The sequence below is a fragment of the Canis lupus genome, chromosome 23, assembly GCF_048164855.1.
Source record: "Canis lupus baileyi chromosome 23, mCanLup2.hap1, whole genome shotgun sequence".
NCBI classification, from domain to species: domain Eukaryota; kingdom Metazoa; phylum Chordata; class Mammalia; order Carnivora; family Canidae; genus Canis; species Canis lupus.
Window position 1 is genome coordinate 21,284,186 of NC_132860.1, and position 287,769 is coordinate 21,571,954.

Below are 287,769 nucleotides of genomic sequence, written 5' to 3' on the forward strand. Positions count from 1 at the left end.
AGTCCAATATCCTCATGAGACCAGGGCATAGCTGTGGCCACATCTGAAGCAGGGGCCAGGAGCAATGGCAAAAAAAGATAGAAAGCCCTGGTGACCAGAAGCCTCTGTTTTGGAGACTGCAGAAGGAAGGAAGATAGATGAGGGAAGCAGATAGGACCTGCCTGGCTTTTGGGGAGCCAGCAGCTCCCCAAAATGCCACTCGATATGTCCAGTGGGCTCTGAGTAAGGGTCTCTAGATAATGACATGCAGAGAGTCCTGAATGGGGGGTTCTGGGTCACTGAGGGGCCCTGGTCTCTGGGAGTCATAAGCTATAGGTTCTGGTCATTGAGTAGCCTGAATGTAAGGCCAGGTCACTGAGGGAACCTATGTGAGATGCCATGGTCACTGTGAGACTTGAGCAAGAGGTTCTGGTCATTGAAGCCAAAGTGAAGGTTTCTGGTCATTATGGGGCCAGTGAAAGGCCCTGGTTACTGGGGACTGGAATTAGGGGTTGAGTGAGGGGCTTGATCCCTGGGACCGGGGGGCCATGGCCATTAAGGGATATGAGAAGGGTCCTTACTGCAGTCTTAGTGAGGACTTTGGTAGCTGGGTTCTTAAGGGGGAGGCCACTCCATTAACCTTGAGCTGAGGTACTTGGGGAAGGCTTCCTAATGCCCCCAATCTACCCAGCGCACTCTGTATGTTCTGGGTCTGACGAGCATGACTCACAGTAGCCAGCAGATGGCACTGTGGCCCCATGCAGCCTGGACTCGGAGAGGGGCAGCTGGCAAGCAGTCCTTGGGGTGAAGCTCAGCTGAGACAGGCTCAGCGGCAGCCTCCACCAGCTTTGGGAGCTGCAAGACCTGGGGGCGGGGGGCATTAGGTGGACTCCAACCAAACTCCCTGGGGTGATGGCCCAAGGCAGATCCCCTGGAGGCAAATAATTCCGTGCTGTGCCTGTTCCAAACCCCAGAAACCAGGACAAGCTTGGTTAGTAGTTCTGGAGTACAGAACAAAAATCTGAAATCTGGCCTAACACACTCAGATGCACTTTCACCTCTGAATTGGCTCAGCTGTCCCAGTCCACAGATCTAAGACACACCAGAATCCACCCTGAACATTAGTGCTATTGTTTCTCAGAACATCCGGTGCCTTGTGAAACCCAGAGAGAATTAGAGTCTGTTCCTTGCCATAGCCAGACTTGTCACAGCCCAGAACTCATCAGTACTGCATATTCCAGGACCCAGTCACATTCCAGAACCATGTCACATGTCAGGGCTTTGTTATATCTCAGATATAGTCATAGAGCAGGGCTTGTCATCTTTGAATAAGGGCACATCCTAGGATCTTGTTAACAACACAGAGCCTGTCCTGTCAGCACTTCGCCAGTCCTGTCACAGCCCATGCTTGGCCTTGAGCTGTGACAGTACTGGGTATGTGACTGAGCCCTGAAATGTGCCTGAATTTGAGTGATACAGAGCCCTGGGCTGTGACCGTAGCCACGGTGTATGGTAACTAGGCCACAGACTTGCACCTTTGAGTTTGGCCATCATCAGCAAGTATTCGTGACCAGCGTTCATAGCGATCATGGTGACAATTGCTATGGGGGATACAGATAAAGTAGTTCTCCTCCAGCTATCTGTGGGGAAAGACCAGTTTTGTTTTTTAAAATCTCCACTTTGGATCTATTGTGGACTGACAGACACTTTTGTAAAATAGAGTTAAATTGCTCAAAAATGAAATTGGAAAAAAAAAAACACAAAATGTAAGCCCACACTTTAAAAAAAATCTAAGTTTCATTTTGGAATAATTTTAGTTTTGCAGAAAGTTGCCAAGAGAGTGTAGATGCTATGTAGCCTTCACCCAGCTTCCGCTAAACTACCATCTTGGATAACCCAGGTACATTTGTCAAAATTAACAAATTAACATCAGTATAGTATAATTAACTAAGCTATAGACTCTTCAGATTTTAGCAGTTTTCCTGCTTTCTCTGTTTCAGGATCCAAGCCAATATTACTACACTACATTTAGTGCACGTTTTATTATTGGATTCAATAATCATTCTGTCAAATTGCTATACAAGTTTCTAAGCACTTACTCTTAATTTCTGAACTTATCTCCTCATGGGCTGGTACAAAGAATCTGTGGCATGGCACTGGTCCATAGGCCACACTTGACAGCACTAGTATGAAGAATAGTTACTATATTTACAGTGGCACAGCAGGGGAGTGAGAAGGGTAGGAGGCAACTGGCATGAAGTTAGAGCAGAGGGTACAAAGGAAGATGGCAGCCATATAGGTGGGCCTTGCGCATGGCCTGCTTTGAACAAGATGGTGGGAATGGGACGCTTTTGGGAAAGAAATCCCAAAAGATACCCAGTAAGGCTGTGGTTCTGCATTTCTGTGCATTGCACTGAAGCTTCAGTGTAAATGTCTGCAGCAAGCAGCAGGTCCTGATGACTACGTGTGAGCTCACTGAGCTATAAATGTGTCTGGGTAGAGAATGTAGGACTTGAAAAGACAATGATGTGTATGGTCCCAGGGATTCCAAGGTCTGATCCAGGCCCCTGCCAGTCTATGGACTCTGGTGAGTCTGTATAGGGTTAGGAAGACTCAGGTGTAGGATCATATGACAGGAGACCAAGAAGCTCAAAGGTCCAGGGATGGCTGCATTTCCCCCGAGGAAGGAAGATACCAGGACAAAGTGGCTTTCCCCTTGCTTCAGGGCCTCCGTTCATCCTGAATATGTTGTGATCTGGGCCCCCAGCAAGTGTAAACACTTGAGCGTGTTTGTCTCCCCTTATAGGCAGTGAGGTAAATAAAGAATGCAACCTCTGGGAGGGTTCTGAGAAGGAAATGAGAAATGGTTCTTAGAGGAAATGGAAATGTCTTGACACCTGCATGGAGCTGGAGCACAGCCAGCTAGAGTCATCAGTTTCCTATCTTCACCTTTTCCTTTTCCTCTAGGAGTTGGAATCAAAGTTCTAGTAGGGGTGGTCTAGCCCAGTTCCAATCACATCCCAGATTCTTCCTACCTCCTCCTCTTTGCATTAGTACCACTCATCTCTCAGGTGTCAGGAGAAAGCCCCCAGGTGCCCTCTCTATGCCTTCCCTCCATCACCTCTAATATACACGGGTTGCTGCTAACCACTTTCCACACTTTATCATCATTGCTTATTTGATTGTGAGAACAACAGTGGCAGAAACCCTGCCTGTCTTTTTATCCACTCTGTTTCCAGCACCCAGCAAATGCTGGCCCATAGTCAACATTTAACCAGTATTTGTTGAATGAATAATTGTGAGGAAAATATGTGATTTCTTTCTTTAAACAATTTCAAGCGGAATTAACAGGGAGTAATAGAGAATGCACTGTTGAGTGTCAAAATAATTGTTGCTTGGAATTGAAAAGGTTGCCTGGAAAAAAGATGGCTCTGATACATACGAGTTCAATATACGATAAAGGTGGAATCAGGAATCACAGTTAAAGGAACAGATTTATTCTATACATGCTCTGGGAAAACCGGCTACCATCAAAGAAAAATCACCTTTTCCTCACATTGTATAACAAAAACTTTCCAGATGAACTGAAGAGCTTTAAAAACCTCAGAAACACTAAACTATTTATCACATCTCTGGAAGGAAGTAAATTTCCATCTTAGAAGCAAAAGAAGCAAACAGCAAGGGAAAGGTTAATTGGCTTGATATAGAAGTATTTTAAACTTTCGCATGTTAAAAAAAAAAAAGGCAACCCAAAAAAAAAGGCAAACAAACTAGGGAAATATTCGCAATCAGCTGCCACAAGAACTTCCATAAATTTATTTTATAAGAATATACTGAGGCCCCAGTGAATAAACAGAGTATATAGCAGATAGATTAAGCACCATTCTGTGGTGCTTAATCTGCATAGTTAAAGATCACCAACCCAGGAAGGAGAGGTCCTTAGTAGCCAAAAGAGTCTGGGAAAACTTGACAGGTGAGGTGGAGTGTGGGTTTATTCTTACAGATATGGACTGTCAGAGATGGAAGGAAGAGATGCCACACATTTGGGTGGCATTTCCTGCTCACTAGACTATCCTGGCTTCCCTCTTAATTTGCAGGGCTTTTGAGACCTAGAACTGGATAATCTCCCTAGTGTCTCTCCAGCCACCATTACCCATCTGTAATGGAAACAGCTTTCTTCATGGGGACAGACCACGGTGGAACCTCGGGGAGGTCTAGCAGAGGGGTGTTCTAGAAGGAGAATTCTGTGTCCATGAGGGTAGGGAGCTGGCCAAGGACTCTGTCCTGTCCTATCCTCTCTACAGTCTTGGAGCTTTCTGACCTAAAAACCAGCTGCTTGCTTACCTCTACCCCAGCTCCTAACTGGGGTTGAACGGCTTGGATATTTTGGTTTTGTTTTGTTTTTTTACAACTCTTCTGGAAACGTAGGCAAAACTTTCTTTAATTCCTCTGAGTATAGCTCAACTAGCATTATAATTTTAGAGTCTTTTCATTATATGACTTTTAATAAATATATTTTAAAAAATTATGCAGGCAATACATATTCATTTGAGAAAGTACAAATATAGCTGGCATTTCTGAGAGTTCTTCTGAAGAATAAAGGGGAAGAGAAAATAGAAAACAGAAATAGTTCACCACCAGTTAGATTTCCAAGGACAGCATGCTGGTCCCGCAGTAAGGAGATGCTGCTCTGCCACGAGGCTTTCCAGGCACCTGGGCTGGTTTCCTCTCCTCCCAGTTCAAGACCTGCCTAGCTTTGGGCACCTCCATTCCTTTACATGGGAGGGGTCTCCTGATGTCATTGTTTCCTCCAGGACACAAAACCCTGATTCATACTTGCAGCTCTTTCCCTCTGGCCTCCCACTCAGCTGTCTTCCCGGTCTAAGGAACTAGACTCATTCTTAGCCATGTGCATCAGCCATTCTCAATCTTTTCTCCACCCACCACGTGTGATGGATGGCATCCATATTCATACACGCTCTCAAAGGTTAAACCCAATTTTATCGAAACCTGGACAGGATTTTTTGCAGGAAATGAAAGTTGGTGGTAAAAATAACTATTATATCTCAATGCAATACGATGACTTGAAATTGGCATGACTGTTGGTATGTTAGCAATCTGCCCACTCCTGGCTACTGTGCATCTGGCACAGGCCCTGGAGAAGAAATTCCTGGGTACTGGCTGTGACACCACCTCTTTTTCTCCCAAATTAGTGAGGATGACATTATTATAGGGTTAGCCTTAATCGTGGGTTACCACTGAGCCTCATGCATATATTTTATAGCAATTCTTGTGTTGCACTGTGTGTGCATTTCCCTCATTAAACTTTTTTGTTAGTTGTTGTATCCCTTGTACCCAGCACAAAGACATTGATTGGTGCACACTGATTAAACAGATAAGTGAAGCCCTCTTGCCCTGACTCTGAGAAACCCAGCCTTCCCTTTGTTCCTCTCTCCCCACCCAGCCAGTACTACCAGCAGCTCGGGCTAAATTTTCTAAACTTAGTTTGCTTTCTTGTTTGGCCTGTTGGCACAAGTCTTGCATTCCAGCCCTGAGTTGTTGACCCTATTTCCTGGGCTCCTTTACCCATATTTTGTCTTTTCCAGTCATCAGGAGCCCTGGAGATATTATTAGGGGTTTTATTTAGAGTGCAAGATTTCTCTAACCTTCTCCTTCCCCCAGCAGGAGCTCTAGGTTGGCTCTCCACCTACATTTTAACTCACTGACCGTATACTTATGCCTTTTCCAATTCTTTTATGATCACCCAGAGCGTGTAGCACAGGCCTAGATATATGTTAGGCCCATCCCTTTGCAGTATATATCATACTGCTTATTAAATAAGTAACTGTATAGTTTATCTAACATCTCTGTCTCCTATTTGGAGGTAAAATCCATAAGGACAGAAATTCTGACTGTTCTAGTCACTGCTGTATCCCGAACATCTAGCACAGGCCCAGTACATAGTAGAGTTCAATAAAGATGTATGATAGAGGGGGTGCCTGGGTGGCTCATTCAGTTAAACATCAGGCCATGATACTCAGGTCATGATCCTGGGGTCCTACAACTGAGACCTGTGCTGGGTTCCCTGCTTGTGGGGAGCCTGCTTCTCCCTCTCCTCCCTGCCTGTGTCCCCCCCCCTCAAATAAATAAATATAATCTTAAAAAAAAAAAGATGCATGATAGGAATGAATGAATGAGTGAATTGAATTGACCCACAATGACTTTGATAAAGGGGGGATGGTTCTGTTTCTTTGAAAAGAAGGCTTAATGTTTGTTGAAGGATCTGTTTGTGGAAGGGGAAAACAGGCCTTGGGGCAGTTGGTGACGGAGGGCAGTGATGAATGCTTAAAGTGACTTCATGGGCAATTTGGTCAAGTGCTGGGGAGCCTGCTTGGGCCAAAATAGAGGGAACAAAAGGTTCTGGGAGGGTTGGGAATGGGAGTGGGATTGGTGAGTCACAGTTTCCTACATCCATCTCACCAGTGTCTTCCATGATCATATTTACTTTGGAGCACATACTATGTTCCCAGGAGATCTAGGGTAAAAGTAGAAGTTGGTTTGTTTATTTGTTACACTGTTCATGTGAACTAGTGTTTGGCGGCAGTGTTTCAAGGAGGGTTATTGCTAATCACTTCTAATACATGTGGGCTGGGGCAGAGGTGGCCACAGTTGGCCTTTGGGGAGATTGTACCTGGGATTTACCAATTAGCCCAGCAGGCTTACACTTCCTCATGAGACCTTGGTCCAGCTGTGGTCCCTGTCTGGACAAGGGATCCAGGGACAGAGCAGGAGGCAGAAATCTTAGAGGCGAGGGGCTTTGAGAGCTTCTTTGGGGACCAGAGGGAAGCAGAAAGTAGATGGGCAGTCTGAAGGGACTGCCTAGCTCTTGCTATGCTTACTAGACTTTAATTAAGGCCCTTTGATCTCTGAGCCCTGAGTGATGGGCACCAGACCCCTAAGGGAATGGGGCTGAATCAAGACTGTGAAAGGTCTAAACACGTTAAAGATTGTGGTTGGTCTCCATATGTCATTCAAACAGTTAAATCATAAAATAAGTTCAGTTCAGTAATACAGTTAAATCATAAAATAAGTTCAGTTCAGTAATACAGGTCAGGTTTATCCTGTGATGGTCATATTGATGCTTTTCTGCAAATATCAAATTCTTTTTAAAAACTTTTTTCAGTTTTGTTTTGGTGGTTCTTTTTTAAAAAATATTTTATTTATTTATTCATGAGAGAGAGAGAGAGAGAGGCAGAGACACAAGCAGGCCCCATGCAGGGTTCCTGACATGGGACTCGATCCCGGGTCTCCAGGATCAGGCCCTGGGCCAAAGGCAGTGCTAAACCGCTGAGCCACCCAGGCTGTCCGTGTTTTGGTGGTTCTACTTCAGTAACATCACCCCTGATGAGGAATGTGAGGGAGAGAGGCCTGTCACTGAGAGGCTGAGCAAGGGGCTAAGGGCATGGAAGGAAAAGCTTGACTGAGTGAAGCGTCTCTGAGGGTTCTGGCCACCCATGGGGTTGGCCTGGGATGTTGCCACTGAGGCCTGAGTGAGGGTCCCCAGTCCCTGACAGTGCCAGGGGTGGGCTTTAGTCAGTGAGGGGTGTAACAAAGTGCCTTGGTCAGTGAAGACCTGAGGAAAGGTTCCTAATCTCTGAGGTGTCTGTCAGTAGCCCTGCTTACTGAAGCTTTTGATGCAGGCATCTAGTTACCAGAGCCTAAAGGAGAGTCTTCTGTCACAAATTCCTGAGTGTGGTCCATGGGCCCTAAGTGAGAATCTCTACTCCCTGAGGGGACCAAGGGGGATGTTTGGGTCATGAAATTAGGGTTTCTGCCTTCGAGGCAATGGTGGATTGGGCATCCTGGCTTTGAGAGGTTTGAAGAAATAGCTCTGATTAATGAGATACAGCTGAGTGTCTTTGGTCAATAGGAAATATAAATAAGGCCTCAATCAAGTATGGACTTGTATAGGGGAAAACTTCCCAGTGTGGGGTCCAATAACAGCTTCTATGGCCAGATTAAGCCAATGTGGCCCTTAATTCCTCCTCCCCTTCCTCCTTCAGCTTGATCTGCAGATCTTCCAGTGACCAGTAGATGGCACTGCAGCTTCACACGAGGACAGGGCTGTGGCTGGAGTCCCAAGGTGGGGTCCAGGTGCAAGCAGGTGAGACAAGAGAGAGGGAATTAGTTGCTCCTCTGACCACATTCCCTGGAGGCAGGGAGAAACCAGGCTATGATGGCCCAAGCAATCCCCTAAACATAGGCCACCTAGAGGCCAAGTCGTCTTAATCACCAGGCCAACTAAATGCCCTGTGACTTTTTACATTTGATTCATTTATACATTCATTTGTTCAGCAGGTCTAGTACCTGATAGAGTTTGTGCTGGGCACTGAGGGAGGATACAAGGGTGATTAAAGCAGATTGCTCTTGTTGAGAAATCCATAATATTGGAGGTGAAACATTAATATAAACAAATTATAATACATATAATAAGGACTGCAATAAGAATGTACCCAATGCTGTAAAAGTCCAGGGAAGGAAAGAATATAGAATTTGGGGAGTTTGTGAATGTAAAGGAAGAAAGAAATGACATTAAACCAGGGTCTCAAAGTATGATCAGTGTTTTTGTTTGTGAGGCACCAATGGGGGAAGCAAACATGTGAATAAAGACGTGAGGTGTGAAAGACCATGGGATGTTGAGGATCATAGTGCACTCCAAATTTCTACAATAGAGAAAACAGGGTGAGGATGGGCAGAGAGGGTGGTAAATAGTAGGGATGACAGATACATAGGTGGGGGGGGGACCATTAAGAACCTTATAACCTATATTTAGTTATGGGTTATGGCTGTTCAATGCATGAAGAATCAGGAGAGTTTTCAAGTAGGCAGATGAATTTCAGGTTTCTGTTTAATTCCCTAGTGGCCAAGATGTGAGGTGGCTTAGAGGAGGAAAAGACTGCATGCAGGAATCCAGGTAGGCAACCAAGTTAGAATTTATGAGGGTTAAGTGAAGAAGGGAGATAGGGAGGAGAAAACAGATTTAGGGTATTTAGGGGGGAGGATGGATAAGATTTTGTGCCAAAGTAGATGTGAAAAGTTAGGAAGAATGAGGAATTAGGAAAATAATAAGTGTGAATATTTACTGAGCATGTAACACTATCTCAGCCATCATGACAATGCTCATAAAGTAGGAATAATTATCCGCATTTTCAAATGGAGAAATGAGCTCAGTGAGGCTATGTGATTTGCCGAAGGTCACAGCTGGTTATGTCCCCAGCCTGGTTTTCCTATCTTCAGCCTTGTCCCTCTACAGACCACCCTTCACACTGCCACAAGATAGAGCTTCAGAAAATCCTTCCTGAAAACCCTCTGGTAGCCCTCTACTGTGTATAGGATAAATTAGACAAAGCACTTCACAGTTGTATATAAAGTCCTTGTCTATCCAGTCCCGGCCACCATCAACATTCCCACACCCATTCTAAGGATCAAGCAGACTGGGCTGCTGGTAACTAACTTCCTAAAGGGCCTACCTCTCTTGCCTATATGCACTTGTATATGTGGTGTGTTGGGGGTGCACACCTCACATGGAAACCTAAGGTATACTGACCCTCTGCCTCATCTGTACCTATCTCTACCCTGTTGCCTGACCAGCTCCTACTTATCCTCCAAGTCTCAGCTTAAATGTCACTTCCTTAGTGACTTCTTAGCCTTTTGTGACTCACCCTCAACCCCATGAGGTTAGGACCTTGCATAATGTCCTGTCCCAGCATTTCATAACATTTATCACAATGATAATTAAGTAATTATTTTCATAACTATTGATATAATATTAGTCTCTTCCACTAGACCCTCAGGCTCTTTGACAGGATGGCCCTAACAGGAATTAATTGCAGCTTTTTTTGTGACAACAAAAATGCCTGATTTGCAGAAAGCTCTGCAAAAGACACAGATGTCCTTTGGAAGATGGGAGTGTCCTTACTCATAATTATATTTTAATAACCATTTTCAAAATGTTGGCTTCCTGATACCAAGATTCTTTTACTACCCAAGTCAGGAACATTTCCGCCAGGGAGTTGTAGTAATAATTTCACTAAATTGGAAACTGGAAATTGGTCATTTTACATTTCTAATGACACACAACAGAAAGGGAACAAAAAGCGTCCTAGTGTTGTCTAGGATGATTGATCTTGATGACCATTAAAGAACAAAAATTCAACTGAGTGAATCTGAAGATCTAATTGGCCTTATTAAGTGATTCATGAATCCCATAGTACCCCATCTAGCAAGTGTTAGAGAGATGCTCTGAGAAGTTGTACAAAAATACAAGATTTTTATAGGAAAGAAGGTGTGGCAAGACATTATTAGCAGAAAGAAAAGAAAGGATTGTTTTAGGGAGAGTCACCTTCCCTTAGGGGGAATGGCAGGGGGTCTTACCCTGTGGATTAGCTGTCTTCCTGTGTGTGGGAGCATGGGGGTGTATGTGGGGGAATTGAGGGAATCCATGTGACCAATATTTCCTTGGTGCTGACCAGAAAATTTCTGGCTGGCTGGTTAAAATTACATTTCTATGGGAGATTGAAATTGCAATTGTAACTGAATTCCAGGGGTTTGCCAGTTGGGGGGCATCAAACTGAACATAACCCAAGGAAATGTATAAGCAAAGAACTTTTCATTACTTGTTACGGAGACAGGGAGATAGCTCTTAGAGCACTGTCTCCCTGTGGGGTTAGCACAGGAAGTTTTTATTCAGCGTGTTAGTGGGTAGGACAGAACTTAGGCCCTTCTGGTTCAATTGGACATGCCTAGCGTGGCAACATTCTAGTGCGTACATCATACATCATACATTTTAAAAATGGTGGAAAACTGCTGTAGAAAGAGATCCTAGTATTATAATGAACTAGAGGTCAATCTCAGGACAACTCAGGGGGTCCTCAGCTGTACAGGTACAGGTACAGGTCCTCAGCTCCAATCCGGCTCAAACTGGCTCAGAAAGTAGATACCAGGCGAGACACACCTTGCAAGGGGTTATCAGGTGAAACAGCTAGTTGGGCATCTCCTTGGCTGAAACTGTAGGTTCTGCAAAACAAAATAGTTCTTTCTCTGCTTTTTCCCTTCCCCTCCTCCCTTCTGCTGATAGCTTTCAGCCCTCTTATTTGAGTAACTTCTCACTGCATCCTGGCTAACACAATTAGGTTACTGTTAAGACCTGATTTGGTGACTTGGCTTAAGTGACTCCATTTTGGTCCTGTGGTTTTTTTCTTTTTTCTTTTTTTTCTCTTCTTTTCTCCAGTCTAATGCCACAGTGTTTATTCTATCCATCCTTCTCTTTTTCCTTGTTTGTAACATATTTCTTTGACAGGAGAAACTGCTCTCGTTATCCACATTATAGATACATAATTGATCAACCTTAATATACACAGCATTTCAGAACTGGTAATCAATATCATTATGAGGAACACATCTTAGAAATACAGAATAGGGCCCATGGGTGGCTCAGTTGGTTGAGTATCTGCCTCCAGCTTGGGTCATGATCCCAGGGTCCTCGGATTGAGCCCCAGGGTTGGTCATTTTCAGGCTCCCTGCTCAGCGGGGAGTCTGCTTTTCCCCCCTCCCTCCACCCTTCCCCCACCCATGCTCTCTCTTCCTCTCTCAAATAAATAAATAAAATCTTTAAAAAAATATAGAATAATTTATGGACAGTACTTTTGTATTCAGTCTTACAGTATCTGTTCAAAATAGAGATTTCCAAAGTAAATTTAGTTTCTTTCACATCTCTTTCATTGTAGTTATGATATTCATTTGTTAAACAGGTAGGTTCATTTGCTACAGTTTGTATTTTATTTAATTTGTATTCCCTTCACTACCTGAGGTATTAATTTTTCCCTTCAAATTTACAGTAATATTAACTCTTTATGGTATACAGTTATATAGGTTTTAGCAAATCTGTAGGATTGTGTAAACATCAACACAGTGGTGATTGAACAGGATCCACACATGAACAATGATCTAAAGTGTATAGTTCAATGCATTCTGACAAATGCACACACCTATGTAACCTGTACTTCTTTTTTTTTTTTTATACTTATGTCAAGATATAGAATATTCTCAGTTGGTCAGCCAGCAGGAAAGGTGAGCTAGAGGCTGAGCAGAGGGTACTCCCCGATATACAAGTATTGATGAAAGTGTGGAAGGAGCAGGTGGACTGGGGTAGAAATCCTCAGGCAAGTGGTGTGTGCCTATGGTTTTCTTTTTAACATACCTATTGGAGAAAAAGTGGTTTTCCCTCCCTCTCAGGCATTTGTTTCATCTGGAAGGAGTTCCTTTGGAGTAACACTCTTGGTCTCTCTCCACAGAAGATAAGTCAATAACTTATCTGAAAATGTGAGAAAAACAAACTGGGCACATTGGTTCAGCTCCTCCATGTTTCTCTTTGACAATCAGACTGACCACAGTCTCGTGTATTCTGTAGGATATTTTCAAGGGACTTGCCCCAGCAGGGAGACCTTAGTTTTCCAGGATGGTCTGTCACTGGGTAGGTAAGCCTCTATTTCTAGGGTTCACTTTTAGAAAGTTTATCCAATTATATAAATCACCTTCTTCAATATCTTTATATTGTAATAAAAATAGTATATTGACTTCTACCTTTTAACTGGTTTTGAACTGAGGAGAGGGAAAGAGGGGGCTATTTACTTAGGATCCACAGAACCTCAACATCCAATTCACTGGATCAGAGGCCTAAAGAAAAAAAACAGGGAGTAGAATTTGGGGATCCAACTAACATGTGAAGAGGCTTTTGGTGAGGCCAGGATCCATAGCTTTAGGTATGGACCTTAGTAAGCATGTATTTGTATTTGTGACTGCGTGATTTGTGGTGGCTTACATGGAGCCATGCAGCAGGCTTGTTTATGGAGAGAATTGGTTTTTATCAGTTGTAACTGGATAGGCAACTTCAGGTTTTTGGTGCTAGGTATGGGAGATTTTCTCCTTGGTGGATCTTCACAGCTCTTGGAACTTTATCCACAAGTGAGGATCTGTTTTTATTAATGCAAGGCTGGGGGTTGGCTTTAGGACAGGGGCAGGCCTTTCCTGCCTTCAGCCAAAATGCCTCTGTCTCAGTGCATGTAGGTGGGCCTCAACATTTATAAGGGTAAGATTGAGGCAGACACCACCCTGGGCCAGGGTGCTAGGGGAGTGGGGCAGGTGGGAATGGCTCAGCTGACACCAGCCTCAGCAGATGCATGCTACACAGAATCTAATCTAGCAAGTATGTGCTGGCCACATTGCTCTCAGAAAAGGCATGGCCACAGTAAAAGTGAGAGCCTTGGGTATAATGGTTGCAGTTTACCCTTCAACTACACAGCTTTTAGACTTAGCATTTGTGCATGGGCCATATAGGGGCCATGCAGAGATGCTCATGGGCTGCAGTGCTTTAACAGAAGTGGCTGAAGCAAAGCTTCATTTGTGGAGAGGCCTTCTGTATATGAGCCTTTTAGGCATGGGGAGGGTGCAGAACAGTTGTTTACTGGTTGTGTTATTTATCAGACTGTTCCAAACTTGATCCGAAACAATGCTGTTTTGAACTTGTCTCACCCAAGAAGGGGAACCATGGAGAGATGAACCTCCTCTTACCACATGTTGAGAAGACCAGAATGGATGAATAAAAATGGGAAAAGGAGGATGCATCTAGGTCTAATTAAAGAAGGTATAAGAACAGAGTAAGATGTCTGAATTTTTATTAGCTCAGAAGTTAGATTAGATTAGATCCTAAGTAAATCTAGAAAGAGAAAAAAGTCTAGATTTCAGAGCTGACTGGAAGGACTACCTCAAAAGGATTCTAAAATTAGGAAACCATTAAGAGGAATCTTCTCAGAATGAGAGAGATCATAGTTTGAGCAAATTATAAAGTTGTAGTTTACTATTTTTGTGTGCTGGCAGTATTCTATTGACTTTATCAGTTTATCTAGAGATTAGTAGCCAAGAACATTCCAAATCACCTCCATGAGTTTTTGACTATAGTACCCTCAACTGCATGGGAATTCAAAACACTTTAAAGAAACAAAAAACCAGCATAACCACAATGCCATTATGGCACTCAAACTTATTTCTTTAATATTATTTAATGTTCAGTTAGCATTAAAAATTGTATTTATTTAAAGATTATTTATTTATTTATTTATTTATTTATTTATTTATTCATGAGAGACACAGAGAGGGAGAGAGGCAGAGAATCAGGCAGAGGGAGAAGCAGGCTCCATGCAAGGAGCCTGGCGCGGGACTTTATCCTGGGTCTCCAGGATCACGCCCTTGGCTGAAGGCAGCGCTAAACCGCTGAGCCACCTGGGCTGGCCGGCATTAAAAAATTTATTTAGCGTTCATATTTCCCAGATTATGTCATAATCTTTTTAAGCTTCTTTTTAGAATCAGAGTCCAAATAAGATCCAATCATTAGTATTAGTTTATAAGTTTCTTAGATCTCTTTTCATTTATGTATTTACCTTCCATCTTTCTTTTCTTTGAAATTTATTGGCTGAGGAATGAGTCATTTATCCTGCATAATGTCTCACAGTATGCATGAATTGCTTAAGTATCATTGGCAATGTTTCTCTCATGTATTGCTGATGAATTAGTAGTTAGATATAGAGACTTGATGAGATTCAGATTTGATTTTTGATTTGACCCCTTGGGGCACAGTGGTCATTTCTCTGGTAAATTTGGAAAGAATGAATTGGGTATGCTCAACACAACTCCTCTGGCTCTTTTTAGCCAGACTCCCCCAGGATATATACATTCTGCTGTCCTCTTCCATGAAGTGAAATTCAAAGGGGTCTTCCTTAGATGGAGTGGAGGATGGAGTGGGGAGCAGGGAGAGCTATAGTTTTCTTGCACAATCTATGAATGAGTGGGCTAGTTTCTCTAATCCTGGGGTTTAGGACCAAGAAGCCCAATTACTAAGTGATAAAGCCACATCTGTCAGTATCAACTTTATCAGTAGTGTTGTTATTTTGACCTCTCATTTACCTTATTCTTTTGGATTATTTCTCAACTGATTCAGAACTCGGGCAGAGAACAGGGTGGGTATTATTTATTGGAACCTCTAGAATCTACAACCACTACCAGGGATAAACAGACTAGCTACCTGTGTTAGACAAGCTTTATGCCTGCCTTGCCCATAGGTCCTATAAGTGTTGGCTATATTTACTGTATTCATCTTACTCACCCTTGGGCAATAACTGATTGGATCAGACCCAAAGCTACCAGTTAGATGCTCATTCTCTTTATCTTTCAGGAAATTCTACTAAGACACAGTGACTTTAATAATTTGATAGTAGGCACTCGAGCTGGATTGGGAGAGCCATTTTCTGGCCCTGTGCATTGCTGAGAGTAGGCACAGAGAGTCAGCTTCAGGGAAGCAGCATGGAGTAGGCACACAGAGAGGATTGGAGGTAAGAGATCAGGAGACCTTTGAGAATCAGAGGGAGAAGACTGGCTCTCTGACCTCCTGATTCTAGTCCTGAAGTTTTTTTTTTTTTTTTTTTCTTAGAGTCTGTGAGATGTTCACTTCACCCTATGTTGATGAGATGGAGGGAATTATACTCATTGGATTTGCTGAAGAGACAACACTGTAGTTTTCTGGAAGAACTGTCAGGACAGACTCACTTGAGGCAGAAGGCAAGGAGTCTCAGTATGGACAAAACAATTGCTGGAGCTAGGAAAAACATTTGCTTACTCTGGAAAGAGTAAGAGTGCATATGTATGTGTGTGGTGGGGGAGAGGGTAGTCTGTGACATTGATGTGACACTTCCCATGACCAACCCTCCAAAACTTCAGAGTTCTGATCTTTTGAAATAGGAATTTTCAATGTTCATAGTGAAAATTGATGAAGAGGCTGTACTTGACACCCAGAGTCGTTTGGAAGAATCAAGGCAGCACAAGGGAGTGTAGGAGCCCTGACTCTGTTGGGGGGGGGGGGATCAGAAGTGTATAGAACTTCTGAAGTGGATCAGAGTGTATAGAACTTTGGGCTTGAAACCAAGGTTTAGAACCAATTGTAACTGGATGATATCGGGTCTCTTGGAATGTGAGCCTCCTTCACTTCTTTTAGAGGGCAGAGTCCTCTAATCTACACAAAGACCCCAAAGCTTTGGTCATATTGCTGCTCAAATTTGTCCTTTCTGCCAGGCTATTCTATCATGATGGTTATTTCCCCCTGCCCTCAGCATAGCCTGTCACTACCAGGAGCTCCTCATTACAGCCCACTTTAGGTCTCTTTCCAGTACATTAAAGGAAGAGGTGTTTGGGGCAGATATTTTTCCCCTCACAGGTCTCTTCCTCTTGTCTCTCCCAAATTACCAACAGCATAAGTAGTTCAATGCAGGTTTCTTCACTGAAGAGTTGAAGCAATTTCAGAAGGGAGAGGCAGTGTTAAAGAGGGGAAGGATAAAGTGCTCCGAACCTTTTATGAAACTTTTTCTTTAGTTCTCAGAGGGATGGTATGTACAAATCTAGATCCTTCAGGCTCCCTGGATTTTAGCTGGACAACTTTTTCTTCTTCATGGGTCTTCTTTTAAAATGTGTCCCATTTGAAAACCCACCAGTTTCCACACCAATCATAGGAAAATCCAATTGCTTCTTGGATCTTTTCTTTCTCCAAATTCACCATCCTTCCCCCACCTCCAACATCCCAAGTCTCAATGTGCCAATTTGAGGTAAGCCCCTAGGATGTTAAGCCAGTTCAAAATAATGGGCGCTGTCACCCAGGTCTTGCAGAACTTGTGCATATAGGGGAGGAGAAGGTGGCAGGGTGGTGGGGGCGGGGGGAAGGAGGGGAGCAGAAGAGCTTCTGGGTCTGTAGTTAGTTGTGGATTTAGATCTTCCTGACCAGATTTCCTTTTCCATATTCCTACATGTGTGAGCAGGAATTGTGTCAGTTCATTTGATTAATAGAATTGTTATATTAGCTCATCCACTGCTCCCAGGAACAGACATTAATTTTTAGAGAGTACAATCTAGACTCATATTGAAAAAGGATATATTTCCTCAATTAGAAGGACATCTCGCCTTTTTCCCAGAGTTAGTGGGCCCCATTATTGTTCAGAAAAGAGGTCTGGTTTCTTTCCTGCTCTGCCTGGGAAGCTATTGAAAGAATAAATAAGCTATATTATCCTTTAATGGCTCCTCCCTTTTGGTAATTCAGGAAGGGCTCCAGACTCAATAAATTGTTTCAATAGTCTGCTTTGGGAGCTGGGGTAGCTGCCAATTTTTTTTTTTTTAATAATAAACCCACCTTCATTTAAATTAACCAGGATAGTTTCTGTTCCTTGCAACCAGAGAAGGGGGTTCTGACAAATAGGTTTGCAAGTGGTAGAGCCTCAAAACAATGTGGATACTGTCTCCAGCATTGCTGCATGTTGTCAAGTGGTAAAGGTTCTTTCATCCTGAGAAGAGCAGTTTGGTGAAGCCTGGCCAGCTTGAGTGGGCTTCTGTTTATTGAAAAAAAAAAAAAAAAACAAAAAAAAACAAAAAAAAAAAAACAAGTGAGGCCTGCATAGGATCCAATACAACAGAAGTCGAGAAATATGGGTAGAATGTGAGGAACACCTAGCATGACTTCTTATCCTGCCATGTCTGGTAGTAAAAGCAAATTAAAATATTAGCACAATTCTAGGCTAATTCATTAAGGGTTCAGACTCTTCTGGTATGAAGGTTTGGGTGAATTCACCTAGTAAAGAAACTCTAGCCAATGTAGGTACTGGTTAAGAGCCTAGGCAACATGAGATGCAATGTAGAAGAAGATGGACAAAATAAAGATCAGTTTTACTTCTAAAATTCAACCATCAGTTTATCATCCAATTGGGATGGATTTTAATTTGAATTTATATTTAGCTTATATTTATTTTATTTTATATATACTTTTTAAAGATTTAAAAAATTTTTATTTTAGAGAGAGAGAGTGTGTGTGTGTGTGTGTATGTGTGTGTGTGTGCATGAGAGGGGGAGGGGCAGAGAGAGAGGGAGAGAGAGGGAACTAGACTCCCCGCTGAACATGGACACTGAGGCACGGCTCATTTCCTGATGCTGGGCTCAATAATCTTCTTTTTTTTAAAAAAGATTTTTATTTTTTTATTCATGAGAGAGAGACACACAGAGAAAGGCAGACACATGGGCAGAGGGAGAAGCAGGCTCCCTGTGGGGAGCCTGATGCAGGACTCGAACCCAGGACCCCGGGATCACAACCTGAACCAAAGGCAGATGCTCAACCACTGAGCCACCCACATATCCCTTGATGATCTTCTGATGCTGGGCTCGATCCTAGGACCCTGAGATCATGACCTGAGCCAAAACCAAGAGTCTAACGCTTACCTGAGCCATCCAGGTGCCCTTGTATATGTTTAACTCAATCTGTTTTCTGAACTTTTAACTCTAGTCTTAACCAACTTCATCTTCTCTCTTTCTTTCCCTCTTTCTCATAGTATTTGACATTTAAAGTCTTCCCAGTTTATTTTGCCCTCTCATTCTAATGGTCCCTGATTGACTGGAAGGATGTGAGAGAGAGAGTCCTTGACTTGGCAAACACAAGCTTCAGTCAAGGACTCTGTAGTGCAGGCCACTTTCTGAGAGTTGTGTCAGGTCTTTCTGCAGCCTCTTCCCTAAGATCCAGGTCCCACAAGATTTGTGCACTACACAGGTAAGCAAAGGGTTTCCCTATGGCTATTGCTTTCAGTTTCAACCAATACACTATGTGTTGGCCTCTTGAGGCATCTCATAGAGGCTCAGGTCCTAGATCGAGCCTGGGATCATGGGGTGGGGTGGGGGGCTTAAATTGTTCAGTTGTACAAAAGCTTATTTTTGCCTCCCCTTCACTCATTTGTGTAGCTAAAACAAAGCAAGTCCTGTGAAGAGCCTAAGCAGAGGGTTATTTAAGGGAAGGGAATAGACACAAAGCAAAGCAGTGTATTCCTTCCTTTCCTTTCTCAACTTTTGTTGCCAAGATATCACCATAGTCTACAGGATCTCCTTCAGGGTGGGGACATCTGGCAATGAATATAATGGTGACTCCTCTTTGACAGGTGAGCTGGCTTCAGGGAAAGCTAAGGAGCCTCAGTGACACTAGCAGGGTTCACTACTCCAAATATTGTAGTCCTGGCCCGTGACCAAACCCAGCTCATGTGTGGTGTTTCCCCTACTCCCATCCTTGCTATCTCTCTCTCCCAAGGTTGCCAATCAGAAGCAGGGGCTTAATTCTTATTAACACATTTACTCCAAAGGCTGTCATTGCAAGCATGATCTACCTTGCTTAGCAAAGCAAATTTTTTGTTTTTTTCAATTAACAAATTTGTATTGGGTGCCCTCATGTTCTAGGCTCTTGTGTACTTAACATTTGTTATTAAAACTAAGAACTAAAATATCTGTTGTAGGTAGGTGTAAAGTTATACTTACTTTTTTACTCAAAACTGCATGCTCAATCTTTTTTTTTTTTAAAGATTTTATTTCTTTTTAAAGATTTTATTTCTTTATTCATGAGAAATACACAGAGAGAGGCAGAAACATAGGCAGAGGAAGAAGCAGGCTCCCCACGTGGAGCCCGATGTGGGACTCAATCTCAGAACCCTGGGATCACGACCCAAAGGGAGATGCTCAACCACTGAGAATCCAGGTGCCCCTATATGCTCCAATCTAAACATGCTCATCCTTCTCATAACCCTCACATCCCTCTTTCAGGGTGAGGCAGGCTTGCAGTGAACATCTCGATCATTTTTACTATATAGACAGAAGAGATCTTGCTAACTTCAACAGACAGTTCTTCATTACTTCCCCCAAAAGGATAAAATCAACAATAATAGGGGTACCTGAGTGGTGCAGTAAGTTACAAGTCCGAGTCTTGGTTTCAGCTCAGGTCGTGATCTCACGGTCATGAGATCAAGCCCTGAGTTGGGCTCAACACTCAGGTCTAGAGGCAGCTCGAGGTTCTCTCTCCCTCTGCCCCTCCCACTCATGCTCTTTCTTTCTCTCTTTCTCTCAAATCAATCAATCAATCAATCAATCTTGGGGGCACTTGGGTTGCTCAGTGGTTGAGTGTCTGCCTTCAGCTCAGGTTGTGATTCTGGGGTCCTGGGATCAAGTCCCACATCAGACTTCCTGCAGGGAACCTGCTTCTCCCTCTGCCTGTCTCTGCCTCTTTTTGTGTCTTTCATGAATAAGTAAATAAAATCTTTAAAAAAAATAAATCTTAAAAAAACCCTAATAATACTCCCACAATCAAGGTAAATCATGTTGAAAGGTATATATTTTTTTAGAGGGTGCTGATCCAGGTCCTAAAACATTTTATTTTATTATTTTTTTTAAAGATTTTTAAAATTTATTCATGAGAGACACAGAAAGGGAGAGAGAGAGAGAGAGAGGCAGAGACACAGGCAGAGGGAGACACAGGCTCCACGCAGGGAGCCTGATATGGGACTTGATCCTGGGTCTCCAGGATCGCGCCCTGAGCTGAAGGCAGGCGCCAAACCGCTGAGCCACCCAGGCTGCCCGGTCCTAAAACATTTTAGAAACTATTTTCCTGTATCCTTATCTACAAATTTTAAATTTGATGGAAGAAATCACTTCTTCATTAATTGCTTGTGATTTCATTCATACTGATCATTTCCTGTCAAAATGTGGCTTTCAGATGAAATGGAAGATTTCTTTGTCTCATTTCTCAGAAAAACCTGTGTTATTGTTAACATTTGGGGTGGCTCACCCCTGTAGTATTAACTAGAGTAGTTAATTAACTAGGGGTGTGTGGGTTAGTAGGATAGCCACTTGCCATATGTGACTGTTAAGTTTTTGAAATGTGGATTGTGTGAATGAGGATTTCATTGTAATTATAATTTATTTTGTATATATTTTTAAGTAGGCTCCACTCTGGGAGTGGGGCTTGAACTCACCACTCTGAGATCAAGACCTGAGTTGAGGGACATCTGGGTGGTTTAGTGGTTGAGTGTCTTGCCTTCGGCTCAGGGTGTGATCCCAGGGTCCTGGGATCAAGTCCTGTATCAGGCTCCCCATGAGGAGCCTGCTTTCTGCCTATATCTCTGCCTCTCTGTGTCTCTCGTGAATAAATAAATAAATAAAATCTTAGGAAAAAAAAAAAAAAGACCTGAGCTGAGATCAAGAGTTGGATGCTTATCAACCAACTGAGCTGCCCAGGGGCCCCCTTTAATTGTAATTTAAATCTAAATAGCCACAAGTTAGTAGCTATGATTATTGGACAGTGTCAGGCTAGAGAAATCCTCAGACAAATTTAGGAAATTGGGTTTGGGATCACACCGCTTGTATTAGGCTTTACCAGGTAGCACTGTAATCTGACTTCCCAAGGACCCTAGCTTAATTGCAACGAGTAATTTCCATTCTTTGAGGATTTATGTTGTAATTTTACAACCTTTATAAATTCAGCAGCATCTGGACATTATAATTTTCTATCTTTATAAACTTTCATATTCTAATTGGAACCATGTAAGTACATGGTTTCCTTAACGTATTGCACAAATTTTCCAGTCATGGAAATATAAATCAGTAAATATCTATCTTTTCCTTTTTCTTTATTTTCTTCCCTCCCTTCCTTCCTTCCTTCCTTCCTTCCTTCCTTCCTTCCTTCCTTCCTTCCTTCCTTCCTTCCTTCCTTCCTTCCTTCCTTCCTTCTTTCCTCTCTGTCCCCCCCTCCATGGACTTCCTTCTTCCCTTCTTTCTCTCTCTTTTTTTTAACATAAATTTCTAGCCCACATCAGTAGGATGGCTCCAGCTCTCTCCTACATTCCCCCATCTACATTAACTTCCAAGCAAACTGACCTTTGGCTGAATCTCATGCCTCCAGGACCAGCAACACCTCCTCCCTCTGGTCTTTCTCCTTGGTCCAGGCACGGAAACAACCCTGTGTACTCCTATGGGGCAGGAGTGCCTCGTTTATTGCTCTCTGGCCCAATCATTGTGTGGCTTAGATGCAACTTGGTGACAGCAAGGGTGTCTTAAACCTTATGTTTTGAGTGTTCAATTAATACTTCCTTCATCCAACTCCCCACAATAAGGAGGAGTCATGATTAATCTGCAGCTCCCACAAACAGGCAAATTAACTAGCTTGCAGTAGACTGATTTTCTATAGTATATTACTTCCATGAGATTCAGTGGATTAACGTGATACCACCCCATTTGACGGGAAAGGGTCTGATACTAAAACGCTGGGGTACCAGCCTCAAGGACCATTCCATCAGTCATAGGGATCATTCTCAATCTTGGATTAAATGGGTAAACTTGCAGACCTATTAAAACATTGTTACCCTTTTCAAAGCCTTTCAACTGCCATACCTGGCGGGCTTAGTGAATGATTATTCATATGGTCTGATTCTGAGAGCTTTCTCTTTTGCTTCCCAAATCCACTGAATTCAAATAGAATAAGAAATATTTAATACGGTACTTTGTGTTGTGCAGTATTGCTAAACCATGCCAATTGCCTGAGAGTGGGATGGGATGACAGAGCCAAAGCTTTTCTCTGCCAGGGTAGAGCTTACTTCCCCCACTTCTCTAGTTGAATTGATTAGCAACTATCTCTTTTTTTAAGACACCAAACAAATGAGTTATTTTTCAAACAAAATCTTACAACTAAATACCATCCAACTAATGTAGTGTTAAATCTTATAAGTCACATTATTTCCCAGTTGTGATAGATACTGGGTGGCTCATAAGGACTTATCCTTCCTTGGGCCCAGCCTGAGATATATAGGGGGCTCTTTGTACTAAGATGAATGTAGCTGCAGGACTCTAGCTATATACAATTTCCCGTTAGTCACCACTGGTCTGGAGTCACTGCCCATGGCATCCTGGTCAAGTCTGTCTTCCATGCCCCATTCTGTCTCTCCGTACCGGGGGCTGCCCTATGAGTGGTAGGACATACCATTTCCTAATGATTGGCCCTGTCCTTTGTTATGTGGGTGGCAAAATATGGTCCTGGATCAGAGGCTGTAGTTGAGAAATGCCATATTAGCACACAGTAGAGGTCTGCAGCGGCTTTGATGGTGGCTCCTTGGTTATTTGCCCAAGAATGCAAGCTCAAATCCAGGCAAGGCTAAGGCCCTCCATGTCAGAGTCCACTGAGTTCCTCAGATTACAGAAGGAGGTTCAATAGAGTCTATTCAGTAAGTGTTCCAGGCTTTTTGCCTTTTGGAATGTCCCAGGACATTTTTGCAAGAAAAGCTCAGCTCCCACGTCTTGACTGGTAGCTCCAGGGACAATTACATGCTCCAAAATTGTGGGCTCTTGCCAACCTTGGTCTCATCTCAGGTACATGATGCTCCCATGTACCTCAGCCAAAACATCCATCCATGGAATATTAATTTACTTCATTGTCAAAATAGTTTTTTCTCCCCCTAATCCTTTTGGTAGGTATCTTTCTGTGTAATGGTTTCCTAGGGCTGCCATAACAAATTGCCATAGATTTAGTGGCTTAAAACAATAGAGATTTATTCACTTCCAGTTCTGGAGGGCAGAAGTACAAGTCAGTGTTGGTAGGGCCACCCACCATTGGAAGGTTTTTGTTTGTTTTTTTGTTTTTTACTATTTTATTTATTTGAGAGAGAGTCCAAACAAGAGGCCACAAGCAGGGGGAGCAGCAGAGGGAGAAGCAGGCTCCTCATTGAGCAGGAAGCCCAATTCAGGGGCTCAATCCAAGGACCCTGAGATCAAGACCTGAGCCAAAGGCAGATGCTTAACCGACTGAGCCACTCAGGCACTTCTGCATTGAAAATTCAGAAGGAGAATCCATTCCATGCTGCTCTCCTAGCTTCTGGAGGCTGCTGGTGATCCTCTGTATTACTGGTCTTGTGGCTACTCTCTGATCTCTGTCTCAATCTGTGTATCACCTTTTTCTGTGTCTCGGTTTTCTCCATTACATGGGCACCATTCATTGGATTTAGGACCCATTTTAAACTAGGATGATCTCATCTCATTGTCCTTAACAGAATTACATCTGATAAGACGCTACTACCTTAATTATATCTGATAAGATACATTCACAGGTATCAGGGGTTAGAATTTGGACATATCTTTTTTGGGGAACAGTATTCAACTCACTAAAAATATGAGATAAAAAGATAGTGGTTTGATTTAATAGTATGCCTGATTTTTATAAAAAGGCATCCTCAGGCCTCTTGGTTATAGCATACCATTCCAGGATCTTCTATCCATTTGGTGATTTTGATTTCTGGAGTCAATTCAGATTCTTATTTCCTGTTGCCCCAAATTTACAGCTCTCTTAATCACCAGTGACACAGAGCTCTGTCATTGTGTGGAATGGCCTTACCCCTTCCGTAGACAGGATGTCTATGACAAAAGGTGGAAGGTAGTGCCTGTCCACTGGGGCTTATTCCCTGTTAAATGCACGGTTTTGCTTGTGTTGCACATTGTTACTTTTGATTCAAGGGTTAAGTCCCTGGAGGATGCCCCAGTTTGTCTGGGCAGCTGAAGGTGAGGTTCAGGGCCAGGGATGCTTCTTGTACAATTAACTCATATAGCCATACCTCATGTTTTCTCAGGACCCCCCTCCCCCCCGCCATTTAATAATCAAAGACTGTTAGTCTGTTTTGCTATGTGAGACAGAGCATTCCAATTTGCAAAACAACCCTGCAACCTCTGGTGAAATCTCACCACTAGCTTTTGTGGTAAGCTAGCAATCAATTTTTTTTCAAAAACAGGATAATTCTCAAAGGCTGGAAGTATTGCCCTAATCTAAAACCCAGAATACTTCTGCTGTATTTTTCCTGCTAGGATCTGCTCCCTTCCCTTCCTCCCCTCCCCACCAAATCATCTGTGAGAGAGGCAGAAATCACAGAGATCTCAAGGCATATCTTTCTTTCTGATGTATAGGGCACAAGAGGTAGAGCTGACCAGAATGTGATTTATAACCTGGCCAAGGCCAGTCACTGAGGTTCCTCTGAACCCTATTCAAAGTATGTGGCCTTCTGGATAATCCAAGAGATGGAATGTGTAAGAATCCCAGGGTGGAGCATATGCCAACTCTAAAACCCAAACACCCCCCATTTGCAGCTATTCTTTGTTGGTGGGAGGTATTACATATGCTTCACTACCTGTCACAGGCTTAAGTACCACTACTTCTTAACTCCTGTGGATTCATGTCACTGGTCCCCAGAACTGATGGCGCATACTCATCCCCTCAGGTGTGCTGTTAAGAACTGCAGCGGTACTGCCCCTTTTGTTTCAGAGGATCTTTGCAACATCATATAGTGGGGCACCTGACCACTGAGAAAAGAAGGAAGAAAACAAGGTTACAAATTATACCACCTAAGGCACTGTAACCTGGTCTATTCTCTCAGAGGTTTCCTTTACCCTCCCCTCATTGAAAGTAAAGGGAACAGAGACAGAGGGCCATCCGTGAGCATATCTTTTGTTAGGCAGACATATTCCACAGATTTAACCCTGTTGAAAGGTGTAGTGGATTTTTTTTTCTTTTAAATAAAGCCAGCCTTTCCTCATAGTATGTGAAATTCTAGGAAGAGGATGGGCCAGTGTATAAAAGGAAACCTTGACAAGTAGAGTGGGCAATACCTTTGTTTTAGTTTTTTAAAGGGTGTGTTGGCTCCATCACCATAGCATTCCACTATTTTTTGCAAGATTCATTATACTTGGGCAAATGTTAATTTAATTGTTTATGAGCTACCAGGAGTTTTCAAGCTCTATTAATTTTTCCTACAGAGAACTTCATACTTCCACAGAATTACCTGGTGATGTCATTGAGGAGGCAACCTATGTAAAGGGATACTATGATAATGATGGTGATTAATTAATAGATATATTAGTTTCCCAGAGTTATCAAAGTAAATTACCAACAGACTATGGCTTAAAACAACAGAAACTTATTCTCTCAGAGTTCTGGAGGCTGGAAGTCTGAAATCAAGGTGTTCCTGGGCCATGCTCCCTCTAAAGCTTCTAGGGAAGAACCCTTCCATGCCTCTTTCAGCTTCTGGTGCTTCAGGCATTCCTTGGCTTCTGGCACCTTAGCTCCAATCTCTGCCTCTATCATTACATGGTATTCTCCTTATGTTCTCTTCTTGTAAGAGAACCTACCCATGTCATCTTGCTTCCAACTGCATTGGACTCCCTTAGCATTACTCCTCAAAGCTGGTCATTTTTTTCATACACTTCCTCTAATAGATATTTTGACTAATTCTAGCAGTGTTGAGATTTTTTTTTTTAATACAGATATTCACTTTTCCTCCCATACCATCCATGTTTCTGGCGAAGCTTAAGAAGTGGCCCTAATTTGTCAAAACGTAATTATCAGCTCTCTTGTCACAGACGGGTGAAGCTAAAGCCTATCAATGCATAACACTTTTCTAGCCATAGAATTTGGTTCTGGTATATGTGCTGCCGAAGTGAGCACAAGAATTTGGTTCTGGAAAGGTCATGTAACCCAGTGGAAGGCAAGTGGATTCTGGGGGGCTTCTGGGAAATGTCCTAAATTTTAAGATGGTCCCTTTTAGAGGTAAAGGATCTATACCCTAAAAACTACAGAACACTTCTGAAAGAAATTGAGGAAGACACAAAGAGATGGAAAACTATTCCATGCTCATGGATTGGAAGAATTAATATTGTGAAAATGTCAATGTTACCCAGGGCAATTTACATGTTTAATGCAATCCCTATCAAAATACCATGGACTTTCTTCAGAGAGTTGGAACAAATCATCTTAAGATTTGTGTGGAATCAGAAAAGACCCTGAATAGCCAGGGGAATTTTAAAAAAGAAAATCATAGCTGGGGGCATCACAATGCCAGATTTCACGTTGTACTACAAAGCTGTGGTCATCAAGACAGTGTGGTACTGGCACAAACACAGACACAGATCAATGGAACAGAATAGAGAGTCCAGAAGTGGACCCTCAACTTTATGGTCAACTAATATTTGACAAAGGAGGAAAGACTACCCACCGGAAAAAATACAGTCCCTTCAATAAGTGGTGCTGGGAAAATTGGACATCCACATGCAGAAGAATGAAACTAGACCACTCTCTTGCACCATACACAAAGATAAACTCAAAATGGATGAAAGATCTTAATGTGAGACAAGATTCCATCAAAATCCTAGAGGAGAACACAGGCAGTAACTTCTTGCAAGATACATCCATGAAGGCAAGAGAAACAAAAGCAAAAATGAACTATTGGGACTTCATCAAGATAAGAAGCTTTTGCACAGCAAAGGATACAGTCAACAAAACTCAAAGACAACCTACAGAATGGGAGAAGATATTTGCAAATGACGTATCAGATAAAGGGCTAGTTTCCAAGATCTATAAAGAACTTCTTAAACTCAACACCAAAGAAACAAACAATCCGATCATGAAATGGGCAAAAGACATGAAGAGAAATCTCACAGAGGAAGACCTAGACATGGCCAACAGGCACATGAGAAAATGCTCCGCATCATTTGCCATCAGGGAAATACAAATCAAAACCACACGGGATCCCTGGGTGGCGCAGTGGTTTAGTGCCTGCCTTTGGCCCAGGGCGCGATCCTGGAGACCCGGGATCGAGTCCCACGTCGGGCTCCCGATGCATGGAGCCTGCTTCTCCCTCTACCTATGTCTCTGCCTCTCTCTCTCTCTCTCTGTGTGTGTGAATATCATAAATAAATAAAAATTAAAAAACAAAACAAAACAAAAAAAACCACAATGAGATACCACCTCACACCAGTGAGAATGGGGAAAATTAACAAGGCAGGAAACAACAAATGTTGGAGAGGATGTGGAGAAAAGGGAACCCTCTTACACTGCTGGTGGGAATGTGAACTGGTGCAGCCACTCTGGAAAACTGTGTGGAGGTTCCTCAAAGAGTTAAAAATAGACCTGCCCTATGACCCAGCCATTGCACTGCTGGGGATTTACCCCAAAGATACAGATGCAATGAAACGCCGGGACACCTGCACCCCGATGTTTCTAGCAGCAATGTCCACAATAGCCAGACTGTGGAAGGAGCCTCGGTGTCCATCGAAAGATGAATGGATAAAGAAGATGTGGTCTATGTATACAATGGAATATTCCTCAGGCATTAGAAATGACAAATACCCACCATTTGCTTCGATGTGGATGGAACTGGAGGGTATTATGCTGAGTGAAATAAGTCAATCGGAGAAGGACAAACATTATTTGGTCTCATTCATTTGGGGAATATAAAACAATAGTGAAAGGGAATAATGGGGAAAGGAGAAAAAATGAGTGGGAAATATCAGAAAGGTAGACAGAACACGAGAGACTCCTAACTCTGGGAAATGAACTAGGGGTGGTGGAAGGGGAGGTGGGTGGGGGTGACTGGGTGACGGGCACTGAGGAGGGCACCTGATGGGATGAGCACTGGGTGTTATTCTGTATGTTGGCAAATTGAACAGCAATAAAAAATAAGTTTATAATAAAAAGAAAGATGGTCCATTTTATCCTCTTGACCTTGTGTGTTGATATGAGGCCTGAAAGTATTTTAGCCACCTTGTGCCTAGTTTGGGAATGAAGCTGACACCTGGGGATGAAGCTGCACAATTGGAGCACTATAAAGAACTAGATTTGATGCTGTGACTGACCCACAATTTATCATCACTCTATAGTCTTTTACAATTACCTTTAGATTGGATTTCTTTATTTTATTTTATTATTATTTTTTAATCTTTTTTTAGGTTGGATTTCTTGTGTGTTTTTTTTTTTTTTTTTTTTTTTTTTAATTTATGATAGTCACACACACAGAGAGAGAGAGAGGGTCAGAGACACAGGCAGAGGGAGAAGCAGGCTCCATGCACCGGGAGCCCGATGTGGGATTCGATCCCGGGTCTCCAGGATCGCGCCCTGGGCCAAAGGCAGCCGCCAAACCGCTGCACCACCCAGAGATCCCGGATTTCTTGTTTTAAGAACTGAATTGGGTTTTCTGTTACCTTGGTTTGAAAGCATTTTATCTGGCACATCCTGATGCGTCTCTTTGAGCAAATACAGACCAATGGAAGACAGTGATTCCAACAGGGTCCCAAGGGAGTCTTTCTTCTGTGTTAGGGGGGCTCAGGCTCCATAGCCTCATGTTTGTAGAAGTCAATCATCAACTTAGCATCCCCAGAAATCTGGCAATAGCTACCATCCTCTGAGGTACTTAAGTGTCAGACTGTGGGTCCTTCCCATGTAACTTGCAGAGTGAGTTACAGTTTCTTCCACAGTTATCAAGTGGCCCTCACAGATTGGGTGAGGAGAGGGATCAGGATGAAAGGATTGCTTGGACTCCTGAGCCTACAATCAGTTTACCAAGTACTGCTAAAGACAAGACAAGGGGTTTTCCAAACTGATGACGTTACAAATTCATGATCCACAGTAACCGGACCCTCCATGTGCACTCCTTCCCCCTCTACAGCAGCAATTTCAAATCTTTCTCACTCGTTGCAGTTTTTCTCAGCTATTTCTAGAAAAAAAAAAAAATCAGGCAGGAGCCACAGCCAACCTCTGTGGAAACAAAGACATACCAGCACTTACAATAACTCTTTCAAGGGTTTCAAAGGAAGAGGTGTTTTGCCGGCCCTCCAGGCTTAAAGTCTAAGAGCTAGGTGTAGCTGGGCTTTACCCCTGAAGCATAAAGAAAAGGTGAGAGAACTAGAAGAAAGAAAACAGGGTAATGCTACCCAACAGTAAGAACTGGAGAGGCAGGGAGGCCTGTGGCTAAACCCTGGCGATGACTATTAGGAAAATACCAGGGATGCCCCGCCTGCCGCCTGCAAGTGCGCACTGAGCAGTCTGTGTGGTCAGCAAGCGAGGCCTTAGGCCTCAACAGTCTTGGGTCCGTGAGCGGCGCATCCCAGAGCCTCTCTGCCTACCCACCGCCAGCCCCGGCGCGCAAGTACAGCCCTCGGAGGCGTGGGAGGCCGAAGGCCGTGGCTCTGGAAGCCCTTCGGGTTACCCTTGGGCCGCACTTACATAGTTTCTCTGCCCACTCCATGTGCACGACAGAATTTTCCATGGCTCACCCTTTGCGGTGGTGGGAGTACGTTCAGAAAGAGGCACACCAGGGAACTGGAGCGGAGGGAGGGGAACTCAAACCTCCAGGGAGAGAGTTTAGGGAAGGGGGCGGGTACAAGGCCGGCCTGCTTCCCCGCGGAGGCCCCCAGGGCGGAGCGGCACAGGGGGGAGCGCTGCCCAAGGACCCCCCTCCCCCCCCCCCCGCCCTCTTTCCCGCCTCCGGGAGGGCCGCTCCGCCTGCCTGAGTCACGGCTGGAGCCGGGGAGGAGCCGGGAAGGGAGGCCCCGGCCCAGAGCGCAGCCAGCGGCCGCAGGGGCAGCAAGCAGGGCAGGGCGGTCGGGGCTCATGGGCGAGAGCGCTCTGCAGCCGGGGCCTGGGCCCGCCGCGCCCGCGGGGGGCCCGGTGCACGCCGTGACGGTGGTGACGCTGCTGGAGAAGCTGGCCACCATGCTGGAGGCCCTGCGGGAACGGCAGGGGGGCCTGGCCCGGAGGCAGGGCGGCCTGGCGGGCTCGGTGCGCCGCATCCAGAGCGGCCTGGGCGCGCTGAGCCGCAGCCACGACACGACGAGCGACGCGCTGGCGCAGCTGCTGGCCAAGGCGGAGCGCGTGGGCTCGCACGCGGATGCCGCCCAGGAGCGCGCCGTGCGCCGCGCCGCCCAGGTGCAGCGGCTGGAGGCCAACCACGGGCTGCTGGTGGCGCGCGGGAAGCTCCACGTTCTGCTCTTCAAGGTCAGTGACTTCCGGCCCCCCGCCCCCCCGGCCCGCGCCCGCCTGCCGCACCCGCATTCCTGGCCCCTCCCGGAGGCGCGGACTGCGCAGCCGCACCCGCTTCCCGCCGCGCCCGGCCCTCGCCCCTCGCCCCTCGGCCCTCGCCCCTCGGCCCTCGCCCGGCTCGAGCTCAGGCCACGTCCGCCGAATCTGCTCCAAGTCCCAGCCCGTCCCCGAATGGGAGTGACGGCGGCAGAGGCGCCCCGCGCGGCTGTACCCTGCCTCCGATCCTTGCCCCTGCGACCTCCGCCCTGCCTGAGCAGGCCCCACCTGCTTTGCCAGCTTCTGCAGCCCGCCCGCCCGGTAGCCCTCCCCCCGCCCCCGACTTTCCCGCGGAGGCCGGGGGGGGGGCGGGGGGGCGGGGCCCCGGTGTCGTGGGTGGGGGTCAGGCCGCCCGCCGCGGGGCGGGGGCTGCCGGCGTCAGAGCTGCGTCCATCACTTGCAGGACGAGGCTGAAATCCCAGCCAGCGCCTTCCACAAGGGGCCCGAGCCCTTGGGCGCCGCGGACCGGCCGGAGCCCGCCCCAGAGCAGCCGGAGGCCGCGGCCGGGGAGAGCTCAGACGAGGAGCCGGTGGAGTCCCGGGCCCGGCGGCTGCGGCGCACCGGGTTGCAGAAGGTACAGAGCCTGCGAAGGGCCTTGTCCGGCCGCAAAGGCCCGGCCTCGCCGACACCCACGCCGGTCAAGCCGCCCCGCCTTGGGCCCGGCCGGAGCGCTGACGGGCCGCCCGCGGAAGCCGGGCCTGCGCTGGAGCCCAAGCCGGAGTCAGAACCGCCACAGGACACCGAGGAAGATCCTGGGAGACCTGGGGCTGCCGAAGAAGCCGCCGTGCTTCAAATAGAGAGTGCGGCCTGATGGCTGGTGCTGTCCGCCTCTCCTGTGCCTGTCTATGCCTAATCCCAAAAGAAATCTCCCTCTCAGAATGCAGCATTCACGCCCAAATAAGGAGTCAATCCTGCATCCACAGCCCAACTCTGGCCTGCCTTTCCCAGTTCCTTCAGGCCGGCCTGTGTCCTCTGAAAGAGGAGCACCACTCACACCTGCTTGCAGTCACCGTCAATAAAAGTAATGTCACCTAATCCAGACTCCATGTGAAGGGGGCGGGAGGAAAAGGCTCCCCGGGCATAAGATAAATGTTGGAGCCTGCAGTGTGGCTCAATTTCGAAAAGATTATTGCGTCATTTCTCAGGTTCCCAATGAATCTTGGTCTCTGGTTAGTGGTACATAGAAATCACCTGTTGGCCTCTTGCTTCTTGAGTTCTAGTGGAGAAGCATCCACTATAGTCTCTTGCCGTAGGTGCTCAATAAATGTCAACAAGTGATTTTCCTCTTAGTTGCTCTTTCCTCTTACACCTCTTAAAAGTTGGATTTTCTTTTGTTCTCAGCCCTCTTCTCATTCTGGATATTCTGTGAAAATTTATTCCAGGTATTTACCACCAATCACACACACCCCAAAATCACTGTCCTGAGCTGCAGTTGAAATGTACTTCAACTCAATCTGTCCGAAGCAAGCAATCTACCTTTTAATTAAGTCCAATTTCAATTTTACAGATATTTATTGAGCACTTAACGGTATATCATTAAAAATTGCTCCTCCTCTTGTTTTGTTTTGTTTTGTTTACCAAGGAATGGCACCATCATTCGCACAGAAACCTGGAAGTCCTCCTTGGCTGCTCCCTGTCTTTCTCTCTCCCCCACTCCCACTCAGAAACAGTTATCCTATTGCTTTGACCTCTGCAGTCTGACTACTTTTTAAAGACCCATGACCACTGCTCTACTTTAGGCCTTATCTTTCACTTCCCTGTTGTTTGAACTGCCGATCTGATTCCATCATCCTCCTGATTCAGGCCTGTCCATCACCTTTGGAATAAAGTCTGAGTTCTTGATTATTCTTTCAACATCTTTATAACATTTCTTGATCTGGTTCCTGCCTATTTTTGTAGCCTCGCTGCTTGCACCACTTCCCGTCATTCTATTGAATTACACTGAGCTATGTGCTGTCCTTCTAATCTCTACTCTCCTGCAAAACTCAGCAAGGGACCCCTGTTTCAGGGCCAGCTGCTTCTCTTCCTTGCTCCCAAAGTACCACCTGTACACCTGTGTACTAACTGTGCTGATTGTGATTGTTTGTAGTTACTCTCCCCACCCAGTTCCACTAGACGGTGGCTCTTCTGCTGTAGGGATTGTTCTTTTAATTTCTGTATTTCCCATACCACATACCGTGCCTGGCCCACAGTAGGCCCTCATGAAGCAAGAGCATCACAGAAGAAGTGAGAAGTGTGAGGGAATTCACTAGGGCTGGGAGCATGGTCGTCAGCCCATTCATCCAGTTATTGTCATACAAAAACATTTTTGAGTACCTAATGTATTCCAGGCTCTATCTGAACTCTTGTGAACACCAAAATGACAATCCTGAAGCCTTCAAGGACTTCAGAGTTTAGGGAGATTCAAACATGAATGATGTAAGTGTAGTGATTGTTATACATATGTTATTTTCAGAGGAAAGACAGAAGGGACACAACCTAACCTGAAGGAGAAGTGGGGGATATTTAAGGCAGTGTTCTTGGGAAAGGTAAATAGTGAGATGGAAAACAGGAATGGTGAGAGGCAGGAGAGTTCAGTAGTTCTAGTTTGATTTCTCTGTTCATCTATTACATGGGATAATGATAGCCCCTATTAATTGGGCAGTTGTGATGATTAAGTTACATAAATGTCTAGCACAGCGCCTGGACCAGAGTTTGTTTCAAGGGTATAATTCATTTCATCCAATTATTCAACAAATATTTACTGAATTTAGGGACGCCTGGGTGGTTCAGCGGTTGAGCGTCTGCCTTCGGCTCAGGGCATGATCCTGGAGTCCCAGGATCAAGTCCTGCGTTGGGTTTCCTGTGAGGAGCCTGCTTCTCCTTCTGCCTGTGGCTCCGCCTCTCTGTGTCGCTCATGAACTAAAAAAAAAAAAAAAAAAAAAAAAATTTATTGAACTTGGTGTTTTTGCCAGGCACTGTTTTAAGAGCTGCAGAGGTGATCCCTGGGTGGCTCAGCGCTCTGGCGCCTGCCTTCGGCCTGGGGTGTGGTTCTGGAGTCCTGGGATTGAGTCCCACATCGGGCTTCCTGCATGGAGCCTGCTTATGTCTTTGCCTCTCTCTCTCTCTGTCTCTCATGAATAAATAAAATCTTAAAAAAAAAAAAAAGAGCTGGGGATACAGTGGCACATAAGGAAGACAAGATCCCTGCCTTTGTGGATTATGTAGGGGAAGACCAGGAATAAATAAGTATACTTATGAGACAGATAAAAACAAGCAAACATATGAACTAGAAGGGCTTTCTGGTAATGGGCTCTGAAGGAAAGAAAGGAGTAAGGATACAGACGGTGGTGGGGCAGGGGAGTACTTTAGATGAGGGGATTTAAAATGGGAGCAGATAGGTCATGATCTTGGGGTCCTGGGATCCACCCAGTGTAGGGCTCTGCACTCAGCCAGGAGTCCATTTCTCCCTCTCCCTCTGGTCTTCCCCCCGCCCCCTGCTTATGTGCTCTCTCTCTCTCTCTCTCTCAAATAGATGAATAAAAATGTTTAAAAAAAAAAAAAGAAAATGGGAGAATTCCATAGTTGACTTAATTTTTTTTAATTAAAAAAAATTTTTTTTAATGGATTCAACTAGAAGAATCTAAGCCCCCACTGTCCATGATTGGCAGGAATTCTATTATCAATCACTTTAGGGCAGCCCTGGTGGCTCAGCAGTTTAGCACCACCTTCGGTCCAGGGCGTGATCCTGGAGACCCAGGATCGAGTCCCACGTCAGGCTCCCGGCATGGAGCCTGCTCCTCCCTCTGCCTGTGTCTCTGCTTCTCTCTCTATCTCTCTGTATGTCTCTCATGAATAAATAAAATCTTTAAAAAAATCACTTTAGGGCTCCTCTCCTTCCTTAGATCATACAGTTATACCAGGAAGTTCATACCATCTCCTTGTCTCTCAGACCTTCAATGTCTTTGCTGCTATGGCTTCTTATGTCCACAAGATGCCACTGTTGGGGTACTGGTGTCCTGGCTGACGCCTCAAGCCAGAGGTTTCCATGTTCAGCTCTGTGCCCAGGGGTCCTTCCCTGGAGGCTGGCTCTGTCGTAGCTCTGTTTCTCCTGGAGAAATTCAGGGCTTATCCCTGTAGGCTTCTAAGCCTTAGTATGTAGCCTGTATCAGTTACCTGGCAGCGACTCCTTTCAAGGTTTTGCTGTCAAAGAGGGGCTGGTCTGAGCAGGCTGAGTTCTCTATCCCGAAGGTAAAACAAGTTCTTGTTCTTTTTCCAAATCCTTGGAAATATACACAGTTCCAATTTCCTTTCAACTCATAGACAAAATTAAGAACCCAACTGCACATTTCTTACATAAAGTGTCTTGATAACTCACTGGGTAGCACGTGAAGGCTCAGAGCCTAGACTCTGACCTGTAGGAACCTAAAGTCTTGGCTAACTTGGGGGTGAGTGTTACTTTTTATTCCTTCTTGATGCTTCTACAGGAAAAATAATAAACATCAAGTTAAAACTAGCTTAATTGCTTAATAGTTCTCTTTGTTACATACGTGCTCAATCATACCACTATTGCTATTATTATTAATGTTATAAACTAAAAGTAGTGGAGACTGGCTCCCTGCAGGAAGCCCGATGCAGGACTCAATCCCAGGACCTGGGATCACGTACTGATCTGAAGGCAGAGGTTCATCCACTGAGCCACTCAGGGTTCCTGGAAACTCACTTTAGAAGGTGGTTGTGGTGGTCCAAGCAAGTGGCTAGAGGGTGCAAGAAGTACAAACGAGGGTACAGAGTGGACAGATTCAAGGCCCCCAAGGTTTACAGAATCATACTCAATGATGGATTGAAAGCTTTAAAAAAAAAAAAAAAAAAGGATTGGAAGCTTTCCCTTAAGATCAAGAACAAGACAAAGATGCCTGCTTTCACCACTTCTGTTTCGCAATGAACTGGAAGTTTTAGCTACCCCCATACTAAATACTAATTTGGGGACTGTTGCTTATTATGAATGGAGGCCTAGATAATATGGAGACTCTTGGTTACCAAGCATCTGCACTGTTGACCACCCATGGTCTTAGGACTCTAAAATGTACTGTGTGAGGAGGTTTTGGTTTTTTGTTCTTTTGAGAATGTTGACTGAGTCCATCTTGTGGTGTCATTGGGACATATCTGCTGGGGGGATCTATCTCACGCTGTGTCTCTCCTCATTTTCTCTTATTTCTCTGTTTCTCTATCTGTCTCCATCCTCTGTCTCGCTTTCCCTCTGTCTCTCTCTCTCACACAGACACACACACACAGTCACACTCTCACACACTGCACAGAGTCAACAAGTCACCTCCCAAGCCTGTTGCACTCATACTCACTCTTTGCACAGAGAGTACACTGACTTCCTAGGAGTGTAGTAACATGGACCTATTTTCTCACCTGGGAAAAAAGCTGCCTATCTCACACACTCCCAAGCCTCAGGAACATGGAATCTGGGTGACTCTCCAGACTGAGGACAGCAAGGTTGCCCCATATGCCTTACTATATATAGTTTTTCCTAAGCAAGACACTGATTCCAGAATACATACCAGTTTCAGTACTTTCTGAGATGGACTCTAGTTACATAAAAGAGGATAATATGGAGGTCAGTTCATGTGTGTACTTTGTCATTGGTTCCTCTGGTAAGTATTGAACACCAAATGAGCAACAATAGTAGTGTCAAAGGCCCCCAAAGAAAGCACAGATTGCACCCATGGAGAAAGCATGAGCTTTTCCTGGGGAGATAGATATCTCTAGTTGATTGAAGCAGCAATTCCAAATTCAGAATTCAAGGCAGAAAAGTGCTTCTGAGTAATGTCCCCTACTGCACAGTTAACATCCTCCCCTTCCAACACTCCACCAAAATGGTCCTTAACCGATAAAAATACACTGTTCATTACCTTACATGTATTCACTTCAAAAAGAGGAAAACCAAGAGAGCAGAATTTCTAATTCAGGGAAAATGGGACAGGCTTATCATAGAAGTGGGTGGAGAGTCATTCACTGAGTTTTGGTGGACAAAATCTGGCACCACAGCCTTGGCAACATCTAGGAGGACACAGAATAAGTATCACTGCCTGAGTGGTGGTTCTCAGATATTAGTGAGATCAATGTATATATGAATCTAGAGGAAGACTGGATGGTAATTACTGGATAATAAGCATAAAATGAGCTATTGCTAGGCTATCCTCATTGGTGGATGAGGAGAAACCTTGGCTCAGGCCAAGGTCCCAGGTCCTGGATTCCATCTCCTCTTTGGGCACCCTACTCCGCGGGGTTGTGTTTCTCCCCTTTACTCTGCCCTTCTCCCTTGCGTATGCTCTCTCTTGCTGTATCTCTGTCTCAAATAAATAAATAAAACTTTTTTAAAAAGGCAAAAAAAAAAAAAAAGTAGTGGAGACTGACACAAAGTACCAACTTGTCTTCTAGCATACGTAGCATTTAGATGGCCGCTTTAAACAGGATGGAGGCACACTGGTGGGTTACCAAAATTCAGAGTTTGGTTCTCAGTTCTTCAGACCAGAAGCACACATTTATCATGCGTCCCAGCATGATTTGGCTAAGAGAGGCAATAACTGACCACAGAAGTGCTAGATTCATTAATTTCCCTGATAAATCCAAATGCTAAATGAATTTAATTTTAATTTAATTTAGCTAGCTAGTCAGAACATTTTCCATTCTGCAACATGGGTAACCAAAGTAAGATCTTAAAGTGTAAGAAAATAGAATGGTGGAAATGGGATGAAGATAATTGACATGATTATCCAGGTAACTGCGATGACCATTTTCTGTTGTGGCATTCCTCCTACATGGGTAAAAATATATACATTCCTGGTAGGAAATTTCTTTCCCTGTTAAGTACAGGAGACCCTTTTGACTTTTCTTTATTGAGAATTGGATCACATAACTTCAGCATTGAAGGGAACCAAAAGCCATCCAATCCCTCTGCATTTCCAACACAACATCCACTACCATCTCTATCCTTAGTTGGCCTGTGCTTGAAAAAGCCGGATGACAAGGAACTCACTACCTCTCAGGCATCTCTATTTTTGGGCAACTTTGATTGATAGGAGACTTCTTTATACTAAGATCAAAATCTGTCTTTATGGTTTCTCCTATGTGGTGGTTGGCTTCCCTTCAGCAACATCTGTAAAACAAAATTTATTTTTATGATGTGTATATCCTTGGAGTCCAGCTCCAGCAGGACATACAAGACAGGCCCATCTAAAATTTCTTCCATAATATCTTCCTCAGGCCAAACATTGCTGGTTTATTCAGTCATTCCTTGGGATCTGTTATCAAATTTTGGCCATTCTTTTTTTTTTTTTTTTTAAAGATTTTACTCATTTATTCATAAGAGACAGAGAGAGAGAGAGAGAGAGAGAGAGAGGCAGAGACACAGGCAGAGGGAAAAGCAGGTTCCATGCAGTTAGCCCTATGTGGAACTTGATCCCGGGGCTCCAGAATCATGCCCTAGGGCAGACGCTTTAACCAGCATCCCAAATCTTGGCCATTCTTTTGTGTATTGTTTTAGTTTACTCATATCCATTTTGAATAGGGATGTGTCAAGGTACATGGAAAGAAACATGGCTTTCATAGTCAAAGACATCCAAGCTTCATTGCTGGTGAATGATAATTTCCTTTTTCCAGCTGTCTTAGAAGAATTAAATAAGATTTTGAATTTATTTATTCATTCATTCATTTTCTCTTTCTTGTGCTACATAATGAAGATGGATGGTATATTACATGGATAGAGATGTAATAGGACTGTAATAGAACCATCATAGAACTTATATTAAAATGACAGTAATAATAAAGTTTTAAATAAATGCTATGCTGAGAGAAATATAAGGTGCTATGGGAGCATACAAATAGGGCTTCTAACACAGCAGGGGTGGTAGTAATTATAGGGGAGGTTTCCTGAGGAGAAATGATCTTCCCTCCAAACTAATTTCTATTTATTTATTTTTTAAAATTTTTACTTATTTATTTGAGAGAGAGAGGGAAGAGAGGGGTGGGGGGGGGTGTGGATGGAGAGAAAGAATATCAAACAGATTTCCAGCTCAGTGCAGAACCCAGTGCAGGGCTTTATCTCACAGTCCCAAGATCATGACCTGAGCCAAAATCAAGAGTCAGTCCATTAACCAACTGAGCCACCCCAGTGCCTGCTGATTTCTATTTATTATTTATGTTGTTGTAGTATCTCTCTTTTTTCTTAAAATTTTATTTATTTGAGAGAGCTAGAGAGAGAGAGATAAAAGAGAGAGAGAGCAAGCAGGGAGGGGCAGAGAGAAAGAATCTGAAGCAGATTCTGCATTGAACACAGAGCTTGACGTGGGGCTCAGTCCCATGACCGCAAGATCATTACATGAGCTGAAACCAAGAGTTGGACACTTAACCGACTGAGCCACCCAGAAGCCCCGTATTATTTATTTTTATGTAAGTTTCTCAAGATACTTTTTAGAAGGACATGAGATATAGTAAAAAAATAAAAAAGTATATTCATCTGAGTATCTTATTGAAACGCTAAATCCAACATATGCCAAACTGTGTGCATCTTTTCTCAAAAGTCAAGATTCTCTTCTATATTTACCTTAGAAAGTGTTACAACTAAAGATCTGTCTCTTTGCCCCCACACCATCCCAATCCCTACATCCAATGACTTACCAAATCCTGTAGATTCTTTATAAAGAATTCTTGTGAATTTTTCTCTCATAAATAACCAATAAGTTTGGGCCACTATGAAGACTTAAGAGACTGTCCACTGGAAGGCAGAGCTGAGAAATGGAGAGACATTGAGTATCACACTTTGCTTTTGGCCAAAATGGAGTTAATAACACTGCCTACTTTGTTATGGGATCAAGGAACCCACTATAGCAAAAGAGGTGCCGGCACACAGGATACACTGGTCCCATCGCTCACTTCACCATCCCAAAGCCACCAACCTGACAGAATGTTGGGATGACATTTTTCTTTCTTAATAACAGCTTTATTGAGATATAACACATGTACCATAAAATTCACCTTTTTAAAGTATACAATTCAATGATTTTTGTCTATTCACAAAATTGTGCAAGCATCAATACTCTTAATCCTAGAACATTTTCATCACTTTCAAAAGAAACCCAGTACCCCATTCCTGCCTCCCTCAAGGCTGACAATCACTAATGTACTTCATGGTTCTACAGATTTGTCTATTCTGGACATTTCATATAAAGTGAATGATACAATATACGCCCTTTTGTGATGGGCATCTTTCACTTAGCACACTATTGTCAAGGTTCATCCACACTATGCAGCGTATCAGAACTACATTCCTTTTTACTGCTTAGTAACATTCTATTACATGGCTATATACCAAAAAAACAAACCAAAGCAGAACCAAAAAACCCCACTACCTACTTTGTAGGTTTGTTGTGAATTAAATGAGTGGATATGTGTAAAGTGCTCAGGATGGTGCCAGGCCCATGAGAGCTTACCGGTCATGGTGGTTTTGTTATGATCACACTTGATCCTTAAATTCAGTCAGGCAGGAATCCAGCACTTCCACAAACATTTTCATTTATGTGAGCTAATAAACATACTTTTTGTTTAGCCCCAGCTTTAGCTTTTTAGTGTGTATATTTGATTTTCTCCTGAAAATATATAAATCTTAATAGACATAGTCCCATTGACACTGTAACCAACACAGAAGGCAAGGGCAACATCTTATTTCTCTTCGTAACCCCAGCATCTAGCACAGCACCTGGCATGGAGTAGGCATTAGCTGAATACTTGGAAAATTCCAGGAGGTGCTGGGAACACAAGGATAAACAAGAACCTGCCTGAAGGAGTTGGCTTTTGGAGGGAGCCCTGTTAATTGTTTTTGGAGCTCTGTTGTTTCCTCTCAGGGCCCATTAAAGCACAGTAGAGACAATGGCTGGGGCCCACAATCCTTTCTGGGTCATAAGAGTATTTAAAAATTTTTTTTAATCAGAAGAAAAAAATGAACTTTTAGGTAAAAAAATGAAATGTTTTAATATTATATTGGCCTTTATACCAATGCAATCATAAAATATTATATATATGTGTGTATGTATTTGTATTATTATTATTATTATTATTATTATTTATTATTATTATTTTTTAATGGGTGAAGGAGTCCATGAAGGCAAAAGTGCCTAGAGTCCGTGGAAGCCGCAATGCAGTCTTGCTTCTTTTGTCTGTTCTTTGTCTTCTTTCTCCTTAGAGTTCTTTTTCCCTTCACACTCATTCTCACATACTCAGTCCTTTAGTTTGATTTTAATTTTCTCTTTGATCTGACACATTATTTCTATATGTTCTTTGGCTATTATTTATAATTAATGTCAAATATTTTTTATTAAAAATACTCTAGGCCCACTTTATGTCCTTATTTATTTTTAAAAAATATTTTATTTTATTATTTTTTAAAAGATTATTTGAGAGAGAGAGAGCACATGAGAAGAGGGGGACGGGCTGAGGGAGAGGAAGAAAATCTCAAAGAGACTCCATGCTGAGCCAGGGCCCAGCTTGGGGTTCAATCTCATGACCCTGAGATCACGACCTGAGCCGAAACCAAGAGTTGAATCTTTAGCCAAATGAGCCACCCAGGTGCCTCTATTATTTATTTATTTATTTTTAAATTTTTATTTAAATCCTATTAGTTAACATGCAGTGCAATATTGGTTTTAAGAGTAGAATACAGGGATCCCTGGGTGGCGCAGCGGTTTGGCGCCTGCCTTTGGCCCAGGGCGCGATCCTGGAGACCTGGGATCGAATCCCACATCGGGTTCCCGGTGCATGGAGCCTGCTTCTCCCTCTGCCTGTGTCTCTGCCTCTCTCTCTCTCTGTAACTATCATAAATAAATAAAAATTAAAAAAAAAAAAAGAGTAGAATACAGTGACTCATCATTTACATATAACACCCAGTGCTCATCACAAGCACCCTCCTTAATACCCATTCCTCATCTAGCCCATCCCCCATCTATCTCCCACTATCAACCCTCAGTTTGTTCTCTATTATTAAGAGTCCTTTTTGGTTTGTTTACCTCTGTCTAAAAGATTTTATTTTTAACTAATCTCTACACTCAGTATGGGGCTCAAACTCACAACCCCAAGACCAAGAGTTGCATGCTCTACTGACAGAGCCAGCCAGACACCCCATGACCTTTTTTTTTTTTATGACCTTTTTTTTTTAAGGGAGAGATCTATCTATCTATCTATCTATCTATCTATCTATCTATCTATCATCTATCTATCAAGTTTTAATTCCAGTATAATTAACATACAATTTATATTAGTTTTAGGTATATAATACAGTGATTCAATAATTCTATACATTTTCAGTGCTCATCATAATAAGCATACTCTTAATCCCCTTCACCTATTTCACCCATTTCACCCATCCTCCCACCCACCTCCTCTCTGATGACTATCTGTTCTCTATAGTTAAGAGTTTGTTTTTTGATTTTTCTTTTTATTTTCCTGTGTTTTGTTTCTTAAATTCTGCATATGAATGAAATCGTGTGATATTTGTCTTTCTCTGACTGACTTATTTCACTTAGCATTATAGTTCTATCCATACTGTTGCAAATGGCAAGATTTCATTCTTTTTGCTGGCTAATATTCCATTGTATGTTTATATATCTTCTCTTTACATTCATCAATTGATAAACACTTGAGCTGCTTCCATAGCTTGGCTATTAAATAATGCTGCTATAAATTTATAAGTTCATGTATCCCTTTGAATTAGTGTTTTTGTGGGGTTTTTTGAGCAAATACCAAGTAGTGTGATTACTAGATCATAGGGTAGTTATATTTTTTACTTTTTGAGGAACTTCCATATTGGTTTCCAAGTGGTCACACCAGTTTGCATTCCCATCAAGAGTGCACTAGGGTTCCTTTTTATCCACATCCTTGCCAACGCTTGTTGCTTTATGTCCTTTCTTGATCCATGTAACCATACCCATGCTACCCCCAGGCCCTCAGCCGCCAGCCTGGCTTCTTGGCTGAGGAGGCAAAGCCCTGAGAGTTGCCACATTTGTCTCATCACCTAAGACTGACTGCTGATCTGGCTATCTGGGGGCAAGGGCCAGGCTTTGGTTTGAGGTCCATTGCACCAGGCACTGTGGGAGCAACCTGCAGCATGTCTAGCACTCAGTTCTAACCAAGCAGCTGCCCAAAGGGACTATTCTCAGGTTGAAGTGGTGTCATGTGGTCCATCTATCAACATTTTTTGAGACGCTATAGTCTGCTCTCCTATTGTACCATCTTGTATTTGCTTTCCTTCCTTTTTTGGGCCTCATTTCCTTCCTCTTCTGGGGAGGTCTCAATTCTTCCTTTGACCTCACTCTTGCTTTCCTGAGATTGATCTCCCCAAGAATTGGTCACAAATAGGTTACATTTATTAAGACTTTCTGTATGCCACTCTATCCCAAACTTTAGCATTGGATTTTCATGTCGGCCCTATAAAGTAGGGATCATTATCATGTCATTTTTACAAATAAAGAAAATCAGGCCTAATGTCACAAGTTATGTATTGCATTTGATTATTGGTTTAGATAATTCCCAATTCAAGACCCTCTGGATCTTTAAATGTTTATAATTGATAGCCTATAAAAACTAACGGAAGACCTGAAGCACCACAGCACATTGGTATTACCATGTTTTGCATCTCTATGCTGTAGTTTGAACTGCCAAGTCTTTAAAATTGATGAAGAAATATTAGATCACAATTTTCATCTTCTCTATAGCAACATTTTGAAAATATTTTTCATCTGCCATTTATTTTGCCTGTTCTTTTCCTCCCCTTTCCCCCCCTCCAAGTAACTTTATTTAAGTTTCGTACAAGTTTTTAAACTTTGCGTATCATTGAAAAAGATGATTTCTTGTGGATTATATTTAGAGGATGCTTATTACATGGTGAATGAGCCAGGGCAGTTGTCCAGGCTAGCAGGAATTCTTATTACCACATTACCATACTACCACAGAGTTGGTAGTATGGATTTTTCCTTTTCTTTAGCAATTAACAATGCAAAATTTCTCTTCTGCTTCGTGGAATTACTTGCTGCAAGATGATTGTCTGATTTCGTGTTCAGCTCTGCAAACTCTACTCCTATAAGAAGGAAACTACTCATTTTAAGGAAGCTCCTCAGGCCAGCAGCCTATGGACCCTAGTCTCATTGCTATAAACTAAATTTTGTGTCTTCTGTACTTGAGGGTGTGCAATGTAGCTCACCGTGGAGAACTACATTCTGCTAGTTCTGCACATGTGTATCTTCTGTGATTTGAAGTTGGGATCATCCTTACTTTGATCTTCACTGCTTTTAGCAGCACTTCCTATTTGTGGTTAGGGCTTTCACATGTTTCCTAGTTTCATCAAAGATGGACAGAATTTGCATTTATGTTCCTCTTTCCTACTTTATTATTTTTTTCCAGGGTGATAAGATGATAAGAAAAATATATAGGTAGAACAGTTATGGGTATAATAAGTATGTACCATTTCATCCCCCTGACAGTTTAAGAAACTTAAAATTGATTTTATAGAATATAGATCCAAAGAGGATGTTAGAATCATCTGAACGTAACACAAACGTTTCTGAAAATTAAAGGAAACTCGAAACTCATCCAGGGAAGACTGGGGAACACGAAGCAAGAATTACTAGTTACTCCAGAAACTAGAATACCTAGTTTCTCATATAGCATCCTCCTACATTTAATAGAGACTAGTAATTAATAGATAACACATACAAACACTTATTCATGGAATTTTATCTAAAAATTTCCAGTCCTTAGAATTTAGGAGGGGGGATTAAATTATGGACTTAATTTTTCCTTAGAGTTAAACTTGAAACTTACTTTTTCATACACACATATAGACACACTTACATAGAGATTTTAAAACATTTCAATATTTACCTTAGTTAAATTCAATTTCTTGGAAGACCTTTGAAAACCTCTCTATCTATATACCCATGTGCATTCATACCCATATAAATGAAAAGTGTATGTATGAATACACTCACATACACTTACATATCATAAATATATATACACTTAAACACATATATACAAATGTGTATATTTTCTACCTCATAAAATATTTCATAAATATTTTTAAAATTTCATTATATTTCATAAATTTCCAAAACAAGTTAAGAATGCCAAATTACAACTAAATTAATATAACATTAAAATAAAATGAAACTTAATAAAGAAATAAAATTACATTTTTGAAGACTTTAAGCAAGTTTGTGTAAAACAGTATCTGTAAATTCAGCTAATTTTAACAAAATCAATTCACAAAGGACATTACAGATTTTATCTCATGCTATCATTTACATTTATTTCTCTCAAGTATCAAGCCAGATGTTATAATTTTTTTATATAAATAGAGAACATTTAGAAAACTTAAGTCATAAAATATTTCAGGCACTTCAGTTCTGGCATAAATCGTAACTGATTCTTTGTATGGAATATCCTCCAAGTGCATTATTCTGTAATTTTCATAATTATGAGAGAGAGAAAGCATGTGGCCATCTTTAAGAATTAAGGTTCATATATAACTTATTTCACCAACAAACATTTTTCTATTTTAATTAATATCAAATAAATACCCACTTGAGTGATAACACATCTTTCAGTTCTGTTATATACTTTTGCTACGGTATTTTTGGGCTAAACAAAACATTTAGAATAAAAGTTACCAAAATTGGAGTTGTGCAAATTAATTTAAGAAACTTCATAAAGGAATTTTACTAAAGTAGGAGTTGTGATAGCTTCCTTTCCCTTCTTGATTCTGAAGCAGCTCTTAAGGCAGAATTATTAACTTTGAGCCAGTTAATAATTAGAACCCCCTCTATCCTTGTTTCTCCCTCTAGAATCTCTATATGGGAAAAACATCATGATAATTTTCTGGGTATATTTCATTTTAAGTACCTGTATTTTTCTCCCTAATATGTTACTTGATTCAGTCTATCAAGATCATAGTTATCCCTGAAAGAAAAAATTCAAGAAAAATTCATTCTGGAACAAAAGTTATGACTTTAGGGATGATTTAGATCATCGTGGCATTTTACTTTCCTTAAATGGATTCCACCTTACTTCAGTATACTTGAGAACCATTGATCATCCTAGAATACACAAAACTAGTAGTTTTAAAAATTGTTTTCACGGACAAATCACACATTTAATGAGAATTGATAAGACTTATAATTTCTCAATTTCTCACACATATAAATCATACATTAATTCTGGTGAAAACATACTCATCAAAAATAAGTTTCAGAAAGGAGTTTCTCATATTTATGAATGGAAATTTAATAACTACTTTTAAGGATCAATGAATTTGGAGACTATACCTATCTACACTATTATCTATCCATATATTTAAAACCTTGACTTCTATTGAATTTACTTTGCGGAGTTAAAATTTTTCATTATTTTAGATCCTCTCTATTTTAAAGTTGACATGTAGAAGGCATTTTACATAATGTGGGGATTATTACCTTCTTGATTTAGTAGAATTTGCTTTGAAAACTTGCAGAACATTATGTGGATCTCAAGTAGTTGATGTGCCCAGGGGTACGCAAGAGGATCAGAGGATAGAGGCATTGGCAAAAGGGAAAAAACCCAAATAGCATCCATTAAGGGAAGCCTGTAAAAGACTGGGCAATCTCATGTAAGAACAAGCTTTGGTACTAGGAAATTGCTGATCCCTAAATGATGCTGTAGATTTAACAGAGGCCATGGTGAAAACTGTGGCAGGCATGAGATGCATTTGTAGAGGGGGATAGAAACTGCTTCCCACTACCAAAGAATCCTCCTGTTAGTTCAGTGAACAGATGAACTACTCATAGTGCCTACTAGTGAAAAGGACCCTCTGCATATCTACACAAAAATGTTCATTATGATTGTTATGATTCAAAATTATTCTAGGAGTTCTACCCTATGTAATAGGATAAGAAAAAAGAATAAAATGTAAAAAGATGTCATTAATATTAACAAATGTAGGATAATATGAATTGTGTGATTCCATTAAAATATATGTGTATAATTATATCAAAGAAAATGATTTACTTTTTGGGGCACCTGAGTGACTTAGTCAGTAAGCATCTGACTTGATTTTGGTTCAGGTCATGACCTCAGTACTGTGAGATTGAGCCCTGCATTGGGCTCTGTGCTTAGTCGTGCTTGCTCTTTCTCTCTCTCTCAAATAAACAAATCTTAAAAAAACAAAAAGGACTTACTTTTTGGTAACATATACTTATATTTTTTGTTTTCTATTCGTCTTCAATTGTTTGCACTTGTGAATGTGTATGAATTTTGGTAATAAAAATGGAAAACTCTACCTAATTCAGAGGTCCTTAGGCTAGAAGTACCTGGGTTGCTCAGCCAGGTAAGTGTCTCACTCTTTTTCTTTTTTTTTTTATTTAAATTCAATTTGCCAACATATAGTATAACATCCAGTGCTCATCTCATCATGCACCTCCTTAATGCTCATAATCTGTTACCCTATCCCTCAACCCACCTCCCCTTTTTCAACCCTTTGTTTCCCAGAGTTAGGAGTCTCTCATGGTTTGTCTTCCTCTCTAATTTTTCCCCACTCAGTTTCCCTCCCTTCCCTTATGGTCCCTTTCACTAGTTCTTATATTGCATGTACGAGTGAAACAATATGATAATTGTCTTTTTCCAATTGACTTATTTCACTTAGCATAATACCCTCCAGTTCCATCCACATCAATGTAAATGGTAGGTATTCATCCTTTTTGATGGTTAAGTAATATTCCTCTCTCTCTCTCTCTCTCTCTCTCTGTGTGTGTGTGTGTGTGTGTGTGTGTGAATACCACATCTTCTTTTAAGTGTCTCACTCTTGATTTTGGGTTAGGTCATGATCTCAGGGTTGTTAGGTCCAGCCCCACATTGAGCTCTGCATTGGGCTCTGTGCTGGGTGTGGAGCCTGCTTAAGATTTTCTCTCTCTCCCTCTGCCTACCTTCTCTCTTAAGAAAAAAAGTCCTTAGGCTACAAGGAAAATAGCTCTATTTTTCTAACTTTTCTATTTTTCTATATTTCATACAATCACTGTCAGAAAATTTATGTATTTCTTAAACACTCTGTATATATCTTTCACAGCAGAATGAGCAGAAATCTTGAATTAAGAGTTCTGTAACTTTTTTCTTTATATAAATGTTGGCTTTTAGTCTTTCCTTTTTCTCTTGTAATAGGAATATTTGTAACCCAGGAAAATTCCATTATGAAGAGTTAAGGAATCAGCATAGAAGATTCATTCACAGTAATGAAATTTCATGCAGTTATCAAAATAATGGCTTAAAAGAATTTTAATTAGGGGTGCCAGGGTGGCTCATTTAGTTAAGTATCTATCTTTGGCTCAGGTCATGATCTCAGAGTCCTGGGATCAAGCCCCACATCAGGCTCCATGCTCAGCGGGGAGTCTGCTCCTCCCTCTCTCTCTCTCTGTCCCTCTTTCCTGCTTGTTTTCTTTCTCTCTCAAATAAATAAATAAATAAAATCTAAAAAATTTTAAAACTTTAATTATATGAGAAAAATTTCAAAATACAATGATTTAAAATATGAGAAAACCAAATCATTTATGCAGTGTGATCCCAGCTACATCTTAAAATTAAAATGTGCCTAGGAGGAAGAAGATAGACCAAAATATTAACAGTGGTGAGAGGACAGGTCACATATTTTCTTCTTTATATTTTTTCCTTAGTTTCCAAGTCAAGTTGAATGAGTACATCTTATTTTTGTCAATAGGAAAAAATCAATATTTTAAAAATGTTAAACAGTAAAATATAGATTCAAATAAGTAAAAGCTGTCAGAAATGAGAATGGAATTTATGAGTGTGAAGCAGAAATAGGAAGATAGAGGCAATTCTGTGCTGACACATGGAGAATACGAAGAGCTGAAGAGACTCTATTTAGTAAGATGACCTCATTTGATTTATAGAGAATAGTGTCTTGATCTTGTACATTTATTTTTTCAGTATCCAAATCAGGGACTTTCATATTGTGCTGAGAAGCCAAAAAAATGCAGAGGATAGATAATCTTTCATTAGAGCCCAAATTTCTGCAGGCAGCCATTCCTCTCTTGACAGAGCTTCAGTAGTGGTGTGCTCCTGTGGTCCAGCTGAGCAGGCTCATCTCCATCTTGTCAGCACATAGAAGAAAATAAAACTGCAGGCATCTGAGTTACTCATAGCGAGCTAAAGCTAAAAAAAGAGGCGACAGGGTGGAGGTGGGTGGTGATGGCATGGATCCTAAGCACGGCTTTCAAGGCATAAATACTTATGGTGCACAGAGTATCTACAAACTGGGAATGTAACTGAACAGACAGCATGGAAAGACAGGAGTCTTTGCTGGGGAAAACTAAGAAAAGATGGCCACACCCTATATAATTTGCAACCTCTTATATATACTGCATTTAAAGCAGCATTTCAAAAAGTAAGCTTGTCATCATCCATTTCATCTCCTTTTTTCTCCCTTATTTATGTTCTGTTAATTAAAGAAGGAGGCCATTAGGGACACTTGGGTAGCTCAGTCAGTTAGGTTAGTGTTTGCCTTTGTCTCAGCTCATGATTCTGTGGTCCTGGGGTCCTGGGATCAACCCCTGCGTTAGGACTCCCTGTTCGGTGGGAAGCCTGCTTCTCCTTACTCTGCCCCTCCCCCTGCTGTGCTCTCTTGCTCACTCTCTCTCAAACAAATAAAATCTAAAAAAATAAAAATAAAGAAGAAGGCCATTAGACAGAGGTAGCTCTAATGCTGGGGCAGCCCATCTAAGCAAACCAAACTCTAAACCTGTAAATGCCTTGAGGTTAAAAAATTGAAACCTAAGGACAACCAGTCCCAAATGGCCAGCTAGGCTTTAAGCAATAGCCAGTCTATTTCCCTGTCTTGCTTCTGTACTCTCTCTGTTTAAGTCTTTACCCTGATTCCTGTGATCCTAGCTACTTCCTACTAGGTGCTATCTGGTTGGAATGAATAAATGCTTAAATAAACTTAAAAACTTTAATATACTTGGGGTGCCTGGTGGTGCAGGTGGTTGAACCTTGGGATTCTTGGTTTCAGCTCAGGTTAAGATCTCAGGGTCTGAGATGGAGCTCAGCCTCCAGCCCTGAGTGGAATCCCACATGAATCTCCGGGTACAGCCTTGCCTAGGGCTCCATGCTCAGTGAGTATTCCACTTGAGATTCTCTTTCTCTCCCTCCCCACTTTCCCCCACCCACTTTTTCTAGCTCTTTCTCAAATAAATAAATAAATAAATCTTTTAAAAAACTTTAATATGCTTCACTTTGTCATTTAAACTTCTGTTAACCTGACCTCCACTGTCCCAATTCCCAATGCTCAAACATTTTGTCTTCTCTGCAGTCATCTCCTATATACAATTAGTCAACAAATCTTCAACAAGTATGCAAAAAGTATGCAACATTTCACAAATCTAGTCCCTTATTTCTGTTACATTGCCATTATCCTCACTTAGAATCTCATTGCTTCTCATATGAGCTCTTGAAATTATCTCTTAAGTGCCCCTACTCAAATCTAGGTGATATAATCGGTTGATCAAAATGTTATTATTGATTTTCTCAAAAACTTTTGATTTCTTCCTCTTAGCCAAGGTTGCATTCTTGTGTGATACTTTGTTATAATCTATTTGTATAATTTTTCCATTCCCTGCTCTACAGTAAACTTTTTGAGGGCAAGGATACATTGAATTTATTTTTCAGTCCTTCTCAATGCTACATGTATTTAAAAGTCATAACAGTGCTTGTTTCATATAATCGTGGGCCCTTGATGCATAATTATTAACTTAGCTTCATTACCCTCTTACCTCAGTTCCAAGGAGCTCCTTCTAAAAGCATGCCTTAGATGAGAGAAATGGGGCTGATACTTCCTCTCTGAACCACAAAACTACTTCCTGAGCACCTGTTGCCTCCCATATCCTCAGTCAGTGGTGGAAATGCATTAATGTGCAGTCCGTCAAAAATACTGAGGTTATCATCCTTTTTCCACAACTACCTGTTTGCTGGTAGGTGTTGGCACCTCTATCTCTGTTAGGAATTGTTGCCCATAATATTAGGCACAAGTAGATGCAGCTCCTCCACTTTGATAGACACAAGTTCTTAATTGCATATAGTTCAGGACTGATTGCTGTTACACTGTCGCCACCATGAAGGATGCTCTGCCTACTTTCCTAAAAGCTCTTTGCTCTGTTGCTGGGAATCTCTGTTCCTCATGCTCTCTTCCACTCTACCATTGCCAGTGCTCCAGTATTCTGCAATAAAGTCGAACCTCTCTGCCTCTGCTCCAGCCATGGTTAGGGGAGCTCTCACCATGCCCCTGGAAGCTCATTCTTTCAAGTATTCTTTTTTTTTTTTTCAAATATTTTATTTATTTGGGAGAAAGCGAGAGAGAGAGCACAGGTCGAGGGGAGAGGTAGAGGGAAAGGGACAAGCAGACTCCTCGCTGGGTGAGGAGCCTAAGATGGGGTTTGATCCCAGAACCCTGAGATCATGACCCTGAGCCAAAGTCAGATGCTTAACCAACTGAGCCACCCGAACACCACTTAAGTATTCTTATTTCAGAAGGAAGGTCCTTTGTTATAGAATTTTTCTGTCCTATGAAAAACTCAGTGCAACCTTTCTCTCAAGAGAAGGGCTGGGATTTTCATCTTTTCTCTGGGCCAGTGAGTTGAGGGATCTAACAGAGTGCCTCAAATAGACTTATGGCTCTTTGATTTTCTTTTCTTTTTTTTTTTTTTTTAAAGGTTTTATTTATTTATTCATGAGAGACAGAGAGAGAGGCAGAGACACAGGCAGAGGGAGAAGCAGGCTCCATGCAAGGAGCCCAACGTGGGACTGGATCCCCAGCCTCCAGGATCAGGCCCTGGGCTGAAGGCGGTGCTAAACTGCTGAGCCACCAGGGTGCCCGGCTCTTTGATTTTCAAGCAATTTACTCAGACCATTAAATACTCTAGACATTAACATAGTGTGTGTGAGGGCGTTTGTTCCTGTAAGCTTTTGCTTTTAGCCATTAATATAGTCCCAGACTTCCAAGGGCTATAAGCAAGTAAATATAGGATTTTTAGTTATGACCATCTTTCTGTCCTTTTTTTTTTTTTTTCTTCTTGGAGGACTGGCACAATTAGACCCACCCGATTTGCCTAGTACTTTGCAGGCTATACTAATGAGAGGGAGTTGAGTAGGAAAAATGGAGCTCTGAACTAGGTGAAACAAAAGTCAACATAAAGCTTATTTGAAGATGGTACAATACAAAAACTATAAGTATACTAGAAATACCTAAAAACAGAAGAAAAGCTTCCGAAACAAGAAAAGCTTTCAAAAGAAGACAAGAGGGATCCCTGGGTGGCGCAGTGGTTTAGCGCCTGCCTTTGGCCCAGGGCGCGATCCTGGAGACCTGGGATCGAGTCCCACGTCGGGCTCCCGGTGCATGGAGCCTGCTTCTCCCTCTGCCTGTGTCTCTGCCCCTCTCTCTCTCTCTGTGACTATCATAAATAAATAAAAATTAAAAAAAAAAAAAAACAAAAGAAGACAAGAAATTTCAGTACCTATAGACAAAAGTAAAATGCAAGTATAATGATAAATTAAAGAGCTTAACACCATCTGCAAACATTTGCAAAGACCAAATCTGCAAAAGCCAAACCCTAGAGGAAATCTCTGCAGTGTGGTAGGCACTGAGTGGTTGAATCTTTCAGCACTCCTTAAGGAGGCAGCCACATAGATCCAGCTAGAGTTATGTTCTAATTTACTGATCCCTGTTTTCCCTGGTCACAGCTGAATGGCCTAGGACTAAGCTTTACATCCAAGCTGGGTCCATCACAGTCCTTTCGCTAGACCCACTGGTTCTCAACTAGACATGATTTTGCCCCCAAGGGACATTTGGCAAAGTCTGGAGACACTTTTGAGTGTCACAACTGGCATCAGGTAGGTAGAGAGGTCAGGAATGCTGCTAAACATCTCACAATTCACAGGAAAACCCCCTACGACAGAATTAGCCTGTCCAAAGTGTCAATAGTGCTGAGATTGATAAACTTCACAGTTGATTGATCCCTGGTTTGGGCCTTACCCAGACTGTTCCTCATATGGGTATGTACAATTAAAAGTTAGATGAGGGGTCCCTAGGTAGCTCAGTTGGTTAAGTGTTCCACCCCTGGTTTGGGTTCAGGTTATAACCTCAGGGTCATGAGATTGAGCCCAGCATCTGCTCCCTGCTCAGCACATAGTCTGCTTGGAATTCTCTCTCTCCCTCTCTTTCTGCCCCTCCCACCTCTCAAATAAATAAATAAAATTATTAAAAAATTAATTTAAAAAATTGGATGAAAAACATTCCCCTGATAAGTGATGGTGAGATGGGGGAACTTTAAGTTTTACTTATTCTTGAGTCAGAGAAAAGACATTGCCTAGAATTCACAAAAACATTATAATAAGTCATAATTCAGATAAATTGTTTTTTAGAGAAAGGGTTTGGTTTATTTATTTTTTTTCCTTATGGCTCTTTCTCCACAACATTCAATATGAGAGACTGTGTTGAAGCGTTAACTGTACAGTTTTTAATATCAGTCATAATGAATCCCTTACTCAGTCTGGCATCCAGTAATCCAAAACCAGCTATTTCAGTTGCAACGAAATTAGACAACTATTGTCTAATTCTCTGCCTATGGTGCATGATGGAAAAGATGCAAAGTTAATTTAGGGTAAACTTTTGCTCCCAGTGATGTTAACAACAACAACAACAACAAGAATCACAACAACAAAAAAACTCAGTGTGTGTAAGTATTTTCATAAGAATTTGGGGGAAATTTTGTTGTTTTTCTTTTCAGAAATGCTAGCACACTTTACCAAGACACCTGGTCTTTGAGTCTTTGTTATAATGCTACAGGGTTCTGGGATGTGTCATCAAAAAGGCACCAGTGAACAAACAATATCAGAACCAGCAGCAAAGCAAAATAAAAGCAAATGTAGGGATCCTTGGGTGGTTTAGTGGTTGAACATCTGCCTTCAGCTGAGGGCGTGATCCCAGGGTCCTGGGATGGAGTCCTGCATCAGGCTCCCCTCTCGCAGGGAGCCTCCTTCTTCGTCTGCCCGTATCTCTACTTATCTTTCTGTGTCTCTCATGAATAAATAAATAAAATCTTTATTTTTTTAAAATTTTTATTTATTTATGATAGTCACACACACACAGAGAGAGAGAGAGAGGCAAAGACACAGGCAGAGGGAGAAGCAGGCTCCATGCACCAGGAGCCCAACGTGGGATTCGATCCCGGGTCTTCAGGATCGCACCCTGGGCCAAAGGCAGGCCCCAAACCGCTGCGCCACCCAGGGATCCCAATAAAATCTTTAAAAAGAAGGTGAGCAAATGTATATAAGATTATTTGCAAGAAGTGGTTTTTAGGAAGAGGACAAGAGTATGTATATACATATATATATATGTATGCATTGTCAAAGGTATTTAAGAATTATTTTAAAATGCTTATTGTGATTTAGGTGTGATTACACAGTACGCGGAAGGAGACCGTGTAAATCTAGGGCAGATACACATAACCATCATCACAGGAAGGTAAAGGAGGCTTAATGATGTAGAAAAGAGCACTAAGGCCAGTGTATGTGACCAGGTTTGTCAGCAGTTTGTTTGACTGTAAAGAGGATTTGTTTTAAAGATTTATTTTTTTTTGGGGGGGGAGGGGCAGAAGGAGAAGGAGAGAGAGAATCTCAAGCAGACTTTCTGCTGACCCTAGAACCCTGTGTAGGGCTCAATTTCATGACTCTGAATTCATGACTTGAGCTGAAAAAGTCGAATGCTTAGCCGACTGAGCTACCCAGGCACCCCTATAACAAGGAGGACTTTAAGACAGAGCCTCATGCTGACCTGAGAGTTGTGCTTCTTTTAATCATAGTTGTGTCAGAGCAGCCACCTTACTGTCATAGTACATGGTTTGCTGGATTGTCCAGCTCAACCAAGACTCAGAGGAGGGAACAGAGAGGCCTTCTGAGATGGGAAAGTACTGAAATGCTTAGGGGAAGCTTGCTAGTGCCTGAGGCTACAAAGAATGATGTCTGGAGGTAGATGTATTTCTGGAAAGCATTAAGCACTGGAATAGGCTTATGGATCATACTGGGGCTACTGAATATTTTGGTGACTTTCCTGTTTAACTTCCCAGAAGATGGCCAAGAGGGGTAGAGATAAAACAAAACCACAAGGAAATAAGTCCTGAATATTACATTCAGCTCCAATGGATTGGAGAGGGCCAAACAAATCTTTGTTCTTATGTGGGGATGGCAGTTGAGCTGCATGTGGAAACTTAATCCATCACACATTTTAAAAAATATTTTATTTATTTATTAATGAGAGAGAGAGAGAGAGAGAGGGAGGGAGAGAGGCAGAGACACAGGCAGAAGGAAAAGCAGGCTCCATGCAGGGAGCCTGACGTGGGACTCGATTCCGGGTCTCCAATCATGGCCTGGGCTGAAGGCGGTGCTAAACGGCTGAGCCACCCAGGCTGCCCTCCATCACACATTTCAAACATGTTAGAGTAACTCATTGCTTGTTGCAGACGTGTTCTCAAACTTAGCAGGGACTGTTGGGAAGGATGGGGGTGAGCAGAGAACAAATAAAAATATTTTTTTGGCCAGGTAGTGAACACCAAACACCTCTGTGTCCAGAGTGGGGATTAGAGGTGGCTAACATGTGACCTAGTGTGAAGGTCACCTCAGTGTGTGAGTGTGAAGCTGTTGGGCATATGACCCTTTAATCTTCCCTGAAGGTGCCAAAAGCTAAGACCTTTCAGGTGAATAAGGGGTTATCACTCACATCTTTTTTTAAAATTTTTATTTATTTATTTATTTATTTATTTATTTATTTATTTATTTATTTATTTTTTATTGGAGTTCAATTTGCCAACATATAGCATATCACCCAGTTCTCATCCTGTCAAGTGCCCCCCCTCAGTGCCTGTCACCCAGTCACCCCAACCTCCCGCTCACTCACATCGTTTAACAAGGCCCTGGGTCAATATTATGTGTGTCCTAGGCTAGCTCTTAATAAGATGGTCCTGAGCTAACGAGAACAAACATAAGATACTGACTCCTTTTATTGTGTTATGCTGCTCCGTCCTTTTTCTAAAAAAAAGATTTTATTTTATTCATAAGAGACAGAGAGAGGGGCAGAGAAATAAAGGGAGAACCAGGCTCCCTGTGGGGATTCTGATGCAGACTCGATCCCAGGACCCTGGGATCAGGGCCTGAACCAAAGTCAGATGCTCAACCACTGAGCCACCCAGGTGTCCCTATGCTGGTCTGTCCTTATGGATGTATATAAGCTTTTAAACCAGAAAAATAGCTCTTCTATTATCCCCTCATTGGCACTCCTCTTCCATCAAAGATTATGCTCTTTTGGCTTATAGTTGAGGGTTGTCAAGCATGCCATCCCTGCCAAGGGTCTTGTTAAGTACTACTTCCTGGATGACTTTGCTGTGATCAGAGGAGCCAAGTTGCCTTTGAATTCAATGGTTTTCTTTCCCAGCCCCTTATGACTGTAGGAAACCAAAACTTTGTGAAACAAATCACCTTTGAGCAACATCACAGTGGACCTTTGGTTAGTTCTGCCTTGTGGACGGCCTCAGCTCTTGAGTATATTGTTCATTTGGATGTCACCCATTACAAAAAAAGAAAACCAAGAAGGGACAATTCTTGCTTCAGTTCTTTTTTGGATATGGCATTTGCCCATCGCCTCTGGAACCGTTGGAATGCTCTTTTGTTGGTGGGTTGTTGTAAACATTTGCTTAACCTACACCTTGTTTCAGCCTGGGGAGAGGATAAAACAGTCATGTCTTCACAAGTCTGATCCTTATGAACAAGGTGAACTGCTGTAGTGGGTTAGTGAAAATTGATTGACAGTGTTGATTTTAAGCAATGCTATTTTGCACTGAGGGAAGTATAAGTATATGCCTACCCTGGGGCTATTTTGCCTTGTCCTGCTTTCTAGGATGCATAGAAAACTGATGTCCAGATGCTCCTGCTCATGTCTTGTCCATTGTATGAAAAAAGTAAAGTAACAGTCCTTATAGAGGTTTTGTGTCCAGTGGAACTGAAGTGACTGATTCATCCTGGTCTGCCCAGGACTGTGCCTATTTTAACACTAAAAGTCTTCACCCAGGAAACTCTTCAGTCTCAGGCAAATCAAGATAGTTGGTTACCCATGGTGAACAAATAAAACTGAATATGGCTCTGGTCAAAGTAGATGGAACCAAATCTTATGGAACCTCATAAGATTTATGAGGTCTAGCATTTTTAAAAACATTTTTAAAAATTTAAATTCAAATTAATTAACATATAGCATATTCATTTCAAAAGTAAAGTTTAGTGATTCCATCAGTTGCATAGAACACCCAGTGCTCATTCCATCAAATGCCCTCCTTAATGCCCATCACCCTGTTATCCCATCCCCCACCCACCTCCCCTCCAACAGTCCTCAGTTTGTTTCCTATAGGTAAGAGCCTGTTACAGTTTGTCTCCCTGTTTTCATCTTATTTTTCCTTTCATTCCCCTATGCTCGTTTTGTTTCTTAAATTCCATATATGAGTAAGATCATGTATTTGTCTTTCTCTGATTTATTTCACTTAGCACAATACCGTCTAGTTCCATCCATGTTGTTGCAAATGGCAAGATATCATTCTTTTTGATGGTGGAGTAATATTCTTGTGCGTGTGTGTGCATGTGTGTGCGTGTGTGTGTGTGTGTGTGCATGGTCTAGCATTTTAAAGAAACTTTCATGTAACTCTAAGTGAATATGCTCATCAGCAACCCATGCTATAAAAATGAGACATTTCTAAACTATGGAAGGCTATATTGTGAGAAATGATTGCTTAAAATGGGATACTGAATTAAACCACTCCGAGATTCATTCAACAAATATTGAGTACATACTATACGCCAAGCACTTTTCTGAGTATTAGAAATAGGTAAGCAGAAAAAGGTCCTTTCAGAGAACAAGTTTTCAGGCATATAATCAGAAGCAGGTTGACATGCATCTTCTGAATGAATTGTAGGATAAGTGAGCATAATGGCCAAACTCGCCTATTACCAATTTGGTGAAGATACCTGGGAAACCCATTAGCAAGATGCTTTCATATTTTGATGATATATCCTATTATTTTCTCATCTTGACTGCACATCCTATAAGAACAATGTTGGACATGAAACCTCAATATCTGTATATTTACAAATTATATACATGTTCTACTGTACTAATAAACAGATACACAAAAAATAGAAAATAAAGACTGGAGGATCCCTGGGTGGCTCAGCGGTTTAGTGCCTGCCTTCAGCCCAGGGTGTGATCCTGGAGTCCTGGGATCAAGTCCCGCATCGGGCTCCCTGCATGGAGCCTGCTTCTCCCTCTACCTCTCTCTTTCTCTCTGTCTGTCTGTCTCTCATGAATAAATAAAATCTTAAAAAAAAAGAAAAGACTGTCTTGAGCCACCCTTGAAATGTGTGCATTCAACTTTAGAGATGGCTAATACATGCTATGTCAGTTCATAGATGATGTGATAGTGGCTTCTGTTAGAATGCAAAAGAATACCTGTACAGCTCAGACCACCTGCATCTTCACACACCAGTTTCACCACAGTATGTGCCCCCCTGGGTCTTTAGGACTTGTCTTTAATGACATGTGACCAATGTCATTACCAAAACATGCATTCTTAACAATAGAGAGTTGGAACCCTCGGGGGTCTTTCTAATATGTCCTTAAATATCAGAGTATTACCAAGCAAACCCACAAGTGAATGCTACCTTGGGAGCAAGTAAAGGCTGATAGTTATAAAGCCCCAAGTCAGCAGTTGGCAAATCCACCGTCAAGACTAAAAGTATGGTGACACAATTTTCACAATTTGGAAGATTTAATTATAGCACAGGGAAGAAACCCCCTGAAGCATCTGTGTTTTGCACAAGGCTTCTCTAACAGGTGAGTCAAAATAAATGGGGAAAAAAAAAGACGAGAAGTTGTATTGCAAGAATGACATTAACAGTTTGCTATACAACCTATTATGACTGAGTCCTTTGTTTCTGGGTCATCTAATTTGAGGCAAAGCTATTTCACAGTAGGAAAATAAACTTCCAGAAAATTGAGAAAAAATACTGTTAGTGGGGGAAGATTTCTTTCCCATGCCTCTGGTATTCATGAGAAGGATTTCTCCCTTCTGGGTTTGTACACCCAGCCTTGATATCCCTTTCACTCTGGGAGCCTGCCTGTTGGTGGAAAGCCTTGCTGATTGTATTTGACCCCATGGATGATGTTGTTGATTTTAGTCAGTGAAGACACAGTGCAAAATTGGTTTCAGAATTAGAATTTAGTGATTCATCACTTACATACAACACCTAGTGCTCATCACAATAAGTGCCCTCTTTAATACCCATCCATCACCCATCTAGCCCATCTCCCACTCACCTTCCAACCTTGTGGATTTTTAGGATGGGCTATAACTAGGTAAGTTTGTCTAATTCTAGAGTTTGGGGTTAGGAAGTTTGCTTTTGTCATCCACAAGCCATGTACTTCCAAACAAGTTTTGTTAGTGAAAGTGGCTTTTCACCTCTATCTGCCTTACTTCTTCAAAAGTTAGGCAGGGAAAAGAGATGCCATGTTTTGGGCCTTCTAATATCCCAATATTTATTATCAAAGTTTCTTTATAAAACTGTACTTGGGAGTGCTCACTTCTGGCAGTCTTTGTACAGGGAGTGCAATGCAGTTTATCTAATGTTCAAATTAGAAAAAGCTATGGAAAATTATATGAACCAATTCCTATGGATTGTGAACATAGTGAGTGTGGGTGTTAATGGACAGAGCCTGTGACAAGAGTATAATTGAACAATGCTCTCTATGTCAAGAATTCCAGAATCCTAAGGGATTCTGTAAACATTGTTCAAAATGTGTCCTGTGAGGGAAAAGAGAAACCACACCATAAAACTATGAATTCTAAATAGTTCTTTTAAACAACTACCATGACTAATTATAACCATGTTGGCTCAACGGATATACCTTCATTCTGTCATCTTTTTTTCCAGAAGTATAACACTAAGAACCTCTACAAAATATCATCTTAATAGACTTAAAAATTCCTCCCTGACAAGTATTGCTTTAGAAGGAGTCTTATACAAATGCTTTGCAGGCTATGCACATCTCATATACTCAAGGAAGCATGAAAGAAGGAGTGTAATATTTCAGGACACTGCTGTCAAGCACTGAAGTAGAGTAACTTGGACCTACTAGAATTACTTATAAAACCATCCCCATGACAACAAAAGTCCTTACCATATGTTACTTATGTTTCTTAAAGATTTTCCTCAGTTGCTGAAGGGATATATTTCTCTTTTGATATACTGTTTTATAGAGAGAGCAAGAGTTGATTTTTAAAAAATGGAGGGGCCCCTGGGTGGCTCAGTTGGTTAAGTATCTGACTCTTGATTTTGGCTCAGGTCATAATCCCAGGGTTGTAAAATTGAGCCCTACTTGGAGCTCTGTACTAGATGTGGAGCCTGCTTGGGATTTCCTCCTCTCCCTCTGCTCCTTCCTGCTCTGTCTCTAAAAAAAAGCAAATAAATGGAAAATAAGAGAGTTGCCCTTATGATCAAGAGATAACTAAGTAGGTGATGATTTCCTGGGGCCCAACTGACTGTTGCTGCACTCTAGGTCAGGAGATTTTTGGCCAGTCTCTAACAAAGTGTGTGAGGAAGTAGTACTCTGTCATCAAAAAGTAGTAAAGAATAGGTCAGCCCCCCCCCCCCAAAAAAAAGAATAGGTCAGCCCTCTTTGAGGACTTTATGACCATACTTTCTACCTGCCATCTGGATACAAGAATGAAGTTTTACATGACTTTCACTTAAACAAGCTTATAAATCTTCATGTGGCAGTTGCTTCAGCACTATCTTGCTCTTGTCTTTGAGAGAATATGAGGATCTTTAATTTGTATTTTTCCTCTTAAGTATACTTTTGGAGTGTGAGCAGCCCTTGAAGAAGAGCTGAATGACCAGAACAATGATTGCTAAGAAGTCTCAGCCCGCTTTAATTGGTAGAACAGAAAAAACAAGTGGGTTCTGAACAGGGCTGCCACCATAAAGCTTCTAGAAAGTTCCTGTGCTAGGTCGCTTGCAAAATCACCAAACTGGGTTGCCTCAAAAGTCTCTTGACACTTGTCTGAAAGTCTCTAGGCCCTTTGTGGCTGAAGCAAAGACTCAGGCACACGTGATCAACCATTAAATGGCAATTCAGTTCCAAGTAGACATTAAAAGTTAATTTTTAAAAGCGGGTAAAATCATGACTTTCATACAGATATGAAATTTTTATTTAACTCATTCATGAATAAACTAGTGATGTGTTACAACCTGGACAAAGGAGAATCCCAAAGACAGACACAGTTATAGGTTAGGGATATTGTAAGGGATGTGCAAATAGAGCCAAAATTGATTTTACAGTTCTTTAATTCCTGAACATAATTTGTTTGCATGTCTATGGACAAAAATTCATTAGCATTATTATTAGTTCTCAATAGTTTACAGAATCAGAATCAGACAACCCAGGTGTAATTTAGAATGACCACACATAATTTTCCATCTGAGCACAAATTTTTCCCTACAGTTTGCCCACTTCTGATCAAAAAATATCTCAAAGATTCTTGATTACAAAGTGAGTTTGCCTCATTACTCTTGGCCTAATTATTTACATAGGTGCAGTAAGAATGTTTACCAAAAGACCTTGTTACATTTTGCTCTGCTAGATGTTTCCATAAGGAATCTCAGTTGGACTTCTGAAAGCCTTGATGACTTGCTATCCTGAGGCTAGGAGGCCAAGTCCACGGAACTTTATCCACCAGATTACATCTGCAGTACCCATCTGTTCTGGGTGACTTCGTCTCTTCTCAAAGTACTTAAAGAATCTATAGGTTTCTGCCCTGCCATAAAAGTAACCTCCCTTACCAGCTTTAAGGCTGGAACTTTTAAACCAGTTTCCATAAAGTCAACCTTAGTTCCATAAAAGTGACAAGTCAGGAGCTGACAACTTCCCCAGGTCAGCAAGGAGCCTCTCCTCCTTTGTCCTGGGAGTCATGCTCACCTGAAGGAGCCTGGCAATGCAGTGGTTGATGACATAGGCAGCTTGTCCTCCATAGTACTGCTGCCTGGTGGCTGTGGATCCAAAAACATAGACTTGGAGCAGCCAGAAGTTGGCCTTAAGAGGGTCTGAGGAGGGTCCCCAGCCAGAGTGCTCCTCCACCTGCCCCTGGTCTTCTGAAACTTTTTCCAAAAAGGACAAAAGGAGCTCAGATCAGTTGTCCATAGTGGTTCTGGTGGAAATTGTGTGATAAGGACCCTCCCAGAGAGAATCTTCAGAAAATTTCCAAAAATCATTCAGCAGGAATATGAAACATGAATAGGGTGGACATATAAATCACCACTTCAATTTTTAGGATATGAGAATTTTGAATTTGATTCTTGAGTATGGGCCATCATGTGATTGAGGATTGCTTTTATGTCCTGTTTAGTAAACTTTGCATACTCCAGGGAAATCTTCCTGTCAAATCTGTGGAGGAAGCTTTACCTTACTTGAAAAAAACATTAGACCATTTGGCTGAATCTCAAAATTGAGCAAGTAAAGCAGTACTTAAAAGCAAACAAACAAACAAACAAACAGGGGCAGCCCCCGTGGCTCAGAGGTTTAGCGCCGCCTTCAGTCCAGGGCGTGATCCTGGAGACCTGGAATCGAGTCCCACGTTGGGCTCCCTGTATGGAGCCTGCTCCTCCCTCTGTCTCTCTGCCTCTCTGTCTGTCTCTCATGAATAAATAAAATCTTCAAAAAAAGGGAAAAAGAACAATTTAAGGAGAAAAAGTATATTACAAATTCAGTGGTGATTTGGACTGGTGAAATACTGTTCCAACTGGGAAGTAATGCACAGTAAAAGAAACGTTTGAGAGTTGGGGTATAGAGATTGCCCCCTACTGTTCATGGTAAAAGTTCAGAGTCGAGCTGTAAGAAGTGATCCAAATATTGCTCCTGAACTTTAAATTTCTCTCCAGAGGAAAGGAACAGTGGAAAGGCTTTGGTGAAACAGATTGTCCGTAAACATGATACAGAAGGTGTGTATCTGTTGATAATCCTGATGCTCATCTGGAATTAAGCTAGGCATATCCTATGCATTTCCACGTCTACCTCTTTCAGAAAGTCCAAGTCATCGTGTTTTACATAGTACTTTAGGAGTATATTCAGGTTACAGACCTGATGTTATGTCCAAAGGATGTCCTTCACTGAGGCAATGCCCATTCTCAATTTGGAAGAGATAGTTGCCTTCATTGCATTTGAATGTTTCATGAATTAAGCCATGCCATTTGGCCTTTTTCTGTGCAGGTTACAGCAAGATATTGAACATTTGAAGTATTCTTTGAGGACAGTCTCTTCAAACTGTTTCTTCAATGATGGCACCTTTCAGGTGAACTTCTACCACGATCAAACGAAGATAATCATCTGTAGCCAAAATGAAGAATATCTGCTCACTACATTAATGAGGACAGGATATCTACAACGTTCAGACTGACAACTCTGCTGATGTCTGGCTGTTCATCAGAATCAAAAAATCAAATGGAATATGCTCTGAAAGTGCTCTTACAGAGATGTAACTAAAAGACTTCTTGGACTCTATGGGACTCCTCTTTTCTACAGGGAAGCCAGTCAGATGATTTACGGCATGTTGAAAAAAATGGACCGGTGGTGGCACGAAAACAATTCCTCTATGGCCTGCTGGACTGGATGGAATCAGACCAGGCTGAGGCATACAGTTCTTAACATTGGACAATCTGAGAGTGAACCAGAATGCAGTTTTTCTTGACATACCTGTTTTAAAAGGTTTTTCAGACAACTTCACAGAAAGGTGCATTGTCTCTTCTCTCTGTTGAGAGCATTTCAGACAGAAGACTTCCCAAAGAGGAGGCAGAAGGGAGGAAGCTCCCATGTTGCTTAAAGGCTGTAATCAGAGCAGGCTTTGGATGCTCAGCTGTGAACGATGGCCATCTATAATTTTTTGTTGTTAATTTTTGAAGATCCTTGTGGCTGGAAAAGTGCATTCCTTATGAATAAACTATTTATTACAGCCAAAAGATCAATATTTATTATTAAAATATTTCTTTTTTATGTTGATCATTTTAAACTATTGGCAATAAAGAGTATGTAAAAGCAAAAAAAAATGTGTTATGGTCTTAAGCCAGATGTGCACTTGATAGACTAGATCTTCACACTGTATCACAAATCATTATTCAGTCCAGCTTGTCCATCCTGGGATATAGTTTGCAGAGATGGGGAAGATTTTTTAAATTTAGAACTGTGTCTATAATGATGGATATTAAGAAAGACAGGAATAACAGTACTGCTTTGAAAAGCTAATCTTCATAAATAACAGACTAATTAAAATGTAAAAAAGTATTTTTGGTTAACAGTTTTTTGCTTCCTATTTACATAGGAAGCATGGAGGAAAGTTGGAGAAATCCAGAAGAATCAAGAGACGGAACACAACTAATTTTGAATGTTGTGTCTCAAGTACAGGAAATGAGTAACCTGTTGACAATATTATTAAGAAAAATATTTTGTAGGGAGAGACATTTTACAAAGGAAAAAGTGTAAATGGCTGGTTCGTACTCCATAATTTGGGGTGAACAGTTGAAAGCAATATTTTAAAATATTCTCTTGGGGAAAAAATTGTGGCTGGCAGTACCCAATTAACTAAGCATCATTCTCAAGTATGACATTCCAGACAAGGCCTTGGTTGCATAACAATTTTTCCAATTATATTCAGTAAAAAGATAGGTAGATTCTTATTGAACCTATGTAAATAACTCTATTACAATTAGAAGTAAGAACACATAAAAAAAGTTTCTGAATTTGGGAGGGGCAGTCAGGCAGGGAGAATATCATTCAAGAATATTACATTTCAGGGGCACCTGGGTGGCTCAGTGGTTGAGCGTCTGCCTTTGGCTCAGGTCCCGGGATCAAGTCCTGCATCAGGCTCCCTGCAGGGAGCCTGCTTCTCCCTCTGCTTATGTCTCTGCCTCTCTCTGTCTGTCATGAATAAATAAATAAAATCTTTTAAAAAGTTAAAAAAAAAGAATATTCCATTTCAGTTCACATAACCAGAATCTACTAAATTGTTATGGGTTATAGATAACCTTAATAAGAAAGAGAAAGAGCTTCCTTTTATACCCAGAAAATAGAACATTAAAATGACATCAACAACATTTGAACAAATGGCTACAATAATCTCTCTTCAGTTCATTCAGTCCTGTGTAATCAAGTCTTGTTCAGCTGGATCTTAGGTTGGCAGTATCATGAACCCATTGGCTTCTTGATCAAAAAAGTTTCTGGAAATCTTGACTTAGCCCACTGTACAGTCTTAAAGTTGTTTAGGCAATGACATCAGAAACCTGTACCCAAGATCTATTCTTTAAAGTATCTGGTACAGTCCTTTTCCATGGACTCTGGGATCATGCTTCTTTGTTGAAGATGTGAACCCTGGCCTGTAGATGATTATAGAGCCTTCAGGGAAACATCCAAGTAATACCAACACTATCTGTAGAAGCCAGAGACTTAAAATGACTGTGACAATTACTGGAGTGTTCATAACAAGACTGATGCAACTGACAAAGAATTTTGGTTATTTCTATGTCATGCAAAACAAAGATGATCCAAAAGAAATATAAAGCTTTAGTCAACATGTCTATACAGATAATTAAGGCCATTTTCCAAAAATACATTGAATATGAAATCTGATTTATAATAATGGATGAGCACACTTTTTACAGAGGAAAAATTCTTGAGATGTACAAAATTCCTGAGGTATAATATATATACTAATATACTAAGAATATACCAAAAATATATCGACAATATCAAGTAAAGAGACTTAGAGTAGGTCTTAAACATCAGCATTTTAATAAAACCCTATAGATTTAAGTCTGATGTTTATCCCCAAATGAAAACCAGAGATCCAAAGTAAAGAAGATTCCAACCAAGCAAACACTTAAAATAATAACTGAAATTTATATTGGTCATACCACATTCTTGTTGCTAACATAAGGCGAAACATATCTGGACACTGATAACTAGAAACATTGACAAATCGTCAGGGTATTCCCATAAGCATTTAGGCTCTAAAATATTTACATTAATAATATTTTACCTATATAAATTTAACTTAGGGAAGGCTGAGCATCTTTTCTAATTTGAACGACTCTTTCCATGAAAATCATCAACAGTAACATAACAAATAAACTCTAATTATTTTTAAACCTTTCTTTTATAGGGTAAAAGAAAAAATCATTGGATTTTAGGAAGGTAAACCCCAAAAGTTGTCAAGAGATATGAACAGTTGACATAGTACCATGGGTACCTAAGGAACAACGGTTGGCTCCATCTGAAAGTGACAACAAAACATCTAAAAATAGGCAGGACTGTAAAGAACCTTAGTTCTTTCATAAGTAAAGAAACATTGTTTGCTTTATAAAAATAATCAAGAGCATAATAAAGTTAACATAAAGCACATAAAATTATTCTGGTAAGACAATATTTTGTAATCTAGACAGTTTACACAGAAGAGAGAACTTCATATTACAGGAAAAGGGGGTAAACAGTAAACCAAGGAAACAAGACCATCAAAACCAAGCAAACTTTGCAAAGACTTTAACACATTTTGTAGCTTTTCAGACTCAGGTTTTATAAACCAAGACAATTAAAATGTATTTCTAGACAGAAAGTGGAATGGTGGCTGCTAGGATCTTGGGAACTGGGGGGATTGGGTAATTACAGAATTTCAGCTTGGGAAGATCAAACATTTCTGGGGATGGATAGTAGTCATGGTTGCACAACAATGTGAGTATACTTTATGTTACTGAACTGTGCATGTTAAAATGATAAATTATTTCCAAGTTTTGTCCTTCATTTTATATTCTGGAACAAACTTATCTGTTATTCTAAAACCCATGTCAGGGCATTTGCAATGTTGGAACTAGTTGTACAAGATTCCTAAGAATATTAATATGCAATGCATTCATTGTTGCTATTTTCAAGTGGTTCAATAAATAAGAATTATAAACCTTTCTCAATTTCAATTTCTAATATGGTAAATGTCAGAGTTAAGACCCCCCACTCCCCCAGCTTGCAGTTTTCAATATACACATACACAAAGGTTTTAAGTTACCTTAAAGATAACTTGGAAGTTACCTTTAAGCTGACATAGTATAAAAAAAAATTACCATTGAAATAAAAAGTTTTTAAGAATAATGATTCAATTTAGTTAAACACAATTTCCATTTTTTTCATAATCTTAAACATTATGAAGAATGTTAACTTATTTTGATCAGTAAGATCTACAAAAAAGAATACCAAAGTAGAATGTTGTTAGGAATTATACTTAACACTAATAAATCAGAGAAAACATAGCTGTTATTATTAAACCCCAAATATTAAACTAGTTTTATTTTCTGAAGATTAAATTTAGGTACTTGAAGTCTTAAAATGTTATTGAGTTGGTTTTTGTAAGAATTTTTTTTTAATGTAGCACATTTAAAATATTAGAAGTTCAATTTTATTGCTTTCTGGGAATTTTGGGAATATTTGCTTTATATATAAGCACTTATTTATTCCTATCAGACAATCAGAATAGAGTTCTTGGTAATCAAATGTATTAATACCCTCTGGTGGTAGGAAAATATTATCTAATCACAAAATAAAGAGTTGAAAGCTTTTCTGAACTATAGGCACATAGACAGAGAGACACATAAAGAGAGCTTATTGCTTCAATTCTGCAATTTCAGTTAAGAGTAGGACCAGAAACCCCAAATTCCACCAGCCCTGGTATGAAAGTTTCCTTCCCAATGGGCACAGAACTCTTAATTGATTTGGGCTCAAAACAGACAAACTAAAAGGACTAACATCCGGATTCTCCATTGTTTCTCACTCAGCATGGAATAGATCTCTGTAATCCATTAAGCCATTTCTAAAGATCACCACAGGGTCAGACTCTAAAAGCAAATTCTCCATCACTGCTGCTACTAATGAGTAGTGGCTATAAATGAACCAAAACCAAAATATCAAATTAGCAGAGAGGAAAATTAAAATTAGAAAAATAGCAAAGATGCTTTGTCACTTTGGATTCACCTCCAGGTGCCAAGAGCTGTACTCAGGTATAAGCAGCCTATAGGAGATGCACTTCTCTGATGGCAAAGTTTACCTGCCTCTGTCAGATGAATCCTTTGGGCATCTTGGGGAAAGAACTCTAAAGCTGAAAAAAGGTCATTTTCAAAATAAGAAAAAAGCATGACTCTCCTGCACATATACATATTAAAGATTTTTATTTAAAATCTTCACTAATGAGGAAGTAGATAAGGTGTTATAACCAGTTTAAAGGGGAATCTAAAGAACAGACATATTTATGGATTAGGAATACTGAAATGCATGTGCATTATGGAGCCGAAGTTAGTTTATTGTGTATGTGGTAGAGAGTGGGGAGTGGTGTCAGGGTCAGGTGTTTTGCATTGCTGCTACCTACAACTCTGAGCTGTAAAATAAGTTCTAGGAAAATCAGAATCAGATATTGAGAAGAGGGTATTATAGATAATACATAGTATTATTGAAGCTCAAAATTTTTCCTACATAAGGTTATCATTAAGATGCTGGTGCCATTCCCTGGGCCAGGAAGATATGGTGCGACTGGAACTGCCTATAATTCAGCCACTCCCAGGCCCCACTTCATTACTCCAGGATAATGTTTATCTCTTCCCCCTAAGCCCAACCAGCCCCACAGCTTTCATCCAATCAAGCCAGGAACTCCCACTTAGCACCCACATTATCCTCAGCTTGTCCACCCACATTGGGAAAAAAAAAAAAAACGACCTTTCTCCTATGTTTCAACCTTTCTCCTATATGTCTGAATCCTGATGTGAAAAGCTAAAAATTAAAAAAGTATATTTTTAAGCTTGAATTTGTTTAAAAATCTCCCTAACTTCAGTTTCTAATGTAAACACCCATAAAGCTAAAAGAATTTGCCTTCGACTACTTTCAGTAAGAAAAACAGAAGGATTCCCTTACTTCTCTGAAGCATGACTCTGAGTTATGGTGAATTGTCCAATTTCATTTCTAAACGGCTAAAAAAAGGAAAAAAGGCATTCCCACAAAAATATAGTGTAATAAACAGTTAATAAGGACAGAAAGACAAAAAGGAAGGCAATCTGTCATTCATATGTTGAAAAAGATAAAGATGCTTCCTTCTCCTAGAGGGGCTTTAAAATGAAATCCTATGGGTGCATAGTGGAGCTAGAAAGCACCTGTTAAAATGAGAGATGTCTTGGATGCAGACAAGATCCAGAGAAAAGGAGAAAACAGTGACAATTCCCCTGACTTCAAAGGCAGGTTGAGAGACCACCTGCGAGGATTTGCAAGGTTGCTTGTTGGAGACAGCCTTGTGACCCTGAGATTAACACGCACTCCTCAACCCTTCAAGTGAGGTTTGAGGAATTTGAAAAAAGACTTTGGGAAACATAGTCGCAGCACTGTGGCCTTTCCCCTCTCACCTCCTCCCTCTTGGGGAGGTGAGCTCCTCCTCCTCTCAAGTCTCAGAAGGAGTTTTCAAAGATTAGTTGGCAAACCGTGCTCCTTAGAATCCAGAGGACCAGATCGACTGGTACTGGATGCATGCCAGAGAAAATTAAAAGCAGAAGGCCACGGCTGGAGTCAGGGTAGGAGGAGGAGTGTGTACACTACTTAATGCAGAACAGAAAAGCACATGCACCCCGTGGGTCACATGGGGGAAGGGAGAAAATGAACGTGAGGGTTGTTTTTAAGGAGCCCCTGCACAAGTGGGCTGCCTGCCAGAGGCTGCTAGGCAACAGGGGCCTGGAATCAAATGCAGAAGCCAGTGGAGCAAGTGGCCAGCAGAGGAGGTGCTGTTGTCCAGTGTTTTCAGTGGAGCCATCCCCAAGCCCTTCACTCCTCCACAACCCTCCCTCCACCTTGCCACCCCTACCCAAGAGCGGCGTAAGAGGAGGGGTCCACTTTGAACACGTACTGAGGTCCTGGAACACCATCACCAAGCGCTTCAGTTCCCCTAAAGGAAGCCCCCTCCACCTCCCCCTCCTTCCTCAGTCCACCTCCACCAGAAGCCCGGAAGTCCTTGTAGGACCCACACCCTAGAGGGAGTGGGAAAGGAGCAGTAGAAGCATTAGGTAGGAAAGCAAAGAAGCCAGCTGTTCTACCCAGCTCCTCTGGCCCCTACTTCGCTTTCCACAACGGCAGGCTTCCAGCCTGAAGCAACCTGAACTGGGGAAGTGGAGGAAGGAGAAATACTTGCCTTAAATGAAATTCAGAGTTTTAACTATTACATGGGACTGGCCGTTTTAACTACTGAGACTACTTCATGACTAAAATTGGCTGGAGGACCTTTTTTCTAAGTGTCTTCAAGAACTACAGGTACCCACCTGAAGAACCAGCCTCTGAGTAGAGGGAGCAGGGACGGAAATGAATTTGCTTTATGATCACATCCTATCGAGGCTACGCTTTTTAACATAATGGGTAAACCAGTTTGCTCCAAAGAAGACCGCCTCTTTCCTGATTCTCTAGTAAGCCAACCACACTGTTGCCCTAAAATAATTTTACAGGACTTCAGAAATTTCCATCCCCAGCATATCCAAGCCAGAAAAAGACCCTGCAGGTTTTCAGAAACTTGTCAACCACATAGACACAGGAGCCAAGCAGGAAAATAATAGCATGATTTCACATGTTCTTTTTTTTGGTGGTGGTGGGGGTTATCTTCTTGTTTTGAATATTCCACGAGATTCCTCAGACAGCAAGTTCTAGAGCTCGGTTTATCAGAGGAGGAAAAACAACAATGCCAGCTCATCCAGTTAGCTGGTCAGAATCAGGGAGAAATCAAACCAGAGGATGCAACAAATTCTAAGAATTCATTCACAAGACAGTTCTTTGTATTTTATGAGACTTATATCCTAGGAAGCATGCCAAAGAACCTCTGGATGAATTCTAGAAACACTGCACCTTGGGGTGGCAGGTGGACACCAGCTAGAGCCCTTTTCAGCCTTTCTTCTGAGAGCATTCATGTCCTCAGACCAATCTCTGATACAAGTTATACAAGCTCTCCAGGAGAGAACTACTTTCAAGGATCATGTGAATTTACAATTTCAGTGTAAGTTGTGCTGTGTATTTCTAAGCACAGTGAATGTGTACATCACTAACAAAACAGGTACATTACAATCATTTTCCTTCCCTAATATACTGAAGTATCATAAGACATATGTGAAGAAGGCATTATCGAGTTACAGGTACTGATGATTTCAACATTCCTTCAAGATTTACCATTTACCTGTGTATGATAGCCCATCATTGGGACGCCTGGGTGGCTTAGAGGTTGAGCGCCTGACTTTAGCCCCAGGTGTGATCCCACAGTCTTGGGCTTGAGTCCCGCATCAGGCTCCCTGCATGTCTCTGCCTCTCTCTCTCTGTGTCTTTCATGAATAAATAAAAATCTTTAAAAAAAAAAAAAAAAGAAGAAGATAACCTATCATTCTGGGTTGGGTGGGGTGTGTTTTTTTTTTTTTTTTTTTTAAACTACTAGGGTATCTCTAAAGAACAGGTATGGGGCTGCTTATGTGGAATCTCCGCAGAATGACTGGCAGACCCCCTGGGCTGACTAGTTCAGCAGCCAAGGAATGCCTGTACAATAATCAGCATATGTAAAATGGGGGGAAATTCAGCTCCTTTGGCTAAAATTCCCCTTTGGGAGAATTCAAAAATTGTGTCCTATGTATCAGTATTTCTCAAACTTTAGTAATTACCTGGGGATTTTGTTAAAATGCAGGTTCTGATTAGAAGGTCTGGGGATGGGCCTGAGAGTCTTCATTTCTAACAACTTTCCAGGGGATGTTGGCCCTGTTGACACCCCAAGAAGGGAATAAATTGAAGAAAAGGTAGAAAAGAGGGGAAAAAAATGGACTGACTGTGGAATAGAGGATCGTAAGCCCAATACTCACTCCTGGTCATGCTCTGAGACCACTTCCAGGGGAGGCCCTTTAGATTCTTTAGCAGCTAGATCTCCCTGGAGGATCCCATTGTAAAATCCCCGTATGAGAACAGTACCACCCCACTTATCTTGGATCTGTGTGGCATGGAGTGGGGAGTGGGGTGTCCCCCTTACATTTGGAGGAAAACGTCATGGCTCCCAGGTAGTGAAACTCTAGCAGCAGTGACAGCAGTGTCCTAGGACAGGGGAAGTACTCCAAGGTGTGGAATGGAGGAAACAATGGCAAGAGCCACACAGGAATTCTTGGACTGCGTGCATGAGACATCACTGGTTAAGTCCCAGAAAAAAACTTCTGGTAAGGGGTGTGTTAAGGGGTGTGATAAGAGATAGATATGTGACCTCCAAAGAACTACACGTGTGCTCTGTAAGAGCTGGCATTCAGGGAGGGCGTCATGGCAGGCTGTGTCAGCCAGAGAAGCAGAAACCTCCCACAGAGAAGGGAGCCTAACGTCACCGCCCCAACCCTCCCCTCCCAGGAAGGGGCACTTGCCTGTTTGCTTTTCCTTCTTCCTTAACACTAGAGAGAAGAAGATATGGGAGTACCTGAGACCCAGACTGTGACCCCTTTCCTCCTCTCTACTCTGATCATATTTAGATATTCAGAAAAATTTTAAAGTTTTCTGTGGATTTTCATCCTTAGAACCCATGTTTCTACTGCATTTTCTTGATTTATAAGATCTAAGTATATTAATAGAATGAGAACTTTCTTGTGGAAAAAAAGCCTGATACCTTGAATCTGAGAGGTGATTCGTTATTAGCAACAATAATGATGGCAGCTAACCTTTATCAACTGCTATTTTCCATATACTCTGTTGGCTGTTTTACATGGAATCTCTTATTATAATCCTCCTCATGACTCTGTGAGGTAGGAACTGTCATAGTCTCAAATTTACAGGAAAAGGAAACTGAGGTTTAAGCAGTGTAGACCACTTGTTCAGTACACCCCAGCTGGTGAATACTGACGTCAGGATTTGAATCCAGGCACAAGCTCTGGAGAAGGATGCAGGAAACGCATGAGGTTCTGGAGAATGCAGAGGATCTTGGAAAAGGCCACAATCCCTTACCCCTCCCCCACAAACAAATATTAACGGTGAGAGACTGCCCTGGGGTAGGTACTGAGCAGAGAGTGGTGAGGGAGACAGATGGGCCCACAGAGCTTACTGTGTGAAGGAAGAGAGCCTCAAACACAAATAAGAATGTCATCTTCGGGGCAGCCTGGGTGGCTCAGCGGTTTAGTGCCACCTTCAGCCCAGGGCATGATTCTGGAGTCCCAGGATGGAGTCCCACATCAGACTCCCTGCATGGAGCCTGCTTCTCCCTCTGTGTCTCTGTGTGTCTCTCATGAATAAATAAAATCTTAAAAAAAAAATAGAATGTCATCTTCAATATTTCTGTAAACTATGAAGAAAAGTCCAAAGGGGCATCTCCAAGGTAACAGGTGGAGAACAATTTAGACCAAGCAGGGAGAACAGGGTTCTCTGAGTAAGAAGGGTCTAAACAGAGACCTGACAAATGAGCACATTAGTCAGATGAAGTGAGGAAAAACCTCTTGGGCAGAGGAAATTGCTGGTGAAAAAAAGGGGGAGCCCGGGTGGCTCAGTGGTTTAGTGCCACCTTCAGCCCAGGGCCTGATTCTGGAGGCCCGGGATCAAGTCCCATGTCAGGCTCCCTGCATGGCTGTGTCTCTGCCTCTCTCCCTCTCTCATTCTGTGTGTGTCTCTCATGAACAAATAAAGAAATCTTAAAAAAAAAAAAAAAAAAGAAAAAGAAAAAGAAAAAAAGTATTCCAAGACTTTTTGGGGGTAGGGATTGGAACAGGCTGGGGCACATTTCAAGTCTCACTTGCGGATCACAGAGTCTCCATCCACTACTGGGATAGATGAATGTGAGAGTTTTGGCATTTGGGGGCTAAAGCTTCAGGATTTGCTAGTCAGATATGGAATCAGAAAGTGCTCTCTGAAGGGGTGAGGATCAGGGATCCTGAGGCAGGAACTCATCTTGGGCTTTCTCTGTCTCAGAGGCTCCTAGTCTCGTGGTAGAGTCCTCAGGTTTCTGCTCCCTGTTCTCACCCAACCTTTAACCCCTCATCTGCTCAGGTCTTCTGCACTGCGTTTTCAGACTGCCCATTCATTTCCACCTGGCCCTATTCTACCTCCCCATCCAGGCATTTCCCCTGTACGTATGGAAGGAATAGCTCAGTTTTCTTGCCTTAACTGGAACCAACTTGTGCATTTTCTGCCTTTATTCTTTTGCTTAAAACTTTTTCTTTCCTGCAATTCCCTTTCCTATTTATATTCACCTGAAAGAACTCTGGAAGTCTAGCTCAGAGTGCACTTCCTTCACAAAGCTTGCCCACGTCCCTACAATCAGAGCTCCTATTTTGTCCATTACCGCCCATCTGATGGTAGTATAGTCTGCTTGCTTTACTATATTTTACGCACACTTATATCTTCCAAAAGTTAGTGAGCCTGTCCAGACATGAGCCATATTATATCCATACCTTGATAGGCCCAGCCTCTTGTGCTTCCTTCTCTCCTTTCTTAGGGTAGGAAATACCTGTTCATATTAATCAGTAGCTTGTTTACTTTTTAAAGTCCTCACCATCTAGTTATATTCTCACTCTTCTCTGAGGGTGAGAGTCACCTGGGTGCTTGCTAAAAAGTCAGATTTCTGGATTCTACCCTAAACCCAACGAGTCATATTGTTCAGGGGGAAGAGAATCAAAAGTTATATTACAAACAACTGCAACAGGTAATTCTTATCATGACAGAATTTGGGAAAGTACTACTGAGTATTATTTAAGTCAGGGAATTATATGCCCTGAGCTAAATGTTTGTTCATTCACCTTTTCCCCCCTGTAGCTGAACAGATGTTATTGCAATAGGACTTGTTTTTCTGAAGCCTCCAGCCCTTTAAAAGGGAATGAAGGAAATATGTTTTAGATGTAGAAGTATTTCAAGATGGATGTTTGGAACTGGGAAGAGAGCCTGGACTGGAGACCTAGATTAGAGAGTAAATTTGCACAGAATAGACCAGAAACCCAAATCTGGGAAAGAGTCTGTGCAGAACAGGAATACCTAATTAGACCAGGAATGTAACCCTCACAATTGTCCTTATTAAGTAGGTTTTATTATCTACATTGTGCAGATTAAGAGGCTGAGTTACAAAGAAGTCAAGGGATGTAAGTCATACAGCTAGTAAGCATAAAAGCTCCCAAATTACATGTGATTGTGTATTCATTTCACAAATATTTATTAAGTGTCTCCTATATACAAAGCACCTTTCTTAAAACATAGTCTATCCTTTTATCTAGCAGCTTTTAAGCTTTTCCTAGTTTGATTACAATGACTCTAGATATTGATTCCCTTTTTGTTGGGATTCACAGGGTTTTTTGAATCTGCAGCTTTAGTTTCTTGCTAGAAGCTGCCCTAAGTCCCCTTCCACTTGTCTACAGAAGTCCATGTCTCAAGACGGATACTTTCATAATAATCATGGAAATGATATTCCATCACTTTGCCATATTCTATTGTTAAGATTAAAGGCAGAAGTCCCTTTCCCTACACTTGGGGGTGGGGTGGGAGATACCTTAGAACCTGTTGACCACAGTCTCCTATTAGACTCCTTACTTTGCCCATCCCTGCCTTTGATTTTTGTACAGTGGGACTCACAGTGCAGTCAAAACTGTCTAATTTGGGGAATGTATGAGTGCCTTCAAGGCAAAAGTGGGTTCCCGTGCCTTCTTACCACTCACTTTGGGCTTGATAATTCCTTATTGTTTTGTCATCCCTTCGTTGACCTTAAGAAAATGTTTCTTATGTTTTGTCCAGTTTTTCTCTCTCAAGTTGTTTTCAGTCAGAGAGTTGATCCAAATAACCTAGTCCACCTTACTGGGAAAAAGAAGTCCTGATTCAGTGTTTAGAAGATCCACTCAGACCGCAGTTTGAGGAATAGTCTGTAAGGATGCAAGTGTGGAAGCAGAAAGATAGTTATTTTAATAACCCAGGTGAGAGAGGATGATGGCTTGATATAAGGTGGTAACAGTACAGAAACCTCAGGCAGAAGGGGTAACACAAACATTTAAAAAACATTTAAGAGAGTTATATCATTTTCTCTGAAGTGTAACTGAAGGTGAGGGCTGTATAGAAGCTCATCAGGACTCTGGAATCACCAGGTGGTGTTACATTCCAGTACCTTTTTTTATCCCTCCACTGCTTATTATACTCCACTGCAACCATACCTACCACCAGAAAGTCAGTTAAAACTCCTCTCTATAGTCTGGTTGTAAATTTTTATAGGGGGCAGCCTAGGTGGCTCAGCGGTTTAGTGCAGCGTTCAGCCCAGGGTGTGATCCTGGAGACCCAGGATCAAGTCCCATGTCAGGATCCCTGCATGGAGCCTGCTTCTCCCTCTGCCTGTGTCTCTGCCTCTCTGTCTCTCATGAATAAATAAAATCTTAAAAAAAAATTTAGAGGACAACCCCTGAGCTAGTGAATAATAAACTTTTATATTGTCCCACCATCGACAATATAAAAGATTTCCCATTTTTCTATAGAGTGTACAGTGGGGAGGTGCATCTCCAGCCTCAGAGGTGGATGCCCCACAGAGTCCTCCAGAGAGGAGTCACTTAACAAGGGTCTGCAGCTTTGAGTTGGATTTGTGGTTTAAATATCCCCTCAGCCACCCTTTATTTTCTAGCTTTGAGAAGTTGGTATGGTTCTGAGTACGGTTCTTGAGGTCACTGGCACTGTGTTGCAGACTAGTGGTCTTTCTGTTTCCTTCCATTCACCCCACATCATCTTCATTTAGGAGGCTCAGCCAGGTTGGCCTGGCTTTTCTTGTTTCACCTCTTCTGCTGTTCTGCAGCATTTAATTGGAGACTTGATGGAGCCCACCCTTCCCCAGATTTAATGCCCTAGACTCCAAGCTCTCTTCCCTACAACGGCAGTTGCATACCTGCCTTACTCCCTGACTTCATTTTAAGCCATTTTTCCCCCCTGGTTATTGCACTTTGGTCTCCTGGGGCCTCTGTCTCCTGAATTTACCAAGGTCATTCCTACCCTAGAACCTTTCCTTCTCTATTCAGTCTACCTGGAAAGCTCTTTCTCTAGACCTTCTTGTAGCTGGTTTCTACCCACCATCCCAGAATCCCCGAATCCTCTCCTGGGTTCAGCATCAATAGATTAAATTGATTAAAAATCTAAGTTATGTAGATCCTGCACATCAGACAGAGGAAAGGTTAAGCACGTTATAAAACAACAGGGAGGGCAGGCATGCCAGTCTGAGACACAAGGTAGGAGGCTATAGCACTGCTTCATTCCTAAAAACAAAGGAGTAACCATTATGCCTATGCACATTTGATACTACCAAGCAAAGTGAGTCCTTTCTAAGTCTACTATGGTCTGAATGTATTCCCCCCAAATTCATATGCTGAAACCTAACCCCCAAGGTGATGGTATTAGGAGATGGGGGGGGGGTGCTTTTGATGGTGATTAGATCATTTGGGCAGAACCCTCATGCATAGAATTAATGCCTTTATTAAAGAAGCTTGAGGAAGCTCCCTTGGCCCTTCCACCTTGTGACATTACAGAAAAAGATGGCCATTGAGGAAGCAGGCTCTCACCAGATACCAAACCTGTTAGCACCTTGGTCTTGGACTTCCCGGCCTCCAGAACTGTAAGAAATAAATTTCTGTTGTTTATAAGCCACCCAGTCTACCGTATTCTGGTATAGCAGCCCAAACAGAGTAAGGTTCCCAATTTCTAAATTGACTATTAGTCTGAGTCAAGGCAGGCCCAGTAGAGGGACCTCAGAGATACTATAGAGGGATCTGGAAACTTCAGGCCCAGGTCGAGGAGCATCTGCTTCCTGGACTTACCAGTGAGGAGGGGATGATTTTTGAGTCTGGGGACTTTATTTTGTGGGCTCATCAAGCTATCACTTCTGTTACCTTTTGTCACAGAGTCACATCCTGCTATAATTATCTTTAATCCAGACTGGCCAATACTGGCTTCACTAAAATGTCAACCAATCTGTTGTTTCTTCTCAGTCATTTACTTGATCTAGGACTCTGGGCGAATCATTTCACCCGAGTTTTAACTTCTTTGCCTGTATAAAGGGGGGGACAAGGCAAAACCAGCCCCTAACATTACCAGGGTCATTGCAGGGGCGGGATTAGAATAGGGGAAAGCACTTTGAAAGGTTTAAGGACACATTATGTGATTAGGAAGTAGGATTATGATTACAGCTATCTGCATTTTGCCAGCTCCCAACAATTACAACCCAATAGTTACAGCAGTGTCTTCCAAGTCCTGCTGAGTGAGAGGCCTGCCAGTCATCAAAACATATTAGAATCAAGACTTACCCAGGCAGCTACTTCTGGACTCCACAGCAATACGTGTTTTTCCTGTCCCTGGTGAGGGCCCCTCCGCTGGAGTGAGTGAGCACAGTGGCTCAGCTCCTAAATCCTACCAAGCGCCCCCTCCCCCCCCCAGGAGATCTTCCCATTCTCTGGCTTTCCTCTGCTGCTTGCCCATCTGTCCCCCTTCCCTGTGGATCACTCACTTACACCGCCCCCCCTCCTCTCCCATCCCCTCCTGGGGTCCCATTCCTTGCCCTCACCCTCCTGTCCTTTCTGCTGCTTCCCTGTCCCCAAAGCCCATTTCAGCCAGCGACCCCTCTGTGCATCAGCCTCTCTCCCTCTCCTTTCAACCGTCCTGGCCTCAGCCGTTTTCCCCCCGCGTGGTCCCGCTTCTCACCTCCAGACGTTGGAAGTTCAACGCTTTCCAGCGCCCGCGGGTGGGTGGCGGTCCAGGGGGCGGGGCGCCCGAAGGTGTGTGGCAGGGCCTGGCACCGAATCACGTCCCCTAAGCACACCTGGTATCTCTGCGGCTCCTCCTGAACTGGCTTGGGTCCGTCTCTCCTTCAGGCCTTGCCCTTGAGATGACTTACAGACTTACCCGAGGCAAAGACCAGACCAGCAGAACCCAGTACCGGTCCATGGGAGCCCTCTGGATAAAATAATGGATGTTGTCATTGTTTTCCTGTTAAATTGTAACTGTTAAAATTCAAGTGATTATTTGAGGAACACACTAAATCTGATAATGAAATTGTACCTCCATAAGCACCTGCAGCATTTGCTTCTTTCAAGGCCAGACTTCACCTCCAGAAGCAATCCATCCAAGCTGGGTAATTCCGTAGAAAAACTAAGCAGAGGCCTAAGGTACCTCCCAGGAAACATTATACTTTGAACACAGGCATTCTATTTTGCTATCCTTTTAAATCCCACTAAAACTATTGTAAAGGGATTTCCCCTCCCTCCTAATGCATTGTTTGAAATATGAGTGAAAGTGAGAAGGAGCTAGGAAATGGGACTTCCTCATCTATCCTAGGCCAAAGTGTAGAACACATCCCCCATCTCCTATGCTCTGTTACTCTCTGGCACCATGCTGAGCATTGCCTGATCCCTTAACTGACTTTATTTATTTTTTAAAGATTTTATTTATTCATGAGAGACACAGAGAAGAAGAGAGACAGGCAGAGGGAGAAGCAGGCTCCCATCAGGGACCCCATGTGGGACTCAGTCCTGGGACCCTGGGATCATGTCCTGAGCTGAAGGCAGATGCTCAACCACTGAGCCACCCAGGCAACTGACTTTAAAGGGATTTTTAAAGGCAAAAATCCTCAGAAATGGTAAGGAAAGAGGAGATGACAACATTTTGGAACCTGAAAAATGGACAGGTGTCTCATGGCTTAATAGAACCTACAACAGTATGTAAGGTACAAGTAAGCAAAGAATTGCCACAGCTGAATGATAGAACCCTCAAAAGGTCTAGAAATTGATGTTCAAGGTATCTTTGAAAATGAGGTAGAGGGAAAATAAAAGAAGATTGGTTGAAAGCTTTTGAGAAGAAGATACTGCTTTTCTTACCAGACAGAAACAGGAGATCTGGCTTGAGAAGGTAAGACTGAAGATCCTTCAGGAACAGCTGAAGGCCAGGGATACCACAAAACACTTGGATGCTCAAGAGCACATGAGCACAGTATAGACCTCATAGCCCACCCTACTCCACCCTGCTGTCTTCTCCCATTGGTTCCTCAGATGATGGGACCCACACCTTTATTCTCTATCCAGAAAATATGAAAAATTTTCTCTGGGAGATCTGACCAGCCCAAGAAGAAAGAATTAAATATCCCAGCATCTAGAGTTCTCCAACAGCCCAACTAGATCACCCTTCAATGAAGCTCCAACTTGACAAGCTCCATCCACTGCCTAGAACTTCCCATTGACTGTTATCCTTAGCTATTAAATCTTGTCCTACTGTGAATAGGACTGACATGTATAGCCAACAAAATTCCAAAGTTGACAGTCACTATGTAAAGCAAAAGATCAGAAGTCAAATGACTTTGAACTTCATAAGAACACCATCTTCAAAATATTTGTAAAAATTCCCGACCTAAAATCAGATACCTAGCCAAACTATGAATCTAGTGTGAGGTAGAATTAGGCATATATAGACAATCAAGTTTAAAACAATTTATCTTCCAGGCATCCTTTCTCTAGAAGCTATTACAATATGTTATGGCTGGGACTAAGGTCAAGTGAGTTAGGTGCTTTCTTGTCTTGGGTGCAAAATTTAAAAGGCACCAGAAAAATTAGTGATTAGGATAATGAGAATTTTAATGCAATATTAAGAAAAATAAAAATTAGTGCAAAATAAATCCATGATGAATGAAACATAAGAATGTAAAATAAAGATAGGACCCAACAGGACTGTGATTGTGGTGAGGAGAATGAGGCCAAGTCCCACAAGTTGCAGGTATGGGTTCTGCTTTTTTAAACATTCTGGTATTTTGTTGGTGATGCAAGTCAATTCTACTTTACGTAAGAGAGGACTGTGAATACAAGGAGGTGAGCATCATTCAAGATCACTTTGGAGGCTAGTTATCACGATAACAAAAGTTATGATTTTATTGGGTGGAAAGGGGGGTATAGGAGTATTATATTTCTGGTGGGCTGGTGGTAGAAATAGGAAACCCTTATCTTCCATGGTGGGTAGTCAGTAGATAATACTACCAACCAGGAGAACCAAGAAGTAATGTTAGCATGTTATTAAAAGATATGGGGATAAATACTTAAAAAAAAAAAAGATAAAAGATTTGACCGTGATTCCTTCTGGGGAAAGAGTAGTGGAAAGGAGCAAGGCAGGGGGCCGGGCAGGGACTGCTAATTGTCTTAATGTTGTAGAACTAGTTGACTCTTTAAGTTGTGTGCATATAAGACTAATAAAAAATTATAAGTAAATCCGTTTTTGGCATCTCAAATAAAAGTCTCTGAAGTACTCATCATGGGGAAGGCAGAAGTTTATTGGACTTCATCACATGATGCTATATGATTCAGTATTATTTTCACTTTGGGTTACACGTGGAGGTGGGTGCTAGAATTGCCTCAGTGTGAGGGCTTCTAACAATCTTCCTGGGCTTGTACATTTTCCAGGGGAGATAGCTGCTCCATCTCATGTGACCCTCACAACTACATGGCAAAGCATAAGATATCCCCAGGTCAAGGATACTTGCAGTTGAGGGAAACTGAGGCTCAGAAAGGGAGTTACCAGTCAAAACTAATCGTTCCACAGTTAGTAAGTAGCATTGAGGTAGACTGGATACCAGATCCTTCCAGTGAGACCAGTTTTCACACCAGGAAACCGGCATTACCTCCCATACTGTTGCTGCTTTTTGGTGTCCTCTCATTAGATTCCCATATTTGCTGTTTAGTTCTCACTGGTCCTGCAGCATTACCATTCCACGTTGGTGGGGCAGCTCTTCCCTGACGTGTGTGGAGGGCCCACCATCTCTCTGGCTGTAGTAACTAAACATTCCATGCTTAAGGCCAGACTTTTCTGCTTCAACCACCCCATTGCTCTTGCTCTTGCCTTTTCTGGGCTGACCTACAGGTCCATCTAGGCAGCCTGGGGCTGGCCTTCAAATGCCCCAAAGGGTCATCCATTACTAAATTTGCAGGGACTGGGGAATTACTTCTGGTTTGAGAAAAAGGGAATTTTCTCCCTGCTCACAAACTGAGTCCCACCTCAAAGGCTCTGTCTGTCTTCAGGAGGGGCCTTTGCACCTGCCTCTCCCCGCCTACACACAAGATGTGTCCCTGCTTCTTGAAACGTAGATAGATAGGATCATGTATATGACTGGGAATGTCCTGTGCTTCGGCCTTTCCCACATTGCTCAAAGCTTACTTGTTTCACCCCGGAAATTGGACAGCCTTATCACTCAAACCAGCATAATCATTCAAATATGCATTCCTCAAATACATATTTACACGTCTTATCTTTTATTACTTACATGCCTAGGTGGGTTCTGGGGCTCAAAACTGTTTGATTAAGACAAAGTGCTCCTTCAGTGGGCCTGTTTGGTAAACTATTTTCTTCCCTCAAAATGTGGCTATGTGGCTGGGCTAGATTCTGTTTCCAAAAGATCAGGCTTTACCAAGGGGAAGGTACTTACCTTTGTGCATGGTGCTAGTGATGGACCAAGAATGTGTCTGACCAAGTGCCTCTGTAGGTTGGGGGATAGTAAGTAAAGCTCAGAGAACAGGAAACAGCTAAAGGAATGTTGCTAGAATCTACAAAGGCCATCATTTCCAGGAGGTCCCTCCTCTAGGCATTATATCAGCAACAGAACTTTGACTACAGCTGGGGCCTGTTTTCTTCTTCAATCTTTGTACTTGCTTTCCTCCCCCTCACTTGTTTTATCCCAGAAATAACTTGAAGGAACAAAGTCCTTCCATAAAACATCCTTTGCTTCTCACTAATCAGACCTGACTAACTAGAGTGTATGATCATCCAAGACTCTGGTTTGAGTTGTCTAGGAAAGGGGCCAGCTTTTGGCCTAAGGTCCTCCTTTGTTCATGTTCACTGTGATGCTTCCTCTTCTCCGGTTTGACCCCAGATCTAAGGGTTAGCCAGGAAACCTGCTTTCTTGTAAAGTTTGAGGGGGTAAGATTTTCAGGACAGTTGCCCCCCTCTTGTTTTGGGGAAATGAATCTTCAGGGGCTTTCCTCCAGGAATGGTGATTTGAGAAGTGGGGCTTGCTGAAGGATCTAGGTCTGCAGGGAGTTATAAACTTGCCTGTTTTTCTACTTTGAGTCCTGAGAAGAGTCTGAGTGGTTCCCAATTGCTCCTAACTCCCCATCCCTGAATGACCCCTCTAGGACATCAGAGTTAGGATTCATAGTGATGATGCATGGGCTCAGGATGCGTGGGCTTTAGGGTCAAGCAGATCAGGATTTAAATTCTGCCTGACTCCACCATATTCTAATACCATCTCTTAGCAGGCCCCGAGCCTCCTATTGGACCCGGTGTTCTCCTCCCCTGAGTTAGGAGTGGTCTCTGCAGAGGACCTTGTTTCCTGGTGCTCTTCTGCATGCTGATCCTCAAGCAATCTTGAGTCTAACCCTTCTTATGCTATGTGCCTGATACTGTGATAAGCACTTTGAGCATTGTTTTATATAATTCTCAAAATGGCAGTGTGAATTACGATTCTGACACCAGTTATGATGTATTTTTTTCCCACACCACCAAGCAAAGCTCTTACACCAGCTAGATATCTTACAACTTAACTGTGACATTATCTACCTAGAGATAGTGTTGGATCCCACAGATTCAGGGCTCAGTCACACAATGGCCCCCTTACTTTGGGTGCCAATTGTGAGTCCAAATTTTCACTTGTGCTCCTAACTGGCTATAGATTGGAGGTTCCAAAATCCCTTCCTTGAGTTCAGTTAATTTGCTAGAGCATTCACAGAACTCAAGAGAGACATTTTACTTGCTAGATCATCAGTTTATTATAAAAGAACACCTGGAACAGCCAGGTGGAAGAGATGCATAGGGCAAGGTGTGGGCAAAGGGGATAGAACTTCCATGATCTCTCCAAGTCTTCTAAGCCACTCTCCCCAATTTCTATGTGTTCACCAACCTGGAGGCTCTCCAAAACCTGTCCTTTTTGTTTTTATAGAGGCCTTATTATGTAGGCATGATTGATTAAACCATTGACCATTGGTGCTTGAACTGAATTCCCAGACCCTTTCCCCTCCTTGAAGGAGAGGGGGTAGGGCTGAAAGGTCTAACCCGCCATCACTTGATTGGTTTCTTGACAACGAGCCCACTTTTTCCCCATGTTTTTATTTAAATCCTAGTTAGTTAACATACATGGTAAAATCGATTTCAGGTGTAGAATTTAGTGATTCATCACTTACATATAATACCCAGTGCTCAACACAAGTGCCCTCCTTAATACTCATCACTCATATAGCCCATCCCCCACCTGCCTCCCTCTATCAACTGTTCTCTATAGTTGAGTCTATTATTGTTTGCTTCCCCCTTTCTTTTTCCCCCTTCCCCTATGTTCATTTGTTTTGTTTCTTAAATTCCACATATGAGTGAAATCATATGGTATTTGTCTTTCTCTGACTGACTTATTTTGCTTAGCATAATACCCTTTAGCTCCATCCATGTCATTGCAAATGGGAAGATTTTATTCTTTTTAATGGCTGAGTAATATCATATATATATATATATATATATATATATATATATATATATATATCATATCTTCTTTATCCATTCATCAGTTGATGGATATTTGGGCTCTTTCTGTAATTTGGCTATTGCTGATAATGTTATAAATATCAAGGTGTTACGTGCCCCTTTGAATTAGTATTTTTGTACCCTTTGGATAAATAGCTAGTAGTGCAATTGCTGGGTAATAGAGTAGCTCTATTTTTAACTTTTTGAGTTAAAAATATTGTTTTCCATAGTGGCTGCATCAGTTTGCATTCCCACCCACAGTGTAAGAGGATTCCTCTTTCTCCACATCCTCACCAACATCTGTTGTTTCCTGTGTTGTTAATTTTAGCCATTCTGACAGGTGTGAAGTGGTATCTCATTGTGGTTTTGATTGGTATTTCCCTAATGACAAGTGATATTGAACCTCTTTTTCATGTTTCTGTTAGCCATCTGTATGTCTTTGGAAAAATGTCTGTTCATGTTTTCTGCTCATTAACTGAATTATTTATTTTTTGGGTGTTGAGTTTGGTAAGTTCTTTAGACTTTGGATACTAATTCTTTATCAGATATGTCACTGCAACCAGCCCTTTCTCAAAGTGACCTAGGGGCTTTGGGAAAGTCAGCTCTTTAACATGTCAAAAGGCACCTTTTTGGCTTTCATCACTTAGGAAATTCCATGGGTTATAGGGGCTCTGTGGCAGGAAAGAGGATAAAGACTGAATGTGTATGTCTTACTATAAATCACATATCACAGAAGTTAATGTAATCATTCCTGTTTTATAGCTGAGACTGAGTTCACTGAGATAACTTGTACAAAATCACACAAATTTTAAAAGGCAGGTCAGGCCCATTGGAACCCAGGTCTTTAAGGCTTAAAAGACAACACAGCATGCCAGGAGAGAGTAAAGGTGTTGGGGGCAGGCCCCTGAGCTCAGTGTGCCTACATTCCAACTGTAGGACCTCATGTCCACTAAGCTTTCTCAGCTTCACCCTCCTCATCTGTCGAATAAAGAGAAATATGCTGCAGGAGAGCTCTGAGAATGAAGTGAATTGGTATTTGTAAGATGCCTGTCACATGGCATTGAGAAGTGCTGGATTTCCCACCCTCCTCTCATCACCCCAACTTCTAGCCCAGGCTCTGTCATCTTCCCACCACATCATGCTGTTCCCAGCCCAGTATGGGAAATTGGGCAGGAACACAAATAAATATGATAGAAGAGAGAAAGCAGTAAGTACTATAGGAGCAGACAAGCTTTGTGAGGATGACCAAGGAGCACTTTGTGGAGACAGCAATATTAAATCCAGACCTGAAATGTTCAACAGATTTCAAGAGATAGAAAATGGATGAGAAGTCCCTGAGATTCCACATTCGAGTAACTAGACAGGGCCGGGGTTAGAGGGTGATGGACATGTAAGTACCTCATAGACCAAAGGGCTGCACTGTGTGTGAAATAGTGTTATTCAGGCCATGCTAGGTTCTAGACTAGGCTGGGCCACAGTACTTAGGCTCACACTCTAGGCTGAAATTGAACTTGGAGCACTACCCCCACGGAGCTTCCCACTGCCATCTGGTGGTCATCAGGAGCCCAGGCCCCAGCTGGAGGGGCTGACAGTAGAGCAGCCTCATCAAGGCAATCCCCCTTTGAGTGTGGCAAAGCCTGTGAGCAACCCTATTTCCACCCCCTGGAAAAGTTGGCATGAGAGAGAAAGGCCCAATATCTTGTCTTCAGCAAGTCAGACCAGCTGGGATTCTATTTTTAACCAGTACTGTTGTAGTTGACAGCTTGGAACGCCTTCTCCCTCCTTTTCTTCCTGCGTGTCCTGCCTCTTGCAGCCCAGGGCCCTGTAGAAAGGATGGATGGGAGCAGCCTCAGCACTGGTAAACAGAAGACCACTCTCCTTTCTCACTGTCCTCCACTCTACTCAGACTTTGTCCAGCCCAGTTAGCGGGTGGAGTTAGAGGTGGTACTGGCTGTGAGCTTAACGAGGGTTAAATTTCAGGGATTTTCACTACACAGGCAACTTCCAAGGTCCTAGCAATTTTGTATCTGTAATTTTGTAGTCTTTTTCATAAAAAAAAAAAAGGCACCCAATTTTATAAGCTCCAGGCCCCATAAAACTTGGGTCTGCCTCCTGATGAGTATGGCTTTTTTCCCAACTCCAGCTCTGTGTCTACTTCAATTGGATTTTCTTTTCCTGTCATGTTCTAATTTATTGTATGACCTTGAACAGCTTTATTTCCTGCTCTCTCAGTCTCAGTTTTCCCATCCTACAAGATGAAATATCAAGAAAGCCTCCCAACATATCATACTTCTGAATATCCAAGTATGTTCCTTGGTGAGGTCATCTGTTCTTGCTTGTCATTATGTGTGGGGAGGGGTGATGTTGCTGTCTCTGCCTCTTTCTGGAGCTGGATCTGAGTTACAGTCAAAAGGGGGTTAGGCTCTGGGACTCCTCCTATTCGGATCCAGCATTTGCCTCCCCCCTTTGTTGCTGGCCAGTAAAGATGATTCCATGGGGCAGAAGCTTGGCCAGATTCTGACACCAGAGAAGAGTGCATTAAAGAGGCCCCACTCTTAAGCTTCTGTATAGCTATCATGATCTGAACCCTGGTGTTGCAAACTGAGTCTTTTTATACAGTGCTTCCTCTTATCATTTCAATAAAATTTTAGTATCTATTAATATAGCAATGACACTATTTCAGGAGAATGTGCTGAGGAATCGTGATGAATCATGGATATCTGACTTCCCACCCCCATCCCCATCCCCAGCTACTGTGTATGACCCTGGCCTTTACGTGGGTCCAGGATGACAACCCAGGAGAATACCCAATCCCCATTGAGCCTCAGACTGTGGGCTTTTTGGCAGGAGGTCATGCACAAGAGTGAGCAGCGAAAAGAGAGACCTGACTGGGAAGAGTCTACAAAATCCTGCGCCCCTCACCTGCCCCCCAGAAAAAGTCCAGAAAGGAAGTTCAGGAAGGAAGCCAAGTCATTTTTATTTCTTGAGTTTGGGTGAGGGATGAGGGGCAGGGCCATACTATTTAACTGGAAACGAATTAAGGGCCTTTTCAGTGCAAAATAGGCTGTTGGTCAGGGAGGTGTGAGATTAGGCTAGTTAATATTTTCAGTGCTGAAATGGGGAAGGGCACTGTGAGGTCAAACTGGGGGCACTCTGGAGCATCTCAGGAGTCAGTACTGTGCCAGGCTCCAGAGCCCTAAAGAATCAGTGCCATTACTATGTGGATATGAGAGGCAGCCCAGATTCTCTTAGAGTTTCCACTATGTATGGATAGTCCACTGCTAGGGATGCTGTGTGTGTGTGTCTAAGGTCAGGGCCATGTTTCCATGTGCCAGGCTCAGTTCCCTATCAACAGTGTGCTTTATTTCCTGTGTGGGAGTCTGGTTTGTTTCTTTTGTGTCAAGTAAGCCACTTGTGTATATGTGTGTGTTTGTGTGTGCTTTGGGATTAGTCCATGCTTTGGGGTGTAGTCTCCTTTGTCAGTGGATCTACCTCTCTTGTGTGTCTGGGTGGGTCCCTGCCTGTAGGAATGGGTGTGTCCCGTCTCAGCCTCCACTCTCCCCCTACCCCTCAGCCAGGCCCTAGCGTGCTGATGGTGGTGTAGCTCAGTCTGGACAGTGAAGCAATGGAAGGGGTGGGAGGGTCCTCGTCTGGAAGGGGCCGGGGGCGAGCTCGTGGAGGCCTGGGGCAGCAGCGGGCACACGTCTCAAGGCAGGCCTGGCGGAAGCGACGGTGCATGAAGCAGTAGACCAGGGGGTTGACGCAGGCTGAGGCGTAGCTCAGCAAGTGGATGAAAGAGATTGGCGCTCCTGAAAGTGCGCGGTGTGCACCAGAGCTGTCGAAGGCACGCCACGTGTTGGCACTATACAGTGGCAACCAACACAGGAAAAAAAGCACGACGATCACCAGCAGCATCCGCACCACGCGCTTCTTGGCCAACAGCTTGGCCTGGTAGGGCCGGGGGCCACCTCCGGGCCCAGGAGTGGGCGCGGTCAGCGCGGACAGCTCCAGGGTCTGACGCGAGCGCGGAAGCTGCACGTAGCAGCCGTCGCCGTCCTCGCCAGCCAGCCCGCCCTCCGGCCGGCAACTCCCATTGGGGGGGGCAGGACCTGAGCACAGAGCCGGGGGGTCAGAGCCGGCTGCGTCCTCTCCGCCCCCAGCCCCCCCCCCCGCTCCTTTCTGGTCCACCCACTCTGGGCCCCGCCCCTTCCCAAGGCTGGATCTCACCCACCTGGTCCCGCCCCACCCCGCAGCCCTCCTTGGCTTCGGACTCGGCTTTCGCTGTCGCTGTCCTCGTCGAAGCGAAGCCCTAAGTAGAGCTCGCGGGAGATGAGCCCGTAGGCCACAGCCATAACCACGCCTGGGACGAAGAACAAAAGCAGGAGCAGCAGTACCGACCTGGAGACAGAGCAGATCACACCTATGATCACAGATGGAGGAAGAGCCAGGGCTTGTTTCTAGCGCTGGGGACCAGGCCCCTGAGGAGGAAGTGGTTTTTTGGGGTGCGGCTGGGAAGGGCTGGAGAACTGGGGAGCAGCCCCACATGGGAATTCCAGGGTGGTGGGTGCGGAAAGGGAATTGAAGGAAGATTCTGGGGAATGGGAGTAAACCCCTGATGGAGATGGAGAAAGGAATTCCCAGGAATAGGTAATGGGCACCCTCACCAGGTTTGGCGGACACGCGCACTGGGCCAACGATGCACGCACTGCAGCGCCCGGGCCCCTCCTGCGGGCTGTACGGCGGTGTACACCGGGTAGGGCACCATGAGCAGTCCAGAGAGCATCCAAGTGGCGATGATCACACGAGCCGCATGGGAACGCGTCTGCCACACGCGTGCTTGTAGCGGCCGGCAGATGGCGCTGTATCGCTCCAGGGCGATGGCCACAAGGCTTAGTGTGGACACACTCACAGACACCCCTAAACAAGGGAAGAGGAAGGGGTCACCTAGGAAACTTGTATTACACACTCAACCAGTGTGATTTTCTCAGGCCCCACTGGGAAAGATCCCCATGTACGCCAAGGACTTTAGGATAGGAGGCGGGGGGGGGGGTGTCTCACCTACCCATGAGGTAGGAAACTGCCTTACAGACGACTGTGCCAAAGATGAACGTGCCCATGAGATTGGGCAGGAGGGTGAAGGGCATGCAAGCCACAGCCAGCAGGAGGTCGCTGACTGCCAGTGAGAGCAGGAAGGCGTTGGTGACAGTCCTCAGCCGGCGACTCAGTCCCAGGACCACGATGATGAGCACATTTCCTCCAACACTCATCAGAAAGATCACTGCATAAAGGGTGACCCTAATGGCCAGCTCCAATTCTGGGTAGGAAAAGGAAGAGGTGGCAGCAGGGAGTCTGGGTCCCACTCAGCCAGACCCTCCAAGCCCACTCATTCCCCACCTCTACTACCCAGCCAGATCCCTCTGCATCCCAGGAGCACCTCCTCCCACGCAGTGGATGGTGAACTTGACTCCTTCAGGCTGCTAACCCATTGAGGCTTAGGGAAATTGGCTTGCCTCCTCCTCTTCTTGAGAAAGTCTGTCTCTTTTCAAGCTTTGTTCCTAATTCTTGTTTCTCTTTACAGCTAAACTTCTTGAAAGGGCTATTTACATCTTCTCATTCACCCCTCAGTCCATGACAGTCCAGTGCCCTATCTATCTCCTCCATCACCATTTGGACATTTCTCCCCAAGATCATGAAGCTTTAACTGCCAAATCCAAAGTTCTCTTTTCAGACTGTTCTACTTGTTCCCCCTGTAGCATTTGACACTGTTGACCACCCCATTACCTTTTGAAACACAGGTGAGGTCATGTCCTACTTGTCTAAAACAACAACAACAACAACAACAACAACAACAACCCCTTTACCTGCTCTGTTCTGTCTGCAACCCTCTGCATGTTTTCCATATTCTCTGCCAACTGTCCTCTTCCACCTCCCTCCTCCTCTTGCAATGCACCCACTTAAGCCACTGGATGACTCAGTTTCTTGAAGGCTTCAAGCACGCTCATGCCTTCCCCCCTTGCTAACATTGATTTCTCAGCCTGGAATGTTCTTTCACCAGCCCCACTAATACCCTCCCCCCATCACAAACTTGTTTCCTGTATCTGGTAAATTCTTAATCACCACTGCCCTCCAAGATTCAGATTAACTGCACCCCCTTTTGTAAGGCTTTTCTAGACACCTCATTTGGAGCTAATCTCCTCTTCCTCTGACCCATGCATGTTCCTTACATATCTATTAGAATGCTTTTTCTTTTCTGCCTTGTATTTTAATTATCTCCAAACATTCATTCTCACTCAACAAACATTTACAGAGGACTCCCTTTGTGCTAGGCGCTGGGGACAAAGAGATGAACATGACAAATTCTCTGCCATGTGAAAGCTCACAGCGTAGAGGGAAACTTGGATATATAAACAGATAATTGCCACACAGTGTGATAAGGAGTGAAGTTGAGGATTATACAAAGTGCTGTAGGAGCTCACAGGAGGAACACTAGTGTTGCTGGGCGAGACAGAGGGCTGACCCCATTCATTTGTGTCATTGTCTATTGGGGGATGGATTCGTCTTTGGGTCTCTATATCACAGCCAGGCAGATCAAAGGAAAATTGAATTGAATTAAACTGGTCTCAGTCACCCAAACCATGGCCTCAGCATGAGGAAGACCAGAGCTTGAAGGGAGAGAGGGCAAGGACAGAGCCTTCAAGGTTGTGGGGGACGGAAGGGCCCAGAGGGGCAACCCCCTTCTGCAGTCCCATACATTGACTTTTGCCTTAGGCTCTGAATTTAACTGTTTTCATAACAATAACCAATTTATTTGAAATGGGTGTAGGCATCTAGTGAATGCTATTTACAAGAGATTCCTGAACAGAACCCAGCAGAGACATTACTTGCTCAGATCACACAGCCAAGTAAGGTGCTGCTGAATCAGAATGGCAGCCCAGTCTCCAGATCTCTAAAATGCTTTGCCTCCTACTACTTCCTCACCCCTCTGTCATTCATCATGCTGCCTCCTTCTCCCAATCAAATCTCCATCTCAGTGCCTCCTTCTGCCTCTCTGTACTCCAGGGTGGCATTGCTCACTGTATTATGTTTAGCCCTCTATCTCCTCCACTGGACTGTGAGCTTCTTGATGACAGGGGCAAAGCCCATCTTGTTCTTCAGCTTATCCCTAGCATTTAGCATAATGCCCTGCCCATAAAACATGTGCCCATGTTCACACATGCTGGCTAATGAATTTTGAATGAATCTCTGTCACTTTCCACACAAATGCACCTGCTTTGTCCTTCCCCATTCTTGCTTCCCCTCTGTGCCTCTAAAGCTCCAGGATGCCCCCTTCTCTCTGCCTGCCTCTGTTTCTCTGGAGACACATGTCTCCCTCTCTGCAAGGAAGGCTTATGTGTAGCAAATTTGATGTGTGTGTGTGTGTGTGTGTGTGTGTAAATAAAGAACATCTAGGAGGGAGAGCTCTGTCAGAGAGGTCCTTGGACCCAGAAAAAGAGCTGGTAGTCTATCCTGCACATTTTGTGTCTCTTCTCCCCCCACCCTTTCCTTAATCTCTCTAGTTCTATCAATTTTTCTCAGATCCTCCTCTGCATGTCTCTTTTCAACTAGTTCTTTTTTCAAAAAAGTTTTATTTATTTATATGAGAGAGAGAGAGAGAATGGGGGAGGAGCAGAAGGAGAAGGAAAGAAAATCTCAAGCAGCCTGAGTAGGAAACCTGATGTGGGGCTTGATCCCAAGACCCTGAGATCATGACCTGAGCTGAAATCAAGAGCCGGCCCCGTAACCAACTGAGCAACCCAGGCACCCCTTTAACTAGTTTTGGAATCAATAACCACAATTCAAGTTGGTATAGCACTCTGAGTATGGAAAGCACATTTCTCATTCATTCATCCAACAGATGTATCCCATGTATATCCCTGAAGTTGGTGGAGCAAAGATGAAACTATGCCCACTTTTATGAAGTTCTCAATCTGCATGGGGACTCCAAAAAACTAGAGTCTCAGTAAAATTGCCCATCACTTTTTTGTTTTGCTGGGCATTCCCTTATTTCCAGCCACCACTATCTTTCCTAGTCTTTACTGTTGAACAGTTAGGAGATGTGAAAAAAAAATCTTAGAGCTAGAAGTCTGGGGAGAGGGAGGGAAAGATGAAAAGGTAGATCACAGGGTTTTTAGGGCAGTGAAACTGTTCTGTATGGTACTAAGGTAGATAGATGTTATTATATATTTGTTAAAACCCATAGAATATATAACAAAAAGAATGAACCCTAATGTAAACTATGGAATTTCGCTAATAATATATCAATACTGGGTTATCAATTGTAACAAATGTATTGTATTAATATAAGATATTAAAAATAGGGGAATGAGTGTGTGTGTGTGAGAGAGAGAGAGACAGAGAACTTTCTGTGCTTTCCATTCATTTTTTTCTGTAAATCTGAAACTACTGTAAAAGTAATCTATTAGTGGGTGCCTGGGTGACTCGGTCTGTTAAGCATCTGACTCTTGATTTCAGTTCAGGTCTTGATCTCAGGGTCATGAATTCAAGTCCTGTGGCTCCATGCTAGACATGGAACCTACTTAAGTAAGTAAGTAAATAAATACATAAATAAATAAATATCTATTCGTTTTCTCAAAAGTCACAAAAAAGCAACTGGAATGAAGATTTGTGTGTGTGTTTCTGTCTACGTGTATGCATCCGTGTGCATTTGTATGGTGCAACGGGAGTGATCACAGTGGCTTCAACAACTAGGAACTTTTTTTTTTTTAAATTTATGATAGTCACAGAGAGAGAGAGAGAGAGAGAGAGAGAGAGGCAGAGATACAGGCAGAGGGAGAAGCAGGCTCCATGCACTGGGAGTCCGATGTGGGATTCGATCCCGGGTCTCCAGGATCACGCCCTGGGCCAAAGGCAGGAGCTAAACCACTGCACCACCCAGGGATCCCCAACAACTAGGAACTTAATGTAGGGGTAGAAGAATGGGAGAGGCATTTTTTGAATATGAGTGCCTTGATTACCTGTGGGCATCATCCTGCTGAGCCAGGGAATTCAAAAGACTTTGGCAGTTCATTTCTGCTTCTGGGGTCTAGAGGATCTGCATTTGTTCTGTCCAGATGATGACAGAGAAGTATGAGCACAAAAACCCACATAATGTGCCATAAAACAAAAATCAGTACTTTATAAGAAATAACACTGAAGCTGCTGATTCCTCAAATCCTACCTTCCACAGGTATACTGGATCCGGTCACTCATGAACACAGATGTCAAGGTAATGCTGTGGTGAGCGTGGATAGCATCCAACTGATTATGGGTAATAGCTGGGAAAATGGGGATATCTGAATGTTAATGGGCACTACCTGAGGGAGCAGGAATAGTATAGAAGGATGTATAGGCAATATCAGAGTGAAAATTGGATAAAACTAGTTTTTGAGATAATATCTGGGTGGGTGAGAGTAATGCTTATTTTTGTGGACAAGGTCTGAGGTGGGTAACAGCTATGTGTCTGTAGGCAATGCCTGATTGAGTGTGGGTTACATGTAGATTTAGATAATATCTGAGCAAGTGCTGTAACATTTGTTCCAATTTTAGTATAGGTGCTGCTGAAGTGAGCAAGAGCAATTGTAACATCTGAGTGAGCAAAGGTAATATCTGTAGATATGTTTGTGGATAACATCTCATTTTGTAGATAACAGCTTTCAGGAAACATGGATTACATTCAGAGGTCTGAATGTAATTGGGGGAATATCTAAGTGATGATGGTAGTAGCTGAGAAAGCAGAAGTAATATCCAAGTATGTGTGGGCTATGTTTAAGTGGGTATGGACGTGAGATGTTAACATGTTAAGGTGTTAAGTGAGATACTAATATGACTGAGTAAAATAACTGAGTACCTGAGCGAACACAGGTAATATTTGAGTCTTTGTGGAATATCTGAACATATGAGGGTAACATCTATGATTTTATGAGTAATATCTGGAAAAGGTTGCTTAAGTGAGCACGGGCAATATCTATGTGTGGATAATAAAATGAAAGCAAGTGTGTTTGATGGATGACTGACATCTAAATGTCTGTGGGCAATGTTAAAGTAACTGTGGGTGACAGCTGCTGTTCTGTGGATAGCATCCAAGTGAACATTAGCACTCAGGTCTGTGTGGATAACATATAAGACTAATGTGGGTAACATCCACATTTCTACTGGTAACACTGGAGTGAGCCTGGCTAACATGCATCTGTGGGGGTAATATCCGAGTGAGTGGCTAAGGGTCTTCGTGGGTAACTGCCTGGGTAACATACAGTTCTGTGTAGACGACAACATCCAGATGAGGAAGGGCAATTCTTGCACCTGTGCTCTGAATCACTTCATGTTCTGCTTTCTCAGGGTCCCCTGCTCTGATGACTATCCCTGCTCTCTGCTACACCTTCAGCCTCTCTCTCTCTTGGCCAATTCTTCATCAACATTTTAAAAAGACTCGTGCCTTTACTGTGTACACACACACACACACACACACACACAAAGACAATTCCCTTACTACACACAACATTCCTCAACTCCGTGCTATTTCTAGACACTATCCTATTTCTTCCAGAAGTCTTGTCTACATACCTGGTTCACTTCTCATAAGCCCCTTCCCCACTGTCCCAAACCTCAACCTACTATAAGTCAGGCCTTAACACCCATTACTCCTCCTTGTTAGGACTTCCTCCTTACTGGATCTGAAGGATGCTGTTCTGTCCGTATTGACTTACGTCAGCAGCATTTGACATCATGTATCCCACCCTGCTTGAACTCTTTTCCTTGCCTTCTTATCTCTTTGATGGCTTCGTCATGAACTCTCCTTCCTTTGCCTTTTCATCAATCTCCTGGGCAGCCCGGGTGGCTCAGCGGTTTAGTGCCACCTTTGGCCCAGGGTCTGATCCTGGAGACCTGGGATCAAGTCCCACGTCAGACTCCCTGCATGGAGCCTGCTTCTCCCTCTGCCTGTGTCTCTGCCTCTCTCTCTCTCTCTCTCTCTCTCTCTGTGTCTCTCATGAATAAATAAATAAAATCTTGAAAAAAAATATCAATTTCCTTTGGGGTTCTGCCCCAGGACCTCTTTTCTTTTTATCCTATATAATCTTTGTATGATTTTATCTATTCCCGTGGCTTCCATTAACTCCTGTAGGCAAAGACATTTTAAATCTGTATTTTCAGCTGATACCTCTCCCCTAAGATCCTGACCAGATTCAACAGTTCACTGGTTAACCACACCTGGGCATCTCACCAGCATTTAAACTCAGTGGGTTCCAAGCTGAATTTATAATCTTCTCCTTCAAACTTGTTTCTGTTCCTTTGTTTTCTTCATGATATAGCACCAACATTAATCTATTTGTCCAAGCCAGAGACCTAGATGTCATCCCCTGACCTCTTCCTCCCTCTCCATTTCCAATGAATCACCAAATTCTGTTGATTCCTTCCAGAAGTGCTTCTCAAATCCACCCACTTCTCTCCATCCCCACTGTGAATACCTTAGTCTAAGCCCCCATCATCTTTCACCAGAGTAATATAGTAGCCTTCTAAAGTGTCCCCCCAGCCCCCACTTTCATTTTTTAAAAAGATTTTTATTAATTTATTCATGAGAGACAGAGAAAGAGAGGCAGAGACACAGGCAGAGAGAGGCAGGCTCCATGCAGGGAGTCCGATACAGGATTCGATCCTAGGACTCCAGGATCACGCCCTGGGTTGAAGGCAGGCGATTAACCACTGAGCCACCCAGGCGTCCCAAGCCCCCACCTTTCCTATCTTGTACTCCAGTCCATCCTCTACACTATAGAACTAATCCTGGCTGTACTGTGGAGCCTTTCAGTAGTTGCCATTACCCTCATAATAAAAAATCCACACTCCTGGGGTACCTTGGCAACTCAGTGGGTTAAGTATCTGCTTTCAGTTCAGGTCATGATCCCAGGGTCTTGGGATTGAGCCCCAGGTTGGTAGCACTGGCTCCCTGCTCAGAGGGGAGTCTGCTTCTCCCTCTCCCTTTGCTCCTCCCCCTGGCTCGTGCTCATTCTCTCAAATAAATAAATAAAATCTTTAAAAAAAAATCCCCACTCCTTAGCCTGGTCTATGAGGCTCTTCATAAACCCTCTAGCCTGGTCTTCATCCCGAGTGCTCATTTTCCCTCTCTTATACTGTATGTTTCAGGCACTCAGAAACTGACACAGCAAACGAAAGTGCCATAGATTTAAACTTTGGGCACTTAATCATATTGTTCCTCGGCTTAGAATGCTGGTTTTTTATTTATTTTATTTTATTTTATTTTATTTTTTTTTGTGCCATTCCTGCCCCTTCACTTGTTTGGCTTTCCTTCATCTTTTTAATTTTTATTCAGTTACTTCTCAGGAGGCTGACTTCAAGACCGAGCTCCCAGGTTCACCTCGTCTATGAAGTTCTTGGTTTCCATCTCCTTTGGATGCCCACAATTCAGACCCTCTCCTGGGACTTCTCACGTTGTTATTTTCTCACTGGTTTGTCTCCCTTTGCACTTGACTGTGGACAGAAGAGGGTCTAGACTGGGTCTGTTTCATCCCTATGTCCCCAGCACTTGCTCAACTACAACAGCAGGTGTTCAGGAGACATTTAAGGAAAGAAAAGGTTTAGGAAGGGAAAACATATATTGTGAGCTGGGTTATCAAGAAAATGCGGCTGTTGGCCCGTGGGAGGAGTGAAAGTCATTTTGGGGACTGAGTAAGTGGAACCACTGGGGGTGGGGAAGAGATGGTGGCACAATGGATAGGAGATGAAGGGCCAAGCCAGGCTGTAAGAAGATGAGACCTAAGGAGAGGCAGGTTGGAGAGGGGCCTTGGAAGGGCCTGGGAGACAGAAGAGAGAGGGGACAGAGTCTTGATTAGAATTCCACCTTGGGAGGCTGGAGGATTTGAGGAGTGAAATGGAGACAGGCAGCTCTAGGGAGCAGCCCCCCATGTCCAGCCTAACTCAGGTTTGAGGCTCTCTTCTGGTGAGGCTGGGGGTTGGGGTGGGGGACACAGGAGATTATAACTCTGACTTCCCATTTAAGCCTTCCAGAGTGCTCCCTCCCTCCTCCAACCCTCTTCTTTCCCCAGTCTTGCCTTCTTTTCTTTTCTTTCCTTCCCCATTGTGGCTCTGTGAACTGGATTTAAAAGGAAGAGAGACCTGGAGGGAAGAGGAGGTCCTTGCCCCCTGACCGTCTGTGCCTAGAAGGGGGCTCTGTGTTGGGTGCGGCCGGGAGCCCCGGGTGTGAGGGGGCTCCCATCAGGTGGTGTGAAGCTGTGATGGAGTTTTTAATGAGCTGGGGAGGGCACGGGCGGGGGGGTGGGGGGGGCAGAAGTGTCGGGGGGGCTGTTTGGGGACCGAGGGAGTACTGAGGGGATGCTGTAGGCGTCCGGGGAGGCAGTGGGGGCCTCTACCGGTGTGGGGTGCAGCGAGAAGGAGCTGGCGGAGGGGGTTTAGGGGGGCACCCACCTCGTGTCCCGGCTCCGCGGAGGCGAGGCGGCTCGCAGCTGAGATTGCCCGCACCGCTGCTGTTGAGGAGGGCGCCCCCCGCGCGGCACAGGGAAGCCCCCGGCCCGGCTCCGGACCCCTGCGCGCTCCGGTTCAGCTTTAGCAGCTCCATGGCCCCGGCCCAGCCACCGCCTCCCTCCGCTCGGCCGGGCGGGCTCCCGCTGCGGCTCCACCTGCTCGCGCCGCGGCTCGGGCGGAGGCTCCCGCCCCGCCTGGTCCCCGCCCCCAGCCCTGGCCCCTGCCCCGCCGCTCCTCCTCTGCGCGCCCCGCCTAGGCTCGCCTCCCCGCCGGGCTCGGCCGCCGCGGTCCCGCCAGGTGACTCCCCGCCCCCCTCCCACGCTCGGGACTCGCGCTCCCCGCCCCCCGATGGCCTTCAGGCTCGCCCCCTCCCCGGGCTCCCCGGTTTTCTCCTAGAGATTTCCTTCCCGCCCACTCCCCTTCGCCACCGTCCCTCGGTGGAATTCTTGGGAGTGTGCGTGTGTGTGCGTGTGTGTGCGTGCGTGTGTGTGTGCGCGTGTGTGTGCGCGTGTATGGGCGAGGGTAGCGGTGGGGGTTACGGGTGGATGGAGGGGTGGCGGAGAGGGAGGTGCGGGGGGGGGGGAGAGGGTAAGAGGAGTTAGGGCGCGGCTGCCGTGGGATCCGGCATTTCCCCCTGGTGGGTCAGGGGACGTGGAGGTGGCACTTAACACGGTGGCATCAGCCGCGGGTTACTGTCCTGTGCCGCAGTGGCCCCAGTGACCGTGACACTATCGCTCTCATAGTTCCCTGAATCTCTTCGCAAGGGGCTGGGGCGGCCCCTGCATCTGCCCCTGCATCTGCCCCCACACCCTCCGCCTCCTATCTTGGGGCGCAACACCCAGGCTCCCAAGGAACCCTCCGCCCCGGGGCAAGGACGCCGGCGGGGCGGGGTGTGTGCGGGGGTGTTGGCGGGCAGCACTTGTCCTCGGGCAATCTTGGCTCGCAAAAAGGCTGCGCGGAGGAAGAGTCTGACTTGGGGGTCAGGGCCGCCTGGGTAGCAGTGAGAACAGCTTAGAATGAACGGGGGAGGGGGGGCGCTGATGGTGCGGCTTGGTTCCAATCCCGGCCCAGCCCTGGGCACAAGAGGAAAGGGGGCGGCTGGCTCTCATGGTCTCCAGGCAGCGCCCACCCTCGCCCACCCTCACCGACACACTGGCCCTCCCTGTTTGCTCCCAGTGCAGGTGGAGCAGCCATGGGGGGGGAGGGTCAGGTTCCCAGGAGAGGGGACCGGAAAGGGGCCAGATCCCTGGGATGCAGCGGGAGCAAAGCTTAAGGGGACAAGCACAGGCCTGAGGTGGTGGGCTCAGTTCCTCTGGCAGGACCTGCCTCCACTATATTTCAGCCGTGCTGGCCCTCCATTCTTCATTCCAAGGAAACTCCAATATGACCTTGAAATTCCACTCATGGGCTCCCAGCAGTATCTGTTGGAGGTGGGGGCACCGGTCAAAGAGCAGATTAGACTGTGGATGAGGTCTGAGTTTCTGGGGAATTCAGAGAGCCCTATCCAGTCTATATTTTGGAGAGGACCTGTTCCAGCTAGCACGGAGTTTATAAGGAGGATTTAAGCCTGAGGCGGGTGGGGATGTTGTCACCTGTCTCCCCCCCACTCCCCTCCTCCTGGCACTGGTTGCCTTCCCCATCAGAGTGCCCTGGACCAGAAGAGCCTGATTTGCTGTTTGTTCAGCTCCAGCACAGGTGGCACCTCAGATAACCTGCTGGACTTTTCCCACATTGGATGACGGCAGGGTGTGGGGGCGGGGAGTAAAGGAAATGTAGGAGGGAGAGAGGAGTGGAAATAGGAGGAGATGGGCATTCACTTATTCAGCAAAGCATGTGCCAACTATAGGGCTGTTTACTAGCTGTCTCTTACATTCTGTGCCCGAGTAGCTCCAGCTCTCCTGGGGAGAAAGTGACAGGTAAGCCAACCATTATGACATATGGTTAGATGTACATCTGCGAAGATGCACCAGTCAGAAATTTAGGAATCAGCCTGGCTGCCTTACTCCCTTATGCTCCACCGGAGCAGAGGCTATGACAAAAAGCCCAGACTCCTCTCCAAATGTGAGGGATTTTATTCTGCAGCTGCAGAGAGTGCTTCGGGAAGTCAGCTTGCACCTTCCAGCCCCTGTGGGAGTTGGCTGAGCCGAGGAAAAGCCTGTTCAGGCGAGGTCATGTTCCCTTCCTGAAGCATCCTGCATCCAGTGACTGCTCAGCTTAATGCCTCAAGGGTCTGACCTGGGCCATTGTGGGGACTGAGCCACTGCTCCTCTTCTCCCTTCGCCCAGTCCTTCTTTCATCCTTGCTCTTGCACAGGTGTTGACTCCAAGAGCACTCCTTAGTAAACATCCTCCACAGTAATCTCTGTCTTAGACTCTGCTTCCTGGGGAACATAACTGCCTCCGTCCCATAGTCAATCAATCATGAAGTCCTGTTGATTTTAGCCACTGAGTGTTCCTTGAATCCGTCTGCTTATATCTGCGCTGACACTATCCCATTGCTTCTTGCACTGCTTTCCTAGCTTCTTCAGTGGTCCACCACATTTACAGATGCCTCCTTACATCCATCCTCCACCTTATAGCCAGAGTGATATGTGCAGAACACAAATCTGATTGTGCCACTCTTCTGACCTTTGCCTTGGGGATAGAGAAAATCTTTTCACAGTCTCTGAAGGCTGTGTGATCTGGCTCCTCTTGACCTCTCTAACCACCTTATTTCAAGTCCCTATGCATCTTGTTCTCTCCCCTGTAGACACACTGGCCTTTCTTGAGTCCATTTTTTTTTGAGTTTATGTCTGCCAGTTATATGACTTTTACACATGGTCTCTAAAAACTTTCCTTCCTTATCTAAATAACTCCTGCTCATCTTTCTCATCTCAGCTCAAGGTATCAGAATTTCTCAGGGATGTTTTTCCTGGCTTCCCCTCCTGTGGTAGGTGGAATTATGAAATGGCACCAAAGGATTTTCACTTTTGTATAATCTTCTTCCCTAGAGTGTGGGTAGAATCTGTAAATATGATGAGATGCTACTTCCATGATTATGTTATATGACAAAAGAGATTTTGCGGATGTAATTAATGTTACTAATCAGTTGACCTCAAGGTAAAGAGATTATCCAAGTCATCCTAGCCAAATCACAAGAATTTACTCTGATATGCAGCAAAAGAGGAGGTCAGAGAGATTTGAAGAAGAATTCACACACTGTTGCTGGTTTGAAAATGGAGGGGGCCACTCTGGCAAGGAATGCAAGGGACTGTGGCTGGCTTGATGAAGGAGCAGGGTGCAGAGCAGGTACCTGAGAGTGGCCTCTAGCTGAGAGCAGCCTCTGGCTGACAGCCAGCCAGAAAATAGGCACTTTAGTCTTACAACCACAGGGAACAAGATTCTGCTAATGACAAAAATGAGCTTAGAAAAGGGTATCCCCCCACCAATCCCTGAGCCTCCAGAAAAGAATTTCATCTGGTTGACACTTTGACTTCAGCCTGGTGATGCCCTGAGCAGAGGATCCTCAGCCATACTCTACCAGACTTCTGGCCCACATGTCTGCAACCTAATGAATGGATGTTGTTTTAAGCTTCCAGATTCATGGTAATTTGCTATAGTCGCAATAGAAAACTAACACATTTGCAAGCGATGCAAGGAAGAAGTGGAAGCACTGGAAATTTGTTAGGATTTAGAAAGACTTGGAGTAACTGCTATGGCAGCTGAGATGGAGGGCACCATAAGGGGTGGGACCAGTTGATAGTCCATGACATAACTCAGGTGACATATAACAGCAGTTTCAATGAAGCTTCAAAGCTTCAGTTTAAAGTCATGAAAGTAGTGGATAATATGGACCCAGGAGCTACTTAGGATGTAGGCAGAATTTAGAGGATGCTTCCATGTGGAGGGTGAAGGAGAAGGATGCCACTTAACACGCATAAGTTTTCTGGTAACTGGATAGGAATTGTTTGATGATCACCTACTCTGTTCAAAGCACATTAGTTTTAATCCTCACCAAGCACTGTACATTTAAGTACAATATGACTGATCACTATTTTAGCTGAAAAAAACTGTGGCTTTAAGAGAGTTCAGGAAATTTGCCCAAAGCCACAAAATTACTAGGTGAAAAAGTTACAATTCAAAGCCAGGGATTTGGGGCATTGGAATTCAGGTGCTCATACTATGATGCTTCTAAGAATGAGCAAAAGTTTTACTGAGTTTCTCTGACTACCTTCTTTCTCTCATTTTACACAATATTTTTTTCCAATGTTTTTGGGCTCGTAAAATCTCTCATGTCCTCTCCCCACCCCTCCATGCTCATATACCATCCTTCACTCACAATAAATAACCCGGTCCTCCCACTTCACAGAGAAAATAGTAACTATCAGACAGCAACTCCCACCAGCGAATCTGTTCCATTTTGGACATGGTAAGTTTCAGATGCTTATTAGACATCTAAGTAGGAATTCCAGTAGGAAGCTGAATATACAGGTTGCATAGGAAATAATGCAAACCATAGAATTAATGATAGTGTGTTAATCCCTCGGCCGAAGCATAGATTTGTAACCCCCTCTGCTCCCCTCTGCTCCCCTCTGAAATTGGCCTTTGGTGAGGGATTCAGGGCTTTCCCCATATCTTCTCCCCCACCTTAATCGAGGGGTGCTTTTTCCTTCCTCCTCAAGTCCCTTTTTGCACCCTCACAACCCAATACTTCCTTGCTTTGGCCAGAAGCCATCAGGTAAGGTTGGAAAGAGTCTCTGACTTCCCTCGTTTAGTTTGGAACCACATTTACTCACTCTCCACCAGCCTGGGAATGAATATTGGGTCCTCAGCCCTGCCACCCTCTGCAGTCATCATCAGCTGATGCCGTTTTTTAGCTCAGGTTTTGATAAAGTGAAAAGAACAGTCACCAGGGGTATTCAGACCTGCCAGCTCTCAAAGTGCTTAGTGGTAAAACTTGGAGAAAGGCCACAGAAGACACTTGTAAGCACACACGATCCCTCTGAATGAATTGTTTTCTTTTCCTGTAATTGCTTTTGCTTTTAACAATTGAAGAAGTTTTAAACAGGGTTCTCATGTGGTCATCTTACAATCCATTTGGGTCTAGTTTGGAATCTGACAACTGGAACGAAAAGAACCTTGGATTTGGTGCATACTTTGGTTTTGGTGCTGCTGTGTCTCATGGTCCTCAGCAGGGATCGAGAAAGAACTCAGTGTGCACAGCAGATCCCCGAAATTGGCGGGCTTGACTTCCTGGCAAATTGCTGCATTTTTCCACTTTTCTGTTCAGGACCACTAAATGCTGAAATGTGGATGCATACCGAAATAAAAGCGATTCATTGTGTTCTAAAAAAAAAAAAAATGATAGTGTGTTAAATAAGAAGAAATGAGAAGCCAGGTCAGAAGTCTGGGAAAAAACCATATTTAAAGGTTGAATTGAGAAAGTCCGACCTGGGAAAGAGACCAAGAGTAGTAGACAGAGAGGTGGGAGGAAAAGAAGGGGAACAGCCATCATAAAAAAGAAAGGAAAACTAATAAAAGAGAAAGAAGGATGAGGGAGAAGGAGAAGAGAGAAACGGAGAGAGAAAGGAAGGGGAGGAGAGAGAATGAGAAGTTAATTTCTAATGCAAGATTTCTAAGAAGGCAGGGGAGGTATGGAATCCACAGCACGTGTGGAAGGTTCTATCTTTCAATAGGGGTAAAGACTCAATTGTAAGAGGAAGTTAGAAGAGAATAATCATAGATGGAAAATAAGTCACTGCCAACCAGCTAACAATTATTATTTTCTAGACACCATGGCAGCTAAGTGTGGCTTTATGACCACGTTCTGGACAGTGGTTGTGGGCAAAAGTTATAAGTACAGCTTCAAGATCAAGCTTTTACAGGAGAGGAGTGGACTGCTTCTTCCTCATTGTCCTTTCCTGTAGGTTGAATGTGAATGTGAGGGCAAGCCATCTTCAGTCATGCCATGAGGGTGACACACTAGGGATGGCAGAGTGATAAGATGGTAGGAGCCTGGGTCTCCTATACTCAAGCCATTTTACTACCCCACGTTTTCTTGTATGAAAAAGAAACTGCAATCTTAAGGCCCTACATATTTTCTCTTCTTGCCATAACAACTTGTTCTGCATCTTAATTAACATAGTAGATGCATAGATTTAATGGGAGCTGCTGTCTTATATTTTTCTATTTTCTCTGTGGAGTTGGAGATCTGGTTATCAGTGAGTGGTGTATGTATGGGTGTGTGTGTGTGTGTGTGTGTGTGTGTGTGTGTGGAGAGGACTGAAATTCTAGTAGTCAAGGTGGTTTAGGAAACCTGTATAAAATGGGAAAGGAGAAATAGACGCTGGAGGAATATAATAAGATAACTGGGAAAGTATTGAGGACCGACCTAAGAGTTAATGACTGAATTTCTAGTGGTATCAGTTTTTCCAGCAGAGCTCAGAGGGATGCAAGCATGAAGAATGTTGATTGTTCGGTTCATCCAAAGTTGAGATTTTGCCAGTTGGGTGGGATGGAAAAGCAAAGGGACCAAGGCACAATGATGGGCCATGAAATCTTAGCGGGACGTTGAAAAGACAGAACTATGAAGTAAGAAACAAAGTCTAGCATGAGTAATAAATAAGTCGGCTTCAGAAAGTTGGAGTTGTCAGCAGTGAAAAAGGAAAGAGAGTAGTGCAAAAAACATATCGAGGAGTGACGAGGAGCAGGGGTGTATTGAGAGTGAAGCAGCTGCATCAGTGAGTGCAGAGGGCCCCAAATCTGTGTACCGAGTTGTGAAAGGAAGAGGAGCCACGCCTTTCTGTAGAGGGTGTACCATCCTTAGAGGATTGCTGTCTTTAGTTAACATGGGACTTGGGAGAGTGTCCAAAGAAGCTGATGTTGAAAGATGGTTACTGAGGATGAAAATTCTCTGAGAAGCTTTCCGGAGTTAGGCACCTCTCCTATGGTCTTCTGTAACACCTTGTACCTCTTGTTATGGTAATTCTTACAATGACAGGTTTTATTTTTTAATTTTTATATTATTTATTTTTTAATTTATTCATGAGAGAGAGAGAGAGAGAGAGAGAGGCAGAGACACAGGCAGAGGGAGAAGCAGGCTCCATGCAAAGAGCCAGATGTGGGACTCGATCCTGGGACTCCAGGATCATGCCCCAGGCCGAAGGCAGGCACTAGACCACTGAGCCACCCAGGAATCCCCAAAACAGGTCTTATAATTGTCCTTTTGCTTGCCTGTATTCCAAGGCTCTGGCTCCTGCCATTTCCTCCAACAGGTTCTCAAACCACTCTCTACACTATTCTCATTACTTGTTTGCTGTCTTTATCCTCAAAGAACCTTGAATTGCTTATAGTTTCATGGTGTGTTCCATGTTGTTCATCACCCTTGTACCTCGCTCATACTGTCCCCTCTAAATGCAGATGGGTGATGGAGAGGTGGTGAATATAGATTGTTTCAAGAAGATGGTTCATTAGAGGAAAAAAAAAAAACACTTCCAAGGGATAGGCAAAGTGGAGAAGGGAGAATAAAGTGTGCAGAGGAGGGTATGAAAATGAGGTGCCGAGAGGGTGGAAGTTCATTTCTCAAAACCGGGAAATTCCATCTATGCCAGGGATTAAGTCAGCATTTAGGGAGATTGGGATTGCTCAGGATCAGAGCAAGGAGGGAACTGCAAACTCAACATGGGTGCCAAGAGGAAAGAGTCCTTGACCCTTATCCCAGAACAAGTCAGAAACCTAAGAGGTCAAGGAAGCAAGTGGAAGATGTCCTGACATAGGGCCAAGATCAGTTCTGAGGGAAGTTGCTATTGTGACTCAAGCCTTGATCTGCCAAGGTTGTCAGGTTTTTTGGTTTCTGTGTGTGTGTGTGTGTGTGTGTGTGTATTTTGAAGGGGAGTGCTGGCCCACCTAGTTTGACTCTTATAGCTAGAATAATTTACCTTTCCCTTGGGGAAGTCTCGATCACCTAGCTACTGCCACACTGGCTCAAGTGTGGGCACATGATCCTTCTTTCAATATTCTGTATCACAATTGAGATAAGAGGGGAACGTTTAAACAACACTTCAGTAAATGTTCTGGGGAAACAACTAAAGAGAGGAGAATATAGAGCCTAATGTACAGTCCGATAACCTGCTTTATAAGGTATTGCTTATTCTAGGGATCTTGCAGGCCCACAAAATTTATCAGTGCTTTTACCCAGGAAACCCAGTATTCACACACAGAGTGGTGTGAGGGTGGTGGGATAGGTCTGCCTCCAGCACCTCTGGCTTTGACACACACTGCACACACCCCCTCCCCCAAGCTGGGATCCAGTGCTAGGAGCAGAACCAGTCACAGATTAGTCCTTGAGATGCCCACTCACCCACTGGCTCAGTCCCTCCCTCTGTGGCTCATTAAGTTGCCTTCTCTCCACATCTTTCAAGGCCTTCTCTTGTCTGCATTTCTGTGATGTGCAGATATGTTTCTGTGCTGTGCTGCTGCCCACACACTCCCTGCCCACGTAGGAGGCTCTTCTCTTGGGATAATTAAAGAGGGAACAGGCAGAGAAGACAGACGGACTGGAGCCAGAGGAGGCAGAGATGTTGGTCAGAGGAAAGAAATGACAGAAAGTATCCCCTTCTGGAGCCCGGGGCTTGTCCTAGGGAGAGCAGAGCGCACACACAGGGGCTGGCTCTCACTGATGGTTACACTTGGCTTCAGACATGGGCTCTCGTGAGTAGGCCGAGAGGGGCCTGAATCTCTTGGGTCAGGGCCTCATTTGAAAGCTAAAAAAAGCCACAGGAAGGCTCACTCACCAGAGAGAGGGCTTCTATGAACACACCTGAGTTATTAACTGGTGGGGCCCTCGGACACCTGTTGGTGAACAGCAAGGTTGAGGACAACAAGCGAAGATACTCAAACTGGAATGACAATGCCAGACACAGAGAGGGCCCATGCGTGTTTGATGAAAAGCACGAGGATTTTCCACCCTGTAGGAGAGGGCATCCTGAATGTTCTCAGCCATTCAGTAGGGCGGCCCCTAGCAGGGCTGCCTCAGCGTCTGCCTTGGCACAACTTCGTCTGTAACGGCTTTTGGCATCATCACTGCTGCATCTTAGGCTTTGCTAAAAAATCAAGAGTTTTAACAAACCAGTTAAGACCACAATTCTGTCCCTAAGATCCCATTTCTCTGTCCCTAAGATTCTAGTTCTGCCAGCTTTAGGAGGCCAGGGCAGGAGGTAGAAGGAGGGAGGGAAGGGGAGCCCTGCGCCCTCTGCTGTCCAGACCTGGCATTGCCAGTACAGGCCAGAGGCCCCGGGCTGAGCGGGGCCAGACAACTTGTGCCCCCCTTGCCTCTGCTAGAGGGGTAGGAATAATCATCATAGCCACTGTTCATTATTAAGCACTTGCTATTTGTCAGGCATCAGCAGGAAGTTTACAGTCATTATCTCATTTACATTTTAATTCTCCAAGCATTTCTTTCAACAACACTAAACGATTGTGCAGGAGGCTGAGTCCCCCAGCAAGTAATTGATATTTCAGAACTAAAATCTGACTTGGATTGGTTCCAAGCTCTTTCCCATCTGTTGTGCTTTTAGGCCAGCCTAATACTTGTCCTGTCTTAAGCCTTGACTCTGACCCCAGCTCTAACTCGGCTTAACCATCCTTCTCTGATCAGAGATTCAGGCCAAACCCTAGCTTCAGCCTCAAGCTCGAATCCACCCACCTTGCCTTCTGCTCCTGGCACCTAGTGTTTGCACCAGATCTTTCCTTGGGTTGGATGGCCCTTTTCCCTATGAATCTGATTTCCTCCCAAGCTTGATACTTAATTTCCATCTGTCTTTTGGGCGAGCAGCCAAGCTCTCAGAAAGAAAAAGATAAAGTGGGGAGGCTGAAGAAGCCTCTGTGTGTGTGTGGGTGGGGTGGGTGGGTGTGGGTGTAGCTAACTGGGAATGTTGAGGAGGAGTGCACATTTCAAATCTTAGCCAGGCCAAGGTGCCCTGAGGTCATGATCCCAGGAAAGAAGTGGGTGAGGCCTAGATTCTGTGGGAGAGACAAGCGCTAAGCAAGAAGCCTCTGGGCTCTCAGGAGCAGGTCCTTGGACCGTTCGTATAGGAGAATTACAGCTCACCCTTGAGGGAATCTAGCAGCCACTCCAAAAGTTCTGCCCTCCTCCCACAGCTCCATGTGTGCAGATGCGAGAGCTGTGCTCTTCTCCAGAGCACTGGGTGGTCCTTTGTCTTTGGCTGCAGCCCTGATACCAACACTTCGGCACATTGGGCAGGCTTGTTGGTGATTCACAAGCTTTGCTCCACACTACTGGCTTCTTCTCTCTTGGTTACCCCCAATACTGCTACTGCTCGCAGTAGTCATTCTTAAGAAAGGTAGGAGCTTGCCTGGCCTCAGTCTCAGCTGAGGTGGTCCCTTTACTTATCTCCCTAAAGGAAACAGTAAGGCAGACCTAGGTTTTGTATTCCATGTGATTTGGGACCCCTGTGATATTGGGCAGATTTTCTGATCTCCCAGAGCCTTGGTTTCCTCATTTTAAGAGGTGGCAGTAGTCTCATCTTTCTCATGTAGTTGTGCGGATTAGTTGAGACAATGCACTTCATCCAGGACCTGGAATATAATAGCTTCTCAATAAGTCATATCTAATATTTTTAGTTGCTCTATGGACTTCAGTTTCCTGATCTGGAAAAACAAGCCTAATAATAATTTAAGCTTCCTAACGTTGTTATAAGAGATAATGAGGTAATGTATGAGATAGCAGTTACAAATGATTCCATAATAGTATGTAAAAAAAAAAACTGAATCTTTCCTTGATTCCCCAAATCAGACAATTCTCATCTAAGCTTTTAACCACCCAGCTTATGGAAGCTTTAATCTCACTTTGTGTTTTCTGGCTTTCTTTTCCACTCTCTTTTCCCACAGTTTAGCTTCTTGCAAAAAGTCTCTGTGGGTTTTCTGTTGGACAGAATCTTTGGGGGAGAGGAAGGCCTGGGCTTAGAGACCGTACTGGGTTATACAGAGAATGCACCTTGCTCAAGGCTGTGTTCCCTCTAGGTGGTGCTGCTTTGAGGCTCCAGGGCCACTGAGCCAGTGTAATCTTTCTCCAGTTTCAAGGACTCAGTTTGTATTGTTCCTTATTCTGGGCCCCTGTGAAAGTGGGGTCCAGGGTGTTTTCCTCCCCAGAAACCCTGTGATAGGTGGAATTTTGGCTTCCCTTTCCTTGTCCTCTGGTGTTACTCCTGGCTTATGGCAAAAAAGGACTTTGTGGGTGTAAATAAGATTAATAATCAGCTGACCTTAAATTAGAGAGATTATCCTAGATTATCTAGGTGGACCTAGTCTAACCATATGAGCTCTAAAAAACAGACATCTTTCTCAGCCTTGCAATAGAAGGGGAAGTAAGAGATTTGAAGAGTGAGGAAGTTTTACAAGAACAACTTTGTTGGCTTGAAGATGAAGGGGCCATGTGTCAAAGAAACAGGTCTCAGTTTTACAACCAAAAAGGAATTGTATTCTGCTAATAACCTCAGTGATCCAGGAAGCAGATTCTTTCCCAGAGCCTCCAGAAAAGAGACCAGCTCACCCAACACCTTGATTTTGGCCTTGGAGGTCCTGAACAGAGGGCCTAGTTGAGCCACACTGTGTCAGAATTTCTGACTCCCAGAATTTTGAAATATAAACAAGTGTTGTTTGAAGCTGTTCAACTCATGGTAACATGTTATAGCAGCAAAAGAAAACTAATATAATGCTCAAGAATCCCATTCCTTTTCTTAGTCTTGGGGAATCCCCTCTCTTTAGGCTCAGAAGCTCCTGCTTCTTCAACTCTAAAGGTCTCACAGACAATTGGGCACAATTCACCTAGAATCCTGGTTGTCACCAACAAAAGATATGGCAGGGAGTTTCTGAAAATCTCTATTTTTGACTCTGTAATTCAACAAGTTTTGGGGCATCCGGGTGGCTTATTTGGCTAAGCATTCGACTCTAGGTCTCAGCTCAGGTCTTCAACTTGGGGTTGTGAGTTCGAGGCCCGCATTGGGCTCAATGCTAGGCGTGGGGCCTACTTAAAAAAAAAAGCTTTAAGTCTAGAGGATACAAAGATTTTGATACTTTCTTATGATGGGAGGAAGGATGAAATGGACAAAACCCAAATGAGTATCTCAATAAAGTTTCCTGCCACATATATTCTTACCCTGGTATCTAATACACAGTAACTAATATTAATATTCCGTCTGTTGTGACCTAATTCAACCCAGTTTGATCCCAAGTTGTCAAAACAGTGTCTGTCATGCAGTGATGGAAATCACTCCAGCAATAGAGGATGCCAGCTTGGAATTGCTGATATTCAAGATGTCTTTTGGCATGGTGGCTCCACCCTGAGGAACCCTCCGCATCCTGAAATAGCAGAGGCAGAGCTAGATGCACATCTGGCCCCAGAAGAGTTTTGTTTCTCCATCTGGGACAGGAAAGATGGTCAGTTACCACCCTCCTCGTGCTGTAGACAGGATTCTATGGGGGGGTGGTAGGAGCCACCTGTTCTAAGAGAGCCTTCCTTCTCTTGGAACAAGTGTGCACATTGTAGTGTGTCAATGGAAAGCTTATTCTCAGCTCCCTAAATCCATCAGGTACACGAAAATGGCCTGTATAAGATATCCACCCATTCTAGCTCAACACAGTTTGAGGGCAGAGACGGTAGGTACATCTCTTAAGAAATCGACATACATCTTTCTCCAACTTTGGGTCTTTATCTATTTCAACTCCCATCTCTTTGGTTGTCAAGTACATAGTTGAGGACATACTATGTGTCAGGGACAGTTTTGGCCCTGAAGATACAGAGATGAACAAGATAGACTTAGTGCCAGCCTTCATATTTTGTGAGGAAGAGATGACAAATAACCCCATATTTTTAAAAGAATTAATGCAATGACTTGTAGTGCCTTCTGACACCTGGACTCCAGCCACAGCCTCAGTTCCTATGGTTCTGTGAGAAAGTTTTGTTCCCAGTCTCTCATGTCTGGGTGCATCTGTGTTATCTGCATCCACTATATTCAAAAGGTTGTCCAGTTTTGAGGACACCAACAGTTCTGAGGGAATGTCTCCATGACTAAACATCAGCAGATACTCCCACACCTCCTGCCCTGTCAGCACTAAGGGCCCTACCCTCCATTCTCTTGTACTACCTGTAATAATAATTCTTGATATTCTGTAATCATGGGCCAACCTGATCTGTGGTCTCACTTTCACGGGTTTTTGAAAATTGTATTACTAGCTATCCAACCATAAGCTCCCAAATCTTCCTGCCCAGGAAGTGGATGTCCCCACCTAAAAACTTTCCAGAACTAGCAAAAAGAGTTTTTTGCCCATTTTTTTTCCCCTTGCTCCTTCTGCTTTCTCATCACCCTGGTGCTTCCCTGGGTGGCCCTGCATGGTGGTGTGCCCCTTCCTCTTGGGGACTGTAAGTAATAAATTCTTCTTTCAGTGGCATTGACCGCTATGTGTCATCACTCAGTCATACTGATGAATTAAATCCAAGGTACGTTTTAAAACACCACCTGGCACAGCTTAGACCAAAGACTGGCCAGGCCCTGGAGGAGCTCAAGTTGTGACTAGGGTGGTTATGATCTGGAGATTCCCCCCAGAGACCCCATGACACTCTCTCTGCCCCAAGTCTGCAGACCTCTGTCCAAGTATGCCACAGTTACTTAAAAACTCCCCAAACACTAATCTCCAGTGGTTTCCAATCATGATGTTCTACTCCACCTAGTCCCTATCTGCTGCTCTGTATTATAAAATACCATATAGGACAGCCTGGGTGGCTCAGCGGTTTACCGCCACCTTCAGTTCAGGGCCTGATCCTGAAGACCCAGGATTGAGTCCCACGTCAGTCTCCCTGCATGGAGCCTGCTTCTCCCTCTGCCTGTGTCTCTGCCTCTCTCTCTCTCCGTGTCTCTATGAATAAATAAATAAAATCTTTAAAAAAAACCCAAAGAGTAAAAAAAAAAAGTAAACCCCCAAAAGTAAAAAAGTAAAAATACCATATAGAGGGACGGTTGGATTTCTGCCAGCACCAAAGCCAGCTCCAACAACTGACAGAGTAGAGCAGGGCTAGGTGAGTGGCCCTGTGAACTATCCTCCCTGTGAAATCAGTCCTGAACATGAAGTAGCTCTATTCTGCCCTCAGGCTCCAGGACTGGGCCAGAGGAAGGAAGAAGGAGAAGAGGTGTCTACTCTGGTCCACTAAGCTAGGTCAAATCACTCAGAGTTCACAAAGTTAAAGATACATACTCTGGAATGAAATATAATGGTCAGTGTGTATATGTGACTATTATCTATGAGAGCATGTGCACACTTACATCATGTGATTCATGATCCTGCTTTGCCTTGGCTCAGCACTGATTCTCAATTTATCATGTATCCCAGGCCCCTGTTGAATCAAATCTACCAACTACTACACAGCGCATGCTCTTTTTTCCGGGTGACTCAGAATTCAGACAGAATTCATCCTGGCCCTCTATTGGCTTTGCCTTTTCCTGTCACTCCCAAAAATGCTTAATGAGGAGGCAAATACTTTATTGAAGTGCAACTTGCAGGCTACATTTGTGAACTCCCTTGTGAGAGGCATTTAAAGGATATCTGTAAAGAAAAGGGCTCTAGGTGTGTTTCTGTGTGTTCACAAGGGTGTGCACACCTGTGGAGGGCATTTGTGTGTCTATTGGTGTGTGTCTCAGTATATGGGTCTTTATGAGGTGCATGAATGCATATGTATTATGTGGGTATAAGACATACCTATGTTTGTGAGAAAGCATATGTGTTCTGAAAATGGGAACTCGAGAGTATTTTATATGGAATGCAGTCTTGAGTGCAATATGTGTATATGCAACTGTGTGTCTATGTGTGTGTCTGTGTGTCTATATGTATATGGGTGTGTCTATGTGTGTATGGGTGCGCTGGGGAGTGGGATGCGAATGGGTGCTATACTCCTATATCTCTAGGTGAGCATTTATACCCCCAATTCATTCCCATCTCTGAACCTAGCAGACAGGATAGCAGAATTTCTGCCGGCAGGCTTTCCTACAACTCTGGATTCCCTTGGAAGTAGGGGTCCTAGGGATAGGAATGGGTCACTCTGGGTCTGGGAGTCCCTCCTGGCCAGTCCTGCCTTTTCCACCCTGGGAAGTTCCCTCCCCAGGCTCGCCCTCATCATCAGCTTCAGCCATTTCCTCAGGCATTGGCCACTCTCGAGTCTGCCACTCTAGCCGTTCAATGCGATAAGCGATCTTGAGTGCACTGGATTCCAACTCAGCAAGGAGGCGAGCAAATTTGGTCTGTAGATCATCAAGTTGCTGGTCGAGGCCTCGTAGTCGAGACTCTGTGGCTTCCTGTAGGGCAATCTCAGCTGCCTCAGCATTTACATCCAACTTGTTCATTTTGAGCAGGATCTCACGGCCCTTTTCTTCCATGACAACCTGGGCCTTTGGATACTCACTCAGGACTTCCCGCAGGTCCTCCTTGCTCAGGCAAAACAGGTCTGAATAACCTAGACTCTTGATGTTGGCTGTGCGGCGGTTCCCAGACATGTTTCCTGTGGCCCATGGGCAGACACATGGGAGGACAGTTAATTAGGATAGGTGTCAGGGGTTTTTCATTCCTGAACCAGGACCCCTACCTCTGTATTTGTGCTTTCAGGCTTCTCTTTCTGCTTTATTAATTCTTTCATTTACTCGTTTACTGGGGACCAGGCCCTGAGATGGGTGGGTAATAGTGATGTGCCTGCAAGAATTCAGTCTAGAGGTGTTAGACATCTAATGGGATAGGAATAGTAACAAAACAGTATATAGCTGGTGCAGTGTAGAGGTGTGCATCCAATGCTGTGGGAAGACTGGTAAAGAGTCCCTGACAAGCTGGCAGAAACTTTGAGGAAGCCTAGAGGGAGTGATGTCTGACTGAGCAGGGGTCAGAGGGGGAGGGCTGGGGGAGGGAAGAGATATCCAGGCAGAGGGAGGAGTATGAGCAGAGGGAGATGTAGGTAGGAGACAGGTGGCTGCAGCAAACTGTAAGCAGTCCAGAGGGGCTGAAGTACAAAGTGTGAAGAGAATGGAAAGAGGAAGGGAGAGCAGGGCACACTGGGTGTGGTAAACCACTACAGGGAGTTTACACCTTATTCTGAGGGCAGTGGGAAAGTACTGAAATATTTTGAGCAAGGGAGCTGTATTCACATTTTTAGGAAGGTATTGGTGAGGGGTTGCGGGGAAGATACGTTAGGCCGAATGCTGCAAAGCTCAGAGGAACTACCCTTTGTGAACACTTGCTATGCTTTAGACACTGTGCTGATGCCTTATCCATAGAACTCATTTAATCCTCACAAATAGCCCTTTGGGTTTTTTTTTTTTTTTTTTTTTTTTTATTTTTATTTATTTATTTATTTATTTATTTTTTGCCCTTTGGGTTTTTGATATCATCCCCTATTGGATAGATGAGAAAACTGAGGCCTAATAAAGGGAAATGACTTGTCCAAAACCAGGTAGACAGCAGCTGACCGCATCCAGGAAATGGAGCTTGAAGGGTCCTTGGAGGCCAGATGTGAGGCCCTTGGCACAATTAGAGAGTGCAATCCCCAGGCTGACAGCCCCGTGGCTTCAGTCAGTGACAGCGCACTCACTCCTTGCCATGTCCCCCCATCTCCTGGGGCCTCAGTGTCTTTGCTTGTGTTTAGGCATACCGACACCTACTGCGCAGGTGGATAAAAGGAATCGGCGTGTCAGCGCTTAGTACTTGGCCTGGCCTGGAGTTGGTGGAGAGAACGGCAATGCCTTCCTTCTAACCTCCTTTCCATCTGGCTGTGAGAAAGTTTCTTGTACTGACTCCAAGTGTGTGTACCTATTATCTCAATGGCCTTGGACAGTTTCCCAAACATCTCTGTACCCCTATTTCCTTACATTTAAAATACAGGTAATGGTACCTACCTGAGTTACTGTGAGAATTTAGTGAGTTTGTACTTGTGAAGCACTTTGAACATGGCAAGTGGTGAGTGTGGCAATAAATATCATCTCTGTCACTTTCCACTGGTCTGTTGGTGCCTTGGGTTGACAGCCACAGAGCAGATCTACTTCCTCTTTCCAAGGATCCACCTTGTATGCTAACCTTGGCTCGGCTTCTTCTCAGGGTACAGACCCTCTGTGTCCTGCTTTTCTAGTGACTCAGGCAAGGGGGCAGGTTTCCTTAATCTGTAGGCCCTGGAGTACCACTTAGTGTCAGTGCAGGGTTCTGCTGTCCCCTCCCAGCCCTGTCCTGGAACAAACACTGGGGTGCCTACCTTTGATGTTGATGATGCTGATCTCCCCAAAGTAGAGCCCTGCACCAAGCACAGCATACTGTGTGACGCCATCATCTGCCACCACAGCCAACTGACCCTCACGGATGATGTACATCTCCCGGCCAATGTCCCCCTTGCGGCAGACATATTCTCCCGGCGAATAAGTCTGGGGCTGCAGCTTCAGTACCAGCTCCTCTAGCAGGCTGGCCTCACAGTTCTGGAAGATCTGCACCCGACTCAGAGTAGACAAGTGTACAGATACAGCCACTTCTGCCCGCAACCGCTCAGGCAAGTGCTGTAAGATGGCTACCTCGTTGGTCATCTTCTTGTTGATCTGCAAGTGCTGGTACCTGGGGACAAGGGCAGCAATTGTTCTTCACCAGCTCCTTAGATGCCTAACTCTATTCCTTCCGTTAGGATTCAGCTAAGCCTCAGCCAAGGGCCCAGTCACACTGAGATCTCACAGGGGTCATGGGAATACTTGACAGTTGGCTGATGAATATCTTCACTCCAGGGTCACTACACAGATATGTTTTGACCTCTTTTCCCTTACCCAGGGCCTGAAAGCCTCCAGTCGACAATGAATAAGATACCTTTTACCTACGGTCAAACTTTACCCCACCCACCATTCAGTGATGCCTTGTACCATCCCACTGCTACCTACTTCAATCACCAAACCCTGTATTTAACGGCCCCCTGCTTGAGTTCCTCTACTTGCTGACATTTCCTTTTGTTTATCCCATAATATGGACAACTATGACATAGTCAACCATTTTGTTGGCCATCCTCTGGCAAGTCTTGCTCTTCTCCCTTTAGCCCTTCCAGGGACTTCTGAGCCCTACCAGGCAGTGGCAGTTTTTATTCCAGGTTATCCTTCCTTGTGTATGAGTTCCTCTCCCTATAATCTCTTATCCAACCCAGTCCCCTAAGTCCAGATGCAACTAGTGGAAGACATTCTTTTCTAAGCCCTGCCCAGTGAACCTCTCAATGAATGCCATGCTTTAGTTGCCCTGCCTGGCCTGCTAGGCAGTAAGGACCCAGCCACCTTTCTCAGGCTTTATCCAGGACACCTCTCCCTGTTCTGGTCTGGGACCCCAGCATCCTCACCAGTCAATAACTCGCCGCTCCAGTCGGCGATTGACATGCTGCTGCTTCATGTACTTCTTCACCAGTGCATGGTCTGGATAGAAAGCTGCATCTGCAGTGTTCATGTTGTAGATGACAGAGCTCATGCTACCCATGATGGTGGCAAAACCCATGACAGCCAGTAGGAAGTCGCCCACCATGAAGAGGTACTCCTCCTCCCGCGCTGGCAGCGGCGTATCACCCACAGTGGTCAAGATCAGCGTGGAGAAGTAAAAGCTATAGAGGTACTGGCGCCGCAGACGCTCAAAGCCAGGCTGTGCGGGGTCAGGGTACACCCAGGCATCACGCCCGAAGCCCAGGTACCGGGACAGGGCAAAATATAGACAGCTGTTCCAATGGATAACAACAAAAATGTAAAGCATCAGCTTGGTGATGCGAAAGGCGTTTGGATAAGCTGTGCGGGTCTCTGTGCGGTCAAAGGCCTCAAAGAGGCGGGGCGCACGCAGGAAGCGGTTCAGCCTCACTGTAGGAGTGTGTGGGCCCAGACGCAGGAAGGCCAAGTCTGTGGGCATCAGGGAAGCCAGGTCCAAGAAGAAGCTCCAAGTGCGAACGTAGCGACTTGAAATCCTGCCTTTGTCCACCACCAGGATGCCCTGGTCCAAGAATCCTGGGGAGGAGGAGGTGGAGACAGGCTGGGATCAGCCATGAGATGGGGTGAGGTATGGGGCTGAGTCAAGGCACCGCTTACCTCACTAATAAGGCTGAGTGTGGGTGGGCCACCGTAAGACAGGGAGACAGACACGGGGACAGGATAGGGATGGACATAAACTTGCTCCAGGGTTTCTGGGATGGGCATAGGGGTGTTGTGAGCATGGAGGCATGCAAAACTGCTATCAGGGAGGGGGTCACTTCCTTGTGCCTCAAAGACCATCTTTAGGAAGGTAACATGGGACAAAGGGTCAGCCTTGGGCTCACTGACCTGTGTGAAAGCGCACCACGATGTCCAGTAGGTATAGCAGGTCACTTGTGTAGTCCAGCACTAACCAGGCCACCAGATAACTGTGTTGCAAATCAGGAAAGCAGGCTCTGTATGTCAGGGATAGAAAAGGTTGGCTCAAGAACACCCTCTGTGTAATGCAATCTCCCCAAGGCACTCAGCACTTTGCCCTGGGTCCTCTCTGCCATGCTGCCTCTCCCTTGGGTCCTGACCAAGGGCCTGCCCCTTTCCTTGGCCTGACTCTTGAGCTCTTATCTCTGCTTAAGACCCTTCCTTCAGCACCCTGCCGAACCTGCACACGATGATGATGAGATTATACATTACTGGGAAGACCATCGTGTTCAGCCACCAGTAGTAGTGATCCCCAGATGGGTCGAGGACAGGCAGCAACTTCCTGTGGAAAGAAGAGGAGAAGCAGTGCTTCATTTTCTTCACCAGACATTCAATATTGAGTTTGTCACTGGGGGCATCAATAAGAATCAGACTCCATTCAGTTAGGTGGAAAGATGTGACACAGGGACCGGGATCTCTCACCTGGCCTTGGGTGGGGCAGGGGGGCTGGACTCCGTCGTCTTTACTTTGCTGTCCTGGTTCATGCTTCTGTGGCCTGATGCTTGGATGTGAGATACCCAGGGCCTCTGCTGATTGATGGGTGGCTTCAGGAGGTGGGGGCTACTGCTTGCCTGCTTGCCTGCCTTGAAGAGGCTGCCCTTGATCTCCAGCTGTGACTCTTCTCTGACTTCTGAAGCTCTTAGCAACACAACCAGGGCCAGTCCTTACTGAAGGGGCAGAGGCGGTGTGGCTCCAGCGCCCCGCCCTGTCTCCCAGGGCCTGGGCTTACACTTGCCCAGCTAAACATCTCTAATGAGGTCCCTGGAGGAGGTGGGGGTGCATACCTCAGAGGTAAGCCTGGGCCTTGTTTCTTCTCTCACCTGCCAAGCTGAACTACTTAGGGGTCTTCTAAGTCAGCAGAAGCGGGTGCCAGTGTAGGCTCAGTCATTCTGTTTTACTTTGTGTAAATTACCTGCTTGGGCCTCATTATTTATTCATTTAACAACTATTTACAGAATAGCTCATTTATGTCAGGTGCTGAACTAGTCTCTTGGGACAAAGAACGCTTGTCATATCAAATGTGAGTTCTGTTTTCATTTTCTGCACCCAACTTATCTCAATTTTTTTAAAAAACGATTTATTTATTTATTGGAGAGAGAGAGGGAGAGAGAGAGAGAGAGAATAACAGGAGAAGGGGCTGAGGGAGAGAAAGAATGTGAAGTAGACTCCCCTCTGAGCATGGAGCCCAACTTGGAGCTTGATCTCTTGACCCTGAGATCATGACCTGAGCTAAAATCAACAGTCAGACACTTAACTGAGTCACCCAGGCAACCCCACCTTACCTCAATCTTACTGGATGAGTGTGATGGGGGCCCTTCTTTGGGGATTTTGCCCTCATTCCTTTCTTATTACCTCTAGTACCTGATCCCATTAGCTATTTCATATGTTATCTAGATCCTCAACCTTCTTAATTTTCCCCTTTCTATGAGCATGCTTAAATCTCTCCCATAGCAAAACAAACAGTAAAGTCCTAAAAATTCTCCCTCATACTGATGTCCCCTTCACTTCTATCATCTTTTCTCAGTCATAATCAGAATACCTGCTATGTATGTACCAGGCCACTATTATGCTCAATGTTGGGGATAAAAGATGAATGAAACATACTCCCTGCCCTCTAGAAACTCAGAGTTTGGTAGGGGAAATAATCGGGTCGAGAGGCAGTTACATATCAGTTTGATGGGTTTCTCTGTTAGGTGGATATACATACAGCCATTACACTATAAGGAGGGTCCCAACTGAGCCTGGGTTCTGTAGGATGAACAGGAGTTAGGTCTAGAGATGGGAGAACAAAGAGCAAGCAGTAGAGGCAAAGTGCATAGAGGCTTTAAAAAACAAGGGTGATTGGGAGACATCAAATAGTTTCTGTAGAGAATGTGAGGGGCTAGTGGTGCAAGATGAAGCAGGCTGAGGACAGCCCAGGGAGAACTTTCTCAGCCATTTTATAAAGCTAGGGTTTTATCTTAAGGCAATGGAGAACCTGTGGAGTGTTTTGGATAGTTAAGTAATATGGTCAGATATGTGTTTTGAAGAATTTCATGGAAGAAATGTCTATAGTCTCCAACATTTTATTTTTTTTTGAAATCCTCTTTTCCCACAGCTTCTGTGACACCACAGTTTCTTGGTTTTTACTTATTTTTTCTCAGTCTTTTTGTAAGCCAGTCTGCCCATCCTTTCTGTGTTGGTGTTTTTTTTAGGACTATGACCTAGGCCTTTCTCTCTTTCCATGCTCCTAGCTCTCTCTGGCCAATCTTAGTCACCCAAAGGATTTCCTTTCCTACCTAATGACTCTCAGGAACTCGATCTATACCTCTAACTGCTCACTGGATGTCCTCCCTTGGATATTCCACAGTCACCTTTAGCCCATTGGATCTATAACTGAGCTATTTTCCTTTATCTGTTCTTTCTCTTGTAATCCCTCCTTCTGGCCTTCAGCCCAAACATCTAGCACTAGTATTTATTATTATTACTCTCATTATTATTAATGTCATGACATTGTGGCAGTTTCTAAAAATGGCCACAAATTCTTTGACACTCCTCCCTTATGAATGTGTCAGCCAATAGAATATAGCAGGAGTGACTTCTGAGGCTGAATCATAAAAGGCTGTGCAACTTCCTTCTGGTTCTCTTGGGAATTCTCATTGTTTGGAAGCTCCATGTCAGGATACTCCCTCTTGGAACCTAGCTGCCACATTGTGAGAAGTGCAAGCCACAAAGAACAGTTGTGTCTCTGTACTGTGTTTGGCAGTCCCAACTGAGCTCAGCCTTTGAGTTGTCCCAGCCCTTGTTCACATCAGACATGTGAAAAAGAGTGAAGAAGACTCAAATAACTCTAGCCACCAGCCTCAAGTCACTCCCAGGCATTCAGGTGTCTTATAGGAGGCCCCAGGCATTATGGACTAGAGATATACCATTCTTGCTGTATCTTGGTTGAATTCCCAGAATCTATGAGCATAAAGAAATGGTGGTTGTTTTACACTACTTAGTTTGGGATGATTTGTTATGCAGCATAGTAACCAGAACAAACATATATATTAAAAAGTGCACATCTCCTAAGTATATAGATTGATGAATTTCATGAAGTGAACACACCCATGTAAGTGGCCTTCACAAGAACCCTACTCTGCCCCCTTCCAGTCTGTGCTTTCCAAGTGTAATCACTAGCCTGACTTCTAATACCATAGTTGAGTTTTGCCTGTGAATAAACTTATATAAACTAAGCATCAGTTTTTAATTTTTTTCCCTTTCATATTCATCTAGTCCTCAAGCCCTGGTGCCCTACCTTCTAATATCTACATGTCCATTTCTCTGTAACTTTATTACTTCAGTTTGGGCCTTCTCAGTTTGACCATGTATAAAATTCTTTACAGTTCTATGCTATCCCAAGGATAAAATCTGAACTCCTTCACATGGCATGCAAATCTCCTGTTCCTGACCTTTATCCATGTCTTCAGCCTCATTGCTGTGTTTCCTTTGCATGTTGTCTAGGCTCCAGGCATGCTGTACTGATTGTAGTTCCCAGAGCACCTTCCCGCCTGTTGTTCATTCTTCCTTGCCTTAGTATGACTGATCCTTTGGGCTGAAACTTCCATTTCTTCTTTTTAAATGCTTTTTATTTTAAACTAATTTCAGGCTTGCAGAAAGTTGCAAAAAAGGTACAGAAAGTTCCTGTAAACTCCTTAGCCATGTTCCCTTGTTCTCATCTTATATAACTAGAGTACAGTGATCAAAACCAGGGAGTTAACATTGGTACAATACTTTGAAATAAATCACAGACCTGATTTGAAACTTTCATCTCTGTATCTTAGTTTACCACATTCTTGCTTGTTCCTAGACATCATTTACTCATTTTTCTTTGGGAAGATTTTATTTATTTATTCATGAGAGACACACACAGAGAGGCAGAAACATAGGCAGAGGGACAAGCAAACGCAGGACTCGATCTCAGGACCCTGGGATCATGATCTGAGCCAAAGGCAGATGCTCAACTACTGAGCCACCCAGGTGCCCCAGACATCATTTACTCCTGATGGTTTTCCTAAGCCCCTTCGCCCTTCTTTCCCTTCATACACACAAGCCATGCTAAGTGCTGCTCTTTGATAGCAATTATTACACTATATTGCAATGGTCTGTCTTAAGAGAATATGTGGTCTATGTATACAATGGAATATTCCTCAGCCATTAGAAATGACAAATACCAACCATTTGCTTCGACGTGGATGGACCTGGAGGGTATTATGCTGAGTGAAATAAGTCAATCGGAAAAGGACAAACATTATATGGTCTCATTCATTTGGGGAATATAAAAATTAGTGAAAGGGAATAAAGGGAAAGGAGAGGAAATGAGTGAAAATATCAGTGAGGGTGACAAAACATGGGAGACACCTAACTCTGGGAAATGAACAAGGGGTAGTGGAAGGGGAGGTGGGCGGGGGGTTGGGGTGACTGGGTGACGGGCACTGAGGGGGGCGCTTGGCGGGATGAGCACTGGGTGTTATTTTATATGTTGGCAAATTGAACTCCAATAAAAAAAACTAAAAAAAAAAAGGGCTGAGGTCTTGCAGGACAGAGATGGGTTCTAGTTGATCTGGAATCTTGCCTGGGGTGGGGGTGCTTATTCCTTGCTCCTTGAGTGACTGAACAAGACGGTGTCCAAGGCGAATCACGGGACAGCGGGTGTTGGGAAGCTAGGAAGGGGAGGTCATCGCCCCGGCACTGTCCAAGTCCTGCGCGCAGTTGGGGCAAAAACGACCTGGTCTGTTTGCAGTCAGCGCTCTCTTGGGCTCAGCTTTTCCATAGGCCCCGCCCACCCCTGACTCCTCCCCGCAGGCCCACCCTTCGCTCTAGCCCCGCCCCCCGGCCCACTCTTCCACCCTCAGCACCGCCCAGGACCATTGGCTCCGCCCCCCACGGAGTCTCCCGGGCTCAGCTCCCTCCTCAGCCCCGCCCCTGGCCTGTCCCTGCCTCTTAGAGTCGCGGCCCTCCCTCAGGTCCCGCCTTCTGCCCTCCGGTTCGACCTTTCCTCCTCAGGCTCCGCCTCCGCCCTACGGGCCTCCGCCTCCCCAGCCGTCTTTCCCTGTGACACGCTGGAGTCCTTCAGAGGGGTGGGGTTTAGGGCGCGAGGGGGCGGGGCCCGGGGAAGAGGCGGGGCTCCTTGCTCGGAATGCCGTCGGCGGCCCCGCCCCTGCGCTCGGCCGTTGCCAGGAAACAAGCTTCGACGCTCCGGCTCTGGACGGGTCCAGCCAATGAGCTGGCACGCCACTGCCCAGCGGTGCGTCGCTGGGCGGTTACGTGGGGTGCGCGGGGGCGCGGGTTGCGTGTGGCGCGGGGCGGGGCGCGGCTGGTGCGCCTGAGGAGCGATGGCGGCGGCCTGAGCTCACCTAGCAGGGCTGCGGCCATCGGGCCTGGTCAGGGTCGGGGTTCTGTGAGTGAACGGCAAGTATGGGCCGCAGGGCCCGGAGAGGCGCGTGAGAGGCTGAGGAGCTGACGAAAGACGGCAGCGGACTTGGTGACTGCTGGTTGTGAGGGGACAGGGTGAGGGGCTGGCATGTGGTGAGGGGCCGGTGTGAGTGTCTCAGGTAGGAGAGCACGGGAGAGCCGGAGGGTGAGCGGGCAAGGGAGGAGGGGCTGGGGGTGCTTCTCGAGGGGCCAAGGGAAGGGACTTGTGAACACGGCTATGGAGGGGCTGAGGCACCTGTGGGCAGGGGTGAGGGCAGCCCTGGGAGCTGAGTGAGGGTACGGCCTGTGCGGGAGGGGAGAGGAGAGGGCAAAGGCAGGAGCGTGCGGGCTGCTGGGGCGTGGATGCGGGAGTTGAGGGTAGGGCGTGCGGGAAGGGACGAGGATCCGTAACGTTGAGGTTGGCTCCGGAGCCTACTTGGATGGACTGTCCTGCCCAGGGTCCTGCCCAGCTGCAGACCGAGTAGGACAGCTTGGGTGCGAGTGTCGTGCACTTGGCTTTTCGAGGACAGAAAAATGAAGGCGTCACGAGCAGTAATAACTATGATAAAATCATTTCTTGAGGCTTAGTTTTCAACCAGAGTAATCACTGAAACTGCCAGTTTCTCAAGTTCCTCTTTGGGACTCCAGACTTGGAGATGGTCCCTCGCATGGAGTTGTTTTTTTTTTTTTTTTTTTGGCTGTGACAGCCTCTCGTTTGTTTTCTCTCCACCTGCTTCTGGGCATCCTTACTCCCCTGCTGCCCCTCACCTACACCTATGCTTGGCTGCGGGACTCCGAGGGTTGTCGTGTAAGTTGGACTAACCGTTTTCAGTAGCTAATTCTACTTTCGTGAAAGTCACGTGGTTTGTTACATGCAACACTATATTTAGGGTCTCAAACAGAATGGGTTTGCTCTCAGTTTCTCACAGAAAAAAAAAAAAAATCCTACCTCACTGAGGTAAATGTATATACAATAAACTGCTCATAGGTAACCTGTACATGAGTTTTGCCATATGTTTACATCTGTGAAACCGTCACCACTTTCAAGATACTGAACATATACCGCCCGCAGAAGTTTTCTCCTGTCCCTTTGCAACTCATTCCTCTGTCCATGACACAGTTTTGGATTCACTTTATTATTAGTATGTTACAGATCCCTTTCTCCCTGCCAACCCATACTCACATGAACATTTTATAAGTTCCAGACAGCTGGGATGGCACTTCACCACTAAATTGTCCTCTCTAGTGGCAGTTGACCATAGAGCCCAGATACTATCCTTCCCCGACCTCAGGGAGATTTAGGCCTTTCCCATCAGGACTATTCTCTTGAGAATGAGGAGCAGCCAAAGCCCAAGTTGCCATTCTGTTCTAGAGTCTCAGCCTCAGAACCAACTGTTCTGACCCGTGGTATGTTTCCATTGCTTCTCTCTGGAGGCCAAACATTTTGTTGCTGGTGGAACCCTTTACCGCCTACCCTGATGAGCAAAACCCTGTAACTGACATGTATCATGACAGGGTTTGGAGCAGTGACTACTAAACATTGGGCCAAGGATAGTGTCAGTCCACGATAAAGATTTCATCCATCCAGGAGGAAAGAGAGAAAGATGACATGAAACATGAGTTTTCCATAAGGATAAGTTCATTCTGAGATTATTCTTTTAGTGTTAAAGTGCTTTCTGACTGATGAAATAACGGTGACAGTAGATGGTGGGCTTTAAAGAAATGGTCTTATTTGCCGAAATAAAAAGTAACAAGCCTATTTTCAAAAATTTTTAGAAATTATTTTTACTGGTTCCTGAAATGCAGAAATTTAGAGTGATGATGGTGTGGCTGTTGTTGTTATGTTTTTAGGAAGCCTGTGTTTAGACAGTAATTCTAGATAACTTCTGACATTTGAACAGCATTCATTCAATCTCACATTTCACTGGGTTTACATACTTTGTGAAGTAGGCAAGGGCAGGAATTCTTATGTTATAGATGATGAATCATTCATAAACCAGAGGTCACATCGTGACAGTGACAAAGCTGAGCCCAAACTTTGGTTTCCTGAGAGTGAGTGACTTGGGGAAAGAAGATTTGTAGCAGAGAGTGGAAGCCATGTGGAGTAAAAGACATGTTAGGTTTGGGAAGAGTTGTGATGACCTGGAGGACGTTATATTGGCAAAAAGCATTTTTTAATGATTTATAATTAATGTGGTTCCAAAAGAGATTAAAGAGATTTTGAGAGTGCCACAGAGATGAGGGTTCGTTATTCATTCATTCATTCATTCATTCATTCATTTGAGACAGAAAGAGAGAGGCGCAGAGACACAGGCAGAGGGAGAAGCAGGCTCCATGCAGGGAGCCCGACGTGGGACTGGATCCCGGTCTCCAGGATCAGGCCCTGGGCTGAAGGTGGTGCTAAACCACTGAGCCACCGGGGCTGCCCAAGATGAGGGTTCTGTTTAATATTGTGGCAATGACATGGGAACAGATCACGTAATACCTGGATCACATTGTGATGGTGGTTGGATTAGTCAAGTCATCAGAGGGTTCTTAGGGACTGTCCAAATTCTTGAGTGTTCTGGAGAAAGCACTGGGTTTGGTAAACTATACTGAACTCTGTTGAAATAGTAGTACAGTAAGTAAAATGGCTTTTGACTTAGACATACAGACTAGTGGTAGATCTGAGAAGTAACATAAATGAGGATGGTGATGTAGAGATAGAAACATATTTAGAGTGCTGTATGTAACCATTTACTCCACTTTGGCTATGCACCAGGTACTCTGCTGAGTGCTAGGAAAGCAAATTCATTCATTCATATATGAATTCATTTATTCATTTAGCAAATACTTTTTCAGTATGTAGTCTGAAACTTAAATTTTATGAGATAAGATGAGTGAGACATGGTCGTCTAAGGTCTCAAGGAATTCTCACTCAGGTTGGGAGAGGTAGATACATGAAAAGATAATTTTAATTTAGAGAGAGAGTGTGAAATACAAAAGCATATCATGAGGATATAATCTCTCTCTGTGTTCCCGTCATATATATTCAGTGCTCTGCCATATATCTCCACAGGTATTACAGATTTACATGTCCAGAATAGAACTCACTGTCTTTGCTCTGAGAGTGTGCTGTTGTACCACATGCTGTATCACAGTCCAGGCAAAGGCTTCACTGTTATCTTCATTCTTTCTGTTCCTTCACCCCCTGTATTTAGTCAGTTACTAAAATCTTAGTATGTTAACCTCCAAATTATTTTCCTCTTCATCTCCATGGCTACATTTTCACTGTAAAGCTTTAGTTTACTTCCTCCTCGTCTCTCATCTGGACTCCCCTCCACCCCCAACAGTCTCCTGCCTTCAGACTTGCTCTTTTCTAGTCTGTCCCTAGAATGATCTTTCTAAAAATACAAATGTAATCATGGAGCTCCTCTGCTTAAAAACTTTGGCTCTTTGTGTTCTGTAGGACAACATCCAAATTCCTTAATATGGCATCATTTGGCCTGAACTCACCTCTCCAGCCTTGTCTCCTGCCACTCCCTATTTTGTGTTCTAGCTTGAATAAATTGTTCACAGTTCCCTAACAAACATGTTACTTTTTTGAGCCTTGAGATCTTTGTAATAGCTGTTTCCCTTACTAAGAATACTTTTTCTTCTCTGCCCAGTGAACTTTCCTTGTTCTTTAGGATCTAGTTCATTCTCTCCTCCTCTTTTTGACATCTTTGTCATCACCCAAGAGGGGTGGAGAAAGAACCACGTGTGACATGGAGCTTCCTTGCTGTAAAGGAGAGTCACTGTGATTGAGGTTCACATTGTATAAAGGGTGTCCTGGAGTCAGGTGAGATCCCTGCAAGAAACGGAGATTCTTGGGGAGAGGGGAGGGAGTGAGTTGGGATCACACACTGATAGCCCATTTGTCCTATACATGAGGGATGGACAAGCAGGGAGACTATGTGTAAGCTGAGCTCTAGGTTAGGAGGCTTCTGTGAGGTTCTCCTGGCCCCTCACCCCCTACCATTTGTATTCCTATGAGGTTTTAATCAGATCTTTCTACTTTTCAGTATTTAGGATAATGGCTTATTCAATCCTCTTATGTCAGTAATCAGTCATCTTGCCTAGAAAGAGCTATTGTAGGGAAAGAAATGCCAGGATTTTACTGACCTGTTCTTGAAAGGTCATTTTGGTCTTCCTGTCTGCTGTAGGTATTGCAGGTGTGTATCCCTGCTCATAGCTCCCTCCCTCTTTTGCCTCTCCCAGGGCAAAGGTCCATAAGACTGAGCCACTTCCCGCCCTGTGCCTGCTATTCTGAGGTTGGTGGACACCCTTGCTGAATGTGCCTGTAAGGCCATATTTTGTGCTGTAAGGTGAGTGACTGACCTTGGCTGTTTGTGGTTCTGACAGATTGGCTCTTTCTTCTTCCTTTTCCTCTGTGGCTGAGCCTGAAGATAAATCTGGAAAGAGGGATCAACTCTTTTTTTCTAGGCTTTGTAATGAGAGGAAAGGGCACAGTAATAGGGTATTAATTCCATTCTCTTTGTCTCGTTTTGAACTTTGTACGGTTAACAGGGAATGAGAAAGTCTTAAGTAGGTGACAGGAACACCAAGCTATGGTCTTCTTTTGTGTTTTTGCAGTATGTGAAGGAGGCCCGGGTTACATGTTAGCTTTTGTGTTCTGAGACACTGATTTCAGTGTGGCTCTTCTCTTTGAGTAGAGTTGGAGTTGGGGTGGGGGTGGGGGGATGAAGAAAGGTCCTGGAGGCTATTCCCCTTGCGTCTGTGAGCAGTGCCCTTTGTTGGTCAAGCAGTGAAGCAGAAGTGGGCACTCCAGTTATATGCAAGGTAAGAGTTGGTTGTTAATCTTTGGAATTGAATTCTAGGAGCTGAAGACAGTTTAGTTTTGGACATGTTAAAGCTTTACTTTGCTGAAACTGGATGCTTGGCTCTTCTTCAGCTCACCAGAGTTTGAGTGGGAGGTGGTAGGGATGGATGTGTCAGAGCAGGTTAGATCTCCTCTAAGTCAGGGATGAGGATACCCTGGTCAGGTAGGATCAGGAAAGGGAAAGGAGAAAGGAAAATGTCATTTACAGAGCACCTGCTTTATATGCCTGGCATGCTACATAGGTTATTTATTTATTTATTTTTTAAAAGATTTGTTTATTTACTCATGAGAAACACACAGAGAGAGGCAGAGACATAGGAAGAGGGAGAAGCAGTCCCCCAATTGGGACTCCATCCCAGGACTCCAGGATCACAACCTGCGCCAAAGGCAGAATGTTCAACCACTGAGCTACTCAGGTGCCCCCCTACATAGATTATTTTATTTAATTTTTAAAATACTGACAATACTTATTTTATCAGGAATTTTAGGTAAGGAAACTGAGGCTCCCATGTGTGAAATGATTTATTTAAGGTCACACAGCTAGAAAATGGTGGACTGAGATTCAAACCAGAGCTCCTTCTTTACCTACTACTTTGTGTTACTCTTACTTGACCGTCAGGCCTCTATTTTCAGTCCTCAAATGAGATATGATTGAGAAGCATTCCGTAACCAGTAATGCTCTTGTATCAGTTGCAGGGGGCAGATTGCACAAATTTGGTTTGGGAAGAATTTAATAAAGGGATTGTTTTACAAAGGCATGGGCAGAGTTCAGGAAATCAGTAAGGAAGGATGCAGTCTCCTGGGGCTACTAGCAGTGAGAGAGCCCGTAAAAGAAGACATTTCTTACCAGTATTCTCAACTGTTGGCTTTGCCTTCCCCAGCCGGTGCTTACTTGGTAGCATAAGGACTTGGGCAGATGGCTAAGCACATCCCTGCCGCTGGTAGCTACTAGACTGTATGACTGATGGTTTATAGGAAATCATGTGTGAAAGACTGAACATCCGTTCTGTGGCTCTATCACCTTCTCATTCCTCTTCTGCCTCACCCCTACTCTCTTGGGTGAGTGAGTGAGGGAAGGTTAGGTGGGAAGATTTTAGCTTCCCTGTTTCAGATCTACCTGAACTGGCACGCCTCCTTTATTACTATTTTCCTCCTTTCTCAGAGAAGGTAGTAATACTTCTTTTTCTCAGACTAGTCCTGTATCTGATTTTTCTGTCAGTTATCCCCAGCTCATTTATCTACAACCTGTTATTTTCTTCATACTTCTTTTCCTCACTTAACAAACATCTTTGAGGCTCTCCATCCTAAAATAAAACCAAACCAAAGAGTAAAAGCTATTTCTCTTGACTCCTCCCATCCCTCCTAGCTTCTGTAAGCCATTGCCCTATTTTCATCCCTCCCTATGTCACTGACTTTCCTGTTATTGTGTCTTATACTTCTGTGGCTTAGTCATTCTTTAACTAATTAGTTTCCTAAGTTTATCTAAAACTTGATTGCTAAAACTGACTGATCATTTTCAATCTTTATTTTACTTAGTCTCTCCGTAGACTATACATTATGATTATGGCAGTCTCCACTTTCTTGAAACTTCCTTTCTTTGAATTCTAGATTATCATTATTTCTTGGATTTTTCCTTCCATTTCTGGCTACCTTCACAGTCTTCAAAGACACCTCCTTTGCTTTCCTAATTTCTGGTTTTCCTCATGATGTCATCCTCAGCTCCTTTCAAGATCTGCTGATGTCTTTGTTTGATTCCATCCATCGCATAGCTTCATCTACCACCTATATAAACTCTTGAGTCCTGAGTATATATCTCTAGTCTTGATTTCACTCTTGAGCTCAAGGATAATATTTCTATTTGCTTTCTGAACATTATGGATATCCTATAGGTGTCTCAAAGCTTAACAAAGCTATTCATCCTCTTTTCTAAAACACTTTTATACTATTGTTATATGTTTCTGACCCATTAATGGCATTATCTTTTACTGAATCTCCTATAGTTCATATTAGAGTCTTCTCTTATCCTCCATTTGTCAGGTCTTGTTGCTTCTACCTCCTGGCTAAATTAAGTGGATGCAGAGTATCTGCATTTGCATCCCAGTCTTCCTCCTTTTAGCTAGCTGACTTAGTATATTTACTCTTTGTAGGTTTTGATTTTCTCATGTGTAAAATGGAGATAATAGTACATCTAGAGTTTTTATGGGGTTTAAATGAGCTACTACATATAGTGCTTAGAATAGAGCCTGGCACATAGTAAGTGCTCGATATATGTTAACTATAATTATTTTTAATTTAGCATTTAGTTCCACAAACATTGTTGAATGCCAGGCACTGTGTTGGCACTGTAATGTGAAGAAGAAGGAGTGATCTGATCCCTTTTGCACGAGCTTGCTATTATTGGCATAGATATTACAGGTGTAAATAATTTCATTATCACCTGGGACATGGCTAAGATAAAGGTGAATCTCAGATTTATCTTTTCTAATCTTGCTCTTACCACTTTAATTCATCTGCCATCTGCCTCTCTCTGCTCCATCTTATACTGCTATCTGACATCTTTTTAAAAGCAAATTTAATCTTGTCATTTCTTTGTCTGAAAACCTCCTTTGTTTCCAGGGTGTCAATAGATAAAACCTAAACTTGATACTCAATGATAATTATAACCTTCACCCATATTTACCCTTCAACTAAATATTGTATCTCTCTTCTCTAAGTAGTCTTTGATTAGGCCACCCCAAACCCGGAACTGTTTTTCAAGTTTATCATGTTCTTTCATGGTGCCGTATTTTTGTACATACTGTTTTAATATGAAGGCCTCTCCCTCTGTTCCCTTTGTGGCCAGTATCTCATTGCTAAAGACTTAAGTAAGACATCATCTCTTTTCTGGAACCTCTTATAGTCTCTCAGGCAGAATTAGTTGCTTTCTTTCATGTCTCTGTAACTTTTTTGTAAATACCTCTGTTAGTAATATTCATTGGAGTTTTTATTTATGTTCTCCAACTGTTTTTATCTGTCTTTGTGTTTCCATTGATTATTTAGCAGTGTGCTCAGTACTTTATCAGTATGGATGTACTTAGTTACAGAGTTAGTGAGTGAGTCCTGCCTGCTGTTTAGGATTGGCTCTGCCCTTTGTTATAGAAGACTATCTCCTGTTCAAAGGTTTCCTTAAGCCTAGTTGCTACCTTCCTTTAGTTGTGAGTTGGTAATGGAGAATCTGGGTGGAAGGGGATGGTGTTAACATAACCTGAGGGCAAAGTGTGAGGCGGTGCCAGGTCTCTGGTTCCTTCAGCCTTTGTTGAGCCTAAAGAGGAAGGACAACTGAACCACACCTTTCCTCTGAATACTACTGAGGGGGTGAGGGGTGTGATAGAGAAGGAGCTGTGAGCTATGGTCTAGGCCAACAGCTATTTTGGTACCTTTCCCCTTTCTCTAGGGAGGGTGTCATGTCATGTCCCCAGGAGTGAGTGTTGTATATATCTGGCAGGAGTGGGGTATATGTATCTCTATATGGGAATGTGTCCCTGTGTTCTTTGCTGAAATGAATGTCCTGCTCTTTTGATTGGCTCTAGATTTCTACCTCTTAAGTATATTCAGCTAGTTAAGGGTCTATTGGGTAATTTCCTACTGGGTAGGCTTCTAGGGAAGGACTGTGACAGGTACAAAATAATTTCTTCCTCAGCCGTCCCAGATGGTTAGAGTCGGATCAAGACTGGATTTCTTTCTTTTTTTTTAAGTTTTTTTTTTTTTTTTTTTTTTTTAAGTAATCTCTACAGCCAGTGTGGGTTTCCAACTCACGTTGGCCCTGGGGCCAAGAGTAGCATGCTCTACTGACTGAGCCAGCCAGGTATGCCAAGACTGTTTTTTTTTTGTTTTTTTTTTTTAAGATTTTATTTATTTTTTTAGAGAGCTTGAGCGCATGAGAAAAGTGCAGAGGGAGGCGGGGAGAGGTGTACAGGGAGAGGGAGAAGCAGACTCCCTGCTGAGCGGGGAGCCTCACAGGGGGCTTGATCCCACGACCCGGGGATCATGGCCTGAGCCACAGTCACTTAACTGAGCCACAGTCACTTAACTGACTGAGACACCCAGGTGCCCCAAGACTGGGTTTCTTGATCGTTCATTCATTTGTTCATTCATTTATTTACTTAAGCATTCGTACATTCAGCAAATATTTACTGAGTCCCTGGGTATTGCTTTAGGTACCGGGGATACAACAGTAAACAAAACAGGTAAACCTTGCCCTCAGTGAGCTTGTATTCTAGTGGTGAAGCTAGACAAATAAATAAGCAAATAAGTATCTTTAGATAGTGAAACCTGCTCAGAAAAAAGTAAGATTAGGAAGCTAGAGAGTAAAGATGTGCTAGTTAGATAGAATTAAGTAAGGCCTCTGAGGAAATTGCATTCAGAAACAATGGAGTGTTGTGAACAATGTGAAGGTCAGAAGAGCATTCCAGGTTGAGGGAGTAGAACGTATTCAAGAAGGCCTGTACGAGAAAAGTATGAGTGAGGAGGAGGATGGTAGAAAGTGAATACAGACTAGATCATATAGGGCTCTAAAAGCCACGGTAAGGTATTTGGATTATTACTAGTGTGATGGGAAATCATTGGAGAGTATTCAGTGGGTATACACCTCAAGAGGAGAGGTGTAACATAATTTAGTTTACAAATATTGCTCTGAGGTGCCTGGGTGGCTCAGTCAGTTAAGTATCAACTCTTGATCTCAGTTCAGGTCTTGATCTCAGAGTCCTGAGTTCAAGCTCCAAGTTGGGCTCCACGCTTGGTGTAGAGCCTACTAAGTAACTAAGTAAAAGAAAAAGAAAAAGAAATACCTGTCAGGGAGGTGAGGTGGGAGGCAAGACTGGCAGCACAGAGACCAGATTGGAAACAATTGCAATAGTAAGATATGCTTTGAGGGTATAGGTGATAGGGTTTGCTGCTGTTGAATTAGGTATTAGAATTAAGGAAAAGAAGAAATAAGGAGGATCCTCAAGTTTTTGGCCTGAGCATGTAGGTGAATGTTGGTATCATTTCTTGAGATGGAGAAGGCTGGAGGAGTAACAGGTTTGGTGGTAGTAATGAGTTCTGTTTAAGATGCTATGCATGAGTGGAATTTTCAGTGGATTGGTGGCTCTGAGTTCTGCCTGTTGGGGAGTGGAGAGAGGCAAACTCCTGTTGATCTCTTCCTTTCTCTCTCTCTGAATTAGATTTGCAGGTCTGGACTAGGCAGTGACCTCTGGGCTTACTACTCTAGCCTGGTATATCTTTTGGCTCCATGGCCAGCTACTGGCTCCTACAGACCGGATGAAGCAGACTAGAGATACAAGTGGAGAAAGCCTCCAGCTGGCAGATTCTCAGAGAGTGGCCCTCTGGCCACTGGCCCTGCCCAGCCTGCCTCATGGAGAGGATGAACTGGCTGAGCAGATTGGCCTCCCGGGGCCCTGGGCACCGTGTACCTCAGGGGGCCAATCTGCAGACCCCTGTCATGGCTGATCCTGAGACCTGCCTCATGGTCTTCAAGAATCACTGGTCTCAGGTAGGAGATTCTATGCAAAATGGCCTGATCTACTGGCTACCTGAATCCTCTAACCTGCTGTGTTCTCTCACCATCCCATTTAGTCATCATAACATCTTAGATTCCTTCTATCTTTTGTCTTCTTCAGGTGGTGCGAATCCTGGAGCGGCAAGGACCTCGTGCGGCTGGGGGTGTAGATGATCTCAGTGCTGTGCGCAACCACACTTACCAGATGTTGACACTGCTGGTAGAAGATCGTGCGGTTCCCTCCGCCCCCACGGCCCCTGGGCCCTTGCTGGAGTTTGCTCTGCGTGAGGACCTGCTAACCCGTGTGTTGGCGTGGCAGCTTCAGTGGGATGAGCTTGGGGATGGGGTTGAGGAACGGCGGGCTGAGCAGTTGAAACTGTTTGAGATGCTAGTGAGCGAAGCTCGCCAGCCACTGTTGCGACATGGTCCAGTTCGTGAGGCTCTGCTGACCTTGCTGGATGCCTGTGGCCGCCCTGTGCCCAGTAGCCCAGCACTAGATGAAGGCCTGGTGCTACTTCTCAGCCAGCTATGTGTGTGTCTGGCCCGGGAGCCTTCATTGCTCGAGTTCTTCCTACAGCCACCTCCTGAGCCTGGAGCTGCCCCCCGTCTTCTCCTCTTTTCTCGCCTTGTTCCCTTCGTCCATCGAGAGGGCACGCTGGGCCAGCAGGCTCGTGACGCCCTACTCCTGCTCATGGCTCTGTCAGCTGGGAGTCCCACTGTGGGCCGCTACATTGCAGATCACTCGTACTTCTGCCCGGTCAGCACCTCCTGGGATGGGGGTGGGGTATGGTGTGTAGACACTCGCTATCCAGAAGACGTGGAGGGGCTATGTACTGGGTCCTTCTCCTTTAGGTAGTGACCCCTTGGGTTTGAAAGAAGTACCTGGGGTTGGGGTGGGGATGAAACATGGGCTTAGGTGGATAGCACAGGTACTAAGGTTCTTCATGGGCCAGTGTTCCCAGGTGATGTCCTGGCACATTCAGTAACTAAGTATCTGCTTTAGGAATAGCTCTTTCCCCTACTCCTGTCAAAACTCTGGGTTAGTAACTCCCCTGATTCCCTATTTTTATATTGTCTGCGCTTTTTGTAACTTGTCCTTGGGGATGGCCCCCAGGTGCTGGCCACAGGGCTGAGTGCCCTATACTCCTCACTGCCCCGAAAGATTGAGGTTCCAGGGGATGATTGGCATTGCCTGCGACGGGAGGACTGGCTGGGAGTGCCAGCACTTGCGCTGTTCATGAGTTCCCTAGAATTCTGCAATGCAGTCATTCAGGTGGGATGGGTTCCCAGGAGGTCTGGTCCCTTGGTCATTCTGGGGATATTGCGGGGGAAGGGGGCATATTCCCTGGAGTTCTATTCTGCCATTTTGGGGATAGGGTGCCTGCTTTGTACATTCCACTCCCAGACAGTGGCCACCTCACATTCCTCCACCCTCTTTCTTGCACCCTTACAGGTGGCTCATCCTTTGGTGCAGAAGCAGCTAGTTGATTATATCCATAATGGGTTTCTAGTGCCTGTCATGGGCCCTGCCCTGCACAAGGTGAGAGTTATGGGTGGCAAGGTAGATTAGGGTATTAGGTTAAGGGGTGGTGACCTAAATACCAGAACCAGTGTGGGAGGCAGTGGGCTGGGTCCTCCTCCCTTCTATCCTGTCTGCTCCTGCCTCCTTCTTAGAAGGAAAATGAGTCAGTATATGTGCAGGGAAGCCCTAAATTTCCAAACTTTCCCTTCCCTTCATCCAGACGTCTGTGGAAGAGATGATCGCCAGTACCGCCTATCTGGAACTTTTCCTACGGAGTATCTCAGAGCCTGCTTTGCTCCGTACCTTCCTGCGATTCCTGCTGTTACACCGGCATGACACCCATACCATTCTTGACACCCTCGTTGCCCGAATTGGCAGCAACTCCCGGGTATGGCCCCTACCTCTGTCCTGGCTTACCTGGGTGAGCCATCTTCTCTCTCTGACTGTTGTTCTGGGAGGGTGTGTCTGCCCTTCTTTGGCCTTTGTCTCCAGCAATCACTTCAAAGTTAGGTGGCATTTACTTTACAGTATTAAACTTTGACCATTTTGGGTACAGATTTTAATCTACTCCCTTGCTTTTGTAATATATGAATCTAGAACACAGTTACTTTTTCTGGATAACTGGCCGCTCCTCGTGACTAGAGGTTTTGCCATTGTGCTATACTTGTAATGTAGCATTGGCCTGAGGTTCTCTTTAGCTGTGTATTGTTCTGGGGCCTGCTGTGGGTGACTTGAGATCACTTCTCCAGGTTTTGTGTCTGCTTTGATAGGTGATCCTGCTGCTACTGATATGCTTAGTTTTTCTCCCCTTTGGATTTGCTGCATTTGAACTGCTATAACTTGGAGCACCCATCCACTTACCTACCTACTTAAACATTCCTTTCTGAACATTTATACTCAGGATAAATGGTAAACAAGGTTGACATGGGTGCTGACTTCATGGAGCTTCCTTTATAGATACATAAGCCCATTAATAAAATAATTGAAAATTGTGGTCATTGTTATGAAAAAACTAAATAGGGTGCTTAGAAAATAATAAGGTGGTCAGAAACCTCTCTGAGCTAAGACCTCAAGGTCATGAGAGAGTTTGCCTATTGAAGAACAAGTGATATAAGAGTCTGGGCAGAGGGAGCAACATGCAAAGGACATTAGATGGGGATGAGCTGAATGTATTTGAGGAAATGCAAGACCAGTATGACTGGAGATGTAGTGAGCAAGGGAAAGAAGGGAATAATATGAAAGTAGAAAGGTAGGTAAGATTCAGATCAGGCATGGCCTTGTAGACTATGGTAAAAAGTTTGGATTTTAACCAGCAGAAATATATATGAAATAGGAGTAAGTAGATTCCAAGTAATAAAGACCCAGAGTCTTTCTACGGGAATAAAGCATTCATTTAATTATGGATTTTACGGCATTTGGTTGGCTCTGGAACCATTTTTGTTTCTTATTTTTGTATCTTATTCTTCTTTTTACAAATAATTGAAGTTCCCTAGGTCCTGATGTTTAAAATAGAAGTCCTTGGATTACTAAAGGTTATGGAAAAACCCTTCAAGATAATTGAGATACCTGGTAGTCAGCCTTGTGGTAGGTGAGGTTTCAGGAGAGCTATATTTTGTATAGGTGAGATTTCTGAATAACTGAGGTTACAGATGAGATATTCCACTCTGACTGATGAGACCAGTGTTTCTGAACCAGGTGCACAACTCAGAATTTAAAAATGGCAACAACAGTATTTTCTAGACTCTGCCTGAGATCTCTTGAATTATAATATACAGGGCATACACGTCTTTACATTATTCCAAAAAGTAATTATGATACATGTATGGAGAAATTATTATTGGCAAAAATCAACAGGGAATTGGTGTCAAAGCTTTAATTTTATAAAGATACCAAAAAAGTTTTATTTCTCATTATGCTAAAGTTAGACTATGGTCTTATATCTGTTTGGCCTGATGGAATGTCCTCTTTGTGTTTTGGGACTATTGATTTCCTTCTTAAGGTTGATTTTTCTTTTCCCTATGCCAGGCTCTACCTATCCATCTTGCTTTTGTCTTAATCTTATCCTCACTTCTTTGGTTCTCTCCCATTGTCTTTCGTTTTTGGCATTTGTTTCTATTAGTCTTGGTCCTCTGGTCTCAGGAGCCTTCAAGTTCTTGGGGTATTTCTTCTTGGTTCCTGCTTCTTCGAGGAACCGGAACACTTCTGATTTCAGGATGTAGTTGCTTTCCTTTCCACTGTTTGGCCTTTTTAGGCTTGATCCTGTTGCCCCGACTTTGAACTTCTTTAAGTTTGTCTTCTGTGGCTTAACATCAATCATGCTAGCTCATCTGTCTGTGCACCTATCTGTTTTAATTTCCTATTGCTGTCATAACAAATTACCATAAATATAGAGGCTTAAAACAACACAAATTTATTATCTTGCAGCTCTGTAATCATATATATGTATATGATATGGATTTCGTCAGGCTAAAGTCAAAATGTTTGGTGGGGCGGTGTTCCTTTCTGGAGGCTCTAAGACTGGATCCATTTACCTACTCAGTAGGGTTGTTGGTATAATTTGTTTCCTTCTAGGTATAGGACTGAGATTCCCGTTTTCTTGCCAGCTGTCAGCAGAGGACCATTCCCAGATTCTGAGGCCAACCAAATTCCTTGGTTCATGGTCCCCTTCTATCCTTAGAGCCATCAATGGTGGATCAAGTCTCTCTCATGCTTCAGATTTCTTTTCCTTTTTCTGACCCAGCTAGAAAAAGCTCTCTGCTTTTAAGGACTCATGTGATTAGACGGGTCCATCTGGGTAATCCATGCTACTGTCCACATCTCAAATTCCGTAACCATAACCATACTTTTTTGTCCTGTAAGGTAAAATACTTACAGGTTCTGGAGTTTAGGGCCTGACATCTTTGGGGGGCTATTTTTATACCTACGAAACAACCTTTCAGTGAGTGGGAATGTTTTCCTTGCTAGTTAAAATGGTCATTTAGGGTAAATCTGAACATCTGTGTTGTCCAAAGTGTAAACTGCTGTCTCATCTCTTTCCCACTGCATTTGGCTTTTAATCCTTCCACAGTTATGTAGTAAATGATGAGTGCCTAGACTGTGCAGTTGTGCCCTGGCCCAAGACCCGATAATTGTCTTCAGGGAGCTCCAGGTGCCATATGGGAAGTAGAGGGAAAGTGCTGTGGGGATTCAGAGGAGTCAGGGAGTGCTTACAGGTGTCTGTTCTCTTCTCTTCTCTTAGCCTAGCCACCGAAGAACTACCCTTCTTATTTTCTAAAACAAATGGTTTCCTCTATTCTGGACCCACCTATTTTTTCCTTTTCCTGTCAGCTGTGCTTGAGCTTCTTTTTCTTCTACCTCCTGAGAGATACACCACTGTTGGAGAAGGTGACTCAGACTCCTTGTTCACAGCCCCGCCCACTTCCCAGCTGGGATTCTTCCAGGTTCCCTCTGGCTTCTGTGCTGCTGCAGTCTCCACTGACAGGCATTCCCTCACTTATTACATTGCTGTTGTCTCCTGGCAGCCACTCACTCAGTCCCCGCATTTCTCAGGGTCTCTCTTCATAGGTGTTCATTCCATTAAGTATTGTTGGAAGCTCTGCCAACAGGTATATATAGCCAGAGGGTCTGCCGACGTGTGTGGTCTGTAGAAATACAGAATCTGACACATGGTTCATTCCTGTCTGCGAACAGTTGATGTCTTGCCTACAAAGACCATATGAGCATTTATTTAATACTTGATTATTATGTGCTGGGCCTTGTGCACGTTGTTACTCTAGGAGTGGTTGGTTGGGCCTGGGGCTGGGGGGGTTCCCATTCGGTAAATATCTCGGAGGGTAGAGAGCTCTTATGGTGACTCCGTCCCTCCTCCCCCCCGCCCCCCCCCTCCCAGCTCTGCATGGTCTCTCTGAGTCTCTTCAGGACCCTACTGAACCTCAGCTGTGAGGATGTCCTGCTGCAGTTGGTTCTCAGGTACCTGTGGGGACAGGGCTGAGGGATGGCTGATCCTGACCCCTCTGGGCCTTGTGCACTGCTGGGCAATGGGTTGTATTGGGGTTACTGAGGCCTTTCCTCTTGGAGCCTGGCTTAGCCATGTAGTTCCATTGGCTTAATGTTCTGCCAAGCCTGGTCCTTCCTCATCTATCCTGTGTCCTTTTTCTGCTGTGTTTCCCAGGTATCTTGTCCCGTGTAACCATGTGATGCTGAGCCAGAAGCCAGCTGTACGTGATGTGGACCTCTATGGACGAGCAGCAGACAAGTTTCTCTCCCTAATCCCACGCTGTTGTCGGCATCGTGCCCCTAGCCCACCCCGTCCAGAGCATGCCTCATGGGCACGAGGTGGGCCTAGCAGAGAGGCAGGGAGAAGGGAGGACACCACGGGTATGGCTTGGGTTCTGGGGAGTCTAACAAGAAGGTGGGGCTAGGGTAGGGGGAAGGATGGGGCCATGAGTGGCATTCTATCTTTGGGGAGGTCGATGAGGGGTCTTGCAGGGTAGATCCTTAACTCCACCAAAGAAAATTAGCTTCTGAGCAAAGCTGCTCTTTTTCTTCATTCCAGTCTTGTATTGTTTCTATTTTTCTTTTTTTTTTTGTTTCTATTTTTCATTGTTTCTTTGGTGTTGGGGATGGTGAGAGGGGGTGGTGAATACGGAAAAGCTTAATTTGGAGGGTGGAGAATCAGCTACCTGAATAGGTCACATGTCTTTGTTGCTTCATTGCTTTGTCTCTTAGTCTCCCTAGGTGTCTTGTCCTTCCTCCTAGCCCTCTGTCTCTTTGATCCCTCTTATGTTTTTTTCCCTGTGTAGGCCCTGGAAGCCCAAGTGTTGACTCCTCTTCCGTGGTGACAGTGCCCCGGCCCTCCACACCATCTCGTCTGGCCCTCTTCCTGCGACAGCAGAGTCTGGGTGGCTCAGAATCCCCAGTTCCAGCCCCTCGTTCACCAGGGCTTGCTGCATCCCCAGCCTCCAGCCCTGGCCGAAGGCCCAGCCCTGTGGAGGAGCCTGGTGAGCTGGAAGACAATTACCTGGAGTATCTGCGTGAGGCGCGCTGTGGTGTGGACCGGTGTGTCCGAGCCTGCCGTACCTGGTCTGCCCCCTATGATGGCGAGCGGCCCCCTCCTGAGCCTAGTCCTGTTGGCTCCCGGACTAAGAAACGCAGCCTACTGCCTGAGGAGGACAGGGACAATGTGGGGGAAGGGGAGGAGGAAGAGCTGGGGAGTGGGGGGCTTGCTGGGGGTGCAGGGGAGGGCCCTAGCCACCTGCCTCCTCCCCAGCTCAATGGGGTGCCAGGACCATGGCCTGAGGGGGCAAAGAAAGTTCGACGGGTGCCTCAGGAGGGAGCTGGGGAGCTGCTGGAGGGCACCTCTGGGGGCATGGCAGGACTAGAGGGCTTTGGGCAGGAGCTCCGGGAACTGGAGGTGGCATTGAGCAATGGGGGGGCTGGCTCAGAACCCCCGCTAGAGCCTCCACTACCTCTTGAGGAGGAGGAGGCCTATGAGAGCTTCACCTGTCCCCCTGAGCCCCCTGGCCCCTTCCTCAGCAGCCCTTTGCGGACTCTCAACCAGCTGCCAAGCCAACCCTTCACTGGTAAGCTACTTAGCCTAGGCCTTCTCCTTTGTGTACTCTCTGCATGTACTCGACATGTTTGTGCTGATTTTTGAGACTTCTTGGCCATGTCTTTACTGTGTACTTGCCTAGCTCCTCATCATGTTGCTTGGGTCCCTTCCAGATCCATTTCATGTTATACTTACGTCTCTGTGTCTGTCTGTATGTCTTCATGCTTGTGCTGGTTTGAGTATTGATTTATGTCTGAGCCTTGTATGTCTGTCCTATGTGCATGTTCCTCCTCTTCCCCAATCTGGCCGTTTCCTGGGATTGTGATTAGGATGTTCTGTGTTTGCTGTTTCCTGGTGAATCACAGCAATATATCTGAATAATATATATGGAGGACATACGTGCTATCCTGTATGTGCGGCACCTGTAAGCCATGCTGTTCCCTGCTGTTCCCACCTTTATATTTGTCTGGGTGTTGGGTCTCTTGTCAACTTTTCTGTGGCCCAGGATCAGCTCTTCTGGTGTTCTTCCTCTACTCTGCCCTGGCCTCCTTTCTTCTCCCAGTCTCCTCAGAGAAGGATTCAATTTCAGGTTTTTCCTGTCCCTGTCCTTGTACCTTGTTGGTTGCTGTGACTACCCAGTAAGACTTTCTTAAAAATTATGGTTAGTAGTAAGGACTGAAGCAGATAGAGTGAAATACCTCTTTGAGGGCAAATGACAAAGTGTGGTCCTGAGGTCCCCAGCTGAGTTCTTTGGTCTTTCCAGAGACCCTGGAGCTAGTTTTGACCTGAGTGGCTGGGCTAACTAACTCCTCTTTGATTTTTGTTTGAGAGCCAGTTCTACCATCCCACCTCTTATCTGGTTCTTATCCTTACTCCTCTTACTGTATGGGCAAAAAACACCTCTGAGAAGCAGTGTAGTGCTTTAGATTAGACATACCTTGAATTAGTGTCCATCCGCATCACTGATAGATGTAAACCATGTACTGTTGATACTGGTGCATTGGGAAAACTCAGCACGTGGTAGCTTTTCACTAGGATTATCATCTCTTGGGTGCATGGCAGATATAAGTTGACCAAGGTACCCACCCATCTTCTGGTTGTTTGCAGTCAAGTTATCATGTAGTCAAGTTACCAGTCCAGTCCTAACTGGGCCTGGGATATGCTGCCATCCTGCTTGCACAGCACCAAAACAACTGCTCTAGAGTCATCACAACTCCCTCTTACAGACTAGAAAATATCTTTCCATTTGTTTAGGCTTTGCTCCTTCCTGCCCAATATCCTTGAAAGGTGGTATGTAGGTTTTACCACATTCTTGAAGCAAGCATTAATTGAAACTTATGTCCCTTTTCTTCTTTGTAAACTTATCTGAGCTTTTTGAATTTTCTCTTGCAAGAGTGACCCAATGAGAGAAACAGAAGGACAAAGTTATGGGGTATCTTTGGGACCCTGTTAAGCTAGAGTTGTATGGAGCTAAGACTAGTATCTGGAGTGGCGAATGTTCTAGGATCTTTTTCAGAATTCATTGCCTCTTTCCCTTCATTGTTCTCCTTAGTTCATAGTGCAGTTTTTGGGTATAATTTCCTTTTCTTACAGATCCCTGGTCAGATAGACCTTGATGGCTCTAGAGTCCTCATGCTTTTTGATCTAGCTCAGTTGAGACCAATTCTCCTGGCAGATCATTCTAATCCCTTCTGTTATCTTCTCACCTGGCAGAGTCTCCCCTGAATCATTTTCCTCTGGCTGTGAACTAAACTCTTTTTTTCCTATGAATTCTCTTCTGCCTTCTTGGTTCCCAGTTCCTAAACACAGCTGATTTCTTTTTGGGCTTCCAGAGATTTCTCTCCTATATTGAAGTTGGCCTGTGTAGTCACCTTTGTTTTTGCTACGGTTCATTCTTGCTTTCTTCTGACCCATATGTGGTGTTATCCTTTGTCATGTGTGTAACCTGATTCTTCTTTTGGTTCCAATCACTTTCTTGCTCATTCTTTTTTCTTTTGTGCCTCTTGGGTGAAGCTTAAAAAACTGGGAGAGGTTATGTAGCTTATAGTTATTATTGAGTACTTAGAATTTGCTAGATCTTGGGCTAACTGCTCTGTAAGAATATCTTTTTGATCCTTTTAATAATCTTGTGAGGTGGGTATATTTTATTTTGCCAAGTGGGAAACCATGCTTGGAGAATTTTGATTCATCCAGTAACATAACTAGTAAAAGATAAAGCTGGAATTTGAAACCCGGGTCTGTCTGACTTCAGAGCCTATGATCTGACTCTTCATCTTGAGTGTGTGTAAAGCTGGCATCTGGACTCTTATGAGTCCATGTGGTGTCTGCCATTTTATCTCCTCCAAAGTAGGTGATCACAGGATATTTAAACATACCCAGAGACTGACATACAAAAAATTTTCATCTAGTTGGGGGCGGTCTCTTGGTTTTGGGAGGAATGAGTGTGATGTGCATTGTGTTCAGGCCTTGTATCCTTGTGCCCACCCTCCCCCAGGCCCCTTCATGGCTGTGCTCTTTGCCAAACTCGAGAACATGCTGCAGAACTCCGTCTATGTCAACTTCCTGCTGACGGGGCTGGTGGCCCAGCTGGCCTGTCACCCCCAGCCCCTGCTCCGCTCTTTCCTGCTCAACACCAACATGGTCTTCCAGCCCAGTGTCAAGTCCCTGCTGCAGGTGTGCGATGCATGCATGCATGGGTGCGTCCAGGCTCCATGGTGGGCCAGGCCCGCAGCTGGAGTGGCCCTGGGGGGACTGGGAACAGGCTCAGTGGGACTAGAAAGGACTGTCAGTCTAGAGCCACACAGAAGTGTCATGAAGTTGTGCTTCATAGGTGCTGGGTTCTGTGAAGAATAAAATTGAGAGCTTTGCGGCCTCCCAGGAAGACTTCCCAGCACTGCTGTCCAAAGCCAAGAAGTACCTCATTGCCCGTGGCAAGTTGGATTGGGCCGAGGGCCCTACAGCAGGACCTGCCCCCCGCCGCTCTGATCCCCTAGGTGAGGCCTACCCCACCACTCTACCCCTCTCCCTACCTTCCCTAGATAGCTTATTAGCCAAGGTTAGTTTTGAGCTCTTAAGAGTGAATTCTGTGCCATGAAGTGAGGAATTGCAGAAAATTGAGTCTTGATGTTTGTTTATTTGGCTCTGGTCAGAGGATAAAATACAGTTACATCCACCAAGAGCCAAATCAGCAGCACCAGCAAAAACTGCTTAGGAGTTGAGGACAGGCAAGGGGACAGAATAGTCTCTAGATTGAGGTATTGTTACTGCTCGGGAAAGGACATGGCATTTGACATGGTCTTTGAGAGATAGTTAAGACTTGGGTAGGCAAAAGAATGGGATGGCTTTATTCTTTTGTCCAGGGGACTGTAGGAACTATTTAGTTGGAGCAGGGGATTTAGAAGGTGGTGGAATAGTTGGTAGTAAGGCTGGAAAGATTTGGCCAGAGCAGTAGGTGCTCAGATTAGAGATTGAGCGGAGTAGAAGTTGTGATCTTTTCGGCAGTGAGAACCCACTGGAGGTTTGTAGATGTGAGACTGGAGAGATAAGCATGTTAAGTTCATGTGCTAGGTGAATTAGAGACAGGAGAAAATAGAGTCAAGAGGCTTCTGCTGTATTGCAGCTGTGACCAGCAAGGCTTGAATTAGAATAGTGGAAACAGAAAGGAAGAATTGGATAAGGTAGGAAATGGAAAGGAAGTATTGGCAGAATCTGGTGAATGGTTGTGATATATAGTGAAGAAGGAAGAGTTAAATATGCAAGTGTCTACTTGCCGTATGTGCTGGCCGTTGGCTTTGGAACAGGAAGCTCAGGGAGATACAAGATGAGACATCTGCTTTCTAAGAGCTGACAGTCAGTCTAGAGAGTGACTAGAGAAGTGTCATAACTGAGAAAGCAAGGTCCCAAAGGTGGTAGATGTAGTGGCATCTAGTGCACGAGGAAAGGATTAACTTTGGATGGGAAAAATTCCCCCTCCCGTCCAGGCAAATAAGGATAGATAAAAGGTGGAAATGATATGTATCCATGGAGTTGTGAGGTGCAGAGAGGAAGGTCAGGAAATTGAAGTCCTTTATTTGCTAATTAAAATAGGAGGCAAAATAATCTGCTAAGAGCAAGAGAGCAGCAATAAAATGGAGGATCTTGAGAGATGTGGGTTGGGAAGACAGTACCAGAATGGTTATTATACGGCTGAAGTTCCTTAGCATGATTCCCCCATGGTACAGTACTGTGAAGGTGTCTTATGTCCATAGTACTGGTACTGTGTTCACTGTGGAGGTAAATAAGAGTCTGAACCCTTGAGTTTACAGATTACTATATGAGATAGAAGACCTATATATACTTAAGTTATTTCAATACAGTGTGATAAAGGCAGTGAAATGGGAAGCCAGTGGAGGGTAGATCAGAAGAGGTTTCTCAGAGGGGTGGGGATAATGAGATTAGGCCAAGGATGAAAACAGTAAGGAGAGTAAAAATAAGGTAGAGAGGGCTACCAAAGCATGAAAAGAGCCTAGAGGATTTCAGGAAAAGCAGATAGTGTGGGTACAAAGGCAGGGGAAGGTATAAAGAGTTTGGAGAAGGGGCCGGAGGGGGCATGTGAGCCTGGTTGTGAAGGCTTCTGAATGCCATATTTAATAGATCTGTGTAGCATATCTCTGTAGCCAATGTTAGAGATAGAGAATGGGAACTGTAGCATGCTCTAGAGGCTAGATCCTCAGAGTCTAGGCCCTACATATTGGACAAAGATCCAGATCCAGGAATCTAGGAAGAAAATTATAGGAGAGAGGGCAATATTTTAAATGGTTTATTTGAGTCTAAGCTGAGATGAAGTTGTCTGGCCATGTAAAGTTGTCTAAGCTGATGTGAATTAGAAAGGGTGCTTTGGTAGATAGAGGAGAGGGATTGGTGGTAGGCAAAGTGGGGGCATAGGAAAACAGATTCTGGAGGGTTAGTGGAGTTTGAGAGAAGTGGTAAAGCCCCTGAACTGTGACTGCATATATGGCCCTGTGGTTGTGGAAGGAGCAGAGGATATGGGTCATGTGTTATAGGCAGGCAGAGGGAAGGTGGAAGTGGTTGGCTCCAGTTCAGGAGCATAAGGTAAGGGTGTGTTATGGACTAAGGAGAAAGAGCTTAGTGATGGTAGAATATTGATTGGAAAGGGAGTAGTGAGAGAGTCCCTGGGGTGAGAGGGTGTGAGGAAGGGGTCTTGGTTAGGAATAAGTGGCTCAAGTGTTGACTGACGGATGGTTGGCTGGGTGTGGAGGCTGGATAGAGGGAAGAAGGTTCGGCAGGCAGCATTTTGGTTTTCGAGTCCTAGTTGAGACGTCCATGAACCCAGGGAGGGGGGCATCTCTCTCAGATGGGGAGAGTGTGCCTGACCCCAGCACCTTCACAATCCCCGATACCCATTTATTCCCAGTGAAGAGCCGGAGGCCATCCTTGGGGGAGTTGCTCCTGCGGCATGCACACAGTCCAACCAGGGCCCGGCAGGCGGCACAGTTGGTTCTTCAGCCTGGGAGAGACGGCGCAGGACTTGGCCTAGGTGGGGGCTCCCCTGGGGCTTCAACTCCAGTTCTGCCCCCTCGGGGTGGGGCCCCTGAGCGCCAAGGTGAGGCTCTGCGAGTCAAGAATGCGGTCTACTGTGCAGTCATTTTCCCTGAGTTTCTCAAGGAGTTGGCTGCCATCTCCCAGGCCCATGCTGTCACCTCGCCTTTCTTGTTGGATACTTCAGAGGAGGGATCTGGCCCTCCTGTCTCAGGCTTTGGGCCCCTCAATCCTTAACTTTCTTCCATGGACAATCAGAGCCTCGCGTGGCCTGGGCCAGGGCCGGGGTGTAGGCTCCTTTTTATGTTTGGAGGCAGTGGCAAGAGGACTTTTTAATTTATTTCCGATGAATGTTTTATGGAGAACTTGTTGCAATATGTATAAAAGGGAAATCTCTATTCTGTGCTCATTCTTCTTTCCCACCCTTTTTTCTGGGGCTGCAGCCCCAGGAAGGTTGTATATTAATGGGGAGGTCAGGGGTAATTTCTCTCTCATGGGGACATTGGTACTAAGGTTTCAAGGTGCTTCTTATGCCCTTAAAGGATGAGGGGGTCATGGAGCCTAGGGAAGAAAGTAGGAACTCTCCTCCATCCCCCAGAAGGAAGAAGCAGCATGGGCCCAGCATGGTTTGGGGGAGCAGCAGCTGATGTTTATTGGGGACCAGTATCCCTATGCCAGATCTTGGGGGCCTCGCCCCCTGCATCTCTCGCCTCAGCTTCATTCGTCGCTGTCGAATTCTGAGGACAGACCCTGCAGCAGGGGCAGGGACATGGAGTGCCGGTCGGGGTCCCCGGGGCCCCCACCCTGGACTCCTGGTGGGGGGCTGCGGGGGCTGAAGAGCCAGTTCTCTGCCAGGGTTGGGGATAGTCACAGCTTGACTCATGCCCTGGTCTTTCTGCCTCCCTGGTCCCTCCCTGGCCCTCTGTGCTGTGCCCACCCCCTCACCAGGACCAGGCTTCCACCTCATTGCCCCCCAGCTCCCTCATTCCATCCCCTTTACCAGGATCCAGTGTGGAGTTAAGGGTGCCCCCACACATTCCTGGGGCACACATTCCTATATTCCCTATGCTCTTTCCCTCCACCCGATCTCATCCCTCTCAGCTTCATATCCCCTATTAGTACCTGATAACATCTGGGGCCTCCTGCGGAAGGGGTTTCGACCCTTGTAGGAGAATCTGGTGGGTCTGCCTCCTGGCCTTTCCTGTGGAGGTGGTGTAGGTGGGGCTGGGACAGGTGGGGGCACATCAGCAGCTTCAGGGGTATTGGCAGGGGCGGATGTAGGGGCCAGAGATGGCATGATGCCGAGGTTGGGTCTGACCCAGTTGGCACCATGGGGCAGTGGATCTTTGGTCAGAGGCTTCTGCGGTCCCAGCACTCCTTTGGGCTGCAGTGAAAACTTGAGGCAGGAGAAGGCAACAGGCAGTGACCGCTGTAACCGAAGCAGCTGGGGCTCATGGGCTGTAGGTAACAGCCCCAGCTGCAGCCAGGAACAGGAGAAGACCTGGTAGATGACATAGATGCTGTGGGTGCTTCGGAGCCAGGGAAGATTTTGCTGTAGGCTCACCTGCCCTGGTGGCAGCAGCAGGAAGGCCACCTTCTTGCGCAGGCCACCCATGTGCAGGCGGATCCGGCAGGGCTGCCCATCCAACAGTCGCATTTCTTCATAGGCTATCTCTGCTCTGCCGTTTGGTGAGTATTCCCGAGTGCAGTGCGCAAAGGCACCCTCAGACCCTGCCTGCTCCAGGAGGTTCGGTAGTGGCCCCACTGGTTGTAGTGCCCGCCGACCCTGCCGACCTGGTAAAGCCAGGCGGGTGTGGGCTGGGCGGGACTGCTTCACTAGCACACCCAGTAGGTCATAGCAGGCTGCATCCGACAGGAAAGGGACTGCCACTACATTGGGCCCAAAGCGCTCCTCGATAACCTGCAGATGGCCAGTTTATAGGTCAGGGACTGAGTCAGGAGTTACCTGGTAGCCTACTCTAGATTGACCCTCCCACTGTTCACTGTAACTATATCTCCACAATGTGCTCAGACTGTTAGGTTTCCTCCTTATTTCCTAGTTCTGTCCTGTAGCAAACCCTTGAATGTCTACCATGTGCCAGACCCTGCAGATACTGGGAATACATAAAAACATGAGATTTAGTCTAATGGAGGAGACAAAAATACAAACAGTAGTCAGCTAAATAAAATAATAGCAAGGTGTGGAGGAGACCAGAAGTGATTTAACACCTTTTGTCTTTGACACAAGAGGATCAGAGAAGGTTCCTAGGTGGTAATACTTGAGCTTTGAGGAAATTAGCTAGGTAGGATGGTCAATCCAGGGAGAGGATACAGCCAGTTAAAAAACCTGAACTTATAAACTAAGAAGGGCAATTCAGGAACGCATAATTTCCTAGTACTTAAACATAGGGTCTGAAGAGGGACAGGAATACGGGAACTAGACTATGGAAGATCTTGTGTGTGCTAAGTGATAGGGATATGATACTGAGGTCAATGGAAAACCACTTGGAGGGCTCTGGGTAAGAGGAGCAGGATCAGAAAGGTGCTTTAGAAAATTATGTTGAGGGATGCCTCAGTGGCTTAGCGGTTGAGCATCTGCTTTCGGCTCAGGGTGTGATCCTGGAGTTCCGGGATCGAGTCCCACATCGGGCTCTCGCCATGGAGCCTTCTTCTCCCTCTGCCTATGTCTCTGCCTCTCTCTGTGTCTCTCATGAATAAATAAAATCTTTAAAAAAAAGTTAATGTTGAATAGCAAGACAAAATAAGGAGAGAGAAAGATCAGTTAAGAGTATTATAATACTGCAACCAAAACATGGTGAGGCCTTCAACTAAAATCATGGAGGACGATCTGTAGGGTATAGAATTAGTAGAAGTTGGTCAGTTAAGGAGTCTGGGAAAAGGAATCATGAAGGAATAGTCTTAGATGACTGGTTAGATGGGTGATGTCATTCACTACAGTGGGTACACAGGGAGAGGTTTGGAATGACCACTCTTCAACATCTGCTCTGGCTGCAAGGAGTAGTGTTAGGGATTTGAGGCCTCATCTCTGTAATGCTGGTCCCAATATGCTTTTAGGGATTCTAGTGCCTGTTGGTTTTGTCCTTCTTATCTTGGCTTTTGGTTTGGTAATCCAGTTCTGGAAAGTTTAACTTCATGACCAACTTGGAAACCTTGTAAGATCTCCTCTAGTAATTGTACGTAGGTTTGCTCTCTACTCACCAAAGATATTGCTGGCCGAGACTCTGGCTCTGTGTTCTGTTAGAGAGTACAGAAAATTCCCTGTTTGGGTCCCTTTTCTGTTTGAGACCTATTCTGAAAATGCTCTGTTCTACTCCTCTTCCTCAGCCCCCAGTTCCAACATGTCTGTCTCCCTATTGCTGGCATTGGCCACTTTGATGGTCTTCTGGTAGAATTCATCAATGATCCCTTAAGGCCAGTTTGGATTTTGCTACATAGAGCTGTTTTGGAAGTGCTGCCCCATAGCATGAGAGGAGAGTGGCTAACTGATATAGTTGCACTTAAAACAAGCTGAGATAGCTTGAAGTCCATGTCTTTTGTCACCTAGCAAGGAAATAAATGGTGCTCTTTCTGAATCTGCATGGAAGAATTTCCCATCATTCCTCTCCTTTGCTTCATTGAGACATGGAATTCTTTCTGGTGGGGGCATCAGGCTGAAGGACAGGGCTCTGAGAAGGTCCATTTGGGTTACTAGGGGTGACAGCAGAGCACTGGTGGTTTGGCATTTTTGTATAGAATGGTCTGACAAAGAAAGTGTAGTCACTATATAGCTTTAGAATGCTACCCTAGCTGGTCCCTAGTATCCTATACAAATAAGACAAATAGGAGTGTCCCCAGAAGGGGATACTTTAATGGGATCTTGACATTTAAAATTCCTAGTTCTGGGGCACCTAGGTGGCTCATTTGGTTAAGCATCTTCTTTGTTTTTGGCTCAGGCCATGATCTCAGGGTCCTGGGATTGAGCCCTGCATTGGGCTCCCTGCTCAGCTGGGGGTCTGCTCCCTTGCCCTCTGCCCCTTCTCCCTGCTTGTGTTCTCTTTTTCTGTCTCATAAATAAAATCTTAAAAAAAAAAAAATCCTAGTTCTTATGGTCCAAGTGTCTGTTTAAAGATGAATCCCTGATTTAGTTGGAGGCTTTTTCCCAGAGTATAGATACTGCCTTTTGTGGGGGATTTATTATTAGTCCCTCTTTCTTACCCTTGAGGCCCCCAGTAGTTATACTAAAATAGGGAAAATAAGGCACTCATTTCTATGCCAGGGTGACTATTCTTGGTAGAGTCACCATTTGAGACCACTACCTGTTCTCACTGCACTTTTACTTCTGGGTGAGTTCTGTGAGACATAGAGGCCTGCAAATTGAGATCTCCCAGGGGCAACCTGGGAAGGTGAGTGTGGAAGACTGTCTTCCTGGAGGTACCTTGGCTGGTTTGGATTCTGAATGAGGAACTCTTGAGCCACATTCTGGTTAGCTGTATGTTCTACAAAGTGTTCAGTAAACTCTCAGCAGTTCTGGAGAGAGGAAACCAGGTCACTCAGAGGTGTCCTGCGCCTTGATTTTGGAAAATATTACCAGTGATTTATCCTCAATGTCTATGTTGCCTTTCCTGATAATTTTGCCTTTAACTAGGGAATTTTTCTGATGGTCAGAGATCGTGTAACTTTTTACTAGTTGATGATCACATTAACGTTCATCCTAATGAAATGTTTGATCTTGTCTAGATCAACCTTTTACACAGCTGAAACCAGGTACTTTGAACTTGGGAGGGCCTTGGCTTCTGTTTCTACTTCCCTGGGAGGCTGACCTTTGTGGTGAGCTGCTGGAGTTACATGCTATTAAAGTTGCTTTGAGTCTGATAGGCACTACTGTAGGATGGTTTTTTTAAACTTGCTTGGCTGCCTTCAATGAGTGTTTGAAATTCATTATTCTTCAAATTACATAACTGGAATCCGATCCCTAAATTCTCCAAATTCAGAAATTGAGCCATCCTGATTTGGTGGGACATCTGCCTGCTCCTGAAAATCCACATATTTTGCTCAAAACCCAAATTTTCCATTCTGTGGAAGTTAAAGGTGAAGAGGTCGAAGTTTCTTTAGAAAGTTTAAAGGGCCCTTTGTGATCAGCCCCTGTACCTCTTTGGCCTCATTTTCACTACTACTCATTTGAACTCTACTCTAGAGGACTATTTGTAGTTCACAAATACATAGTTTTCTTTTTCCTCTCCTGGCTTTTGTATGTGCTCTACCTTTAATTAGGACACTATTCACTCACTCACTCACCTGCCCACCTACTCGTTAACTCAGGTGTTTATTAAGCACCAATTATGAATCAGGAATTCCTTTTCCCTCTCCATGAGAATAATTTCTCCTTGCCTAGCTAGAATGTCACTCTCCAGGAAGTCTTCCTGACCTAAGTCCTACATTGATTTAGCACTTATTTCTGTTCTCACTGATTCCTATTGCTTTTCAAGGAAACTTTTTCCAGTTTTGCAATTGTGATAACGAAATTGGACTGTGTGCAAAGCACTTAGTGCAGTGTCTGGCATGTGAACAAGCACTGAGTAAATACTAGTTACTATTGTCTCCAGGCTTCCCACCCCTTCCTACTCATAAGTTGCTCAGACTCATCTAGGTTACACTTTGTTACTTTCTTTTTAGCCCTCTTACTTTATCCTTGATGAGAGCCCACGTGGCATCAGCTTCATCCAGTGTCAGCAGGTGGGGGGTACCAACTAACATGGTGGGTTGTGGGAGGGGTTAGGCAGGGCAGTGGCTGCTGCAGGAACCCCAAGCTGCCCAAGGAGGTGAGGCCCCAGGCCTCAGGCTTTGACCTACTATAGCATGAGGTCATAGAGGTCCTGTAGATAATGGGGCCTTGGGTGGGGAAAGGGCAGTCACTTTACTAGCCTCACTATGCCCATAGCCTGATACCATACCCTCAAGTCACTTATCCATTCTCCTCCTTAGGGGAGAAGAATGCAGGTGTGTCTGGGTGCATTTGTATATGTCTGTGTGTGCATGTGTGAGTGCAGGTGTGTGTGTATTTCTTGGCCTGAGTTATTTAAGGAAGCAGAATCAGATTTCCCCCTTCAGTAGCCTCCTGAAGCAGTTTGCTGTACTATCTTATCAGCTGCAGATGACTTCCTTGTGAGGTTAGATAGGGGTCCTGAAGGACATGGGAGAAATATAAATCAGGACTTAAACTGAGAACTAAGCAGTAGTTCTTAACCTTGGTCATACTTTGGAATTATCTGGTAGCTTTAAACACTACAAATACATGGATCCTACCCCCAGGGATTCTGATTTAATTGGTCTGGAGTGTGCCTAGGCATTAGGATTTCTAAAAGCCTCTCAGGCAATTCTTAGGTGCAGCTTAGGTTGAAGCCTATTATTAATGAGTAGGTTACAGTTGCAGTGAAAACCAGGTGTGTGTGTAGGAGGGTGCATATGAGTGGTGACAATGTGGTGGATAAGAATCTAATTGGGATAATGTTGCCTTAGTAACTGAAGAGGACTTTCAGGAAGCCAGAATTATCCAGGTAAATTTGAGGAAATTTTTCTCCATGCCCCATTCCCTGTCCTAAACTAATCTGTGTCTAGTTGGCATTCTCCTACTGCAGTCCTAATCTCTGTGTGATTTCCCCTTGTGTCTGTCCCAGAGATCTCAACCCGGTGTTTGCTGGATAAGAAGAGTGGCTTTTTGGAGAAGAACCACTCTGGAGAGCCTTTCTAGTAGCTACTCTCCCACTCTACCATTTATCTGTCCACAAAGTCTTCTTTTGAGTCCCTCTAGAGAGTCTTCTGCATCTTCAGGAAGACCACTTCTGTATGGGGAGCATTCTTTCCTATTCTGGCCTAACATGTAGGGCTGTCCCATGAATTTGGCTATCCTCTGATCTGGCTGAAGTGGTCTCTCTAGACAGGGCTAAGGGTGTGGGTGCTAGGTGTTTAAGATTTAACAGTGGACAGGGGACTATGCTCTAGGAGAGGAATTGATATTAAATATTTGTTGAGTTGTTTAAGTCATGTATGTTAGAGACTGTGCCAAACACTTTGAATTCATTACCCTGGTTAATCCTTTTAGTAATGCCATGAAGTAGGTACTATTATTTCCTCATTTTACAAGTGAATTGATGGGCTCAGAGAGGTTAAGTAGATTAATACAAGGGATGCAGTGAGTTAATGGAGGATCTGGGATTCAAATCCAAGTTGGCCTGATTCCAGCTTTTAAATTTAAATTTGAATGGTAGTTCCTTTTCGTGGAAGGAGAAATTGCTGTGTCCTTTCTGCTCTCCTGAGTGTATGGTGGGAGGGTGCCTGCTCAGTGGACATGCAAAGTCGTGTACTGAAAAGGAAGTGGGCAGGATGAGAGAAATGCTGCAGTAGACCAAATGAGAAACCCCAAACTTCTTATCAGGGCAGGCAAAACCAAATTTCTACTCTAGTGCCCTCTTAGCTCTGCACTAGGAGTGGTCTTTGGTGTAGTATAGTTGGTACCTCTGTTCCCTTCAGAAAGGAATCCTGAGTGAGGTAGCAGTTGGGGAGAGACATTATACCAGGACAAGGGACACAAACAGTGCAAGGAGGCAGAGATGCAAAGGTACAGACATGAGAGTTACTGATAAACATAGGCAGGGGATGGTGTACATCCATATCCTGAGGGGGTTCTAGAATGAAAAGGGAATGAATAGGGTAGGGACAGGGATGATGGGCTGTTGGTGAAATATGAAGAGGATTTTTTCAGATTTTCATAGAGGAGGCTAAAAGGGTAAAATTGGGTATAGATAAACTCCTCAGCCAGAAGCCCATGTCTTCATCTCTTTTGCTGATGATCATAATTCTTTAAGCTCACTGCATTCCACACTGCCCTACCCTGACATTAACTGAGTCTATTTTTCCCTTTGGCTCATAGAGTCTGAGATTGAAAGTTGCTGAAGGAAAACAAATGAGTGAGTTCTGGATGGAGTTGAGCCTAAGGGCTGAGCTGTTTGGGCCATACCTGGTCATGGGGTTGTCTCTAGTGTGGCACATACTGGGGTTTCCCTGGACACAGATCATCTGCATCATATCTGAGTGGTGACGACTGCAGAGCACGAGAGGAACAAACAGGCAGGGGCTGGTTATTTAGGAAACATGAGGTTCTCTGTAAGAACCTCCAGGGCAGTATAGAATAGTGTTGATAGCCAAGCCTTTGGAGGAATAAAGAGCCCTAACCAGTCTCTTCACTACTCTCAGGCTACAGGGATAACTATACAAGTCCCTATTTGAAACCTTTAGGGGTAGATATATTTTGGACTTGAGATTTTCAGGTTTTAGAAAGGGAATATAGTGCCTTTATCATATATAAAGGAGTACTCCAGTGAGGTTTAGGGCAGTGCCCTATAATCAAACACATCAATATTTCTGCAGCTAAAGGTATGAATATTCACACCAAGTGAGATAAATAAAATACTATAGATACCATCATGATGTTTCAGGTTGGGTTTTGAACCAAAGTCATGAAAAAGCTATTGTTTCTTCAGATATTTTTTTTTTTTTATTTTGGAATTGTGGATGAGGGACCATGGGATTACTCTCAGGTTGTTGTGAGGAGTAAGGGAGTGCTGGTAGTTTTCTAAACACATCACACGGTAGGTGTGTGATCTCAATCCAAAACAAAATACTAATGTCCAAGTGGGTGGATTTTTGGCCTGAAGAAAGAAGGTTCTTGCAATGAATAATGCACGACTTTGAAATCAGCTGCCTTGGGGAGCTGTGCACAACCAGGGAACGAAGGTGCCTTAGACAGGAGGTCTCCTGTGGTGGGAAGGTGATAGAATTCATTGCTTATGAACATTGACTGCATAGGATTTCCCTTTTCATGTACCACAGGGGAAAGGCAAAAAATGTGCATAATGTGTATGTGTGACAGGGGATATCACATATACATTTCTTTATAATAATGTTGTAATAAATATCTTACTGCATACATCTTTGTTTACATCTCTAATTATTTTGTCAGGATAGATTTTTTGAAGAAGAATCCCTGAGAGAAGGATATGGACATCTTAAAGACTCATGACCAATTAAGATTAGATTTTGTCACAATTATCCACAAAATCATTACCTGAGGAGTTTTTTTTAACTCAGAACTTCATGAAAAAGATTAGTTTTGAGAATGACTAAGCCCACACTTGAGGAAAACTGTAGATTTCCTCAGTGTGACAACACCTCTGAAAATCATGTAGAACTCTGTACTATCTCTTTAGCTCCTGGTTAATGAGAACCTGGTGAGACCCCATGTGGCCCTGGAGAGGATGTCACCTGCTTTTTCAGATCTGCAGCCTCCTCTTCTGTGTGGTATCCCATGGTGTTTGGCCCAGGTATCTGTGCTGAGTGGTCAGCACTGCACTTCACTTTAGGTCTTCATGGCTGACTTTAAGACCTGCAGTTATGGTAGTTTCCCCAGAGCTTGGGTCTACTTGTGCGGCCTGCAGCTTTCTCAGATCTTATAATGGTGAATCCCTGCCTTTTGTCTGATATTATATTCATTTTTGGCTCCATGCTGGTGTGAAAGAGCTTTTGCACAATGTCCCTTCCAGTATAGATTCTTAACTGAGTTAATCTCCTGTTGGGCAACACCATGATGCTTCCTGTGTAATACCTCTATTCTCTGCTAGCCACAGCAGTGGGAAATACTCCTATTTAATCATATATCACCAACATCATATGCTTCTAGTGATGTTAGCTAGGACAAATGGGGGTGTTGATGTGGATTTTATTTGAGAATTCAACGTTCCTGGCTGAGGATGCAGAGAAGAGAGCAACTTCATAAGAGACCACAGTGACTGGATGTCAGGCAAGCAAGTGAAGTGATTATAATGATTTCCTGGGATATAAAAATTTCTTTCAGTTGGACCTTTGACTCCTGAGGCTTTAGGCCCAGGAAGAGAAATTCTAGCAATTAATTCTTGAGATATTGACAGGAGAGTGGGAGTAATTACACATTAGACAAGGAGGATTCTCTGAACTGGGAATGGCAAAGATCAGTGTGCTGGCCAAATTTGGGACCCTAGTCTGGGTGCATTATCCAGATTCTCAGAATGTGGGGAATAAGCCTGTAATTCCTTCCCTAAGGACAGGATGAAAATAGAATCTGGCTCCAGAAATGGAGAGGACTATGATCCCAGACAAGTACCCAAACACTTGCCTCCTGAGGCAGCATCACTCTTCCTAGACCCCCAGGTCTAGCATCTGTAGGGGAGCTTTTGTGTGGAAACACGGGGAGACTTAGGTTAAAATGATGGAGGGGCTAGGGAGGAGAGTTTTCTTTAAGTTAAATCTCATGTACTATAAGCCATGATAACTCCTGATCTTATTTCCCTGCATGGTAACGTGTAGCCCCCTACCTCACTCCTCCCAAGCAAGATATGTGGATAGGCTAAAGTCTGCAGATGCTAGTGATAATGGATAGTAGAGACTTCACAGCAAATAGTTGTTGAATGGTTATCACAGTCATATGTAGACAGTGGGACAAACATGACATAATCCCCACCTCCAGGCTCTAGACTCTCTTGAATGTTCCCTCACCTCCACCAGCAGGCTCCATTGTTTTGTGCTCATTAGAGCTGGCTTTTTCTGAATGTGAAGGTTTCCAGGAGCCGGTCCCTGATTTGCTTGGTGCGGACTCCATAGATGAGTGGGTTGAGGGCAGGTGGCAGCAGCAAATAGATGTTAGAGAGAAGAATGTGCACAGGCTTTGGGATGGTGTGACGACCAAAGCGATGTGTGAGGTATGAGAAGAGACCAGGTACATAGAAGGCCAGAATGACACAGATGTGGGAACTACATGTGCCAAAGGCCTTGGCCCGGGCCTCCCAGGTAGGCAGCCGCAGTACAGTGTGGGCAATGAGTCCATAAGAGCCAGCGATGCCCAGGATATCTATGCCTGACACAGCCAGTGAAAGTGCCAGCCCATACAAATTGTTAGCTTGTGTGTTGCCCACCACCAGCTCTACCACTGCCATGTGTGCACAGTAGGCATGGTCTATGGTCTTGGCTCGGAAGTACTCAAATCGCGCCACCAGCAGAGGGAAAGGCACAACAATAGCCACAGCTTTCAGGGCCAGTGCCAGTGCTGCATAGCCTACACGGGCTTTGGTGATTAGGAGAGGGTAATGTAGGGGACGCCCTACTGCCACAGCACGATCACAGGCCATGGCCAACAGTACACCGGATTCCACAGCAGTCAGTGCATGAACAAAGAACATCTGGGCCAGGCAGACACCATATGGCACAGGCCGGGGCCCAAGCCACATCACAGCAAGCAACCCTGGGGCTATAGATGTGGCTAAGCCCAGGTCTGTGGCTGCCAGTGTGGCCAGGAGTAGAAACATGGGCTGCTGCAGTGTGGAGTCTATCTGCACCAATGCCAACAGTGTTCCATTTCCCAGCAGGGCCAGCAGATACATGGGCCCAAAGACCAGTGTCAGCCAGGTCTGGGTACCCCCTAACCCTGGAATGCCAGTCAGTATGAAGAAAGTGGGGCGTGGGAAGGTGGAGTTGGGATGTGGACCTTCTGCCATCCTGTGGGGGCAAAGCTTTAGGGCTCATGGGGGCATGACTCCTGATAGGGGAGAGATATTGGAGGGTGTTACAGGGGCACAGACCCATCCATGGGGTATGTGTAGGGGGAGTGCAGGGTTGGGGGGTCACAGGGTTATAACCTTTGTTTGGGGTTTTGGATAAATAATTAAAGTCACTACCCTAGCTTAGATGGGAGAATCCTTTGTGCCTAAAAGCCCATGAGTATTGTAGGGGGACAAATGGGGGGGGGGGAGGGACACTGGTATTGAGAAATGAGGGCCTCACTGTTGCAGTTGCTGGTATAGCTGGAGGTCACCTGCCGTTGCTGGTATAGTTGGGGCTGAGATTAGTGTTTTTCTTCCTCAGGATCCAAAGTAGAGTCCATCTCAGTCTCCTTAAGGTGGAGAGAAAGCCAGAGCTGGTGGGGGATCAGGCCCCAGGCTGTACTGTCCTTGATTGTATATCCTTAGGCAGAGCTCCTGGGCCTCAGCTTCCTCAGCTGTACAGTGGGGCTGGACACAATGATTGTAGTGTTGTCCAGCTTTAACATTCTGGGTATCAACCCTTGGAGAAGAAGAGTAGAGAGAAGAGGAGAAACAAGAGGAGGAAGATTGGATCTGCAGTGAAGCTGGAAGCCTCACGTGACAGGAGAAAACCTGGGTTTTTGGGGTGCTTACATTATTTTTACCTTGATGCTGAAGTAGTGAACTTGAACACCTGCTGGAGAGTTGAAGTTGGGCGGCAAAAAGCACTGACAAAGAAATGGCAGCATAAAAGGGAACTTCTCTGTCTCCCTTCCTTCTTCACAATCCAGAAAGGGGTCCCACTAAAGTCTTATTCCTGGGGTACCTGAGGGAGTGGAGCTTCCAAAGGGGGAGGAAATGGCACTCAACCCAGAGTAGCAGCCTTACGTGGAAGAAGCATCTCTGATGTAGGAGGAGGTCAGGTGAGTAGAACCGATTTCACCCAGAATCTGGCTCACGGCAGAAGATGAATAAACATTGAATGGATAAATGAACAGGAGGAGAGCACCCCAGAAGACTTGACTGGAGAAAGATCCTGAGCACTGTGTGTTGGCACCTTCTCTTTACCTTGACCAATGCCTATGGGGCCCTTTATGAAGCTTCTTAGTTGCTCCCCTCAGGGACCTTACCCCTCCCACCTGTGCCACATTAACTCTTCCCTTTGCTGCCTCCTTGCTCAGAGCTGACAGCAAGATAACTCAGGAAGTAGAGGAAGGAGGCAGAGGTGGGGACAACAAGGAAAGAGACTGATTTATAGGAGTGGAGAGATCTGGGAAAGAGGAACACTTCCTCTTTCCAGTCTTTGCTGACTCCCTGAAGTCTGGAGAGAAGCCCTTGCTATATTCTTGAATAGCATTGATCCCTCTCTATTGTAATTACTCGTCTCTCTCCCTTCCACCCCCATCCCCAGATTGAAAGAGTTGTAGGCAGTTTTTATTAGCCAGCATCTCTACTGCTCATCACAGTGCCTGGCATCTAGTTGTCTATGAATAAATATTTATTGCTTTTAATTGTGTGATAGTACTGCTGGCCCAAACAGCATTTACTGACTAACAGTGGCTCCTACAGTTTCAGGAGCCTTTGGTATCCATGGAGATGAGAAAGAAAAGTTATTCACCATCAGCCATGAGTCCACTGGGTATGATTCTGTTCTAAGGAGACCTATCCTAAAAATCAGCACAGTGTGCAAGATAATGTAATAAAAACAAGGCTTGTGGGAAAGGTGGCAATAGGGTACAACATTCAAAAACCTTGTCAGTGACACATTTAAAAAAGGATAAGACCCTAATAAAAATGGCACCATTTTACATATGTTAACTGGTTAGAAAGCACATAAACACACCAATAAATATGACACATTACCTAGAGTTTTCCTTGTGGAACCATTAGAGGCTTGTGAATAATTGAGAAATGGTAGAAGGGGAGACTATGATAGTCCCCCTTATCTGTGGTTTCGCTTCTGCAGTTTCAATTGCCCGCTGCCCTCAACCACTATTGGGAAGCAGATGATCCTTTCTGATGAATCATCAGGTCAATTGTAGCCTAACACTACGTCACAATGCTGTGTTATTATCCCCCTAACTTCGTGTCCTCATGTAGGCATTTTATCCTTTCACATCATCACAGGAAGAAGGGTGAGTACAATGCAGTAAGTTATTTTGAGAGAGAGAGAGAGAGAGAGAGAGAGACAGCACATTCACATGACTTTTATTACAGCATATTGCCATTATTATCAGTTATTGTTAGTCTCTTGCTATGCTTAATTTATAAATTACACCTTATTATAAGCACGTAAGATAGGAAAACACCATATAGGCATACCTCATTTGATTGTGCTTCACTTGATTGCACTTCACAAATAATGTATTTTTTACGAATTGAAAATTTGTGGCAGCCCTGCTTCTAGCAAGCCTATCGGTGCCATTTTTCCCAACAGTGCTTGTTCACTCTGTGTCTGTGGCACATTCTGGTAAATCTCGTAGTATTTCAAACTTTTTCATTATTATTATATTTGTTATGTTGATCTGTGATCAGTGATTACAGCTCACTGAAAGCTCAGGTGATGGTTAGCATTTTTTAAGCAATAAGATTTTCAGAGATTAAAAAAAAAAGATTTTCAGAGATTTATATATATATTTTAGAGTGAGCTCATGCTGAGGGGAGGGATAGAGGGAGAGGGAGAAAATCTCAAGCAGACTCCCTGCTGAGTGCAGAGCCTGACATGGGGGTTTGATCTCATGACCCTGAGATCCTGACCTGAACCAAAATCAAGAGTTCGATGCTTAACTGACTGAGCCACTGAGCCACCCCTAGCAATAAAGTTTTTAAATTAAGTTAGTCTCATTGTTTTTTGTTTTGTTTTGTTTTTAAGACATAATGCTATTCCACACTTAATAGGCTATGGTATTATATAAACACCCCTTATATGCACTGGGAAACAAAAACTCATTTGACTCACTTTATTGCTATATTTCCATTATTGCAGTGGTCCAGAACTGAATCAGCAGTATTTTTGAGGTATGCCATATATATAGGGTTCAGTACTATCTCTGATTTCAGGCATCCACTGGGGTCTTGGAATGTATAACCTGTGGATAGCAGGGGACTATTATAATATGAAATCTGGTGGAATCTTATAACACTACATATGCATGATGTATTTCATAACCTAAGTTGTGATAGATGTTTCAGGTGTGAGCATGTTGGATTTTCTTTTGCTGCTGTGTTCAGCAGTTTTGAATGCAGTTTTGTGCATTCACGTAGTTCCTGGCAGAGGGAATCACAGGTTATACTGAGTTTCCCAATGTGTCAATTGTTTGAAACACATTTGCTTTTCAAAATCAGCTTTATAGCAATCTCATTGAATCTCTGTTGTACCTGGCCCTGTACCATATGGTGAAGATACAATGGCAATAACAAGACCTTGCTGCCCTCAAGGAGCTCACTGTCTAGTGGACATAGTGATGCAAAGTTATTGGAAGGCTACATAAGTAATTGCATTAATTCAGGTTAGTACAGATATAGTGGGAATACAGAGAAAGAAGCCTTTCCCTCTCCCTGGAGAGTTAGGAAATTTTCTGAATTACAGTAATGGCTATGTCCTATGGAGTTTTCTATGTGCAGGCACTGCTCTAAGTCCTATTTCTGCCACATGCATTTGCAGTAAGTATAATGATTTCCCCCATCTTACAGATAAAGAACTAAGGCACAAACTTATCCAAGGTCACACAATTCTTAAGTAGCAGTTAGACAGTAACTGGATCTGGCCCTTGCATTCTTGCTCTTAGCCACTGCTTTAAACTTTTCTGCTGAGACTTAGAACAAAAATAGGTATTTTCTAGGGTATTTGGGCCAAAAGGATCAGTACCTGAAAGGTTGTCCTAGGATTGCTGAAGAAGGAGAGTAGCACTTGGGAGCGGGGGGCAGTGAATACAGAGCTGTGAAGGAGATGATTGATTGGGAAAAAATGCCCTTGAGTGCCAAGCCTCAAGAGAACACTAATGGAACTTTTTTGCTGACATATGCCTATCCTGGGCACCAACTATACAAAAGATTGTTCATAAGATAAATCACAGATCCTTTAAGCCCAACAAAATTGAAGTCATTAAGTTCCTTCAATACCCAAATATGGGCACCCCGGGTGGCTCAGCGGTTTAGCGCCGCCTTCGGCCCAGGGTATGATCCTGGAGTCCTGGGATCGAGTCCCATGTCGGGTTCCCTGCATGGAGCTTTCTTCTCCTTCTGCCTGTGTCTCTGCCTCTGTCTTTGTCTCTGTCTCTCTCTCTCTCTCTCTCTCTCTCTGTGTCTCTCATGAATAAATAAATAAAATATTTTTTAAAATACCCAAATACCCCAGATAGTAGATATTCTGGCACTGAGGTTATAAACTTATGAGGTTAACTGTTCTCCCTGTTATAATAGGATCTGGTAGGATTCAGGTTCTGTTAGGGGTATGGGATAGCTCAGATCTAATTTTAATCAATTTTCCTGTAATATTGTCTGGTGTCCTTATCCATTTCCCCTTCCTCTGCAGTGGGATCAGTCCTTTCAATTCACTCTATCATTGGCCATAGGTAGTAGTGACTCCAGTGTTCTCTTGCATGCTGAGGACATGCTGTTATAGTTCCTGTCTTGGTCTCCCAGGTGACACTATAAGAAAAATTGGGTCATGATGCTAAACACCTCCCCCAATGCCTTACCTTGTCCAATCATTCTTTTCCTTCAGTGTGAGGCACAGAAGAGGCATTTTTTCAGATTAATTATCTCTGACCACTATTGAGACCAGTGCTGGGATAGTCTTCCAAAGACTTTCCTTGCAAAAGATGAGTAGTTCCCTCTAAAGGTTCTGTAGCACTTAGAAGGGGGACTTTGGAACTGACTATGTTTTTTGGGGCCATCTTTCAAGAAATTAATTCCCTAAAGATCTATTCTGAGGTAATAGGTAGCGCCTTTATCTTTTCCTACTATCACCTCCCTTCCTCCAAGCTCACTTGCATGGCTGAAGCTCTTACAACCAGGAAAATACTAATGTCGTCCACAGAATCCAGTAAACATTATTACGAACTCATTACATGCCAAACACAGTATTGTGAATGGGGAACCAGCCTCTCTTCACTACATTCACACAGCCACCAAGGCCCACTTCCTTAAGAGCATTCATCCCCAATGGAAAATGTCCCACTGTATACCCCACAGCCTTATCTTAGAATATTGCAGCAGTCTCATAACTGATACCTGTGTTTCTAATATACTTTGTTGTGTTTTCTTTTCTCATTATACTTTTATTTGAGAAGTGGCTAATATATATATAAAATTATAAAGAATAACAAGTGCACATATTATCCAGACATCTAGAACTGATCATTATTACCATTTTGTCCCAGTTTGCTTTCAGTTCCTTTTTAATCAATGCAATTAAAAGTTAAAGATAAAATTAAAGTCTCTTTTATCTCCTATTGTATTTCATTCTCACCTTAGAAACAGCAATTATCATGAATTCAGTGTATCTTTCTAATTCAGTTTTTAAAGCTTTTGCTAATTGGTGCTCTTTGACATTTACATAAATTATTTCTTAGTGTATATAGGAAATGATGTTTTGAGTTCTGTTTATGCAGATATACAGATGTTTATCATTCCTTTACATTTCTACATAGTTTTATAGCATCTGATTATGCCAAATATTATTTATTTACTTATTGGTGGACTTACTGTTCCTGCCTATTTTGCTGTGTATACTGCTATTTCATATTTTTGTACATGTCTGCTTTTTCACATGTATAAAAATTTCTCTAGACTATACATCTAGGAGTGGAATTGCTGGGTCATGAGACATGCACATTTTCATCTTTAGCAGATATTGTCAAATCGTTCTTCAAAATAGTTGTTCCAACTTATATTCTCCCTTGTAGTTTTTATGAAAGATCTTATTTTTTAACATCCTTGGCAACACTTTATATTATCGGACTCTTACCTTTTTGCAAATCTGGTTAATTAGAAATATTAACTCATTTTAATTTATATTTTTAATATATTTATTGGTCATTTATAGTTCTTCTATAAATTGTCTGATCTATCTTTTGTCCATTTTTCTGTTCAGCTGTCTTCCCCCCCTATATATTTTTTGTACTCTTTCTCTGTATATTCTGGTTACTAATCCTTTGTTTTATATTGGAAATATAAACTTCCAATCTGTTAACTATCTTTTAATTTTGTTTATGGTGTCACTTGTCTTACTAATTTGAACTTTAATAAAAAGCACATCTAGGCCATGTACTTCTGTGTATTATTTAAGAAGTTCTTTCTTACCCTGAGATCATAAAGATATTATCATACATTTTATGGCATTTACATATCTTTTATGTTTAATTATTTTAATCCATCTGAAATTTATTTTTGTGTGTAACATGAGACCAGGATCTAATTTTATTTATTTTTCTTAAAAGGAAACTTGGTTCTTCCAGCACTTTTCTGCAGTGATATACAATTATTATACACTAAGTTCCTATATATAATAGATTTGATCTAGGCTATGTCCTTATAACATTAATATTATTTGCTAACTCCTCACCAATATTAACTACTGTAATTATCTTTATATCTGGCAGGTAAGTCATTCTTATTCTTCTCTGTGTGTGTGTTTTTCTAGAAACATCTTGGATTTTTTTTTTTGATGCCTTCATTCTTTTACACAATTATTAGAATTGCTTCACTAAATTCCAAATCCTATGGGATTAGCTGGGAATGAATTCAGCTTATAGATTAATTTAGGAGCATCAATAGCCATCCAATATGGAATATTTCCATTCAAAATATGTTATATCTTACTGTTTATTCTAGTTTCCTTATATTTTATTCAATAAAATTTAAAGATTTCTCCAGATGTTAATGTACATCTTTTGAAAATTTGTTCTTGGTTTCTTATAGTTTTAAAAATCAATTTATTGGGGTAAATGCATTCATATTAAGTGTATAATTTGATGGGTTTAGACAATTGTATACAGCCATATAAGCCCCATCTCAATCAAGAAATACAACATTTTTATCATCCCAAAATGTTCCCTTGCTAGTCTTTGCAGTTAATTCTCTGGCTTCCTTGTTCCAGCCCCAGCCTCAGGCAGCTAATGGTATACTTCCTGTTCTTATAGTTTTACTTTTTCTAGAATTTTATATAAATGAAATCATGTAGTATGTACTATTTTGTGTATGGTTTCTTTCACTTAACATGTTTTTGTGAGTCATCCATTTTGTTGTAGGTATCATTAGTTCATTCTTTTTTTTTTCTTTTTAGTTTATTCTTTTTTACAGGTGAGTAGTGTTGCATTGTATGAATATTCCACAATTATTTATCCGTTATTCTTTTGATAGACATTTGGGTTGTCCTCACATTTTAACTATTATTAATAAAGCTATAGTGAACGTTTGCATAAAAATCATTGTGTAGAAATATTTTCATTTCTCTTGGGTAAATATCTAGGAATGGTATTGGTGTATCATATGGTAAATGTGTGTTTAGCTTTATAAGAAACTAACAAATGCTTTTCCAAAGTAGTTGTACCATTATGCACTCCAAAATTGTATAAGATTTCTAGTTATTTTGCACCCTTGCCAACTTTTGGTATTATCTACCAAGTTATGATTTACTGAACACTGTGAGTCAGGCACTGGACTGAGCACTCTACATGTATCATCTCATTCAATATAATGTCTCTGTGAGGTAGGTACTATCATTATTTCCATTTAACAAATAAACTCCTTAAAATGTGAATAGCTGACTTCTGATCACAAAATTTCAAATGAGTCTGGATTTAAATCCAGATCAGTGTGGGGGCACCTGATGGCTCAGTGGTTGAGCATCTGCCTTTGGCTCAGGTTGTGATCCCAGGGATCCTGGGATCGAGTTCTGCATTGTGCTCCACTCAGGGAGCCTGCTTCTCCCTCTGCCCATGTTTCTGCCTCTCAATCTGTGCCTCTCATGAATAAATAAATAAAATCTTCATTAAAGAAAAAATCCAGGTCAGTGTGAGTCCAAAATGGATTCTTTTAATGACTATATAATTTCAGGATTATGTTGGCTTCATAAAACTAAATCAGGTTGGTTTCCATTTTTTGATCATAGGCAATTTCATTTCATCTTAGCCTGCATTTCTCCTTCCCTAGATCAATGCACATATTCAAGTTGAAGGACCAGCCATCTTGCTTTGCCTAAAATCTGTAGGTAAATAAGATAGCTTTTCTCCTAACCTCTAAGCTTACTTGAATAGTCTTGCATTCACCCAACTCAATGCCTTCTTTCTCTTCATTACAGCTTCTGTAATGAAGAAATAACATGCTATTTCTGCCTCTCTTCTGTAGTTGCCATTGTGAATTTTGCATCACAAAGTTCCTTCCTCAAAGTCCTGCAGCTGTGTCCTCCAGCTTCTCTTAAGACACTCAGTATTCCATAATTCCCTGGCCAGCAGCCCTCTCTCTTCCTCTCTTCCTTCCCTTGTGCACCGAAAGCAATGTAAAACACTGTAGAAGTTGCTTCACTGTAACTCTGTCACTGACGGGCTGAGGATTCATTGCAAATGTCAGTTGTGTCTCAGTTTTCACTTCACTCAAATGTGCCTCCTCTGCAACGTGAACAGTGCTAGTGCCACTCTCTGTGTATATATATATATATTTTTTTTTTCCACTCTCTGTATTTGATAGTCACTGTTATGTTTGCGTTCCTAGCCCATCTTTCTGTGTGGAGGGAACAAAGCCATAAAATTGTCTGGTAGTCCAGGGAGTCTAGGTGTGGACTGTCTCTTGAATCTGGTGAATATGTTGTCACAGAGTTATCTTTCTCCCCATTGCTTCTTGTGCTTAGTCTGTCAGCACTGAGCCTCCGGCTTTCTTCTCACCTTGGGGTCTCATCACCACTTCCTTGTAGATAAGAGCTGCATTTGCCTCATTTTGCAAACTTTGTACCACTTGAATATCAGTGTGGTAAAAGCATCCCACAGTCATATTCACACATTCATATTCTTTGACTTTCATTGTATTGGGTTATTTACCTTTTTGAAAAAATCTAAAAATATTTTCAAACTATCTTTTCTTAGTTGTCTCTTTCCTAAATCCTCAAACTTCAGAGGTGCTTACTGTAATCAGAGTTATAAAGATGTATAAAAAAATTCAATACTCTCTCTTCATCTTGTCCTCTTTCCAACTATTAGTTAATAGTAATATTAATAGTATATTTTTCAGGTCAATAGATATAGTGCTAATGTATTCTTTTAAAATAGCTGTATATGCACATACACAAGCCACTTTTTAAAAAAAGATTTATTTATTTATTTATTCATGAGAGACAAAGGCAGAGGCAGAGACATAGGCAGAGGGAGAAGCAGGCTCCCTGTAGGGAGCCTGATGCAGGACTTGATTCCAGGATCCGGGATCATGCCCTGAGCAGAAGGCAGATACTCAACCACTGAGCCACCTAGGTGTCCCACAACACATTTTTTATTTTGAGATAATTATATATTCATATGCAGTGTAAGAAACTATACTGACAAATCCTGCGTAACATTTAGTTTCCCTCTGTAGTAACAAATTGCAAAACTATAATGCAATATCACAACAAGGAAGTTGATGTTAATACAGTCAAGATACATAACAATTTCATTACCACTAGCATCCCTTTATTTGCTCTTTTACAGGCACACCTACTTCCTTCCCTTCTTCCTACATCCCTTTCTAAAACTCCTAGCAACTGATTACCTTGTCTTCATTTCTATGCTTTGTCATCTATACAATATTATATAAATGGCATCATATGGTATATAACCTTTTGGGATTGCTTTTTTGACTTAGCATAATTCCCTCGAGATTTTTGTATGAATCAGTAGTCTATTCCTATTTATTACCTCTTCATTTCTATGCTTTGTCATTTACACAATATTATATAAATGGCATCACACAATATAACCTTTTGGGATTGCTTTTCTTGATTTGGCATAATTCTCTCGAGATTGTTGTCTGAATCAGTAGTCCATGAATGATATTTCATGGTATGGATATACCACAGTTTGTTGAACAACTCATTGTTGAAGGACATCTGGGATGTTTCCAGGTTTTGGCTATTACTGATAAAGTTTCTATGAACAATCATGTATGAGTTTTTGTGTGAACATAAGTTTTCATTTGTCTGGGATAAATGCCCAAGAGTTCAATTGCTGGGTTATATGGTAGTTGCATGTCTAGTTCTGTAGAAAACTGCCAGACTGTTTTCCAGAAAGGATGTTCCATTTATATTTCTACCAACAATGTATAAGTGATTCGGTGTTTCTCATTTTTGTTAGCATCTGGTGTTGTCACTATTTTGTATTTTTAGCTGTTCTAAGAGGTGGGCATTGAATATCTTATCATGGTCTTAATTTGTATTTCCTTCATGGCTACTGATGTTAGACATTTTTTTTGTGCTTATGTGCCATCTGTATATCCTTTTCAGTGAAATATCTCTTCCTGTCTTTTGCCAATTTTGAATTGGATTGTTATTTTTACTGTTGGGTTTTGAGAGTTCTTCATATATTCTAGATATCAGTCTTTTGTTAAACATGTGGTTGCAAATATTTTTCTCCCAGTCCGTAGCTTGTCTTTCATCTTTTTTTCACAGGGTCTTTTGTGGAGCAAATTTTAAATTTTGACGAAGTCCAATTTATTTTTTCCCCTTTTATGGGCTGAGCTTTTGATGTCAACTCTAAGAACTCTTTGCCTAGACAATCCCTAAGATTTTCTCTCATGTTTTTTTCCTAAAAGTTCTTATAGTTTTATGTTTTTACTTACCTGTGATCCATGTTGAGTTAAATTTTGTATAAGGTGTAAAATTTAGGTGGAGTTGCTTTTTTTTTTTTTTTTTGCATATGGACATGCAATTGCTCCAACATCATTTGGTGAAAAGGCTATTTCATTGAATTGACTTTTCACCTTTGTGAAAACTCAATTTAGCATATTTCTGCGGGTCTGTTTCTGGGTTCACTCTTTTGGTCTTTCGATCTATGTGTCTCTTCCTCTGCCAATACCATCTTGTTTGATTACTATAGCTATATTATAGGGCTTAATAATGGCTAGAGTAATACTTCTTACTTTATTTCTACTTTTTGTCAAGACTGTTTTAACTATTCTAGATTTTTTATATTTCCATATAAATTTTAGAATAAGTTGTCTATGTCTATCAAGAAATCCTGGATGAGATTTTGATAGGAATTTCATTAAAATTTATAGATCAATTTGGGGAGAATTGACATCTTTAATGTATCCTTTCACACAATATGTCTCTCCATTTATTTATGTCTTCTTTTTTTTAAACAAGCATTTTGTAATATTCTGCATATAGATCTTATGCATGTTTTAAGTTTACCTAAGTATTTCATTTTCTTTGAGTGATTGTAAATTATTTTTTAAGCCAGCTTTTTTTGAGGTATGGTTAGCATGTAAAAAGTGATACATATTTAATGTACACAACTTGATGAGTTTGGGTGTACCCATGAAAACATCACCACCATCAAGGCCATAGAAATCAATTTCCTCTCATAGTTTTTTCTTGTCCTCTTTATTATTGTTTGTGTGTGTGTGTGTGTGTGATAAGAACACAATGTAAGATCTATACTCTTAGCAACTTTTAAGTACACAGGACAGTATTGTTAGCTATAGCACTATGCTGAATGGTAGATATATAGAAATTATTTATCTGTATGACTGAAACTTTGTATCCTTTGACCATCACCTCCCCATTTCCCTCTTCCCCAGCCATTTGCAGCCACCATTTTATACTCTGATTCTGAGTTTGACTACTCTGGATTCCACATATAAGTGAGAGCACACAGTGTTTGTCTTTCTGTATCTGGCTTATTTTACATTGCATAATGTCCATTCATGTTACAAATGGTAGGATTTCCTTCCTTTTTAAGGTTCAGTAATATTCCATTGTATGTCTATACCGCATTTTCTTTATCTATTCATTCATTGATGAACATTTAAGTTATTTCCACTATTTGACTATTGTAAACAATGTTATGACAAATATGGGGGCATAGCTATCTCTTCAAGATCCTGGTTTTAATTTTTTTGGATAAGTATCCAGAAGTGGGATTGCTGGATCACATGGTAGTTCTATTTTTTTGTTTTCTTTGGAGCCTCCATAAAGTTTTCATAATGGCTATTACCAATTTATATTCTGACCAAGTACTATGGTTCTCTTCACATTGCTGATAACACTTGTTATCTATTGTTTTTAAAATGCTATCCATCTTAGCAGGTATGAAGTGATATCTCATTGTGATTTTGATTTGTAGTTCTCTGAATGATTAGTGATGTTAAAAGCCTTTTCACACACCTGTTGGCTGTTTATGTATCTACTTTTGTGCTTTTTGTGTGTGTGTATGTGTCTTCTTTTCTTTTTTAAATATTTTATTATTTATTTATTTGAGAGAGTGGGAGGGAGAGAGACGGGGGCAGGGGAAGAGAGAATCAGGAGTGGGGAGTGGGAGAAGGAGAAGCAGATTACCTGCTGGGTAAGGACCCTGACACAGGGCTCCATCCCAGAACCCAGAGATGATGCCCCGAGCTGAAGGCCGATGCTTGACCAACTGAGCCACCCAGGTACCCCTGTGTGTTTTCTTTAGAGACATATTCAAGTCTTTCGCCCATTTTTTTTTTTGCCCATTTTTTTATTTTTATTTATTTATTTATTTATTTATTTATTTATTTATTTATTTTTGCCCATTTTTTACTTAAGTTGATTCTTCATTTGCTATTGACTGTGTGAGTTCCTTATATTTTTTGAATACTAACCTTTCATCAGCTATTTGGTTTGCAAATATTTTCTCCCATTCCATAGGTTGCTTTTTCATTGTATTGATTGTTTCCTTTGCTGTAAGAAGCTTTTTAGTTTGGTGTAATCCAATTTATTAATTTTTGCATTTGTTGACTGTGTTTTTGGTGTCATATCCAAAAAATCATTGTTAAGACCAATATCAAGGAAATTTTTCCCTATGTTTTCTTCTAGGAGTTTGTGGTTTCAAGCCTTACATTTAAATCTTTAATCTATATTGAGTTGATTTTGTAATATGTAAGATAAAGGTCCAAGTTGATTCTTTTGCATCTGGATATCCAGTTTTCCCAATACTAGTCATTGAAGTTTTTTTTTCTCAATTTGGATTCTTGGCATCTTTGTGGAAGATTAGTTGATTGTATATGTATGGGTTTCTTTCTAGGGTCTCTATTCTGTTCCGTTGGTATATGTGTCTGTTTTTATGTCAGTACTATACTGTTTGATCACATTAGCTTTATAATATAATTTGAAATAATTGCAATGCCTCCAGCGTTGTTCTTGCTCAAGACTGCTTTGGCTCTTATTAGTGTTTTATGGTTCCATATGAATTTTAGAATTATTTTTTTTTCTATTTCTGTGAAAAATGCATTGGAATTGATTGGGATTGCACTGACTCTGGAGATTGCTTTCAGTAGTATGGATCAATATTTAAAAATATTGATTTTTCCCATCCATGGAGATGGGTTATCTTTCCATTTATTTGTGTCTCCTTCAAGTTTTTAAATCAGTGTTTAATGGTTTTTAGTGTATAGATTTTTTTACCTCCTTAGTTAAATGTATTACTAAGTAGTTAATTCTTTTTGATGCAAGTTTATAGTATTTTTTTCTTAATTTCTTTTCAGGATAGTTCACTGTTAGCATGTAGAAATGCAGCTGATTTTTATATGTTGATTTTGTATCCTGAAACTTTACTGAACTTTTTTATTATTCTTTATCAGGGTATTTTGTGTGGAGCTTTTAGAATTTTCTATCTATAACATCATGTCATCTACAAACAGAGACCATTTTACTTCTTCCTTTCTGATTTGGATGCCTTTTATTTCTTTTTCTTGCCTCATTGCTCTAGTGAAGATTTCCAGTACTATGTTGGTTAGAAGTGTTCAGAGTATGAACCTTGTCTTTTTCCTGATCTTAGAGAGAAAGCTTTCAGCTTTTCACTGTGGAGTATGATGTTAGCTGTACCTAGCATATATGGCTGTCATTATGTTGAGATACATCCCATCTATATGTAATTTATTGAGAATTTTAAAAAAATCACGAGTAGATATTGAATTTCATCAAATGCTTTTTCTGCATCTATTGAGATGATCATGATTTTTTCCTTTCATTCTGTTCAGGTGATGTATCACATTTTTTGATTTGGATATGTTGAAACATCCTTGCATCCCAGGAATAGGTCCCACTTCATCATAGTGTATTATTCTTTTAATGTGCTGTTGAATTCAGTTTGCTAGTAACTTAATGAGGAGTTTTGGCATCTATCTTCATCAGCGTTATTGGCCTGTACTACTTCTTTCTTATAATGTCTTTGTGTGGTTTTGGTATCAGGGTAACGTTGGGCTTGTAAATGAGTTTGGAAGTGTTCCCTTATCCTCAATTCTTTGGAAGAGTTTGAGAAAGATTGATATTAATTCTTCTATAAATGTTTGGGAGAATTCACCAATGAAGCTATCTGATCCTGGGCTTTTCTTTGTTGGGAAATTTTTGATTACTGATTCAACCTCCTTACTCATCATTGGTCTGTTCAAATTTTCTGTTTCTTCATGACTTAGTCTTGGTAGGTTGCATGTTTCTAGAAATTTATCCATTTCTTGTAGGTTATCCGATTTGTTGGCACATAATTATTCATCACCTCTTTCATTACTGATTTTATTATTGAGTTTTCTCTCTTTTTTTCTTAATGTACCCAAGGGTTTGTCAATTTTGTTCATCTTTTAAAATATAAACTCTTAGTTTCTTGAATTTTTTTTTAAACTTTTTTTTTTAAAGATTTTATTTATTTATTCATGAGACACACACACACACAGAGAGAGAGAGAGAGAGAGAGAGAGAGAGAGGTAGAGACACAAGCAGAGGGAGAAGCAGGCTCCATGCAGGGAGCCTGACGTGGGACTCGATCCCAGGTCTCCAGGATCAGGCCCTGGGCCAAAGGCAGGAGCTAAACTGCTGAGCCACCCAGGGATCCCCTGTTGACCTTTTTAAAATAGTTTTTCTGGTCTTTATTTCATTATTTTTGCTCCAGTCTTTATTATTTCTGCTAACTTTGGACTTAGTACTTTTTCTAGTTCTATAAATTTAGGTTGAGAATTTTTTTCTTGATGTAGGTGTTTATTGCTATAAAATTCCCTCCTAGACCTGTTTTTGTTGCATACCATAAATTTTGCTATGTTGTATTTTCATTTAATTTGTCCTAAGCTTTGAGTTGCTCTCTTCGCATTTGTACAAGCACTCACCTCCTCCAGTCTTTGCTGACTGGCTTCAGGAGAGAAAGATCTTCACCCGTCCACCTGGTCAGAGATTCTAAGGATCTCTAAGACCTTTTCTAAGGATACGTCTACTCCCTTTTCCTGTTCTCTCTTGAGGAGAAATTCTTAGGATTGTGTGTCTTCTTTTGATCCTACCAAGCCAGGCTGGGTGCTGAGAGTCTCCCATTTATTTTTCTTAGGGTGGTACCCTAAGTATTGTGTACTCCCTTCCATGCCAGTTGAATCTGGTTGACTGCTGATATCTGTGTGCCATCTATGGATGCTCACACACACTATGTGTAGAGGAATGCAGGGTGCCGGCTATAGGGGCACTCATGAATATGGGGGCACACACTGGCTATTGTGGGGGTTTTCCACAGGTGAGGTGTTCTTCAGGATTCATGGATGGGCTATTGGTGGAGACTGCAAGCCAGTTAGTAGGAATTTTAGCTGAGATAATTGCATTGGTGGTTAAGAGCCCCTCTCCCTTTCCCCTGGTCATAGCTGTCCCCAGACTATTCATCCAAGCTGATCTCCTTATGCTCTGAGTGGGACAAGGCAGAAGTGGCCTCTTGGCCAGTGTCCTACGAGGTGGGGGAAATTGGGTGCTGACTTCACTCTCTCTTTTCTTGTGGGAGAGGTTGTAAACTGAGCGAGTCTCTCTTGTCACTGAGCTTTACTGTTTTGGGGAAGGAGTGATGTAGTTAAAGTGAAACTATTCTAATATTGTACCCTCTTTAATGTCTTTATTCTTTATCTTTTTCTTTTGCTCCAATAGGGTAATGGAACATTTCAGCCGGATTCCTGGGCTCCCACAAAGGTATTTTTGTCTATGAGTGGCTGTTATAATTGATGTTTCTATGGGGGTTTAAGGGTTGAAATAGTAGATTTCTTGCCATCATTCACTGGTATTGTATCTTTAATTTTGGTTTTCATATGCTTTTTGTTAGCAAGTGGAAATGTGACTGATTTTTGTGTGTTGATTTAAAACTTTGTTGAATTCACTTATTCATTCTAGGAATATACATATTTTTGAAGATTCCTTGGGATTTTGTGTGTATACAATAATGCCATTTGTATATAAGGACAGTTTTATTTCTTCCTTTCTCATTTGCATTATTATTATTATTAATGTTGTCGTTGTTATTTTGGTCTTATTACAGTGGCTGGAACTTCAAGTATGATGTGAATAAAATTGGTGAGAGTGGGTATCTTTGCTACATTCCTGACCTACCTACTGAATGCTAAATCATTCAGTCCTTTAGCATATTGATATGATGTTAGTTGTCAGTTCTTTGTAGATATCTTTTATTAAATTGAGGCTGTTCTCCTTGATTCCTAAATTGTTGAGAATTTTTATCATGAATGGATATTGAATTTTGCCAGACACTTTTTCCTGCTTCAGTCGATAAGATTATTTGATTTTTCTTCTTTAGGCTATTGATTTGATGAATTACACTGAATGATCATTGAATGTTGAATTAGTTTTGTATACCTGGAAAAAAAATGTCACTTGATTGTGGTGTAAAATTTTAAAAATATTTTATTAGATTTGATTTGCTAATATTTTGTTGAGCAATTTTAAGAGATACTGATCTGTAGTCTTTTCTCCACTGTCTTCATCTATTTTTGATTCAGGGTAAAATGGGCCTTATAAAATGAATTGGGAAGTGTCTTCTTCTTTTTTTTTCTGAGAGGGATTGTGTAAACATTTGTTTTAATTCTTCTTTAAAGTTGATAGAACTTTGCAGTGAAACCATCTGGGCCTGAAGATTTCTTTTTCAAAAGATTTTTAATTAAAAATTCAGTATTCTCTTTCATGAAGAGTCTCTTATGGCTTGTTTCCCTCTCTCCTTTTTCCACCTTCTGGGTTAGATGAGTGATGGGTATTAAGGAGAGCACTTGTCATGTTGAGCACTGAGTGTTGTATGTAAGTGATGAATCACTGAATTCTACTCCTGAAACCAATCTAGCACTGTATGTTAGCTAACTAAAATTTAAATAAAATTTCCAAAAAATTAAATTTTGAAAAAGATTTATGGAGGGATTGGTTTCTTCTAAATAGTCAAATTTATGGGCATAAAGTTGTTCATAATATTTCCTTATTATCTGTAGTAATAAAAAATGTATAGTGATATAATCTCCATTTCATTCCTGATACTGATTTTAATCTTGTTAGTTTTTATGTTTGTCAATTTTGCTAGAGATTTATTAATTCTATGGATTGTTTTTGAAGAACCAGCTTTCTAGGTCATTGTTTTTTTTCTATTTTTCTCATTTTCCATTTAATTAATTTCTGCTCTAAACTTAGTAATTTTCTTCATTCTGTTTGCTTTGGGTTTATTTTTCTCTTTCCTTTAGTTTCTTGAGATAGAAACTTAGATTCTTGATTTGAGATGTTTCTTTTTTTTTTAATATATGCATTTGGTGCTATAGAAGTCTCATCCATTGGTGGATGAGTAGATTAAAAATGTGATACACACACATTGGGATAATGTTAAGCATAAAAAAGAAAGATCCTGCCATTTGTGACAACATGGATGGATCTGGAAGACATTATGCTAAGTGAAATAAATCAGAGAAAGATAAATACTTCATGAGCTCACTGATATGTGGAATCTGAAAACAAAACAAAGCGATAAACTGAACTCATAGATAACAGAGAACAGATTGGTGGTTGTCAGAGGTGGGGGGAGTAGGGGCTGGGTGAAATGGATGAAGGTGGTTAAAAGTTACAAACTTCCAGTTCTAAAATAAATAAGTCTTAGGGACGGGACGTAAAGTACAGCATGATGACTATAGTTTACACTACTGTATTGTATATTTGAATGTTGCTAAGAGACAAGACATATGTTAATTATGTCTGAATAAAAATGCAAAAAAAGCCCCTCTCAACCCTGCTTTAGTAATATTCCATAAATTTTGATATTTTATATTTTCATTTCCATTCAGTTCTATGTTTTTAAAAAATTTCTTTGATGACTTCCTCCTTGAACATGGTTTACTTAAAGGGTGTTAATTTTAAGTGCTTAGAGATTTTTCTGTTCTCTTTGTTTTTGCCTTTCAGGTTGATCCCATTATGGTAAGAGAACATAATCTATGTGATTTCAATTCTTTTAATTTGACAGAGGTGTAGCCCCAATTTGTCTAATTTAATCTGGATTGATTTTCTACTTTTCTACTGAAGCTTACAATATTCCTTGGTTATGATGAATATCTCCTTATTCAGGGAGTATGTCATATTCTTTAGTGCTTCTCTTGCACATTTTTCTTCCTATGTCTGATATTTATCTTGAACTCCTATACTCCTTTCAAGGATTTAGGTACTCAATTCAAATATCTCTTCTTGTGATATGTTATTCCCTAACACCATGGGAAGCAATGGGTGTTTCCTGCCCAATTTTACCATAGAATTTTGTGTACTTCTTCATTAAGGATTTATCATATTTTTATCATCTTTGCTTGTGAGTTTTGTGATATTGCAGAACAAGGACTACATATTATCCAGATTCTGTATCAACCCCCTCCTCAATCCATGGTGGCACTTCAAGTGTGTGTGTCTATGTGTGTGTGTGTGTGTGTGTGTTGTGCACGTGTGTGTTGTTTGGTTGAATGAGTAAATAAATGAGTCATATATGTATATATTTTTCAAAGATTTTATTTATTTATTCATGAGAGACACACAGAGAGAGGCAGAGACAGAAACATGTTTCTTTTTTTTTATAAAATTTTTAAAAGATTTTATTTATTTATTCATAGAGATGCAGAGAGAGAGAGAGAGAGAGAGAGAGGCAGAGACACAGGCAGAGGGAGAAGCAGGCTCCATGCAGAGAGCCTGACATGGGACTCGATTCCAGGACTCCAGGATCATGCCCTGGGCTGCAGGTGGCGCTAAACCGCTGTGCCACTGGGGTTGCCCCAGAAACATGTTTCTTGAAGGAAGCCCGATGTGGGACTCAATCCTGGGACCCCAGGATCACACCCTGAGCTGAAGGCAGATGCTTTAACCGCTGAGCTACCCAGGCATCCCTAAATGAGTCATATATTAATTAGGGTTCTCCAGGGAAAAAGGACCAGTAGGATATATCTCTATCTCTATTATCTATCTATCTATCTATCTATCTATCTATCTATCTATCTATCATCTATCTCTAAGAGAGGATTTATTATTGGGCAGACTCAGATGGTTATGGAGGCTGAGAAGTTTCGTGATCTGCCATCTGCACGCTGAAGAATTAGGAAAGCTAGTAGTGAGTCTGAAAGCCTGAGAATTGGGTAGCCGATGGTGTAAAGTCCCAACCTGAATCCAAAAGCCTGTGAACCAGGACCACAGATGTCTGAGGGCAGGGGAATATGGATGTCTCAGCTTAAGTGGAAAGAGTGAATTTGCCCTTCCTTTGCCTTTTTGTTCTACTCTGGCTCTTGTGTAGATTGGATGATGCCCCCACACACTGCTGAGGGCAATCTCTTTTATTTGGTCTCCTGATTTAAATTTTAATGTCTTCCAGGCTTACCCTCATGGACACACCAGAAATTATGTTTTTTTTTTTAAGATTTTATTTATTTATTTATTTTGGAGAGAGAGAGGGAAAGAGGGTGCGAGCAGGGGGAGGAGCAGAGGGAGAGGTACAAGCAGACTTCACACTGAGCTCAGAGCTCTATGCATGACTTGATCTCATGACCCATGAGATCATGACCAGAGCTGAAATCAAGAGTCAGCCACTTAACTGACTGAGCCAACCAGGCATTCCAGAAATAATGTTTTACAAACTATCTGGGCATCCCTTAGCTCAGTCTCATTGACATATAAAATTAAACATCACTCTTAAAAAAAAAAGATTTATTTATTTATTTAAGAGAAAGAGAGAGCATGAGTGGGAGGGGCAGAGAGAGAGGGAGATAGAATCCCAAGCAGACTCCCTACTGAGCATGAAGTCCAACATGAGGTTCCATCTCAGGACCCCAAGATCATGATCTGAGCCAAAACAAAGAGTCAGGTGCTTAACTGATGGAGCCACCCAGGTGCACCTAACCATCACAGTTTTTAATATTTTTCCACATAATTTTAGAAATGTGTATATTATGTTTTTTAGGGAATGCTTACAAAAATTTAATTAGGTAAAAGTAGAGCTGCCATGATCTCAACAAAAGAAAACACAACGATTACTAATATACGGTGTTTTATCTTCCCCACTTTTTCTTTTGTAGACCAATATATTCCAATGATGTAATAATGCTTCTTTTTGGTACTTGAATGTGATAATGTTGCTGTTATGTGGTAGTTAATTAAAAATTAGTGGCACAGCAAAAAGTTCCATTTTCCTTAAAAATAAAATGGAGTCCTTCAAAATATAGCATATTTTAAAATTTTATCCTTAATATTTTTCATGTTTGTGACCCAGGGAACATTTTCTAGTTTCCACAATATATAACAATATTAAGTGAGTAAAGTACGCATTTCAATGGCATTGTTTTTTAAACTGATGAAAGCAGCTCAAATAATGTGAACAAGTCAGTAGTCAATATTATTATGCTATCACACATCCTTTGATTTAACAAATGGCTCACCACACACATTAAAGAGAAATTTTAAAAAATAGCCTGGATTAACACTAAAATTCAGTTGAATATACATATGCTTCTAAAAGATAAACTTCAAAATTTTTATAATGCAACTCATGTACTCTTGTAGAAAAATTAGAATGTAAGAATAAGCAAAAAAGAAAAATAAACAGCACTCCTAATATAATCTTTTAAAGAACTTGGGCAGCCTGGGTGGCTCAGCGGTTTAGCGCCGCCTTTAGCCCAGGGCCTGATCCTGGAGACCTGGGATTGAGTTCTGCATGGGGCTCCCTGGATGAAGTCTGCTTCTCCCTCTGCCTGTGTCTCTGCCTCTCTCTCTCTGGGTCTTTCATGAATAAATAAATAAAATCTTTAAAAAAAAGAACTTACTGTGGATATTTTAGTATGCCTATTTCCATGCTTCTACTATATGTTAGCTATATATATGTATATATATGTATATTTATATATTTATATATATATATATAAAGACCAAACTATACACTTTTTTCAAGCATTTGTCCTAACTATATATGTATAATTGTATACATATCTGAAATGTTATATATTAGACATTTGACTCAAATGATGTCTGACTCAAAAAATTTTGCTAAGGTTTGTCTTATGGCTCAGAATAAGATCTACCTTGATAAATGTCTAGGGGTGCTTGGAAAAAAAGTGTGTTCTATTGTTGAGTAAACTGTTCTATATATTTCAATCAGATCCTGTTTCCTTTCTCCTTGTTGATATTCCATCTAGTAGTTCTATCAGTTGCTGAGATAGGACTTCGACACTGAGAGGTTGTTGAAATTCTTTTTTTAAAAAGATTCATTCATTTATTTATTTATTTATTTATTTATTTATTTATTTATTTATTTATTTATTTAGACAGACAGACAGGCAGAGGGAGAAGCAGGCTCCATGCAGAGAGCCCAATGCGGGACTTGATCCCAGGTCTCCAGGATCACACCCCTGGCTGCAGGCGGCGCTAAACCGCTGCACCACCGGGGCTGCCCGGTTGTTGAAATTCTAAAATACAATGATGAGTTGTCTATTTTTCTATTCAGTTCTTTTTGTTTTTGCTTCATGTGTTTTGAAGCAAAACATATTTAGGATCATCGTATCTTCCTGGTGAATTGATCTTTTATTGCTATGTAATGTGTCTCTTTGTTACTAGTAATTTGCTTTGAAGTCTACTTTATCTGCTATTAATAAAGCTACTTTTTTTGTGATGTTTGCATGATATGTATTTTCCCATCCTTTTATTTTCAACCTATCTCAGCATGAATTTGAAGTGAATTTTTTGTAAATAGTATGTAGTTGAGTTGTGTGTGTGTGTGTGTTTAAATTCAGTCTCTGTTTTTCAATTGGTACATTGAGATAATTTACAGTTAAGATAATTGTTAATATGCTATGGCTTAAGTCTGCCATCTAATTATTTGTTTTCTGTTTGTTTCTTCTGTGTCTCTTTCCTCACCTTTCTGTGGGTTACTTTAACATTTTTAGGATTCTTTCTTGATTTATTTATAGGATTTTGAGTGTATGGTTTTGTATAGTTTTCTTTGTGGTGGTTTTATTACAATGTTTATATATGTGACTCATAGTCCAGTGGTATTGTATCAACTTCTTACCACTTTTAGTGAAGTGTGAAAACCATAGTTCCATTTAGATGTCCCTTTGCTCTTGCCACTTTTAAATATCATTATCTTGCATATCAGATGGTATTATAATATTTGTTTTAAACACTGCATGCAAAATGAAAAACTCATGAGAAGAAAAGTTTACCCATATTTCTGTTCCTGTCATTGCTCTTTGTTTCTTTTCTTCAATTAAAATTATTTATTTATTATTTTTTTAAAGGTTTTATTTATTTATTTATGATAGAGAGAGAGAGAGAGAGAGAGAGAGAGACAGGCAGAGACATAGGCAGAGGGAGAAGCAGGCTCCATGCCAGGAGCCTGACACGGGACTTGATCCCGGGACCCCAGGATCGTGCCCTGGGCCAAAGGCAGGCGCCAAACCACTGAGCCACCCAGGGATCCTCTAATTAAAATTTTTTTAAATTTAAATTCAATTAGCCAACATAAAGTACATATTTAGTTTCAGATGTAGTGTACAATGATTTATCAGTTGCATATAACACCCAGTGCTCATCACATCACATGCCCTCCTTAATGCCCATTACCCAGTTCCCCCCCCACCTCCCCTCCAGTAATCCTGTTTTCCTGTTTTTTTCCTATAGTTAAGAGTTTCTCATGGTTTTTCTTCCTCTCTGATGACTTCTCATTCAGTTTTGCCTCCCTTACCCTATGACCTCTGCACTGTTTCTTATATCCCACATATGAGTGAAATCATATATGATAATTGTCTTCCTTCAATTGACTTATTTCATTCAGTCTAATACCCTTGAGTTCCATCTACATCGATGTAAATGGTAAGTATTCGTCCTTTCTGATGGCTGAGTAATATTCCATTATCTATATCTATATCTATATCTATCTATCTATCTATCTATCTATCATCTCTATCTCTATCTATCTCTGTATATCTCACATCTTCTTTATGCATTCATCTGTTGAAGGACATCTCAGCTCCTTCCACAGTTTGGCTATTGAGGACATTGCTCCTATGAACATTGAAGTGCAGGTGTTCCTTCATTTCAATACATCTATATCTTTGGGGTAAATACCCAGTAGGGCAATTGCTGGGTCATAGCATACCTCTATTTTTAACCTCTTGAGGAACCTCCATGCTGTTTTCCAGAGTATGGAATGTATCAGCTTGCATTCCTACCAAGAGTGTGAGAAGATTCCCCTTCCTCCACATCTTCACCAACATTTGTTGTTTCTTGTTAATTTTAGCCATTCTAACTGGTGTAAAGTGATATCTTATTGTGGTTTTGATTTGTATTTCCCTGATAACAAGTGATGTTGAGCATTTTTTCATGTGTCTATTGGCCATTTGTATGTCTTCTTTGGAGAAATGTCTGTTCATGTCTTCTGCCCATTTCTTGACTGGATTATTTGTTTTTTTGGGTGTTGGGCTTGATAAGTTCTTTGTAGATCTTGGATACTAGCCCTTTATCTGATATGTCTTTTGGAAATATCTTCTCCCATTCCATAAGTTGACTTTAAGTTTTGTTGATTGTTTCCTTTGTTGTGCAGAAGCTTTTAAGCTTTTTTAAAGTTCATTTTTGCTTTCACTTCCTTTGCTTTTGGAGTCATGTCTTGCAAGAAGTTGCTGTGGCTGAGGTCAAAGAGGTTGCTGCCTGTGTTCTCCTCAAGGATTTTGATGGACTCTGTCTCACATTTAAGTCTTTCATCCACTTTGAGCTTATCTTTGTGTATGGTGTAAGAGAATGGTCCCATTTCATTTTTCTGCACGTGGCTGTCCAATTTTGTCAGCATCATTTATTGAAGAGACTTCTTTTTTTCCATTGGTTATTCTTTCCTGCTTGTTGAGGATTAGTTGACCACAGAGTTGAGGGTCCATTTCTGGGTTCTCTAGTTTGTTTTGTTGATCTACGTGTCTGTTTTTGTGCCAGTACCACACTGCCTTGATGCTCACAGCTTTGTAATATAGCTTGAAGTCTGGCATTGTGATGTCTCCAGCTTTGGTTTTCTTTATCAACATTCTTCTGGCTAGTTGGGGTCTTTTCTGGTTCCATACAAATTTTAGGATTATTTGTTCCAGCTCTGTGAAAAATGTCAATGGTATTTTGATAAGGATTGCATTGAATGTGTAGACTGCTCTGGGTAGCATAGATGTTTTAACAATATTTGTTCTTCCAATCCATGAGCATGGAATGTTTTTTCATTTATTTGTGTCCTTCTCAATTTCTTCTATAAGTTAGCCAGTAACTTTTATAAGTTACTTGTGGTAAATGTTTGATGACAGTTCATAGAGCAGTCAGAATCAGGCTGTATCAAGACAGAGTTTATCAATGGAAGCTACTCATGAAAATGCCTCAGATTTTGATCATACTTTTGGTGAAACAGGCAAAGTTAATGGTGAAAGATTAATTCATGAGTTCCAGGGGTTCATTTGTTCAGATATTTCCTAAGTACCTGTGATGTGCCAGACTCTGTAGTTTCTAGAGTACATATCCTTTACCTCTTTGGTTAGGTTTATTCCTAGGTTTCTAATGGTTTTTGGTGCAATTCTAAATGGGATCTTTGTTTCTGATGCTCAAAAAAATCCTTCTTTTTTTTTAAAATCCTTCTTTTGACAAATTCAGACACACATGAAACTCACACATCTCCATATGTAGAATATTTTTACCGAAGAAACTCCCCCTGCTTCCTTCCATCCTGGAGGCAAGCACTCTGATTTATGTCACCACAGATTAATTGTCTGTTGTTGAAGTTCCTACAAATGGAATCATACAGTATGTAGCCTTTTTTTTTTTTAATTTTTGTTTATTTATGATAGTCACAGAGAGAGAGAGAGGCAGAGACACAGGCAGAGGGAGAAGCAGGCTCCATGCACCGGGAGCCCGACGTGGGGATTCGATCCCCAGTCTCCAGGATCGCGCCCCGGGCCAAAGGCAGGCGCCAAACCGCAGCGCCACCCGGGGATCCCAGTATGTAGCCTTTGTATCTAACTTCTTTCACTCAACATAATGATCTTGAGTTTAAATTGTGTTGATGCATGTTTTAGTAGTTTTTTCATTTTAATTACTGAACAGGATCCATTGTATAAATATATCACAATTTTTTTTTATCCATCCTTCTGTTGATAGGCATTTGAGTTGTTTCTATTTTTGGCTACTATGAATAAAGCTGCTGGGGATCCCTGGGTGGCTCAGCGTTGCCCAGGGTGTGATCCTGGAGTCCTGGGATCGAATCCCGTATAGGACTCCCTGCATGGAGCCTGCCTCTCTCTCTGCCTGTGTCTCTACCTCTCTCTCTGTGTCTCTCATAAATAAATAAATAAAATCTTAAAAAAAGAAGAATAAAGCTGCTGTGAACACTTGTGTACAAGGCTTTTGTGGGTTTATGATTTATTTCTCTTGGGTAAATACATGAAAATGGGATTGTTCAGTTGATGTCATTTTCTTTTCTCCTTTTTGGGTTCCTAGCAACTTTTTGCTCCAAAAGTTACATGATGAGTTGGGAAGAAGTACTCTCTTCCCAAAAATTTTAGAGTACTGTAATTAAGTGCTCACACAAAATAAATTTTGCTTTTATTGGATAAATATTTTAATCAATCTTTAATTTACTGTTTCTTTTTTCTTAAACTTACCATAAGTGATTGATCTTCCAAGGTTGCTTCCAGATTATTCCTCTTAGTTCTTTTAATCAGAGTTTCTAGACTGGGTCTGAACACTTTGACATGCTCATCTGAGGATGTTTGTCTTTTTTTCTTATCAGCTACTTGATCTCTCTAAACCTTTATCTTTTTATCTGCCAATGGATATAATAATAGTCCTTATCTCATTGGATTGCTGTGAGAATTAAATGAGATAATTTATGTTTAGCTCTAACACAGTGACAAGGATGTAATAAGGACAAGGATGTAATAAGGACTCATTAGATGTTAACTGTCATTATGTTATTATTTTATCACTGGGATTTTTGTCACTGCTCTTATGCTATGTCTTCATATATTTTCTGTGCATTTTGTCTGGAGTTACTAATTTTCCCTAGAGTTAGTGTTCCCTGTTGGCATTAGGGGAAGAGTTTTCTTTTCTCCTTTGGTTCATTGGCTCCATGCTTAATGATCCCAGGGGTGACTCTGACACCTGCCTCCAGAAGAAGAAAGCATGTGTCTTCTTAGTCTAAATATAAGCACCCTGAACAGAGCAGGAATAGTGATATCCCCTCGTGCCAACATGATCAATCTCCAGCTTTCTCTTTTCTTCTCATTCCTCTTCTTTCAGAACAAGCAATGCTTTGAGCTTTGCTCTACCACCTTCTCAGTCCTTCAGCTGATACTATGATTTGGTGGTGAGTTTAAGAGCATTGAAGGTGGCAGGGGAGGGGTGGACAGAACTGTGAGTGTGAGCATGTGTGTATTTAGGAGTATCTGTGAAGGCCAGAGACTAGAGCTGAGAGAGAGGAAGTAGAGATGTGGGAATGAGACAAAGGATGAGAGAGGGAATGCAGCATGGCAGAGTACAGGGTGAGGAAGGTGGGCACAGGGGGAGATGTCAGTTGGACCAGGAGGTTGCACTAGTTAGGAAGGGTAATGCAGAATGGGGGAGGAAAAGCACTGGGGAATGTGAAGGAAGAGACTTTTCTTGATTAAAAAAATAATAATAAAAAAATTAAAGTGGCTTCACACCCAATTTGGGCTTGAACTCACAACCCTGAGGTCAGGTCATATGTTCTACCCACTGAGCCAGCCGGACACCCATGGTAAATGTTTGATGGTACTTCACAGAGCAGTCAGCATCAGGCCATATCAAGACAGAATTTATCAATGGAAGCTATTCATGAAAATGCCTCAGATTTTGGTCAATACTTCTGGTGAAACAGACAAAGTTAGTGTTTAAAGATTAATTCACCAGTTCCAGGGTTCATTTGTTCAGATATTTCTTAAGTACTTATGATGTGCCAGACTCTGTGCTTAGTCCTGTGAACTCCCAGTCCCAAAGTGAGGAGGACTCTTGAGGAAACTTTTCTTGGTAATTTGGGTGTCAGGTGTGTATAAGCCAGGAAAGTCCTTCTTATTCTGTTTCCCATCCTGTACTTTGTAGAATAGGTATAGAGATTGAAACAAGAGATTGTGCCTTGGAGCAGTGTTCTCCATATTTTCGCCATCACAACATAAGAATATGGTGGATGATATTTACACATGTTACACCACTATATGTTTACACAGATTTTTTTTTTTTTTTTTTACAAAATCTTTAAAATGCTCATTTGAAGTGAAACAATGGGTAGGTGGAAATTTTCCTTGAGATGTTTATTAAAAAACACAAGTTACTATGTCAGTGAATTAAGGGTATATCAGTACCTCTGCAGTATAGCTAACACTGGCTTTAGATTATGAAAACATTTTACATTCTGGGTTTAAGTGGAGGTGAGCAGGAGTGAGGTTATTAGAGAGATAAATTTGCTTTTATTCCAATTTATTGAAAAGATAAACATTCACAAGTTTTTGTACCTTATGTATTGAAAGGAATTTCTTGTGACAGATCTCATAACTAATCTTTCCAATATATTGTGGTGCAAACAGAGGCCACCCTTGTAATGTGGAGCCAGGGGCAGGCTGTTTTATCCATTAGGGACATGACTTCAGTGTGTAGAGCCTGTACCTTTTAAAAAACCCAAGAATGGTGAAAAACATTTGAGATCTGAAGCATATGTACAAAGAAAATGGCAAAATAAATTACTATTTGTTTAAATAAATATCTACATAATACAACTAGGCAGAAAAGTAATGGACTCAACTTCTATATAGTTGTCTAACAATTATCCCTAATGAAGTTTGTGAGTGCATTTTAATGTTCTTGTGTCAGGAGAGTCTTCCAAAATTAAGACTGCATGAAGATATAAAAGGCTTTTACATAGCCCCCTAAAGAGAGAAGGGGCATAACCAAAAAATAGAATTGGTTGGGACTCGCAGGAAGAAAGGAAGATACCAGGAGGAAAGGAGACAGCAAAATCTGCTCAGGGGTTACAGGGAAGAAATGGCTTCATTTCTCCTTAGCCTGGACTGAATGCTCACTGATGCTCACTTCTGGGTCTCCTTGGTTCTAGAGCTGAAACTCCAACTCCCATCACTCTGCCCTGCCCCCAGCATTCTATAAGTGATGGAGACAGTCTCTGTTTCTGCTTAGATATATGGGTGTTTTTCAAAGCACTTAAGGGAAACCTGCCAGCTAGTTATGACCCAACCAAACTCTGTCAGTGGTGGACCTGCTTGGTGTACCACCCAGCCCTCGGGTCTTGGTTCTGAGACACTGGGTCTTTCTGAGAGATCTGTTCTGAGGCTGTTTTTCTCTCCTTGGACACTTTTCTCCTTTGACTCTTCTTTATCCTTGGAAAGGAATTTCCTTTGGTCATATTTAGGTGAATAATAAGATTTTAATGTTGTTGAATATTCATTGAAGTGTTTTGCCTTTTGAAAAAATAATGGGATGATAGCCAAAGAGATTTATAGATAATAATAACAAGAATAATAACCTTTGGAACACTTTATCTGAACTAACTCATTTAATCTTACTGATTACCACATGCAGTTCATTGTCACTCACATGTTACAAATGAAAAAACAGGGAGTAAAGTAACTGCCCAAGATCATACAGTTAGTCAGGAAAGAACTGGAATATTAGCCCAGGAAGTCTGGCTCCAGAACTTGGTGTCCTCACCTACTATACCTGCTCCTTCCCATTCAGTATGGCTCCCTGCCCCTTTTCCACCATTATGGATCTTTATTTCTTGCTCATGTAGATATTCTCTGAGGGTTCTGGGAAGTACTTTCTATGAGACTTTGGCTGTGCTTCTTGGTGCCTGTGACTTTCCTCTTTTCTCATCCCTCTTCCTAAATGAGCCAACAACCCTCCTGCTGAGAACCCTTAGCAAGGCTGAGATGGGGCCCTCAGAAGCCATTGAATGAAATGAAAGTCCTTATTCATACACAGCAACCTCCTTTCTGGAAGCTCAATAACAGTCATTCAGGCATTGCTGCCCTTCTTTCCACCCTGCCTGTGCTGTCTCACTGTTGAGGTACATTGTTATAAACATAGGCCACTGCAAAGTGGTATATTTTAAGGAGGTTTTTTTTTCTTTTACTTTAAATATCTTATAATTTTATTATTTTTTGCATATATTTTTATTGGAGTTCGATTTGCCAACATATAGCATTACACCCAGTGCTCATCCCGTCAAGTGCCCCCTCGTGTCCGTCACGCAGTCACTCCAACCCCCTGCCCACCTCCCCTTCCACCACCCGTTGTTCGTTTCCCAGAGTTAGGAGTCTCTCATGTTCTGTCACCCTCACTGATATTTCCCACTCATTTTCTCTCTTTCCCCTTTATTCCCTTTCACTATTTTTTATAATCCCCAAATGAATATAAGAAGGTATTTTAAGGTTAAAATTTGAGTAAGTAGAAGTGGAAGAGAAGGGGAAATCCAAGTAAATAGAGAAGGAGCAAGATCTTGGGGGAGGGAAAAGTATAAAACAATCAAGGGAGCATATGTCATTTGGGTGGAAATGGTGGAATGAGATCAGAAAAGTCTAATGGGGCCAAACTTTGGAAGTAGAGTAGCTAGAGGCAGGGTGAAGCCTCTGTTAGTTCTTGAAGAATGATTGGCACAGAAGCTCTACATGGTAATGAGGCACCATGGGTCAGAAGTCATTCCTACGCCCAACTGAGCATTCTCAGGAGAACTTGCCTGGAGAGTCCCACAGTTTAGAGATCGTATCTTTTATGATCTCTGCATACACTCAGAGGTCTTTTCTGTTTCTGTCACTTTCAGCAGACTCTTCAGCTTCTGAGTCATTATAAAGAACCCTAAAGTGCATCATGACTCACACCAACTTTACCATCTTCCACCCTGCAGTTTTTGTCTTACTGGGCATCCCTGGGTGGGAGGCTTACCACATTTGGCTATCAGTACCCCTCTGCCTCATGTATATCACTGCTGTCCTGGGGAACACCATCCTGATAGTGGTCATCATCACAGATCGTAATCTTCATGAGCCCATGTACTTCTTCCTCTCTATGCTGGCCATCACGGACATCCTGCTGTCTACCACTACTGTACCCAAAGCTCTAGCCATCTTTTGGCTCCATGCCCATAATATTGCTTTTGATGCTTGTGTCACCCAAGTTTTCTTTGTCCATGTGATGTTTGTAGGGGAGTCAGCCATCCTATTAGCTATGGCCTTTGACCGCTTTGTAGCCATCTGTGCTCCCTTGCATTATACAACAGTGCTAACATGGCGAGTTGTGGGAAGGATTGCTCTGGCCATTGTCACCCGAAGCTTTTGCATCATCTTCCCAGTGATCTTCTTATTGAAGCGGCTGCCCTTCTGCCGGACCAACATCGTCCCCCATTCCTATTGTGAGCATATTGGAGTGGCCCGGTTGGCCTGTGCTGACATCACCATTAACATCTGGTATGGCTTCTCAGTGCCCATTGTCATGGTCATCTTGGATGTGATCCTCATTGCTGTGTCTTACTCACTGATCCTCCGAGCAGTGTTTCGTTTGCCCTCCCAGGATGCCCGGCACAAGGCCCTCAGCACTTGTGGCTCCCACCTCTGTGTCATCCTCATGTTTTATGTTCCATCCTTCTTTACACTATTGACCCACCGCTTTGGACGTAACATTCCTCGACATGTCCATATCCTGCTGGCCAATCTTTATGTGGTGGTACCACCCATGCTCAACCCCATCGTCTATGGTGTGAAGACTAAGCAGATCCGGGAGGGTGTAGCCCACCGGTTTCTTGACATCAAGACTTGGTGCTGTGCTTCCCCTCTGGGCTAATGGCTCTCCACGAATCTGCACTCCAAGCTTTATCAAGGAAACAAGGCATGGAATATAGAAATTTTTTGGACAGAGAGGGCTTTTTAGTTCTCTTCCTTTTTCTTTTCCTTCTTTGTTGTCATCCTCCTCCAACTTTTCTTTTTTTCCCCTTCTGACTCTACATCTTTGCCTCCTTCTCCTGTTTGTTTGTTTTCTGTATCTTCTTTTCTCATATCCCTCCTCTATAACCCAGAAATAATAACTAAGTATACATGCCTCTGATGTGAATATTGATACCTTCAGTAGACCAGACATACTCCAGAAACACAGAGAACTAAACACACCAGAAAGCAGGTTATAAATACAAGGATGAGAATAATTTTATATTTAACATTTGAAGGGGTTCCAGTTATTTTAAAAAAATCTTTAAATGTACATTGATTTTTTATACAGACTCAAGTAGCTCTCTCCTCACTTTTACAATAGCAAGTGTTTTTGAAAAACAGTCATGCATGCCCTTCAGCCCTCTGAAAAACTGTTCATTCTTCAAATTTTAAATTAAAGAACTAGCTTCCCTGAAAACTTTTTTTGTGATTTTTCCAAGCAATCCAAGGTTAGTATCTTTGTATACTGATTGCACCTTATACAAATCCCAAAATGTATATAGTGAATTATAACGAGTTGTTTATTTGTACCCCTAGTTGACTATTAACTCCTTGAAATCAGAAGAGTGAGTATCCTTCATATTTGTACTTCAGTGCATTATAAAATGCCTGGCACATGATAAATTTTGAAAAATGAATGAGAGCACAATTACCTCCTGATGTTAGAACATGCATTTCTATTATGCACTCAAATGATCAGCTGAATTAGTCCACAAACCAGTGGTGAGTAAATCAGTTCCTCACAAAGGCAGTTGGTGTCAGGGAGGCAAATAAGCTGCGGGTTGTGGAGCATCTTACTTACACCTTTGTTGTAACACAGAGACCAGGGAATAGACTAGGGTAAGAGGAAACAGGGCACTTTTGATTTTCTTTTCTAAACTGGTCTCTGACCCTTCTCAGTATTAGGAATTATAGCACATTATTCCTGGCCAGTTTAGCAACATTAAAGTAATAATCTCTTGGAGTTTAGTCTTGCCTGTCATTCTTTCATGCTTTTTCAGAAGAGAGCCTATATACTCATTTCTTCAACTACACAAATGAATTCAACATCCCTCTCTTCATCCTAGAACTCTTTTTTGATAAATATATCTATCAACTGGATATCTCCTCCAGGAAATGGAGCTCCCATTGAGGCTAGCTTTTCTTCCTGTTCAATTCCTTTTCTTAGGAACTAGATTATGCTGATTGCATCAACGTCGCTGAGCTGGAAACCCTGGGGAGTTACTCAACCTCTTCTTCTTTGTCCTGTTCCTCAAGAAGTTAATGATTGTTACCAATATTGATTATTATACCACTAAATAGTTATGTGGATAATATTTGGAGTCTTGTCAGGATTAAAGTCATGTCCCTATTATTTTCTAGCTGTGTGAATGTGTGAAACATATTTAATATTTTTAGTTCTCATTTCTTCCATCTGTCATGGGGATAGCAATAATACCTCATAGGGTTGAAATGAAATAAACCACATAGCTAGTACTTAATCCTTGGCTCATAGTAAGTATCTGAGAAATATTTCATTAATGCTAAGGTTTTAGTATTGTTAGTTTTCTTTTTCACATTGCTTGTACCAATTACTTATGTCTGTTATCATCTTTCACCTCAGATAAAACATTAGCTTCTTAATGATTTCATGTTTTCAGTCATTTACACTGTAACCTATAAATTATATAGGTATATTATATAGGTAAACTATAAATTGACTTGAAGTTAAACATTTGAAAAGGCAGAGCTTCTGTCAAATACTTTCAAGCAATCTTCATTATTTACAGAAATGTTTTCCATAGAATATTCTGCAGAAATAGCAGATATCATAATAGATGCTTTATAAAAAAGTTCCATGGTCAAATAAGTGAAATGTACTGACACTCCATGGGTTATTCACATGGCTGTCCAAGGGAAAGCTAGAGTTTGCATCATATCCCATAGTAATGTGAACATAGATATTTGTGTCCATATCTTTGTTGTTTTTCATTTTTCTGATAGCCCATCAATTTACACCTCTAAAATAACGTAGTGTTCCATTAACCACAGTTTAGAAATCATAGGACTACAAGGTAATTCCTAAGCCAAGCATTAACTTAAAGTAAGTAGTCCTAAATTACCTTTCCACTTCTATCTCAAAACATACCACTATATAGTAATGCATTAGTGTATAATAATATTAATAATTATAATTAAGACAATAGCTAATATTTATTAAGGGATTAATCAATGCTGGGAGCCATGTTAAATGCTTTGATGTATTAACTTATTTAATACTTACATAGCCTTATGAGATAGTATCTTTGCTATCAGTTATATACACAGGGGCACCCAAGTGTCAGAGAGGATGAATAACGAAGGCCACTCAGCTGAGAAATGGTAGAGTATTGATGTCAGTTCCCTTTAGAAGTCTTTGTCAATCCCCCCAAGTCAGAGGTGATTACTTTGTCCTTTGGCTCTCATAGTAATAACATTTATGTTTCAACTGAATATTAATTACTCTATGAAACCATCAGAGCTTGTGTTCTGTGAGGGCAAAGAATAAGTCTTACCCATCGTCATAGTTCCAACATCTAGCACAGGATTAATTATGTATATTTATGGATTGATTAATATTAAATGTTATAAAGTGGTTGACTTCTGGACCCTTCACTGTTAAATATTATCTAATTTTATGACTGAAAATCATTTGAACACACATGCATGCACACACACACACACACACCCCACTTAGTTCCTTTTGATTTATTTCTACATCTTCACAGGTTTGTATGTACATTGAGGTCTACCTGGTGTAGGCAAGGTTTCAACGTTCTATGTATTGACTAGCAGCAACTCAAATCCACTCTGCCCATATTTTCGCCAGAGACATGGGGTCTTTAACAGATGCAGTATGTATTGACTGCTATAGGTAGGGCATAGTTAGATTGCCCACTCTGGTTCCTGATGAGTGATCTCTGGAGATTGGTCCTGCTGGGGTCTGCTTCTGTCTGATTAAAGCAGATGCTCCCTAAAGAGTGGAATAGAAGCTCTCTCCTTGCAGAGATTCCTATGGATGAGGTTCAAATACTGTCCTATTTCACTCCAGAGTCTATCTGTCAGCTTCTTTCATATGTCGAGGAAGAACTTTCTCTTGAACTGGGGCAAGTTTCTAGGAAGGGGATAAATATTTCATTCCTAGGAATTGTAGGTTTTTCTGGCATAAACTTAATAAACTATTGATTCAGATCAGATCTTGATTCCTCTGGATAATGTAGTGTAAGTACATACATCTTGACATCTTGAACTGCTACATATGTTTTTTACTATGCAGGATTGGGGGGTATAACAAATATTTTTCCAGAATTAACAGTGGTTTAAAAAAATATTGAATACTGGGGGCTCTTGGATGGTTCAGTTGGTTAAGTGTCTGGCACTTGGTTTTGGCCCAGATCATCTCATAGGTCTTGAGATCAAGCTCCATGTTAAGCTCCACACATGTTAAGCTCCACAGTGGGGAGTCTGCTTGAGGATTCTCTTCTTCTGCCCTTCCCCTGACTCACATGGGCGCACACACACACGCACACACACTGTCAAAGAAAGAAATAAATCTTTAAAAAATTATAAAAATGGAACACTGTCCACACTGTTGAAAAAAATTGAACACAATTAAAAAGTAAGTATACTAAAACTCACGACATTAAGTTTAAATATACTATTTATATACAAATTAGAATTTATTATAATTTTAGTGGCTTTAATGGGAGAAACTCATAAATAATGGTCTGAAAATAAAATTAGGGAAAAAATTAACCATTAAAAGCACATAAAATGGGATCCCTGGGTGGCTCAGTGGTTTGGCACCTGCCTTTGGCCCGGGGCGCGATCCTGGAGTCCCGGGATCGAGTCCCACGTCGAGCTCCCAGCATAGAGCCTGCTTTTCCCTCCTCCTGTGTCTCTGCCTCTTTCTCTCTCTCTCTGTGTCTATCATAAATAAAAATAAATAAATAAATCTTAAAAAAAATAAAAGCACATAAAAACATATATATAGAAGTGTTCCCATTTTCCCTTTTACTTTGGGCTCTGATATGGCTAAGTACAGCATGGTTAATCATGTCTATTATATGTGTTATAACTTTTCTATTAGAACTTTTATTTGTTCTCCTAGAATTTATTTATTTAAAATTTTGTTATCTTCCTCATCATGGATATTTTGCAATAATTTTGATTTGAAAATTGTATTAAAATATTACTTATCCTATTTACTGAGTTTTTGCACACTTAACATTTTGTACGGAGGTAAGTTCTCATTCATCTCACCTTAGTCTTGGCCTTAGGAGACTCAACACCTGGAGGCAGATCTGAGTCAGAAAAAAATATGGCCCTTGCTTAAATTTGTTTATAAACTTGATAGAAACATACCTTTCAGTTTCAGAAGAAAGACATTTCCTTCTGTTTTCAAGTCAAAGTAAGATTGGATTTTTCTGTACTTGTAAAGTGCTATAACTGATACAAGAAAGAAGAAAAGAATTATTGTATTCATTTTAATTTTCAATTTGCTTTTTCACTTAATTGTATGCCTTGGCTGATACTTTTTTTGTTAAAAATGGAAACAAAACATATTATTGTACTGTATATGCCATAATTTATTTTTCCTCTATTAACAGATATAGATGTTGTCATAATTTCTTTTATTAAGCAACAGTATAACAATGAATATCCTTGTAGAAATATCTATATGTTCTCATGCTGTGTCACCAGCACTGGAGGCTAATTTTTTCCTTATGTTTTCCAATTTGACAGTAAAATTATGATACTTCAAAATGACAGATTTTCGTTTCTTTAAATTTTGGGTATCTATTCATGTGTATAATGGCCACTTTTCTTGTGTGAATTGCCTATTTTGATTCTTTGCATATTTTTTGTTTTTTGCTCATTCATTTATACTAACTTTTAGTAAATAAGGATATTAGTCTTTTGTCTATTATATGTGTTATAACTTTTCTATTAGAACTTTTATTTGTTCTCCTAGAATTTATTCTTGTCTACATTTTTGCATAGTTATATCATTCAATTATTATTGTCCATGAAATACCATGTTCTTAACTTAAATCTTTCCAAAATTAAAAATTTTCTTTTGTTTTCCCCTAAGACCTTCACCTTAATTTTTAATATTTTTTGGTTTTATTTTAAAAATATACATATTTAAAAATATATATACATCTTTAATTTATCTAAGATTTCTCTTTGTTTAGTGAGTAAGGTGGGAACTGGCTTTATTCTTTTACAAAAATATCATTGCTCAATATCCCAATGACATTAATTGGCCAGGCCTTCCTTTACTCACTAAATTGAAATGGTATTTTATTACATTTAAAATTTCAAATATATTAGTTTCTGGGCTCTCTATGTAGTTGTACTGATCTGCTGACTATTAATAACTGGCATTTATGTAGCATTTTTATTCTAGGCATTATAGTAGGCAGTTTAAAGAAAGTATTTGGTTTAATCGTTGCAAGGTAAATATGAATAGTTCATTTTCACAGGTTAGGCTAAATTTCTGAAGTGTAAAAAACTTGCTTTTTGTCAATATCAGAAAGTTGGAAGCCCAGAATTTCAACCCGGAGAAGACTTCTCAGATGATAAATATTTAAGCTGTGAATTGGGAGCTCAGGGGTTTAACAAACATCAAAGGTAGAAAAGTATGTTACAGCTTAAGAGAAAAGCTTGAGAAAAATCATGAAAGGTGGAGAACTCAGAGTTTATGTGGAGAATAGATCATGATCTATTTAACTTTCATGTAATTTAATATCAGAATGCCTAAATGGAACAAAAGCTAGAGAAGAGAGTATCAGGAGGATTGTGAAGCTTTGTATGCTTGAGAAGTTTGGGCTTTATCTTGTGATGAATAAATCATTATATAAAGATTATAAGAGGAAATCTGATAAGATTTCAGTTTGTTTTGTGCATAGCAGCCAGGCTGTAACATAGCTAGCTCATGGACATGGAGGGGTTGAGGATGGGAAACTGGGAGATAGAGAACTCAGTTATTTAAGATGCTGTTGCACCAGAACAAGTGAAGGATGCTTAAAGCCAGAGATGGAACACGTAAGTGAGAATGAGGAGCTATGTATGGCTTCTAGACATTGCTGAGGTGTGAGCAGGAACTTATATTTATATTTGTGTTTATAATGATAATGTAGGAAATAAAAGCATAGCATTATATACTCTAAGTCAAGGCATTAGTGATTGATTTAATTATCTAATGTTCAACTTTTAGTGAAAGTTATTGTTGGTTCTGCCCACTGATTCTTCCTTTCTGTAGTCTTCATAGAGAGACTCCTAAAGTAGGTATGTTTGGTGCTAACTTCACACCTTCCATCCCACTGTGTTCATCCTACTTGGCATCCTGGGACTGGGAAACTACCATGCCAGGCTTTCTATCCCCTTCTGCCACATGTCCATCACTGCAGTATTGGGAAATGAAGCCCTCATCCTTGTTGTCTTCAGTGAATGCACCCTCCATGAACCCATGTATGTCTTCCTATCCATGTTGGCTGGCACTAATATCCTGCTGTCCACCACCACTGTTCCCAAGGCCCTGGCTATCTTTTGGTTTCATGCTGGGGAGATTGCCCTTGATGCCTGCATCACTCAGGTGTTTTTCATACATGTTGCCTTTGTGGCTGAGTCAGGTATCCTGATGGCCATGGCATTTGACCACTATGTGGCCATTTGTACTCCCTTGAGATACATAACCATCTTAACTCCTATGGCAATTGGAAAAATGACTCTGGCAATCTGGGAATGAAGCACTGGGACATGTTCCTGATCATATTCCTGTTGAAGAGACTGCCATACTGTCAAATAAATATCATCCCCCACTTATAATGTGAGCATATCTGGGTGGCCAGATTGGCCTGTGCTGACATCACTGTCAATATCTTGTATGGCTTCTCAGTGCCAATGGCACCAGTTTTGGTAGATATTACACTTTGATTATCCGAGCTGTGTTTAGACTTCCTTCCCAGGATTCCTGGCACAAAGCTCTCAATACCTGTGGTTCCCACATTGAAATCATTCTCTTTTTCATCACATCCTTTTTTACTTTCTTGACCCATTGATTTGGCAAGAATATCCCCCACCATATCCACATCCTTCTGGCAAATCTCTAAGCATTAATTTCCCCCATGCTTAATCCCATCATCTATGGAGCAAAAACCAAGCAAATCAGGGACAGTATGGCTCATGTTATCTGTTGTGGGGAAGTCTTGAGAAAGTTTATGTTTCTTTCACAGTTTTCTCTTACTAGCAGGAGAAAAAAAAGAACTTATCAATCAAGACCCCAGTTTTGGTACTTTAGTGTTTTGAAGCACAAAGGCTTCAAATAGGCTTTAGAATAAAATATACTTGGAGTCAAATCCTAACTCCCTTACTTCCTGATTTTTGACCATAGTTAGATTCCCACCTTTTGGAAATTTAGTCCTAACCAATAAGGAGAACCAATTGTACCTATGCTGTAAGGGTTTTGTAAAGATTAAAATCTGGAAACTACTTGGTACATTGCTCAGCACTGGGGGTGTTCAATATTAGCTCTCATTCTAACTTGAAGTTCGTTACCCAAGCAAGATGCTTTAGATTTGATGTATGTGAGATTTCCGATATTTTCAGAGGCTGTTCTGCCTTCTGCTTACCATCCAAGACTGTGTGATAGCCATCATCATCATCTCCAACATTATTGCCATCATAACCACAAATGCTGTATAAATCAATTTAGGTAAAAGGCATTAAAAATGCTTTTTTTTTTTTTTAAAGTAAGCTGTTGAAAAAGACTAAGGATTGAAATCATTGAAAAATGATTACATTTTATATGCAAGGAACTATCACTATTATTATATTAAATAAATTTCTTAGCCAGCCCCGGTGGCCTAGCAGTTTAGTGCCACCTTCAGCCCAGGGCATGATCCTGGAGACTCAGGATCTAGTCCCACATCAGGCTCCCGCACAGAGCCTGCTTCTCCCTCTGCCTATGTCTCTGCCAATCTCTCTCTCTCTCTCTCTCTCTCTCTGTCTCTCATGAATGAATAAATAAAATCTTAAAAGACAAAAAACTAGCTTTAAAAAATAAATTTTTTAACTTATGCAGAAAATGGTTGAGTGACATAGACATAGGCATTGCCCTCAGAGTTAGTTGTCTGAGTTGGATGCATGAACCAAGAACAAGTTATGAGTCCACAGTGATAATAGAGAATATGGTACAACACACAAATACTCAGATGTTAAAAAGAGGAAATAAGGTAATATCCTGTGATTCTGTGTCTTTTTCTATATCCATACTCTCTCCCCTAATCAGAGACAGTTGTATGGTTTTAAATTCCATTTCTAAAATAGAATGACCTCCAAATTGGTATCTCCAGCCTTGAATTTTTCTTTAAAATCATATATTCAACTGTTTCTTGACATCTCTAGTTATAAGTCTTATGGCATCTCAAAATAAACATGTCTGTATTAGGATAGTTTAAGCTATACTTTATTTCAGTGAATTTATAAAGTTCATTTCTCTCTCATTTAAAGTATAGTGTATATCAACAGAATCTATTCTCCATTAAGTAACCTGAAATTATGGATCCCTCTGTCTTGTGAAGTGTCGGCATATCAACATGCGTTTCTCTAAGTTGTGAAAGCAGGGAAGAGAAATTATTTCCTTTTTTGGTCTTGGAGTGATTTTTTAAAAAAGATTTTATTTATTTATTCATGAGAGACAGAGAGAGGGAGAGAGAGAGAGAGAGAGAGAGAGAGAGAGAGAGAGAGAGAGAGGCAGAGTCACAGGCAGAGGGAGAAGCAGGCTCCACGCAGGGAGCCGTATGTGGGACTCAATCCGGGGTCTCCAGGATCACGTCCTGGACCGAAGGCTGCGCTAAACCGCTGAGCCACCCAGGCTGCCCGAAGTGATTTTTAAAAAAATATTTTTATTTATTTATTCATGAGAGACACAGAGACACAGAGAGAGGCAGAGACACAGGCAGAGAGAGAAGCAGGCTCCACGCAGGGAGCCCGACGTGGGACTCAATCATGGGTCTCTAGGATCACGCCCTGGGCTGAAGGCAGCGCTAAACCGCTGAGCCCCCCAGGCTGCCCTGGTCTTGAAGTGATTTGTTATTTTTGCTCACGTTTTCCTTGATGAGCACATTGTCTTAACAAGGCCATAACTCAACTGCAAGGGAAGGTTGGAAATGTAGGGAAGCTCATGGGTTTGCAGTGAATGCTGTCTGAGTGTGTATCCATGATCCACCCATGCTTTTGATCACTTAATATTTCTGTGTTCTCTCTTCTTCCCATATTAGAACACATTCAAATCATCTCCACTGTAGAAACCCCAAAGTCCTATCCAGGCACTTCACCCAGCTCTAAGTGTAGGATCTTCAGCTGATACACAAGAATTTCTCCATCAGATTTGTTTCAGGCTTTTCTTGGCCTAGAGACCTGATTTATTTATTTTAAGAAATATTTTATTTTTTAGTATTTTTAAATATTTATTTATTTATTCATGAGAGACACACAGATAGAAGCAGAGACATAATCAGAAGAAGCAGGCTCCCTACGGGGAGCTGATGTGGGACTCCACCCCAGGACTCCAGGATCACAATCTGAGCCAAAGGCAGACACTCAGCCACTGAACCATCCATGTGCCCTGAGACCTATGATTTAAAAGGAAATTTATCTGCTGACTCCTCACCCCCTAATTAATTATATGATAGAGTGACAGGAACATTTAACAACAACTTCTTCCATTTGGAAAGATGATGAATATGAGGCATACAATGGTCATTAATTCATAGCAATTTTGAAGTCCCCATTGGGCAGACACTGGGAATACTCTCTGTGCCCTGGATTTGGGGGAAGTTTCTCTTTTTGGGGGGAGGTGGTGGGTGGAAGAAGTTTCTTGATAGATTCTCTAGCAGAAACTCTCTTGTCCATTCCTTACTGTGACTCATGAAAGCATCTCTCTGGAATCTTTTTTCTTTTCTCTTATCTTCTTAGGTCATATCTAAAATGGGAGATGGGGGAATATGTCCTTTCTGGGGACAGCAGAGGTTTCTCAGTCCATTTTCTGGTGTTGAAATGTTTTATCTCAAGAGTTAGATTAACTCTTAAGTAGTCAAGGGATTTCTTTTTTTTTTTTTTTTTAAGATTTTATTTATTTATTCATGAAAGACCAGAGAGAGAGAGAGGCAGAGACACAGGCCGAGAGAAAAGCAGGCTCCATGCCGGGAGCCTGATGTGGAACTCGATCTGGGACTCCAGAATCATGCCCTGGGCCAAAGGCAGGCACTAAACCACTGAGCCACCCAGGGATCACAGTCAAGGGATTTCTTAGCTGAGCTCTTGATTTTTTTTTTTTTTTTGGCAACATAAGTTGGTTAAAAACCTAGTATGTTTCTTATGTACTTGGTTCCACTTATGTGCCAATAAACACATTCCAAATCTTTTAAAGACATAATTCTCCAAATTTTTCTATTTTTCCCTTTATCACTTCCATGTATATCTCTGAACTAAATGGAGGCTACTTTGGGACTCTGATGCCTTAGTGGGAAGGTACCACCTTTAATTTGACCTTTGCTCTCAGTTGTTATCCATCTGAGATGTTTATTGGAGAGTACGCTCATAACATGATTTTTATCTTTTGGCAATTTAATTTACTGAGAAATTTTGCTTGAAGCTTTAAAAAGTAATTTCTTACTGTTTGGAAGCAATAATATTAGGATATATGGCAAAGAGGGATTAAGGTTGCTAATCAGCAGGTATTATTCTGAGTTATGTGGGTGGAGCCAATGTAATCATAAGGGCCCTCATAAATAAAAAAGGCAGACAGAAGGGAAAGTACCAGTGAAACAAGTCAGAAAGAGAAAAACAAATACTGTATGACATAATTTATATGTGTAATCTAAAAAAACCAAAGTCATAGAAACAGTAGAATAGTGGTTACCATGCATGGTGGTGGTTAAGAGATGTTGGTCTAAGAGTACAAATTTCTAGTTTTAAAAAAAGTAAATTCTGTGGATCTAATGCACAACATGGCAATAATACTGTATTATATACTTGGAAGTTGCTAATAGAGTAGAACTTAAATGTTCTTGCCACTAAAAAGAAATAGTAATTATGTGATGTGATGGAAATGTTAGCTAACTCTATGGTGGCAATCATTCTGCAATATATAAGTATATCAAATCAAAACATTGTACACTTCAAACTTATAAAACGTTGTATGTCAATTATATCTGAATAAAGCTGGGGAAAATGACATTTGGAGGAAACCCACTAGTAGTCCTATTCAACCTGCTAGCTATATTATCATTTTTTCCTTTCTGTATGAATAGCAAATAATGCTTTATTGTGTCAAATATGTGAAAATTTGAAGTTGTATTATTAATACAGCCACTGAATTAGTCTGATTCTTGGAGTTTTTGAATGTCGAGGAGCATAACTAACTAATAATTTTATGAAGATTAAATGAGACTTTATGGTAATTTTTTAGCTGCCAGATACTCTATATAGGGCATTGCTATTATTCTTATGCTCCTGCCAGGTGGACAAATGAAAGATATTGGGTTAATCTCAAGACTTCATTGGTGGAAGAATCACTCTGACCTGCTGGAAAAGGATGCAGCTTTTCTCCTTACTGCTGCCTCTCCTGTTCACCCATCCCAGTTTAAGGGCTGATTACTCGTGGCTCTGCTGTGGGTTTTCAGCCTCCATATCCTGCCCTGCATTGGACCAGTCTGGCTGGTCACCTCATGGTTCCTACCATTGCTCCACATCCATCCAGAATCTGTTTTCCAAGCAGCTGATGCCCAAGTGTGGATTCATCCATAAGCTTCCTGAAGGCTCCCTTCAGTGAATGGTCCAGAACATTTAAAAAAAAAATACACTGGGAAAGACTACATTTACTATAGACCTGTGACACACAGATTTTGTTAGGCAGCTGTGGGGTGCTAGTCCTGTGCTAGGTATACTGTTTTGTTTATAGTTTCACTAGAGAGGCAAAAACAGAAAACAATCATCTAGTCTCCACCCAAAGAGTATGTGGGATCATTTGTCCAGGTTTTGAATTTTATTGCAAAGTAACTAAATATCTCTATGTGGATTGCACATTCAAGGCACATCAAAAAAAAAAAAAAAGCACATCGTCCTCTCCTATCTTTTAATTTTATCAATATCATAGTTACGTAGGTAAACAGGGACTATTCCCAAAGTACAAATGAGAAAAAAATAGGGAAGTTAAGTAAGTCATGAAGGACACTGTTCTGTCTTTTGGGTTGCTGCTAACCAAAATAGAACACAGGTTGCAAACAAAATTGGAACCTATGAGCTTGAAGATTTAAAAACTATACTGTAGGAAAGGCAAAGATATTAGACTTTAGGAAGGGCTGGAACTAGCCCTGTCCAACTATCATCTCTATTTCCTGTGTGTAGTAGTTATATATCATACTATAGGTTGGTTTTCTCCATAGCCTGGAAATATAGTTTCCGAGTGTTACATTTAAAAATTTTGTTCACTGGCGAGTGACTGCCTAATAATTTTAGAGAATGGTCTTTTAGGCTCAGTTGAAGTCAAATGCCTACTCCTCCTCCAAAATATTGTGAGGAAGGAGCGTGCCTTCTTGTCAATCATATGATTAGGGAGGACATTTCTTAGAAAAGTAGATACTGAAAGCTAGGTGTCAACCACCATTATGTGGCAGATCAGGCCAGGCACTCCAAAAACTTTATCATTCTTTCACCAAAGCATATCAAATAGTAAATGTTGGGGGTGGGGGGGAGAGAAGGAAAGAGAGAGAGAGATATCTTATTGAAGATAGTTTATAGTTTTCTTTTTAAATTAATATTATTTCATAGTTTCCCATTGTAATTATAAAGACTAAAAAAAAAAAGATTTATTTATTTACTTATGCGAGAGAGAGAAGGAGACAGAGACAAAGTGAGAATGAGTAGGAGGAAGGACAGGGAGAAAATATCCAGGCAGACTCCTACTGAGCATGGAGACCGCCTTAGGGCTCAATGTCACCATCCATGAGATCAGGACCTGAGCCAAAACCGAGAGTCAGATGCTCAACCAACTGAGTCACCCAGGTGCCCCTAAAATTATAAAGTCTTGTAGATATGCTTTTTATGGACTGCATTTTATTTTTTGAGTAATGATACAATGAACATTTTTCTTAATAAAATTCACACCTTTTTACAGATTATTTTCTTTAAATAAATATTTAGGATGGATTAATGGTTTTATTTATTTTCTTTATTCTTTTTAAATTTTCTATTTCATTGATTTCTGTTCTCTTTTTATTATTTCATCTACTTGCTTTGGTTTTAATTCTTCTAATATCTTAAAACAGAAGCTTAGATTACAGATTTGAAATTTTTCTTCTTTTTAAATACAGATATTTAAAGCTACAGTTTTCAAAAAAAGAATAAAGCTATAGTTTTCCATTTATGTCTGCTTCAGATGCATTCCATACATTTTCATATGTTGCATTTTAATTTTCATGTAATTTAAAATATTTTATAATTCCCATTATAATTTTTTTAACCTATGGTTTATTTAGAAGTGTGTAATTTTATTTCTAAGCATCTGGAGATTCTTTGAAATTTTTGTTTTGAATTTCTTTTTTTATAAAGATTTTATTTATTTATTCATGACAGACACAGAGAGAGAGGCAGAGACACAGGCAGAGGGAAAAGTAGGCTCCATGCGGGGAGCCCGATGTGGGACTCAATCCTGGGACTCCAGGATCACACTCTGAGCCAAAAGCAGACATTCAACCACTGAGCCACCCAGGTGCCCTCGTTTTGAATTTCTAATTTAGTTCTGTTGGGATCAGAAAATATTTTATATGGTATCAATCTTTAAACTTTTTTTAACATTTGTTGAGACTGGTTTTATCATGTGGTATTTGATTTATCCTGGAATATTTAAATGTACCTGAAAGATGTGTATTCTGCTGTCATTGGATGGAGTGTTATATAAATATCAACTATATCAAGTTGGTCAATAATGTTGTTCAAGTGTTCTGTATTCTTGCTGATATTCTGTTTAGTTATTCTATTAATTATTGAGGGTGGCATATTGAAATCCCTAACTATTGTTGTTGAGCTGTTTTTTTCTCTAAATTATATAAGATTTGCTTTAAACATTTTGGGGCTGTATTGATAGGTGCCCACATTTATAGATGATATATCTTTTTAAGGTATTTGTTCTAGCATTATTAAATGACTCTAGAAATATTTGTTTTAAGGTCTATTTTATCTGACATTTATATAGTCAGTCCAGCACTTACGATTTTTATCTGTATAGCTTATATTTTTACTTTTTAAATTTTAAACTATTTGTACTTTCAGAGTGTTTTTCTTTTCTTTCTTTCTTCTTTCTTTCTTTCTTTCTTTCTTTCTTTCTTTCTTTCTTTCTTTCTTCTTTCTTTCTTTCTGATTTTATTTTATTTATTTATTCACAAGAGACACAGAGAGAGAGGCAGAGACCCAGGAAGAGAGAGAAGCCAGCTCCATGCAGGGAACCTGATGTGGGACTCAATCCAGGGACTCCAGGATCACACCCTGAGTTGAAGGCAGATGCTCAACCACTGAGCCACGCAGGTGTCCCTTGAGTACTTTTGATGGTAGTGTTTAATCCCTGCATATTTGATGTTATTGTTTATATGTTTGGATTTGTATATGCTATTTTGCTTTTTGTTTCTGTATGTCTCAGGTTCCTCCAGGTTTTGCTCATCTATTGCTTTTACTACCATTTTACTTATTTTGTATGAAATAAAAATTTTATTGTACCATTTTAATCCTTTAATTCTTAAACTGTGCTTTGGTTATTTTCTTAGATATTGCTTTATGAATGCACCTCTTTTTATCACAATTTACATGAATAAAAACTTGATTCTGATAAAATATAAGAACTTTGTTCCAGAATATCTAGATTACCTCCTCCTTCTTTGTTCTCACTGTTGCATAAATATTATATCTTTATGTGTTACAAACCCACCAACACAGTTTTGTTATTATTGCTCTATATAGTCTTATGTCTTTTAAAGAAGTTTTGAGAGAAAAAAATATATATATTTATTTATACAGTCATTATATTTGCCACATATTTACCATTTTTAGTTTCTTCATTTCTTCCTATGGATTCAACATACTGTCTGGTGTTACTTGCTTTCCTCCAAGATTTTCTGTAGTATTTCCTATAAGGAAAGTCTGTTGGCAGTGAATTTCCTCAGCCTTTTTTTTTTTTTTTCTGTTTGTGATTGTTTTATTTTGCCTTTATTTTTGAGGGATAATTTGCTGGATATAGAATTCTTGGTTGACACTAAGAACTTTCAGAACTTGGGATGTGTCATTCTACTGCCTTCTGGCCTCCAAGTGTCATTATCAATTGTAATGTGTGTTTATGATGCATTATTTTTCTCTTGTTGCCTTTAAGATTGTTTTGTCTTAGTCTTTAGTAGGTTGACTCTCAGTGTGTAGATGTAGATTTCTTTGTTTTTATCATAGCTGGGACTCTGATGTTCTTCAATATGTAGATTAATGTTTTTTTATTAAGTGTTTTTGATTCTTCAGTATTTTCTTCAGCCCCATTCTTGGTCTCTCTTATCCTTCTGAGAATTGCATTTCACATATGTTGGTATTTTGTTGTATCTCAGATCTCTGAGTCTCTGTTCCTTTTTCTTTAACTATTTTTTTCTCTTTGTCCTTCAGATTGTATTCTTTTTCTCGATTTACTTGCAAATTCACTGTTGTTTTTTTCCCCCTCAGTTATCCTACTTTTCAATTCCAGAAATTCCATTTGATTAATATATATATATATTAATATATATATATATATAGTTTTTATCTCTTTATCAAGATTCTCTGCTTGTAGTCACTGTCTTCCTATCTTTTTTAATTCTTTAAGTATGGTTCCCTTTAATTCTTTTAACATATTTATAATATCTTCTCTGAAATCTGTCTTTGATAAAAGCAATATCTGGGTCCACTGAGAGTCCATTTTGATGACTCCTCCATCCCCCACCCCCCCACCATAGGTCTTATTATCTTCTTTCTCTACATGTCTCCTACTTTATTTAAATAAACAGCTTTTTAAAACTATGCATTTTAAATATTTTTTTTCCTGATTTTACCCCCCTGCAAGTGTTGTTGCTGTTTTGTTTTTTTAAAGTAACTTTTCCTGGCATCTGTGAAACCTGTCTCTCCCACAGTGCTCACCTGACTTCTCTGCTTGAAAGTTTTAAATTTAAAATTTTATTATTAAGCCTAGAATTTAATGACTTTCCTTGTGTCTGCATAGCTTAGTAGGCTACCAGTGATTTATCAGATGTGTCTAAATACCTTAGTAATAGTTGTCTCCTCTGCTGTGGATTTGTGTTCAGCTTGGAATGTGCTTATATTCAAAGTTTAGGCAATTTTTAAGTCTGCCCTGGCTTTAATTTTCCATCAGTCTTCTCAAGTGTTTTCTGCACTTAGCCTCTGGGCAGCTTAGGATGTGTGGAGAATTTGGGGTCTCTTTGTTCTCCCTTGAATGTCTGTACAAACTTCTAGTCAGTGGGGCATGTGTGAAGAGCTAATCAAAGCCTCTAAGCTTCTCTCATTGCTAATATCTCCTTGTGAACATCTGGCCAGTCTTCTAGTCTGCTGCTAACCCCAGTCAGGGCATCATTCTCTGGCTAGGATGACTGCAGGGCTTTCCCCTTCACCTGGAAAAGGGTTTTACACTCTTCATTCCAAATAATCAGCCTCTCTGACAATGAAGCTGCTAATTTTACACCCAGTCTTTCGCTGGTGAAATTGTCATACTGACCAACTGGGATTGGAAGAGGTTACATGGGAGTCACTCCATGCAAGAACAAAAGAGTCCTGTGTCTTCTACCCAACATTTGGCAGCTGTTCAATAAATGTCTCTCAATATGTAGTTTTTCCACTGGGTGGTATCCAGAACCATGATGTGAGTATTTCTGATAATTATTTCTAATATTATAGTTTCCTAGGAAGAAGATTTATGACTTCTCCACACTGTCATACCACTTTCTATTTCCTAAAAATTTCTTTGTGGTAGGATGAATACATTTCCTCAGTATGTTTGGCCAAGCACGCTCCATGCTGAGACTCCCAAGTTGACAGCCCTTTACCTTGTACTTACATGCTTCATCTTATGAAAAATACTCTTCCCAAAGTCTTCCTATAGAGTTGGAGAGACTAAGTCAGAGAGAGTCTCACACCCTCAGCCATGTGGGGACTCTGAGCAATCTACTACCTGGTGGCAGTCCAGATAAAATTTAGGTCACCAAGTTAAGTTTGAATTTTAGATAAACAATAAATAATTTTTTAAGTATGAGTAGATACCAAATGTTGCATGGCATGTACTATTACTAAAAAACATTTGCTATTTTTCTGAAATTAAAATTTAACTTATGTTCTGTATTTTTATTTGCTAAATCTGGCAACCCTCCCTTGTCCATCTGGATTTTGATACTGGTCCCAGGACATCAGTTCTACTTCCTCCCAACACATACTCTCTCTCTTAACTGATGGTGAGATTTCCCCTTGAGAAATTTTCTATGATCTTTGATGCAGATAGGTCTAGACTCTGTTGGGATCATCATCCACTCTTTGAGAAAAGGCATATATTAAAATCTAAAATGAAGAGATTATAGGGGCAGGTGGTCTCATTACTTCTCTTCCAGAAAGCTTTCTTGGATCAAATAAAAATTGGCTCTGTATATAGTGAGAAAGATCAGCCTTTGTCAAGTCACAAAATAATGTATGTTATATGCTTGCCACATATAATTAATTTTTATTATACTGATCTCTAGAAGAAAGTCTGCTGCCTGCAATGTTAGACAAGCTTCTGGCAAAATTTAAAAAATAAAATTGTATTGCACATACTATTGTTTTACACTTTGAAGTGTATAATTCAATGGTTTTTAATATATTCATAGAATTGTGCAACTATCACCATTATAGAATTCCAGAACAACTTCATCACCACAAAAAGAAATGTTATCTAAGAGCATTGATCACTCTTCTCCTACAACCAACATTCTCAGTCCCTGACAAACACCAATCAACTTCTATCTCTATAGATTTGCTTATTAAACACAATTCCCAAAAATAAAATTATACAATATATGACATATTATGTCTGGCTTCTTTCAATTAACATGATGTTTTAAAGGTTCATCCATATTGTAGCAGTATCAACACTTCATTCATTTTTATTGTTGGATAATATACCAAAAGGTGGCTATACCTCATTTTATTTATCCATCCATCAGCTGATGCATGTTTGAATTATTTCTAATTTGTAGGTTTTTTTTAATAATAAATTTATTTTTTATTGGTGTTCAATTTACCAATATACAGAATAACACCCAGTGCTCATCCCGTCAAGTGCCCCCCTCAGTGCCCGTCACCCACTCACCCTCACCCCCCGCCCTCCTCCCCTTCCATCACCCCTAGTTCGTTTCCCAGAGTTAGGAGTCTTTATGTTCTGTCTCCCTTTCTGATATTTCCCACACATTTCTTCTCCTTTCCCTTATATTCCCTTTCACTATTATTTATATTCCCCAAATGAATGAGAACATACAATGTTTGTCCTTCTCCGATTGACGTACTTCACTCAGCATAATACCCTCCAGTTCCATCCACGTCAAAGCAAATGGTGGGTATTTGTCATTTCTAATGGCTGAGTAATATTCCACTGTATACATAAACCACATCTTCTTTATCCATTAATCTTTGGATGGACACTGAGGCTCCTTCCACAGTTGGGCTATTGTGGACATTGCTGCTAGAAACATCGGGGTGCAGGTGTCCCGGAGTTTCACTGCATCTGAATCTTTGGGGTAAATCCCCAACAGTGCAATTGCTGGGTCGTAGGGCAGGTCTATTTTTAACTCTTTGAGGAATCTCCACACAGATTTCCAGAGTGGCTGCACCAGTTCACATTCCCACCAACAGTGTAAGAGGGTTCCCTTTTCTCCACATCCTCTCCAACATTTGTGGTTTCCTGCCTTGTTAATTTGCCCCACTCTTACTGGGGTGAGGTGGTATCTCATTGTGGTTTGGATTTGTATTTCCCTGATGGCCAGTGATGCAGAGCATTTTCTCATGTGCATGTTGGCCATGTCTATGTCTTCCTCTGTGAGATTTCTCTTCATGTCTTTTGCCCATTTCGTGATTGGATTGTTTGTTTCTTTGGTGTTGAGTTTAAGAAGTTCTTTATAGATCTTGGAAACTAGCCCTTTATCTGATATGTCATTTGCAAATATCTTCTCCCATTCTGTAGGTTGTCTTTTAGTTTTGTTGACTGTATCCTTTGCTGTGCAAAAGCTTCTTATCTTGATGAAGTCCCAATAGTTCATTTTTGCTTTTGTTTCTTTTGCCTTCTTGGATGTATCTTGCAAGAAGTTACTGTGGCCGAGTTCAAAAAGGGTATTGCCTGTGTTCTCCTCTAGGATTTTGATGGAATATTGTCTCACATTCAGATCTTTCATCCATTTTGAATTTATCTTTGTGTCTGGTGAAAGAGAGTGGTCTAGTTTCATTCTTCTGCATGTGGATGTCCAACTTTCCCAGCACCATTTATTGAAGAGACTGTCTTTCTTCCAGTGGATTGTCTTTCCTCCTTTATCGAATATTAGTTGACCATAAAGTTCAGGGTCCACTTCTGGATTCTCTATTCTGTTCCATTGATCTATGTGTCTGTTCTTGTGCCAGTACCACACTGTCTTGATGACCACAGCTTTGTAGTACAACCTGAAATCTGGCATTGTGATGCCCCCAGATATGGTTTTCTTTTTAAAAATTTTTTTTTTTAATTTTTATTTATTTATGATAGTCACAGAGAGAGAGAGAGAGAGGCAGAGACACAGGCAGAGGGAGAAGCAGGCTCCATGCACCGGGAGCCTGATGTGGGATTCGATCCTGGGTCTCCAGGATCGCGCCCTGGGCCAAAGGCAGGCGCCAAACCGCTGCGCCACCCAGGGATCCCTGGTTTTCTTTTTTAAAATTCCCCTGGCTATTCGGGGTCTTTTCTGATTCCACACAAATCTTAAAATAATTTGTTCTAACTCTCTGAAGAAAGTCCATGGTATTTTGATAGGGATTGCATTAAACGTGTATATTGCCCTGGGTAACATTGACATTTTCACAATATTAATTCTGCCAATCCCTGAGCATGGAAAATTTTTCCATCTCTTTGTGTCTTCCTCAATTTCTTTCAGAAGTGTTCTATAGTTTTTAGGGTATAGATCCTTTACCTCTTTGGTTAGGTTTATTCCTAGGTATCTTATGCTTTTGGGTGCAATTGTAAACGGGATTGACTCCTTAATTTCTCTTTCTTCAGTCTCATTGTTAGTGTATAGAAATGCCATTGATTTCTGGGCATTGATTTTGTATCCTGCCATGCTACCAAATTGCTGTATGAGTTCTAGCAATCTTGGGGTGGAGGCTTTTGGGTTTTCTATGTAGAGTATCATGTCATTGGCAAAGAGGGAGAGTTTGACTTCTTCTTTGCCAATTCGAATGCCTTTAATGTCTTTTTGTTGTCTGATTGCTGAGGCTAGGACTTCCAGTACTATGTTGAATAGCAGTGGTGAGAGTGGACATCCCTGTCTGTTCTTGATCTTAGGGGAAAGGCTCCCAGTGCTTCCCCATTGAGAATGATATTTGCTGTGGGCTTTTCGTAGATGGCTTTTAAGATGTCGAGGAATGTTCCCTCTATCCCTACACTCTGAAGAGATTTGATCAGGAATGGATGCTGTATTTTATCAAATGCTTTCTCTGCATCTAATGAGAGGATCATATGTTTCTTGGTTTTTCTCTTGCTGATATGATGAATGACATTGATTTTTTTACTGGTGATGAACCAGCCTTGTGTCCCGGGGATAAATCCTTCTTGGTCATGGTGAATAATTTTCTTAATGTACTGTTGGATCCTATTGGCTAGTATCTTGTTGAGAATTTTTGCATCCATGTTCATCAGGGATATTGGTCTGTAATTCGCCTTTTTGGTGGGGTCTTTGTCTGGTTTTGGCCTCATAGAATGAATTTGGAAGTACTCCATCTCTTTCTATCTTTCCAAACAGCTTTAGTAGAATAGGTATGGTTTCTTCTTTAAACGTTTGATAGAATTCCCCTTGGGAAGCCATCTGGCCCTAGACTTTTGTGTCCTGGGAGGTTTTTGATGACTGCTTCAATTTCCTCCCTGGTTATTGGCCTGTTCAGGTTTTCTATTTCTTCCTGTTCCAGTTTTGGTAGTTTGTGGCTTTCCGGGAATGCATCCATTTCTTCTAGATTGCCTAATTTATTGGCATATAGCTGTTCATAATATGTTTTTAAAATCGTTTGTATTTCCTTGGTGTTGGTAGTGATCTCTCCTTTCTCATTCATGATTTTATTAATTTGAGTCTTCTCTCTCTTCTTTTTAATAAGGCTGGCTAATGGTTTATCTATCTTATTAATTCTTTCAAAGAACCAACTCCTGGTTTTGTTGATCTGTTCCACAGTTCTTCTGGTCTCGATTTCATTGAGTTCTGCTTGAATCTTAATTAACTCTCTTCTTCTACTGGGTGTAGGATCTATCTGCTGTTTTTTCTCTAGCTCCTTTATGTGTAAGGTTAGCTTTTGTATTTGAGTTCTTTCCAGTTTTTGAATGGATGCTTGTATTGCGATGTATTTCCCCCTTAGGACTGCTTTTGCTGCATCCCAAAGATTTTGAACGGTTGTATCTTCATTCTCATTAGTTTCCATGAATCTTTTTAATTCTTCCTTAATTTCCTGGTTGACCCTTTCATCGTTTAGCAGGATGGTCCTTAACCTCCACATGTTTGAGGTCCTTCCAAACTTCTTGTTGTGATTTAGTTCTAATTTCAAGGCATTATTGTCTGAGAGTATGCAGGGGACCATCCCAATCTTTTGGTATTGGTTCAGACCCGATTTGTGACCCAGTATGTGGTCTATTCTGGAGAAAGTTCCATGTGCACTTGAGAAGAATGTGTATTCAGTTGAGTTTGGATGTAAAGTTCTGTAGATATCTGTGAAATCCATCTGGTCCAGTGTATCATTTAAAGCTCTCATTTCTTTAGAGATGTTGTGCTTGAAGACCTATCGAGTATAGAAAGAGCTAGATTGAAGTCACCAAGTATAAGTGTATTATTATCTAAGCATTTCTTCACTTTGGTTATTAATTGATTTAAATATTTGGGAGCTCCCACATTTGGGGCATATATATTGAGGATTGTTAAATCCTCTTGTTGGATAGATCGTTTAAGTATCATATAGTGTCTCTCTTCATCTCTCACTACAGTCTTCAGGGTAAATTTGAGTTTATCTGATATGAGGATTGCTACCCCTCCTTTCTTTTAAGGACCATTTGAATGGTAAATGGTTCTCCAACCTTTTATTTTCAGGCTGTAGGCGTCCTTCTATCTAAAATGAGTCTCTTGTAGACAGCAAATAGATGGGTCCTGCTTTTTTATCCAGTCTGAAACCCTGTGCCTTTTGATGGGGTCATTAAGCCCGTTCACGTTCAGAGTTACTATTGAAAGATATGAGTTTAGTGTCATCATGGTATCTATTCAGTCCTTGTTTTTCTGGATTGTTCCACTGGACTTCTTCTTAAAGGGGAATTTTAAGAGTCCCCCTTAAAATTTCTTGCAGAACTGGTTTGGAGGTCACATATTCTTTCAGTTCCTGCCTGTCTTGGAAGCTCTTTATCTCTCCTTCCATTTTGAATGAGAGCCTTGCTGGATAAAGTATTCTTGGTTGCATGTTCTTCTCATTTAGGACCCTGAATATATCCTGCCAGCCCTTTCTGGCCTTCCAGGTCTCTGTGGAGAGGTCTGCTATTACCCTAATACTCCTCCCCATATACATTAGGGATTTCTTGTCTCTTGCTGCTTTAAGGATATTCTCTTTATCTTTGGAATTTGCAAGCTTAACTATTAGATGTCGAGGTGTTGGTTTTTATTGATTTTAGGGGGGGATCTCTCTATTTCCTGGATCTGAATGCCTGTTTCCCTTCCCAGATTAGGAAAGTTTTCAGCTAGGATTTGTTCAAATACATATTCTGGCCCTCTGGCCCTTTCGGCTCCCTCGGGAACCCCAATTAAACGTAGGTTTTTCTTCCTCAGGCTGTCGTTTATTTCCCTTAATCTATCCTCATGGTCTTTTAATTGTCTGTCTCTTTTTTCCTCAGTTTCCCTCTTTGCCATCAACTTGTCTTCTATGTCACTCACTCGTTCTTCCACCTCGTTAACCCTCGTCGTTAGGACTTCTAGTTTGGATTGCATCTCATTCAATTGATTTTTAATTTCTGCCTGATTGGATCTAAATTCTGCAGTCATGAAGTCTCTTGAGTCCTTTATGTTTTTTTGTAGAGCCACCAGTAGCTGTATAATAGTGCTTCTGAATTGGCTTTCTGACATTGAATCATAATCCAGATTTAGTAACTCTGTGAGAGAGAGGACTGTTTCTGATTCTTTTTTTTGAGGTGAAGTTTTCCTTCTACTCATTTTGCTCAGTGCAGAGTGGCCGAAAACAGGTTGTATTGGGAAAAGGAGAAAAAGAGGAGAAAGAAGGAGAGAAAAGTGAAAAAGGTAAAGAAAAAAGGAAGAAAAAAGAAAAAAAAAGAGAAGAAAAAGAGAAAGAAAAAAAAGAAAGGAAAAAAAGGGTGGGGGAAGCAAACAAATCAAGAAGCAAAAAATAAAAAAAAATTAAAAAAATAAAAAATAATAAAAAATTAAAAAACCACGGGGGAGTATCTTCTGATTCTGTATACTTTAAGTCCCTTGACTTCCCCTGGAACTTGTCCGTCTAGCTGGTCTTCTCGGGGAGGGGCCTGCTGTGCTGATTTTCAGGTGTTAGCACTTGGGGGAGCTGCTCTGCCCCCTCCCTGGTGCAGGGCTCAGTGGGGGCTGTTTACCCTGTTAGGCCCCAGGAGGAAGAACCGTAGTGGCTGCGGCCAGCTCTGGAGCCCTGGAGTCAGCTCCCGCAGTAACTCCGGAGCTCTCTGTCTATAGGGGCCTGGATGCTCGGGGGCAGGGCCGCTGATCTGCTCAGCTCGGGGCAGGAGCGTCCTTGGGGTCCTGGGCCCTCCCGGCCTCTGCCTGTCCCCGGGGGGAGGCCGGATCCTGGTCTGTGTCCCGGCGCCCTGTGCTCTGGAGCCTGCGCTGTTGGATTTGGGCTCCGGCTGGGCAGCCCCCTCCGCGGAGCCGCCGCCCGAGCCCCTCCGAGCAGCTCCAGGTCCAGCGGAGCGTGCTTCAGTCTTTTAGGGAGCTCGGCCACGAGGTATGGCGCACTCTCCTGGGTGCGCAGGTGTCTGTTAGTGTCCCCGGGAGCCTGAGGGCATCCCCGCCCTCCTGGGGTCCTGCTCTAACTCCCTGCGGGCGCCTTTCCACCCAGGAAGATTGGTGCAGCTCCTGCTTCTCTGGGACGGGGCTCTCCTGTCCTGGGGACACTCGCCCCAGCCTTAGCCCGGCTCCTCGCGGGGCCCCTCCCCCTTGGAGGCCTTTTGTTCCTTTATTTCTTTTTCTCCCATCTTCCTACCTTGATAGAAGCACGAACTCTTCTCACTGTAGCATTCCAGCTGGTCTCTCTTTAAATCTCAGGCCAAATTCCTAGATTTTCAGGATGACTTGAAGGTTATCTAGGTAATTTGGTGGGGACAGGTGATTTGGGGACCCTACTCTTCAGCCATCTTGCCCTTCCCTAAGTTTGTAGGTTTTAAATGTAAATTGATTCCATTAAAAACAAGTATATAGTTCCATTTAGTCAGGAACTGCCTCTCATATCTATTTAATTTACAACATTTTTATTTCTAGACAGTGTGAATTTTTGTTGGCTAGCAAATTGTATTTCCTAATGAAAGATGGAAATTGGACTGCAGCCTGGGTTTTCAAAACCTGTGCTCTTTTGTAACATGGCATATCACATTCTTTAAGTTTGTGTCATTTTGGGGACACGTTCTTTTCTAACTCAAATACCCTCCAGAAGCCTACTCTGAACCCCTGAGCCCTAAGAGCATATACCATGGGGTTGAGGGCTGGGGAAATGACAATGCTGAGCACATTTAGAAGAACAGGGAAGATGGGAACTGCTTTTCCAGCCAGATGAGCTATAGATACCATCACAATGGCTGTGTAGAAAAAGAAGATGAAGATGAGATGGGAACGGCAGGTGCTCAGCGCCTTGATTATTTGCCTCAGTAGAGTGCAGCACCAGCACAGATTGAAAGATTAGAGCATAGGAAATAAAGACTAGAACCTTGCTACTTCTACCCAGGACCCATGCCAAAGCCAATTGATAGAACATTTTAATGGTAATATCATCATGGGCCAAGCCAGTAACCCCTGGGTTGGAGCACATGCAGTGCTCAATTTCATTCCGGGAGCAATAGTGTCTCTGGGCACTATAGGCACTGGGATGGTCAACAGTACATTCCTAAGCACCATGAACACTGTGCTTTTACCACAAAAGCTTCAGTAACTATGGAGGAGTATTGAAGTGGGGTGGCAGATGGCTACATATCTATCCACAGCCATGCAGAAGAAGATGCCTGACTCTATGCTAATAAAACAATGAACAGCATAAATTTGAGTAAAGCACTCAGGGAAGCTAATGGCCTTGACATCAAACCAGAATATGGCCAAAATCTTGGGCATGATGATTTTTGACAAGCCAATGTCCACTATAACCAAGACACTAAGGAATTGATACATGGGCTGTAGAGGTTATACTTATGGTGAACAGTGATCACAATAAGAATGTTGGCACCAAGAGCTAAGACATCTCACAGCCAGGGGCAGGGAAAGCCAGAGCTGCCATTCATGAATGCATGGAAGCCCCATCAGGATGAAGTTAGACACTTGAAATCTTGAGCTGCTGGGTGCATTCTGGGAGATATCCCGATCTTGAGACATCTGAAACTGTAGCGTCTGTCTGTAGATAGAGGGAAATAAGAAGGAAACTTGGTTAAGTGTTCAGCTGTGATTCAGATTTAATTTAAAGATATAAGATTCACTCATAATCCCTTTCATCGTGATATTACACCATGTCTCTTGTCTCTGGAAAATGTTCATAAAAGAGTAACTGAGATGGCCAAAATAGTCCTAAAAGGAAGATTACAGAAGAAACAAAATTAGTTACCAGCTTCAGGTCACTCGGTGGTATTTTTGTAGGTATTTTTGATGTAGACAAAGTAGGAGAGTATTCAGTCCTGAATATGATGATTTCTCAGGAGGTAAAAATTAAGGATAGAATAGAGGTCTTCCAAGGAAGAAGAAGAAATCAAAACAGAAATTACCATAATGGTTTTGTTTTGGATAGGGTTTAGATGTTTGTACAAAAACTCCTTTGAAAGAGGCCTTTTCCAAATTTGAGGAAATTGAAGTTCATAGAAATTAAGTGATTTGAGAGAGAGAGAGAGAGAGAGAGAGACACAAAGAGAGAGAGAGAGAGAGAGAGAGAGGCAGAGACACAGGCAGGGGGAGAAGCAGGTTCCATGCAGGGAGCCCGACGTGGGACTCAATCCTGGGTCTCCAGGATCATGCCCTGGGCCAAAGGCAGTGCTAAACAGCTGAGCTACTGGGGCTGCTCCAGTTTTAAATGATAAACACACTGGAGCTAAAATCTTAGCATTCTGTATTTAGCTGCCATGCACATTTTGTTAAACTATTGCTGATGGCTTAATAAAAATGGTTATTTTAATTTTTAAATTCAATTAGCCAATATATATAGTACATCATTAGTTTCAGATGTAGTTTTCAATAATTCATCAATTGTGTTTAACATCCAGTGTTCACCACGTCATGTGCTCTCCATAATGCCCATCACCCAGTTACCTCACCTCCTTCCCCACTTCCTCTTCAGCAACCCTGTTTGTTTCCCAGAGTTAAGAGTGTCTCATGGTTTATCTCCCTGTCTATTTTTTTCCCCATTCAGTGTCCTCTATTTCCCTTATGATCCTCTACACTATCTCTTATATTCTGCATATGAGTGAAACCATATAATTGTCTTTCTCCAATTGATTTATATCACATCTTCTTTTTCCATTTATCTGTCAAAGGACATCTTGGCTCCTTCCACAGTTTGGCTATTGTGGATATTGCTTCTATGAACAGTGGGGTGCAGGTGCCCGTTCATTTCAATACATCTGTATCTTTGAGGTAAATACCTAGTAGTGCAATTGCTGGGTCATAGAGTACCTCTATTTTTAACCTCTCAAGGAACCTCCATGCTGTTTTCCAGAGTATGGAATGTATCAGCTTTGTATCAGTAGAATGTATCATTCCTACCAAGAGTGTAAGAGGGTTGCCCTTTCTCCACATCCTTGCCAACATTTGTTTTTTCCCATCTAGTTAATTTTAGCCATTCTAACTGGTGTAAAGTGATATCTTATTGTGGTTTTGATTTGCATTTTCCTGATGACAAGTGATGTTGAGCATTTTTTCATATGTCTGTTGGCCAATTTTTTTTTTTTTTTTTTTTTTTTTTGTCTGTTGGCCATTTGTATGTCTTCTTTGGAGAAATGTCTGTTCATGTCTTCTGCCCATTTCTTGACTGGATTATTTGTTTTTTGGGTGTTGGGCTCGATAAGTTCTTTGTAGATCTTGGATACTTGCCTTTTATCTGATATGTCTTTTTTTTAATTAATTTATTTTTTATTGGTGTTCAATTTGCCAACATATAGCATAACACCCAGTGCTCATCCCATCAAGTGCCCCCTCAGTGCCCATCACCCAGTCACCCCAACCCCCCCCCCCACCTCCCTTTCTACCACCCCTTGTTCATTTCCCAGAGTTAGGAGTCTCTCGTGTTCTGTCTCCCTTTCTGATATTTCCCACTCATTTTCTCTCCTTTCCCCTATATTCCCTTTCATTATTTTTTATATTCCCCAAATGAATGAGACCATATAATGTTTGTCCTTCTCTGATTGACTTATTTCACTCAGCATAGTACCCTCCAATACTATCCACTCGAAACAAATGGTGGGTATTTGTCATTTCTAATGGCTGAGTAATATTCCATTGTATAAGTATACCACATCTTCTTTATCCATTCATCTTTCATGGACACTGAGGCTCCTTCCACAGTTTGACTATTGTGGACATTACTGCTACAAACATCGGGGTGCAGGTGTCCCAGCGTTTCACATCATCTGTATCTTTGGGGTAAATCCCCAACAGTGCAATTGCTGGGTCATAGGGCAGGTCTATTTTTAATGCTCTGAGGAACCTCCACACAGTTTTCCAGAGTGGCTGTACAGTTCACATTTTTACCAACAGTGCAAGAGGGTTCCTCTTTCTCCACATCCTCTCCAACATTTGTTGCTTCCTGCCTTGTTAATTTCCCCCATTCTCATTGGTGTGAGGTGGTATCTCATTGTTTTTTGATTTGTATTTCCCTGATGGCCAGTGATGCAGAGCATTTTCTCATGTGCTTGTTGGCCAGGTCTATGTCTTCCTCTGTGAGATTTCTCTTCATGTCTTTTGCCCATTTCATGATTGGATTGTTTGTTTTTTTGCTGTTGAGTTTAATAAGTTCTTTATAGATCTTGGAAACTAGCCCTTTATCTGATATGTCATTTGCAAATATCTTCTCGCATTCTGCAGGTTGTCTTTTAGTTTTGTTGACTGTTTCTTTTGCTGTGCAAAAGCTTCTTATCTTGATGAAGTCCCAATAGTTCATTTTTGCTTTTGTTTCTCTTGCCTTCATGGATGTATCTTGCAAGAAGTTACTGTGGCCAAGTTCAAAAAGAGAAATTAAGAAGTCAATCCCATTTATAATTGCACCCAAAAGCATAAGATACCTAGGAATAAACCTAACCAAACCTAATAAACCAAACCAAACCTATTACCTATAGGTAAAGGATCTATACCCTAAAAACTACAGAACACTTCTGAAAGAAATTGAGGAAGACACAAAGAGATGGAAAAATATTCCATGCTCATGGATTGGAAGAATTAATATTGTGAAAATGTCAATGTTACCCAGGGCAATTTACACATTTAATGCAATCCCTATCAAAATACCATGGACTTTCTTCAGAGAAAGTGAACGAATTATCTTAAGATTTGTGTGCAATTAGAAAAGACCCCAAATAGCCAGGGGAATGTTAAAAAAGAAAACCATAGCTGGGGGCATCACAATGCCAGATTTCACGTTGTACTACAAAGCTGTGGTCATCAAGACAGTGTGGTATTGGCACAAAAACAGACACATAGATCAATGGAACAGAATAGAGAACCCAGAAATGGGCACTCAATTCTATGGTCAACTAATATTCAACAAAGCAGGAAAGACTATCCACTGGAAAAAAGACAGTCTCTTCAATACATGGTGCTGGGAAAATTGGACATCCACATGCAGAAGAATGAAACTAGACCACTCTCTTGCACCATACACAAAGATAAACTCAAAATGGATGAGAGATCTTAATGTGAGACAAGATTCCATCAAAATCCTGGAGGAGAACACAGGCAACACTCTTTTTGAACTTGATATGTCTTTTGGAAATATCTTCTCCCATTCCATAGGTTGCCTTTAAGTTTTGTTGACTGTTTCCTTTGTTGTGCAGAAGCTTTTAAGCTTTTTTAAAGTTCATTTTTGCTTTTGTTTCCTTTGCCTTTGGAGTCATGTCTTGCAAGAAGTTGCTGTGGCTGAGGTCGAAGACGTTGCTGCCTGTGTTCTCCTCTAGGATTTTGATGGATTCCTGTCTCACATTTAAGTCTTTCATCCACTTTGAGCTTATCTTTGTGTATGGTGTAAGAGAATGGTCTCGTTTCATTCTTCTGCATGTGGATGTCCAATTTTCCCAGCACCATTTATTGAAGAGACTGTCCTTCTTCCATTGGATATTCTTTCCTGTTTTGTTGAAGATTAGTTGACAATAGAGTTAAGGGTCCATTTCTGGGTTCTCTAGTTTGTTTTCTTGATCTGTCTGTTTTTGTGCCAGTACCACACTGTCTTGATGCTCACAGCTTTGTAATATAGCTTGAAGTCTGGCATTTTGATGCCTGCAGCTTTGGTTTTCTTTATCAACATTCCTCTGGCTATTTGGGGTCTTTTCTGGTTCCATACAAATTTTAGGATTATTCAATATTCCTCTGGCTATTTGGGGTCTTTTCTGGTTCCATACAAATTTTAGGATTATTTGTTCCAGCTCTGTGAAAAATGTCAATGGTATTTTGATAGGGGTTGAACGTGTAGATTCCTCTGGATAGCATAGACAAAAATGGTTCTTTTAAAGTATAACCTTTTTTTCCTTTTTGATTACAAAAGTTAAATTGAAAACATATTGAAACCTATATTTTTCAATTTATTGTTTTTAAATACTGAGATATGTAAGATAATTAAACCACTAACAACTTTCCTCCAACTTTCAGGTTTTAGTAGGCTAGAGTATTATTTTTAAAATACATAATACCATATATTTCCTTAAATGAATTTTAACATATACTAGATTTAATTACTATAATTACCATAGTTATTTTGACATTTAAATATTTGGATATTTATACTTAAGTGAAACATTGGTTTCACCATATAAGTTTTATGGTGAACCATAAAACACCATATAACACCATATAACTTTTCCTAACAATACCTCCTCATTTGTGAGGTCTTTATTGCATGACTATAGAACATTTTCAAGTTATTTTAATAGCAAGGGAAAATAGGCAGTATATCTTGAGTGAATTAGAAAATCATCTTCAATTCAGAATTTTGATTATTATTTTCATTACCTTTTTTAAAACTGTTTTTAATGGTTCATTACAAAAAAATAATTCGTTTATTATGAATAGATTTTGAACTACAGGAGGAAGAATATATTTGTATTGTTTTATTTTTCTCCAGATATCAAAACAGTAGTTTTAGTTTCTTTTCCCATTAGCTACTGATGCCTCCTTTTCTGTGCAGTAAGTTTTTATATGTACTAGGTCTATTTATTCTGTTCCATTTTTCTATTTGTGAATTGTGATGAGATTACTATAGTGAGCAAAACTTCTCTAGATTTAGAAGAGATTTTTATGTGGAAATGCTGGGGTTTGGAACGAACCATCATGAAAGAATTCTTGAGACATCTTTGGTGCAAAAGGTGGTTTTATTAAAGCACAGAGACAGGACCTGCGGGCAGGAAGAGCTGCATTAGGGTTATGAGGGGTGGCAGATTATATACTTAGAGGAGGTTAGGGATAGCATATGTCTCCAAATTTTAGAATCCAGGTTTCCAGGACTTTGAGGGGCTAGCTGTTGTTAGGAAAAGGTCATTTATGACTGTCTAATCAAACCTTAGTCATGAGACCCTTCAGTTGTATATTTGTGGGCCATATGCTTGGAAGATGATTGCTAACACATATGGGGGGGGGTAGAGAGAAAATACGTTTCCAAAGGAATTTTTTTTAATTGTCAAGTGATCTTTTATTGAAATATTTTCCTTTATAATTCTTAACTAGCTGGGCATTCCACTGTACCACTATTGATGTGATCTATGATGTTACAAGGTGGTAGCCATCAACATTAGAGCCCACAGACTGGGCAGTCTCTAAGATTTCTTTAATGGTTCCAGAAAATTCTGTGGCTAAAAATCAGTGCCACATCTGTTGGGCAATATTGACAAACTCATCAACAGTTATATTTCCACAGTGCTAAATGTTTTTCCACTTCATTCTGTCTGTTGGTGACTCCTTGAGGGCTGTGATAATCAGGACAGAGGCAGAAGGCATCACTCTTATTTGGGCCTCTCTATTCTGAATGGTCAGTTTCACTGTAATCCTCAAACCCTTCTAATCCTCAGTTGCCTTGGCAATGTCATCACCAACCGTTTTTGAAGACAGACCCAGAAGGCCAATCTTGAGGGCCAGGGCAGATGTGGCACCAACTTTGCCACTATTGCACTCCAGGTATATGACTTTAATCTCATTGGGGTCAAACCTAGGGTGGCATGGTGGAGGTGGATGGTGTCTGATAAACTTGGATTTGAGAGGACCAAAGACAATTGTACCTTCACCTTCTCCAAGCCAAAAGACACAAGTCCAAGGGAATTTTAATATGTAATAGTAGACTTAAAGGATCCTGGTTGTTGGGATGATGTTAAGCTAAGATTCTCTTTTGCCCGTAGCAAAGTGTTAACATCAAGGTGGTTAGTTCCTAGACATCACTCTATCTCAAGGACTTGTCAATGACCTATAAGTTGTAAGGAAATTTAAATTTTTTTTTTTTGCTTTTGCTCCCCACATCAATCTGACATATAGATTTCTTTTCCACTTAATATTTTACATTGAAAATTTAAAACTCTTATGTTTAGACTGCCAGCAGCACCTTAAATTCTTTTGTTGATTTCAAGAATGTCCAAATTTAATTTGGATCCTATGAAATATGAAAACTAATTTATAAAAATTAACACATTCCATAACTTGGCTATTGTAAATAATGCTGAAATAAATATAGGGGTACATATATGTTTTTGAGTTAGTGTTTTCATTTTCTTGGATAAGTATCCAAAATGGAATTGATGAATCATATGGTAGGACTATTTTTAATTTAAATTCTTTTTCCTTTTTATTCAGCAATTTGATTTACCGCTTATTTTACTTAAATTTTCTTTTACATCTTTCACTAAAAGGTATTATTTATATATCTCAACATTTCAAACTTTATAAAATACTGTATTTGAAGTGTTTTTAATGGAATTTTTTCTAGAGTTTCTTTTCTTTTTTTTAAGAATTTATTTATTTATTTGAGACGAGAGAGAGAGAGAGAGAGAGAAAGTGAGCAGCAAGATGGGCAGAGGGAGAGGGAGAGAGAGAATCTCAAGCACAGTCTGCACTGACTGTGAACTCCACATGGGGCTTAATCTGAAGACCCTGAGATCATGACCTGAGCTGAAATCTAGAGTCAGACTCTCAACTGACTGAGCCACCCAGTTGCCCCTCTAGAGTTTATTTTCAAATTAACTGTTGCTAGTATATAGGAAATTTGTCAATTTCTGTTATTTTGCTTTAGATTAACTTCACTATTTTATTGTCCACCATAAATACTTTCTAGTTCAGTTTTTTTCTCTTTGATTTTCTAGTAAGACCTCATTAGTGGTATAAAAATGATAATTTGGAGCTCTCCTTTCCAAATATAGCTCTCATTTATATTTTTTTGCTTTATTTTAATCAGAACAACATAAAACAATAGTGATAGCAGCCAATCTCACTTTCCCCTTTTGGCTGATTTAACAAAATATTTTACATTGATAGTGGTGTTGGCTTTTTTCTTTTACAAATAAAACCAGTTAAGAATGCATTTTATATACTGCAAAATTTCCAAGTCATTGAAGATTTGAGACTCATGATTCATAAAATCCTTTTATTTTGAGAATCTTTGCTTTATAATTTATTATTCAAAAATTACTTAGCTTGGTCATTTACTCACCAAAGTTTTACTAAATGCCCCCTGTGTGCCTGATACTATGGCAGCCAAGGGGTTTTCTTTGCACATTCCCCTGGCTCAAGAGCCCCATTGTCTGCAATATGGTCACATCAGAGCTCAGCAGCAACTCTTTGCCCTCATCCCCACATACAGTTCTTAACCCCTGCCCAGGTGAAGAGACTGATGGAAGGTAAGGAAAGGCAAGTTGAGAAATCCAAGGACAGTGAGCCAGATTCATAGACAGGGACAGAATCCTCAGAGGGGAACTACCTCCATTGAGTCCCATCCCAGTGTCTGTGATGGTGGCTGATTTACTTACTCCTGCAAGAGATTCCATAAAGATGCCCCTGGGCTGGTTCTTAACTTCTGGGCTGCTTCCCCTCTCCTGGCTGTTGCTGCCTATTCTGGGCCTTTTGTTGCTCAGAGCAGATGTGTCCCTCTCCTACCACTCCTGGGGTTTTGGATGTAAATCACAGCTCTGAAATCACCTGGTCTTGATGTGACTGCCCCCTCCCGCCCTGCCCCATGCCTGCAACATAGCACTCCTCAGTGTCACCCAACTGCTCCTGGAGCAGGTTGTCTCACTCCAGCAGGAAGGGCCCAAGTGATTTTGGATGCCTGCCTCAGCCACTCTGAGAACAAACCTAGTCCCAGGGCATGGGCCCAGCAGATGGCCAGCTCTGCCAGGTTAAATTGTGTGTTTGCCTTTCTTGTCTAGGCTTGGTTTCCTCTCCACTGACTCTAGCAAATAGTCCATTCTGTTGTAATGGGATAGAGGAGGTCTTCAGAATCACTGGGCTATGCAAAGCCCCATGAGAAATCACAGAATTTATGGAAAAAATGGAATTAGGAGCATAGTACTCAAAACATTAGTGGGATGCCTGCGTGGTTCAGTTAGTTGAGTGTCTGACCAATTTTGGCTCGGGTCATGATTTCCTGGGTCATGAAAAATAGAGCCTCACCTTGGGCTCCATGCTCAGTGGGGAGTCTGCTTGAGATTCTCTCTTTTTTCCTGCTGCCCCTCTCCTATCCATACTCTCTCAAAATAAGTGAATAAATCTTAAAAAAAATATCAGTGACACATAAAAAAGAAAACTAGGACAAAACTTAGCAGAGTTTGACATGCTAAATGGTTAAAGAAATACAAATACTGCAATGAATACAACACTTTGAAAAGGACATGAGGTTTGCTTGTGGAAGTAGGAGGAAGGGTTACAGCTTGTGAGCTATGGTGAAGTGATAAAAAGTTTTGTCTAAACTCAAAGTTGTGAAATGAAGGAAGGTAGCTGATAACTGTTAGGAGTGTGTGTGTGTGTGTGTGTGTGTGTGTATCTTAGGACACTTATTCTCAGCTTGAGGCAGTTTTCTGTTTGGATTTCACAAAGGCAAAGGTGAAATTCAGTTATCTTCAAATTGTTTCATAGCTTATCACTGGTGTCAGAGCACGTTTGTATATTCAAACCAAGTGATACAGCAGCAAGGACTGTCCTTTTTTCCTGTGTCAATTGTCTTCTACTTTCCTGAATCTTTCAACTCAATAGTTGAAGATTCCAAAGACTGAAAATTAAAAAAAAAAATCTGTATTGCACACACTTATGCCTAAGTGTTTCCATGGCACTTCCCAGTCATACCCTGCATCACCAGGGTCTTTCTTTCACTGATTCAGCCTCTTGTAAGAATCATCTTTGTATATTGCTCTCACTTCCTCACCTTTATAATCTATGACCATAAAAATCTGTCCTATTGGTATATTGAAACTGCTTTTGCTAATGACTTCCATATTGCCTAATTGAATGAGCATTGCAGTGGATAGAGTACTAATAGGGAACAGATGGCCCACTCAAATTAGAATAATTTAAAAAACTTCTTAATTGAAGTATAATTGACGTATAACATTATATTACTTTCAGGTGTACAGCATAATGATTCAGCATGTGTATATATTAGGAAATGATCTCCAAAATAAATCTAGTTACCATCCATCACTATATATAGCTACAGACTTTTTTTTTCTTGTGAGGAGGGCTTTCAAAAATTATTCTCTCAGGAACTTTCAAATATGCAGTACAGTATTATTAACTATAGTTACCATGCTGTCCATCACATTCCCAGGACTTACTTATTTTATACCTACAAGTTTGTAATTTTGACTCCCTTCTCACATTTTGCCACCCCATCCCTGCCTCTGGTAACCACTTCCTCTGCCTGTTAACTGTATCAGTAAACTTTTTAAAAAAAATTTCTATGTATAAGTGAGATCACACTGTATTTGTCTTTCTCTATCTGACTTAATTTCACTTAGCATAATGCCCTCAATGTCCATCATGTTGTAAATTGCAAGATTTCAGTTTTTTTGGCTGAATAGTATTTGTGTGTGTGTGTGTGTGTGTGTGTGTGTATGTGTGTTGTATCTTCTTTATCCATGCATCCACTGATGGACATTTAACTTGTTTCTATATCTTTGCTATTGCAAATAATGCTGAGATGAACATGTTGGTGCATACATGTTTTTAAAATAGTGTTTTCATTTTCTTTGGGTAAATACCAAGAAATGGAATTGATGAATTATATAGTAGTTCTATTTTTAATTTTTTGAGGAACCTCCATACTGTTTTCATTAGTGGCTGTACCAATTTACATTCCCACCAGCAGTGCACAAGTGTTTCTCTTTCTCCACATTCTTGCCAATGCTAATTATTTCTCAAATTAGAACAATTTGAATATAATAATTCAAATTCATTGAATTGGAATAATTTGAGAAGGCTTTACTTATAAAGAGACTAGTATAAGGATGTCACTAGTAGGATCCTAAGTGGTAGTGTAGTTACCTAGGGCTAGTAACAGTGCTTGTGATCATCCCTAGATGTGAAGGCATGGGTCCTTAGAATCCTGAAGTAGAGAGTTGGCACAGAGAAATTTACCTTGAGAGGAGCTTTTCTGATTCTTAATTTCCTCTCTCTTTAGGTGTGAGTTTTGCTTATTGACTTTTATTTCACGTTGATTTTGCTCAAATATCTGGTTGTATTTAATGTTCAATAAAATTGCACTGAATATGATGAGCAAGTGGAAATTGATATTATTCTTATACTATTGCCAACAATGGGGAAGAGAGCACAGATAAAATCTGAATACCCAGTTCTGTTAATAAAAAGATAGGGTTGAGCTGGGATAATGTGTCAGGTGGAATGAGTTTAAGCCCTGGAATGAGCACTTGGAAATGTACTGGAGGACTTCAGTGGGAGGTTGATCAATGGGATGTGTCAAGTACATTGAATTATTCCTGAGGTTGCCAATGATTTTGTCTGTAATTAGGCCATCTGTGTTTGCTAATTGGCACCATTAGAAATTAGGCTGGTACCCTCTACAGAGACTGGGAGATGGGGTGCTATCTCTTTCAATGTTTACATCTCAGGAGATAGTTCACATGTTCTTGAGAAAGACATTTCCTAGGTTGCAAAATTGGCAAGAGGTTAGGAGTAGACATGTACACTGCAAAGGGGCAAAGAAAGAATTTACAATTACAAGTTTTCTGAAGCAAATGCCCTAAGAAAAGGGAGACAAGAGGCTTACATTCAGGAAGAAACCTTTGTCAAGTTTGTACCAAGCCATTTTTGATTTTGGTTGGTTGGTTTTCTCTCTAGTAGGCAATCTTGGGATGTTGCTGTCTTTGTTTCATGGAACCTGTTTTAAGAGAGATATGAGGTTTGCTAATATCTTGATTTATTCTTCAGGTTATCCCCATGCTTCATGGGGTATGGTCCTTTATAACTATGTGGGTCACTGCTATGTTTTATGACCCAATGTCTAATGTTCTGGAACATCCACCACTGTTTCTTGAATTTTGGTCTATTTCTTGGTTCAGGAGTGCAGCAGGAGAGACTTGTCTGGCTACTTCTACTGTGCTACTCATTTATCACTGGGTTGATTTTCTCATGGTCCCCTGCTTTTCTTAGACATTTCTTAGTCTGAATCTACCATGCACTGTTTGGGCTTTCATTTTTCGACAATTCCATCATAATTGCCTTTCATCTTTGGAGTTTTCCTATTTGTGTGTGTGTGTGTGTGTGTGTGTGTGTGTGTGTGTGTCTTTCATCAGTAGCTCTCCATTTGTTTTGTGTTATTAGTTGATGTTATTTATTGATATGTTATTGCATATTCTTAGTGATTGCTAGGTTTTGTAGTGGGAGTAGGAACCTGTGGTGTGTTGAGTTTGTCACGTTGATTCAGAGATATCTAGAACTTATTCACTCTTTGGAAGTTTTGAAACTTTTTTTGTGGTCCAATGTTTTATCAATTTTTGAAAATATTGCATGAAAGAATGTAATGTATATTATGTTTTTACTGGGAGTTAGTATACCCAGTACCCATTCAAACCTACCTTTGTATAACTTTCCACTATCATAGAGGCTGGAAATCTAAAAGACTTGATTTTTGAGTCTTTCTTGGAACTAGAAATGAACATCAATCTCATTTCTGATCAATCAGATGTGAGTAAAAGTCTATTGAGACTTCCTTTTAAATTTCTTTCTTCTTTTCTGAAATATGGAGTTGAATGTGGAGTATAGTAGCATAGTTTAGAATGTCAGAGCAGAAAGTAGAAAGAGGCTGGTCACTTGATGGCACAGTAGAACCATATTAATACCTCCATACTGCCTGATTCCTTGTGTGTGTGAGTTTGCATGCATGTGCACATATATGTCATGAGATAAACTCTTTTTGCCTACTCACTATACTCTGCTGTCCATTATATACAGTTAAACACAATCCTAATTGACAGCTTTTGTACTAAGAGTAAGGAAGCATGTTTTCCATTTCTGATGTTTTGTGCCATTGTGCGGGCTGGCTAGTCCATGGTCATGACTCCTGCTCTCTGTTTACTTTTTACTCACTCTCCACAGTATGCACTGTCTTAATCTGAGCAGTTAATGTGAAAAAGAAAAAAAAATCTTATTTGTAATAAGAAATTGTTAACAGTTAGTAATTGAAAGAGCATACTGAGGAAGAAGGTATACAAATCTATAACGTGGGCATTAAAAATACATGTTTTGGTGGTTAAAAAAAATTTTTCCCCCTTTTCCTACTTAAAGCCAATACAGGTTTTTGGAAAGAAGTCACTATGTGCTTAAGAAGTGAGGACTTGGGATCCCTGGGTGGCGCAGCGGTTTGGCACCTGCCTTTGGCCCAGGGCATGATCCTGGAGACCCGGGATCAAATCCCACGTCAGGCTCCCAGTGCATGGAGCCTGCTTCTCCCTCTGCCTGTGTCTCTGCCTCTCTCTCTCTCTGTGTGTGTGTGTGTGTGACTGTCATAAATAAATTAAAAAAAATTTTTTTTTTAATTAAAAAAAAAAAAGAAGTGAGGACTTATGCTTTACCTACTTGAGGGTGGTGTAGCTACATAGATTATTTGGAAATTTTCTGCATAAGAGACTTGCTTATTCTCCCCTATATACTTAATTATTAGATCATTTATTTATATGAGTATGGACTCAGGGATACTTATTTTGTGCCTCAGTTATAACTAATATGAGAGCTTCTGACATGTAAAGATCTTTGAACCATCACACCTGTCCTTAAAATGAAAAAGGCTGAAAAAAAGGAAATTCAATGACTTTTCATAGACCCATCAAAGAAGTGACATTACAGGGCAACTGCCACCCCCAAATTTGAAGAGACAGGTGAATACAAAGAATCTGGCTAGTTGAAGCCCAAAGTGCTGAAGACATAGACTGGTAGGTACTTCAAAGGTAACTTTGACATATCCTGGAGTATGAGTGTGGTCTAAAGCATGATTATGGGGGTTGCAGTCTTGGGGGGGGGCACACTTTATATCCAGCAATGCTGGCAGATTCTCACAATAAAGATCCAAGAGTGGTTCCCTGGCTCTGGCAGGGGGAAGGGAAAAATTAACATTGTAAAATAATCCCAGAGTATTCTCCATGATAAAGGTCTCATCCCCAGGAGAAGAGATATTATTAGAGCCATATCCTACCTAGAGGAAAGGTATTCCTCTAGCTCCAGGAAGTCAGTTAGCCTTGTGACCTTGGTTCTCTGATGGATCTGGGGAAAGTGGTTGGTTTTCCAGCTTTTTCTTGATGTAAGAATGGGAGTGACACTTCTAAACTTTTTTTTTTTTTTTTTTTTATAAATTGGAGCTGAAAGGAAGTCTCACACAATTTTTACTAACTCGTTAGTTTTCCAATCTCCCTATACCCATTTAAAGATGTTTTGTCCATCATTTCTACTTGTTCTCACAATGAGTCTTTGTCTGAATTGTCCTATCACCCATTAGTGGAAGTGGAAATCCAATCTTTCGGAAGGCCAGAATAGAAGAAATTCTATTGGGACTTATTTTTATCTCCTTGAAATGTCAAAGGATCTCAGGGAGTTAGTCCAAACACTATGCAGAAAGAGTAACAGGCAATTTAACCCATCTACTAGTGCACCACTATTTATCAGCAGTCAGTGCTCCTGTTGATATATGGGATTGTTGTGGGGAAGTCAACTGCAAAGGTCAAGAAAAAATTCTTAAGACTTTGTATGGTGCAAATAAATCAGTTTATCTGAGTAGTATGGGGACAAGTCCTTCGGGCAGAAGAGCTGCACTTTCTGCTGTATGAAGCTGGTAGTTATATGCTTAGCTCAAGAGGGAGGGAACATGTAAGGTATATTAGATTACAAATGTTTCTTTGAATTTCTACTTTAAAACTACTTCCACAAGATTTCTCTGGTGCTTATCACTCAGTTGGTTATTACTATCAGTTAATGTATAGGCAGTCGTGAGACTGCCTATACATTAAGAATGCAGCAAATAGCACGTATTTAATCCCTATAAGGACTATCCAGACTTCGAGTCTAAAGGTGAACATTTTTCTACTTCCATCTCTCATCAAGATTGTGGTGTCTAAATGAGGTGATTATCCCTATTGAAAGGGGGCCCCCAAATGTCAGGTGACAATTGGGAGGAAGCCTGTGGCATGGTGGTTAAAAAATTCACCTGAGGCTGATCAAAGTAGATCAAAGTTTACTGAATACACTGCAAGGGAGCAGTGGACAAGACAGCAGAAAAAGAGCTGTTTGTAAGGAGGCAGTGGATGGGAGCTGTTTTTAAAGGGGTTACATGGCGGGGGGGACGAGTAGAGAAAAAGTAAAGAGGAAGACAAACCATGAGAGACTCCTAACTCTGGGAAGCAAACAAAGGGTTGCTGAAGGGGAGGTTGGTGGGGGGAAAGGGTAACTGGGTGATGGGCATTAAGGAGGGCACATGATGAGATGAGCACTGGGTGTTATACTATATGTTGAATTGAATTGAATTCAAATAAATTGAATTTAAATAAAAAAAATAAAACGGAAAATAAAAATCAAAACATAAATAAAGGGGTTAGATGAGGAGGTATGGTGACAAAAGGAATTCTCCCCTTTTAGGTAACTGTGCTTGGTTGTAAATAGCCCATTGGTCAGTTAAGGGTCTGGGTATTTTGAGGTGGGTCACCTGATGGGCCTGTGTGCATTCAGCCAGGTGGTCACTGTAGCCCTTTCTGCATTCCATAGCTCAACACTGCCTAAGAGCAGCCTCTACAAAGATCACTGTTTTTTTTTTTTTTTTTTAAGATTTATTTGAGAAATTGAGCACCAGAGAGAGAGAGAGAGAGAGAGAAAGAGTGAGAGAGAGAGAGAGAGAGAGAGATAGAGTGTGCATGCACAGAGGTAGAGGGAGAAGTAGACTCCCTGCTGAACAGAGAGCCTGATCCAGGGCTCCATCCCATGACCTGAGCTCAAGGCAGAGGCTTAACTGACTGAGCCACCCAGGCACCCCAAAGATCACTGTTAAAAACGGGTAAAAGCACATGGTCCAATTCTGTCTTGTTTATGGATATAGTAAAGTCCCTGCTATCTAATTCACTTTGTTAAAAGAAAGATAATTCCTTGAGTTTTTTCTTTTTAGATTTTTTATTTGAGAGGGAGAGAGAGAGAGAGAGAGAGAGAGGCAGAGAGAGAGAATGAGCTGGGGGAGAGGCAGATGGGGAGAGAAAGGCAGACTCCCTGCTGAGCAGAGAACCCAATGTGGGGGGTGGATGGGGAGGTGGGAGGGTGGTTGGGGGTTTGCTAGCTGGGGCTGGCAGAGTTGGGGGTTGGGGGGATGGTAGGGGTTGGGGTTGGGGGCTAGATCCCAGGACCCTGGGACCATGACCCGAGCCAAAGGCAGACACTTTGCTGATGGAGCCACCCAGGTGCTCCAGTTCCTTGAGTTTTAATGGCTTAAGTTTCTCAGTCTTGGGCTCTGTGATTTTGTGATTAGTAATATATTTTCCTATGTATTTGACCTTCAGCCTTAGTTCCTGGCTCTTAGCTCCTAAAACCCTTGGAATTTCCTGTGATAAGGGAGATAAGGCCTCTTTTTTATGTTAATTAGGCAATTTTGGGAAAGCTCTTCTGTAATTTAAGGGTGGGGGCTGTTTCCCTGGAGAAGGAACCTTGTGATTAGAGGGTTGGAACTTTCAGCCCTTGCTCCCCTACTTCTGGGGAGGGAAGAGTGCCTGGAGGCTGAGTCAACAAATGGCCAATGACTTAGTCAAACATGACAATATAATGAAATCCCCATAAAAAAGGACTGGATTCAGATCTCTTTCCAGTTGATGAACAGATAGAGATGTGGGGATGTTGTACCTGGAGAGGGCATGGAAGCTCTGTGCCCTTAATGATGTGAAATGTTGAGTTTCAGGAATGAAAGATCAAGAATAAATTATTGAGAGGTCTTTGGTGCGAAAAGGGTAGTTTTATTAAAGCACAAGGACAGGACCTGTGAGCAGAAAGAGCTGCATTGGAGTTGTGAGGAGTGGCTGATTATATACTTTTGAGTTGGAACGGGTTTGGGGATAGCATAAGGAATTTCGAAGTAAGGTTTCCAGGACCTTGAGGAGCTAGCTATTGTTAGGAAAAGATCATTTACTACTGTCTAATAAAATTTAGTCATGAACCCCTTCAGATGTATATCAGTGGGCCATATGCTTGGAGGATGATTGCTAACATACATCTTGGTGGGTAGAGATAAAGGAAGTTTCCAAAGGGATTTTTGTGTGTTAAATAAGACTTACAGGATTCTGGAAGTCTAGCTAATGTCAAGCTAAGGTTGCCTTTTACTTCTAGCCAAGTGTTAATATGGAGGCAGCTAAGTTCCTGGAGTAAGGTCACCCTGCCTGTCCCAAATACTTGCCAATGGGTTGTAAGTTATAAGGATGTTTAATTTTTTTATTCTTTTGCCTTTGTTCTCCATATCACTTAATGCATACCTTGCCCTCTGCATCTCATCCATCTGGCTGTTCCTGACATATCTTTTTTATAATATGATAAAAAATACTTACTGATAATCTAGTAAGTAAAATGTTTCTCTGAGTTCTGTGAGCTGCTCTAGCAAATTAATGGAACCAGAGAAAGAAGTGCTGGCACTGAAGCAGGGGATGGGGGGCAGTCTTGTAGGACTAAACCCTTAACCTGTGGAATCTGACGCTGTTTCCCAGTAGATCCTGTTAGAATTGAGTTGAATTCTCAGACATGCTGCTGGGTGAAAGTCTGCCATTATGCCATGTAATTAGGTCAGGGGAATTTCCTAAACTTAGTCATATGTCACTTTGGAGCCCAAAACCCACCCTTGCTGGTCTATATTCTGACATTAAAATAACTAAAAAATAATTTTACCAAATTATTTTTCTTTTCTCTCTCCAGAAACTTGTATCATTTCCCTTATAGGGCAAGTTCTACTTTAGAGAACTTTGCTGACCTTTATACTGCCACTAAATTGCAGCATTGGGAGGGTGGGTGGGATAGTTTGCTTAGTGCTTAATCAAATGAACTCAAGCACTGTCAAAGAGTTTATGAAGTGGCAAAATGATTCCTGTCAAATTCTTGACTTATATAGAATTAGTGGGGTTCTCTAGAGTGATTCTAGAGCATTTAAAATGTTCTGTATTTTCTATCAGACAGGAAAATTGCTGCCAACTTTTAAATGGAATTTTCTTTTATTAATTGAGAAGTGATAATATAATTTCATTTAATTTAGATATCATTCCTTTATTTTTGGTCATCTTAATTCCTGTTTTAAATGTTAGTAGCAAGGTTGAATAGAGAGAAAGTGTTAAGAACAGGGACTCTGGAACCTGACTGTTTAAATCTCACTCTGCAATTTCCTTCCCATTTGACCTTGGGCAAGTTTCTCAACTTTCTTGCCTCATCTGCAAAATATATAAATAGCAATTGTACTTGCTTCATAGCGTTGTTATGCAATTATGTGAGTTAATATTTGTGAAATGTTTACAGTACCTGGCATATAGTATATGCTGTATAAAACAAGTAAAGTAATTTGAATTGATGTTCCTAGCAATTGGGAGACATGGAATTTTAACTCCGGGCTGTTGCCCTCCAAAGCCTGTGCTCTTTCTGTAATACCAGTTATAAAAGCCAGCCATTTAAAGCTGGCTCACTTCCTGGACACATTGTCATCCAAACCAAGCACCCTCTGGAAGCCCACTCTCAGCTCCTGGGTCCGGAGGGCATAAACCATGGGGTTAAAGGCTGGGGGCATGATACTGTGCAGCACATTGAAGAGAGCAGGGATAAGGGGGAACTTTCTTCCTGCTAGCTGGGTGACAGACACCACAATAACAGCCGTGTAGAAAAAGAGAATGAGGATGAGATGGGAGCTGCAGGTACTCAGGGCCTTTGATGTTGCTTTAGCAGAGTTCAGCCTCAGCACTGAGCGAATAATCAAAGCATAGGAAGCAAAGACCAGACCCATGTCACCCCCAAACATAACCCATGCCAAGGCCAACTGGTAAAATCTGTTAATAGTGATGTCATCACAGGCCAGACTAGTGACCCCCAAATTAGAGCATAGACAGTGGTCAATTTCGTTCCTGGAGCAATAGTGTCTCTGGGCAGCCAATACAGGCACTGGGAGGGTCAACAGGCCATTCCTGAGCACCATGGACAGTGTGACTTTGATCATAAAAGCCTCAGTGAGTATGGAGGGGTACCGAAGGGGGTAGGAAATGGCTACATATCTATCGATAGCCATGCAGAGGAAGATGCCTGACTCCATGCCCATAAAAGAGTGGATGGCATAGATCTGAGCAAAGCACTCAGGGAGGCTGATGGCCTTGGCATCAAACCAGAGAATGGCCAGGATCTTGGGTATGATAGTGGTAGCCAGGCCAATGTCCACTATAGCCAAGACACCAAGGAACCAATACATGGGCTGGTGCAGGGAAGGCTCATGTTGGATGGTGATTAAGATGAGGATGTTGGCACAAAGAGCTAAGATGTAGAGCAGAGCCAGGGGCAGAGAGAGCCAGTGCTGCCACTCATGAATGCCTGGGAGCCCCAGGAGGATGAATTCAGGTACTTGAAGCCTGGAGCTATTGGTTATACCCAGGGTGATATCCATATCATCATACTCAGGGATGTCTTCTTCTCGGATCTACCTGTGAATTAAAGAGAAATAAGAATAGGCTGTGGTAAGCTCAGAAGAGGCTCAAAATTTGTGTAGAGGTAGAAAATTCATCAATAATAACTCAATAAGTCCTTTTAAACATAATGTATCCTCAACTCGTCTGGACTGTTGAAAAAAGTTTGGATAAGAGCAATAATAGAAGAGCCAAAATAGATTCTAAGATAAAGATTTTAGCAGAATAAAAGTGATGATTTACTGGCTTTGTTTTCTGTAAATTCTGGGTAGATTTGTGTGTGTGGGGGGGGGGCAGGGAGGGGGTTGGAGGGGATACAGACACAAAGCAAAAGATTTGTACATTATAAAGAACTCAAAGTTGAGAGAGCAGAGGTGTTTTCTCCATTGTTGGAATCTTCTGGAGGAGACCAAGCAGCCACAGGAAGAACCCTGATCACATTTTTCTTTTACACAGTGCCTGTAGTTGACGAATGATTTCTGGCAAAATTCATGTCATTTAATCTTCATCCACCAGGAGTTATTTACATATAAGGATACAGAGGTTGAAGGATTTGTCTACATAAGAATTATATATTGAAAACACTAATAAATGAGAAAGATTCAGCAAAATTTTAATTTCTGGCATCAAATCATATAATTTGTTTCCTCTTCTAGTTATGAAAGTAATGTTAAAGACATACATAAAACTATATTTTAAAATAATTAATTTTATTAATAGAAGATATAAGGAGAGAAATTACCATCAGACTTCCCACCTCTTCCAGAGTTTTTCTGTGGTGTAGATTTAAAGCAATAGGCATTGGGATCCCTGGGTGGCGCAGCGGTTTGGCGCCTGCCTTTGGCCCAGGGCACGATCCTGGAGACCCGGGATCAAATCCCACATCGGGCTCCCGGTGCATGGAGCCTGCTTCTCCCTCTGCCTCTGTCTCTGCCTCTCTCTCTCTCTCTGTGACTATCATAAATAAATAAAAATTAAAAAAAAAAATTTAAAGCAATAGGCATTTATCACACACATTTATACAGTTTAAGTATTTTAACAATGTCTCATTTTTGGTCCTTTAAATACTTGGTTCTCCTCATTCTCACATTCTCAATTTTGTTCACTCACTCTTGAATTGTTACATACTATTTTCAATAGTTTGTATCAAAAAGTGTATAGGCATTGTAGTTTTGGAAACTTTCAGTACTTGAAGAATTCTTTTTTCTTTAACTTTTATTTGTGAATAATACCTTCCCTTGTCAAATATTTAGATATCAATATTTAATTTCTACCTTTGCTTCATTTGATGGCATTAAATGTAAGATAAAGGCTCCATTCCTCACCGCCTCTGTGAAGAATGAATGACCATGCCATTTATAATAAACATATAGTACTCATGAAATTGAAAAATAAAAATAAACAAAACAGTAGTACTTGTAGAAAACAAAAGATTTAGAAAAGTAACCATAAGTCAAAATTCCAGCAAATCAAGGTAACGGCTTTTAATGTTTTGGAATATTTAATTTTCAGCATTTTTCTTGCTGAAAGAAAATCTTACAAAGTTTTATGTAAGTGGAATTCTTCATCCTGTGCTTTTTCTTAGTGTAGTACAAATAAATTTCTTGATGCATTGGGAAACTTTATAAACATTTTTTTCAATGGCCACTAGATGATACCATATGGCTTTTATAACATTTTCCCCAGTTTTTGTTTGGTTTTACATCCTGCTTACATATTTAAAATACATATATATGGACATATGGATATTGTACCTTACACAATTTTAAATGTTTTTTTTTTTCTTAATAGAACTTAAATAGAACTCTTTAAGAATTTATGGGTAGTCTCCATGGGAATCTGTGAATTTCTGAAATTTATATGGAAAAACTTTGTCTATATTTACATTATCCTGGGGATAGGAACTGTTTAGCTTTCATCAAATTCTCAAAACATTCCATGATTCAACCAAAAAACAGTTACAGAAGACCATTATTTACTCAAAATTTTGACTAAAATTCACTTCCCAATGACTTTTAATTTTTAATGGTTGAGCTTTGGTTTTGTGACACAACTTATTTACATAGAATTGATTTTTCTGTTAAAGAGAGACATGTAAATAAAGTGATTTTGCAAAATTAAACAATGGTTCATGCATATCTTACCAAGTGATTATTATGCCTCTTCTGTAACATAATAAATTTTCATATGTATAAATTCTATGTGAGCACTCAATTGTTTCAAAATTTTTTTCTGGTTAATTTTGTGCCAATATCAAACTGAATTAAAAATTTTAGTTTTATAATAAATGTAATACACAAGAGGACTATATTTCCATATTACTTATTCTCTTTAATTTTAAAGTCCTTTTCATATGTTTATTTTCCAGAGTAAACTTAGAATTCCTATACTGAGTTCTAAAATAGCAATTTTGGTTGGGATTCTGCCAAATTTGTACCTTGATTTTGGAAGAAAAAAGGTTGACATTCTTATACTATCAAGTCTTCTTATTCATCAAATGTGGATTCTCTTTTGCCTTTACTTAAATCTTTAAAATTTTTTATTAAAATTTTTGTACTTCTGCACTGTTCTTATGATTATTAGTATTTTGAGATATTTTAAATGAATGTTTTTAAAATTATGTATTCCAATATATATTTCTGACCTATGGAAATCTAGTTAATTTATCTTTTTTTAGTGTTATTATGTTGGTTTTTATTATTTCTTTTCGCATTCATTCACTTTGCTAAACTTGTGCTACTTTCAAACATTTTGTGAGTTTTTTCTGTATTACCTCAACCAATTAATGGTTGCTGGTAATTCAAATATTTTGGGTTTATTATTTTTTAAAGTGCAATTTTATTTATTTTGTTATTTCTGTCTTGTGTATCGTCCATTTTACTAAACTATCATTAATTTTAAAATTTTTCCCATTGATGCTCTTTTTCTGATTTTCTAGCTATAACAAACATTTGCTTCCAGGGCATCTGGCTGACTTAGTTCATAGAGTATACAACTCTTGATCGCAGGGTTGTAAGTTAGAGTCCCATGTTGGATGTAGAGATTACTTAAAAATAAAATCTTAAAAAAAAAGAAGTGCAACAAATACCTTTTTAAAATTTGCCTGCAAACAACACTATTTTTCCTCCTTACAAATATTAATATATCTTAATCTTTGTTTCATATCTCAATAAAACGGTTGGAAATTCATGATCATTGTAAAACAAGCATGATGGCAAACATCTTCAGTTTTTTTGGTTGATTTAATGGGATCTCAGCTTCATTTTATGTTAAATATGAGGTCTTTTAAAAGTAGTCATGTGTCTCTTTTTATTGAGTGTAATAAAGCAGTATTTTGTTTAAAGTTGCTTTTTGTTCTAGGAATCTTGGGTATGGAATTTATTATTCTAGGCCTGTTGGTTTATCATTGATTTACTGATCTTGGAGCAGTAAATCTTGGAACTCTCATTTCTCTCCTGCTTCCTAATCACAGAATTTAGTCTCTACAAAAATCTAGAGCCTGAGAGAAGGGAGGTACTAGCAGTGAAGAATCAAATGAGGAAAGCCATAGAAGGCAAGGAAAAGGCATATACTAATCAAATTTAGAGATGAGGAACAGAGTTATTTACAGGAAGGTGGGGAACATCCATCCCCTCACCTCTCAGGGTACATGCAGGTCATTGACTGGTTTACATACTATGTCAGGAAGGTCTTGGAAGAGGCTCTCAGGTTGCAATGCCTTCTGTAGCTGCTTCTGCTCCCCTGGCTTTAGCTGCCTGGTTTAGCCTTTGTTGTTCAGAACAGATTCCTGTCCTTGCTTGCCACCCCTGGTGTTTGGGGGTTTTGTATAAATTAGATCTGTGAGGTGCCTGATCCTGGTGAGGTGCTGTCTAGGCCCTTCCTACTTTATAACAAACATCCTCCAGGGTCCGTTTTGTTTTGTTTTGTTTTTTTGAATTGCAGTGGGAATACAACCCAAGTGCTCTTAGGATTTAGTCACAAAATGTTTGTGTCCATTCAAATCTGGTCCCAGGGCAGCCGGCGAGATGGACAGATTTTCACTCCAGGTTCCTCAAGGATTAATTCACTCTTTTTTTTTTTTGATTTATTTTTTATTGGTGTTCAATTTACTAACATACAGAATAACCCCCAGTGCCCGTCACCCATTCACTCCCACCCCCCGCCCTCCTCCCCTTCTACCACCCCTAGTTCGTTTCCCAGAGTTAGCAGTCTTTACATTCTGTCTCCCTTTCTGATATTTCCCACACATTTCTTCTCCCTTCCCTTATATTGGATTAATTCACTCTTGTCTGATGAATAGTGCTCCTCATTCTAGGAAAATTTTGAAGTCTCTCTATCTCAAAATATATTTTTGTTCTATATCCTTTCCAGAGACTGCACCTATATATTTCCTGCATCACACACATTATGAATAACCTCTTTATGTTGCTTCCTCATCCTCACCACAAGATTTCTTGTCTCACTACAGTTTAACTTTTGTTTCAGCATCACATAGAAATTGCTCTTGCTAATGACTTCAAATACCAAAAATATTGGATATTTTTTAGAATGTTATCTTATCTGAAACCTTTCTAGTATTTGTTGTTGACCAGTTCCTTTTTTAGGACCACTTGCCTCTCTTATCTTTCATGACATTGTAATTTTAGTATTAATTACACTGGAATAAAAAAATGATATAGAATTTCTATTTAGATCAAATGTTCCTTATCTCTGATCATTTTATCTAAAATAGCAGTCCTGACTCCTCTATTTATCTCTATGGCACATATTGCAATAGGGGAGTCCCTACATATTGTAGGGGAGTCCCTACAGCCAATGTCATAAAGTCACTTATTTGTTTCTCTTTTCTTTTTCACATTAAAATGTAACTTCCCGGGCAGCCCCGGTGGCGCAGCGGTTTAGCGCCGCCTGCAGCCCAGGGCGTGATCCTGGAGACCGGGTATCGAGTCCCACGTCAGGCTCTTTGTATGATGCCTGCTTCTCCCTCTGCCTGTGTCTCTGCCTCTCTCCTCTCTCTCTCTCTCTCTCTCTCTCTCTCTGTGTCTATCATGAATAAATAAATAAAATCTTAAAAAAAAATGTAACTTCCCCAAAAGCATACTTTTTGTAATTTTTATTTACTGCTCTATCCCCAGGACCTAGACCATTTCCTGCACATGGTAATTATTTTATGACTATTTGTCAAGTGGATGAATGAATATTGAAAAGAGTGAATAGAGAAGCAGTCTAGAGGCATTTCAAGAGTGATGCTTGTGTTCATATGTAGTGAAATTTTACCCTTTTCTGTTTAATAATACATGTATTTTATCTACATATACTATTAATAAATAAAACTTTAATTTTTATTTTAATTTTCTAAAATTAGCTTATGAAACTCCCATTTACTTCTTTGTTGCTTAAAGACTGCTGTTAGAGTTTCTAAGGGTCAAAAATTATTTGAAACACAGTAATATTGTGATGGAATGGAATCAATATGTATTTAAGTTTTTATTTTAATTCCAGTTAGTGAACATACAGCGTTATCTTAATTTCAGGTGTACAATATAGTGTTTCAACGCTTCCCATACATTGCCCTGTGCTCATCAAGATAAGTGTACCCCTTAAGCCCCATCAGCTATTTAACCCATCCCTCTTCACCTCCTCTTGATAATTATCAGTTTATTCTCTATATCTAAAAGTCTGTTTCTTCATTTCTCTTATTTTTTCCCCTTTGCTTCTTTTGTTTCTTAAATTCCACACCTGAGGGTAATCAGATTTGTCTTTCTCTGACTTACTTTGCTTAGCATGGTAGTATGCTCTAGTTCCATCCATGTCGTTGCAAATGACAAGATTTCATTCTCTTTCATGCCTGAATAATATTCCATTGTATATATATACCACATCTTCTTTATCCATTCATCAATTGATGGACACTTTTGGGTTGTTTTCATATCTTGGCTATAGTAAAAAATGCTAGTATAAATATAGGGCTTCATGTATCCTCTTGAATTAGTGTTCTTGTATTCTTTGTATACTAAATACCTGTAGTGCAATTACCAGACTATGTCGTAATTCTATTTTTAACTTTTTGAGGAACCTCCATACAATTTTCCAGAGTGGCTGCATCAGTTTGCATTCCCACCAAAAGTGCGCTACTGTTAATTTTCCTCCACATTCTCACCAACATTTGTTATTTCTTGTGTTATCATTTTCAGCCTTCTGCCAAGTGAGAGGTAATACCTCATTGTAGTTTTGATTTATATTTCCCTGATAATAAGTGATATTGAGCATCTTTTCATGTGTCTGTTGGCCACCTTATGTCTTCTTTGGAAAAAAGTCTGTTTATGTCTTCTGCCCTCTTCTTAATTGTGTTGTTTTTTGGGTGTTGAGCTTTATAAATTCTTTATATTTTGGGTACTAACCCTTTATTGAATATGCCATTTGCAAATATCTTATCTTCTGCAGGTTGCCTTTAAGTTTTGTTGATTGTTTCCTTTGCTGTGCAGAAGCTTTTGTTTGATGTAGTCCTGAGTTTATTTTTGCTTTTGTTTCCCTTGTTTCAGAGGAGTCCCTACAGCCAATGTCAAACAAGTTACAATCTGTGTGTTCTCTTCTAGGATTTTTATGGCTTCAGATTTCACATCTAGGTCTTTAATCCATTTTGAATTTATTTTTGTGTATAGAGTAAGAAAGTTGTCCATATTCATTCTTTTATATGTTACTGGCCAGTTTTGGAATGGAATCAAAATTTTATCCATGTATGAAATTCATTTTTTTTTTGCTATGATCAAAGATATGTAGTGTTTTAACAACTTTAATAGAATATTACATTGCTTGGGTTTTGTAATATGTTACAAAGTGAGGTGTAACTTGCTAAAATTAAGATATACCCAGTCATAAATTATTATTGTCAAGCTATAACCAAAGAAAGTCAGTCAGAAAATTAGGGAAATTTGCTTCTGGGCTGTAGGAAAAAACATGGTCAGGGAAGTAAGCAGTTCTGGTGGAACAGGAATTATTTATATTATTAATTTTGGTAAAAATAAATTTGTGTATTGATAAAAAATGTGGAGTCACAACCAAGGAGGACTTGGGAATAACAATGTGTTGTTCAGGACACTGTGGAAAATGCTATGGAGAGAAATGGTATAGATTTCCAAAGGAAAAACATTGATAAGCATTTCATAGACTTATTCTCTACCCTGAAATTTCAAGGTATCTCAGAAAATTTACAAATATCTAAAATTACCTTCCCTAATAGAATGTTAGTTGCTCTGGGAATGACTGTTATCTAATAGTTTTCATCAATGAACTTGCCAAAATGAAAGGTAAATATGCTAAGTGAGTTTCTTTATAGCATAACAGGGACTAAGTGATAATGACAATAGAATAGGATGGAATTATGCATATTTTCAATCACAAGCAATGAATTGGCAATGTGGTCTGAATTGGACCTTTGATGACAGAATAGTAAGATAGATCTTAGTATGGTGTGCAAAAAAAAAAGATGGATCTCAGTATGGTGTGCAAGATTATGGAACACTCTGAACTTGGAAAAAGAGAATGTAAAGATGGGTATATTGCTGCTCATTTACAAAACCCTTTTGTGAGGGATCCCTGGGTGGCGCAGCGGTTTGGCGCCTGCCTTTGGCCCAGGGCGCGATCCTGGAGACCCGGGATCGAATCCCACGTCGGGCTCCCGGTGCATGGAGCCTGCTTCTCCCTCTGCCTGTGACTCTGCCTCTCTCTCTCTCTGTATGACTATCATAAATAAATAAAAAAAAATATATTAAAAAAAACCCTTTTGTGAACTCAGAAGCAGCCTAGCATCAACAAATAGATTTTTTTAAAAAAAATTATCATTTTTAAGATTTATTTATTTATTCATGAGAGGCACAGAAAGAGAGAGGCAGAGACATAGGCAGAGGGAGAAGCAGGCTCCTTGCAGGGAGACCAATGTAGGACGATTGCAGATCCTGGGATCAGGCCCTGAGCGGAAGGCAGACACTCAACTGCTTAGCCACCCCAGCATCCCACAAATAGATGTTTTAATCCCCTTTTTGGAGGAGTCTTCTTAGGTTATCTGAGATTAGTAGTCATGAGATTATTTTAGTGATGCAATTATGGACAATAAATAAATAAATCAGCCTAATCCACTAATTCCTTCTGAAGCTCAGAATTATTGTTTGTCGACAGGGACAACCAGAGACGCAAGACCACAAAGGGCCACTACCAGATTGACATGTAGCTAGCAAGTGGAGGGTATTAATAGTTCCTGACAGTGATAGGTGTCTATTTCGGATTTCAAAGTGCATATTTGGTCATGGAAGCAAATGATTCAAATACCATCAAGGGTTGGAACAGAAAGTATTTTAATTTGGATCCTCTGTTTTTATATCCTTATATCAAGGGACCCATCTTCCAACAGACAAATGAAAAGATGCACAGCATCACTCATCATCAGGGAAATACAAATCAAAACTATAATGAGATATCATTGTGCACCTGTCAGAATGGCTAAAATTAACAACATAGGAAACAATAGGTGTTGGTGAAGATATGGAGAAAGAGGAACCCTCTTGCACTTTTGGTGGGAATTAAAACTGGTGGAAAACAGCAGGAGTTCCTCAAAAGGTTAAAAATAGAACTACTCTCTGATCTAGCAATTGAATTACTAAGTATTTACCCAAACAATACAAAAACACTGATTTGAAGGGATACACGGATGCCAATATTTATAGCAGCATTATCAACAATAGCTAAATTATAGAGAGCCCAAATGTCCATTGACTGATGAATGAGTAAAGAAGACACGAAAAAAAGCCCAACAACAATAGAATATTACTCAGCCAATAAAAGAGAATTTAATCTTTCCATTTGCAAGGATGAGGATGGAGCTAGACAGTAGTGTACTATGTGAAATAAGTTAGAGAAGCGTGGATATCATATGATTTCACTCATATGTGGAATTTAAGAAACAAAACAAATGATCATAGGGGTAAAAAAAGAGGATAAACCAAGAAACAAACTCTTAACCATAGAGAACAAACTATGGTTACCAGTCAGAAGGGGACTGGGAGGATGGGTTAAATAGATGATAGGGATTAAGGAGTGCATTTGTTTTGATGAGCACAGGTGTTGTATGAAAGTATTGGATTATTGTATTGTATACCTGAAGCTAAAAACTAATATTACATAATTGGACTTTAAATAAAAACTAAAAAAATAAAAAATAATTGAGACCCATTTTATTTCCTTACTCCATGGAACCAGAGGAGAATAAGAAGTTTATCTATTATTTGGAATTATTAAACCCAATAAGTAAGGTGAAATTAGGTTGCTTCTATGCAACAGGGACAGCTAGACTATGCTGGGAACTCAGGATATCCCCTGAGGTGCCTCTTAGGTGCTTCCATGCCCACTAGTGAGGGTTAATAGAAAAATATACCAACCAATAAAGAGCAAGACGTTTGAGAATTCAGATCCTTTAGGAATGAAGGTTTGGATACTCTGCCAAGTTTTGGCAGAGTTGGGATAAATATTATAGACATCAATTATCACCTTGTCAATAATTACAGAAATTAGAGCTGTAGTACCTTTGAATATTTTGTATTTGCTTTTTATATGCAAACCTCTATTTTTATATATGAAGCCTTCTTTTTTGTTTCCATTTTTATTTTATATTACAAATTATTGGAAGCTAGCTTTATAGTTTAGTCTTTAGGCAACAGAATATTTGATTGGACTCTGACTGAATTTGAAGAATTAGGGTCATTTTTCCAGCAATGTATACAATGACTCTCAGGATTGTGCATCTTGTTATTTTGGGGAAAAGATGAGAACTTCTTTGTATGAATAGCTGTATCTTTTATGTTCATTATCAACTATCTATCATATCTATCTATCTATCTATCTATCTATCATTTATCTATGTATGTATACTTTTTTAAGCTATCTTAAAATACAAGTATTGAGTTGTTTTATTGTGTGGGAGTTCAAAGGTGTGTGAAATGGTGCCCATGGAAGCTGAGTGAGTAGTCAAAGGTGTGAAATAGGCTGTTAATCTACTTATTGTGCCTCAGCTACAAAACATGTTTTTTGGCTTGCTCTATGAAAATGGATTTGGGTCCTTTATGTTATATACCATTGTCCTCTGGAAAAGATGCTAAACTTTGGCAGTAGAGGGCACTGGAGAGCCATCATAAGAAGAGAAGTTGTCTTTAAGTGAGGTAAAATTCAAATAACAAAAAATTCAGCATTTTAATCATTTTTAAGTATTTAATTCAGTGGCTTCTAGTGCATTCACAATATTGTGAATATTCACAACTATCACTTCTAATTACAGAAATTTTCACCATCTGCCAAAGAAACCCTTTTGTACACAGTCATTTCTCATTTCCCTTTTCCTCTAACCTATGATAATTAATTATTTGCTTTCTCTCCTTACAGATTTGCCTATTTTAGATATTTCATATAAATGGAATCATATAATATGTGTCTTTTTCTGTCTGGCATTTTTTCCTTTAGCCTAACATTTTCAAGGTTCATCCATGTTATACCATGTGTCAGCACTTCTTTACTTTTTCTAGCTGGATAATTTTCCATTGTATGGGTACACCACATTTTTTTTTAATGCATTCATCAGTTGATGCACATTTGGATTGTTTTCATTTTTCAGCTGTTATGAATAATGTTGCTATAAATGTTCATGGAAACATTTTTGTGTGGACATACATGTTTTTAATTCTCTTGAGTGGTACCTAAGAGTGGAATGGCTGGGTCGTGTGGTGACTCTTGGTTAATCAAAGAGCTGCCAGACTGCTGAAACCACTGTACCAGTTTACATCTCCACCAGCAGCATGTGAGTGTTTGATTTTCTCCATAACTTCACCAACATTTACTATTTGTATTTTTACTTATAACCATCCTACTGGGTATGAAGAAATATATTATTGTGGCTTTGTTTTGCAGTAATGAAGACTTAGCTAATACTGTTTTGAAAAGACAGTTTCAAATTAAATTATCAACTGGGTATGAAAATAAATGTACTAAAAAAAAGAAAGAAAATAAATGTACTAGACAAGACAAATAGGCAATTAAAAATAAAATAATGTGATGGTATTAAAATCACATAAAGCAAAGCAAGTGAATAAATATAAAACATGTGATAAAGAAGAATAGTTTATAAAGATAAAGCAGTGCACATCTTTTTTTATATTCATGGCACATAGAGTGGAGAGAATAATGAACTGTTCTTATCTTTCTCTTGTTTCAGAATTTTTGCTGAGAGTACAGGTTGGATGTTAGATGTTTACATATTTTCAAAAGAACTGAGAGACACATTCTCAGAGAGTTGTTGTATGTGGTCTGCACCTGGGCTCCTATATGTAGACTCGTGCTGTGTGTTTTTGAATGAATGAATAAATAGATGAAAAAAATGTGTGAATGAAAGTTTGGAGCCAACTTTGAGGATGGCTCAAGATTACTATTTACCAGCTGATTAACTTGTAAAATGATTCAATATGAGTGCCTATTTCTTTGTGAAAAAGGGATAATAGTAATGCTTCCTAACTAAGAAGGCTGCTATGAAGACTGAATGAAATTAGTTGATCCATTTTGGGAGAGTGTTCTGCAAACTGTAAAGAACTCTTCAAGACTAGCTGTTGTTTTTACTCTACTCTTTTGGGTTACAAACAGTGGAGGTTGGCTTAAGTTGAAGCCCTTTTCAGTGACTCTTGCATACCTTCTTTTACTGGAGGATTGCTTCACATCTGAATCATTGGTCATTGTTGGTCAAGGGTGAGGTAATAGCTCCTTTTGGAGAAAGTTTATAGTCTCTGCTCATGGGTAAATTTCCAATCGTTACTCTTAGGATGGCTCATTCCACATTATGGACTGACTTCTTGCACATCTGCTATGCTGCCCCATGCTGCTCACTTCCCTGGTAGGATGAACTCATGGTATTGCTTCAGTTCTGAGTTGTCATCTAAGAAGTTATTCTTCAAGGTGGACTTGTGAAAACTTTCTGAAGTCATTCTTCATACCATGGTCCAGGATATTTGATACATAGGTCAGCAGACTATCTTATACCCCTGACCAACTACATCATCAATCAACTATTAAGTAACTATCATGTGCAGAATTCCTGTCCCAGGGCTAGAGAAGGTACAAAATGAATATGGATCTGAGTTCTTATACTTAAAAATACACATTTTTGTTAGATGTGCAAATGATAAAATTTAATTTAGATTTAATTTATTGGTTATTTGGAGCTAATTTTCTAGGGCATTTTTTAGGACTATTTTCTTCCTTTCCTAGAAAGAAAACTTTGCCACATAATTAGACAAGTTTTTCCACATCATATCTCAAAGCCTGTTTTCTTTATTATCTCTTTTGCTTGTTATGGCATGCTGTGACTTGGTTTAGCAAAATGTTATGATTATTAGCACTTTCAACTTGAAGAATTGAAACAGAGGGTGACTTTACAAGTTGCTCAAGATCATGTGGAAATTCTGGAACAGAGCAAGAGTAAGAGGGAGAATAGTGCAAAGGTTATGCAGTCAGACTTCCAAGGAGTAGAATCTCAGCTACCCTACTTGAAAACTATGCTAGTGGGGCAAGTTTTGTAACTCCCAGTGCCCTACATCCCTTAGCATAATATTATATGCATCTCACAGGGTTATTGTATTAAATCAGGTTGTGTGTGTGTGTGTGTGTGTGTGTGTGTGTTTGTGTGGATCTCAGTTATCTGGCCTATGAAAAGTACTTAGTACTTGTTAACCATTAATTATTATTATTATTATTATTAAGATTATCTGGTACAAAAATAAAACTTTATTCCTGTCTTTTAAAAATAAATTTATTTTCCTTATTATGGAAATGACATGAAAAATGCACAAATATGTATGTTACAGTCAATTCATGTAAACAGTTTTAAAGTCTTCATTTTCTATTACTATTAATGAATTTTTTGAATAAATTTTTGCATACATTTAGACTATTCCTTTTTGATATTTTTCTAAAAACAGGATTACTGGAGAAAAGAATATGAACATTTATGAACATTTCAGTAAATTTTGTCAAATTGCTTTTTGGTACATTTGGGTCACTTTATGTTCCTACCAGCTGTGTATAACAGTATTAATCTCAGAATGGCATCTGTGGTCAGCAACATTTCACTTTTCTATTCTTACTTATTTTAGTAACAGGAAATTACATTATAATTTTCATATGCCTATTTTGATCAGTGAGACTGACAGTTTTCATGATTTTAGTGGCCATTTTTTTTTTCCTAGTGAGAGATAAAGGCAGATTATAAGCCAGGTCTAGTGAAATCTAAAATCTCTGTTCTTTCCTCACCCCTTAATGGCCTTCTATAGCTGGAGTTACTTAGTGGGCATATTTTCACTCAGCCCAAGCAGTGTCTGGAAGCCCAATCTGAGCTCCTGCATCCTGAGTGCATAGACCATGGGATTGAGTGCAGGGGGGATAACATTGTGCAGCACATTAAGGAGCATGGGTTTTAGGGGAATCTTTTTCTCTGCAAGGTGTGTGACAGCACAATGATACCTGTGTAGAAGAAGAGGATGAGGATGAAGTGGGAGCTATGGATACCGAGAGCCTTTGACATTGCTTCTGGTGAGTTCAACCTCAGCACAGAGCGAAGTATTAACACGTAGGAAGAAAAAGCCAGAGGCTTATCACTCCCAATCAGGATTCATGCTAAGACCAGTTGGTAAAATTTGTTCACAGTGATGTCATCACTGGCCAGACTGGTGACTCTCAAATTAGAGCACAGGCAGTGGTCAATTTTATTCTTGGAGCAATAACATGACTGGGAAGCCAGTATAGGCACTGGGATAGTAAACAGGCCATTCCTGAGCACCATAAATTCTGTGGCTTTGATCACAAAAGCTTCAGTGACTATGGAAGGGTATTGAAGTGGGTGACAATTGGCTGCATATCTGTCCACTGCCAGGCAGAGAAAGGTACGGGATTCCATGCACAAGAAGCAGTGGATGGCATAAATCTGAGCAAAGCACTCAGGGAGGCTGATGGCCTTGGCATTAAACCAGAAGATAGGATTTTTGGCATGATCATGGTGGCCAGGCCCATGTCCACAACTGCCAGTATGCCCAGAAAGTGGTACATAAGCACATGCAGCATGGCTTCATGTTGGATGGTGATCACCATGAGGAGACTGGCACCAAGAGCTAAGATGCAGAGCAGAGTCAGGGGTAGAGAGAGCCATTGCTGCCACTCATGAATGCCTGGGATTCCCCAGGAGGATGAACTGGGAAATCTGGAGGCTGCAACTGTTGGTACACTAGTGGAAGGATCCATGATACAGATGCCCTGTTCTTAGTGTCTGTCCATAAAACTGAAATAGGAAGAAGGTTGCATTTGAAAGTTCAGCTCAGGATCCTCATAATGCAGACTCCTACCAATGATCCAGTTTATTTTATGTGTGAATAGCCCTCAACTTTTTTTTGCTCCTGGAAATATATTCCACAGAGGAGTAATAAAACAAGCCAAAATTTGTTCTAAACATAAAAACTGGAATAACCGTTTATCATTACCACTTATGTGTCTAATAAACATGTTCAAATATACATATCAAGAATAATCTTTTTACTAACAGATAACAAATATTAATATTTGTTTTCCTTCCATTTTTCTATTTTATATTTAGGCAGTTTATATTATTATATGAGGATAATGTTGTATCTTGCCTTTGTATTTTAGTAGTGTGTTCTAGAACATAAAATAGTACTCAGTAAAAATTTATAACATGGATGAATAAATAAACCATAACTTTCCAGTATCATTAAAAGCAATGTAGAATCTTAACTTTGATGACTGCTTTTTTTCTATATTTGCCTGTTCCATAATTTACTCATCACTATCTTATTTTCAGACTATTTCCTTTAAGTAGAATGCTAAAAACGATACAAAAGTTATACATACAAAAACCATAGCCGTCTTAAAATTTTATTTTCAGTAGTATTCTGTTTTTAAGTGTCATACATGTACACGATTAAAATTCAAATAAAATAAAAAAATGTAAACAATGGGCAGAAGAATTCTGTGCTTGGTTCTCCCCAATCTCTTCCTTTTTACCAGAGGCAGCCAGTAACTTCGTTTCTTAGGAGTCCTTCCAGAGACAGTTTTTGCATGAACAAGAATATACATATGTTTTCTCATAAAAGGCAAAAGTAAATGTTAGCATACTAATTATATCCTTTATCCTTTGTTTCCTTTCCTTTTCTTTCTTAATTATCTTGGAGACTACTCCATGTCACAAACTAGATATGCCTCACTGTTATGTGCATGATTTCCTGACACATGGGTATCTGATAATTTAATGAAAACTTCTGACATTCAATTTGTTCCCAGTATTTTGTTACTGTAAAAAATTGATGAACTAAATGTACCTGTTCATCTATCTTTATGCATATGTATAAGTTTATTTATAGGATAATTTCTAAGAATGTATTGAGGGGTGAAATGGAAAAAGAAAGATTTTGATTGATATTGCCAAATTGTTTTTCAAGAAGTTATTTTGCCCCTGTGTGAGAATATGGGTATTTTAATGCTCTTGATGTGTACTGTAATTTGCTTCATAGATACACTGTATCTGTGTATAGAACCACAGTTTGCTCAGGACTGTGTTTATTTCCCCATATCCATCCATTTCATCACAACCCAAATTAAGAATTTTAACTTAAAAAATTATTAATAGAGTAAGTAAAAGTTGATATTTCAGTTTTGGTTCAGTTTTCACTTCACTATTGAGTGACCTTTGACATTTTCTTTTTTTTTTTTTTAACTTTGACATTTTCTAAGATTTATTTTCCACTTATGTGCTTCCTCACTGATTTTCTCTTTGTTTTTATGTGCAACATATCTCATAGCACTTGAAAAACATTATTTCATTTAATACTCAGTGGGAGTCTCACAGTACAACCTTATTAATTTGTATGGATTTCATTATATCTTTTTTTTTTTTTGGATTTCATAATATTTTAAGGATATACCTTAAGAGAGGATATATACCTCTCTTGAATTTTCTGGAAATATTTCCTCCAATTCATTTTCCATTATGCTCTATCTTTTCTAAAAAATGATTTATACACATGTATACAGAAACTTTTATATGGTCATAACAACTGTACTTTTTGTATTTTTTGTGACTTTTAGACTCTTAATAATGTAAAATCTAGTATTTTAATAAACATTCACTAGCATATTCTTTATGAAAATTTAATTTTTAAAAGAATTGGAAATTTCAGAGATACCTAGATAGTCAATTGAGTGTCTAATTCTTGGTTTTGGCTCAGGTTTGACCACAGGGTTGTGAGATTGAGCCCTGTGTCAGGCTCCATGCTCAGTGGGGAGTCTGCTTGAGTTTCTCTCTCCCTTTCTTTCTGCCCCTCTTCCCTGTTCTCTCTCTCTCTAAAATAAATAATTAAAAAAAAGAATTGGAAATTTCACATGTAGTGAAAAAGTATCTAAATTAATTTCTCCCCACTTATAGTTAAACCATTGTTTCAGCACTATTCAGTAAATGAGGCTTCTTTCTTCCCATTGTTCTGAATGCCCTTTTTTGGTCTTATATTAAATTCCAACATATATTCAAAGAACACTGCCTCCCAGGACAGTCTTTTCTGTTTTTAGTGTCACTACCAATTGAATAATATATTTACCACATGGTAGGGGAGATTCTTAGTATTTCTTCATTTTTTTTAAAAAAAGATTTTATTTATTTATTCATGAAAGACAGAGAGAGACAGAGACAGAGAGGCAGAGACATAGGCAGAGGGAGAAATAGGCTCCATGCAGGCAGCCCGATGTGGGACTTGATCCCGGGACTTCTGGATCACACCCTGGGCTGAAGGCAGACACTAAACCGCTGAGCCACTCAGGCATCCCCTTAGTATTACTTCAAAAAATGCTTTAAAGTAATATGAATTTAAATGATTTTTTTTGGAATATTATATTTAAAAGTACAAATTAATTATAGAGGAATTCACATCTTTACTCATTGACTCTTTCCAGTCAGAAATCTGTTTTTCCTTTTTGTCATAGATAGTTTTGGAATTTTTTCTATTATTATTACTTTTGTCTCCCTTTGTTATTTCCTAATTGGCTACAGTTACCTAAGAAACCTTCTGATAACTATTAGTTTTTAAGATACTTTTCAAAATATAGTTCTTTTACACTATTGCTTTCCAAAGCTAATGGTTTTTTAGTAAATTTTCCATTTCACATTTTTTTGAATAGAAGAATATATATCCTTACCATTAGGTAAGTTTGACTATTGTAAGTTTTTTTTAAAGATTTTATTTATTTATTCATGAGAAACAGAGAGAGAGAGAGAGAGAGGGAGGGAGAGAGAGAAAGAGAGAGAGAGAGAGAGAGGCAGAGACACAGGCAGAGGGAGAAGCAGGCTCCATGCAGGGAACCCGATGTGGGACTCCATCCTGGATCTCCAAGATCAGGCCCTGGCCCTGGGCCGAAGGCGGTGCTAAACCCCTGAGCCACGCAGGCTGCCCCTATTGTAACTTTTTATTTTGCATCATATTAAAATATTTATAGGTTTCTAAACAATTTATAGGTTTCTATTTATAGGTTTCTAAACAAGGAAACAGCAATAGTCAACATCTGTGTCTAAGTCTGGACTTGAAGTAGAATGTCTAGAACTTTCCCTTCAGTGTCACTGGCTAATGGTTTTCTGATGAATGGTCTCTATTAGTTTTGGTGATTTGATGTTTATTTCTAGTTCTTGATTTAAAAAAAAATCAGAAATGGGCAAATTCAATCCTATCTCTTTTCAGGATCTTGGATCCATAATTTAAATGCAAGGATCTCCTGCTGGCACCATTCTTTCAGCTTTGATAGCATATCTTGGTCAGGCTCTGAGAGGTAGCCTTTGGTTACTCTTTTGTTAGGCAGGGGTTTCTACTCACTCTAATATATCTAGAGGCTTGCTCAGTGTCATGTTTGTCCCTTGTTTTCCATATCTCAGACTTTTGTCTCTGTAGGAAAGATCTTAAAGAAAAAGAAGGCCAAATTCAGGAGGATCGAAAGAAAAAAGCAAAGTGAGAAAGCCAAGAATGGGGAAAAAGAGAGGCAGGGCAACCAGAACCCAGAGCTAGAAACACAGAGCAAGAAAGTGGCCCCCTTCCCTCTTCTTCTTTCCCTTGGCCCCTGGTTATTTCCTGCTATGAGGTCCTGTAGAGATCCTCCCCTAATAGAACTGCCTTCCATAGCTGCTTCTATTCTCTTGGCTACATCTGTCTTTTATACTTTTGTTGCTGAGAGTACAACTTCTCCTCTCCCTTGGGGCCTAGGCTATTTCACAGATTGGAGCCCAGACTTGCCATAGACCTTCTCGGCTACTTTCTAGGTCCTCCATGAGGCTCTCTGTAATCTTTGTTCCTGTGTACATCAAGGCATGGTGTCTTTTTGCCATAGCCCCAAATGGCCCCCAAAGCTCTTAGAGGTATGTCAAGCTTGGCTCAAGGAATAGAAGTACTCAGCCCCCAGTCCCGTGGAAAGGCCTATTACGTGGTCACTCTGCCTTTAAATTTTTTTTTTTTAATTTTAAAGTTAGCTATTTATTTGTTTTTTTTTTTTAATTTTAAGTTTTATTTTAATTCCAGATAGTTAACATATAGTATTTTATTAATTTAAGGTGTACAATATAGTAATTCAACACTTTCATATATCACCTGGCACTCATGACAACTGCACTCCTTACTCCCCATCACCTGTTTAACCCATCCCCCTACTCACCTCCTGTCCAATTACCATCTGTTCGTTCTCCATAATCAAGAGTCTGTTTCTTGATCTCTCTCTCTTTTTTTCCCTTTTGTTTCTTAAATTCCGCATCTAAGTGAAAGCATGTGGTATTTGTCTTTCTCTGACTTATTTTGCTTAGCATAATACTCTAGCTCCATCCATGTCACTGCAAATGGCAAGATTTCATTCTGTTTTTATGGCTGAATAATTTTCCATTGTATATTACTCATATATATATTCTTTTTTATAGCTTTTTAATTTCATATCTATCTATCTATGTCACACTTTCTTTATCCATTCATTAACTGAAGGACATTTGGACTCCCCAGACCTACTTTGTTAAGGGGTTTTATCATGAATGGATTTTGGACTTTGTCAAATGCTTTTTCTGCATTTAGTGAAATGATCATATGGTTCTTATCCTTTCTCTTACTGATGTTTTTCTTTTTCTTCATGAGCCTTTTTTTATGTTCATGTGAGTAACTTCTACTAGTCTTTTGCTTTGTACCTAGGTATCACTTCTAAGAATCCTTCCCTGGTTCTCCAAGTCTTTTTTGATTCCACTCCTGTGTACAACCATAATGTCCAAAACTTCCCCTTTTATCAATCTTTGGATAGAATTATAATTGGAATTATATGCCTATTTTCTCCATTATTTTAAGTTCTGTGAGAGCAGGGCTGTGCCTATTTAATCCATTATTTTATTCCTCATTTCTCTCAGGGTAGCTGGCTGATCATAGATGTTCAATAAATATATTGAATCTTTTTTTCTCTCTGTTGCTATAACACCATACTCTCTGTACTCAGTTATGTATAATAATATATAGTAAAAATATCAGCATCAAATCCAACTACTTTAATCAACTCTCCAACAGGGGCAAGATGGTGGAGGAGTAGGGTCCCCAAGTCACCTGGCCCCACCAATTTACCTAGATAACTTTCAAACCATCCTGAACACCTACGAATTCGGCCTGAGATTTAAAGAGAGAGCAGCGGGAATGCTACAGAGAGGAGTTTGCGCTTCTAACAAGGTAGGAAGGTGGGGGTGGGGTGGGGTGAGGAAGAACCAAGTGGGGGAGGGGACCCGCAAGGAGCCAGCTAAGGCCAGGCAGTGAGAGCCTCCAGGGCAGGAAAGCGCAGCCTCGGAGAAGCAGGAACTTTAAAAATCCACACCAGATTCTTCCCAGAGGGAAAGGCGCTGGCAGGGAACTTGGGCAGAACCGCAGGAGGGGCAGAGGAGCCCCCAGGTCCCCGGGGTCACTAACAGAGGAAGCGCCCCACACCGCGGGCCCAGCGGGTAAAGGGCTGGAGCGCCCGGCGGGGCCTCGGGGGTAGCTCAGGCGGGGGCTCCGGGGAGGGGGCTGGGGGCTGCTGCATTCGGGAGCCGCGGGCCCGGAGCGTGATTCCAGGAGCTCAGGCCCCGGACCCCAGGGCGCAGGGGACACAGACCAGGATCCGGTGATCCCCCAGGGACAGGCGGGGCGGGGAGGGCACTGGACAGCGAGGTCGCTCCTGCTGCCGGGCTCACCCAAGCTGTGCAGATCGGCGCCCCCGTGGCCCCGGAGCATCCAGGCCAGCGTGGACTGGGAGACTGCGGGAGTGACTGCGGGAGCTGACTCCAGGGCGGAGAGCTGGCTACTGCCAGTGTTGTTGTTCCTCCTGGTGTCACCCTGTGCCTGGGACTGAGCTGGGCTGCCAGGGAACAGAGGCCTCACAGGGTAAACAGCTCCCACTCAGCCCGGCACCTGGCAGGGGGGTATCACACACCTGAGAATCAGCACAGCAGGCCCCTCCCCCAGAAGACCAGCTGGAAGGTCAGGGGAAGAACAAGTTCTTGGCCCAGCAGCGCTGGAAAGCTCCAGGGGAAGTCAAGGACTTACAGTATATAGAACCAGAGGACACCCCTCCTATTTTTTTCTTCCTTTTTCGAGTACAACTCGTTTTTATATTAGACTATAAATTTCCAATTTTTTCTCTTTTCCCACCTTAACTACAATTTTTTACCACCTCTTCATTTTTAAGATTCTTCCTCTTTGACTTTCGTATTTCTACAATGACAGGTCCTAGATATATTTTCCACTTCTAAATTCCCTTCAACATACTCAACTTAATTTTGGGAGATATACAAGATATATTTTTTTGTTTGTTTGCTTTTTGTTTTCTCTGCCTTATTTTGTTTTACAATGGCAGAAGTTAATACGTTCTAAAACATGACCAGTATACACCCAGAACCAAGTGGTATACCATGCTGGTTCATTCTGTGAAATTCCTCATTCCCATTCCGCCCCCCTCTTTTATCTCATTTATGTTTTGGTGGTCAATGTTGGGGCCCTCTACAAGTATTTCTGGTTTATATAAATTTGGGAATGAGCATCTTCTAACATACAGAACTTAATATACTCAGAAAGAAGAGGATCACCCTCTAGAACCACTCAGGTAAACTACATTCTCCCTCTACTACAACTTCATCACCACCAACTTCTCCCAGTCACACCCTTTTGTTTCCTCTCTCTTTTATTCTTTTTTTTTTCCTTTGGGATTCTTGGCCTTTTATTTTTTACTACTTTATTTTAAAATTTGTTTTTCAGGAAGCCCAGGTGGCTCAGTGGTTTAGAGCCACCTTCAGCTAAGGGCGAGATCCTAGAGACCCAGGATCGAGTCCCACATGGGGCTCTCTGCATGGAGTCTGCTTCTCCTCTGCCTGTGTCTCTGCCTCTCTCTCTCTCTCTCTGTGTCTCTCATGAATAAAGAAATACAATCTTTAAAAATTTATTTTTCACTTTAGTGGTCCTTTTGTTTTATTTTGTTCTGATCTTTGTCTTCAATTTCTGGTCTCTGACCTCGGCAGAAACATCTGGGAAAATTTACTTAGGTTGTGGTTGATATTCTTGTGCAGGCCACTCATACAGTCACTCTTCACAGAGCAAAATGATTAGAAAGAAGAACTCACCACAAAAGAAAGAATCAGAAACTGTACTCTCTGCCACAGAGTTACAGAATTTTGGATTACAATTCAATGTCAGAAAGCCAGTTCAGAAGCACAATTATAAAGCTACTAGTGGCTCTGGAAAAAAAGCATAAAGGATTCAATAAACTTCATGATTGCAGAAATTAGATATAATCAGGCTGAAATTAAAAGTCAATTAAATGAGATGCAATCCTAATTACAAGGAACTCCTAAACTGGAGGTCCTAATGATGAGGGGTGGAGAACCATTTGCCATTCAAATGGTCCTCAAAAGAAAGCTAGGGTAGCAATCCTCATATCAGATAAATTTAAGTTTATCCCAAAGACTGTAGTAAGAGATGAAGAGGGATGCTATATCAGACTTAAAGGGTCTATCCAATAAGAGGACCTAACAATCATGAATATTTATGCCCCGAATGTGGGAGCTGCCAAGTATATCAATCAATTAACCAAAGTAAAGACAAACTTAGATAATAATATACTAGGAGTAGGAGACTTCAACACGGCACTTTCTGCAAGTGACAGATATTCTAAGCACAACATCACCTAAGAAATAAGAGCTTTAAATGATACACTGGACCAGATGGATTTCACAGATATATACAGAACTTTGCATCTGAATGCAACTGAATATACATTCTTCTCAAGTACACATGGAACTATCTCCAGAATAGACTACATACTGGGTCACAAATCAGCTATCAACTGAAACCAAAAGATTGGGATTGTCCCCTGCATATTTTCAGACCATAGTGCTTTGAAACTTGAACTCAATCACAAGAAGATATTTGGAAGAAACTCAAACACGTGGAGGTTAAAGAGCATCCTACTAAAAGATGAATGGGTCAACCAGTAAGTTAGAGAATTAAAAAGATTCATGGAAACTAATGAAAATGAAGATACAACCATTTAAAATCTTTGGGATACAGCAAAAGCAGTCCTAAGAGGGAAATACATCACAATACAAGCGTCCCTCAAAAAATTGGAAAAAAACTCAAATACACCAGCTAAACTTACAGGTAAATGAACTGGAGAAAGAACAGCAAATAAAACCTACACCAGCAGAAGAAGAGAGTTCATAAAGACTTGAGCAGAGGTCAATGAAGTAGAGACCAGAAGAACTGTAGAACAGAACTGGTTGAAACTGGTTGAAAGTTATCTAGGTAAGTTGGTGGGACCGAATGAGTTGAGGCCTCTACTCCTCCTCCATCTTCTCCAACCCTGCATTGTTATTTCTATTGTAAGGATTGCCATGGTTTCTTTTGTAAGAGTTTAATAGAATTTGCCATAAAGACTTAGTCCAGTTTCCTCCAAATTACCCCATTGCCAATGCTTTCTTCCAGATTTTCACCAATTCTCACCCACTCTGATATCACATCATTCTATGCCCAGAAGTCTGTGAAAGAAATGTATTAAAGTGTGAATCAATCTGTGCCACTGTCCTCTTATTACCATGTAGGGCTGTGGGGCAGAGTACTCAAAACCTGCTACAGTCAGGGTCAACCTTCCTCTCAAACCTCATCCCTCTGCACTGCTCCCTCAATATTGCTCTCTTAGCCTTTCATCCAGAATTTCATACTTTGTGAGTTTGGAGTCCTTTTTAGTACTAATGAGTCATTCTGGAATATTCTATTCTACTCTTCAACTTTCCTCTTTAATGTTTCCTTTTTTGTGAAGCCTTGCCTGATCCCCACAGGTATAATTAGATGCTCTCTCTCCTGGGTGTTCTAATCTCTCCATGGTGTGGCCGAATGCCTCTGCTTTACCTTTGGTGGTACTTCGCCTTAGTTTGATGTGTATCTTCCATTTGACCTCATTTAAAATCTCTGGATTTCTTTCCACAACCCTAAGAGGAGCTCAGGAAATATATATTTTCAATACAAATTATTGATCCCAGTCCTTGTGACTATTTTTGGAGCTTTGGCCAATTCCATCTTTCGATATTTTACACAATTTCTGACTTTAGGTGAAGGTCCAGAGTTTTAGTCAGCCAATCAATAGTCACACTAATCTAGAGTTCTAGTTATGAGACTTTTCTTTATTTTCTGGGCCTGAATTTCTATGTCTGTTACCATTGCCTCTTAAACTGGGCTTTGTATTGCTCTTGCTACTTGTTCTGCCTACTCCTTCCTCCTCTGCTGGGGTTCTGGGCCAGTATTTTCTGCTTAATTATACCTCTCTCTGAAGTCTCAGACAACACAGCATCATCTGCTCACTATTCTCCATATTGACTTCTCTGTTAGAAAACTGACTGCTTTAGGCTACGGTTTCTAATCTTGGCTCTACCTGAAACGATCTCTACTATGTCTTCTTCTTTCTGGAACTGGGTCAGTACCCTTAAAGTATGGCTCTCAGAAATGGATGACCTGATTTTGGGTACTGATCCTTCCCATTAAACCTTGTGCTGTTCCCTTCCCAGATAGCCTGGGTTGCTCTTTGCCTTTCTGATAAGGGACTATCATTTGCAGATAAACAAGTCTCGCTGAGTCCTGAACTATAAAATTGCATGAATTTGTTCTTGTTTTTTACTTTGGCTCCATAAAAAATAACTTTTCCCCACACAGGGAGTTTCTTCCCGGACTTGATGAACACATGAAAAATCTTGCACGCCACCACAAGTGTTGTCTTGTGTAAACTGTACACATTCAATTTTTAAAATCCCTCTTAATCTATTAAATCCTTCTCAATCCAAATACTTCATACTCTTGAATATTCTCCCATAGATTAACCTGGCACCATTTCCAGGAGTGATTTTGGTGGCTGAGATGAGAGTCAAATGTAGAAGGATTGGTTAAGAAGGGACCGAGTTGTAGGTAATTTCACTTAAGGTGAGATAGTGTATAAATGGTAATATCTACAAGACTTGGCCTATTCTTATACCTATCATTTTGAGTTCAGGTATTTGACTTTGTCTTCACTCTTATTCCCTGGCCAGGTTCTATTTTCTCATAAAGTCTTCTACTTATTAATCCATTCTTTCTCTCATGGTTCCACCTATAGAATGGTTGGGAGAGGATCATTTACGTAATGTTGTATGTTGATCCTAGTGTTGGCCCTCCTCATCCCTGCTTTCTTCCTCACTCATCCTAGATCAGATCTTGCTTGGCCATCACATCAGTTGGTCCTACTCCCAATGGTAGGAAACTTTACCTTGCTTCTGGCTGCAAGACTTTGGCTGTCTCTGGGCATGGCACCCTGGAGTATGCTGTTCAAAATATTCCCTGCTGCGGCTCTTCCCAGGGGCCCCAGTAAGAGAGATCTTGTTAAACCTTTGTTTGAAGAAGAGGCAGAAGTACTAATTGGTGTCTGGGTGGTGGGAGCTTCATTTTGGATCCCAACAGGCAATGCCTGAAAAGGTGCCCATTAAATACCCTATTCTTGGAACTTGACTGGTAGCTTAACTTCTTCTCATCCTTCTGTAGTTTAAACAGTGCAGCTCTTTGGTGAGTAATGGCTAAGGGTAGGCCCAAGGAGGAGAGATACATATAGGTTTCATCCACAAATTAACTTTTCACCAAACTTTCCTGATCTGGATGATCTAATAGACTGTCTGGGGTGAAAATGCATGGTCTTGATATCACTGGGAGAAATTGGAAATACCATCACTGTTGATGATGTGTACATCATTAAAAGTCTATTTGGACCTTTTGTGTTATATGGACACAGGCAAGAGAGGGATCAGGTGTGTGAGAATTACTTCCTCTCAAGCAGGCAAATATCCTTCTAGTCCTGGTTCAATAGTAAGCTATTTGTAAATCTGTTCCTCTTCGAAGCCCACAGGGTGAGTCATAGAGAAATATTTATGGAGGCACTTCACTCTGTGTCCTGAATTATTCTGGTTCTAGGACCTCTTACCTCCCTTAACCTTCTTCCCTGATACAAGTAAAGGAGCTGAGCCTACTGAATCATACTTTTCTTTGAGGCACAAGGTTACGATGAGGGATATTTGTTGGGTCCTGAGGGGCATTGGAGGTAATTATTTCTTAAACTGTTCTGAAGATACTGTCATGTTCCACAAAGTGGGCAGAGGCTTAAGGATGGGCAGCTTTGAGGATAATTTGAAGCAGACACTCAGGTGATCAGAGCCCACATTTCTTGATACTATCTGACCTTTCCTCCCCTACCACCAACATACACTGCAATATTCCCTGGGGGTGCTTAGGGGAACAGTGTGTGGTTGGGAGGAAAGAGGGAAGCAATGTTGGAGAGGATATGGTATTTTTGACTATTTGTCTTTGGTTTACTACTATATAACACCGACTCATTGGATGAATATATCATCCCTTGTCAAATCAAATGCATTGTTTCTGAATCTCTGAAGTTTCTGTTGCTCTTAACCAGATTCCTCCAAATGGGTTATTCATTTCTTACAATTCAGTGGATTTAGTATTACTATTTTCAGCTCTTGACAAAGGACTTTCACATATTGTATCTCATTGGATTCTCATAATGATCTTTTGAGACAGATTTTAGTATATTCATTACACATAGAGGAAACTAAGACTTGGAAATAGATGATTTGCTTCAAGTTACAGAGCTGACATATGGCAGTAATAGTACTGAAAATCAGGACCTTGACTCCTGGTCCAGAGTTTATTCCATTACACTAGAACTATAGGTCTACTTTAATCTCTCATCTTCCCAGTTCTCTTGCCTTCTGTGGAGGTTATGCAGTTTTCTTAGCAGCTGTGGTGAAAGTATGGCCAACAATCACATAGCTTCTCTTGGAGAGAAAAGTAAAACATTCTTGGCTGTTTTAAGCTGTGCTGTTTCTTTTTTCTTGGATTATGCTCCTGGCTGACTTCTTTCCATCATGCTTAGAAACTACTTATTGCTGTCCCTGGAATTGTTAGATCAACCCAGATGCATCTTCTCTGCCTGGAATGTGAATCACTTATCTTATGCTCCAAACCCCTCACAGACCCTAGACCCAGGTCTCTCTGTATTCCTGTGTTTTTCTTTCACATGAGAGCATTGGGGCACTGGAGGTATTGAGGGATATTGGGGAGACCTGTACTCCTTAAATTATTCCTTATCTACCCTGCTATTTGATTCCTCTACTGCCCAGCCTTAGCCACCCAGCCCTGGATGTTTTTCCTTGGCCCTGCAGTAGTCTCTGCTAACACACAGAGAGGGTGATGACTGCTTAGATCAGAGATCAGGGATCCATTGATGTAAGCTCTTGTCTGATTATATCACTAAATAGATCTGTGACCCTTGGACATTTACTTCTTTTTAGATTTCAGTTTTCTAACCTACAAAACAATGATTTTGAGCACAGGATGTATTGCAGAGATGAATAATTTTGTACACTTTTTGTGGATACATGAGAAATGGAACTGGAGGGAATATCTGCCATTTTTTCTTTTGTTCTCATTAATTTGGCATGATTTAGAATTCTTTGGCTTTCACATGATAGCTATTACCAAGAACTTCTGTTTTTTTTTCCAGGTCATCACAACTCTGAACTTTGTGTCTACCTCTGTATACCACTGCATTGAAGGAGAGGGAGATACAGGATTGAGATACTGGGGAGAGAAATAAGATATAAACTGTGAAATGATTGGGGAATAATTCAAGGAAGAACCTAATCAATGTTGGAGTTTTCAGGGACCATTTATTCTGTAATCTGGCAGTGAAGTGAAATTTGGAGGAGTATTGTCTCTCCATATTAAGGGAGTTTCCAGATGTTAGGATATTTGGCAATTTCAAATGGAAGTTAGTGATATAAGATTAAATGACCATATGAGGTCAGTCTTAATTAAATCTAGTGCCAGCATTCAGAATTTGAGAATGTGAGCATTATGGGAAGGATTTTTATTTAACATTAGTTTCTGGGCATCTGCTAAAATCTGGTTATGTCATTTGCTTCAGGTCATAAATATATTAGCATATTAAATTCTACGACCTGGTTTCTGAACTTCTTGTCCAGTGCATTTCCTTTTGGACCAAGTGACTTGCCTCTTCTGTGTTTGAAGATCCTGCAGAGATATTAACCAAACTGAAAATTATTTTTCATTGTTTACTGAAACCTATGGGGGAAGAATGATGGTGACAGTGTGTTAGTGGGACCATATATTTTGAGCTCCCTATCACTGAATTTAACCTGTCTCTTTTCTTTGCAGTAGCTCTTCACTCTTCTAAGTGAGATGATCACCATGATTCTTTCCAATAATTCTCACTTCCCACATACTTTCTTCTTGGCTGGTATCCCAGGACTGACTGCTGCCCACATTTGGATCTCACTTCCCTTTTGCTTCATGTTCTTCCTGGCAATGACTGGGAATTGTGTCCTGCTTTTTCTTATCCGGACAGAGCGCAGCCTTCACCAGCCCATGTTTTTCTTTCTTGCCATGCTCTCCTTTGTCGACCTGGTTCTCTCCCTCTCCACTCTGCCCAAGATGCTGGCCATTTTCTGGTTTGGTGCTACAGCTATCAGCTCCCACTCCTGTCTTTCCCAGATGTTCTTCATCCATGCATTCTCTGCTATGGAGTCAGGAGTGCTGGTGGCCATGGCCATGGACCGCTTTGTGGCCATCTGTAACCCACTACATTATGCAACTATTCTTACACCATTTGTTGTTGCCAAGATTGGAGGCCTGGTGGTTCTGCGAGGTGTGGGGTTGACCATCTCCTTTCCAACCTTGGCTCGTCGGCTGCCCTACTGTGGCTCTCATTCAATTGCCTATACCTACTGTGAGCATATGGCAGTAGTAAAGTTGGCCTGTGGCGCCACCACTGTGGATAATCTCTATGCCTTTGCTGTGGCAATCTTTCTTGGTGTGGGGGATGTGGCCTTTATTGCTTACTCCTATGGGCAGATTGTGAGGACTGTGATTAATTTTCCTTCACCTGAGGCACGTGCTAAAGCAGGCAGCACATGTACAGCTCATGTCTGTGTCATCCTCTTCTTCTATGGACCAGGCTTTCTTTCTGTGGTCATGCAGCGCTTTGGCCCACCTACAGCCTCTGCTGCTAAGGTTATTCTTGCCAATCTCTACTTGCTCTTTCCCCCTGCCCTGGACCCCATTGTCTATGGGGTCAAGACCAAACAGATTCGTGATCAGCTGTTTAAAATGCTAAGGCCCAAGCAGATTGATCCCACCTGAGTATAGTTCTCATCATCTGGCTCTCAGGGCAAGGGTAGTCTTGCCCTGTGGAGCAGGAGCCTCATAGCCCAGGATATTTACCTGGTAAATATCAGGGACAGTAAAGAGAAAGAAAATTCAGTTTTCTTGAGTGTTTGGAAGTTGGGAAATCTCTTCTCAGGTATATATAGTGTTTAGATACTGGGATGGGAAACAGAAGTGCTGGGGTGTCTCAAGCAAGTAATTTTTTGAAGACATCTTTCTTCTAAGAGTTTGTGATTTATGTGTGTTGACAAGATAAATGCATCTGGAAATTAAGAAATAATGAAGATTTCTATATACCTGGAATAAATGACTTAGATCAGGGAGAGATGAACTGAGTGCCTGTTTATACATATGAGAATATGGGCCACCTCCCACCATCATGACACTGACACATAGACAGTCTGTGGGAGCTGATAGGTCTTCTCTATCAGTGAAACTTTGGCATCACAGAAATAGGGGTGGAAAACTATAGAAACTCTTTAGAGTTTCAGATTCATGAAAGAAACTCTTTAAAATATTCATGTTCCATCTGATTCTAGAAATACTTTAGCCCATGTGCTTTCATTCCTGTTTTTGAGATGGATGATCTCTGACTCCTATAGTATTATGTATTTTTAATCTCTAATAGTAATGATATTTTTTCTTTCATTTTTTTCATTTTTAGTCTTTTGGTAATTCTTTTGGCCATTCTCTTCCAGTTTCTACTATAGGCACTCACTTTTTAATATGTTTATTGTATGTTCTTAAGTATCCTTGCAATGTATATAGTGTTGATTGAGTGTTACGTATTCCTAATATACATAAATTTCCTTCTCTAGTAGCTCATATGTCCTTGCTTCTTCCACGCATGGGTAGTCTGGGCTTTTCCTAGTGGGAATGCAGCTCCCTGTCTTTATCCTTGCTATTCGTACTCATCTTGAACTTTAGATCAAATCTCATCCTTTGAAGAAGAGTTTTAAAACTAGATCAGGTCACTTGTTTTATGAATTTGGAGCTCCATGTATATTTCTTTCATTATCTATCAGGATATACAATTATCTATCATCTATCTATCATCTATCTATCTATCTATCTATCTATCTATCTATCTATCTATCTAACTAATCTATCTATCTATCTATCTATCTATCTATCTATCTATCTATCATCTATCTATCTATCTATCTATCATCTATCAATCTACCTATCTGGCTGCCTGGGTGGCTCAGTTGGTTGAGCATTGGACTCTTGATTTCAACTCAGGTCATGATCACAAGGTTGTGAGATTGAGCCCTGAGTTGGGCTCCCTGCTCAGTGGGGAATCTGCTTGAGATTCTCTCTCCCTCTCCTTTCTGTCCCTCCCCCTGCTCATACTCTTTCTCTCTCTAAAATAAATAAATAAATCTTAAAAATTATATATATATATATAGTGAATGGTTGAATGATCTCTGTCCCCCATCTCTACTAAATGGTGAACTGCATTGTATCCTTAACATAGTATCTGGCACATGATAAGCACTCAATAAATGTTTATTTAATAAATAAATATTGTTATTTTAATGGACTATATCATTGCTAGCATGTTTCCTCATCAGTCGCATTGACATATGTGTGTTTTGGATTAAATGAATACATAAATCTCAAAATGTGATACAGGTACTCAGTAATTTTTTATTGAGGAAATTAAATAAGCTGTCACAAAACCAACATTGAAGTCATAATCACTATTAACACTACTGTCTTTACTGCTATCGTTGTGATGATCACTATCTCAACTTTCAAATGTAATTTCATGTTTTAAAAAAATTTCAACTGATGATATTTTGGACCCTGTGCAGATGAATGGAAGAATATGATTACTTTTCTAAGGCAAACTCAATGCTGTGTATAAATAGAGAATAAAATCAGAAAAATAACATTTGTCTTCCTTCTTATCTTCATTTGCTTTTGTTTTCTCCATTATTTTCTTCTTCATCCTGAGTGTTTACCAGGCTCTCGTTGTGATGATGAAACGACCTTGAAAATAGAGAAACTGTGATAAAATGTGATAGTGCTGTGGTGGATGTTGGTTCCAAGTCACTGAATGGGAAGTAAGGGGCAGGAAAGGGACATGGGTTGGGTTAGGTTAAAGAGATGCTATAAATGACCAAGGTTTAGAAGAGTATGAGTCTAGGTTGTCATGTGAGCAGATGAAGAATTATGGCTAAACTTATGGTCCCTAGGGGGAGTCTACCTGAGTCTACCTCAGTCTTTCTCCTAATTAGCTTTTGCTCTATGCCATACTCAGTGATCTCATGTTTCCTTTGTTGAGTATTAATTTTCAATATTATTAGTAAGAAGATAGCACAGCAGCATTATTCACAGTAGCTAAAGGTGAAAACACCCATGTATCCATCAACTAATGAATGGATTAGCAAAACTGCAGTATACACGTATTAGTAGTCCCTTAAGCAGAATGAAATTCTGACACATGCTAGAGCATGGATGAACCTTAAACATTATGGTAAGTGAAATAAGCCAGACACAAAATGACAAATATTGTATGATTCCTCTTGTATGAAGTACCTACAATAGGCAAATTCATAGACACATAAGTAGCATAGAGGTTTCCAGGGGGTTCGAGGAGAGAAGGATGGGAATTACTTAATAGATACAGAGCTTCTGTTTGGGATGATGGGGAAAATTTTGGAAATAGATATTGGTGTTGGCTGCACAACACTGTAAATGTACCTAATGCCACAGAAATTGTAACTTAAAAGTGCTAAATATAAAATTGTAACATAAAATGATAAATATAATGTTAAATATATTTTTCCACAATAAAAAATAACAACAACAAAACCCCAAGAAAATAGTTCAAAGAAAAGGCAAAGTGGAGACCTCCCTCTTCTCTTAACTCTATTCCATGGATTGGAGTGAAAGAAAGAGCTGCTGGAGATGAACTGTTTCCTGTCCTGAGTAGATAAATATTATTGTGGGGATTATGCTAATTATGAATGCGTAAGAAGTAGCGGTTTGAGATGTGCAGTAAGATTCCAGAAGAAGATTCCTTTTTTTTTTTTTTTTAAGATTTTATTTATTTATCCATGAGACACACAGGGAGAGAAAGAGAGGGGCAGAGACACAGGCAGAGGGAGAAGCAGGCTCCATGCAGGGAGCCCAATGTGGGACTCGACCCCAGGTCTCCAGGATCACACCAAAGGTGGGCCAAAGGTGGTGCTAAACCGCTGAGCCACCCGGGCTGCCCCCAGAGGAAGATTCCTTAGTGGGAGGATGGATGAGTGTACTTATTACCAATGGGTGTAGAGTCCTTTATGTGCCTTAGCTAAACTTGTTTTATTTTATTTTATTTTTAAAAAAGATTTTATTTAATTATTCATAAGAGAGAGACACACACACACACACAAGCAGGGGGAGAAACAGGCTCCACACAGGGAGCCTGACGTGGGACTCGATCCTGGGTCCCCAGGATCACTCCCTGGGCAGAAGGTGGTGCTAAACTGCTGAGACATTGTGGCTGCCCTAAACTTGTTTTAAGCAATCTTAGTCTGAATATTTTATATTAGTGTAAAAATCTTTTTGTTTTTTAAAGATTTTATTTATTTGAGAGAGAGGGAGAACGAGAGTCAGAGAGAGAGAGAGAGCGCGCATAAGCAGACTCCCCACTGAGCAGGGAACCTGATGCATGGGCTCCATCTCAGGACCCTGGTATCATGACTTGAGCCAAAGGCAGATGTTTAGCCTACTGAGCAACCCAGGTGCCCCTAGTGTAAAATCTTGATGATATGAGCAGTTCCTGTTGTTCAGCTCTTACTCCATGGTATCTTGAGCCCTTGAGGAAAAAAAAAAACTTTGTATATAAGCTGTCTTATTTAATGTTTACAAAATGCATATGAAGTTGATACTTGCACATCCATTTTTTTTTTTTCTGATAGAAATGTTATGGTTCCTACTAAGTGGAGACCATTTATTTTCTCACACTTCTCATACTTCTTCTTTGGTAGTGCGTTTACAGTGAGTTCACTGTTCTTGTTCCCCAAGGCAATTTTCAGGTTTCTTTTTTTCCTCTGGAAAAACAGATTAGCAAAGGAATAAGCATGGACTGGTACTTTGCTGTTGATACCTTTCATGCAGACCATTCTCTACTACTCCCAGTTACTGGTATATCTCCTTATTGCTATTCTTTTTTTTTTTTAATTTTTTTTTATTTTTCATTTATCTATGATAGTCACAGAGAGAGAGAGAGAGAGGCAGAGACATAGGCAGAGGGAGAAGCAGGCTCCATGCACCGGGAGCCCGATGTGGGATTCGATCCCGGGTCTCCAGGATCGCGCCCTGGGCCAAAGGCAGGCGCTAAACCACTGCGCCACCCAGGGATCCCTCCTTATTGCTATTCTTCAGTAAGGATGACTAAGTTAATATCTTCTCTATTTTTTGGCCCCCCATTACCCTGGTGCAAGACTTCAGGATTTATGCAAATGACCCATTAAACACTCTGCATTCTCGAGTTCTTTCTCCCAAGATCCCTCCCTCATTTACCCATTCCCATGACATATCCTTGAACCTCTCTGGAGATCACTGTGTTTGTCTCCAAGACATCTCTCAGCATCTGTACTTCACCTTTTCTTATGCATACTCCTAGCATGATATTTGATAATGAGATTCTGCTCATGTCTCAATCTTCTGCTTAAAATCTTCCTGACTTCCACTTCTCACTGTCCTTTAACATGACCTAAAATGTGCTACTATGGTTCCTGCTTATACCCCAGGCTCATTTCCTGAATATTACATCTCCAAATTTCATGATTCTTTCAAGCATTGACAATACCAAGCTCCCTTCTCTCTTGCCTCAGAGTTTTGTATTCTTAGCCTACCCCTACAAATCCCTTCACTTTTAACCCATTCTTCTGGTACCTAACTTGAATTAGGGGGGATTTTCCTGCATTCCCGAGAATGAGAAGTTTCTCTTATTATATGTTTGACATACTGTGGTTTTAATTTATAATACTTATAACTGTTATTAGGTTTCTGTGATTACATACATAATATATTCCATCCCATAAGCTATGATGACAAGGATTGTTTATCATATTATTTGTTTTGTTTAGCATCTAGTAGAGTATATGGATTTGGTAGGTATTTAATACTACTCAATGAATGAATGAATAAATCAAACTTCCTACCAGCTATGAATGACATACTTGTTGATTGGTTAAGTAAAAAGACTGTGCAATTGAAAAATTATTCCAAAGGAGAATGTGGCTGCTAGAGTGAACTGTAGCTGCTTTATCAGATATCCAAGGGAAGGATCTGTCTGGTAATGGAGAGATACGATAAAAGAGGTCTTAGCCATCTCATTGGGAACTTGTTTGTATGGAATCTGAGAATCAGTAACTATCCCATATTTGCCATGGTAGACTTGATATCTGTGGACCTGTAGCAAACCCTCAGAAGAGAAGTAGAGTGCTTAATTCACTTGAGACAGGTGTAATTTGTCTTAGATTAGATCCTCTAGAAATAGACACTGAAGCAGAGATTTGCATGCAGGAAGCTTATTGTGAAGTATACAAATTACACTTGTCAGGGAGTAAGGGGAACAGGATGGAAAAAGAAGAAGTTAAACTATGATCCAGTTACCCCAGATGCCTGAGCTGATTCCATGGGGAGCTCCTGAGCTGAGAAAGTACTTCAATGTTGTTTCAAAAGAGAGAGGTTCAGCTTTTTGTATTTGTACCTAGATAGGTCATTGGGTGAGAGTTGCACTCAGAAAGGAAAAGTAATCTTGGGTGATGCAGCTCTCTGTTCAAGGGAGAGTGACTCAATTATGAACTTTTAGCAGCCCAACTCTCAGCAATGGGGGAATGAACACATTTCACCAGAGTCCACTAAAGAATTTATTACTCTGAGTTTGACCTGTGAGAATGAGAAATCTGAGCTTACAGAGAAATATGAGCTTTCCTAGCTCACTGAGCATGCAGTTTCCTATGACAGACATCAAAGTGGATAGACTTAGAAGTCTGACCAACACAGGACAAGCATGAGCCACCTGGTTCCACTCCCTCTCTGCCTTTCTGCCCAACTAGTTATCTCTGAGGGAGTTGACTTGGCTCTGTGGGTCTCCATCCAATCTGGATGCTAACTTTGGCTTTGTCTAGAGGTGTGTGTGTGTGTGTGTCCTCTGGGACATGCCAGTTGGTAATAACATACTCCCCACTCAGTGTCTTATTCACAGTCACTAGACCTACCTTGGGGAAGTATCAAGAATGGACTTGTCTTTCATGGTAAGATTGCAGAACTAGGTATAAATTTGCACATTATTTTTAGAATAAACTATATATCATAACTTTATATACATCATTTAATTAATATTTATAACAAACCATTAAGATTTGTATTATTTGCTCTACCAACAGGTTAGGCAATCTATACTCAGAGAGTGTAAGTAGCCTACCATGGTTTCATTTATAGAATATGAAAGGGACAGATTTTAAGCATAGTTGTCTGCCTACAAACTTTGTGTCTATCCCCTGTACTGTGACGCCTGTACTAGCTAGTTTTTAATTATGAATTTTAATGAAAAACTGTTCTTTTCTTGAGACAAACCATTTAGGCATTGAAAGGATTTCTATAATTAGATAAAACATAAAATTGTGGATGAACAAAAAAAAAATTCACAAAATAGAGTTCTCCTAACTTGATTAGTGTGATCCTCATAGAGCTAATGAGTCCTTTCTAAGAGACAGTAGCCAGTAGACTCTAAATTTTGAAGGACAAGAAAGACCAATTAAAATAATAGAGGAATAAGAAGAATACACAAAAGGCATATGTAAAATAAATTGATGTACTCATATAATTCTAAGAACATTGGAATAGTTCATTCAAAACATGTGGAAATTTGTTTAAGTATAAGTCAAAGTAATACAAAAGATAGCCTTTGAAAACCTTGTTTGCCAGTCTTGAATGTTAATTTTATTCTATGGATTAAATGGACTGAAGGATTTTAATCTTAGAAGTTTTGATGTATTTTATAATCCTCTGCTTTAAGAATGCACAGTGGATAGGAAGGGGTTAATGGCAAACTCAGACCGATCTAAGGAAAGAATCCAGGTGATAGAAGTTAGGAATATGCACTAGGCTGTGAAGGTGGAGGGTGAGAGGAATGAGTGAATATTAAGAGATTAAAAGGCAGTCAACAGGAACTGGTGAAAATGTAAAAAGGATGAGAGAGAAGAATGAATAAGAATCATTTTGAGTTTCTACATGAAAGAGCATGAGGAAGGTGAAGTGGATTTGCAGTGGGAAGAATATGCAAGTTAATTCAGTCTCAAATTTGTTGAGCATGTGGTATAGATATTTAGGCATAGATAAATGGAAAATGGATTTGGGTTTCAGAAAGGTATTTGACTCAGAAACCTAGATTTGGAAGAAATTAAAAAATATAGATTGTCAAAATATGGTAAATGGATGAGCTCAATCAGAGATACTATATAGAACAGGGGAAGGAGGAGAGGATGAGGCTTTGGAATCAGCCGCATATAAGGGAGAGGTAGATGGAGAAGGTGGTGGGATGGGAGATATAGGAGGAACAACTGCAGGGTGCTGTGTTATGGAAACTGAGGGAGAATACTTTAAAAGATAACAAATTGATATGCAGTGTTTAGTAATGGCAAGAGGGGATACAGAAGATCCTTTCAAGTGGACATTCCAAATGAGGAGTAATTGAATGGTAGAGTCTAAACATCTCTCTAGAAGCAGCATGTTTACTCTTATCTGTAAATGAAACTAGACCTATCATAGTTAAGACATGGATGTCTCACCTTAAAGACCTTGTCTCAAGAAAAGGGGATTCTCTTTTTTGTATCTCACTTAATTTTCTTGTGTTTCAGTTTCAGCTTGTTTCTTCTCATGAAGATGGTAGCCAGATCTAGACACTGGATGACCCACCAGGAATGGGGCAATCATGATTCTGGTTTCTTTTTTCTTTTCTGTCTTCCAAGCCATTGATGATGACCTTTAATAATTCTAGCTGGAGGCTACTCCAGCCTTCTTTTTTTCTGATGGGCATCCCCGGTTTAGAGGAAAGCCAGCACTGGATAGCATTGCCACTGTGTGTCCTTTATGTCCTTGCTGTAATGGGCAATGTCACCATCATCTTCATCATCTGGACTGACTCATCCTTGCACCAGCCGATGTACCTCTTTCTGGCCATGCTATCTGGCATTGACCTGGTGCTGGCCTCCTCCACTGCACCCAAAACCCTTGCGGTGCTCCTGGCTCATGCCCATGAGATTGGGTACACTTTCTGCCTGATCCAGATGTTCTTCATCCATGCGTTCTCTTCCATGGAGTCAGGGGTACTTGTGGCCATGGCTCTGGATCGCTATGTAGCCATTTGTCACCCTCTGCATCATTCCACCATCTTGCATCCGGGGATCATCGGGCGCATTGGGATGGCAGTGCTGGTGCGGGGGTTAGTCCTCCTCCTCCCCTTCCCTATCCTGTTGCAGAGACTCCTCTTCTGCCGGGCCACCATCATAGGCCATGCCTATTGTGAACATATGGCTGTTGTAAAACTTGCCTGCTCAGAAACCACAGTGAACCGAGCTTATGGGTTGGCAGTGGCCCTGCTTGTGGTTGGGCTAGATGTCGTGGCCATTGGTATTTCCTATGCCTTCATCCTGCAGACAGTGCTGAAGGTACCAGGGGGTGAGGCCCGACTTAAAGCCTTTAGCACATGTGGGTCTCATATTTGTGTTATCCTGATCTTCTATGTTCCTGGAATATTCTCCTTCCTCACACATCGTTTTGGCCACCATGTACCCCACCACGTCCATGTTCTTCTGGCCACACTCTACCTCCTTGTGCCACCTGCACTCAATCCTCTTGTCTATGGGGTGAAGACTCAACAGATCCGCCAGCGAGTACTTAGGGTTTTCTCCCTAAAAGGATAGATCTGAACAGTCATTTTCTTCTGAAGCTCCTGCCAAAGTTACTTCCAGGAGCCCCTGGCTGGTCTAGGCTATGTGGCTAGGGACCATTCCACAGTAAGGAGTGCTTTGAGTACTGCTAGTCTCATAGCAAAGAACACCCTTGGGCACTTGGATCCATCCATGGTTGGGTTACTTAGATGGAAGGATTTGTGATATTTTTCCCCGTCTTTTTTTTCCCTCTTGATCCCAATATTTCTCTACTCCTGTGTTGTGGGACTTTAGATAAGTCAATAGATTATGCCTCTGGATTGCCATTTTTTCCCCTGCCTTCACCCAGTGACTGTGGAACATCATTTAGTAAAGGAATGAGAGGTCCCAACCATTTCATGGTTTTAGTTTAGAGTGTCTTCAAATCCTCAAAATTCCGTGAGTTCTAGGTCACTGGGTTCCTTTGTAGTAAGAAAGTGTTCTCAAAGCATTTGACATGTCCACTCTGTGAGAAAATACCTTTTATTACAATATAGGTGTTACTCATTTATTTAAAACAGACCTAAGTGGGGCAGGTACTGTAATAGACTCTAAGAATAATATGTTATGATTCTTATTTTCAAAATATAAACTTATATGTATATATAGTAGATTTCTTTTTTAAAAAGGTCTATTTGTATTTTTGATATATTTTGATTTATTTATATGTTTTGCTTAGGACAAGGAGGGAATAAGTATTGAATATATGTATGTTTTATAAGTTAATTTAACAAAGGAAAAGTAACCATATAATTATTAGGATGGAATAATCATAAAATTTGCTAGTGTCTGGTATTGGAAAATTTCTATTAAATTTATAAATTATTATTATATTTATTAATAAATATAGAACTAGTTATGACACTTGAAAAAAGAGAATTTCTCTTTCTGAGATGTGGATAATGAATGATGTCAATTAGATCCCCCCCATTTCTAGTAATAGGAACTGGGTAAAGCTTACAAGAGGATCATCACAATTGGCATATTGCATCCTGCTTGTTGTATATTGCCATAAAATCCTAAAAAGTAATACATTTTGTTCAGACCTAGAAGAAGCAAGTCACTGCTGCATTGAGATAGGATGCTCTGGTGTTGAGAAGGTCCTATCCTGAGACTCCATAGTGGTCAAAAGCAGGGAGTGGATGGGTTAGTGTTATAGTTTCTCCTTTCTTGGTAAATTTTACTCCTAATAAACAGTTTTCAGGTACAGAGATTAAGCGTGAAGTCTTCAGTTTGGTTGGCATATATGGGTGAGTTAGGGAGGAGTCATATGAGTTCTTATTGCAGGAGTAATTACACACATTCTCATCACCTTGGTTGTAGACCTAGGACTTGAACTCTGGTGGGTTGTCCTGGGGAAGCCCAGGCTGTGGTGTATGTTGTGTTATATCCATGGGAAAACAGCTGTCTCGGCCCTACAGCTACTTAATTTAGGTAGGTTATTCAAAGTAGTAGTTTGTTCTCTCCTCCCATTTATACCACTTGCTGACTCTTGGCATGTGGGTATGAAGGTGGGATCTGAAGATCTTCCTTGGATCACAAGATGGAAATGTTTGCTGAAGCAAGCAGAGCTACAGGGTAGAAGAGCCTATGTCTCTGACGCTGTCTGGGCCATCAGCCCTGACTTAAACCTGAGGCAGAAACTTTTATCTGGGTTAAGCCACTATATTTTGGGCATCTTTTTGCAACTGACTAACCTATAGCCTAAGAAGTAGATGTTTTTCATCTCAGATCATCCAAGTGGGATATTTCTTCTGCCTGAAGGATGTCTTTTAGAATTTCCTTTTGAAAAGGTTTTTAGTTCTTGTTTGTCTAAAAATCTGTTTATTTTACTCTCATACAAATTTACTATCAGAAAATGTTTATATCATTTTTTTACTGTTTTATTTTCTATTGTGGCTATGGTATATCCCTGTATATACCTTCCCTGATTTCCTTGCTCATCCATGTTAAACACTTTTCAATAGCATGAAAATATTTAAATGTTTAAACTTATAGCCACTTAATGTTAGCACTGGCTTTTTTGATTTCACTTTTCTTTTCTGAGTTATATTATTTTACTTTTTATCACTTTAAAGATATATTTAAAAAGACATTAAAAATATGGTTACATGTTTTATAAATGTCTTTTTTTTCTACTTTCACTCTTATCTCTAATGGATTAGCTTTTCTTCTGGTTTAGCATGGTTCTTCCTTTTCATGAGGCCAGTGTTCCTCAACTGTCTGTAGATTCTTTTACATGTCTGTTCATAGATGAGAATTATTGGTTTGGATAGATGGTGGCAGTTTCCTCAGAGGTTGGGTGGGTCACAGCTCTTGTTCCTTGGTTGTAGGGACACTGTAGGTCATTGTCCTGGGATGTGCTTACAAGTAGAATTCCCCTCTGGTTGTCAAGAGGAAAATAAAAATGTACTGAGTTTTCTCTTCTCCTGAAGTATAGAAGGTTTTACACATGGAACCAGAGATGGTACAGTATGCTTTGCTGATGTGTGGAGCCCTCCATACTTTTTGTCCATTTCTAACTTGGATCCTACCTTAAAATTGATTTTGGTTCTATCTTGTCTCACTTCAGTGACAGAGTTTGGAAGTCAGTGGCATCCTTTTATATAGAGAGCTGATGTTCTAGTCACTTTGTGACTATAGAAGACTATACCTACCCACCTGTCCAGTTAATACAAGAATAATTACATCATCAATTCACTTAAGGATTACTTTCAATTTCTGTCACTATTTCCATTGATTTTAAACTTGGAGTAATCCATGGATCACTTAATGAACACATTTCCCATCTCTGCATCAAGCTTTAACTTGTCCAATTTCTCTTTCCCTAACTCATAATTCTCCACACAGATACCTACATGGGTTTCCAGCCTCGTCATTCTGGTTTTTCTATAAAGCCAATCCAGCGTGAATTATAAATTCCAGAAATTTCTCAAAGTATTTGAACCTATTCTTGTATATTTCCCTATGTGTAGTACTGGATTGAATGCTCTTATTTTCATATTTCCGTAGCTATTAAAGGGAAACCTTAACAGGTACGGGAAGTAATGTTTTCAGTCCAACATTTTGAATCATAATTATTACAATTTTAACTTAATCCTGTATATATCACTTGTGTTGTATATATCTTCTAGACTAGGCTCCAGAAAGACAGGACTCTCTTTTTTTTTTTTTTAGATTTTATTCATTTATTTTAGAGGGCAAGAGATAGAGAGCAAGCAAGGAGAAGGAGAGGAAGGGAGACAATTTTAGCAGACTCTGCACTAAGACAGAGCCCGACTTAGGGCTAGATCTCATGACTCTGAGATCATCACCTGAGCCAAAACTGAGTCTGATGCTCAACTGTCTGAGCCATTCATGTGCCCCAAGACAGGAGTCTCTATATATCATTTACTTCTCAATACCAAGTGCCTGACTTAGTCCCCCACACAACAAAAATTTTAATAATTATTTGTGATACAGGATGAAGGCACAAACTTGGTACCTCTGTCATGAGTGCTTTCTTTCTTCCTTTTTTTAAAATAAGTTTTAGTGTGATTTTTTATTGAGGAGGACAGATATCCCATCCTAGAATTAGATTCTAATCATCTGATGGAGACATGGTGTCTCTTGATAAATAAGCTCAGAAATGTAGTGAGCAATTGAAAATGCAGATTTCTCACTCTTTAGCTCCTCTGTGTTCTTAGTCATTGATGTTACTTACAAGGAATTAAAGATTGATCAAAGTAATGATGGTTAGAACCTAGTAACTTCCGTTTGCAGTAAGTCATGAGTGCAAAATTATACATGGGACCAGCAGACAAAGGTGAGGTCTTCAATTTCATTCTCTTAATTCTACATCTTGGGATTCATTCCTCTTTCTTCCCCCTGACATTTACATAGGGAGATTTGATGTGAAAATTAGGCTTTTGGTGCAATTACCCAGCTATCTTCAAGGAGGGTCGCAGGACTCCCACAAACAGAATATAAAATACAAAAAGAATTGTTGGCTTCTAGAGATTTCTCTCTGAGAAGCATATTTCAAGCTTCTTCTGCAGATGTGTATGTGATATTGGAATAAAATGTACAAGAATCCACTGCTATACTTAAAGGTCCTCTAGGCAGGCAGTGAAACAGACAGAACATTTTTCATGTTTGAGATGCATTAACCTTACCCACTGCTCCCAGTTATCCTTGTCCAATTGTATTAGTGATCCTTCTTCCCATATGGAAAACCACGCAAGGGAGAGGAGGAAGGAAAGATAGAGAAGTTCCACTCCTATTATTTCCCTCTTGTGGTGAGGGGAAGAAAAGCCTTCCTCTGGAAGCAAAGAGGAGGAAATAAGATTTTTCCACAATCGGCAGCAGATGACTTCTTTCACATTCTTTTGAGTGAAATTGATAATGTTACATGGTGGGAGGCAGGGTTGGAAAAATAGCTTGGGGTAGGGGCAGGAAAAATTTTTCTTTGATTATGTCTCAGTAAATTTCAAGAAGGGTATCTGGGTGGTTCAGTGGTTGAGTGTCTGCCTTTGGCTCAGATTGTGATCCCAGGGTTCTGGGATTGAGTCTCACATCCAGCTCCCCACAGGGAGCCTGCTTCTTCCTCTACCTATGTCTCTGCCTCTCTCTGTGTGTCTCTCATAAATAAATAAATAAATAAATAAATAAATAAATAAATAAAATCTTTAAAAAATATAAGTAAAGAGAACAAAACCTTACAGAGTATATTATCTTAACAAACACAGAGCTAAGTTGGAAAACAATACCAATGAGAAGTTATTAAAGCCCCAAACACTTGGAAATTAAGCAGCACACCTCTAAATAATCCATGGCTTAAATAAGAATCACAGAAAAAGGAACACCTGGGTATCTCAGTGGTTAGCATCTGCCTTGGCTCAGGGTGTGATCCCAGGGTCCTGGGATCGAGTTCTGCATTGGGCTCATTGTGAGGAGCCTGCTTCTCCCTCTGCCTATGTCTCTGCCTCTCTCTGTGCATCTCTCATGTATAAATAAATAAAATCTTTTTAAAAAATCACAGAAAAAGTTAGAAAATATTTCAGACTGATTTTTAATAACACATAACAAAAACTGTGGGACATAGCTACAAAGAAATTAGAGGCAAATTTTTAGTTTTACTGCTTACACCAGAAAAGAATGAAAATTTAAAAGCAATTATTTAAGTTGATGACTTGAGAATTTAGAGAGAGAATGAATACATTAAGCCCAGGTAAATAAGAGCAGAGTAAGGAATTAATAAAGACAAGAACAGAATCAATAAAATTGAAAACAGAAGCAATAGAGAAAATCAACAAATCAACAAAAGAACAAAGTTGTTTCTTTGGAAAGATTAATAAAATTAATAAAGCTCTGCTAAGACTTAGAAAAAGAAAACCACACAGGAGATCAATATGATGATTGAAGAAATTATACAGACAATACAAAATATTAAAAGGAAAATAAAGGATTGTTAAAATTTTAAACCAATTAAACCAACAAAACCAGCAATTTACTTATGAGATTTTAAGGCACATGTAATATGAATTCTGGCCCTCAAATATCCTAAGGACAGATTTATGTTTAGGAATTTTCAAGGGATAGTCTTTTCTTTTTCAAAGAAAATATTTTTCTCCTTTTCTTCCATTCCCTTCTTCCCCTTTTCCTCCTCCCCCTCTCTCTTTTCGTCCTCTCCAAGCTCCTTCTTTTTCCCCTCTTTCTTTCCCCATCTCTCTCTCTTCCCTCCATTTCAACTTTCTTCCTTTTTTTATTATGATTTTAATGATCAAATAAGGATGTCTCCTTCTCAGATCCCTTTAAGGGAGACTGTATTGTAATAGATTTCTCCAGAGAAACGGAACTAATAGGATATAGGTAGATATAAGAGGAATTTATTTATTTATTGAAGTTCAATTTGCCAACATATAGCATAACACTCAGTGCTCATCCTGTCAAGTGCCCCAAGAGGAAATTTATTATAGAAATTGGCTCATGTGGTTATGGAGGCCGATAAGTCCCACAATCTGTGTGCAAGCAAGAGAACGAGGAAGGGTTACTGGGTGGCTCAGTTGGTTAAGTGGCTGCCTTTGGCTCAGGTTATGATCCCAGAGCCCTGGGATTGAGCCCTGCATTGGGCTCCCTGCTCAGTGGGGACTCTGCTTCTCTTTCTCCCTCTGCCATTCCCCCTGCTTGTGCTCTCTGGTTCTTTCTATCTCTCTGTCAAATAAATAAATAAATATATATATAATTTATTATAAATAATAAAATATATATATATTTTAAAGAGAGAGAGAGAGAAATCCAGGAAAGCCAGTGGTATAATTCATTCTGAGTTCCAAGGCCTGAGAACCAGGAGATCCCTGGCACAAATCCCAGTCTGAGGCCAACGGTATGAGAACTGGGGGGCTGCTAGTGTTGTCTCTGAATCTGAAGGCTCAGGAACTAGGTGCTCTGATAGTCATAGGAAGGGAGGAAATGGACAGCTCAGCTCAATGAAACCTTCCTTTCTCTTCTTGTGTTCTAGTAAGTCTTTCAATAGATTGGTTGATGCCCACCAACATTCAGTCTACTGAACCAAATGCTAATCACTTCCAAAAACACCTTTAGATGCATCCAGATATAATGTTTTGCCAGGTATCTGGGCATTCCTTAGCCCAGTTAAATTGTCACATAAAACTAACCATGAGATATATGAACTTCCAGAGACTCCTTCCTTCCCCTTCCAGGCTTTGTGTTTTTTCTCCAACAATGTGATCTGTAAGTCTAGCTTGGACTCTCTTTATGATAGTATAATGAGAAAAAATATATATAAATGGAGCAAGTAGGCATCAGCTAGTGGCCTGGGTTTTTTTTTTTTTTTTTTAGGGGAATATGTTTTTTAATTGGAGTTCGATTTGCCAACATATAGCATAACACCCAGTGCTCATCCCGACAAGCGCCTCCCTCAGTGCCCGTCACCCAGTCACCCTAACCCCCATCCCGTCCCACCACCCCTTGTTCGTTTCCCAGAGTTAGGTGTCTCTCATGTTCTGTCACCCTCTCTGATATTTCCCACTCATTTTCTCTCCTTCCCCATTTATTCCCTTTCACTATTTTTTATATTCCTCCAATGAATGAGAGCATATAATGTTTGTCCTTCTCCGATTGACTTACTTCACTCAGCATAATACCCTCCAGTTCCATCCATGTTGAAGTAAATGGTGGGTATTTGTCATTTCTAATGGCTGAGTAACATTCCATTGTATACATAGACCACAGCTATCTGGGCATTCCTTAGCCCAGTTAAGTTGTCCATTCATCTTTTGATGGACACCAAGGCTCCTTTCACAGTTTGGCTCTTGTGGACATTGCTGCTAGAAACATTGGAATGCAGGTGTTCCAGCGTTTCACTACATCTGTATCTTTGGGGTAAATCCCCAACAGTGCAATTGCTGGGTCGTAGGGCAGATCTATTTTTAACTCTATGAGGAACCTCCACACAGATTTCCAGAGTGGCTACACTAGTTCACATTCCCACCAACAGTGCAAGAGGGTTCCCCTTCTCCGCATCCTCTCCAACATTTGTTGTTTCCTGCCTTGTTAATTTTCCCCATTCTCACTGGTGTGAGGTGGTATCTCATTGTGGTTTTGATTTGTATTTCCCTGATGGCAAGTGATGCAGAGCATTTTCTCATGTGCATGTTGGCCATGTCTATGTCTTCCTCTGTGAGATTTCTGTTCATGTCTTTTGCCCATTTCATGATTGGATTGTTTGTTTCTTTGGTGTTGAGTTTAATAAGTTCTTTACAGATCTTGGATACTAGCCCTTTATCTGATAGGTCATTTGCAAATATCTTCTCCCATTCTATAGGTTGTCTTTAGTTTTGTTGACTGTTTCTTTTGCTGTGCAGAAGTTTTTTATCTTGATTAAACAACAATGGTGGTGGCCAGATTTCCAGCTCTGGAATTGACCTCCCTGCAAGTAACTAACCGCAGTCTCCCAGTCCTCACTGGCTTAGATGTTCTTGGGGGCAGGCATGGGCGCACTGATCTGTACAGCTTGTGGGGCACCCAGCAGCAGGAGAGTTCTTGCTTTCCTGTGCCCTCTCTATTTCTGCCTGTCTCAAGGGGAACAAAAGATCATGGGCTTTGTCTGCTCGGGCATCCTGGGATCCAGGGCCCTGTGATGCTGGACCCATGCTCCTGGGGACCACCTCTCCAGAAGGGATCAGAGTACAGCCACCTCTATCCATTGCCCAGCTTTAGGGTAAAGGAGCTCTGGAGCCGGCCCACCTAACCAACTGGTTTCTCCCAAATGCCCTGGAAGGCTGCGGCACTCCATCGCTTTACTGATATCAGACTGCGGTTTGCAGTGAGCTTTCCCCCAGGTGCCCCTCCTCTTATAGTGACTCCAGGAATCTTGAAGCTTCACTGCCCCTCCTGCGATTCTGCACAATTTCCTGACTAAGCACTTTTCCATCAGGGAAAACTCCGTGTGGATTTTTAAAGTTCCCGCTTCTCCATGGCTGAGCTTACCTGCTCCGGAGGCTTTTGCTACTCCACCTTATCCCTGCTAGTCTCAGTTCCCCTCCCCCACTTTATTCTTTTTTATTTTTTCGCTTTCCAACCTTGTAAGAAGCAAAAACCTTTCTCTCTGTAGCATTCTAGCTGTTCTCTCTTTAAATCTCAGGTCGAAATCATAGGTGTTCAGGATATTTTGAAGGTTGTCTAGGTAAGTTTGTGGGGTTGAGGACCCCTACTCTTTCATTATCATGCCCCTCCATCAGAATTTCTTTATTCAAGTGTAGTTCACACATAATATCACTTCAGTTTCAAGTATACCATATGTATCCATTTTCTATTATCAACTGTATGTCCAGTCCTAGATTAGTCGCAGGGATAAAGGTGAGTAAAGTAAGGTCCCTGCCTGCATTAGGATTCCCTTATAGTAATTACATTACATTATAGTATCAGTACCTTCCCACTGTTCCTAAAATAAAACTTTCTTAATCTTAATATGGCCTACTCAACACTACACCTGAACTGGACAGTTAGCTTCATGAACACTGGATCCATGTCAATTTTATTTCTCATTAACGTGGTATCAAACACAGTGTTTAGAATATAGTAAGATCAAAACATTAAATAATGTTTATTAATGAAATCAAAGTCATATGTAATCTGATTTCCTACCTCCTCAGTGTAATTAGAACCACATTACTGATTAGGTATTATAATCACAGACATTATTGAGTATCTCTTGGGGATTTGAGATGAAGAAGTTAAAGGAAAACCATTCAAATTCATTGTGTGACATTTTTCTCTTGAGTTCAACCACAGAAAAAGCAAACAGTTTGGCTGTTTATTCTCTATTTAGCCACAAATTCATTTCCTTTTTCTTTGTCCTGCTCTGTGCTCAAGGAGGCTGATCTCTATGTCCTTCTTCAGCTAGGTTCCCCAACTTCCAAGTTCAGACAACAGGAGTCACCTGCAGGAAATCAAATATGGGAGGAAGGAGGCTGGGGTACTTATTCCTACCCCACCTTTTGGTTTGATACAGTTCTAGCTATGTTTGTGTTTCTTCCTAGCCAGAGATCCTTGTAAGGAGTCCCTCTTCCACAGTTATGGAGTCCCTCATATTGGAGTAATACTACTCCCTTCCCTTACCCCTTCAGACCTGGGTGGTAGTGGCTTCCTGACGTTGCTAGCTCTTGGGTTCTTCTTGTTGGTTCCTGACCCTGCCAACACCTCTATAAATACTCTGTTTTTAAATTCCTTTCAGTTAAACCCTTTCCTAGTACTGTTTCCTGCTTATACCCTGCATGATACAGTACTTGCTACTAGAAGGTGACCCAAGAGCAGATCCTCAAAATAGGAATCTAGAATTGGCTCATCACTGTGAAAAACCTTATCAGTACAAAATGAAACATCTGTGGAATGTTTATCAATATGACATCTCAATAATGCAAATTGCCACCAATGTGATGTAGAATGGAGAGCAGCGTGCTATGATGAAAAAGGCTGTAGAATGGGCTACCAGAGTTAAAATCCCAGCACCATCACTCATAAACTGTGTTACTTTAAAAACAATCACTTTATCTCTGTGAGTCTTAGTTTCCTTATTGAACATGAAAATAATAATACCACACCCACATCATAGGATTCTTGTGAAGGTTAGAGGAATCAATATATAAATAAAACTTATAATAGTGCTGGACTCATGTATTATACATAAATTAATTCCTTCATGTCTTCATATTATCTTTTTGATGGAGGCTCTTGAACACTCTTCAGACTTTCATTCAAGTTGGAGTCAACTAAAAATGTAAACCCAGGCCATAGGGGGTGGGGCAAGATGGCAGAGAAGTAGGATCCCCAAGTCACCTGTCCCCACCAACTTACCTAGATAACTTTCAAATTATCCTGAAAAACCAATGTATTTGACATGAGATTTAAAGAGAATAGCTGGAAGGCTACAGAGAGAAGAGTTTGTGCTTCCAACAAGTACAACTTGTTTTAGCCACTCTGCATTGAGCAAAGTGACTAGAAGGAAGAATTTACCACAAAAGAAAGAATCAGAAACAGTACTCTCTCCCACAGAGTTACAGAATTTGGATTACAATTTGATGTCAGAAAGCCAATTCAGAAGCACAATTATAAAGCTACTGGTGGCTCTGGAAAAAAATCATAAAGGATTCGAGAGACTTCATGACTGCAGAATTTAGATCTAATCAGGCCAATACTAAAAATCAATTAAATGAGATGCAATCCAAACTGGAGGCCCTAACGATGAGGGTTAATGAGGTAGAAGAAACAGTGAGTGACATAGAAGACAAGTTGATGGCAAGGAAGGAGGCCGAGGAAAAAAGAGAAAAACAATTAAAAGACTATGAGGACAGGTTAAGGGAAATAAATGACAGCCTCAGAAGGAAAAAAAAAATCTATGTTTAATTGGGGTTCCAGAGGGCACCGAAAGGGACAGAGGGCCAGAAAACATATTTGAACAAATTGTAGCTGAGAACTTCCCTAACTTGGGGAAGGAAACAGGCATTCAGATCCAGGAGATAGAGAGGTTCCTCCCCTAAAATCAATAAAAATCATTCATTTTTATTCACAATATTTCACAAATGTCAAATCTTGACATTTAATAGTGAAACTTGCAAATTCCAAAGATAAAGAGAAAATCATTAAAGCAGCAAGAGACAAGAGATCCCTAACTTATATGGGGAGAAATATTAGATTAACAGCAGCCCTCTCCACAGAGACCTGGTAGGCCAGACAAGGATGGCAGGATACATTCAGGATCCTATGAGAAGAACATGCAACCAAGAATACTTTAGCCAGCAAGCCTCTCACTCAGAATAGAAGGAGAAATAAAGAGCTTCCAATATAGGCAGAAACTGAATGAATATGTGACCACCAAACCAGCTTTGCAAGAAATATTAAGGGGGACCCTGTAAAAGAAAGAGTAAGCCGAAAGAAATAATCCACAAAAACAGGGACTGAATAGGTATTATGATGACACTAAATTCATATCTTTCAATAGTAACTCTACACGTGTATGGGATAATGATCCCATCAAAAGGCGCAGGGTTTCAGACTGGATAGAAAAGCAAGACCCATCTATATGCTGTCTACAAGAGACTCATTTTAGACCTAAGGATATGTACAGCCTGAAAATGAAGGGGTGGAGAATCACTTACCATTCAAATGGTCCTCAAAAGAAAGCTAGGGTAGCAGTCCTCATATCAGATAAAGTTTATCCCAAAGACTGTAGTAAGAGAGGAAGAGGGACACTATATCGTACTTAAAGGATCTATCCAACAAGAGGACCTAACAATCTTGAGTATTTATGCCCCGAATGTGGGAGCTACCAAGTATATCAATGAATTAATAACCAACGTAAAGACATACTTAGATAATACATTAATAGTAGGAGACTTCAACACGGAACTTTCTGCAAATGACAGATATTCTAAGCACAACATCTCCAAAAAACAAGAGCTTTAAATGATGCACTGGACCAGATGGATTTCACAGATATATACAGAACTTCCCATTCAAATGCAACTGAATACACATTCTTCTCAAGTGCACATGGAACTTCTCCAGAACAGACCACATACTGGGTCACAAAACAGGTCTCAACCAATACCAATAGATTGGGATTGTCCCCTGCATATTTTCAGACCATAAATGCTTTGAAACTTGAACTCAATCACGAGAAGAAATTTGGAAGAAACTCAAACACATGGAGGTTAAAGAGCCATCTTTCATCCTGCTAAAAGATGAAAGAGTCAACCGGCAAATTAGAGAAGAATTAAAAAGATTCATGGAAACTAATGAATATGAAAATAAAACCATTCAAAATATTTGGGATACAGCAAAAGCAGTCCCGAGAGGGAAATACATTGCAATACAAGCCTCCCACAAAACATTGGAAAAAAATTCAAATACACAGGCTAAACTTGCACCTAAAGGAATTGGAAAAAGAACATCAAGTAAAGCCTACATGGAGCAGAAGAAGAGAGATGATAAAATTGGAGCAGAACTCAATGAAATAACAACCAGAAGAAGTGTAGAACAGATCAACAAAACCAGAAGCTGGTTCTTTGAAAGAATTAATAATATAGATAAACCCCTAGTCAGCCTTATTATAAAGAGAAGAGAAAAGGCTGAAATTAATAAAATCATGAATGAAAGAGGAGAGATCACAACCAATACCAAGGAAATACAAGTGATTTTAAAAACGTATTATGAGCAGCTATATCCCAACAAATTAGGCAATCTAGAAGAAATGGATGCATTTCTTGAAACATATAAACTACTAAAACTAAATAGGAAAAAGGAGAAAACCTGATCAGGCCGATAACCAGGGAGGAAATTGAAGCAGTCATCAAAAACCTCCCAAGACATAAAAGTCCAGGGCCAGATGACTTCCCAGGGGAATTCTATCAAACGTTTAAAGAAGAAATAATACCTATTCTACTAAAGCTGTGTCAAATGATAGAAAGGGAGGGAATACTTGCAAACTTGTTTTATGAGGCAAGCATTACCTTGATTCCAAAATGATACATAGAACCCACCAAAAAGAATTAGAGACAAATATCCCTGATGAACACAGATGCTAAAATTCTCAACAAGATACTAGCCAATAGGAACAAACAGTATATTAAGAGGATTATTCACCATGACCAAGTGGAATTTATCCCCAGGATGCAAGGCTGGTTCAACACTCGTCAAAACAATCAACGTGATAGATCCTATCAACAAGAGAAAAAACAAGAACCATATGATCCTCGCAAGAGATGCAGAAAAAGCATTTGACAAAATACAACATCCATTCCTTATTAAAACTCTTCAAAAAGTAGGGATAGAGGGAACATTCCTCAATATCTTAAAAGCCATTTATGAAAATCCCAGGGCAAACATCATACTCAATGGGGGAACACTGAGAGCCCTTCTCCTAAGATCAGGAACAATACAGGGATGTCCATTCTCACCGCTGTTGTTCAGCATGGTACAAGAAGTCCTAGCCTCAGCAATCAGGCAACAAAAAGAAATCAAAGGCATTTAAATTGGCAAAGAAGAAGCCAAACTCTCTCTCTTCGCAGATGACATGGTACTATATATAGAAAACCCAAAAGACTCCACCCCAGATTGCTAGAACTCATACAGCAATTCAGCAGTGTGGCAGGATACAATCTCAATGCCCATAAATCAGTGGCATTTCTACACACCAACAATGAGACTGAATTAAGAGAAATTAAGGAATCAATCCCATTTGCAATTGCATCCCAAACCATAAGATACCTAGGAATAAACCTAACGAAAGCGGTAAAGGATCTATATCCTAAAAACTACAGAACACTTCTGAAAGAAATCGAGGAAGACACAAATAGATGGAAAAATTTTCCATGCTCAGGGATTGGCAGAATTAATATTGTGAAAATGTCAATGTTACCCAGGGCAATATACACGTTTAATGCAATCCCTATCAAAATACCATGGACTTTCTTCAGAGAGTTAGAACAAATTATTTTAAGATTTGTGTGTAATCAGAAAAGACCCCGAATAGCCAGGGGAATTTTAGAAAAGAAAACCATATCTGGGGGCATCACAATGCCAGATTTCAGGTTGTACTACAAAGCTGTGATCATCAAGACAGTGTGGTACTGACACAAAAACAGACACGTAGATCAATGGAACAGAATAGAGAATCCAGAAATGGGCCCTCAACTTTATGGTCAACTAATCTTTGACAAAGCAGGAAAGACTATCCACTGGAAAAAACACAGTTTCTTCAATAAATGGTGCTGGGAAAATTGGACAGCCACATGCAGAAGAATGAAACTAGACCATTCTCTTACACCATACACCAAGATAAACTCAAAATGGATGAAAGATCTAAATGTGAGACAAGACCATCAAAATCCTGGAGGAGGACACAGGCAACACCCTTTTTGAACTTGGCCACAGCAACTTCTTGCAAGATACATCTATGAAGGGAAGCAAAAGCAAAAATGAACTATTCGGACTTAATCAGGATAAAAAGCTTCTGCACAGCAAAAGAAACAGTCAACAAAACTAAAAGACATCGTACAGAATGGGAGAAGATATTTGCAAATGATGTATCAGATAAAGGACTAGTATCCAAGATCTATAAGTTTCTAAGAACTTATTAAACTCAACAGCAAAGAAACAGACAATCCAATCATGAAATGGACAAAAGACATGAACAGAAATTTCACAGAGGAAGACATAGACATGGCCAACAAGCACATGAGAAAATGCTCTGCATCACTGGCCATCAGGGAAATACAAATAAAAACCACAATGAGATACCACCTCACACCAGTGAGAATGAGGAACATTAACAAGACGAGAAACAACAAATGCTGGAGAGGATGTGGAGAAGGGGAACCCTCTTGCACTGTTGGTGGGAATGTGAACTGGTAGGGCGATTGTGGAAAACAGTGTGGAGGTTCCTCAAATTTGAAAATAGAGCTACCCTACAACTCAGCAATTGCAGTACTGGCTATTTACCCCAAAGATAGAGATGCAGTGAAACGCTGGAACACCTGTATCCCAATGTTTATAGCAGCAATGTTCACAATAGCCATACTGTGAAAGGAGCCTTGGTGTCCATCGAAAGTGAATGGATAAAGATATTCTATATATACATACAATGGAATATCACTCAGCTGTCAGAAAGGATGCATACCCACCATTTGCTTCTATGTGGATTGAAGTGGAGGTTATTATGCTGAGTGAAATAAGTCAACCAGAGAAGGTCAATCATCATATAGTTTCACTCACACGGGAATATAAGAAATAGTGAAAGGGATTATATGGAAAAGGAGATGAACTGTGTGGGAAAAATTAAAGAGGGAGACAAACCATGAAAGACTCCTAACTCTGGGAAAAAACAAAGGATTGCATAAATGTAGTTGGATAGGGGGTTGGTGTAACTGGATGATGGACACTGAGGAGGGCACTTGAGGGGATGAGCCCTGGGTTTTATACTATATGTTTGTAAGTAAATAAATAAAACAAATTTTAAAAAAGAATGATAATAATAAAAATCCAATGACTACTTTTATATAGGGTGAATTAGCTGCCCAAACTCATGCAGATATCAAACTGCGGAGTTCAATACAGGATACTTTGAAAAGCAGGAAAAAAATATAGTTTTGTTAAGAAATTCTGGAAAGGTTCAAGATAAAATTTCAGGATGCTCACATTTAGATCTTTCATCCATTTTGAGTTTATCTTGGTGTATGGTGAAAGAGAGTGGTCTAGTTTCATTCTTCTGCATGTGGATGTCCAATTTTCCCAGCACCATTTATTGAAGAGACTGTCTTTCTTCCAATGGATAGTCTTTCCTCCTTTATCGAATATTAGTTGCCCATAAAGTTCAGGGTCCACTTCTGGATTCTCTATTCTGTTCCACTGATCTATGTGTCTGTTTTTGTGCCAGTACCACACTGTCTTGATGACCACAGCTTTGTAGTACAACCTGAAATCTGGCATTGTG

General features: G+C 41.4%; 10 protein-coding genes, 1 long non-coding RNA gene and 3 pseudogenes across 41 annotated transcripts; 6 read left to right on the top strand and 8 right to left on the bottom strand.

Annotated features, from left to right (window-relative positions):
• Window positions 1-30,231: 30,231 nt before the first annotated feature.
• Window positions 30,232-31,843, top strand: CAVIN3 (caveolae associated protein 3). The gene is made up of 2 exons (XM_072794279.1): window positions 30,232-30,727; window positions 31,212-31,843. Exons 1-2 carry the CDS (start codon window positions 30,344-30,346, stop codon window positions 31,617-31,619), a joined length of 792 nt encoding a protein of 263 aa, XP_072650380.1. The 5' UTR covers window positions 30,232-30,343; the 3' UTR covers window positions 31,620-31,843.
• LOC140614889 (uncharacterized) lies at window positions 31,442-78,970 on the bottom strand. Of its 9 annotated transcripts, none has more exons than XR_012015616.1 (7): window positions 78,577-78,970; window positions 78,320-78,385; window positions 75,710-77,629; window positions 71,242-71,404; window positions 39,476-39,585; window positions 37,839-37,955; window positions 31,442-33,709 (listed from the first exon to the last, which is right to left on the bottom strand). It is a non-coding gene; the product is annotated as an uncharacterized lncRNA (long non-coding RNA). The 9 variants fall into 9 exon arrangements; XR_012015621.1 differs by having other exon boundaries at window positions 75,703-77,629; XR_012015624.1 differs by lacking the exon at window positions 71,242-71,404.
• An 8,533-nt stretch (window positions 78,971-87,503) lies between these two features.
• On the bottom strand, window positions 87,504-98,274 carry CCKBR (cholecystokinin B receptor). Of its 3 annotated transcripts, none has more exons than XM_072794298.1 (6): window positions 98,025-98,164; window positions 93,566-93,653; window positions 89,614-89,865; window positions 89,216-89,468; window positions 88,783-88,949; window positions 87,504-88,660 (listed from the first exon to the last, which is right to left on the bottom strand). In XM_072794298.1, exons 2-6 carry the CDS (start codon window positions 93,576-93,578, stop codon window positions 88,122-88,124), a joined length of 1,224 nt encoding a protein of 407 aa, XP_072650399.1. In that variant the 5' UTR covers window positions 93,579-93,653; window positions 98,025-98,164; the 3' UTR covers window positions 87,504-88,121. The 3 variants fall into 3 exon arrangements, with proteins under 3 accessions (XP_072650399.1, XP_072650400.1, XP_072650398.1); XM_072794299.1 differs by lacking the exon at window positions 98,025-98,164 and adding an exon at window positions 96,958-96,975; XM_072794297.1 differs by lacking the exon at window positions 93,566-93,653 and having other exon boundaries at window positions 98,025-98,274.
• Window positions 98,275-102,758: 4,484 nt separating this feature from the next.
• CNGA4 (cyclic nucleotide gated channel subunit alpha 4) lies at window positions 102,759-122,739 on the bottom strand. 3 transcript variants are annotated; one of them, XR_012015626.1, is made up of 8 exons: window positions 117,973-118,876; window positions 117,731-117,832; window positions 117,421-117,527; window positions 116,463-117,108; window positions 115,356-115,705; window positions 113,529-113,624; window positions 106,878-107,160; window positions 102,759-103,405 (listed from the first exon to the last, which is right to left on the bottom strand). XR_012015626.1 is itself a non-coding variant. In XM_072794296.1 (7 exons), the coding sequence occupies exons 3-7, from the start codon at window positions 117,772-117,774 to the stop codon at window positions 113,164-113,166; spliced, it is 1,608 nt and encodes a 535-aa protein (XP_072650397.1). In that variant the 5' UTR covers window positions 117,775-117,832; window positions 122,147-122,273; window positions 122,565-122,739; the 3' UTR covers window positions 112,059-113,163. The 3 variants fall into 3 exon arrangements, 2 of the variants coding, with proteins under 2 accessions (XP_072650397.1, XP_072650396.1); XM_072794296.1 differs by lacking the exons at window positions 102,759-103,405; window positions 106,878-107,160; window positions 117,973-118,876 and adding exons at window positions 122,147-122,273; window positions 122,565-122,739 and having other exon boundaries at window positions 112,059-113,624; XM_072794295.1 differs by lacking the exons at window positions 102,759-103,405; window positions 106,878-107,160 and having other exon boundaries at window positions 112,059-113,624; window positions 117,973-118,875.
• Window positions 122,740-122,857: 118 nt separating this feature from the next.
• Window positions 122,858-146,391, top strand: FHIP1B (FHF complex subunit HOOK interacting protein 1B). 14 transcript variants are annotated; one of them, XM_072794282.1, is made up of 13 exons: window positions 122,859-123,055; window positions 127,225-127,331; window positions 133,048-133,376; window positions 133,504-134,139; window positions 134,497-134,655; window positions 134,836-134,922; window positions 135,125-135,325; window positions 138,794-138,873; window positions 139,076-139,281; window positions 139,707-140,486; window positions 142,950-143,128; window positions 143,286-143,448; window positions 145,869-146,391. In XM_072794282.1, the coding sequence occupies exons 3-13, from the start codon at window positions 133,239-133,241 to the stop codon at window positions 146,228-146,230; spliced, it is 2,991 nt and encodes a 996-aa protein (XP_072650383.1). In that variant the 5' UTR covers window positions 122,859-123,055; window positions 127,225-127,331; window positions 133,048-133,238; the 3' UTR covers window positions 146,231-146,391. The 14 variants fall into 14 exon arrangements, 13 of the variants coding, with proteins under 13 accessions (XP_072650390.1, XP_072650383.1, XP_072650389.1 ...); XM_072794288.1 differs by having other exon boundaries at window positions 135,125-135,292; XM_072794284.1 differs by lacking the exon at window positions 127,225-127,331 and adding an exon at window positions 131,608-131,690.
• On the bottom strand, window positions 136,285-151,837 carry C23H11orf42 (chromosome 23 C11orf42 homolog). Of its 6 annotated transcripts, none has more exons than XM_072794305.1 (4): window positions 151,676-151,835; window positions 149,213-149,248; window positions 147,116-147,914; window positions 136,285-138,606 (listed from the first exon to the last, which is right to left on the bottom strand). In XM_072794305.1, the coding sequence occupies exons 1-4, from the start codon at window positions 151,745-151,747 to the stop codon at window positions 138,575-138,577; spliced, it is 939 nt and encodes a 312-aa protein (XP_072650406.1). In that variant the 5' UTR covers window positions 151,748-151,835; the 3' UTR covers window positions 136,285-138,574. The 6 variants fall into 6 exon arrangements, with proteins under 6 accessions (XP_072650406.1, XP_072650401.1, XP_072650403.1 ...); XM_072794300.1 differs by lacking the exon at window positions 136,285-138,606 and adding an exon at window positions 146,038-146,743 and having other exon boundaries at window positions 151,676-151,837; XM_072794306.1 differs by lacking the exon at window positions 136,285-138,606 and adding an exon at window positions 146,618-146,730.
• A 739-nt stretch (window positions 151,838-152,576) lies between these two features.
• Window positions 152,577-159,611, bottom strand: OR52W1 (olfactory receptor family 52 subfamily W member 1). Its single transcript, XM_072794308.1, has 4 exons — window positions 159,460-159,611; window positions 158,423-158,546; window positions 158,262-158,324; window positions 152,577-158,137 (listed from the first exon to the last, which is right to left on the bottom strand). Exon 4 carries the CDS (start codon window positions 157,570-157,572, stop codon window positions 156,610-156,612), a length of 963 nt encoding a protein of 320 aa, XP_072650409.1. The 5' UTR covers window positions 157,573-158,137; window positions 158,262-158,324; window positions 158,423-158,546; window positions 159,460-159,611; the 3' UTR covers window positions 152,577-156,609.
• A 27,404-nt stretch (window positions 159,612-187,015) lies between these two features.
• LOC140615437 (olfactory receptor 52B2) lies at window positions 187,016-188,920 on the top strand. Its single transcript, XM_072795297.1, has one exon. The coding sequence runs from the start codon at window positions 187,952-187,954 to the stop codon at window positions 188,918-188,920; it is 969 nt and encodes a 322-aa protein (XP_072651398.1). The 5' UTR covers window positions 187,016-187,951.
• Window positions 188,921-195,406: 6,486 nt separating this feature from the next.
• LOC140614583 (olfactory receptor 52B2-like) lies at window positions 195,407-196,415 on the top strand (annotated as a pseudogene).
• A 17,616-nt stretch (window positions 196,416-214,031) lies between these two features.
• LOC140614584 (olfactory receptor 56B34-like) lies at window positions 214,032-215,003 on the bottom strand (annotated as a pseudogene).
• Window positions 215,004-232,974: 17,971 nt separating this feature from the next.
• LOC140615438 (olfactory receptor 56B34-like) lies at window positions 232,975-233,940 on the bottom strand. The gene has a single exon (XM_072795298.1). It carries the CDS (start codon window positions 233,938-233,940, stop codon window positions 232,975-232,977), a length of 966 nt encoding a protein of 321 aa, XP_072651399.1.
• Window positions 233,941-247,323: 13,383 nt separating this feature from the next.
• Window positions 247,324-252,754, bottom strand: LOC140614585 (olfactory receptor 56B4-like; annotated as a pseudogene).
• A 9,113-nt stretch (window positions 252,755-261,867) lies between these two features.
• Window positions 261,868-262,818, top strand: LOC140615439 (olfactory receptor 52K1-like). The gene has a single exon (XM_072795299.1). The coding sequence runs from the start codon at window positions 261,868-261,870 to the stop codon at window positions 262,816-262,818; it is 951 nt and encodes a 316-aa protein (XP_072651400.1).
• A 7,074-nt stretch (window positions 262,819-269,892) lies between these two features.
• Window positions 269,893-271,772, top strand: LOC140615246 (olfactory receptor 52L1-like). The gene is made up of 2 exons (XM_072795164.1): window positions 269,893-269,928; window positions 270,819-271,772. The coding sequence occupies exons 1-2, from the start codon at window positions 269,893-269,895 to the stop codon at window positions 271,770-271,772; spliced, it is 990 nt and encodes a 329-aa protein (XP_072651265.1).
• Window positions 271,773-287,769: the final 15,997 nt, after the last annotated feature.

Excerpts from the sequence above, each read along its gene's own strand:
- C23H11orf42 (XM_072794300.1), bottom strand. The coding sequence starts at position 151,747 with ATGTTAGTTGGTACCCCCCACCTGCTGACACTGGATGAAGCTGATGCC. Across the intron at positions 147,915-149,212 it reads CTCGGCCAGCAATATCTTTG|GTTATCGAGGAGCGCTTTGG; the intron begins GTGAGTAGAGAG and ends GGCCATCTGCAG. Across the intron at positions 146,744-147,115 it reads GAGGCCCCAGATGTTATCAG|GGTCTGTCCTCAGAATTCGA; the intron begins GTACTAATAGGG and ends CCCCTGCTGCAG.
- LOC140615438 (XM_072795298.1), bottom strand. The coding sequence starts at position 233,940 with ATGGATATCACCCTGGGTATAACCAATAGCTCCAGGCTTCAAGTACCT.
- LOC140615246 (XM_072795164.1), top strand. The coding sequence starts at position 269,893 with ATGGCAAACTCAGACCGATCTAAGGAAAGAATCCAG. Across the intron at positions 269,929-270,818 it reads GATCTAAGGAAAGAATCCAG|CCATTGATGATGACCTTTAA; the intron begins GTGATAGAAGTT and ends CTGTCTTCCAAG.
- CAVIN3 (XM_072794279.1), top strand. The coding sequence starts at position 30,344 with ATGGGCGAGAGCGCTCTGCAGCCGGGGCCTGGGCCCGCCGCGCCCGCG. Across the intron at positions 30,728-31,211 it reads TCCACGTTCTGCTCTTCAAG|GACGAGGCTGAAATCCCAGC; the intron begins GTCAGTGACTTC and ends CATCACTTGCAG.
- CNGA4 (XM_072794295.1), bottom strand. The coding sequence starts at position 118,034 with ATGAACCAGGACAGCAAAGTAAAGACGACGGAGTCCAGCCCCCCTGCC. Across the intron at positions 117,528-117,730 it reads CTCATCATCATCGTGTGCAG|AGCCTGCTTTCCTGATTTGC; the intron begins GTTCGGCAGGGT and ends CCTGACATACAG. Across the intron at positions 113,625-115,355 it reads CAGCATCATCAACATCAAAG|GAAACATGTCTGGGAACCGC; the intron begins GTAGGCACCCCA and ends CATGGGCCACAG.
- LOC140615437 (XM_072795297.1), top strand. The coding sequence starts at position 187,952 with ATGACTCACACCAACTTTACCATCTTCCACCCTGCAGTTTTTGTCTTA.
- LOC140615439 (XM_072795299.1), top strand. The coding sequence starts at position 261,868 with ATGATTCTTTCCAATAATTCTCACTTCCCACATACTTTCTTCTTGGCT.
- OR52W1 (XM_072794308.1), bottom strand. The coding sequence starts at position 157,572 with ATGGCAGAAGGTCCACATCCCAACTCCACCTTCCCACGCCCCACTTTC.
- CCKBR (XM_072794297.1), bottom strand. The coding sequence starts at position 98,175 with ATGGAGCTGCTAAAGCTGAACCGGAGCGCGCAGGGGTCCGGAGCCGGG. Across the intron at positions 89,866-98,024 it reads CCGCGGAGCCGGGACACGAG|AATTGGAGCTGGCCATTAGG; the intron begins GTGGGTGCCCCC and ends TTTCCTACCCAG. Across the intron at positions 89,469-89,613 it reads GGCAGTTTCCTACCTCATGG|GGGTGTCTGTGAGTGTGTCC; the intron begins GTAGGTGAGACA and ends TCCCTTGTTTAG.
- FHIP1B (XM_072794283.1), top strand. The coding sequence starts at position 133,239 with ATGGAGAGGATGAACTGGCTGAGCAGATTGGCCTCCCGGGGCCCTGGG. Across the intron at positions 134,656-134,835 it reads TCTGCAATGCAGTCATTCAG|GTGGCTCATCCTTTGGTGCA; the intron begins GTGGGATGGGTT and ends GCACCCTTACAG. Across the intron at positions 140,487-142,949 it reads GCCAAGCCAACCCTTCACTG|GCCCCTTCATGGCTGTGCTC; the intron begins GTAAGCTACTTA and ends ACCCTCCCCCAG.